The sequence below is a fragment of the Leucoraja erinacea genome, chromosome 4 (genome assembly GCF_028641065.1).
Source record: "Leucoraja erinacea ecotype New England chromosome 4, Leri_hhj_1, whole genome shotgun sequence".
Taxonomy (NCBI): domain Eukaryota; kingdom Metazoa; phylum Chordata; class Chondrichthyes; order Rajiformes; family Rajidae; genus Leucoraja; species Leucoraja erinaceus.
In genome coordinates this window covers 63,659,001-63,947,358 of record NC_073380.1, presented here as the reverse complement: position 1 = coordinate 63,947,358, position 288,358 = coordinate 63,659,001, and the positions used below count along the sequence as shown (strand labels likewise).

At 42.2% G+C, this 288,358-nt stretch overlaps 1 protein-coding gene and 1 long non-coding RNA gene across 18 annotated transcripts; one reads left to right on the top strand and one right to left on the bottom strand.

Moving 5' to 3' along the window:
• The first annotated feature begins 74,443 nt into the window (after positions 1-74,443).
• eya1 (EYA transcriptional coactivator and phosphatase 1) lies at positions 74,444-233,238 on the top strand. Of its 17 annotated transcripts, XM_055634459.1 has the most exons (20): positions 74,445-74,660; positions 74,762-74,888; positions 76,213-76,299; positions 88,277-88,330; positions 90,506-90,633; positions 106,337-106,408; positions 110,981-111,044; positions 111,574-111,719; positions 111,878-112,048; positions 139,502-139,584; positions 144,707-144,884; positions 148,209-148,351; positions 148,834-148,917; positions 159,678-159,767; positions 215,480-215,538; positions 220,507-220,667; positions 223,418-223,532; positions 224,371-224,492; positions 225,953-226,053; positions 231,278-233,238. In XM_055634459.1, exons 5-20 carry the CDS (start codon positions 90,510-90,512, stop codon positions 231,398-231,400), a joined length of 1,836 nt encoding a protein of 611 aa, XP_055490434.1. In that variant the 5' UTR covers positions 74,445-74,660; positions 74,762-74,888; positions 76,213-76,299; positions 88,277-88,330; positions 90,506-90,509; the 3' UTR covers positions 231,401-233,238. The 17 variants fall into 17 exon arrangements, 15 of the variants coding, with proteins under 15 accessions (XP_055490444.1, XP_055490445.1, XP_055490434.1 ...); XM_055634469.1 differs by lacking the exon at positions 90,506-90,633 and having other exon boundaries at positions 74,444-74,660; XM_055634460.1 differs by lacking the exon at positions 74,762-74,888.
• A 43,181-nt stretch (positions 233,239-276,419) lies between these two features.
• On the bottom strand, positions 276,420-287,952 carry LOC129696496 (uncharacterized). Its single transcript, XR_008723330.1, has 2 exons — positions 287,654-287,952; positions 276,420-277,417 (listed from the first exon to the last, which is right to left on the bottom strand). It is a non-coding gene; the product is annotated as an uncharacterized LOC129696496 (long non-coding RNA).
• Between the last annotated feature and the right edge of the window lie 406 nt (positions 287,953-288,358).

Here is a 288,358-nt window from a genome sequence, read left to right as displayed (position 1 = left end):
CACAGCAGAAGTTTATCAACTGCTACATTGTTTACAGCTGCAACATAGGACAGAGAAAATCTGGCAATTGCGACAGTGGCTTCACCCTATCAGAAATGTTCCCTTTGTGCAATTTGCCCCATCCCTGCAAATTCCAAACCAGAAACTGCTCTTCACTCATGCCGATACAATACAGCATGTTGGGCAACTGGTCATTTGTAGATTAGGAAAAATGAGCAACATCATTAACCATAATTTCAGCAAATTTTGAGTTTATTCGGGGGCAAGCAGATATCGTTTAGCAGATAAATTCACACCTGTCTGTCTTTAGAGGGAATTAATATTGGTCAGGAAACTAGGTGATCGACTTCATGGGGTATTTTTCTATCCGCTCACATGAGATCGCCACTGAAATTACGAAGCTCTAAAGAAATTCATTGTCAGTGATTCCACTTTATCTTCATTTCCAGCATCCCAAGAAGTATTACAACAGAAGTTCACCACTGTAACATATCTCCAGATATATAAGGAGGGTCTTAAGACTACCAATTTTCACTTAGTTACATGAAACATCTTCAAAGTATACAGTTGCCAGTATTTGACCTCTCGCGATTCTTTGGAGTATATACAAAATATCTGCTCATTATTACAGACCACTTTGGTTGCAGTTCTTTTAAGTGCATTCTTATTTACACAGTTGGCTCATTAGAGTTCTCTGTCAAGAGGCAATTCAGGCAGCAGTCCAGCAAACCATCATCACATTTGAAGGGCTTGTTTTCCTAGTGAATTGTTGAAAATCACCATTGAAGTCTTAGCACCACAACAATTCTTAGCAACGTTGCAAAGAACAGTTTTTTTTTGCAGTCAGACATGTTCAGATCACAGTAACTTTGTCGAATGATGGTAACAATTATGGCTTCCAAAGTAAAACCACCCATGATATAACCAGCTGCCGGTGGCTTCTCAGCAAATCTTGATTGTTTTGGCAGATGAAGATAAATTGGACTTTCACAAAATCTGACAGGATGTTTCAAGAATAAAATGTTCTATAGTACGATCATTAAGAACTACCCATTCTTTCACCCGTCTATAATTGTGGGCCCCTGATATTCCTTTTCAAAGTCATTCTTAGTCTCTCTGTCTTTACAATTTTTTGTCTCATCGAGAATTTTTAACTCCTCTCCCAAATTTGTCTCTTCTGGATCTCATCCCAAATTTTCTGAACTCTTCAATTCGAATCTCTCTAGTGAGTTTACCATCCCTGTCAAATTGCCCTAAAAGCACTAAAATAATCCTATTAATGAACCTCTGTCACTATAGCTTGTTATTACATATCATCTGCATCAAACGCTGATTGCATATGACGAGTTTATTTATTTTAACCAATTTTCAGGGAAGCACCTGGAACATGTTGCATTACCACATGTAAATAACCTCTGCTTTTAGCTATCCTTGTTTCCTTTTATTTATACTAATTGAATTGTAGCCACACCAACTTTAGCACTGGGATCTTTTCTGTGTCACTTTCTGCAAAATGACAAAGGACCTCTTCACACTCCTTTCTCTAATCTCATTACCCTATTTGTTGATATGAGGCAAAGGTATAACATTAGATTACAGATGATGATATTCAGTGCTATTTTTGCCACTTCGCTTAACATCTTGGCTCATTTGTTCTTGCTTGGTTCTTACTTGCTCTTGGGGTTTAAGCCATAGCTTCCCACCATAATATCTATGCCCTTGCTGTGATTCCATCCTCCTCCCTGTTATAGGGTGAATGAGACAGTTTGCAGTACATTGTGACAGCCTGCTACTGTAAATGATCTGGATTGAATAGTTGTCCCATTTCAGGTCCATCAAAAGAAACAGCCTTCTTCGCCAATGTAACATCACCCTTTTATCTAGCCTTTTCTCAACATAGCCACAACATGCTGACCTATCAATTCCATCCATGTTAAATCTAATCTGATCCAATCCATTTTTGCATGCATGTTAACCCATAGTGTGGCATAGATGGGGTAGACAGTCAGAACCTTTTTTCCAAGGGTGGAAATGTCAACACTAGAGGGCATAGCTGTAAGATGAGAGGGGAATAGTTTAATGGAGATGTGCGGGGCAAGTTATTTTACATAGTGAGTGGTGGGGGCCTGGAACGCACTGCCAGGGGTGGTGGTGGAGGCAGATACAACAGTTTAAGAGGTTTTTAGATAGGCACATGGTAGTGCAGGGAATAGAGGGCTATGGATCATGTACAGGCCGATGAGAACAGTTTAACTTGGCATCATGTACAGCACAAATATTCATAAGATCATAAGTGATAGGAGCAGAATTTGGGTCATTCGGTCCATCAAGTCTACTCCGCCATTCAATATGGATGATCTATCTCTCCCTCCTAACCCTATTCTCCTGCCTTATCCCCATAATCTCTGACCCATACTAATCAAGAATCTAGCTATCTCTGCCTTAAATATATCTACTGACTTTGCCTCCACAGCAAAGAATTCCACAAATTCACCACCCTCTGACTAAAGAAATTCCTCCTCATCTCTTTCCTAAAGGAACATCCTTTCATTCTGAGGCTATGACCTCTCGTCCTAGACTCTCCCATAAAGTTCCAGTCCCTAATATTGTGGGCTGAAAGGCACCTTCCACTGCTGGACTGTTCTATGTTCTTTGCTCTGTTCTTTGTTTCTATGTTCTATTCACCCATCAATCCAGTCCTTGGTGTCTTAAATCAGTTCCCTGTCCCAGATTTTCTGTATTGTGTTCTCATTCTGGGAATGGAGGGAAGGGGGCAGCATGAGTGTAAGCCTTGAGTAGACAAGCTTTAACGCAGGCGAGAGATTGACTTTGGTGCAATGGAAATGTGCAAACCCCGTCAACCCCAACAAGTCACTGAGCAATCAAAATATCCCCATGGGAGAGGATAATCAACAATTTAAATAATTGAAATGATTTTAACTGCAAATTTACATTTATTTTCTTCGTGTTGTTTATATATGTTATCACTCATTACTGATGTCTAGTCCAGATGAACGATCATCATCTACATCATGCCTGGATGCTATAGGACCTTTATCGATACGATATGAGATGACACAACTTTATTTATCCCAGGAAGATAAATTGGGCTGCGAACAGTCGTAAAACACAACAAGATACATGATACATGAAAGTAAAGTGACGAGTGGAAAATCCAGGATTGGGGATGTGCAAAGATTGGGGAGGGGGGAAGGGGAGTCAGTCCAGCCCAAGACCAAAGGGGGAGAAATTGTAGGATTTGATAGCCACAGGAGAAAATTATCTCCTGTGATGTTTTGTGCTGGATCTGGCTTTAACCAGTCTGTGCTGATGGTACTCCTCAGGTTGATCAGTGTGTCATGGAGGGGGTGAGCTGCATTGTCCAAGATGCTCCGCAGTTTGATGAGCATCCTCCCATCCAAGACCATCTCCAGTGAATCCAACTCCGTCCCCAGGACGGAGCCCGCAAGTCATCGCTTTGGAGTGAAGAGCAATCACCTTTTTCAGAGAACTGCAAATGGCCATTCCCACTGGGCATGCACTTCAACATTCCTGCTATTTACAAGGCCGCCTCCTTACATGATGTTAACTGCATGAGCACTTTTGGTGGTTTTCCTTCTCTGATATTCTGTGTCCTCTTTCACAGGTAGGGAGTTGTGAATGACAATACTACCATGTGTGGCATAGGCAAATGGATTTGCTGATGGGCACATTAAGGGATAGGTATGACACCAATTAAGAGGAGACTGATAGTTAGAGGTAACAGTACAGTTGGGGATTCAAGAGAATTCAGTCGGAGGAGAATTTATGTGCTTGCAAAGTAAGTTTTCATAAGGACTTGTTGGGATCGAGAAAAGAATGCAGAATGAGGACGTTGGAGTAATACACAAACTAAAATGCAATTAAATGTATCTGACATGACCATTAAATTGATTGAAGTTCTGAATCCAGGATGATGATCTGTATCTGGAGAAACTCAGCGGGTGCGGCAGCATCTGTGCAGCTCCATAGATGCTGGCGCACCCGCTGAGTTTCTCCAGCACTTTTGTCTACCTTCGATTTTCCAGCATCTGCAGTTCCTTTTTAAACAGGGTGATCTGTATCTGTTGACTTCTGCCACCACTTTAAGGAGCAATGGCTGGTTTCTATCCACCCGCAACTGGAAAAGTGATGTCCACCTTGCCCCAAACATGATATCCAGTAGAGCGTAAATACATGACACCCGGGGAAGAAATTCAGATGCACTGATGTACGTAGTAGTTCACTTTGTTCTACCAGTCACTGACGACTGTCTGGCAAATAAAATTCTGATAGGCTTTATGGAATAGACCAGAGAAACAGTACCACCTATCAGAAAAGTTCAGAATTGGGGAATGTTTCTTGTAAAAGGAATTCAATCTTTTTGGACTGAGATGAGGAGAGATTATTTCCTGCTGAAGATTGTTAATATTAAAGTCTCAGACGATAATTATATTCAAATCTGAAATCAATGCATGTTTAAATAATAAGAGAATCAAGGTAATAGGGCAGGTTGTTTGTGTGAAAGATTACCACAATTTCATTGCAACACAAATTCAGAAGGCCATATTTGATTTCCTGTTTCTTATTCTATTTAGGTTTACTTCCACTGGGAATTGTTCTGATGATACATTCAAGTTGTATTTTGATTTTGATTTTTTGTATTGTATTTTGATTTTGAAGCCAAGCATACTGTACACCTTCCTTGCCACTCTGTTTACTTAGTGTTCCATCTTTCAAGGATCAATGGACTTGGACCACAAGATCCCTCTGTACATCTATGCTGTTTATTGTCTTGCCATTAACTGTAAACTTTCCCCTTGCATTCAACCTTTCAGGCAACTGAATAATTCTACCACAACCAGAGAGCAGTACTGAACTACTATCTACCGTTTTGATGACTCTCGGACAATCCTTGATCGGACTTTGCTTGCTTTACCTTGCTTCAAGTTGTATTTTGATTTTATCTGTTCTTGTGAAATGGGCATTAATGGTCCCTTTGAATGGTTCCGACCCAAAGCATCGCCTATACTTTTTCTCCAGAGATGCTGCTTGAACCCACGGAATTACTTACACTTTATGTCTACTTTTGATCTCTTAGCGACTGTTAGCAAGTATAGCTGGGATTGGTTCAATTCAAATTCAGGACTGTAGTAAGGTCACACCATGTTGCTGAGTTTAGGTTTTGAGAGCCTTCGTGAAATCCAACATGAAATTCAACCAGTCAGTTTTGGACTTTTATGTCTGTATGCGAATCCTGAACAAGATGATATTGTGGTCAAAAAGACTTTCAGCACATTGGCCTTTGTCAGAGCATTTAGTATAGAAGTTGGGAGGTCATGCTGCAGTGTATAAGACAATGGTGAGGATGCATTTAGAATATTCCTAGACTAAGTGGGACCCTTTGGGTCCCAGCTTCACAGCGGAGGGCTGGTCCCCCAACGCAATATTCCACCTCTCCACCAATTCCAACACACACACACACACACACACACACACACACACACACACACACACACACACACACTCACACACACACACACTCACACACACACACACATACATACGCTCACACACACACACACACACTCACTCACTCACTCACGTACTCACACATACACTCACACACACACACACACCCACACACACACACACATACACTCACACATACACTCACACATACACCCACACACCCGCACAGACTCGCACACAGACTCACGCACACAAACTCACGCACACACATATATACACCCACACACACACAGACTCACACACACACTCACATACACTCACCCACACATGCTCACACACACACACATACACTCGCACACACACACACACTCTCACACACACACACACACACATACATTCACACACATACACTCACATACACACTCACACACACATACACTCACACACATACACACACATACACACACACACACATACACTCACACACACACACTCACACACACACATACACTGACACACACACATACACTCACACACACACACACTCACACACATACACTCACACACACACACACACACACACCCACATACTCACATACACTCACACACACACACACACACACATACACTTACAAACACACATACACTCACACACACACAGGTTCACACACACACATACACACACAGACTCACACACATACACTCACACACACACATACACACACACATATACACACATACACACTCACATACACACTTGCACACACACATACACACTCACATACACACTCACACACACTGACTCACACACCATTTATATGACAGTAAACTTTCTTGAATCTATTTACACGGCTGAGCGCGGCCTCTCCACTGTGGAGCTTCCGCAGTCAACGGCACTTCCCCATTCAGCGTGACCTCTGCACTTACCGGAAATTATGCAATCAGCATGACCTCTGCACACACCGGAAATTATGCAATCAGCACGGCCTGTCCACTAAGTCACGACAAGAGCGGGACATTTGGACTGAACACAGTCGGACCTAATAAAGCATTTATTCCATCCAAACACAGTCGGACCTAATAAAGCATTTATTTTCCTTCCAAACAAAGCATTGCAGTTTCAAGCACAGGCAGGGCAGCAGGCCAAACCACTCATGGCATTGTCATTTCATTTCACTTCATTTTCAATTAAGCATTGCACTTTCAAGCACAGGCAGGACAGCAGGCCAAACAACTCATGGCATTGTCATTAAAGGCTAACAAATCATTAACTGCAAGTACATTGCAGGCTCACAGTTCAGTTGATTCACAGCTTAGAATGACAGTCGTGGCCTCTTCCTCGCGATCTTACAGAGTGACTGACTGACGTCCAGGCATCCGGGGTTTTATAGCCCTGCCCCCCGGAGTGGGCGTTACTCATAACTTTTTAATTTCATTGCTGGGAAAAATACTCGGGGCTGGCTCAGCAGAGGAGGACTGTGAGTAAGATGGCCAAAAAAATCACAGCGATACAGGGTAGCATTTTTTCGAAAATCAATATACAGTGCAAACAGGAAGTGGTCAAGAGACTTTTAATTATATAGATTTTCAGTTTTGGGCACCATGTTGTAGGAAAGATGTTGTTAAGCTGGAAATAGTGGAGAGAAGATTTACGAAGATGTTGTCAGAACTCGAGGGCTTGAGCTATAGCGAGAGGTTGAAACATAGAAACATAGAAATTAGGTGCAGGAATAGGCCATTCGGCCCTTCGAGCCTGCACCGCCATTCAATATGATCATGGCTGATCATCTAACTCAGTGTCCCGTACCTGCCTTCTCGCCATACCCTCTGATCCCCTTAGCCACAAGGGCCACATCTAACTCCCTCTTAAATATAGCCAATGAACTGGCCTCAACTACCCTCTGTGGCAGAGAGTTCCAGAGATTCACCACTCTCTGTGTGAAAAAAGTTCTTCTCATCTCGGTTTTAAAGGATTTCCCTCTTATCCTTAAGCTGTGACCCCTTGTCCTGGACTTCCCCAACATCGGGAACAATCTTCCTGCATCTAGCCTGTCCAACCCCTTAAGAATTTTGTAAGTTTCTATAAGATCCCCTCTCAATCTTCTAAATTCTAGAGAGTATAAACCAAGTCTATCCAGTCTTTCTTCATAAGACAGTCCTGACATCCCAGGAATCATTCTGGTGAACCTTCTCTGCACTCCCTCTATGGCAATAATGTCCTTCCTCAGATTTGGAGACCAAAACTGTACGCAATACTCCAGGTGTGGTCTCACCAAGACCCTGTACAACTGCAGTAGAACCTCCCTGCTCCTATACTCAAATCCTTTTGCTATGAAAGCCAACATACCATTCACTTTCTTTACTGCCTGCTGCACCTGCATGCCTACCTTCAATGACTGGTGTACCATGACACCCAGGTCTCGCTGCATCTCCCCCTTTCCCAATCAGCCACCATTTAGATAATAGTCTGCTTTCCCGTTTTTGCCATCAAAATGGATAACCTCACATTTATCCGTTGAGTAGGCTAGGACTTTATTCCTAAGAGCACAGCAGGATGAGGGGTGATCTTATAGAGGTGTAAAAAATCATGAGAGGAATAGATCAAGTAGAGCCTCTTGTTTTAATATTTTTTATTATTTTATACAATTTTTTAACAAAATAGAACCAAACAAAAAACAAAAAAAAAAACTGAAAAAGACAACAGGAAAAAAAAGGAATGAAAAAGAAATAATTATAATTAGAAAAAAATAAAAAATAAAAAAACAAAGCCACCAGGCATAACAGTATTGGTACAATCCACATGGTGCTACACAGTCATGCATTGCAAAAGCAGAAGTAAAGGTCACAGGACTACATCACTGCAGATAATATGAAATTATGAAATTATTGGACTTTGAGATGGTTGATAAATGGTCCCCAAACACTTAAAAAGTTGTTTGGTACCTTGGAGTTGTAGAAGCGTATCCTTTCCATCTGTATGATTATTATCATTTCATTGAGCCATTTTTCGAAGCAGGGGGGTGTAGATGATTTCCAGTCTGTTAGGATCATTTTCTTGGCTGCCACCATACCAAGCAAGAGTGCTTAAGAGGGAACTGCAGATGCTGGAGAATCGAAGGTTACACAAAAAAAAGCTGGAGAAACTCAGCGGGTGCAGCAGCATCTATGGAGCGAAGGAAATAGGCAACGTTTCGGGCCGAAACCCTTCTTCAGATTGATCGGGGGCGGGGGTGGGTGGGGACAAGAAAGGGAAAAGGAGGAGTAGCCAGAAGGCTGGGGGATGGGAGGAGACAGCAGGGGGGCTGAGGAAGGGGAGGAGACAGCAAGGACTAACAAAATTGGGAGAATTCGATGTTCATGCCCCCGGGGTGCAGACTCCCCAAACGGAATATGAGGTGCTGTTCCTCCAATTTCCGGTGCTGCTCGCTGTGGCCATGGAGGAGACCCAGGACAGAGAGGTCGGAGGCGGAGTGGGAGGGGGAGTTGAAGTGCTGAGCCACCGGGAGGATTGCGGACCGAGCGGAGGTGTTCGGCGAAACGATCGCCCAACCTCCGCTTGGTCTCACCGATATAGATCTGCTGACATCTAGAGCAGCGGACGCAATAGATGAGGTTGGAAGAGATGCAGGTAAACCTCTGTCGCACCTGGAACGATTGCTTGGGTCCTTGAACGGAGTCGAGGGGGGAGGTAAAGGGACAAGTGTTGCATCTCTTGCGGTTGCAAGGGAAAGTGCCCGGGGAGGGGGTGGACCGAGAGGGAAGGGAAGAATTGACAAGGGAGTTATGGAGGGAGCGGTCTTTGCGGAAGGCAGATATGGGGGGAGATGGGAAGTTGTGGCGAGTAGTGGGGTCACGTTGGAGGTGGCGAAACTGACGGAGGATTACTTTTTGTATGTGACGGCTGGTGGGGTGAAAGGTGAGGACTAGGGGGACTCGGCCCTTGTTGCGAGTGCGGGGATGGGGAGAGAGAGCAGTGTTGCGGGGTATGGAGGAGACCCTGGTGCGAGCCTCATTTATGGTGGAGGAGGGGAACCCCGTTCCCTGAATAGTGAGGACATTTCAGATGTCCTGGTGTGGAACGCCTCATCCGTGGAGCAGATGCGGCGTAGACAGAGGAATTGGGAGTAGGGGATGGAGTCCTTACAGGAAGCAGGGTGGGAAGAAGTGTAGTCCAGATAGCCATGGGAGTCAGTGGGTTTATAGTGAATGTCGGTTAGAAGTCTATCACCTGCAATGGAGATAGTGAGGTCAAGGAATGGTAGGGAAGTGTCGGAAATGGTCCAGGTGTATTTGAGTGCCGGATGGAAGTTAGTGGTGAAGTGGATGAAGTCAGTCAGTTGTGTGCGGGTGCAGGAGGTGGCACCAAAGCAGTCGTCGATGTAGCGGAGGTAGAGGTCGGGGATGGGGCCCTGGTATGTATTGAACAAGGATTGCTCGACGTAACCTACAAATAGGCAGGCATAGCTGGGGCCCATGCGTGTGCCCATAGCTACGCCTTGTATTTGGAGGAAGTGGGAGGAGTCGAACGTGAAGTTATTGAGGGTAAGGACCAGCTCCGCTAGGCGGAGGAGAGTGTCAGTGGCTGGGTATGGGTTGCTTCTCTGGTCGAGGAAGAACCGGAGGGCTGTGAGACCATCGTGGTGGGGGATGGAGGTGTATAGTGATTGGACGTCCATGGTGAAGATGAGGGGGTGAGGGCCTAGAGGATTGAATGCGCGGAGACGACGGAGAGTGTCTGAGGTGTCTTGAACATAGGTAGGGAGGGATTTAACCAAGGGTGATAGGATGGAGTCAAGGTATTTGGAAATGAGTTCGGTGGGGCACGAACAGGCGGAGACAATGGGTCTTCCGGGACAATCAGGTTTGTGGATTTTAGGGAGAAGGTAAAATCGGGCTGTGCGGGGCTGGGGAACGATGAGGTTGGAGGCTCGGTCGGGTAGGGCATTGGAGTGGATGAAGTTGGTGATGGTGCTGGAGATGGTGGCCTGGTGCTCGTCAGTGGGGTCATGGTCCAGGGGTAAGTAGGAGGAGGTGTCCGATAGTTGGCGCGTGGCCTCAGCTTTGTAGAGATCGGCGCGCCAGACTACCACGGCACCTCCCTTGTCAGCGGGTTTGATAACCAAATCTGGGTTGTTGCGGAGTGAATCGATGGCAGAACGTTCATGTGGTGAGAGATTGGAGTGAGACAGGGGAGTGGAGAAGTTGAGGCGGTTGATGTCGCGACGGCAGTTATTGATAAAAAGTTCTAAAGCCGGAAATTGGCCACGAGGGGGGTTCCACGAGGAGGGGGTGCGTTGGAGACGGGAAAAGGGGTCATCAGTGGGGGGCGAGGACTCCTTCCCATGGAAGAAAGCTGTGAGGCGGAGGCGACGGTAGAAGCGCTCCAAGTCGTGGTGGGCGCGGAATTCATTGAGGTGGGGACGGAGGGGGACAAAGGTAAGACCTCTGTTGAGGACGGACCGTTCGGTGTTGGAGAGGGGGAGGTCGGGGGGGATGGTGAACACTCGGCAGGGATGGGGGTTGGGGCCGGAGGAAGGCAGGTGGGGACGAGGCGATGCGATTGTGGTGGGGGGGTGGTGGGTGGTCAGGGGGTGGGGGGGTGAGAGGGCTGTGGTGTGGGTGGGGAAGAGCAGGGGCCACACAGTTAGAGGGGGTGGGGGGGAGGAGACTTACAGTTAGAGGGGGTGGGGGGAGGAGACTCAGTCGAACTGCCACTGAGGTAGACCAGGCTGGGTCGACTGGCACTAGGACCCAGTGGAGTCAAACCCAAGCATCAGTGCTTGTTGTTCTTCAGACGTGAAGTACAAAGCAGTCTCTGAGCATCCAAAAAGTGCCAGTTCTGGATCAGGGAGAATATCTTTTCCATAGACCCCAGAAAACCACTTAAATATTTTAGACCAGTATCTTTGTATATGAGGACAGATCCAGAAAATATGTGTTAAAGAACCATCTGCACTTTTGCATCTGTCACATAATGGAGAAATAGCCGGGTAGATTCGATGTAATTTGGTCTTTGAGTAATTGAGTCTGTGGATGACTTTAAACTGAATCAGTTTATACCTGACATTGATCGAACAAGTTTGGATTCTGGTCAGACCTTCATTCCAAGTGTCGTCAGACACCTCGAAATTCAGCTCAGTAGACCAGGCTTCTTTCAGATGGGTAGTGGATACAGAGGTGGTGAATAGACTCACAAAGCGAGATATTAGATGTTTGGAGTCTGGAGGAAGCTGCAGGAGCTCATAGAGTGGGCAACTGTCAGGCATGGTTTGAAAATTTGCAATTTGATCTTTAACGTAGTGCCTAATTTGGAGATAGCAAAAAAAATGAGAGTTGGAAAGGTTAAATTTTGATTTCAGTTGATTAAACGAAGCAAACTTTTTGTCAATATATAGATCTCTGAGGATCGCAAGGCCCTTGTCCCTCCAGACAGCAAACACCCCATCCGTCTGTGATGGCAAAAAGGAGTGGTTGTGACATATGGGGGTGTAAATAGAGACATTTGACAATGTACTGAAACTTCTTATCTGATTTAAAATTCGAATAGAATTTCTTAAAATGAAGTTCTCACCAACCAACATGTGGGGATTCTGTTTTGGAAAAAAGCAAAGTACAGAGGGAGGAATTTTTCACTGCTGTGTTTTCAATGTTTAGCCACGAAGGGGTATTATTATTATTATCCAAAGGTTCATCTGGGAATCCCCATTGCCAGTAAATCAGAGCTCTAGCATTGGCTGCCCAATAGTAGTGCCTAAATATAGGAAGGTCCATGCCTCCCTCATTTTTTGGCTTTTGAAGATGTGCCTTTGATATACGGTGGGCTTTATAGCCCCAAATGAATGGAAGGATAATGGAGTCCAATTTTTTTTAAATGATGAAGTAAGAAAAATTGGAAGATTTTGGAATAAATATATGAATCTAGGAAGAGACACCATCTTGATAGCGTTAATACGCCCCACTATAAACAAGGGTAAAATCCTCCATTTCTCTATGTTCAGTTTTAACTTTGTAATCAATCATAGTTGAGTTTGAATATAAGTTTGGGGTTTAGGGGTATTTTGAGTCCTAGATATGTAAAATGGTCATATACTCGGGGCTGGCTCAGCAGAGGAGGACTGTGAGTAAGATGGCCAAAAATCACAGCGATACAGGGTAGCGTTTTTTTGAAAGTCAATATACAGTGCAAACAGGAAGTGGTCAAGAGACTTTTAATTATATAGATTTTCAGTTTTGGGCACCATGTTGTAGGAAAGATGTTGTTAAGCTGGAAATGGTGGAGAGAAGATTTACGAAGATGTTGCCAGGACTCGAGGGCTTGAGCTATAGCGAGAGGTTGAGTAGGCTAGGACTTTATTCCTAAGAGCGCAGAAGGATGAGGGGTGATCTTATAGAGGTGTACAAAATCATGAGAGGAATAGATCAAGTAGAGTCTCTTGCCCAGAGTAGGGGAATCGAGAACCAAAAGACACAGGTTTGAGATGATGGGGGGAGAGATTTAATAGGAACCTGAGGGTTAACTGTCACAAAGAGTGCTGGGTGTATAGAATGATCTGCCGGAAGAGGTAGTTAAGGCGGGTACTATCGCATCATTTAAGAAACATTTAGACAGCTACATGGATAGGACAGATTTTGAGGAGTATGCACCAAACACTGTCAGATGGGACTAGTGTAGTTGGGACATGTTGGCCAATGTGGGCAAGTTGGGCCGAAGGGCTTGTTTCCATGCTTTAAGACTTTATGACTATAACTCTGTGACTATATTGCTGAGAAAAGGTGAAAGTCTAACAGTCAGAATATGTATGCACGTTCAGTATTTGTTAAAGTGAAAATATGATAACAACATGGCACAGAGGCACAGTTGGTAGAGCTGCAGCCTCACAGCAACATCTGGACCTGAGTTCAGATGTGACCTTGGGTGATGTCTGTGCAGAGTTTTCTCATTCTGCCTGTGAATGTATGGGTTTCCTCCGGGTGCTCAGCTATCCGCCCACATCTCAAAGATGTGTTGGATGGTTGGTGACTTGGCCTCTGTAAAATAATTCCTAATGTGTATGGAGTGGATAGAAATAGTGCGATTAGTTGATGGATGGGCTCGGTCAGCCGAAAAGCCTATTTCCATGCTGTATTTCTAATGCAAAACTAAAACTAAACTAAAACAAAACTAAAACAAAAAAAAAATGTATATTTGAATCAAATTTCTATAATAATGGGAAATATAATATAAAACAATACATTTAATTGTCTTAGCTATTATAGGAACTTAACTATGAGCTAACACAAGTGATTACAGTTGAATGAGGTATGCCATTTGCTCTCTGGATAATCGACTGATCAGTGAACATTTAGACAGTAATTTTAGCTTTTATCCTAATAAAGTTCAATGCTGAGCGTCTGTGTCTCCTTTGTGGTTAAATCTTTTTTTTAAATTAGATCAAGTAATTTTTTATACCTCATATTCAAAAATTGTGAAAAATCCCATGGGTCATTGAAAATTATCCTTTCATTCCTGCCGCCTGTTTTAAGTCAGTCAAAACATTCCAGACTTCAAAAGAGGGCTTTGCCTGCTTAGGCCATTTTTGTCTCCCCTTACGGTTGGACCATAAAAGGCTGGTTATTTGGATAAATTAACTTCTGGAGTCTGTTTGATTTTCATAAAGCTCCAGTGTCTGACACCAAATTAGTTCCACTGCAGATATACAAATCTTTGCGTACACCTAAAGAAATACATTTATGATGTCTGCTGATTTGTAACAGGGTACCAGTTAATTAGAAGCTTCAAATGTTCATCTGTCATTTTCCCCATAATTGTTCTCGAATTACATCTTAGCATATGCAAGTAAAAGAAACATTTTAAAGAAATGAATGCTGCTCATTTCTATTCAAATTGTGTAATTTTACAACTCTTAGCATTTAACCCACTAGAGATGAAACATTTCTGAACATATGTTTGTCACAAAATAAAATCTAACATATCTACAAAGTCATAGTTATCATTAGATCAAACTAATCACACAAATTATTATTATTTTAAATTTTAGAATTTTAAGAAAGTAGATCATCATCTTAACTTTACCTTTCTGTGGGACTAAATATTTTGAAAACTGCTGAAAATTGTTCAAGACACTAAAAATGTCAGAATCAGTTTCTGCTCGTAAAGGAACAGCAATCAGAACAATCCTGAAACAGCAAATGCTGCGATTTAAATTTCTAACAAAGATGTGTATTCTTTTGTTGTTTATTCCATTATCAACCTGGTATTTATATAAAAGGTACAACCCGTAAGCCAGGAAATCCCATAGCTAAACTTCACCAGAGCAAAAGTACTGAATGAACTCCATTGCTTGCATTGGTGCCTGAGGATCAGTTAGCTTCAGGGAAGAGGAGAAAGAAGGCCAAAGTCAACAAACATGGCTCCTTAAGCTGAACAATGGCCTTGAAAACCTGCTATGAAAGAAAATAAACTCCATGCATGATGTGTTTTGTTATAGCTAAGAAATGAATACAAGGTTCATGAAGCTTTTACAAGTAAGCTGGATTAGTTTCACACGTATTCACACAGATGGTTGTATTAACAACACATGAAGTAAACTGTTGACGTTGGCTGGCCACGATAGAACAGTGGCCAAGTGCCATGCACCCTTCTCCCCATTCCACACTGGCCTACACTGGCATAGAATCCAGCAAATGAGGTGGTCTTTGTGGATTAAAGGTCACTGTTACAACAAATTAACATAATTCTTACTTAATATTTTGGCCTAAACCGACATGTGATGTTACATAAATATCATTGGTGCTGGAATGTCACCAAAGAAACAGTTGATTGGGATTTCATATACTGATTGTGTCCCTCTTAAACTGAATTAAATTAGATAGATCAGAGGTGGAATAATGATGACGGTAATTTTACCTACCAACCACCAGCATGTGTCTCAAATGTGGGAGAAAGCCGGAACACGGGAAGAAAGCCTATACAGTCACAGGGAGAATGTGCACACTCCACACAGCCAGCACTGAGGATAAGGATCAAACTCAATTTGTTGGAACTATGAGGCGGCAGCACTAATTTCTGTGGCATTTTGCCATTGTCGCATTTAGTCATAGTCAGAGAGTAATACATATTGGAAACAGGCTCTTCGGACCAACTTGCCCACACCGGCCAGCATGTCCCAGCTACTAGTCTCACCTGCCAGCATTTGGTCAATATCCCTCCAAACCTGTCCTATCCATGAACAAGATATTATTGAACTATAAACAAACAATTCTATCCATTTAGTTTAAAGGAAAATAAATTCTGCCCAATTATTTTCCTTTAAAGCAATCAATTATTTTGTGATTAACAAAACTGGCTATTTTAAATTTGGTTTCCACTGTGAACACCTATGGGAGATTTATAATTTGAATAACTAAGTGGTGACAGAGTTGTGAGGCGCATTTAACCTGCACCTTTTTATTGTAATACAGGAAAGATGTCAAATTCATGTTAACTGCTGATTTATGTGATTGTCACATGAATCAAGTGTTGCCTGCACTGATTATTGGCAAGCGTGCACAGAAGCGTGCTCATCCTTGCAGATGAGCTTCTGCACCCTTCATGTGATGGAATGATGAGACCTGCAAATAATACTCCAAATGCAGCTTAACTAAAGTTTTATAAAGCTGCAACATGACTTCCTGATTCTTAGTCTCAATGCCTGGACCAAGGAAGCCAAGCATATTGTACACCTTCCTTGCCACTCTGCCTACTTTGAAATGCTTTGAGAGGCTGGTGAAGAATCACATCTGCGCCTTCCTCCCTCGGAACATGGACCCGTTGCAGTTCGCATACCGTCCGAACAGGTCCACGGACGATGCGGTCTCCCAGGTCTTGCACACCGCTCTCTCCCATCTGGACAGCCAGAAGGGGGGCTACGTGAGGATGCTGTTCATAGACTACAGTTCAGCCTTCAACACGATAGTCCCCACCAGACTGGCCGGGAAGCTAATGGAATTGGGGCTCAACACCTCCCTGTGTGCCTGGGTCCTGGACTTTCTCACCGCCAGGCCCCAGGTAGTCAAGATGGGAGGGAATACATCGGCGTCCCTCACCCTGAGCTCAGGATCGCCCCAGGGTTGCGTCCTCAGCCCCCTATTGTACTCCCTGTACACACATGACTGTGTGGCTAGGTTCAGCTCCAATTCAATAATTAAGTTTGCTGATGACACTGTGGTGGTGGGCCTGATCTCAGACAATGATGAGAAGGCCTACCGGGAGGAGGTGGCTGATCTAGCACTCTGGTGCCAGGAGAACAGCCTCCTCTTGAACATCAAAAAAACGAAGGAGCTGATCATGGACTTTAGGAGGGCACATCATCCGAGGACGTACACTCCATTGAGGATAAATGGGGATCCTGTGGATAGGGTGAACTGGTTTAAATATCTGGGAGTCCACATCTCTGAGGATATGACATGGGCATCACACGCCTCAGCACTCGTGAGTAAGGCAAGGCAGCGCCTTTACCACCTCAGGCAATTGAGGAAATTCAGAGTGTCTCCGAGGATCCTCCAGTGCTTCTACGCAGCGGCGGTGGAAAGCATCTTGTCCGGGAACATTACCATCTGGTTTGGGAATTGCTCTGCCAAGGACAAGAAGGCTCTGCAGAGAGTAGTGCGTTCGGCCGAACGCACTATGGGAACTTCACTCACCCCCCTGCAGGAACTATACAACAGGAGGTGCAACTCCAGAGCAAATAAAATCATGGGAGACCCCTTCCACCCATGCAACGGACTGTTCCAGCTGCTACGGTCAGGCAAACGCCTCCGTTGCCATGCGGTGAGAACGGAGAGGTTGAGAAGGAGTTTCTTCCCAGAGGCAATTCGGACTAAACGCCTATCTCACCAGGGACTAACTCTACAGAACGTTTTTCCTTCCATTATTTATTATGTAAAAGAATATGTGTGTTATGATTGTGTTTATAATTTGTTTGGTTGTTTTGTTGTTTGTCTTTTGCACAAAAGTCCGCGAGCATTGCCACTTTCATTTCACTGCACATCTCGTATGTGTATGTGACAAATAAACTTGACTTGACTTGACTTAGTGTTCATCTTTCAAGGAGCAATGGACTTGGACCACTGTTTATGGTCTTGCCATTAACTGTAAACTTTCCCCTTACACTCAATCTTTCAGGCAACTGAATCATCCTACCACAACCAGAGAGCAGTACTGAGCTACTATCTACCGCTTTGATGACCCCCGGACAATCCTTGATCGGACTTTGCTTCCTTTACCTTGCACAAAACGTTATCCCCTTATCATGTATCTATACACTGTAAATGGGTCGATTGTAATCATGTGTTGTCTTTTTGCCGAGTGGTTCGCATGCAACAAAAGTACACGTGTACTCGGTACACGTGATAATAAACTAAATTGAACTCAAAATGCAACTCCATCTGCCATTTTCCCAACTGCAACTGTTGCTCAATTCCCCGAGGCACCGTGGCTCACCTTTTCTGCTGATCTCACAATCAAACTACCTTCCACAATATGCAGAAAGCTATTATAGGAGAAGTCGCTGTGAATGTCAGATCAAGATCAGTCGTTCATTGATTAACACGTGAGGCTTGGCCAGATGGGAGTTCTTAAATATTTGAAAGAAGAGAGGTATATCAGGGCAAAGACAGCAGATGTTTGAGTTGTAATTGATGAAAGTTGCTGTGGAGTATTGCTAGGGATATATTATATGGTGCATGATTGAATCAAGTGAACAGTGATTGAATTTGTTAATATATTAGAGCTAGAGAAGCATACCGCAAGAAAGCAGGCCTGTCGACCCAACTCATTCATGCTGAGAAAGATGCCTCATCTAAGCTGGTCCCATTGGCCTATATCCTTTGGTCCATATCCTTTCAAACGTTTCTTATCCATATACGTGTATTTTACATATTCTCTCAACATACTGTGACAGGTCAACCATGTCTTGGGACTTCAGACCTCTCTCCCACTGCCAATTCATCAGCAAAATATATGGCGTCTAGGATCACTAAACGTATGACCTCCTTCCTTCTCCAGCTCATCAAACACAACATTCAGAGCTGTAATAATTGATCTGAATTCTGCTCTCTGACTTATTCCATCAAAGTTCCCATTAACATCCCTAAACCTTTCGTATGATTGCTGACAGTGATTGAAAGCAATGAGCACCTCCCTTGCAGGAGATGCAGTGATTTTTTAAATTATCAATAGCTAACTTCAGCTGATGCTTCATTAAAGCCAGATTATTCAAATTGTGTAAGTGTCCAGTTTCTTGAACTGTATCAGTAGGATTCAGCTGACTAAGCTGCTGGAATATTTTTCTTCATCTTCTAACTCTAAGATGTCATCCGTTGCTTGCGGATAATATTCTCATAATTACTCATAAAACTGTGGGTACAGGTCTCACTCCAGACTCCTCAGCACCAAATCTTGCCTGACATAACATATGGGTGCAGTTGTTGCAACATTGCACCATCTGTGAAGGCAGAGTGAAGCTTTTGCATGTTTTGTCTGATTACTGATTATTAGAGAATATTAGTGGTTAAGTGTTGGGGATATGGTGCTCTCAGTGATTTCAAAGATAGTGGTGCACTTGATGGAATATGATGATTGAAGATGTTTTTACTTATCTTATACATGTGTGCGAGTTCATTGAACAACTTTTGGTACTGCATCCTATTATAGGCCTTTCTCACGGGGCGACTTGATGCAAGATGTAACCAGAGTGAAGTGGTCGTGGTCTAGCACACGATATAACGGGGCGGTAGATAAAGAGTTCCCACGGTACTCGGCATTTCTGTTATTTGTGCGAGTGACTTGTCCGTCTCCCGAGCTTTCCCATTAAATCTTGAATGAACATTGTGAACTGTCAAGTGTAATAAAATCATCACGTGGCACAAATTATGTCACTTTTTTTTTCACACACTATAAATATCCTCCCTTGGTTGAATTGGCTCATTTGGAGACATGCCTATACTAAGTAGTTTCGAGTACAGGATGGTGTTTTTTTTTCATTGACGCACTGTATGCAGCAGTCCACTATGTGCATCGAGGACGCTTGCGTGAAGGCAGAAGGGTGAGATTAATTAAAAAGAGGAATTAAGAGGTAGCCGACCACAGGAACACTACTGCATGTTAGCAGAAATGCATAGCAAATAAGCTGACTTTCTAGTGTTGTCCTCTGAAAAGTGCTTCCTATAAGATGTTCGTCACAAAACCTGCCATTTAGCACATTGCATTGTCCCTTTTAATGCCTGAGTTTGGGCTTGTTGCGGAGGTTAATTAATATAATGTGTTTAAAATAATCTAGCGTGCCTCATTTGTTGATTTTCGTGTTTGCGAGGTTTATAGACAAATGTTTGGTGTGATGCACCTTCTCTCAATATGTGCAAGTTGTCTTTTTATATTGTCAAATAGGAATAAAGACTTTGTCTCACATTTACCGTGGTGATTGGCTTATTTTATTTTCTACCGAGAGGTGAAACTTTCAAACGTTTAAATTGCTCAACAATTGATGGACCTGAACACTCAAAAATGAAAATAAATGAAAATGTGATTATATCACCTCCCTTCAACTATTTTGTGTTTCAGCATGAGAGGGATTATAACATTAGAGACATTCATCTTGTAGTGGTGTGTTAACGAAGAATTGCAGACATCAAGCTGATAGTAAAAAATATATTTATTTAACAATGAGGTAAACAAGCACTGACAATCAAACTGCTGAGGTAAAAGCTTTATCACACTTCAGGCTATCATAAAATGTGGAGCCACCAACAGAAAAAAAGTAATGCCCAAGAGGAAAAGACACACATATTAACATACAGACATTTATAAAGGACTCTAGATGTCACACCAAATGTTGAGTGGCCAACAACTAAAATAAACTAAAACTGAAACGGTTACTTAAACACCACATAAATAATTCTCAACGTCCGAGGGTTAACTGGAGTCATTGAAGTCAGCAAAATATCTGCCCCTTCTTGAAATGGTGTTTGTGCACGGCCCTCTCCGTAAACAAAAGGCAAAGGTGAATTTCTAGCAGGTTGCTGCTTTGTAAACATCAGTGGTGATGGTGAGTGTCTCTAGAAGGAAATTAAGAAGTACATGTGAAACTTTTCTCACGGACCATAAAATTGCAGGACCTTTCATTAAAGTCCCTTTTAAACATTTGAGTTATTTTCTTGAATCTCATTAAGATAACTCGTGAATAAGTTGTTGTCCATATGCGGATGCAAATCTTTATTTTTTAAATTCAATCCCACAAAACACAATTGTTTACCTGTTCAGCACGGAATGGTGTATGTGCTCCCATTGCACGCGGCAATCCATATGTCCTATCTGTATACTGTATACAATGAGGTGGGACGTCCTCGATGGACACATGTTCTATTGGCGATATTGAGAACACCTTTTTTACTCACCTTCTGTCCCCTCTGTCCAGCTTCCGGGTTTACCGTTCGCAGGAGTTCCCACGGTAACCGCAAGAGTTATCACGGATATCGCACTGGCCACTACGTTCATAAAATGTCACAATGCTCAACCACAAGTGTACAAGTCACTCTTGGAGAAATTCAAGCTTGCTTGAATTTTCTCCCGAGTCACCAGGTTACACGATTACCTGCCGTTAGCGCCACGGTGGTCCACGAATGCCGTACTGTTATCGCACGAGGTTCCCACGATGTTAAACTCTGGTTACCTCTGGCGTCAAGTCGCCCCGTGAAAAAGGGGTTTAACAATGGAGCTTAAACCCACATTTTTCAAACTCTCCAGAATACAACCAATTGAGCCACCAGTGATACATAGTAGCTTTCATTCAATATAAATGCCCCCAAGCAGGTGGAAATATGGAACTGAAGAACAACTTTCTCATTATGGATGGCAATTTTGATTTTACGGTTTTAGTGCGTTAAAAATATGAATGAGAGTCAGCAAAACGACGAGCAATAAAAAACTTGCAGGTCTGGACTAAGCAGGGGAACATTCAATTAAAGCATGTATCTATCAGACTTGTACTGTACAGATTTAAACAAGACTTCAATGTATGCAGAGCTTTTCGCATTGAGAATTGGGTGGAATTTGCCCTCTCCAATCATAAAGGAAATAACAATTCAAACTGGAATTGGTATTGGTTAATTATTGTCACGTGCAAGAAGAGAGAGTGAAAAAATATATTTTATGTGCTTTCCAGGCAGATCATACCTTTCATTAGTGCATCTATACCAGACATGAATACAACAGATGGTTCAAAAGAGAAAGTCTTCAAAGTGAATGAATGAATGAATGAATGACAGATACTTTATTATCACATTTACCTACAAAGTTACTGGGAGAAAGCAGGAGAATGGGGTTGAGGGGGGAAAATAGATCAGCCATGATTGAATGGCGGAGTAGACTCGATGGGCCAAATGGCCTAATTCTGCACTTATGACATGACATAATGAACAAGCAGATAGAACTGATTAGTGTAGATCTTGCTGCTTCGCTTGGCTATAGAAGGGAAAGGTCCTAATTTCCATGGCTCAACTCTTGAAAGAAAATAACTTTCTGAATCATTAAATGCCAGAATCATTAGGTAATATGCTTGAGAGTCCTTGCACAGGCGTTAATGATTCTACAACATATGATGCATAGGAGAGAAATTAGTTTTAATATTTATCGCTACGTAAATGCTGGAGCCAGTAGGTGGGCCATTCCAGCCAGTGCAAGCAGGCCTAGATGATACTGACTTATATGCAAATGCTATAGCCTACACATGGAGCATTCTGGACTTGGGTTAAGGGAGGCTGTTTGCCATCACAGTTCCCAGAGCCTCTATTAAACGTAGGTCAATCATCACCTCACTACTATATTCACAGACACATACCTATATTCCCAGAAATGTAATTGTTCCTTAATAGACCTGGACAGGACACACAGAGTTTATGTGCAACCTCTGTCCCTTGGGGCATCGTGGTATTTTAGGCCTTCAGCTGCATGTCAGTTTGGAGCAGGGAAATTAGGCCTCAATGATGCCATTGAAAGACAGCTGCTATCTCTTGTAAAGCAGCTACACCCAGCTGCAGACAACAGGGAACGTTTCTGAACAAAGGCTCTGATTCAACTGAAGGATAGCAACATGGTGATTCTTGTCCCACTTGCAGACAGATAGTCCATCAGGCAACATGGCTAAGGGCATTTAGTTTAGTTTAGTTTAGAGATACAGTTCGGAAACAGGCCATTTGGCCTACTGAGTCCGCGCCAACCAGCGATTCCTGCACACTAACATTATCCTACACACTCGGGATAATTTACAATTTTACCAAGTCAATTAACCTACAAACCTATACATCTTTGGAGTGTGGGATGCAATGGGAACTCCTGGAGAAAATCCACGCGATCACAGGGAGAACGTACAAACTCTGTACATTCAGCACCCGTAGTCAGGATCGAACTCGGGTCTCTGGTGCTGTGAGGCATCAACTCTACTGCTGCACCACAGTGCCGTCCTATATTGTACTGGATGTTAATAACATGGTCAGAGTTTGGGTTAGATTGGCTGAGTTTCGATCAAATTAAAACCAACTGGTGAATCAATGGAAGAAATGCACTTATTCTGCCAGCAATCCTTGTGATTAACAGAAATGTTGCTGCCATGACTCACACCGTTGCCAGGCAATCAAAGGACTCACAAACATGAAGAGCAATGAGCATTTAATATTGAGCCTTCTCAAGATTACAGACCGCTGGGAACACCTCAGAATATCCCAAAGCCCTGCAGAAAGTAGGATTTTGTTCAGTGTAGCATTTGGTCTATAACAGGTTTCTGTTTCCGCAAAGCCTGTCAATTCAATTCTCAGGCACTTCTACAAACATAGTAACATAGAATGTAGGTGCAGGAGTAGGCCATTCGGACCTTCGAGCCAGCACCACCATTCAATATGATCATGGCTGATCATCCAAAATCAGTACCCTGTTCCTGCTTTCTCCCCATATCCCTTGAATCCATTCGGCCTAAGAGCAATATCTAACTTTCTCTAGAATACATCCAATGAATTGGCGTCCACTGCCTTCTGTGGCAGAGAATTCCACAATGAAAAACGTTTTCCTCATCGCAGTCCAAAATGGCCTACCCCTTAATAATTTAATAATTTAATAATGGCGGATGTGCAGGAGTGGGGTGCCATTGTGCATGGCTGCTCTGTCTGCAGTCTGTCTTTTTCACCCTTTTAGTGTTTAAAAACATTTTTATTTTGGAGGTCTAGTCTTTTTATGTGGGGGGTGGGGGGGGGGGGGGGGGGGGGGGGGAAGGGGGGGGGGGGGGGGGGGGGGGGGAAAACACGAAAACAGACTTTTCTTAGTCCTACGTGGTTGGAGATGTGGCTTTCCTCAGAGCTGCACCTTTGCCGTCTCTTCATGGCCTATCAGCGGGACTGGGGCGGCGTTTTCCTGCTGGAACCATCCTGGACTACAGGTTCGACGGTGGCACAGCGCTGAAGCACCGTGTGGTAAGCTCCGGAGTGCCGACTTCCAACATCGAGGAGCTGTGGCTGCGGGCATCCAGCGGGCGGCACTGACTTGGAACACCGAGTTCGTCAGTGTCGGAGCTCTGACCAGCGCATCCTGGGGACTTCGGGAGCCGCGGAGGGGAGGAAGTGGCTGTTCCAGTTAAACCATTGCCGCTGAAGAGTGTTCCCCCGATGCCGGAACTCCATCTTCCGGCGAGAGGGCCTATAACATCGGGCTGCCGTTGCAGCGACTGCAGAGGCCTCAAATAGGCCCCGACCTCGGGTGAACGAAGTGGAGGAGGACTGGACTTATTGGTGCCTTCTCTCACAGTGGAAAGTGTTGATACTGTTAATGTTAAATTCTATAGTGGGTTGTGTCTTTTTTAAATTTTATATGGATGTATGGTAACCTAATTTGTTCTCTATAAAGCACTTTGGTTTTAACGTGATTTGATTTAAAAGTGCTATAGAAATAAAAATTACTTACTTAGTTACTTAATCTCTAAGGAAGAAACGTATGGAGTACTTCCACAGGTACAAATGTACACTACTATAATTAAATGAAGGCAGTGGGAGAATGGAACATCCATGTTAGAGTTTCACTTGATGAAAGGCCTCTAGAATCTTTCCCTTTATAAAAATGCTTAAATAAGAAATGGAAAATAATCGTAATAAATATTAGACAATCTTTAAGAAATACTACATTTGTTTGAACTACACTACGACATTTTTGTTGGTTCGTTTAAATGTAAGAGTTCCTGTTTATTCACAAAGATTCACAGGGATCCATATCTGTTTACCATGATACACCCAATTGCAATCCTAGTGTAAAGGACCACGTGAGTTTAATTGTGCAGCGCTCCCTTTAGCTAAAGTTAGACACAAAATGCTGGAGTAACTCAGTGGGACAGGCAGAGAGAAGGAATGGATGACATTTCGGGTTGTGACCCTTCTTCAGACTGAGAGTCAGGAGAGAGGGAGACTAGAGATATCGAAGGGTAAGGTGTGAAAACGTCAGATCAAAGCAGCTGAGTTTTAAGGAAATATAGAATGGTTGATTGTTCGCTAAAGGGAAGGTGACAACGACCTGCAAAACATAGGATTTTGTTCAATTACAATCATTAAAATTAATCAGGTGGATATAGCTAGTTCCTGTGCAGTTGGCACATTTTAACATCCCACTACTGAACGCGCGCGCACACATGCAAACGCACGTACACAAGCACATACATGAATTTAATCTTTGACCTCAAGGTCCTTGGGCTGAAAGAGGCACCTGACTACAAAATCGCAGCAGGCTGGAAATGACTGAGGCTTACTTTGAGCAAATAGTCGCACTGTTGGCCGGCAGGGAAGAGAGAGGGCTCTAGGGGTTCACAGATATGGACCCCATCCTTGTTGTTGACCAGGTGAAAAAGTGGCAGCAGGCACACTTCATCAGATGTTTCAGGAGAGTTTCCTGAGCACAAATGAGCTGCTCATGGCAGGATGGGGCTGTTATCAGGCAACGGAACTGTCCTCTCACCAACTAGAGAGTGGTCCTGACCTCCCATCTACCTCATTGGAGATCTTCGTATTATCTTTAATTGGGCTTTACTAGACTTTATCCTTTATCCTGTATCTGTACACTGTGGACGGCTTGATTGTAATCATGGATAGTACGCAACAAAAAAGGTTTTCATTGTACGTCGACATATGTAATAATAATACACTAATGTACATAAAATTATGACACTAATATTAATTCAGAACCAGGGGTCACAGTTTAAGAATAAGGGGTAGACCATTTAGGATTGAGATGAGGAAAAACTTTTTCACCCAGAGAGTTGTGCATTCTCAGCCACAGAAGGCAATGGAGGCCAATTCACTGGATGCATTCAAGAGAGAGAGAGATTTAGCTCTTAGGGCTAACAGAGTCAGGGGATATGGGGAAAAAGCGGGAATGGGGTACTGATTTTAGATGATAAGCCATGATCATATTGAATGGCGGTGCTGGCTCGAAGGGTCGAATGGGCCGAATGGCCTACTCCTGCACCTATTTTCTGTTTTTATGTTTCTATTCTTCTTTTCGTGCCCGTCTTGTTACAAATGTTGACCTCGCTGTCATCGTCCACCCTGAAAAGGACACAAGCTTCCGGCGACAATTAGTGGAAGCCATCACTTGTCACAATAGATGATGGTGGTAGCAGAATTAGTTCAGGATACTTCCAGTTTCCAGCCCCGCAACATGGACACTTCTGCTATGGGGTCATGTTTCTATTTAAACTAAAGTAAGAAATTACACTGAGGAGTGAATCACCCAGAACATGGGAACAATACCTGACAGATGTTCAGTATTTTACTCTTGCTAAGATATGGTGCTTATCTTTTGACTCTAATTGATAAATTCAATTTTGAAGGATACACTCCCTGTTTACAACTGCGTTAGTGTGAATTTCCTTTTTGTTTTTCACGTTGCAAGAAACCACTGATTCTCACAGAAAATGGAAGGGAGTTTCTTCTATTTCAAATGATCCCCAAGTTAGAGGATTGGATCCTTCTCCACATAGGCAAAATAGTCAAGGCAAATTCTCTGGAGGATGCCACCTGACTAGCAAACATTGCCTAACGATGTTCAGTTTGAGAAGGCTCCTGACTCAAAACATCGCCTGTCCATATCCTCCAGGATTGCCGTCTTACCCGACCAGTTACTACAGCATTTTGTGTTCTACAGACTATATATACCATGTCCTTTGCGATGTCTCCTCATCTGACAGCAATGCACACCCTGTCTAAAGGCTCTGCCTAAATTGCAGGAAGCATTTATAAAAATTGTAGCAGACGTGCAAACAAAACAGGGCAAAATTTGGAATAGTCATTTTTACTTTTACTAATTGTTGTAATGTGCAAAGGTTGGTAGGTAAGTTACTTTTGGAGTTGGGAGATGAGGGGAAGTAGTTTAAATTACATAAAACACATTACTTCTTTGAAAGTGTCTTTAGTTCTGCCTGGGAAAGACAATCTTGTTGATCTGTACAACATTAAAAGCAAAGCTATGAGCGTTTAGTTTAGTTGGTTTAGAGATCCAGTATAGAAGCTGGCCCTTCGGTCCACCGAGTCCATTGATCAACCATTTTTGCATCCACTTCCTACACACTAGGGACAATTTACAGAGGCCAATTAACTTACAAACTCACACATCTTCGACATGTGGAGGGAGGAAACACCCATATCTTGAATGTGAGAGGAGGAAAGCTTGAAGGAGATGTGCGAGGCAAGCTTTTACTGAAAGAGTGCTGGGTGCCTAGAATGAACTGCCATGGGTGAATGGTAGAGGCAGAATAGTGGCATTTAAGGTTTTGGATAGGCACATGGATGTGCAGAGAATGGAGGGAAATGGATCACATGCAGGCAGATAACAATTGGTCTTGCCATAATGTTCTGCACAGGCATTGTGGGCTGACATGCCTGTTCCAATGCTGTATTAGTCTATATTATTTGTTCTATGTTCTAAACCTACACAGGCATAGGGAAAACGTGCAAACTCCACACAGACAGCACCCGAGGTCAGGATCAAACCAGGGTCTCTGGCATTGTGAGGCAGCAGCTACCAACTGCGTCACTGTGTCGTCCCCAGCAAGTTTTTGTTTCAGGCAAATCGTGGTAGTATTCTCTTCCTCAGTACGGCATTGGGGGTTCAGTATTGATGTGGATAGAGAACTGGCTGGCAAACAGGAAGCAAAGAGTAGGAGTAAACGGGTCCTTTTCACAATGGCAGGCAGTGACTAGTGGGGTACCGCAAGGCTCAGTACTGGGACCCCAGCTATTTACAATATATATTAATGATCTGGATGAGGGAATTGAAGGCAATATCTCCAAGTTTGCGGATGACACTAAGCTGGGGGGCAGTGTTAGGTGTGAGGAGGATGCTAGGAGACTGCAGGGTGACTTGGATAGGCTGGGTGAGTGGGCAAATGTTTGGCAGATGCAGTATAATGTGGATAAATGTGAGGTTATCCATTTTGGTGGCAAAAACGGGAGGGCAGACTATTATCTAAATGGTGGCCGATTGGGAAAGGGGGAGATGCAGCGAGACCTGGGTGTCATGGTACACCAGTCATTAAAGGTAGACATGCAGGTGCAGCAGGCAGTAAAGAAAGCAAATGGTATGTTGGCTTTCATAGCAAGAGGATTTGAGTATAGGAGCAGGGAGGTTCTACTGCAGTTGTACAGGGTCTTGGTGAGACCACACCTGGAGTATTGCGTACAGTTTTGGTCTCCAAATCTGAGGAAGGACATTATTGCCATAGAGGGAGTGCAGAGAAGGTTCACCAGACTGATTCCTGGGATGTCAGGACTGTCTTATGAAGAAAGACTGGATAGACTTGGTTTATACTCTAGAATTTAGGAGATTGAGAGGGGATCTTATAGAAACTTACAAAATTCTTAAGGGGTTGGACAGGCTAGATGCAGGAAGATTGTTCCCGATGTTGGAGAAGTCCAGGACAAGGGGTCACAGCTTAAGGATAAGGGGGAAATCCTTTAAAACCGAGATGAGGGGAACTTTTTTCACACAGAGAGTGGTGAATCTCTGGAACTCTCTGCCACAGAGGGTAGTTGAGGCCAGTTCATTGGCTATATTTAAGAGGGAGTTAGATGTGGCCCTTGTGGCCAAGGGGATCAGAGGGTATGGAGAGAAGGCAGGTACGGGATAATGAGTTGGATGATCAGCCATGATCATATTGAATGGCGGTGCAGGCTCGAAGGGCCGAATGGCCTACTCCTGCACCTAATTTCTATGTTTCTATGTTTCTATGTATGGTATGTCAATTAAAATTGTCAAGCTGAAAAATGAACAGATTTTACTCTGTACTCTGATATATGAAGAAAGGTTTTGGAAAAGGGTTAAAGTACTTACAGAGAGAGTGACTCCAGAGCCCGAATTGCCAGCTGCTGTTACTATGTTCCTGTTCTGCAGCTGGGTATTGCAAATTATGAGATGCAGGTGTCTGAAAGGACCAGGTGGCACAGTTTTATAATTTGCTTTTCTTCTTTTTGATACTCCAGGGTAGTTCGTATTGTACTTGGAATGTCTGGAAATGCAGTAATCGGGGTGTAAATGTAGTGATACTATTACACCAACAGAGGAGAGAACAATAAGTCATGCAGGCAGTTTAATTGAACATGAGACATTTGTTGAACACCAGTTCAGTTTGACCAAAATGAAATTAAAACCACCTGAGCAGACTAGGTTCAATGACAGTGCAAAGATCTTAAGCTGTTTCCTACCGAAATGAAATTGATCACAGGTTAAAATGATTAGATCCAAACTATTGGCTCTTTAAATAGTTCTTAAAAAATGAATTTAGTTGAATCATGTGTAATCTTTGTGTGAACAAAATGGACATGGAAGATAATCTCAATTTTATTTGCTCTCTTTGTCCGCGATGCAAGTTTGAGCAGTTTTGCATTTATTAATGTTTTTAATTATGTAAAAAAACATATTTGGAAGATGTTTAATGGTTTCTCCATTAAGTTCATAACATCTTGGAAATAACACTTGTTCGTGCAGTTGTTATCAAGATAACAATAGAATGAGGAACGCGTTATTTAAGCATCTATTATTTTTTACTCAAATGTTTGTGACATAGAGTCATTCAGCAGGGAAGCAGTCCAATTTGTTCATGCTGACAAGATCTTTCCCTATTCAAACTAATCTGGTTTGCCCACACCTGGCCCAAATCCCTCTAAGCCTTTCCAATCCATGTACATGTCCAAAATCTTTTAAATAGCATTATTAAGTGCCTGATTCAACTACTTCATCTGGCCGCCTGTTCCATATATCACTCTGTGTTAAAATGTTTCCCTCAGGTTCCTATTCAATCTTTCCTCACTCATATTAAACCTATGCCCTCTAGTTCTTGATTCACCTAACATGGGGGAAAAACTATATGCATTAATTCTATGCATTCCTCTCTTGAATTTATACACCTCTATATGATCTCCTTTCAGCCTCAAATCTGGGCAACATCCTGGTAAATCTTCTCCGCACTCTTTCCAGATATACCAGGATGTTGCCAGTACATGAGGGCCTGCTACAGGGAGAGGTGGGCAAGGCAGGATATTATTCCTTGGAGTGCAGGACACTGAGGTGTGATCTTATAGAAGCGTATAAAATCATAAGGGGAATAGATAGGATGAATGCACAGTCTTTTCCCCAAGGTATGGGAATGATTCACTCAAGGCCATAGGTTTAAGGTGAGAGAGGAAAGATTCAGTAGGAACCTGAGGGGCAACTTTTTCACACAGCGGGTGATGGGTATATGGAACTAGCAGCCAGAGGAAGTATTTGAGGCAGATTCTATTAGACATTTGGACAGGTGCATGAATAGAAAAGGTTTAGAGCATTATGGGTAAAATGGAGGTAAATGGGATTAGCTGAGATGGGGCGTCATTGTAGGTATGGACAAGTTGGGCCGAAGGGTCTGTTTTCATGCTGTGTGACTCTATGGCTTTATGACTATTCCCAATGTTCTCAGGATTTGCAATTAAGCTTAAGGTTTAGTGATACATGGATGGTTGAACAATTAAGCTATTTCTACACCCAGCATCTGTTCACCATTATTTCGGAGAAAAAAATCTCAAGTACTAAATGCAAATTTTGTGTTACACCAATTGTAAGCATTCACTACGGAAAGCAGCCAAAGACAGTGCCTTCAAGAAGTTTTTATAAATTATTTTATTTCTGATACTTTGTGCAATGCAAAAATATTCTGCTGTTGAGAGAGTTATGGGTATGTTAAATACCAAAATATAAATAATTATATATATCAAACTACAAAGTAATGTTAAGATAAATATATTCCATCTTTTAATATAACAAATGTCACAATACCAAATCAATATATAAAGCATTCACCTATTATTATTGACAATGGAACCTCCTGGAAAATATTGTTCTTTTAAATCTATTAAAAATACTTAATTTTGTCTACCGGAAATAAACAAAACAGTAATCTATGAAAAAATGATTTTGTTTTCATTGGGCCAGATGATGATGACTAGATGACAATTTCATATAAACAATTGATTACCAGGCTCCAGTTCTCATGCTTATTCCCAATGGTTATACACCGAAAATTTGTATTAACAATGACAGAGTCATTGATGTCTATGGTCGTCCTGTATCAGCCAGAAGCTGTGTACTGCTAGATACTCAGATAATCTATTGTTTCAGCACATTGGTCCTTTATCTATTAAGATAGTGCAAATCTGAAGTCCTGTGACATGAAAAAAAAATCAATTTCAGTGACAGATTGGGAGAGGTACACATTTCATTTGGTTTTACAGGTGGCAAAAGCAAAAATGGAACAAAAGAGTTCATTTAAAATAATATTTTGTGCCACGTGGACAAAGATTCTGGGTAATTATTCTCATCCACACACTCTCACACATTCTCATCCACTTCCTGCACATTAGGGACAATTTATAGAGGCCAATTAATATACAAACCTGTATATCTTTGGGATGTGGAAGGAAGAGAATGTGAGAATGCGGTCAGAAGAGAATGTGCAGCCTCCACTCAGCCAGCACCCGAGGTCAAGATCAAATCCAGGTATCCTGCTCTATGAGACAACAGCTCCATCAGCTGTGCCATTGTGCCACTTCATTCTGCCATTTCTTTTAATCCATTATCATAACCCAGTGTAATATTTAAAAGGTTAATTCAAGTTGTTCTTTTTGCTTTCTAGTATGCTCTCTGTGAAAATTCCTTACCAGTTCTGACATGACTATTTCTAAATGCCAGCCACTTCTCTGATGTCTCTGCCAGTTTTGTGAAGTAATAAAGTGAACATCATTATTCTTGCAAAATCCAACTGGAGAGTTATTGCATGTGTCTTTTTTAGCTTCAGAACAAACTGATGTTGCTTTTTAAATGGAATTAACATATGAAGAAGGGAAAATACACTCCCTGACTGGCAGCAGTAGGTTTTGGAAGAAGAATAGTTCTTATCATACACATCTCAATGTGGAGACTGACACAAAATGGTGGAGTAACTTAGCGGGACAGGCAGCATCTCTGGATAGAAGGAATGGATGACGTTTCAAAGGGTCATGACTCGAAATTTCACCCATTCCTTTTATCCAGAAATGCTGGCTGTCCTCCCGAGTTACTCTGTAATTTTGTGTCTTTCTTCGATGTAAACCAACATCTGCAGTTCCTCCTATTCAATGTGGAGACTGTTCCTTAAGGGTCTGTCCCACTTGGGCGTCATTTGCTCGTCATTTACGCAACATCATTTACGCGTCACGACGCACGACGCGTGCATGGTGACGCACACGTGATGCACGCATGGCGTACATTACGTGTGCATGGTGCATGGTGACATAGGCAGTGACGCGTGCTCACGCGCGACGCCACCTGACTTTGGGATTCACAAAATCATCGCTCGCCACCTGCGTGACGCGCAAATGACACCAAGTGGGACAGGCCCTTTAGGTCAACAACAATAAATTCCGGACCCACATTTTGGGCTGAGCAGAAGAGGGAATGATCCACTGCCCCCATAAAACTGTCTCACATGGTGGGAGGGAAAAAGGAGTTAAAATGTGTTTGATAATTTGGGAATATTGTGTCCCAAATTCTTTAAAACAATGAAAATAAAAACCCGCTGACATCATGGGATTTGGCAAATTAGAGGAGCATGATATGAGGCTAAAGGTTAAAACAATAATGATTAGAGTCAATGCCTAATAGATTTAAAGAGGGGATGTTTAGTTTAGACACTTTTTAGACACTTTCTTCTTTAATATCTCCTCAACTAATCCCCCGCACATTCCTGCTTTCCACACTTCTCTTTATCTCATCTCAACATTGGCAGGACCCTGTAATCCACTATTATCCCAGATTCTGGTCCTGGGCTCCTAAAATTTCCTCTGTCAGAGTAGGCGACATATTCCCAGCCCCTTACCCACGTTCACACACTCTTTAGTCTGCAATCTATCACCCTCCATCACCAAATACCCGTTTCCCTCCACAAGCTCAAAGACACAAATACACACGCACACTCACACTCACACTCACACATGCACTCACACACACACATGCACACACGCAGAGGAATTTATTGGGTTTTTAAAAACAAATAAGGCAAAACAATAGACAATAGACAATAGGTGCAGGAGTAGCCACTCGCCCCTTTGAGCCAGCATCGCCATTCAATGTGATAATGTCTGATCATCCCCAATCAGTACCCCATTCCTGCCTTCTCCCCATACCCCCTGACTCCACTATCTTTAAGAGCCCAATCTAGCTCCCTCTTGAAAGTATCCAGAGAACCAGCCTCCACTGCCCTCTGAGGCAGAGAATTCCACAGACTCACAACTCTCTGTGAGAAAAAGTGTTTCCTCAACTTCATTCTAAATGGCTTACCCCTTATTCTTAAATTGTGGCCCCTGGTTCTGGACTCCCCAACATCGGGAACATGTTTCCTGCTTCTAGCGTGTCCAAACCTTTAATAATCTTATATGTTACAATAACAATCCCTCTCATCCTTCTAAATTCTAGAGTATATAAACCCAACCACTCCATTCGCTCAGCATATGACAGTCTCGACATCCCGGGAATTAACCTTGTAAACCTACGCTGCACTCCCTCAATAGCAAGAATGTCCTTCCTCAAATCAGGGGACCAAAACTGCACACAATACTCCAGGTGTGGTCTAACTAGGGCCCTATACAACTGCAGAAGAACCTCTTTACTCTTGTACTCAACTCCTCTTGTTATGAAGGCCAACATGCCACTCGCTTTCTTCACTGCCTGGTGGAGCTGCATGCTTACTTTCATTGACTGATGAACAAGGTCCCCCAGATCCTGTTGTACTTCCCCTTTTCCCAATTTAACACCATTTAGATAATAATCTGCCTTCCTGTTTTTGCTACCAAAGTGGATAACCTCATATTTATCCACATTAAACTGCATATGCCATGCATCTGCCCACTCACCCAACCTGTCCAAGTCATCCTGCATTCTCATAGCATCCTCCTCACAGTTCACACTGCCACCCAGCTTTGTGTCATCTGCAAATTTGCTAATGTTACTTTGCACCCTTCATATAAATAATTGATGTATATTGTAAATAGCTGCTGTCCCAGCACCGAGCCTTGAGTTACCCACTAGTCACTGCCTGCCATTTTGAAAGGGACCCGTTAATCCCTATTCTTTGTTTCTTGTCTGCCAACCAATTTTCTATCCATGGCAGCACTCTACCTCCAATACTATGTGCCCTAATTCTGCCTACTAATCTCCTATGTGGGACCTTATCAAATGCTTTCTGCACACTACATCCACTGGCTCTCCCTTGTCCATTTTCCTAGTTACATCCTCAAAAAATTCCAGATGATTAGTCAAGCATGATTTCCCCTTCATAAATCCATTCTGACTTGGACCGATCCTGTTACTGCTATCCAAATGCGGCACTATTTCATCTTTTATAATTGACTCCAGCATCTTCCCCACCACCGATGTCTGGCTAACTGGCCTATAATTACCTGTTTTCTCTCTCCCGCCTTTCTTAAAAAGTGGGATAACATTAGCTACCCTCCAGTCCGCAGGAACTGATCCTGAATCTATAGAACATTGGAAAATTATCACCAATGCGTCCACAATTTCTAGAGCCACTTCTTTAAGTACACTGGGATGCAGACCATCAGGCCCATGGGATTTATCAGCCTTCATTCCCATCAGTCTACCCAACACCATTTCCTGTCTAATGTGAATTTCCTTCAGTTCCTCCGTCACCCCAGATCCTCTGGCCACTAGTACATCAGGAAGATTGTTTGTGTCCTCCTTAGTGAAGACAGATCCAAAGTACCTGTTCATGTTGGGAAATCAGTAAAGGATATCGCACAATGTTGACAGTCACACCCAGGAAGAGAAAGATTAGGCAAAGTGCCTTTCTGAATAAATTGTTGGAGTACGATTATTTCATTGATACCGACTGGTCTTTTCAGTTAGTAAAATATATTTGTCTGTTGTTTTGATTGATGTCTCCATTTTTAAAGCAGATATTTTACAAATAACTAATTTACGTAGAATGCATCCAGCAGACAGTAGGGGGAAATTATGTCCTGTGTTTTTTTTCTTTGTTTTAAGAATCATTAGCACATCCTTCTAATCAAATTTTTACAGTTTCATTAGGCAGCATTAGAAATGCTCTGCAAAGTTATATGAGGATGCATTTATTCCTAAGTGTCCTATATTACATTACCACACAATATAAAGTCACGGACTGCTACAGATGTTTATGTGAAATTCAATTATCACTCTGCCAATTTAGATCTTATTGGGACACAATCAATTTTTATTCATTTTAAAAACAGAATGCATTATTTTATTGTAAGCAGTCTCACTGCAGTTTACACAGCTAAACAAATTATTCTGTTGTTAGTTAGGAATTGGAGTGTTTGAGCAGCAGACTGGTAAGTTTTAAATGTAGTGCGTGTATTTGAAGATTATGTAATGCCCAATATAACTAATGCATGATGTAATCATTTCTTTGGATAAATCATGTACGGAACTCAGAAATGAAAGGAAAGGCTAGAATAGTCCCTTGCTCGTTGCTTGCAGGATTACTGCTATCTTGTACTTCAATGTTTTGAGGTTGTGTAAAGCCAAATACTAAAATGTTTTAAATTACACATTTTATAACATCCATATTAATTTTCAAATGCCATGAACAGTAAGCTTATTGTGTATCCATCTGCATTCCAATCTTGTTAGGTAGTCAAAAGTATTGCATCTAGAACAACATCTGCAAGGTTGTCAAAGTGTTAACAAGGCAAGGAGAAAAATCTACATGCAAAATATTATTATTGGGTCACTGAAAATCTGCAAATAGAAACCATTATCTGTGTCTATTTACCTTCAATGTTATGCTGAATTAAGCAGAAAACATTTTAAATTGTTGCTTTTCCAGACTGTACAATTGCATGAAATTTGCGCTTTATGGTACTCAGGCAATGTAGCATTTCCATGCCAGTACGATCCAGTGTGAAGCAGCATCACTGGTTCTGAGAAGATCCTTTTTGAATGGATCATGCTAACCCATCAGATCAAATACAATTGTTCCATTCACTCAGTTATTAAGGCGATAAATACAATAATTCATTCATTTTCTCACCAAATGTAATTAACAGACACATTGAAATTTGCCTTTGGTTGTTTCTTGATGGTAATATTACAAGAAATGACACTGCTGTCTATATTTAATTATTAATTTACTCACTAATGTTGCAGAGTATAAAACTTTGAATTTGGCATCTTGAAGGGTTTAAGGCTGTATGTATTTTTGATAATTTAAGTTGTCATTGTTAAATAAGAATTGATAATTTAAGGATTATATTATTAGTAAAGAACTTATGGAAAGATGTTCCAAGTACATAACCTTACTGAGCACTGGTACATGTGAATTCATGGCCCAGGATGGGTATACAATGTGTGGGCGCTAGAAGTGAAGCTTGCCTAGAAAGCTTTCCAGACTCAAGAAATGTCAATGTGGGAAGATCCGACAGAATGACAGGAAGTTTGTACGTTCTCCCCATGACCTGCGTGAGTTTTGTCCGAGATCTTCGGTTTCCTCCCACACTCCAAAGACGTACATGTTTGAAGGTTAATTGGCTTGGTTGGTAAGGTATTGTATTAATTCATTGTAGGTAAATGTAAAAAATGTCCCTAGTGTATGTAGGGTAGTGTTAATGTGCAGGTTAGTGTTGAGTCGGTGGGCTGAAGAGTCTATTTCTGTGCTGTATCTCTAAACTAAACTAAAAGACCCGGCGAGCCGCGAGGCCATTTGAGACAGTGCGACCAGTCGGAGATCTGGGAATGGGGAGGGATGAAGAAGTTCTCCGACCAGTTGTATTGTCTCCGACTACATTTCATCTCTGTTTGGTTTGATTTTTAGCTTCTCCCAGCTAACAATGATCTATTCTATTTTCCCCTTGATCTCTATTCCCTTTGTCTGGTTTTCACAATTTACATTTACTTACCTACGTACCTCCCTCTCCCTTGACATCAGTCTAAAGAAGGGTCTCGACCCGAAATATCACCCGTTCCATTCTCCAGAGATGCTGCCTGTCCCACTGAGTTACTCCAGCGTTTTGTGTCTATCTTCGGTTTAAACCAGCATCTGCAGTTCCTTCCTACACAATGACACTCAATTGAAATGTCAACAGAACAAGAGGTGTTATCGCATTGACTCTCTACTCTGCTCTGTATCACCTGGATAACAGGAATACATACATCAGGCTACTGTTCATCAACTACAGCTTGGCATTCAATACAATCTTCTCTTCTAAGCTCCACGACCTGGGCCTTTGTATTTCCATTTACAACCGGACACTGACTGCCACTTTGGTTGACCTCAATCAGTGCAGATGGGTAATAAATCCTCTCCTTACTGACCATCAACAGAGGTGCACCTCAGGGCTGTGAGCTCAGCTTCTTTCTCCACTCTCTTTACACACATAACTCTATGGTTAAGCACAGCTCCGATGACATCCACAAATTTTCTGGCGACACCACTATTGTTGGAAAAATCAACAATTTGGGTGGTGGTGAGTCATTGTCCAGGAAAGAGGTGGAACAGCTGGTTGAGTGGTGCCGCACCAATGGCCTTTCATGTATTCCGGTGAGCAGCGGGCTGGGACACTTCGCCCCCCCATACCAACGTCTTCCCCACCGCAGTCCGACAACGGAGGAGCCACCCGGCCAACATCACCCCCACCTCCACCTCCACCCCCAGCCCCACCTCAATCCTCACCCCCACCCCCAACTCCCATTTTGCCCTCTCCACCTATCCGCTGATGTCTTCAAGGAGGCCAAACACTCGTAAGGCTGAGTATACTCTCAACCAATGATTATATGATGTATCCAATTGACTTCCCATTCAGAAACCTTCACCCTACCCCTAATTAACCTCCAGGTCCAAACCTTATCTCTGACCAACCTATCAGATTCTTGATCCTATTTCTAACCAATTTCCTGTATTCCCAATCTTATAGTCTCACCAAGCCGTCCCACTGGTCTCTCAGTCGATTCCCAATTACTGTAGCATGATCCTCCCTACTCAACCCATGTCAGGCCTGTGGAGAAAAGGCAAGGATGCGATGCTTATTTTGTCATGGCCCATGGCTTATAGCCCTATAGCTGACAACATTTTAATGAACTTCATTGTGTTGATAGTCGAGAAACATGCAACAGGTAGCACAAACATTTTTAGTGTTGCTGTCAGTGGTACTATTAATAAGTAAAGCCCCTGTCCCACTTAGGAAACTTGAACGGAAACCTCTGGTGACCTTGTAGCGATGTTACAATATTTACCATCAGCGGTGCTGCAGTTCTACCACAGGCCGTGTGTGCGACTTTGGCGCCTTTGGGGGGGGGGGGGCAGAATAAAAATGTTGTTTTGTACTGCCTATCATAGGCAGATTTCCTCGGGCTGCTAAGCTGCTGCAGAAAAATCGATCCGCCTCCCGTTCACGCTATATTTTGTTTTTTAATCATTGGACAATGGTGGGATTAAAATAAAAAGTGACTTCGAACACCCTCAACGCGACGGATCACAAGAACGGGATGAAACAGAGCCTAAGTCGTATATTTTACATATAATCTTGCTTCTTGGGATGGCTTTAAACCAATTTTACGTTGCGAAAATGTGATTTGGGCCCCATACGAACTGGCAGTGTTTTTTCTGACGATATGGGGTTCAAATTCACCGCAAAGGCAACGTTCCAATCGATTGCATTTCAGAAGCAAGATGATTAAAATGCCCATTCTTTTTGGAGATAAGCCATCTAAATTGTCTATATTTTGTGTTATTCTCTCTCCATGATCGTAATTTTTAAACTAAATATTCACAACAGTTTGAGTCACATGTATAGTGCAAAAAACAATAATTTGATTATATTTTGGGTGGATGTTTCTAGATTAATTTATGGGAATTAAGCACAGAAACATAGAAACATAGAAAATAGGTGCACGAGGAGGCCATTCGACCCTTCAAGCCAGCACCACCATTCAATGTGACCATGGCTGATCATCCCCTATCAATAACCCATGCCTGCCTTTTCCCCATATCCCCTAGACCTCTATCTAACTCTCTCTTAAATCCATCCAGTGACTTGGCCTCCACTGCCCTCTGTGGCAGGGAATTCCATAAATGCACAACTCTCTGGGTGAAAACGTTTTTTCTCACCTCATCTGATACGATACGGTAGAACTTTATTTATCCCAGGAGGGAAATTAATTTGCCAACAGTCATAAAAAATACAAAATATATGAAACATGAAAAATAAAGTGACAAATGGTAAGGCTTTGGGGATGTGCAAAGTTTGAGGAGGTGTGCGGGGGGGGGGGGGGGGGGGGGGGGGGGGGGGGGGGGGGTGGGGTGGTGTCAGTCTCAGTCTCAGTCTATCCCACGACAGAAGGGGGAGGAGTTATTTGATAGCCACAGGGACGAAGGATCTCCTGTGGCATTCTGCCCTGCATCATGGTGGTGCCAGTCTGTAGCTGAAGGTACTCCTCAAGTTTCCCAGTGTATCATGGAGGGAGGGGAGGGGGGGGGGGGGGGGGGGGGGGGGGGGGGGGGGGGGGGGGGGGGGGGGGGGAGCTGCATTTTCCAGGATGCTCTGCAGTTTGAGAAGTATCCTTCCCTCCAAGACCACCTCCCAAGAATCCAACTCCACCCCCCAGGACGGAGCCAGCCTTCCTGATGAGTATGTAGATTAATTGGCTTGGTGTATGTGTGAATTGTCCCTCATGTGTGTAGGATAGTGATAATGTGCAGGGATCGCTGGTCGGTGTGGACTCGGTGGGCCCGCCGGAAACTACAGTTTCCGCGCTGTATCTCCAAACTAAACTAAAATCCGTTCACCTCATCCTCCACCTCCCCACTTTAAGAAATCAGGAATGGGCTCGCTCATCCAGCACCTATTAGCTACAGCGGCGGCTGCATCCTACTCATGCATCCTAAAATTGCTCCCTGTGATTATCCATCACTAATTAATGGTGTATTGAGCAGTGATTCCTGGTGAAACAGGTGTATAATCCTGTTTATGCACCTATTTGTGTAATGCCCTGCAATAGGGGGAACTACGATGGGATATTTAAACATTGTGGTATAACACTATTCTCAAGGAATAAATTCAGGCACAAGTGAAATCAAATGTTTTTTATATGTTTTACAGGAACTTTCAAAATTGTCAACAAACTTTCTACATACAATACCTCAAGCTGGCCTATAACTTTCCAGTGATTCGGTACTCCATCTGCTGTTTGTTATTTACATTGCATATACATCTCTTAACACTTAAACCAACACATCAAAAGGTGGATTGGATCATACTCCCTCATACTGTATATATTCTTCTCCTGTGTGGGCGGCGCGGCTCTGGCCAGCAGCGGCCTCTGCAGTCTGTCCGCGTTTTATTTTTTTCTGTCTGTGTTTTAATGTAGTTTTTGTTATTTTTTGTTGGGGTGTGTGTGTTGGGGTGTGGGGGTGTGGGGTGGGACGGGGGGGAAACTTTTTAAATCTCTCCCTGCACTGGAGACCCGACCTTTTCTCGTCGGGTTTCCGTTGTCGTTGGGGCCGCAACGAGGAGCGGCCTCCAACAGGAAGAAGCCGGGGACTCTGGTGCTACAACTCACCGTCGCCGTCGCGGGGCTGGCCGAGTCCGGAGCGGGTGGAGCGGTGGAGGAGCGCTGCTGCTGAGAGTCGGAGGCTCCAACGACAGGTCTGTGGACGGCAGCACCGGGAGCCCGCGGCTCCCTGGAGGGAGACCGCTTTTCAGGGCTCTCGCAACGGCGACTTCCCCCGCCCGAGTTACGGGGTTGAAGAGCTCCTGGAGCGGGGCCTGACACCACTGCCCCGCGCGGCTTGGAATGGCCGGGGTCTCTAACACCAAGACCCGGTGTGCGACCTCGCACCACCCGGCGTGGCTTTAATGGCCGCGGGACAATTGCCATCGCCAGCCGGGGGCTTTGACTTTGACTCTGACATCGGGGGGGGTGGGGAGAGTGCAGTGGAGAAATAAGTTTATTTGGCCTTCCATCACAGCAATGTGATGGATGTTTATGTAAATTGTGTTGTGTCTTGGGTCTATGTGTTTGTATGTATGGCTGCAGAAACGGCATTTCGTTTGGACCTCAAGGGGTCCAAATGACAATAAATGTATTATCTTATCTTATCTTATCTTATCTATCTTATCCTGTGTGCATTTTACAATTTTCACCAAAGCCAAATTAACCTTCAAACTTGCAGCAAATCTACCGCTGCACCAACATGCCGCCCCTAACATTCCCTTGGTTTTAATGGAATAATACGTATTTAGTTGAATGGAGCACTATTATTTGGAATAAAAACAAAAAAAAAGCTGCAGATTCTCAGACGATCAAGCAGTATTTGTGGAATGAGAAACAGTTAACAATTAACAGGCCAGCCCCATTCAACTGAAGTTGAAAAAATCCCCAATAAAAACACACAAGTTTATAATGGCAAACAAAATTGCTGAAGGATGGGCAGAACAAAGGGAAATCTCTCATAAGGCAAGACCAAATGAGTTAATGGGGGACAGTCACAATGCTAGTTAGTGCACATAATGCTTCCTCATCTGTTAATATCAAGCCTGTGATACATGTTTAGCAAACCATATAGAGTAAGTTATCCAAAGTTGAAGGATTAAATATTGATTCTGGAAGGTTGCAGCGTGCTCAGATGGAAGATGAGGTGTTGTAACCCGAGCTTGTGTTAGACCTCGTTGTAGCACTGCAGGAGGCCACATACATAGAGGTCAGAAAGGACATGGGATGGTGAATTAAAATGTTATTATTATTTGGACGTCTCAGGCCATTCAATTCAATATTTTCCACATTTCATCAATTTCTCAATGATTGCAACTTACCAAAGTTATAAGGAAATCTACACAAATTCACATCAGTGATGAGGACCTACATGAAAAAGGATATCCAGAGTTACTGAGGGTCATACTAATCATGGAAGCTCAACTGGTTATTAGAACAAAGAAATACACAAAGTGCTGTAGTAACTCAAAGGGTCAGGCAGCATCTCTGGAGGAAAAGGATGGGTGACGTTTCAGGTTGGGACTCTTCTACAGAAAGTAGGGATGGGTGAAGAGCTGGTGGAGAGAAAAGACCAGGACAAATCAAAGCCAGCCACAAACAACCTCAAACAGCCTGGTAAACCCATTGTTGGTTAGGGAAGGTGCGGTCTCAAGAGGGAAACAATATGGAAAACTGAGGAACTGGTAAAACAACTAGGGTGGATGAAGGGGACAAGAGGGGAGAAGAGGGGAATGTAAGTAGAAGTTACTAAAAATGAAAGAATCCAATGTTCTTACCGCTGGGTGGTAAGCTACCCAAGTTATATGTGAGAATAATTTCTCAGTTATTATTTTAATTTCTTCTTGCTTGGATGTTTAAGAGCCCCTGCACCAATTGTTGTTATGTATCCAAGAGTTGAAGAACGGTCCACAATGGAAATGTTCTTTTTTGATGCTCTTTGGAGAATGAAGAGGTGAGCCAATGCAACGTTATCAATCAGGTGCACTAATTTTGCTTCCTATTCAAATACTGTGCCCAGGTGCATAATTTTTGTTATGTTTAAGTCTGTTGAGGTTTAGCTGAACATAGCTATGTTTCTTACCTCCACTTTCCCCCTCTTTAGTTTGAGACTGAAGCAGGATCCCAACCCGAAATATCAACCATTCTTTTTTTCCAATGATTCTGCCTGATCCACTGAGTTACTCCAGCACTTTGTGTCTATTATAGCCATTTCTAGCTTTTTCAGGAGCTCGGGTTGAAAAAAGTAATTATTTCATGGGATAGCTTTTCACTATTCAAGGAGAATATTGTTCTTTGGAAGTCTCTGTCCTTTAAAGGTCTCCATCTCACCAATTTCTGTAAAATCGCCACTAACTAACCCAATCCTATATTCTGTGACCTATTATAACTTTTTACAAGAAGAGGGTTTGCTTCTGTTGTACTTCATACAGGCCATAAAGGTCTAGTCTGCTTTAACATATTGTAAATGTCTTGGCACAAATCCTAAGGTCTCTCTGTTAGATGGAGACAAATGGAAGTTTTTTCACCTGATCTTTTGAAAACAAGAGGAAGACGGTGGTAGCCAAAAAGTTGACAAACCATGAAATATGGAAGTACTTTCTGCTGCTGCTGTAGAAGGGAAGCATCTGAGAAAGGTTGGAGCTGTTCCAACAATTGAAGTGGACACGTGATACAGGTTACCTATGATCGGTGGCATGACAGATCTCACTTTTTAAACAAAAATACTTACCCCACCAAGTGAGACTTAATTAACAATCTTATTGTACTTTTGAGACATAATTCTATATATATTTGTAATTTGATTGACAGACTGTTCCCCAAAGACCAACAATGTTTCATTGAAAGCTTCCATATTGATTTTTCTAACTTTCTTTTATCTGCAACTAACAAGGGAAAGGTTTTCATATCTGTTCATACAGCATAACTTTCACCAAGCTCCCTGGTGACAGTTCTGAGATGAACACCATTTGTATATAGATGTGACATGTTTTTCAACGCTATCTCTGCCTTTTGACATGGCACATTCTACATAGCAGACAGAAACAGACCCTTCATGGCGTGATTGACAGGAGAGAGATTCTCAACATTTTTAAAACACTAATAAAACTTTTATTTTTCATGGATGGGAAGAATCCTCTGCACCTGATGAGTGGAGGGGGCTGAGTAAGATGGCCAAAAATCACAGCCGTAAATGGTAGTGTTTTATCTAAAATCAATATACAGTGCAAACAGGAAGTTGTCAAGTTTAAACTTCCAACCATTTACAGTGCTTTTACGTCAACCCAACCCCCACCAACCATTTGCAGTGCTTTTACTTCAACCCAAACACCACCAACCATTTGCAGTGCTTTTACTTCAACCCAAACCCCCACCAACCATTTGCAGTACTTTTACTTCAACCCAAAACCCCACCAACCATTTCCAGTGCTTTTACTTCAAACCAACCACATTTTCATTTTAAAACCACATTAAGGCACTCAAGGTCAGTAACACCACACTCACAGTTTAGCAGACATGTGTTCTGTGTTATTCAAGGCTCAGACTGAGAGACATGACCCTCTCACTTCCCCCATCTTGCAGAGACTGACTGAGGCACAACACTTACGGGTTTTATAGTCCCTCCTCCCTCCCACCAGCAGGGGCAGCAGAGAGAATCTCAACATTTTTAAACATTAAGAACTCTTTTATTTTTCATCGATGGGAAACATCCTCGTCCTGAGTAAGGTGGCCAAAAATCTCAGCCGTAAGTGGCAGCGTTTTTTCTAAAATCATGAAACAGAAAAACAGGAAGTTGTCAAGATCAGACTTTTAGTAATATACACACACACACACACACACACACACACACACACACACACACACACACACACACACACACACACACACACACACACACACACACACACACACACACACACACACACACACACACACACACACACACACACACACACACACACACACACACACAAAGGCATCTGAGCGGTCTATTCTTCGATACCTTATTAATGTTATTCATGTATTTTTCTTATGTAGTTTTAGTTTTTTTTAAACCATGAGCATTTGAAAGATCAGAAGCTGACATTTTTCTAGTTTAGCTACTTATTCCAAAATTGTTCATATATTTCTTATTACATGGAGGCTTGAGGTTACCACCAATGTCAATGGACATTAGACAATGGACAATAGGTGCAGGAGTAGGCCGTTCAGCCCTTCAAGCCAGCATCGCTATTCACTGTGATCATGGCTGATCATCCACAATCAGTACCCCGTTCCTGCCTTGTCCCCATATCCCCTGACTCCACTATCTTTAAGAGCTCTATCTGACTATCTCTTGAAAGTATCCAGAGATTGGCCTCCATTGTCTTCTGAGGCAGAGGATTCCACAGATTCACAACTCTCTGGGTGAAAAAGTTGTTCATCATCTCCGTTCTAAATGACCTAACACCTGTTCTTAAACTGTGGCCCCTGGTCCTGGACTCCCCCAACATGTTACCTGCCTCTAGCGTGTCCAATCCCTTAATAATCTTATATGTTTCAATAAGATCCCCTCTCATCCTTCTAAAGTCCAGTGTATACAAGCCCAGTCGCACCATTCCATCAGCATATGACAGTCCCGCCATCCCGAGAATTAACCTCGTGAACCTACGCTGCACTCCCCCAGTAGCAAGAATGGCCTTCCTCAAATTTGGAGACCAAAACTGCACACAATACTCCAGTCAATAATACACAATAAAATGTCCAGTCAATAATTTCTCAATTTCAAAAAGAAAATTACCACTTCTAAAACATTCACACGACTATTGCAGTGCTTCATGATATTTCAAAACCTGGATTTATAACTTACTTTTTTTTATCATATGCTCCTCTCTTGCTAATGTAACATTGCTTCAATGCTCATTAATTTTTTTCCAACCAGGAACATGCATGCCCTGTACTCTCACCTTCACTCATTTCAAAACCCCTTAGTTCCATTAGCTGAATGTTTCCTTACACCAATCGACCAATTTCATGTCTAATACAGGTCCACCACCAATTTTCCGGTAACTGATGATGAAAATGAGGCACTTAGGCTGTGTGAGGCAGCCAATCGCGACCTCATTGGGACTTCCGTTGCTGGACTTCCGGTAAAGTACGATGTGGCAACTGGAAATTATTTACCTTTCAAGACAGAATAGAAAAATAGAATTATTTTGAATGTAGGGCATTTATAAAGGTAATTCAAGAGATTTAGGGGCCCTCATATATGACTTGCAGGAAGTTTTATAAAGATTGTACAAGAAGTTAGGATGGCTTTATTGCAATCAGAAAGGGGTGCAAAATTTTGGAAGTTGGAAGAATTGCCATAATTACAAAGACTTTGATGAAATCGGCAGCGTGGCGCAGCGGTGGAGGTGCTGCCTCACAGCACCAGAGATCCAGGTTTGATCCTGACTATGGGTGTTGTCTGTCCGGAGTTTGTACTTTCTCTCTGTTACCGCATAGGTTTTCACCGGATGCTCTGGTTTCCACCCACATTCCAAAGACGTGCAGGTTTGTAGGTTAATTAACTTCTGTAAGTTGCCCCTCGTGTGCTGGATAGAACTAGTGTATGGTTGATCGTTGGTTGGCATGGACTCAGTGGGTTGAAGGGCCTGTTTCCAAACTGTGTCTGTCAACTAAACTGAACTCAATTATTCCAAATGAACTGTATACAGTATTGGACTTATTTCAGAAAGGCCATATTTCCAATCGTGGTAGTGGAACAGAGTTTTTCTGCAATTATGCAAGTATTGCGAGTCCATCTCATCAAAACACACAAGATTCTAAAAGATCTTAACAGGGTGGATGCTCAAAGATTGTTTGGCTGAAAAGTCTGGAATTAAGTCTCAGGACTAGGGAATTGTAGATTTAGCACTTCATAAGAGGGAATGTCTTCACTCAATCATTTGTGAATCTGTAACGCAGAGGGCATGTATCATCAGGTATTGGGTATAATAAAGATTGCGATTCAAATTGTTTGAAATCCTAGTACATCAAGAGACAGATTTCGGGTAACAAAGTGAAGTTGAGAAGGAAGGTAAACCATATTGCTATTTTTGAATGGTGGCGCAGATTCAGTGGGCTGTGTGATCAAACTCTGCAGGTATTTCCCATGCTTTATGCTGTGAAACTATTAAATATTTTTAGATGCAATTGAGCCCTTAGTGGCTGATAAATTACTTGAGTTTAGTTTTGGGTATAGAAAAAAACTCGAAAAAAGTAATTAATCCCAGATCAAAATCATTTATTTATCTTTTCCATCAAATAATCTTGCAGGTAAATAAATGTTTATTTTGATACTTCAATGCATGTCTCCTCTGTTGGGGGTTCATGGGATTATTCTAAATTTTGGAATGACTTTCAAATCGATGCTTCCAATTTCTCTGTATGGCTTCGGTCTTGATAATATTTCTGTTCCTGCAAGTATAGTACTGACCATTAGTGAACATATTTTGGCTTTACATGCAGCTGAGGTGGACCTACAGAATTTGTGTCTACAAATTTATTGCATTCCAATTTGATTAAATTATTTCTTAATGGAACAAAAAATTATATTTTCAATGGCTCCCTTGTACTGTTCTGCGATGGCCGTATGGATTAGTTACAGCCAACATAAAAAATATGAGGTTATAAAAGCCATTCAAGTAGAACGGCATGGTAGATCAATTTGTACTGTATTCTCTTGCTTATTTGGCATAATCAGGCCTGCTGTAGAAACCAAGCACATTTTGCAAAAAATCTAAATTAATATTTATGCTCTCGACATTGTTTATTTCCTGAAGACTCTGCACACAGGATTACAGCCCTCCCATTTCCATTTCATTCAGTTAATGTACAGTTGCATACAAAGTGGTTGGAATCTTTCCCATAATTGTAAGGCATTTGAATTAAAATAGCATATCGAGAGGAAGGGGAATATCTCAAATAAATATCAGATGCAATTTTATGCCCTGACTAACAACTATCTTCATGAATCCTTTACTGAAAAGCCAAATTGATTTTGATGTATTTACGTTGCATGCTTGCATTAGCATAATATTGAAAAAGGTGTCCAAATGTTTGTTGGAAAAGACAGATATATGATGACCAGTTAATAATTTTTAATGAACAGTTGAATGCAGGCTAAATGAAAGACAGATGTTCTTTGTTAATTTTATTGGAAAGTCTTCTACTCCATGAGAGGTAAGTAGTCCTTGTTTATTTTTAAATCTATCTGAAAAAGGTTGTGATCAAGAAAGAATAATATGCCGAACTTCAACAAAATAATTTGCTATTTATGAATTACATTCTCTAACCTCAAGTTTGTGCATTTACTTTCCCATTTTAATATAAATGTAAAACTTCTACATTTCTTAATGTACCAAAAGAGTTCTTGTCAGCAGACCTGTGCACAATACATGTGATGACCCTTAAGCTAAAATACATAAGGAAATTAATAATAATAATTTAAATCAGCAGTGTCCAATTTGCAAGTTTGGAGAGCTTTTACCTGTACCTATTTTCTCTCCTTTTCGAATAGTTGTTAATTTTGTTTCATGCATGGTGCATTTAGGTGCAATTTTCTTAAATTGCAAAATCACACATTTAAATTGCTTCCAAACTTTTTATTTTCAAAATATAGTTCATAGCTCATTTAAGTTATGCATGTTTCACATAAATTCAATTTAAAACCTATGAAACATTTGTGGGAAAGGATTTTATGATAGCAAGCCTTGGTTTCATTTATTTTACTGATTCAAAGCACACATGAGCAATACCATTAATAATACTGGGAATTATACCAACATGATGTCAAAAAATCACAACCACCTGCAAACATAAATCCAATTGATTTATATGCCTGTTCAAACAATGAGTCAACATTTACAAAAATGCACACTCTCTTGAACATTAAAGGATGAAAGTTTACTTTCAAAGGATTCCAACAATTATTAAAACAAAGATGTAAAAATACAAATAACTTCTTATCCATTCTAATTATATTTATAAAACAATTTGTTTGTATGAAGCAGCATGATTGGTAACAGTTCAAATTTTGACAGATACCTTACATGCAGACTCAACATCATCAGAAGATATCTTCATTATACTCTGGAAAAGTAACTAACATGCTGTCACAAAACTGCAATTCTCTCTACACCACAAATGATTTGATTCTTTGGAACACACACCTAGTCCTAGCCAGGTTTAATGGAATAATTATTCAATACCACACATTAGTCCCAGTACCACATGAAACATGACATCTACACTTACTAGACTAAAGGGGGAGGGGAGCATGTACAAAATGTTATCACTTATGGACGTAGTTAAAGGTACAATTTGAAAAAAATGAAATTCATGTAGAATCAGATTAAGCCAACATCCTGGCTGTGATCTCCTCAACTTTGATATTTTGCAATACTGTGCCAAGTTTGAAAATTCTTGGTGGGTTTCTTAGCAATAGGAAGAGTAGTGGATTTAGTAATACAGGGGGGGTCTTGGTTTTGCCAGCAGTAGAAAATATACTGGTATATCGAAGATTTATAGTGAGGATGATCAAATCTGAGAATGCTGCACAGAGATTATTTGCAGTTTGGAAGTCTTTTGGTCTGTGTTGTCTGAAGAAGAGTTCCGACTTGAAATGTCACCTATTCCTTTTCTCCAGAGATGCTGCCTGACCGGTTGAGTTACTCTAGCATTTTGTGTCTATCTGCTGTGTAAACCATCATCTGCAGTTCCTTCCTACAGATTTTGCAATAGAGAGTTAACAATATAACAATATAACAATTACAGCACGGAAACAGGCCATCTCGGCACTACAAGTCCGTGCCGAACAACTCCGAGTTGGCTAAGTAGAACTTACATCTTGAAGTGTGACATCTGGATCCATTACCAGTCTCTGTCAGGAATTAGGATGAACATGAAAAAGGTCTGTCAACACATGTTGGTAGGAAATTCCTGGAGATGGTAATTCTGGGATCTAAATATCTAAACGGGCTCCGTAAACATTGAATTTTGTGTTTTGTGAATGGTCATTGAAAGTGTTAGTCTGATATTAATATTGATTTGTGTAGTGACTAAGAAGTCCAATATCAGGTGTGAAACATGAAAGTATGTTCAATATGCCTGCTACTGGTGTTTTAAATCAGGCAACTATCAATTTAAGGGTGGCACTGTGGCACAATGGTAGAGTTGCTGCCTTGCCTGGAGACCCAGGTTTGATCCCGACTACGAGTGCTGTTTGTACGGAGTTTGTACATTCTCCACGTGACCGCATGAGTTTTCGCCGTGATCTTTGACTTCCTCCCACACTCCAAAGATGTACAGGTTTGTAGGTGAATTGGCTTGGTATAAGTGTAAATTGTCCCTAGTGTGTGTAGGATAGTGTTAATGTGCAGGGATCGCTGGTCGGTGCAAACCTGATAAAATGCTGCTGGGGGCAATGAGAAGACGTGAAGTAGGTCAACTTCATTGACAATGGATTGAAGCAGATTGTTTCAATCACAGAGAACGCATACTTGAGCTAATGCAGGAGGTTAGCACTGGGAACATCATGCCACATCTTGGGTTGTTACAGTTGCAGATCCTATTGTGCACATTAAACCACCATCTCCCAACTGTTTTGTCTGGATTATACCACGTTAACTCTCATAGCCATTTACCTAACATAGTCCACATCATCTGAAGAGCGGTTCCGACCTGAAATGTCAGCCATTTCTTTTCTCTAAGATGCCGCCTGACCGCTGAGTTACTCCAGCACTTTGTATCTATCTTTGGTATAAAGCAGCATCTTCAGTTCCTTCCTTCAAGACATAATCCTCATCTTTTCTCTTCTGTAGATTTGTTTCCCCATCCCTTTCTATCCATCTGCAATGGTGTATTTTCCTCATTGTAATAGAGTTTGCTGCAATGCATCCATCTGATGAACACCTGTCATTTCTGATATTTTACTTTTTTTTGCCCTGGTGCAGGGCAATAGATGTATTTATTGCTCATATTCTATATCGCTCTTCCAGGGAGATGCTAACTGCATTTCATTGTCTCTGTACTGTACACTGACAATGACAATTAAAGTTGAATCTAAATCTGAACCTGAAAGTGAATCTGAATCTGAAAAAAGCCAAAGTCAAACATGGGAATAAACTAGGGGGCAAACTGGGTCTCAGAATAACATACTTATGATGTTGTATAGCACAAAAACATATCATTCAGACCACCATGACATGTCAACCATTGTACTTATCTGTATTATTCTCACTGTGCTACCTTTGACCTGTAGTCTTCTGTGCCTTGGCTAATCAAGTACTTGTCTAGGTACATCTTAAATATCATGGGAATACATGTCTCCACTTCTTCAGGCACTGCATTCCATCTTCTCTTGCAGTGAATGATAAACCCTCACAACTGCAGCGTCGTCCAGAAGGAACGTAGAAAGTAGTCACAGGAAGTACACAGAATGTACAGTCACAAAACATACACAGAAAGAACAGTCACAAAACTCATAACGTGACTGAAGAACAGTTTGATCGCTACTTCAAATTTTATGTCAACTCCATCGAGAATGAACAAGCATTAAGCCTTGTGCCTCCAGCTGGTTTCCCACAGGTGGAAGATGTAATTGACGTGATTCATACTTCTCTGAATAAATGTGCAACGCTTGTAAGCTTCAGGGAGAAAAAAAATGTTGCCTTCAAACTTAGTTGATAACAACTGTGAAAAACCCAATCAGGAAACCCCAGAAAAGCTACATGGCAACAATGAAACTATATGGCAGCCCGTATATGGTGATAAGTAAAAGGTTTGATGGGTAATATTTCACAAGAGGAGATGGAATTCAGAATGCAGTGCCTGACGATGTGGAGGCAGGTACTCTCACTATATGTAAGATGCATCTAGACAATTACTTGAATAGCCAATGCATGGAGGTTTACAAGTCAAAAGTGGCTAAGTGGGACAAGTAGGTCTTCTTCTATGAGCTGCCTTCCTGTCTTTATACCCAACAGTAGATCTGTCAATGACATTATTTTGCCGACAGTGAGGCAACCCAGCTCTTCATCTTCACTATAATAATGCTCTTAAAAAGGGGCACTCAGCAATATTTTTTTTAAAAACTGGCTGTGAACAATAATTTGAAGACTATCTTGAAGCCCTGTAATAAATGTGCCATGTATCTAATTTGGTTTCTAGATCAGGATCAATGTTTATAGTAAGTTTCAGAGGCAGTCTGTAAAAAGCTCAGGCGGTCACGGTGGCGTAGTGGTAGAGTTGCTGCCTGACAGCGAATGCAGCGCCGGAGACCCGGGTTCGATCTCGATTACGGGTGCTGTCTGTACGGAGTTTTATGTTCTCCCTGTGACCTGCGTGGGTTTTCTCTGAGATCTTCGGTTTCTGCCCACACTCCAAAGACGCACATGTTTTTAAGGTTAATTGGCTTGGTAAAAATTGTCCATCGTGGGTGCAGGATAGTGTTAATGTGCGGTGATCGCTGGTCAGCACGGACCTGATGGGTCAAAGGGCCTGTTTCCGCGCTGTATCTCTAAACTAAACTAAACTAAACTAAAGTGAAGCGGTACACATACCCCAGTTTGCATTGATGGTGTCGAAGTAGAGATGGTTAAAAACTTCAAATTCTTAGGAGTCAATATCACCAATAACTTCTCCTGGACCACCCATATTGAAGCAACGACCAAGAAAGCTACACCAATGCCTCTATTACTCTCACAAACCTCTACAGATGGACCTTAGAAAGCATTTTATCAGGATGCATCACAGCTTGGTTTGGGAACAGCTCCATCCAAGACCGCAAAAATTGCAGCGAATTGTGGACGCACACAAAACAATCTCCCTTCTATTGACTCCATTTATACCTCAGCCAACCTTTGCAAGGCCAGCAGCATAATCAAGGATGAGCTGCATCCTGGCCACTCTCTCTTCTCCCCTGTCCCATCAGGCAAAACTGTAACTAAGTTATAAACACTTTATTTAGGCTCTTTATGCTTCCAGTATGGAAATCTCTATATTTTTGCAATTTTACATTTCAGTGAAGGCTAAGAACCTTAATGTTAGGATGGCGCACTGTGGCACAGCAGTAGTGTTGCTGCCTTGTAGCACCAGAGACCCGGGTTCGATCCTGACTGCAGGTGCTGTCTGTATGGAGTTTGTGCATTCGCCCTGTGATCGTGTGGGTTTTCCCCAGGTGCTCTGGTTTTCTCCTAATCGCTCAGGTAAAAATTATAAAATTGTTCCTAGTGTGTAGGATAGTACTAGTGTACGGGGTTCACTGGACGGCATAGACTTTCATCATTTTTTTCATCATTTTTTCATCATTTTTCATTTCATTTCATTTTTCATTTCACTTGGTGGGCCAAACAGCATGTTTACATTCTGTTTCTCTTAACTAAACCCTGTCAGTGTACACAGGTTGCCATCAAAATGAAATCACTAATATGAAAATGAATTTTCAAAAAATTGGTGGAATTATATTGTGCAGATTGGTGAGATATTCCTGAAAGTTAACCTGGATCACTTGTGACGTGGACAAATGCTCAGGAGAAGCAAAGATCATCAAACATGTTCCTGATGTGAATCTCACAGTTGTTCAAGACAACATGCGGTATTTATGGCAAGAGGCAAGATGAGTAGAATTATGGTCTAGCAATTAATTCAATCATATTTGCTCAACAAAGGACATAAAAGCAGCACGATTGCAAAATTCAGAATGAAAGCTTGTGACTTGGTTAAATTTCTACAGCTTGTAGGCATATTGAATTCGTTGATTTACAGGAAACAATGTAATATTTGTAACATTGTTATAAACAACATTTTGTTTAGAGGTTGACATTCTTTTTGACCTGTGGCTAACTGCTTTCTGGGTTGCAACAGTCATTTTAGCAAGTTTCAGGGACTGTCTGTGAAGAGCCCTTGTTTAATAACCAATACTTAACTTGAATTCACAGGCATAATTCTCACATTCTTCATTAAAGATGAATCCAGGCTTCATTAAGGGTTAAGATCCTGCTGAATGCACATACTTTACACCATCCTAATCTGGTTAGGAAAACCACTGAAGGAGAAAAAGTACGCACTCAGCAAAAGTATTTGAACAAACCTATTCCCATTAGTATATAAGAAAACAGCTGTGAGCACTGAGTACTTGCAGAACTTTTCATCAGACCTATTAATGCCATTGCTCTCTAGTCTTACTTTCATTGCCAAGTTTCAGGGAACCTGTGAAATTTGTATTGAAATATTACTTCAATAAACAATTTGCATAAATTAATATAAATGGCCTACTCCTGCAACTAATGTAAGAATATTTCGGTGGAATGGATCTGGCTTAAACGGCACCAGAATCTTTGGTGCTTCTAACATTATGTGCTTCTCCTTGTTACAATATCCCTACGTCCAGTCTTATTTATTTTACCACTTAATACATTTGCATGTCATTCTCCCATAAGGGCCAAAGCTGTTTCTGTATCATTTTAATCTTGATATATTTTGTCTCTTCTGCAGATAGAACATTTATCTAAGCAATTAGTTGTACACTTGGGGAACATAATTTAGAACGGAAACACAAACAGATTTTAATTGAACTGATGATTTGTTTCACTCTTGAACTGTAGCTGAGCAAAAGCTAAGATGATAGTAGCATAGGAAAAGTGCCATAGAAACTGTGGTAGAAAAAAATTATGTTTGTTTTAATTTATTCACTCATCCAATGTGACCATAACTGAAAGGCCAGAAGCTATTGATTATTCATGCACTTGCTTTTTAAGATGATAGTGAAGAAAGTATTCAAATGCACTAAATGCTGCAGTTAACTGTTCAGATCCCAGCCCAAAATGTTGCCTATTCGTTTGCTCCACAGATGGTGTCTGACCCTCGGAGTTACTCCAGCACCATGTGTTTTACTCCAGATTCAGCAACTGCAGTTTCTTGTGAGTCCATTCACACAGTAATATTAGGTAAGGAATTTCAGGGTCTTGACCCAGTTGGCTTATGCCATTGTGGTTATAACTATCGTATCCTACCTCAGTGCTGGGCATTATTAGTATTCCTAGTACTGTCAAATAAGTCTTGGCAAGTTGCAGCCATGCATTTTGTAGCTGCTTTACACTGCAGTGAACAGTACTGAAGTTTTGATGGAAACCTGAGATGTTTATGGTTGTGGATGGGGTGCCAGTCAAGCAGATTTTGTGCTAGATTATGTCAGATTTTATTAGCGTTGTTGCATCAAATCTCAGTCTGGCAAGGGATAAATATTCCATCATATTTTAATCTGTGACTTTTAGATGGTAGTCAAGATTTCAGGAGCCAGAAATTGATTCCCGCGATGCTGAAAACCCAGTCTGTGGTGTGTATTTGCAGCCATAGTGGCTGCAAATACCACTATTGGTCCAGGTAAGGTTTTAAACAGCAGCGAATCCCCAGGATGTTGAAGGTTGCAATTTTTAACGCCATTGAATGTCAAGAAAAATTTGTTCAATCCCAAAGCGTCCCGATCTGAAATGTCACCCTTCCTTTTTCTCCAGAGATGCTGCCTGACCCGCTGAGTTACTCCAGCACTTTCTGTCTCTCTTGTTAGAAATTACTTTTGCCAGACACTGCAAAGGATAGTGGCTGCTTATCAGCCCAAACCTGAAGGCTTTCAAAGTCTTCCACATGCAGGCATGGGCAGTTTAATAAGCCTTGTGAATACCACACAGGTTCCTTTGTAGAAATGATGAATGGTGGTTCTTGCCTTTGCAGTATGTCCAAAAAAGCCTTGCCATCATCTTTGTCTCTAGTTCTTTTCTAATTAATTTGCTTCCTCTCTGTCCTTAGACCCTTCTGCCTGCACCTCTTCTAAATTTTTCTTTCTTCTGTGCAGCCATGGATAAGGATATCCACAAAATTATTAAGATGTGAAGGATACAGCAAACAACACCAACACGAGAAACTGGGGAATTTAGTGGAATATGCCTCCAGACAGCCCAGGCATTTAAAGTTATGTATGGGTACTTCTGAGCAGAGGCTTTGCTCTATATTTGGTGGCTGCAAGGCTTAAATTCTAGGAAGAAACTGTAGATGCTGGTTTAAACCGAAGATAGACACAAAATGCTGGAGTAACTCAACGGAACAGGCAGCATCTCTGGAGAGAAGGAATTGATGCCAGTTCAGCTCGAGTCTGAAGAAGGGTCTCGAACTGAAACATCACCCATTCCTTCTCTCCAGAGATGTTGGCCTGTTGAGTTACTCCAGCATTTTGTATCTATCTTTGGCTCATATTGCAGTTAGACTCAGCTCCTGTTATTAAACCTCTTATTGGAGTAACTAGCTAGGTATTTGGATACTAAAATATATCGAGAGCCACTGTTGATACAGATTAATGTGATCATTATGCTGGGCATATATGATGGCTACAATATATCCAGATGCTTTGCGTTGACCTTAGGTATTTTTTCCACATAGACTCACATGTTCTCATGGAGTCATAGTGTCTTACAGCGTGGAAACAGGCCCTTCGGCTCAACTTGCCCACACTGACCAACATGTCCCATCTACGTTAGTCCCACTTGCCTGCGTTTGGCCCATAATCCTTTAAAACCTATCGTATCCATGCAACTGTCTCAACTACCATCTTGTTCCATACACCCACCACCCTTTGTGTGATGGGATATTGTCTGTAGATTAAGAAATGGAATTCGACACAGCTCTGGTAAAGGTCTAGCAGATTTGGTGGAGCCCCTAATGCCATGATACTCCAACCAATTACCCTCTTCATCATGAGGAAGTCCATTCTGTCAGCAGAGCTTCAATCCCCACTACCTGTTGCTTTCTACCCATGGAGTAAGTGACTTTCACTCCTCTGCAGCAGTGTGCTGCAAATAGCAATATTTTGCTAATGAGAGTGAGATGCAAATAGCTTGAGAATGACTTTCTCATTAACAGCCATGGGCAAAGTATTTAGGCATGGCTCTTTAGCTGGAGCTCCACATCTGGTGGTAGATTTCTGTAGCGGTTTCCTTAGGGATTCTTTGGCCTCGTAATCATAGTTCACCAGAAAGACGGACTTGTGACCTATTCCTAGATACTCCGGGAAGTTAGCTTTTCCTGACCAAAGACTTTCTCCAAAAATTGTATTCATTTTATTTAGAGATACAGCATGGAAACAGTCCTTTCAGCCTACCGAGTCCGCAACAACCAGCGATCCCCATACACTAGCACCACCCTACACATGAGGGACAATTTTATCGAAGGCAATTAGCCTACAAACTGTACGTCTTTGGAATGTGGGAGAAAACCAGAGCACCTGGAGAAAACCTACGTGATTACAGGGTGAATTTACAAACTCCATAGACAGCACCTTTAGTCAGGATCGAACCCAGGTCTCTGATGCTTTAAGGCAGAAACAACCACTGCGCCACTGTGCTGCCCTGGCCCTTTTAAATATATTGGTCTGAACCCGCTCTCTCTCTCCCCTGTAAAATGCTGTAGACAGTTGATATGATGGCGAAACACTCAATTGTATGAAAAATAATCTCTTGAACTCTTGCAGTGGCATTCTCAAATTCTATACTTGTATCAGCATCAATAACCACAGTTCTCTTCAAACATAATACTTTTAAACACTCCAGCAATCCAGCTTCACTAATTTAAATTGTGCAAATGGGCACCAGATGTGTGTTGCTCCTGCACCTAAAGCACTAGAGTGACATGTGTATCAAATCAGAAATGTTCGAGGACTGATGGAAAACAAATATAACTGCAGAGGCTGGAATCTGAAACAAAAACAGAATTGCTGGAAGAACCCAGTCAATCAAGCAGAATATGAGGAAAGGGAAACCAGTTAACATTTCAGATCGTGACCTTTCCATTTACCTACTCTGTATGGCATTTCACATCCATGCAGCCCAGGTATTCAGGTACTGAACAGTGAAGATCATGTCGGAACAGAACAATCATTTAGAATGGAGATGAGGAAAAGCTTTTTCACCCAGAGAGTTGTGAATCTGTGGAATTCTCTGCCTCAGCAGGCAGTGGAGGCCAATTCTCTGGTTGCTTTCAAGAGAGAGTTAGATAGAGCTCTTAAAGATAGCGGAGTCAAGGGCTATGGCGAGAAGGCAGTAACTGATTGTGGATGATCAGCCATGATCATATGGAATGGCGGTGCTGACTCGAAGGGACGAATGGCCTACTCCTGCACCAATATTGTCTATTGTCTGTCAAATATGTGTCCTCTTCCCTCTTAAAATTCAGAAACAAATTGCTATTCAAAAAGTACACATAAATGCTGCTAAATGGCCCAGTTTCACATCCAAAAACTGATTTACTTTTTCAAAATTAATGAAGAAGTGTTCTGTTCTTATTCATTGGATGACACTGATCTGCCATTTCCTCCCTCAGAACTATTAAATAATGCATGGAGCTTTGAGCATTATGGTTTTCTACCATTGTTTAACCATTAACAATGTGTCCTAACAATAGCATTTGGCTGCCATTTGATTTAATTACCCTACAAAAAAGCCCATTTATAATAAAATTAATTTTAATTATTTAGGCACTATGCAATAAGCAAGCCAATCAAAATTATATTACAGGCTGAAGAAGGGCTGACCTGTTACAGACCTGGAACCACCAATCCATGTTCTCTAGTGATGCTGCCTGGCCTGTTGAGTTAAGCCAGCACTTTGTACCCTTTTTTGATGTAATCAGTCAATTGTGGTTATAGACACAAAATGCCGGAGTAACACAACTGGTCAGGCAGCATCTCTGGTAAAAAATAATAGGTGACGTTTCAGGTCAGAACCTTTCCTCACACTTGTGTTAGATTTGCAAAATAATTTTCAATCATCACTCTTCTTATAAAGGTGCAATTTTGTTGTATGAATTTAGATTGTCAATATAAGTTTATGATGATGAATATGCTACAGCAGTCAATAGCCAAATCTTTTAAAAACTCAGCAAGGTAATCTTTCATGGCTAATTTCATCAAGCTTTTAATATCTATTAATTAATAAATACACCGATATGTTGGAGTAACTCTGCGGGACAGGCAGCTTCTCAGGAGAGAAGGAAAGGGTGACGTTTCGGGTCGAGACCTTTCTTCCGAATCAGATTAATAAAAGTGTGTTTGTAACTAGTGACATTTGCTGTGAAGGAAACTTTTCTATTCTAACTTTTGGTTTAGATATTTGACTCGCAGGGGGCGGCATAATGGTGTGGTAGAGCAGTTAGTATTGCTGCTTCAAAGCTCCAGAGACCGGGTTTGATCCTATGTATTCTCTTCTGGGGCTTTAAATTTCCTTCGACATTTTAAAGATATGCTGGTTGGTAGACTAATTGCCCCCACTACTGTTGGGTGTGGGGAAACAATGGAGTGTTAATAGACGCGTGGGATTATAGGTTGGAACAAAATAAGATGAAGAATGGGATTGATGGGATCACTCTGAGAGCTGTCATAGACTTAATGGGCCAAACTGGGTTCGATTTTGGCTACAGGTGCTTGTCTGTACGTAGTTTGTACGTTCTCCTCGTGACCTGCGTGAGGTTTCTCTGAGAACTTTGCTTTCCTCCCACACTCCAAAGACATACAGGTTTGTAGGTTCATTGGCTTGGTATCAATGTAAAAATTGTCCCTGGGGCAGGACAATGTTAATGTGTGGGAATTGCTGGTCGGTGCGGACTCAATGGGTCGAAGGGCCTGTTTCCACACTATTTCAAAACTAAACTAAACTAAAACTGCCTCTTTCTACACCAGTGACACGCGGTGAGGTCAATGGCTAGGGAGGCACTGGCTAGCATCAATGACTCCTCTCTCTCCTCGGGGAGAGAGAGGAGTGGAGCCGGGGCTGTGTACGTGAAGCACGGCGACTGGAGGTGCGGGAGCATTGCCCCAGGACCGTGAGGGAATGACCCACCTCCCCCTCTCCCCCTCACATCCCCTCCCCCATCTACTCCTTGCTTCCCCCTCCACCCCTCTACTCTCTCTCCACCCCTCTCTCCCCTTCCACCCGGGGTAGATCCAGCGCGGGGCCCCCTTAGGCGCGTGGCCTAATTGGGAGCCCTCAGCGGCCCAGAGCCTCTGAATCGGGCGCTACAAATCAGCGAATCAACCTACTAGTCAGCACCGCCCGCAGCTGGAAAGCCGCTAGCTAACATGGAGGGAGAGTGAGGTAGCGTCAATTACGTGGGCTGAGGCTACGTAATTGATGCTCGTTCTCCCTCCACTGGGCCCAAGATACGTCCCCTCAGTGAGGCAGATGTGATCGCTGCCTCCCCTAGTGCTTTTTCATTGCAGTGTTATGACGAGAGCAACAAGCCTAAATTTAATATAGTTATACATGAAATAAGCTACCTGGACTATGGAAGGCGAGGATATGCAATGAAGGGGTTTGCAAACATTACATTGGTGATATACAGAGAGATAGTAACAGGCACACGCTTATTGCCCGCACTCCATCCAGTTTCTGAGGGGTTGCGCAATCAGAGAGGTGACTCAGCTCGTCGCTGGCTCACCTCTCAACTCTCCCTGTATTTGCAGCGGAGCTGCGCAGATTTGGCAATTTTTACTATAAAAAAGGATTATATTCATATAGAAATGACATTTATAACAGATCAGTGGAAAAATCTTTATATTTAATTGATTTTATTTTATTATTATTTTTCTTTATTTTTCTCAACAGCTATTTTCATTGGGAGTATGACAGGTGTGGCTCTGCTTCCCCTGCCTAACCTGAACGCATGTCCCTGTTCTACACGATTGAAATATGATAGCATGCTAGAAGTTTTAATTCAATGTTTTTTTTTGACATTCGATAAACATTGTTCATTAGAGAACTGATACATATTGGGATCCATAGTGTTAATTATTAAAAGACCCTTCCTTATACTATCTAAATGTAACAATTTCATGATATCCTAGGGTTAAGGGTTTCAATGGTCTCGTCTACATTAGTAATTTGATCATAGATGAGCTAGGTTTTCTTTTAAAGAATGGTATTTTGGGTCCTTTCTTTCAAATTGAAAGTGTGAAATCATAATCCAAAGAATTCTCAGGTGGAATAAATTATGGATTCAAGTAATTGCTGCCATGGCTTTGCAGCCTGCAATCACTGCCCATTGTCACCCCATTATCATATTTACTTGGTTCACACAAAGAGACCCTTTCTTGCTGTCTTGAACCATCCCATATTCCGGCATTGTGATTGAGTGGTAGTTGATCTTCGAATAATAAAATGCCACCATAAAACAATCGAGAAAGCTTTGCGAGCTGGCAAAGGCTTTGCCTGCTTGCGGATGCTGTCAGCGATTTTCAATTTTATTAAAATATATCCTAGAAAGTAAATCACAAGAATAGGCCCTTTGGCCCACAATGTCCATGCCGAATCTGATACCAAGATAAACTGATATCCTCTGCCAATATGTGATCCATATCTTTTCATTCCCTGCATATTCATGCACCTATCTAATAACCTCTTAAACTACCACCACCTCAGGCATCCGCCACCATCTGCGTAAAACACATATATATCCTGCACATCTGCTTTAAACTTTACCCCTCTTAAAGCAATGCCCTCTGGTCTTTAATATTTCCATCCTAGAAAAAGGATTTTGACAAATTAAAACATTTGTTAAATTAAATTTCAAGTCAAGAGAGTTTATTGTCATGTGTCCCAGATGGGACAATAAAATTCTTGCTTGCTGCAGCGCAACAGAACATTTTAGGCATAAATACAGATCAGATCAGATCAGTGTGACCATATACCATAGAATATATATATACACATATAAATACACTTTAAACACTCAGAGATATTAAAAACTTTAAACAAAACTGAAATGCATAGAAAGAAAAAAAACATTGATTTGCCAAACTGACCTGCATGCAATTTCAATGCTCGTTCCTTTGCCCGCTGTAAATGCTGGTAATGCAAAGGTCCGTAGCGTACTGCAGGAAAGGCAGCTACCAATTTGCTGATAGCACTTGCTGTTTGTCTGATAGTTGGTTTGTGTTTTTCTATCAGAACATTGCAGGCTTTCCTCAAGTCTTTTTGTTTGCCTTTTGGCAAAGTCACCAACATGGTTACTGTGTTGATAGTAAATCCTAGATAATCAATTACCTTGGTAGGAGTTAATTTGGATTTTACTGGATGGATTAGGAACCCAAGTTTTTCAAACAGGGTTTTGGTTGCCTTGACTGTTGCTTCCGCCAATTCTTTGTTAACTCCAAAGATGAAAATGTCATCCAAATATGCCATGACTATGTGATTTTGAGATCTTAGCAGCCCCAGAATTGGTTTAAGTAATTTGGTAAACAGTCTAGGGGCTGATGTCAACCCATTTGGCAGAGGCTTGTATTGCCATATTTGACTCATCCAGGTAATCTTCAAATATTTCCTACACTCTTTGTGAATAGACACCGAATAGTATGCATCTTTTAGGTCGATGCATGCCATATAGCCATTTTTGGAAACCAACTGAGTTGCTGTTCCAAAATTGTCCATTTTAAAGTGTTTGTATTGCACATATGTATTTAGTTCCGTAACATCCAAAATAATACGGATCCCTCTATCTTTTTTCTCTTTTGGAAAAATATTGGATATAAATTGATGAGGTTCTGTGTATGACCTCTCAATGACATTATTGTCAGATAGCGTTTCAATTTCCATTGTCTCTTTTTGGGAAAAGACATATGTGCGAGTATTAGAATGTGTTGGTGGTGGTGGTAAATTTAAATTGAACTCAATTTTGAATCCTTCTATACTGTGCAGTATGAATGGATCCTTAGTAACCCAACACCATTCTTTTAAGAAGTATTTCAACCTTCCCCCCACCTGTAAGTGAGGTTTGTTTGGTATGTTCCCCGAGGAACTGGTTTGACTTACCTCTGTTGTTACTGGCATCGTGGTGCTGGCTTTCGTCTTGGGGAGCAGAGCTGGTGGTTGCTCTCTCCTCATCCTCGCTGTCGGCCTGCTGGGGCCTGCCCCTAAAAAAGACCTTGTCTCAGGGGTGAATCTTCCTCCGGTGCCTGGCTCTCTAGGTGTAAATCGCCGAGAGCTATAGAGGTGGAATCTTGTGGATGGGTCCCTGGGTGTGGGCTGACCTCTTGTTATGAGGCGTACGGTTTTTGCCTCATCATCCAGGTCCCGTACCTGTCTAGACAGGTCTTCTCCAAACAGGTAGTTTGCGGGCTGGGTGTCGCTAGCTTTGCAAAGTGCTGCGAACTTCGAATTTATAGCCGGTTTTATAGCCTCTTTCCGTGTGCCGTTTATTTCGAAACGGGCATTACATAGCAGTGCCATGGTATCCCGCTCCCGCTCAGTGAGGATGCCTCCTTCCACACCTCCTGCAAATGAAGTGATTCCTGACCCCAGCAGGTTTAACACTTTTTGGAACATCAGTTCCTGGTTCCTGATTATGAGACCTATGTGTCCCCAAATTATGTGGTTCACCGCTTGTACCTTGATGGAAGCACAGTTTGATGGTGGGGGGTACCTGTTTAGGGTTTCTTCCATGACAAGATCCTTGAGTTGATGAGACGCCAAGTAGTTGATGTTAGTTGCTAGGTCTTCATCCAAGGGTGCTCCCAGTGCTGTGGAGATCGCAAATTTAGTTGATTGTAGGGGTACTTCCTCCAGTCCCCCCTGGGAGTGTTCCCCCCCTGTGCTTCCAAACTCTGAGCCCGGGTAATCCCCGTATGTACTTCCCCCTTCCATGGGGAAGACATATTGCTGCCCAGAGTATGAGGCTACTGGCACGGTCTGTAAATGGGACTTGTGATGATAATGCTCCTTTCTCCAGAGTTTATCATTGTGGAGCAGCTTCTCCACCAGCTGCTCCATGTGGGAGAGTCGTCCTCGGACGCTTCCCGATGAGGGAGGGTATCCCTCTTCCCTGGACTCATCCGAGTCTACGGGACTGGCAGACTTATGGGTGGCTTTACGTCCCGCCGGGACCACCACGATGCTGATCTCCTGCACCAAGTTCCTGCCAGTTCTAACGCCGGCGGCAATGTCGGCGAGAATGAGCGTCGTCTGCTACTGGGAATGTTGCGGTCTTCGGCACCGGTTTCCCCGCGGACCTTCTCTTTGACATTTTTGGGGCTCTGAAAGAAAAATCACTTCTTTAGCCCGAACAGAAAACGCAGGGTAAGTGGTTCAACTTTTCTTACCTGCCGCTTTTTTTAAAATCCCAACGGCTGGGAGGTCGCAGTGCCGCTCCCGTCCGTTGTGCGCGTTGCTTTCAGACGTAATGACGCGCACACAGACGGACGGCCCTTCTTCATGTAGTCACTCACGTGACTCCGAAGTAAAATCAACTTTAAAATCTAAATGCAAAATGAAATCAGGCTCAATATGCATGAGAACGCTTCCAGAAATTGTAACAGAGTCTTCCATGCATATAATGTGATTCCGCACAAAGATCACCAGGTCTATTTGAGTGTCATCAGATGGTATGTAATGTGTGATTTATATCAAGTGTATAATTTTCTAACACGGTTTGTTTTGGCCCATGACTTGACTTCTGGGGTAGGCCATGATGGGCATAAGTTCTGACATTGTTACTTTCATGGTCTTTTGACATGGTAAAGATTCAGTCTTTAAGCTGCTTCCTTTCATTCACTGTGGAGACCTGCATGGAGAGTTGAATGCTTCATTTCCCCAATTACTCCACGGTAAAGCCACAGGTGGAAAAGACTCCTCTGCTCCACCATTTAACAAGATAACGGCTGATTTAATTGTTAGCTCAGTTCTTCACTACTATGTACCTACTATAACCGCTTACCATTTGCTTAATTTTTTTCAGTCTTAAAAAATTATTGAAAAATATAGAGAAAAAGTTATTTAACAAAAATGGTCATTGTGATGATTCCGGCTTAGGAAAATAAATGTATCTAAATCCCCTCGTAATCAGATACACCTCGGCACTGATCCCTGAGGCACAACATTAGGCACAGGCCTCGAGTCTGACAAACAACTTTAAACTATCATACTCTGTTTCCTTCCATGAAGCCAATTCCCCACCTAGTTGGTAGAAAACCTAATCTCTCCCTGATCCCATGCGATCTTACCTTCCAGTGCAGCCTATCATGCAAAATCTTATCAAATGCCTTGCTGAAGTCCATATAGACAACGTTTATGGCTTTGCCCTTTTCAACATTTTTAGTTACTTCCTCAGGGTGGGAGATTGCAACCTTCAAGTCGTCCGCCCTGTTTCAATGAATGCAATCAACCTGACATGCACAATCAAATAAGATCAAATAGAACAAGTTGTCCAACAACTTTAGGCTGTGCACGCCATATGCAAGAAGAAGAAGAAGTTATTTCCTCAAAAACCTCAATCAGATTCATGAGACAAGATCTCCCATGTACAAAACTGTGCTGACTATCTCTAATCAGCAGCTGTCTGTCCAAATTGCCAAAATATTAATATTTATAACTACAAGATAAGTGAAATTATGTTAGAATCAATTTTTTTTAAACTTTTACATACAATAATATTTCTATTACAAATGTTCTTTTTTTTTAGTAATCTCAAGAATGATCTGAAATACATTAAGTGGAACCGTATAATAAATGTCAAATCAACAGATTGGTACAACTACATTCATGTTACTCTATTTAGAATCATGGATACATACATTACAGAAACAGGCTCTTTGGCCCAACTTACCCACTATTCCCACCCGCCTATGTTTAGCCCATATTGAGCCATATAAGGCTGGATTCAGAGCCGACTTTGATGGATGTAATAGGTATGTTACAATATTTACCTTCAGCGGTGCTGCAATTCTGCCACTGGCTGTGTGCGTGATTAGCCAAGAAAGATAGACCATAATCCCTCAGTGACCCATTTATAATTATTTATTTTATATTTCTATGAAAATTGTTCCCAATTGGACCCCGCACCTCCTAAGGCCGGCCCTGTTTGTATGAACACCAAAATCTGAGTTTGGTTTAGTTCAGAGACACAGCGTGGAAACAGGCCCTTCAGCCCACCAAATCCATGTCGACCAGCAATCACCCATACACTACATATCCTACATACTAGAGACAATTTACAGAAGCCAATTAACCTGCAAACCTGCATGTCTTTGTAATGTGGGAGGGAATTCGAGCACCCGGAGAAAACCTACATGGTCACGGAGAGAACGTTAAAGTCCGTACAGACATCACTCATAGTCAAGATTGAACCCGGGTCTTTGGTGCTGTAAGGCAGCAATTAAAAGTGATCACAGATCTCTAATTGTACAGATCAATTTTCCAAATGGGCTACAGTGTGAGAGATCTGGATCCAATTGCAGGTGAGAACATTAGGTCAAGTGACTATCTACAGCTGTTGATAACCCGTGTTCAACTGAATGAAGAGAGATTACTGAGTGCCTTCATGACTTCATTGCATGGCCCTGGCACTCTATATTGTTCAAATCCTAAATATCTTTCAGTGTACTTCATTGTAAGTGCTGTTAAGTGGATCATTTAATGAGAACCTGTAAGGTTTGTAAATGTGAAATGCCATTTGCCATTTTGGCAGTCAGCCTCCAATAAGATTCATTCAAGAGGTAGAAGTTCATAAATTTCAAAAGTGAAATCATTAATATTTAGACAAGGCCTCACTATTGATAATATTCACTATTAATAATACTGATTAATTCAATTAAATCTTTCTGAGTACGCCTTTATTGCAATGTCTTTCTGATAACTAAATTGCGGGGCATCAACCTACTATATGAGGGAATATCTGCAATTGTTTTCAGAACATTCCTTGAAATCAGTTACGAATTGTAGCACAGCTGCTGTATTATGTTGGCAGTAATACTTTCATCAAACCGATCGAAGACTATTGCTGAGATATACTGGCTTAAATGGCCCTGAAAATGTGTGAGTAATTTGAGAATGAGTATGTAAGAAGGCAGTGGATGTCAAGGAGCTTAAGGAAATCTTTCAAAGATTAAACACTGCCTTGTAGCATGCCCAGAAATGCCTTCTCTTCTGGGACACCTGCCATTGAGCCAATGGACTGAGTAGCTCCTCCTTTTCATCTTCCTCTAGCATCTTGTAGTCAATCTGGTTTAGGTCTGTACCTATTGTCGACTTAAACTATCTTGTCCACCAGTGAATAGTCATCATTTAGGGTCCATCATGTTTACGGTCTACCATCTCATCCCAGAGAAAACAACCCAAGCCTGTCCAACCTCTTCCTGTAGCTAATATACCCTAATCTAGGCATCATTTTGGTAAACCTCCCTCTGCACCCTTTCCAAAGCCTCCACATCCTTGCACTATTGGGACGACCAGAATTGCACATGATACTCCAAATACGGCCTAATCAAAGTCCTAAAAAAGCTGCATTATGACATCCTGACTTATTTTCAAAGTCCCGACCAATGAGGGCAAACATATCAAATGCCTACTTTATCACTATCTACTTGTGTTCCCACTTTCGGGAGATATAGACTTGGACCCCAAGAGGAATTTGCTCCCAAAAGGGCACAAAGTGCTGGAGTAACTCAGCAGGTCAGGCAGCATCTCTGGAGAACTTGGAAGGGTGACGTTTGCGGTTGAGACCCTTCTTCAGCAGGGCTGAAGTAGGGTCTCAACATGAAATATCACCTATCCATGTTCTCCAAAGATGCTACCTGACCCGCTGGGTTACTCCAGAACTTTGTGGCCGTTTGTGCATTAACCAGCATCTGCAGTTCTTTGTTTCTGCATTACGTCTGATAATTGTCGTAACCAGCAAACGTTGTCATTAAGGCAGTGCGAAGCACTCCAAACCCGCCAAGCTATTTCCACAAGGATTACAATTGAATCTCATGTCTAGGCTACAATGACATGATTAAGCACAGGATTAATGCTCCTATTTTGGACTGATCCAGTTTCTAAGCATTAAACCCACTAAGTGGCATGAATATGCTGGAATTCAAAAGCAGTGGGAGAGAAAATTCCCCTTGAGGGAATTATTCCTAAAAACAGCGGGTTGATTAAAAAAAAAAATTGCGGAGACACAACACACAGCAGAAATCAAAACCTGATTTTAATTGGAAATTAATAGCGATTCCATCTCCCCTTTATACATTATAAGTCGTCATGGATGTGTACATGTAAAGTTGGCATTTAGCCACAGACTGAACGCATAGTTAGAAGTACTATCTAGTATCCTTCAGTTATTAGAGCTTCCCAATTCTTAATCATTTGGCCGATTGGAGCTGAGGAACAGCTAGAGTGGTGCAACTCATTCAAATCACCAGACTAGAGGACATCAGTGGCGGTTCCCACTTCACTCATCCATGTTGTAATTATGCTAAAAATTCACCTTCATTGCTCGTAGCAAATGCTTGATTGTTTAATGGTGTGCATTAATCTCTATAGCTTAAATTCTGTGTTTCAGAACCCAAGCCATCCCAAAGTTGTTTGTTTAGAACTAAATTCGGAAGATGAACTTCGAAACCCTTCAGTTTGATAACGGAATATTTATTAACATTCATGTGAATAAGATTGAGGTCCCTTGTCATGGACTCCATGGATAACAGACATTCATTTTCCACTGTCTAGTCTCATTTGGAAAGATGTTTGTAGGCCAGACCAATAGTAGTAGCCTCACATGAGTAAATGGTCTTCTGCCCCTATGTTCTGTGATCTTATAAGCAAGAGTAGTCTGTAGGCCTGACAAATAATTTGACCAATATTTCAATCTTCTTTGGGGCAAGTTTCATAGAAGGTGTTGGGTGCCCGACAGAGGTGGTGACAGAAGCAGATATGATAGTGACGTTCAAGAATCTTTTAGATAGGCACATGGATAGAAGGGAATAGAGGGTTTAGATCATGTGCAAGCAGATGAAGTAAGTTAATCTCAGCATCATGTTCGGCACAGTCATTGTGGGCTGAAGGGTCTGTTCATGTGCTGTACTTTTCAATGTTCTATATTTTGTTCTTTTAGGTTGCACTGAAGAGGATTCCTTTACACTGATTAAAATTGTGACTTTTGCATTTAATGATTCAGATACTGGAAAAGCCTGAAGGGCAGCACATTGGTGCAATGGTACTGTTGCTGCCTTATAATGCCCGAGACCCAGGTTTGATCCTTACTACAGGTGCTGCCTGTGTGTTCTCCCTGCTATCGTGTGAGTTTTCTCCGGGTGCTCTGGTTTCCTCCCACACTCCAAAGACGTGCAACTTTATGTTAATTTGGTTTTGGTAAAACTGTAAATTGTCCCTAGTGTGTTCGATAGTGCTAGTGTAAGGGGTGAAGGCTGGTTGGCATGGACTCGGTGGCCCAAAGGGCCTGTTTCCATGCTGAATCTCTAAAGTGTAAAGTTCCTGCTAAACTCTTAACACAAATGGTATTCAATATTTTCTCGGGACCCATATTCTCTTGGGAAGCCTAAAACAATCTGTGAGTGAACTCTGACATTTCTTGTCATCAGGTTAAGCCTTTAGAAGGGTGTCTAGTGGCTTACGAACAATCACCTGGGTAGAACCAAAGGGCAGATCCCTTCAATAAACTGAAAATGGAGAGGAGAGGAATATGTGTCTGACGGTGGAACCTTGCTGGAGCCGTCTGAAGGATGATCTGCTGAATGAAGAGTCTGGTAGGGCGTAAGATGAGGGTTAATAGAACTCTGCTATTTTTCTGTCCAAGAAGAGAGTGGGTGAGAGTACATATGTGGAAAATAGTTGAGATGCAACTCAAGGCCAGTCCACTGTGGTAGAGGGGAAGCCACAGCTCAGGAAGAAGGAAGATGTTTCTGAAGCACCTGAGGTGTAAAGTCTCATCATTAGAAAAAATGTAAGAGACAAGGGAATTTGTAGAATGAAATGGAATCCTTATAGGAGACTTGTTGGAAACTATTGAATTGAAATGGATGTTGTAGTTAATCTGTCCCCTGAGATGGTTATAGTGAGATTCAAAAAAGGGAAGGGAATGGTCAGAGATGGACTTCTGAAGGTGAGAGTAGAGTGAAAATTGGCAGCAAAAATAATTTTCAAGTTCTGTAGTTCCCAATGAGATTTTCTCTCCAGAAAAAGAGATGCAAGAGTGGGCCAGAGTAGGATCGAAACAAAGACTGTTCCTCATATCTCACAAAAAGCAGGAATAGCAGGCCTACGCAAATGCCCATAGCTAAACCTTTGTCTGAGAAGATGTGAGAATGTTGAAGGAGAAGTTATTTAATGTGAGAACAAGTTCAGCCATGTAAATGAATATGCAAGGGGAGGGGAACTGGTTAGGCCTCCGCTCAGGGTACAAGCAGAGGGCCTTCTGAGGGCAGTCTGAAGAAAGGTCTCGACCCAAAACGTCACCTATTCCTTCTCTCCAGAAATGCTGCCTGCCCCGCTGAGTTACTCCAGCATTTTGTGTCTATCTTCAATTGAAACCAGCATCTGCAGTTCTTTCCAATACATGATAATGTGTGATGGAGACATACAATTCCATAGTGAAAACAAAACTGGTTCAGATCAGATCAGATAGGAGAGTATTGAAGTGGCAGAGGGTATCTGAAATGTCACAGATGTAAATAGAAAGGAAACGTGTCCAGGTAAAAGGAATGGAGTTAAGGTAGGAAGAATTGAGTTTGGTGAGACAAGAGCAGGCTGAAACAGTGGGTCCGTCTGGACAGTCCTACTGGTGGACCATGGGCAGGAAATAGAAGTGGGCTGAGTAGGGCTGAGGCACAACAAGATAGGTAAATATGCAGGGAAGCCATCATGAATAAATGAGTTCCATGAGTGTGGGAGACAATGGCTTGATGTTTGTTGGTGGATCATTCTTCAGAAGAGTGTCTGAGTGCAAAGGATTGATGACTGTAAGATCATGGTCGATTCACCAGACCACAGCAGCTCCATCTTTCTCCATAGCATTGATGATAATAACATGATTTGTTCTTAGTGAGAAGTGCACAGCAAGTTCAGGAGTGGGAAAATCAAGGTTGTCAATATCCTTCAGCATTCAGCAAAGAATAGATCTAGAGAGAGTCATTGCCACACAAAGTGATTAGGTGATTGGAAATTCCGGAGATGGGAGAAAAGGTCCACAGCCTAGTGTGAAGACCCTTGGCCAAAGCAATGGGCATGGAGGTGGAGTTTTACATTATGTTGAATTTGAAATAATGCTGATGCCTCTGCTGAAAACTAATCATCGGGAATCAGAGAAGAAAAGCTTATGAAGGATATTTTGTCAGGGGTTGAAACACTAGATAGTTAGGCTGGAGGAAAGTAAAGAGGAAGAAATATCAGGAGATATATTGGAATCCAAGAGTTATAAAAGTTTCCTTGACATCCAAAAATAAAACAAAAATGTTGTCTGTTGCAGCACTAAATGTGGTGGAGAGTGAAGTGAATTGCAGGCCACGGCAGTTTTGAGATGGAACGACAGCCCTCAATGCCATTGAACGCAATGAGATTTTCTCAACTCAATTCCCCATAAATCAGAAAGATTTGATGATCATTCCAAATAATGCTGGTGAAGGGTCGATGCTGTTCAGACCTGTTTTCCTGAAACTGACATCCTCTGGGTGTTAGCTGCATGTAATTAATCAATTTCACAGGGAAGGATTCAATTGGTGTGTCGTGAATATGCCTTGTGGAATTGTGTCCTTAGTAGACATAAAATACTGGAGTAACTCAGCGGATGAGGCAGCATCTCTGGAGAGAGAAAGGTCAGATTGGGAAAGGGTGGGGGAGTTGAAGTGCTGGGCTAACGGGAGATCAGGTAGGATAAGACAGACTGAGCAGAGGTGTTCAGTGAAACGATCGCCGAGCCTGCGCTTGGTCTCGCCGATGTAGAGAAGTAGACGCCTGGAACAGCGGATACAGTTGATGAGGTTGGAGGAGGAGTAAGTGAACCTCTGCCCCACCTGGAAAGACTGATTAGGTCCTTGGATGGCGTCGACGGGGGAGGTAAAGGGACAGCTGTTGCATCTCCTGCGGTTGCAGGCAGGCACGGAAATCTTTATCAAAATATGGAGGGGACCGGGGACACACAATTTCTTGGTGGTGGAGCGCGCATACACACACTCACACAAACATGCGCGAGGCTTTGGAGGCTCAATCCAGCACAAAATGCAGCTCAACTCTGCCTGTCTCGCCGGATTAACCTAAAGCTCTGCCTAGACTGACGGGACACCAGTGCTGCCTCTCCACGCTGGCTGTAAACCTGGGCCATACTTCCCGCAAGTCCAGGCAGGGCTGCAGATGAACCTGGTGGGACAGGCAGAGTTGAGCTGGGTTTAGCGCTGCTTCTCTGCGCTGGCTGTGGGCCTGGGGGCACAGTGCCCGTCTGACTCCCGAAGTCTCAGGACAGTGCCGGAGAGCCGTGATCGATCCTGGCTGCGGATGAGGCGCAGGTCTGTCACGTCTCCCTCCTCCAATCACCATGCTCTATCCTCAGTCCCACCCCCTGACCGACACTTCCCTCCTACAATCATCGCGCTGAATCATCATGTCCCACCCCATTGCTTGCTGACCGACGTCTTTCTCGTCCACCCCCACTGTCTCGCGGAAAGTGGAGATTTCACCGGGTTTTAAAAACCGAATTACAAAAAATTGTGGGGGGGGGGGGGGGGGAATAGTCCCCCACCTCTCAAAACACGGGGGTATGTGTCCCACCTGCCCCCTTCCCCTGGGATTTCCGCCCCTGGTTGCAGGGGAATGTACCTGGGGAGGGAGTGGTTTGGGTGGGAAGGGATGAGTTGACCAGGGAGTTTTGGAGAGAACGGTCCCTGCGGAAAGCAGAAAAGGGTGGAGATGGGAAGATGTGGCGAGTAGTGGGATGTGTTCTTAGTACATGTGCCCTTTGTGTGAATGGAAAAGTGTAATATAAAGTTGCTCTATGGTCTTGGCTATATGTGGTGACCAATTTTATCTTTAAAAAGCACTCATGCTTGTCATGACAAGACTGAACTTTCTGTGGCGTTTAATGGGAAACCGAATGGCAATTACCCCACTTTAAAAAAGAAGGTAATAGCACCATACAGCTTTCCTAATGTGGCCGTGGAATGATGCAGCAATTTAAACAAAAATCCTCAAATACTTACATTTAACCACATGGTTATCTTTTATGTTTTACTTTTCCATAAATAATAGTGAGAACTGCTCGAGTTGCTATTTTGACATGAAAAGCTCAAACTTTAAAAGCAATCAAGTTATTTTTTGCCAGATTTGTCATGTTTGATATTTTTAAAAATGTGATCATTACAACACAAATGCAGTTAACATGCCACATCCCATAAATTATTCATATACCCACAATTGATACTAATTTTATTGTTTTCAACCAATATTATAAAATAGCAGTTATTCAAACTATGTGATTATTTTGTAAAATTAGAAATTAAAAGTAACCATTTTCTCTTAATGTTTGCTGAGTACTGTTTGTGAAATCCCTAACCACATCTTTAACTGCTTAGGTAAGAATGAAAGCTACTAACATAGTGATAATTATCCTCCATAAGATAATTCCTTGTGATTTTTATTGTTATTATGATGAACTCTGAATAAAAGTAGGTGAATATGTAAAGAGTTCCACAGATTGTGATTGATTATATTTTATCCTTTCTATCCAAAGCATCATGTTAAATACAAACTTCAATATAATTCCATATTATGTAGGTATTAAGTTAAATCTAAAAAAATACACATAATGTTTATGTGGTGTATGATTGTGTGGTATTGTTGTATTATTCTGTGAAATGTTTCATTTTGTTAAACTCCATCCATATATGAACAGATTGTGAAATGTGTAGATTGGTGTAGAATCCTCTAGCTTAATAGAAAACAATATATGTTTTTTCTGCACAAATCAAGATAATGGCTTGTTTTCATTAATATTTAGGACATGCCAATGGGTTTACATATATTATATATGTGAAGATCAATGCATTGGAAAAATAACAAAAGCACACCTCCATAATAGTTATAATTGTTGTTAAACACAAATCTTTAAATCCTTTCACACTTCCATAATGCTACAAAGCATTTGGGGCTTGTGCTGAACAGATATTGTAGGGAGATGGATCATCATTTTTTTTCCATTGACAGAGATGTCTTTACCTAGCTCGGTCAAGGAACTTAATTGTCTATGGATTGAGTTACTTGTTCTTTGAAAAAGGGATGAATTTTGACTTGCAGTCAAAAGAGACATCAAGCATAACATGGATTTCACTCTTTTAGATTTTGTTTTTCCACTTTCATGATTGCTGGAAAATGTTAACTTTGTTTGAACAGTGAACTTCAAAGTAGGTGGATGTTGCCCTCTTACTGATCTTTGCTGTTCTTGTAATAGGCTAGACATTAGTGAAAGCAAACAAACCTGTAGCTTTAATTTAAGGTTCAATTGTTTTCTTGGTTTATTTGATTGATGTAAGAAGTGGTTAAACTCATAATACTAGAGGCAGAACCATAGTCTAATTTGTCATGTTAATCATTTTAATCTGAAATATTGTTTTATTCGTACAATTAAATGCAAACAGGTTTGTTGTCGTCTCCCCCCCCCCCCCCCCCACTCCCACTGCATATAATTGTATTCAAATTCATTGCTTTAGTTGGAAATAGTCTCAACTTTTAAAGTTAGAATCACTGGAATAAGCTTATTTTGCAACATATAAATGTTTCCTGCGAGAGAGCTTTTGTTATTCTTGATTCATAAGTCAAGCATTTTTTTACTCTAGGCTTTAGTTTAAAATTAATGTGCATATTCAAAGCAAAATTAGTAAGCGGTTATCGTAATGCAAAATTGAATCGCTGTGCTCGTAGCTGGCTGCTAGTGAAGACCGGAGCTTCCTTTAATTGTCATTTCGATAGACAAGCCCTACAGGGTTTTTTGTTCTGACCTGTTTAGCCATATATGGCTTGGTGACAATCCCAGCGTTCCTCGGCTGCACACAAGCAATACATAATCTTAGGTGTATGCAACTTGAAGCAATTTTGACAAAACATGCTTAAATTCTAGGATTTTCCCTGTGTTTACTCAACGAGCGCAAAGAGGCGGGTGGCACGGGCACATTAAAAGGAACTGGGTCTATTGTGTGACAATATTTCCGCTTCAGATCTCTTAGCGGTATTGGGTTTTCTGAAAGGTAAGAAGTGGCAGAGTGACAGATCTCAGTGCAAAGTGATTTTCTGTTCGTTTTTTTTTAGTTACTTGAGTACTAAATTTAATTTCATATGTTCTACCCAGAGACGTGCAAAGCCAACGGAAAAGTCTGTTAAGTTTCAAAATTATTCGTAACAACTTTTTCAGTCTCTCTCCAGAGAGCTCCATTGTATCTGTGCCGGCGACACGCACTCTGTGCAATCCCACTGAAGTAAATTTATCGATAAGAACAATCCACGGTTTTGCGCAGAATTTGCTGCAGTATCCTACACAATGGGCGCGTACTTAAATGCATTGGCATGAATTTGGAAGGAGAATACAAAATCATTTAACCAAAATTAAAAAATTACAAACGATCGTCCAAAAGTACTTCCCAATACATGTGAGGTGTGAAATATATTAGGGATAAAAATATTAGCATTAAAGTCTAGTACAACAATGAAATTCCCAACATACTTAGTTTAACTAAATACGTTTGAAATGCATTATTTGATGCAATTATTTGATTTAATTTAACAGTTGCATTTTAATGGTAGGTATATAGGAAAAATAATCTTGTATGGTACCATGATATTTATTTTATTTCAGTGACATAATTCAGTAAATGACAGAAAGTATATGTTACACCAGCCACCTTTATCTAAAATGTAATCCTAAATTATTTAATGATGAACTAAAAATATTCGCAATAATGCAGTCGAACCCAAAATGTTTAGAGCGGAAACATCGGCCCTAAGAGCACACGTGGAATAAATATTCATTGTTAAATGTATTCAGTTATTTTTAGTACGTAATTTCAAAATAAAACTATTTACATGCAGACCTGGGAGGCGGTCAGACTTTTTGTGTTCTACTCAGGCGAGCTTTAGGTGTGTGAACTGCCGGCAGCTTTTAGATAATATTAAAGTGGATACCAGCGAAACGTATGCTCCTCGCCTGTTGAATTAGGTCAGACACACAGCTGTCTGTTCAGAGACTGCGGACTTGCTCATTTACATAATGAATTTATTTAAGCTACTAAAGGGGACTGGGACAACACAGTGTAGATTCTCATTGTTGCGTTTTAGCCAGTGGGGCTGGATGCAGGAGAAAAGCTGTGGTTTGCATTACAAAAAACTTAGAAAGCCCCGAGGCAGCTTGGGCAGAACCACAAGATTGAGCAAACAAATAGGACGGATGAAGGTTCTGCCGTTTCTTTGTCTATGGATCACTGATATTATCTGCTGCTGTTTAATGGGGGGGGAAAAGGTACATTGCTTAGAGCAGTGACTTAGCGACACATAAGAGAATTTGGTGCTTCACTTTGCTGGTAGCTGCATACTCCGAAGTGTCATTTCCGATTCTAAGTCTTCCTGTCAAAGTGCACAGTGGCTTTTTTTTGTGAAGCAGCTACTTCGAGACGTTCGCCACTCAGGTTGCAGTGGTGACTGGACTGCACTCGCTCAGCTCTGCTTCAAGATCCACAACTACTATTATGTTATTTGCCTATAATTCGGACAATTGGTGTACTGAATGCAGACTTTTGTGTTGAACAGGAAAAGGATTATACTCGGAGATGACGGTTGATTGAATTCCAAAACTTGAATGGAATACTGCAGAATTCAGGGAGAATATTAAGTGCTGTAAGTACATGTTTGCATCTATTAAATCTCACGGAAGAGCATTTGGATTGCGAGATTATTCAATTCTCCAAGGCTGTGGCATCAGAAACACTTTTCCTACATTCGCTTCACTTGGTAACTTAGTAAACAAAAGCTAAAGAGACGGCGAATGTTTCAAACCTATAGTTATCGTTTATGATTTAAACCTTAGTTACTGGACCTTAGTGCCACACAGAATATATCTTTAAAATGGAAGAATATTACATTCATGTTACAGAAAGAATGATTTTTCATTACAGTCTGTTATTTCTATTCCTGAATAAAATTAAATTTCACCCATTTCTACCCAGAATTTCCCCATTTAAATACTGCCTTGTAGCAGGTGAAAACAGTATTTTGGGCAAATTCGTATGAAGTGAGTTGCTTTAGAGTGACTGCTGTTTTCATCCATGATTAGTACGTTCTAGTTAAATTAACTAGGTCAAATTGAGTGTATGGATTATTTGGTGCCATTTGTTAAACTAGGAAATGCTTTCTCTTTAAAAAGATAACAATTTGCTTGCAATGAGCAAAAAGGCAAAGTGTTCAACTCTTTGCACTACAGGTCAGCAGAGTGAACTGAGTGTACCAAGTCAAACATCAATTGCTTATTTATTTATTTATACTGCTGAAGATACTTTAAAATTGTTACGTATAAAACTTAACAATGGTACTAGGTTTGTTTTTGTGCAGTGTAGATTTTGTTAAATGGTCTGACGTGTGGAAAATATTTTAACATCAAAATGAATGTTTCATGTATTACATTTTCATTAGAGTTTCTTTACTTTAGTCAGAAATCATTATTAGTATTCTTTACCACTGTCACATTTTTATTACCCTCGCTAAAATGTCATTTGATTTTAGACTGTTAGCCTGAGTATATTGAACAGTAACTTTGTAGTCCTTCACAAACTATTCATTTTGTATATAACCGTAGCATTTGAGGGAGAATTCATTTTTAAGCAGACAAAATTTGTTGGGTTGAAGTGGAAATGGAATTGCAAGAGTAGCCAATTCAGGTAGATATGATATTTGTGCAGTTATGTGAGGAAATATTATTTTTTTGGCTCGTATTATAAATTAAATCTTTAAGTCAAGTCAAGTCACATTTATTTATATAGCACATTTAAAAAAACAACTCTCGTTGGCCAAAGTGCTTCACATTTGTTATAAGAATAGCACAACAAAACAAACTACATACATATATAAATGTAGCCCTCACTCAGATAAAGGTGGTGCCTCACTTACAGAAAGGTGGTGCCGGTTAAGGAAATAGATATTTCCATTAGATATATTCCTGAAAGATTTCAAATGGAAACTATTTGTCCTATTGTTATATTAGAAATGTTGCACTTTCATTTTTTTAAAATGATGCCTAAATTCCGATAATTATGACTATTGTACGTTAATTTGTTTTAGTTATTTCTCCAGTCTCTTTCTGTTCTGTCTGGGAGCATTTGCTCGATGCTTCTCGGCTTTAGTGGCAGTGCTAAAAATCATGATTTCATTAAGAGACGGAAAATATCTGTTGTCTCTCGATTTCACTTATTTTGAGTTGATTAATGTGAGTGTTTGTATAAATCAGTTTCTGTAAAATTACTTTTAAAAACAGATACAAGGTCCTTAAGTAGCACATTTAGAAGAAATAAATGCTTTGGAATTGTAGCAAAAAAAAATTACTGGCAGCTGGATGTGTGGAGATGCTAGCACCCTGTGGTGCCCTGACTGCAGCCAGGGGTTAAAAGTAATTTACTCCTTCTGTGCAGATTCCTTAGAATCCACTTAAAGTGATTTATAAAAGGGGATGTTTATGTTTAGCTTTAATTCCTTGATCTTAATTATTATTATTTTTGAACAATATCTTTCAATAATTTATTTTGAAAATTAAAAGACTGAAGGTGAATTTTGATCATGATAAGTTGTATAATTGCGCTGTAAAAGAAATGGCAAAAATGAAACGCTTAATAATATGGACATTTTAAAGTGTATAGTTAATTATTTGGAACATTTAAATTAAATAGGTGTCCAAAATTCAGAAGCTATTTATGTTTCCCTTTACTTAAAACCGGTACTTCTAGATTTCCTGTGTTTATAATTTGTATTCTACTGGTAGAATGAAATTATTTGTAGATTTTTTTTCTGGGGAGTATAACTGTGAGCTGGTGAAGAATGCATTTTTGCTTGACTCTGCGGTAGGGAAAATGTGATAGAATGTCTACCTTAAATCTTGTTTGATCATCTCTCCAAGAGTTTCCCTTCTGGAAATAATTTCTGGGGTTGAAGAGCACAGCATTAACAAATTTAATGTAGCAGTTCAGCAAGATGGCTAAAACAGAATGGTAGATTCAACAAGAAACAAATTGTGGGTGTGGGTCTACAGCTTACTGCAAATTGAAGGAAAGTCGTACATTAATTAAAGTAATTGTAAATGTGCTAATTAAATTTATTTTACAAATGCTGTTTAATCTGCCCCTTGTCTGCAATTGGCTTTTGAGATTCTTGGAGGGGGGAATATGAAATCCTTTATTGATTTCACTTAATGTGTTAAGTTCTACAGTAAAATGTCATGTCTAGGATTATAGAACATGCGTAATTTGTTTTTAAATGAATTTTGTTATTTTTACAAAATGAGAAATCTTTCTAAAATGATCTTGAAGTATTTTAGTATGTTCGGATACTAACCATGAGATATTTGTGACATGCAGTTGGTTAATATACCAAAACTCTTGTCACTGCATGTCACAAATGCCTGACTACTAACTTTTCAGTACTGAAATATTTAAGAATATATAACTTTATAAACATTTGACATATTACATATTAGCATTTAAAAGGTTATAATGTTGTGATTAAATTATAAAATATATCAAATCGCATTTTAACCACTGTGACAGATTCATCTTACATTTTTGCTAACCTGTTGTGTAAAGTTGGATTATTTGTGGGGGTGCATTTCTTTCCCCAGACTAATATTACGTACTGAGCAGGTTGTTGTGGATCTGATGTTTTCAAAGTAGGATTAAAACTTTAACATTATTTTTGTTAAATTGAGGCAAGTACAGTCAATGTGGGAGATGTGCATCAATGATCAAGCACCAATAACCTGGAGATGTATATATTTAATAAGCAAACCAGATGGAAGATCAATTTATCAGTATTATTACATGCTTTACTTCTTTTCCATTAACCACTATTTGAATGAAATGATTGTTGTGAAGTCATTACAATTATTCAGATATAAAATGTATTTGAAGGAAAGACAAATTTTCCAATGGAAAGTTAAAGGTAAACGGTCAACTTACCTAGACAATAAAGGTCTCCTATTCAGAGTGAACAGACGTCATGTTAAACACATACAAATTAATATGATTAGAAGAGAACACGTCTTGTTACAATATGACAAAATTGGGAGAAAAGGCGTATTATAAAATATATATATTATTTTTGAGTCATTTATTTGATGCTGTTGCCATAAAAATAATTGTGTTGCTCTCCTGATCAATATGACAATATAACCATGTTGGCCAAAATCAATGCCAATCTACTGTTAAAATAAGTCTACATATTAGTTTACATTTTGTTATAATACTGTGGTGTACATGTATATTTTAAATGTTTACACATGCTAATGTTACACATTCTAGAATTATTGTCTTTTGCTAGGCAAGCTGCTGTTATTGTTATCCTAGTAAATACTGAACCATACATTTAATTTTAAAATATTCAAAGCTCCAAAGAAACATTTGAATAAGATTATTGCCATGTCAGATTATCCAGGTATACTCATAAATAAACCGAAACAGTAAATAATTCCCTATTCAGAATAAATAAGAAAATAATGTATTATGATGATGAGCAATCAAAATTACTAAATCAAGTTTATGTTGGTTGTTAGTCATTGGTAAGTTAAACCATATGGAATTCTTTTATATATTTCCAGTTCAAAGACACCCTACTATATATACTGATTTTATTGCACCTCAATAAAGAAATGCTTTTATTTTGATAAGTTAGTACATTCAGAAGTAGAACTAATAAGTATAATTGAGAACTAAAAAATTAGTCAAGAGAGGGATGTTTAAGAGTTGCTTTGTTGAATTCGATGAACTGTAATGCTTCATCTCTACTGGCTTTGTTCTAGGGACATCAAAGGCATGCTTGGTTTGGGTTGAATTGAAATGCACATCAAAGATGCTGAATGCTGTTTTTTTTAAGTCATTATACTTTTAACAGGGGATTGATCTTTGTACTTTACAGTCAGAAATATTCCACTCACCTGGACTACAGTACCTGTTGTCAATTTGTATGATTACAGAAGCACTGATGTCACAAGTTGTAGCTAACAGCCTTTTATTGCTATTGCCCATGGCAAAATACGAGTCACCGTAAGATCCTTAGTTAAATGCAAAAAAATAAAAAAGATTTATCTGATATTTGACTTTCATATCAACCATTATAAAAATGTATTGGGTTACAGTTAGAATATATTGTAAACAATTACTATAGTTTAGTTTAAAGTTTAGTTTGGAGATACAGTGCGAAAACAGGCCCTTCGGCCTACCAAGTCCACACTGACCATGTCTTTGGAGTGTGGGAGGAAACCGAAGATCTTGGAGAAAACCCATGCAGGCCACTGAGAGAACGTACAAATGCCGTACAGAGAGCACCTGTAGTCTGGATTGAACTCGGGTCTCCGGCGCTGTAAGGCAGCAACTTTACCGCTGCACCACCATGCCACCCTTCTATACCTATTTCTCAGATTGTAAAAACGTAGTTTCTTTTTTAACGTTGGTTCCTCCAGCGTTAAGTTTAAAAAACCTCTCAGGTAAGTGCAAACTTGCTCTTGGTGTGTTTGGTGTACTTTATTTTATCAACATGTATCTAGGTTTGATTATGGAAAAACCTAGGAACAAACCAAGACGGGCCACGTTAAAATCGGCAGCAGAAGACTGCGGTAGTGCGGGAAGCCGGCGGCCGTCTATTTCTCCCTCGGAGTCGCTGGCAGCTCCGGTCAGCTCAGCTACCTCAGAATTAGTTCCCATGGGAAGCAGCTTGGCAGCGAAGGGGGGTAAAGCCAAAGCTAAGTCTATGAGGCGAGTCCTATTGGACGATTCAGGCCAGGAGGATACTGCTTCCACATCCATGTCGGATGTGTTAGGCCGTTTGTCTCAGATGGAGCATCTTATGGAGAAGATGCTAGCACACAATATGCTCTGTGCTATGGAGCATACTCAGGCAGTTTAATTCAAAAGCCTGCTGCAGCTCCTGGTTCAGGGCTGCTAATTTCCTCCCACTCGGACGAGGGGAGTTTCGGAGATCAGTATGCAGCTGACTCCGAATATGAATGTGTGCCGGAGGCCCATGCTGTAATGCATGTTATGCGTGATTCGCATAAAGAAGGGATGCCCGCTCTTGCCTCCAAATTTGCTGTTCCTTCGGGGACAGGCAAGCCACTTCAAGGGGGAGTTGGCTAGAAGCAACAGCTACCTTACTTCCCACCAGCTGAAGGAAGTGACCATGGTGGATACGGCTGTGAAATATCCCAGTCCGGAAAATTGTCCAACCTTAAATGTGCCCTTAGTTAACGCCTCTATTTGGGATTATATTGGGGCCAATACGAAATCCAAAGAACTGAACTTCAACGGATCCTGAGGCTATTGTCCGCAGGGATCACGGCCTTTGCTAGGTCAATCGATGATGCTCAATTGTCCGAGGTTCAGCAGGATGCTATAGCACTGCTGTGCAACGCTCATTTTGAAATGAACTGTTTGCGGAAAGACGCCATCAAACCAGAACTGAATCCAAGGTGTGCACATCTATGCAAGGCCAGCAACATTCAGCTTCCAAAATTCCTCTTCGGAGAAGACTTGAGCAAACGGGTCAAGGACTTGCATGAGGAGTCAAAAGCTGCTGGCATGATCAAAGCATCTTTTATGAGCAAGACTCCCCTCCTCCAGCGTCAGCACCTCTTCGCCTCTACTAGCAAGAAGCGGTTTTCTGAGGCCAGTGGGAATTCCAGATTTGTCCTACCCGGTCACAAGTCTTTTTTAGGCCAAGGCCCATCCCGCCCATCCTGGAAGATGCGGCAGCCTCATGTCCCAACAGCTCAACGTTTCAAAGCGAGGGGGAAAAAACAGAACCAAGATTAAGGTCTGCTGGGCCTGGTGTCAGACCCACCTTTGAGGTAGGTGGGTCTGGTTCTATCAGTCACAAGGGGAGTGTGGAGGAATTTCAAGTGGGTGGCAGGTTAAGTTTGTTCTACATGAATGGTGCCGAGTCGGTCGTATACTTGCTCCAAACTAGAGTGTTTGGATATGCAAGAAGAAATACACGCATTGCACAAAAAAGGAGTAATTGAGAGATCAATTTATGAAAAAGATCAATATCTCTAATATATTCTCCAGGGTGAAGAGAGATGGTGGATGCCGTATCATCCTTGACTTGGCAAAATTCAACTCGTATGTGCAATATAGACATTTTAAAATGGAAAATTTCCTTACTGCTAAGCAACTAATTTCTGAGCTGCTTTATGGCATGCATCGATCTCAAGGATGCATATTACTCGATTCTGATTCACAAGGATCACCGGAGATATCTGAAGTTTAGCTGGATGGTGCAGCTGTAGCAGTTTAAAGTGTTACCTAATAGTTTAAGCTCAGCCCCTCGGTTATTTACCAAACTGCTTAGACCAGTGCTCGGCTTGCTTAGAGCTAAAAGGCATAGTATTATGGGCTACATAGATGATATTCTGATCATCAGGAGAACACTGCATTTGGCAAAACTAGCGGTTTCAGCTGCCAAGCTCATTTTTGAGAAATTGGGGTTTATCACCCATCCAGCCAAATCCAGATTCATACCAACGAGGTCTATTGACTATTTAGGGATTACTATCAACTCAGTGGAAATGTCTGTGACCCTGCCCATGGGGAAAAAACTAAATTTAATGGAAGCTTGTTATGTTGTTCTGATTACAGAAGAGCCGTCTATTCGCCAGGTGGCTACAGTAATTGGCAAAATAGTGGCTGCCTTTCCAGCCGCTCGGTTTGGGCCTTTGCATTACCGAAATCTGGAGCATGCAAAGGATCAGGCAATTTAATTCCACAGAGGTAATTTCGACAGACCTATGCAGTTGTTGCCTAAATCTAAAGCGGAGCTACAATGGTGGATGACCAATATTCAACATTGCTCCGGCGGGGTAAACCTATAATGACACTGCAGAGTGATGCAAGTGCACTGGGATGGGGAGCTACTAACACCATCTCTAGTTGCTGTGGCAGATGGAACATGAACGTGTCACCATTTCACCATAAATATGGCATCAATTACCTGGAAATGCTGGGGGGCATTTTATGCCTTGAAGGCTTATTGTAGGAAGCTTCATGACGTGCATGTTAGACTTCAAATCAATAACACTATGGCTGTGGCATATATTAATCACATGGGTGGAAACAAATCGATATCCTGTGATACTTTAGCTAATCTCATTTGGAATTGGTGTATAGACAGGAGAATTTAGATCTCAGCTCCTTACTTGCCGGGTAGGTTTAATGCGGTGGCATTAAGACCTCGTAAATTCAATGATCAAACAGAGTGGATGTTAGATCAAAAAGTATTTAACGACATTATTGCTCATTATGGTACACCTGATATTGATTTGTTCGCCTCCAGGCTTAATCACCAATTACCAAGATGTGTAGCATGGAAGCCAGACCCAGGGGCGGATGCTATAGATGCATTCTCTATAGACTGGGGGGGAATGTTCTTCTATGCTTTCCCTCCATTCTGCCTCATTGGACGATACTTGCAAAAAATCATGCAAGACTTTGCATCGGGTATTTTAGTAGTGCCTAACTGGCCTACACAACCATGGTTCTCTTTACTGTTAGGAGTATTAACGGAACCACCCATGGTTGTTCATAGACTTAAATATTTGCTTATTCAACCTGTTTCTCGGGAACCTCATCCGCTACATGACAGAATCAACCTGTTAATTTGCAGAATCTGAGTCGACCTTTCTTGGGGCTCGGATTATCCGACCGGACAGTGGACGTAATCACTGCAGCTTGGCGGGACGGCACTAAGAAGCAGTACATCTCATACATTAAACAATGGGAAGACTTTTGTCAATACGCATATAAGTTACTTTATGGCAGATATAGCCGATGTGTTGGAATTTCTTTCAACCTTACATTTTGACAAAAAATTAAGTTATAACACTATTAACACTGCTCGTGGTGCTTTGTCGTCATATTTTGCTGCTGGGATCCGGACACCATTCTGTCGGCTCTCACCCATTGGTATCCAAATTTATGAGGGGTATTTTTAACGAAAACCCTCCCAGGCCCAGATATCGGGAAGTATGGGACATTAATATAGTATTAATGTTGCTTCGCAGTTCGGCACTAGCTGCATCTTTATCTTTGGCCCAGCTCACCTATAAATTAGTCATGCTCATGCCGCTCGTTGCAGCACAACGAGTCCAGTCATTACAGAAATTAAGGCTGGATCAGGCAGTATATCCAATAATAAGGTAACCTTTTATATAGATGAGCTAATTCAGCAAAGTAGGTCAGGTGTGCTAGGATTTAAGTTGGAGCTCTTGGCGTATCCACCAGATCGCAGGTTATGTGTCGTCACATGCATTAAACAATACATAAAGGTTACAAAAGACCTTTGAGGCAATGAACTGGCTGTCTTCGTCAGTCATAAAAAAACACATAAAAGGGTAATGGTGCAGACCATTTCTAGATGGTTAAGACGCATATTAGCATTCGCAGGAGTAGACACAGATGTATTTAAATCTCACTCTACCAGTACTTTAAACATGGGCCAATGAGCAAACTTTTGAAACGTTTTATAATAAACCTATTATCAAGCCTGGTTTATTTGCTAGCAAATTTTTAAGTTCTGTTAATTATATCATTTGTTTATCCCTGATATGAAGGGACTATTTTTTCTATTAAAGCATGGACATATTTAAAGTTAACATCATGTTTCAATGAAGTATGTTTCTTCAGCCATGTCTGGTCAACTGGGGCAGTGTCTGCATGGAAACTGGGTCACTGCATGAAACCATAGAGCTTTGAAGTCTTCACGTAGAGACTCACGTGACTTTGATATAAAATAGAAAGATTAAACGAGAACTTACCGTTTGAAGTTTGATCTTTATTTATGAGAGGTTGAAGTGAGGGAATACGTGCCCTCCACTCCAAACCCTACTTCTCATAAAGATTATTCGGTAGTTCTTAAGTCGTTAATCTTCCTATAGCTTAGGTCAGCAACTATTCTGTGGTTTCATACAGCTGCTCTAAAGTTTGACACGCATGCGGACTGGCGGGCTCTTCACATATTCCCTCACATCAACTTCTCATAAAATATAGATCAAACTTCAAACGGTAAGTTCTTGTTTAATCTTTCTATTATTACTGCCAGTTTGGAAGAGTTAGAAGGGACCTGATTGAAATGTATAACATCCTAAATGATCTTGACAGGGCAAATGTGGAGAGGATGTTTTTTTTTTGTGGGAAAATCTAGAACTAGGGTTTCAATAGTTAAAATTAAGGGTTGTCCATTTAAGATATAGGTGAGGTGAATTGTTTTTCTGACCGTTGCAAGTTTTCCAGAGCTCTCTTCCTCAAATGGTGGTGGTAGAAGAAATATTTTAATGATGCCTAGATAAATTCTTGATAAAGCAAGGGAGTGAATGATTGCTCTAGTTAGGTTGAAAAACAGAGTTGAAGTATTAGTCACACAAACAGCTTTGGTTTAAACCAGCATCTGCAGTTCCTTCCTACACATGTCAGATCATGTATTAGTCAGATCAGTCAGAGTTATAGCAAATGGCAGACCTGACTAGAGAGGCTGAATGACCTACTCTTACTCCTCATTTGCATGTTTGTAAACGCCAGGTATTATGTTCGTCTGGTTGGGGAGAGGGCTGTATTTCCAGGATTCATTTTAAAAAAATAATAATTTAGCAACAATTTTCAAATTGTATAGTCTTTTCTCAACAATTCTGTGCTCCTTATCACTAAATATCACATAATTGATTTATATTAGATGACAAATCTTTTGTCAATAGGTTGCAATTTAGGGTATAATTTATTGTAGATTAGAATTATGATAAATGCACATCCCCATCTCTTCTGGATGCCTTTTATTTATTGAACAGCTGTTGGAATCTTCAAAATTACAAAGTTGTTATGTGCCGTTAATTTGTAATATGTAACGTTTTTGCATTTGTAATTCACTGTCTGCCCTGTAGACCTCAACACAATAAGCAGTTGGGTGAGAAACGAATTACAGATTTGTGAAAGTTTGTCTGCTCCATGGTATATTGCTGTGTTATTTTCTAATGACTTGTTGTTCCACTGTTTTAAAATATGCTCATCAGGGTGGCACAGTGGTGCAGTGGTAGAGTTGCTCCCTTATAGCACCAGAGTCCCGACTTTGCTCTTGACTATGGGTGCTGCCTGTACGGAGTTTATACTCCCTGTGACCATGTGGGTTTTCTACGAGTGCTCCGATTTCCTCCCACATTCCAAAGACGATGGAATTGGGAGGAAATCGTTAATTGGCTCTGTAAATTGTCCCTAGAGCACCAGATTGAACGAGGGTATAGGTGATTGTTGGTCAGTGCGAACTCTTTGGGCCAAAGGGCCAGTTTCCATGCTGTATCTCGAAACTAAATTTAAAATAATTTCAAATGTTTAACCTATCCCTTCCTACCAATTCTGAATCCATCTACTGAGTTCTCACTCATCAATGTTCCACCTTCCACTTACTCAGTCTTCAATGGATGGCATTTTTAAGTTAAATTGTGAAAGCTGAGCCAGTTGTGATTCCATTAAAGGAACACTGTAGCAATTACTTACAATAACTTAATCTGCATTTTACTACATAAAAATAAGATTTGAATTGAATAGGAAATATAAAAACAAAAATGTTAAGATTTAAATGGATACAAGTAATAAGATTACTCTATTGTTTGAATATATTGCACAGAATTATCTTGTTATATCCACGATGCTATACCCTGTCTTGTTATATCCACGATTCTGAAATATGTGGAAATGATAAATCCTTGAGGCTTTACTTCAAATATTTCCGTGAAGGAACTTGGAATCCTTACCATGTTTCCTAAAGTGTAAGGAATACAGTACTAAATCATTATAGGACAAATATATCATTGTTTGCATATTGGTGTTGCTTACATTTTTTAAATTAAATATTCATAAGTTCTGTGGCATTATAAGAATCTATAATCATTACCCAAATTACTTTAGAAATACAGAATGTTAACAAAATCATCTGCAAGTATCTTCTGATATCTAATATTCCATGGTGATGGGTTATAAAAGAGCTATTAAATCTGTTTGGTTTATTTTCATTTAGCAAAACTGTAAGGTTTAGTGGCTGTGTTCTGAACTATAGCAAAAGTGTATCTGCTGAGTTGGATAAAATAGCCAGCATGATAGATGACAGGAGAGAGAGACAAGGCTATATTTCATTTTATGACTGGAAGATGAAAGATCTAAAGATGCTGGAGGTGTAATGCTTCAGTTGCATATGTTCAACAAGTCTAGTTTCCAACCACTGTCAGTTTTTCTTGCCTACATTGACTAAGCGTATTGCATGTTGATTTGTGGGGTGAATAGGGTATGGAGGGGGTGGGGTGCAAGGTGATTAATCTCATTAACAGTTGTCTTGCCCTGTGGTGAATCGCCTTCCCATCACTTAGCTGCTTTCCTGATACGAGAAGGAGGAGAAAAAAAAACTGTAGGAGGAAACAACAGCAAAGATCAACGGAAAGACAATATGACTCTCTGTTACCCTGTCTCCCTTTCTTCCTCTTTGATAAAGGGAAAGAATGCTCTTTTCAAGTTGAAGCCTATTGTTCAGAAACATGCTGAGCCGTGACACTTGAGTAACAAGGAGTTATTTTGTTCTTTACTGGCAGGTGAAAAAAAAAGGCTCAACTCGATTCCGATGTTTCATATCCTCCAGGTTCCAGGTAAGAGCTCTGCTGAAATTTTACTATGTGTGCTATGTTTAAGCATTGTCTTTACTTGCTCTTGTGTTTTTTTTCAAAAATGTGCATGGGTAAAAAATGCTTTCAAGAATATATTCTGTCAGCTAATGCAAAATAGTATCAGTATTTCATATTTATCAGTGTTATGTAGAATATTAAAAAAAGAGTGTTGTGCACAAACAGTTGATGCTTATTTTTTTTATTGATAATTATGCAGTTTGGCTGAATAAATATTTCTGGGTAGAGCTCAGAATATTAATAATCAAGCCTATTTTGTTACATTGTTCTCTTTAACTTGGAATTAGTGTGAGATGCAATCCCACGATTTTAGATATCTTCTTATCTTGTGTAAATTATAAATTTTTCTAAGATATTTTAGATAAAATAACATTTTAATTAGTTAATATTACCGTCTTTTTGAATATGCGACTTTAGCTTCTGCAAAGGACTTGCAAATTCACAGAATTGTTTTTGTGTAACACTTGATCTCAAAGAATTCCAAAACATTTTGCAGCTAATGAACTATTTTTGAAGTGTAGTATTTATAATGCAAAAAGACCCATCAAACCTCAACCAACTATATTGCAACAATCTATTATTTGATATTTTGATGGAGGGAATGACATTTGATAGCCCACTATTCTCCTCCCCTTTCAAATAGACCATTGGGTTTGTAAAATCGCAATTGTGAACAGTTTTAAATATTTTCTATTTCTGGGTGAAGATCCTGAAATCTTGATTCATGAACGGGGCATTTACAATTAGTGAAGATTTGTTTCTCTGCACTATTACTAAAATTAATATATCTATCCGATCTATGTCTCTTATAATTCTCCTCCACATTCCAGAACTAAGAGCAGGACAAAGTGAAGAGGGAATCCAGTACATAGTAGTAAGAGCGTGCGATGAGAAGGGAGCTGGTGGGTGTTGAGTTGAATCAGATGAGGGGAGGCAGGCCTTAGTGAAACCAGGTAGGGAGGGAGAGAAGGTGGAAAGCAGATTTTAAAAAATTAAAAAGATTTTAAAGAAAAATTAGCCAGATGCAACTGAGGTGGGGAGAGGATAGAAGTAACAGAGGCTGGTGGGTGATAAGTGGAGGAAGGAACTGCAGATGTTGTTTTAAACTGAAGATAGACATATAAAGCTGGAGTAACTGAGTGGAACATGCAGCATCTCTGGAGAGAAGGAATTCCTTCTCTCAAGATATCAAGATATGTTTTAGTCTATCTTCGATAAGTGGAATCAGGTAAGGCAGAGTTGTTGTGCAGATGGAAGCAGATAAGGGAGGATGAAGAGTTCAGGTAACAAGAAGGGAGGGACGGAGAACGTGAAATAGTGAACATTGGTGGCCTGGCGGGTGTGAGAATGGAACACGGGGGCTGTGGGTTACCTGAAATGAAGTTCAATGGTGAAAACAAGGTTATTTGAGGGAACCCATGAGTGGCTGTTACCAGCCTGTCCTGCAGGTAAAGTAAAAGGTCGTCAGTGTTTGAATATGGAGTCTCCATGACTACCCTAATAGTGATGACCGATGAACGGGCAAGGCTTGGATCGGCAGCAACTGAAGGATCTAAGGCTAAGAAGCTAAAAGTCCTGCACCTGAAAATACACATGCAGATTTCAGCAGGGGTAAAGGTTATAGATTTCAGTATTGGGTCAAGAGTACAGTTTGATTGCTGACCTTTTAAGTAGTGTAGAACAGGGAAAATATGGCTATTGAAACCTGATTGTTCTGTGAGTAAATAAATCTGATCATTTTTTAGATGAGTGCGTTTGGAAATCTCTTGTGTGACGTACATTTATCGTTGATGTTATTTGGGGGGTTTTGCACCAGAGAATAATGAAGCACAAAATCCTGATCTAAAATAAATATACAGATTTCCAGGAAGGTTGGAAAGCATTCAGAAATATGTATAAATGACTTTATTCTGGATTAAACAATGCCTATATTCTTTAAGATCTCTGTGAACAAATTGTTAGCTGATTTATTTTCTAATATGAAAGTTGTTATACCTAAGCATGCCACTATGTAGATGACAAAGTAAGGTGACTTTTATTTATTAACTAAATTTTGGCAATGCTTTGGCCCCAATTGGAATATATAATTTAACTATATCTGAGATTCACGGACAAACAAGAACTATTTCTTACTTATAGGTCTATGGAAATGCAGGATCTAGCAAGTCCACAAGGTCGAATCAGTGGAAGTAGTGAGTCTCCCAATGGTCCAAAGCTTGACAACTCCTGCATTAATAATAATTCCATGACCCCAAATGGCACAGAAGGTGAGTGGGTTCAATTAGGTTTGAGATGATTTGGAACAAAACAGCTTTGGATATCATACATTAATTCAATGTATGTTTCCTTTCAAGCACATTGTATTATAACATGCAATTTCTGACGGTGACCTTTGAAAATATTGTTTACTTTCATCTGCGCCCTTTGATTAGGCTCTTGGATATGGGGGAAAAAATCATCTGATGAAAGAAATGCATTATTCGATCCTTCATTTGGCAGGGAGATAAAAGCAAAGTTAGAAGTGAGAATTTCAGTGTACTTTTATGTAAAATGTATCCATACTGAATACAGAGTTTATATTTTTTTAAACGTTTTCATCTTGTTCTTATTTTCTATATGAACTAGACCCTTCCAAGAATTATATTTTAGATCTTTTAAAACACAGGTGAGAAAATATGCAACATAACCAGTGGAAATGTTATCACAATGTGAGTTTGAGTATCTGCCAAGACAGCATGATGTGACAATCCCGCTGCACCAAAAAATCCCAGAGTATCATAAAGGACATTTCCCACCCCGGACACTCCCTGTTTGAACTGTTGCCGTCAGGCAGACGGTACAGATCTACAAGGACAAGGACGAACAGACTAAAAAACAGTTTTTACCCCACTGCTATAAAAGCACTAAATGTAGCCGCCAAGGAACGCAGGGGCGAGACATACTAAGGGAATGTGGTACACTATGAAATCGACAGAAGGATGGAGGGTTGGGTGTTTATGCGTGCTATTTTCGTGATATTTATTTTAGTTGTTTATCTTTTAATATTTTACCTTGTATGTATCGTTAGCTTTTAGAAATGTTTGAATGGTGCACTGACTGGCTGACATTTTTAAATTTTGTTGTACATGGTTCATGTTACAATGACAATAAAGAAACTATTCTATTCTATTCCCAATGTTGTAAATTAAAATCGGGAGATGACATTAGTGATTGAGAATAGGAAGTAAAGTCTACTCTCTGATCATAAGGTTAAAATAATCAAAAGGTGTCATCCCTTGATGAGACAATTCTCAGCTGCACCGTGCTTACCATGTTATTTCTGTTCTCAATAGATCTAATGCTGCTGAATAATCTTCTTATATTTTCTACTTGCAGTTACAATTTTGTTTATTTTACTCCACTGATATTATATCTCATGAGCTGATTCTATCTCACGAGCATGTATGCTTGAATGATAGATAATTATTTTACAGAATTCATGTTGTCCGTATGGAGAGGTGCTGAGCAGCACCTGGTATAAACCATCCCTGGCCAATGTCACACACATCCTAGAATAATACTGGTGGAAATCTGGGAGCTAATTACATACATGGTCCCTTGGTTTTAAATGCAACATGACTATGATGCTAGTGAGAAGAATAAGGAATTTGTTACACACCCAAAATCCTTGTGTTCAAACTAGTTGAAAACTAATAAGGAAAATGTTTCCTCTATATACTTAGTGTAGTGAGAATAAAGCCCAGCTTCATGGTCTCTACCATTTACAGGAAAAATCCCTAGCAATATTTATTGTAAGATGTGCTTCTCCAATGCTACCACATCAACATAACACTTAACGTTATGATAAATTTAAAGATTTGTGCTTCCATGATCGCAATACAGCCTCAAGCAAATGGATAATACAAATAGACACAAGAAACTGATGATGTTTGAATTGTGAGTGAAATACAAAGTGCTGGCATAACACAGTTGGTCAGGCAGCTTCTCTAGAGGACATGGACAGATGACATTACGGGTCATGACCCTTCTTCAGACTGTCACGACTGGAAATGTCGCCTGTGCATTCCATCCTGATCTGCTGAGTTACTTCAGTGATATCTTTGTTGATAACACAAGTAACTATGTGTGAGGGTTATATTGATATTCTTGCCCAAAATGTCCATGGTGATTGAAATACCGGGTTATACAGATAGGGAATTAGTATCTGTTGATAAAAGTAATTGCATTATAGTTTATAATAAATTCAAAATCGAAAATGAAAACAAAAATGCTAAGATTACCCAATAATGGAGAGAGATCTTCAAAGAGAGAAACAGTGTTCACTATTTAGGTTGCTGCGCTTTCTTCAGAACTATCTAATAGAGATGAACACCTTATATATGAGATAGTGTTGTTGACACATATGAGATAAGCCCTTTTAAATCAGGATTAAAACATATAATTGGTTTAGTACATTGATCAAGTTCATGAGTTGGATTTTCATTTCTCTTCAAGCATAGAAACCTCACAGAACAGATTGGTTTGCTATTGGAGGGCCGGAGACATTTTCATTCTGATCAAACAATTGAATGAAAATCTGAATTCTAAAATAGGTAGGGAATTGAATTTTGAGTTATTATTGTCACGGGTACTGAGGTGGAGTGAAAAGCATTTATTTGCGTGCTATCCAATTAATTGGGATCTTGCTATCCATTACAATTAAACCATATACCAGTACAACAGGTTTTGCATCAGTTTAGAGGAAAAGGGAACATAAAATGTCTTGAGTCCACAATGAAGGTAGGTTGAAAGAAAGATCTGGTTTACCCTCTAACTTGTGGGATAAAGTTCAGTAGGTTGATAACGGGAAGCAGCTGTCAGCTTCTTGGTCCGCCAAGGCATACTGGATCTCCCACTTGCTCACCTTCCCATTCCCATACTGACATTTCTGTCCTCCTGGGGGGTAAATGTCCCCCCCCCCCCCCCCTTTAAGAGGTGGGGGACGATTGTCCCCCCCCCCATGTTTTGTCATCTGGACTTTATCAGCCGCTTTCTAAAGGCTGAATCGGCCCATTTGCGGGGCCTTTCAGCGCCCGGCGCGGCTTAAAATCAAACTGCTGCAGCGAGGCGATCAAGGCTCCCGATGTTGAAGCCCTCGCCAGTCAATGAAAGTCCCCATGAACAGGCCGATTCAAGCCCATGGCCGAAGCCTCATGTGTATGCGCATGCGCACGCGGGGCCGCCAAGAAATTGTGTCCCCTGCATGTTTTGACAGCAATTTCCGTGCCTGCTGCCCTCTACCTCCTCCAATGCTCCACACACAAACTGGAGGAACAGCATCTCATATTCTGCTTGGATATTTTACAACCCAACAGTATGAACATTGAAATTTCCAATTTTAGGCAATAACATACTAAACCCCCAGCCTCTCTCTTCCATGTGCCCCAACTGGACAAACCCATTTCTCCTTTTCCCTTCCACCTACATTCTTTCATCTGGCTTCGCAATTTACAACTCTTAACTCACACCTTTAGTCTTTTCATCTCTGGCCTTTGTCATCTGCATACATAGAAACATAGAAAATAGGTGCAGGAGTAGGCCATTCGGCCCTTCAAGCCTGCACCGCCATTCAATATGATCATGGCTGATCATCCAACTCCGTATCCCATCCCTGCCTTCTCTCCATACCCCCTGATCCCTTTAGCCACAAGGGCCACATCTAACTCCCTCTTAAATATAGCCAATGAACTGGCCTCAACTACCTTCTGTGGCAGAGAATTCCACAGATTCACCACTCTCTGTGTAAAAAATGATTTTCTCATCTCGGTCCTAAAAGACTTCCCTCTTATACACAAAACACTGCCTCACCTATATCTACCTATTACTTGCCTAGCTTTGTCCTGCCCCCCCCCCCCCCCAACAATCAGTCTGAAGAAAGGTCCTGCCTCGAAATGCACGGAGGTTGCAGGTAGTGGAAGGTAAGACCTTTTTTTCACCCAGTTTTATTCCACCAAGGAGGTCTTACCCTCTACTACCTGCAACCCCAGGCAACCACCTTCAACTAGCATCGCAACCAGCTTTGACTAAAAAATTACCGATTTTTAAAACGGCAACCTAGTCGCGGCCGGTTTTGAATTTTTTGAAATAATCGCCGGAACATAGAAGAAACGGAAACCACTTTTGACCATTAGGGAGACTGACAAAAACCTCCAGGAACCTCACGGAAACCGCACGGAAACCTTGGGTGGGGCGCAAAGTCTCCAGAGGTTTCTGTTCAGGTTTCCTAAGTGGGACAGGGACCTTATCCTCACTGATTGTGATCTATGGGTCACAAAATAGAGGAGCCAGTGGTAGAGAGGGATGCCGACTCCTGTGTCCAGGTATTTGGAGATGAGTTTGGATGAGATTATGGTTTTGGAGGTGGAATAATATTCACTAAATGGGTGTTTGACTGCTATAGTTATGTGTCCCTTTTATCTGGATGTTCCAGAGATGTGTGTGTATAAGTGTTGGAACACGCTCCATTTTATGAGCTTGACGATTTAGCTCCATACTTTATCGGCAGTACAGTAAACATTTTGCACATGATGAGGGTGGGCTTAGAGCCCAATGATGCTTGTCCTACAGTAGTCTGCACAAGCACCAAACGTCTAGAATAATACAAGTTGTAGCAGTTAAATTATCAATGTACTGGAAAACAAATGGTAATTGTAAAATCGGATCCATATAATGAGACTTCAAAAGGAGAAAGGAAAGATAATTACACAAAAAGGGCAAATCAGTTGAATTGTATGTTAAAGATAGAATATTTTGGTCAAATGGAGTATAGATGATCAAGAAATTGTAGGTACAAGATAGTGGCAAGGCCATATGCCAGAAGTGCAGATTTTCTGAAGATAGACATAAAATGTTGGAGTAGTTCAACGGGACAGCCAGCATTACTGGAGTGAAGGAATAGGTGACGTTTCGGGTCGAGACCCTTCTTCAGACTGAGGGTCAGGGGAGAGGGAGACTCTCAGTCTGAAGAAGGGTCCCGACTCGAAACATCACCCATTCTTTCTCTCCAGAGATGCTGCCTGTCCTGTTGAGTTACTCCACCATTATCTGTTTACCTTCGGTCTAAACTGGCAATTCCTTCCTACGCATGATTTTCTGATGTGTGCTTCAAGTTGAATAACTTTCAAGTTTATTGAGAAAACATTTGCTTATTGTGCACATTGTATATGTTACCTGAATGCATATGTACGAATATACAAAATCAGTTGTAATATTTAATTTGCATTGTCTATATTTTAATAATAACAAGCAAGTGGAAAACTCTGAGCTGTACACGTTTTGAAACATAGTTTTGTTGAAAAATATTAATGGGAAAACAAAATGCTGAAGTAACTCTGGGTCAGACAGCATCTCTGAAGTACATGGATTCGGGTCTGGACCCTTCAGATTGATTGTGGGGGTAAGTGGGATGGGGGGAAAGAAAGCTGGCAGAGAGGGGGGCAGGTCAAATCCTGGCAGGTGATGGATTGATACAAGTGTGGTGTTTATTAATGGGCAGATGGTTGGGAAAAGGCCAGAGATGAAAAGACAGGTGTGAGACAAAAGGATTGAAGAGTTGTGAATCATGAAGCTAGAGGCTGGAATGTTGGTGGAAGGGGAGAGGAAAAATAGGTAGAAGTCTCGGAGGTGCACAGGGGAGAAGGGAGAGGGTTATGTTGTTACCTAAAATGTGAGAATTCAGTGTACATACTATTAGAGTGCAAACTACCCGGCAGAATATGAGCTGCTGTTCCTCTAGTTTGTGTGTCATCTCACTCTGGCAGTGGAGGCTGCCCAGGACAAAAAGGTCAGTATGGGAATGGTAAGAGGAGTTAAAATGGTTATCAACAGGGAGATCCAGCAGGCCTTCGTGGACCATTTCGCATGTTCACATATTCTGTCTTTTATTTCTGGCGTCTTGTCTAACCATTTGCCTATTTAAAAACCGTCCTCACTTGTATCTACCTATTACCAGTCTGGTTTTGTTCTGCCCCTCCTTGCTTCAAGCTTGCTTCTCTCCTCTTTCCCCCCCCCCCCCCCCCCCCCTGCCCCACCCCATTAATTCAATTCAATTCAATTCAATTCAAAGCACTTTATTCGTCCCCGAGGGGCAATTTAAAAAGGCGCATTACAGTGGCTTTTTAAAAAGGGACACAATCAACAAACATAAGCAGCACGCATACTGCACAATCAACCAGCACACGCATTTCACAGACACACTGCACAATCACACATCAACATTCAACACATAGCAATAGTTTTAAAATGCTTTCTAAGTGCTTCAATTAAAAAAGTGCATATAGAAGGTTATTTCATTTCATATGTTCATGAAATCAATGTTAATCAATTTGAAGAAGGGTCCTGTCTCATAACGTCACCTATCCAGAGATACTGCCTGCCCTGCTGAGTTACTCTAGCACTTAGTGCCTTCTTTGTACACCAGCAACTGCAGTTCCTTGCTTTTACAGTGAGAAAATACTCTTGCCTTGTCTACAAAGTTATATAGATCATGTAATGGGAGAAGGTCTTGAGGTCAATTCATTTTATTTCCTTCTAGGATTATTTGGTTTCTTCAAATAAAATTCAACCAAAATGATATTCTTCTTCTTTATTGCGATCTAAGAAACTCTGCTTATAAAATTCAGAAAATCATAATTTTTGTCTTATTTCATTTTGCATTCTAAACTAGTAACTCGTTGTCCTTTAGTGAGAAAATGTGCAAATGTGTTTAAAGCTTTGCTGATGTTACTGTGCACTGATAGATAGGAGACCTGTGCTTTTGTGTGGGATACATTGTTCCAATTACATTTTCATAGCCTGAGATGCAATTTTGGCCTTGCAGCTAAATAGAAAAATCAATCGAGCTTTGATTCACAATCAGCATACACTAGATGCGAATTCGATTTCTCCCATTGAATTATTACATCAGTATCAAAAACATTAATCTTGAAAGTAAAATTGAATTAATAGTTAAACTTTAACATTTGTTTGAAGAGTTTTCTATTTCAGAAGTGCAACATTAAAATACTTTATTTTAAATTAGTTAGTATTAGCTGAACAATTTTTATCATTCTATTGTGAAGATTCAGATCAATGTAATAATTTCACTTATTTGTTCATTATTGTTAGTACTTAAAGTCCTGAATTTAGTTAACAAGTGTATGCCAAGCAACAACATGTGATGTCACACCTATTTGACTACTTTACCATTTCTATTTGATCATGTTATGAATTGTACAAAAACACACCTCGTGCCACCGAGTTTCACTATTTCAGCCTACATCAAATACTAATAAGTATACACTATGCCAAGACCTGTAGATGTCTCTTTTTTATGCAGCTGGAAAATGAAGTTTTGTGTGGTTCCAAAGAAATTAGTTTGGCTGTAGGAAGTTAAATACTGTTTTCATATTCTCAAATGGCTTGAGTTGCCCTCGTGAGATTATAGTACTTAACCATCCTTTGGGTCACGTTCTGCAACATTTAGCAACATTAATGGTAATTAGTATTTCAGGTGGTGGAGTTGTGCTACAAATAAATAAAAAATGGGAGTCATTTTGTAATACTCCCTCATTGTAATCTTATCCATATAACTCATTTCGATGTCTTCCAACCTTGATAATGTTGAATTTATAAATCCACTGTTTTTACTTCTAATTTCCATATAAATTATACGTGGTTGCAGGAGGGCTGTGATTGGAAACTAAATATTCCAGGATTTCGCTGCTTCAGGTGTGATAGAATTGGAGGGGCAAGAGGTGGGGGTGTTGCATTGCTAGTCAGGGAAGATATATTTCAGCAGTGCTTTGGCAGGATAGATTGGAGGGCTCATCTAGGGAGGCTATTTGGGTGGAATTGAGAAGTGGGAAAGATGTAGCAACTCTTATAGGGGTGTATTATAGACCGCCAAACGGGGAACGAGAATTGGAAGAGCAAATATGTAAGGAGATAGCAGATATTAGTAGTAAGCACAAGGTAGTGATTGTGGGAGATTTCAACTTTCCACACATAGACTGGGAAACACATTCTGTAAATGGGCTGGATGGGTTGGAGTTTGTAAAATGTGTGCAGGATAGTTTTTTGCAGCAATACATAGAGGTACCTACTAGAGGAGGGGCAGTGCTGGACCTCCTGTTAGGAAATGAGACGGGACAGGTGGCGGAGGTATGCGTTGGGGAGCACTTCGGGTCCAGTGATCACAATACCATTAGTTTCAATATAATTATAGAGAGGGTCAGAACTGGACCTAGGGTTGAGATTTTTGATTGGAGAAAGGCTAACTTTGATGCGATGCGAGATGATTTAAAAGGAGTGAACTGGGACATTTTGTTTTATGGGAAAGATGTAGAAGAGAAATGGAGGACATTTAAAGGGGAAATTTTAAGAGTACAGAATCTTTATGTTCCTGTTCGGTTGAAAGGAAACAGTAAAAATTGGAAAGAGCCCTGGTTTTCAAGGGAAATTGGACATCTTGTTCGGAAAAAGAGGGAGATCTACAACAATTATAGGCAGCATGAAGTAAATGAGGTGCTTGAGGAGTATAAGGAATGTAAAAAGAATCTTAAGAAAGAAATTAGAAAAGCTAAAAGAAGATATGAGGTTGCTTTGGCAAGTAAGGTGAAAGTAAATCCAAAGGGTTTCTACAGCTATATTAATAGCAAAAGGATAACGAGGGATAAAATTGGTCCATTGGAGAGACAGAGTGGACAGCTATCTGCAGAGCCAAAAGAGATGGGAGAGATATTGAACAATTTTTTTTCTTCGGTATTCACCAAGGAGAGGGATATTGAATTATGCGACGTAAGGGAAACTAGTAGAGTAGCTATGGATACTATGAGGTTCAAAGTAAAAGAAGTACTGACACTTTTGAAAAATATAAAAGTGGATAAGTCTCCAGGTCCTGACAGGATATCCCCTAGGACATTGAGGGAAGTTAGTGTAGAAATAGCCGGGGCTATGACAGAAATATTTCAAATGTCATTAGAAACGGGAATAGTCCCCGAGGATTGGTGTACTACGCATGTTGTTCCATTGTTTAAAAAGGATTCTAAGAGTAAACCTAGCAATTATAGACCTGTTAGTTTGACTTCAGTGGTGGGCAAATTAATGGAAAAGATACTTAGAGATAATATATATAAGCATCTAGATAAACAGGGTATGATTAGGAACAGTCAACATGGATTTGTGCCTGGAAGATCATGTTTGACTAATCTTCTTGAATTTTTTGAAGAGGTTACTAGGGAAATTGACGAGGGTAAAGCAGTGGATGTTGTCTATATGGACTTTAGTAAGGCCTTTGACAAGGTTCCTCATGGAAGGTTGGTTAAGAAGGTTCAACTGTTGGGTATAAATTCAGGAATAGCAAGATGGATTCAACAGTGGCTGAATGGGAGAAGCCAGAGGGTAATGGTGGATGGCTGTTTATCGGGTTGGAGGCAGGTGACTATTGGGGTGCCTCAGGGATCTGTGTTGGGTCCTTTGTTGTTTGTCATGTACATCAATGATCTGGATGAAGGTGTGGTAAATTGGATTAGTAAGTATGCAGATGATACCAAGATAGGGGGTGTTGTGGATAATGAAGAGGATTTCCAAAGTCTACAGAGTGATTTAGGCCATTTGGAAAAAATGGGCTGAAAGATGGCAGATGGAGTTTAATGCTGATAAATGTGAGGTGCTACACCTTGGCAGGACAAATCAAAATAGGACGTACATGGTAAATGGTAGGGAATTGAAGAATACAGTTGAACGGAGGGATCTGGGTATAACCGTGCATAGTTCCTTGAAGGTGGAATCTCATATAGATAGGGTGGTAAAGAAAGCTTTTGGTATGTTAGCCTTTATAAATCAGAGCATTGAGTATAGAAGCTGCGATGTAATGTTAAAATTGTACAAGGCATTGGTGAGACCAAATCTGGAGTATGGTGTACAATTTTGGTCACCCAATTATAGGAAGGATGTCAACAAAATAGAGAGAGTACAGAGGAGATTTACTAGAATGTTGCCTGGGTTTCAACAACTAAGTTACAGAGATAGGTTGAATAAGTTAGGTCTTTATTCTCTGGAGCGCAGAAGGTTAAGGGGGGACCTGATAGAGGTCTTTAAAATGATGAGAGGGATAGACAGAGTTGATGTGGACAAGCTTTTCCCTTTGAGAATAGGGAAGATTCAAACAAGAGGACATGACTTCAGAATTAAGGGACAGAAGTTTAGGGGTAATATGAGGGGGAACTTCTTTACTCAGAGAGTGGTAGCGGTGTGGAATGAGCTTCCAGTGGAAGTGGTGGAGGCAGGTTCATTGGTATCATTTAAAAATAAATTGGATAGGCATATGGATGAGAAGGGAATGGAGGGTTATGGTATGAGTGCAGGCAGGTGGGACTAAGGGGAAAAAAAAATTATTCGGCACGGACTTGTAGGGCCGAGATGGCCCGTTTCCGTGCTGTAATTGTTATATGGTTATATGAATGTGGTGGATCTGTGGAATTCATTGTCGCAGATGGTGTGGAGTGCAAATCATTGGGTATTTTTAAAGCAGAGATTGATAGGTAAAATTTACGGGGAGAAGGCAGAAGAATGGGATTGGGAGGGGAAAAATAGATCAGCCATGATCAGATGGCAGAGCAGACTTTATTGGCTGAATGCCCTAATTCTACTTCTGTCTTATGGCCTTGTACACAAACTATTGTTATTGTCAAAGATAACACAAAGAAACACAATGAGCCAGATCATGCTCAGTCCACCACTATGCCCATGGTTGGACATGCCATTTTCTCCATGGTCACACTTGCTTTGCCTGGCTGTGTGTGTCCAGTTGTCCTCCAGGACTTTCTACCTCAATTATCCTACCTAGTGGATCTCCAGAGTGCAAACTCCAAAGCTTCACCCGACAGAAGACTACGATTGCCTCCTGATAATTTGGTGTTGCCCAAGTCCTTTGAATAATTTATAAATGTTTCCAGTAATTGAATGGGTTTAAATTATGTTTTCTTTTAAACATTATTGGGTGGGGGGGTTTAGAGCTAAGAGTTCTGCCATTATCCCCCATTATATTTCATTATTTGGCTATATTAATTGAACTTGGAGCTATGTGAAATGAGATGCAATGAAAAGCAAAATTCTGGCAAAAGTCCTTTATGCCTTTTATATTGCCTGTCATCACAAACTGTTATAAATACTTAATTTTTGATCTTGTGAGACTTGAACTGTCAATCTTTCCAATTTTCTTCTAATATCAGTTGAGTGCCTTCTATGAAATTATATACTCGCAACCATCTATCAGACTTTTAGATATCCCAACTCCTATAAACCAACTCCCTCACACCACATGTAAATGTGTCCATCTTTCCATGAATGTAAATTATATTCCTGGATGAAACTATTAAACATCTCTTCCCCAAAACCAAAGCTCTGAATTATCAATAATAGCTTTGACATTTTGAATCCTAGTCTTAATTTCCCAAAATAGCCAAGTTTCTGTTTTTACATCTGGATTTATGAATTCAAAGAATTCCATCCTGAAAAAGGAAAATAAAACTTTCACTGCCAATTCTATTCTAATAAACATATCTCTTGTCTACCAACCCTTAAACCCTGGTCAAGAGCAGCTCATTGCTCAATCTTCTTATTGACAATCACCTTTTAGGTGATTACAACAATACTATGCTCAGTATAGCAGATTGGTTGTAAGTTACTGGTATCTATATCAATGCAGGGCTGCCTGGCTCTGGTACAGGACCACAAATTCACTTAATTCTTCGATTTGTTCCCTTGTGTGCTCTTTGGGTGTGAGATGATATTTTAACCTTTCGTGACAACTGATTAAAAATCTAATTTTTTTTTTTGGCAAGAAATCATGTTGGCTGCACTTTGTGATTTTTTTTTTTGTGTAATGTAATCAGGCTCTAAATTATGTTAGATTCCTAGATTAGAATTATGTCCGGAATTACCTATAAAAATATATATTTTTTCAACAGTTGCTAATCAGATCAATGAAACATTTTTCCTTGGATTTTTGACAAGTTATGATGTTCATTTTATTTTCAGTAACAAAATAAATTCAACCTATTTCAAAATCTCTTACTGAAGATTTATTTAAGAGTTATTAATTAACAATTCTATCTGGTATCTTGGAATTGAGGCAATTATATGTGCATAATGGCAGCAATTTTTGTATTAACTGCGGAGCCATTGAAAAATGATGGTTAAACTTGTGAGGATGAAACTATTTTATTTAAAAGGTATTTATTTTACTTGAAGAAAATAAAAAGATGAAACTCGAAAGCAGAATATCCTCTAGCACATAAAATATCAATGTTTCTTATTAATCAAATCCACAAAATCCTTTTTTTTTTAAATTGCCTGCTTTCCTTACTAATAACTATTGTGATGAGTGCATAAAATTAGCATTTAAGAATAATGGATGTAAGGAATGAGAAGAGGGTAAATCATGCGCTTAATGCCACTTAAGAATAATTCCCGAGAGAAAGAACTATAGAGCTGTTGGGCTATTAAGTTTATTGTGACATTTAAAATAAAGTCAATGGTAAAATAAATAGTAATTGAGTTATAAGCTTTGTTCTTGGCTTGGTGATAGATGGGTACTAATTGATCACTTCAATGAATCATTCAAGGTTGGTTCATGGTTAATGGAGCAGATGTAAGAAAATAAATGATCTTAACTGTTCCAATATCATTATCAGAAAAAGTGATAATAGGAAGGATATTCAGCAATTCGTTCTCTTGATGTACAGAAAGGAATGTTGGAACATTACTTGGCATTTTCCTGATATTTCGCTATGTGTTTTGTTTGTTCATGGCTGGGGGCAATAACTCGTGTCAGTGGGCAAAGTTTCGGGAGTCTTCCGATACAATGTGAAACTTGGCAGATTAACACGGAACAGCATCATAGGATTGTTAGAGCACCAAAGGAGGCCATTTGGCCTTCTAGTCCATACTGGCTTTGTATAAAAGATCTCCAGTTAGTTCCACTCCTCGTCACTCTCTGCATAGCCCTGCAGCTTTCGTTTACCAATACAGGTGCACAACCTTTTATCCGAAAGCTTTGGGACCAGGCACTTGTCGGATTTTGGACATTTTCGGATTTCCGAATGGAAGATTTTTAGCGTAGATTAGGAAGGTAGCGCGGGCGGCTTGAAAAGTCTGGAGCGGCTGCCTCCTCCCCGGAGACCGGGGAATCATTGCAAAAATGTTAGTCAGTTAGTTTGGAGGGATGTTTTGTGGGGGGGGTGGTGGGGGGGGCTAAAGGGGGAGGGGGGTTAAGGGGGAAACTTTTGATTCTTAGTCCCCTACCTGGTCGGCGACTCCCAACATCGCGGAGCTGGGGGCTCTGTCTGACCGCGGGCGGCGCCGGTTGGAGCTCCGACCCCGGCAACTCTTCCCCTGGCTGCGAGGCGCTCCAAATCCAGCGCTGCCCGCGGCCGGCTGCCCGCAGTCCCAGCTCCGCGAATGTTGGGAGTCGGCGGCCACAGCGCTCCGGAGCTTACCGCACGGCGACCCGGTAAGGCATTGCCCGCTCCCCGCTGGTATCCCAGCGCTGCGACGCCGCCGACTCCCAACATTCGCGGAGCTGGGGCTGCGGGCGTCCGGCCGCGGGCGGCGCTGGATTTGGAGCGCCGCGCAGCCAGGGGTAGAGTTGCCGGGGTCGGAGGTACAACCGGCGCCGCCCGCGGCCGGACGCTCGCAGCCCCAGCTGGGAGTTGGCGGCCACAGTGCTGCGGAGCTTACTGCACGGCGACCCGGTAAGGCATTGACCGCTCCCGGCCTCTCCGACCAGGTAGGGGACTAAGAATTAAAGTTTACCCCTTCACCCCCCCTTCACATAAAAGCCCTCCAAACTAACTGACTAACATTTAAGCAATGATTTACAGATGTTTAAGTGTCTCCCCGGTCTCCGGGGAGGAGGCAGCCGCTACAGTAGTACAGACCTGGGTTGACCGTGGGTCGTTTCGGGTCAAGTTTGGCGCCAAATGCGAGCTTTGGTATGCAGACGAAATCCTGGAAAAATGGCCGGTTTTCGGAGTTTTTCGGTTTCCGGAACACCGGATAAAAGGTTGTGCACCTGTAGTAGGCAAGATAAAGCCAACAGTACTATAATTATTGCTGCCTACCAAATAACCTGGCAAATATCAGAAATTAATTTGTGTATGTCTTGCCTACAAAAGTATTGGTTCATTATTATCATGTGTTCTGAGGCCGTGTGTAAAACTTTTATTTGCATGTTATCCAGCAAAATACTATACACAAGTATAATCAAGCCATACACAAATACAATAGGTAGTGCGCAGAGAAAATTACTACAGCATAGAATATAGTTTTACAACATTGCAGTTGTGGAGTTGAGGTCCATTGTAGCTTGCAGTTATAGAGTTGAGGTCCAATGCCACAGCGAGGTAGGTCAGAAGATCGGGACTTCACCCGAACTTATGCGTGAACCATTCAATAGTCTGCTAACAGAGGGGAACAAGCTGTTCCTAAATCTGGTATATGCTTACAAGATTCTGTATCTTCTACCCAATCGGTGAGGGGAGAAGAGGAATGACCAGGGGTTGATAAAGATCCTTGATTATATTGGCAGGGGTGGGGGGGTGTTATGAGAGGCTGGTTACAATGATGATCTAGGCTACAGCCACAATTCTCTGCAAATTCTCAAACCAACTGTGATGCAACTGGATAGTATGCTTTCCACAGTGTATTCATAAAAATTACTACAAGAGGTGTTGGAGTGGCCATATCTTCAATGTGGGTGACTCAGGGCAGACTGTTGGGAATATTTATGCCTAGGAACTTGAAGCTCACAATCATTTTCAATTCAGCATCATTGATGCTGATTGGGGCATGCTTGCTGAAGCCAATAACTGACTCCTTCATCTTGCTGACATTGAGGGAGAGGATGTTTTCTTGACACACCTGTTACAAAATTATCTACTTCCTTCCTGACATCTAACTTGTAATTCGAGATCTAGCCCACTGTAGTGGTGTCATCCGCAAACCTGTAGATGGAAATCGAGCACAATTTGGTCACACAGTCCGGACTGTATGGGAAGTGTAGTAAGGGGCTGAGAATGCATTCTTGCAGGGCTCTGGAGTTGAGAATTATTGAGGTGGACATTTTGTTGTGTATCCTCACTGACTGGCACATGGGACAGTCGAGGATCCGGTGATCAAGTTGGGGACTGACTCCCAGATTCCGTATGAGATGTTTTGGCTTGAGGGTAAGGTATCTTCCATGTGGTATTAGGATCATAGGTTTTGGCTGTATAGGCTTATCACATTAACACGGGTCCCGTCAGGATGAGTTTTCATGCAAGTTGACATTTTAGAATCTTTGTAAAATCATGAAATTCTACTTTTGTATTTCCTTCCTCAAATGAACTTGTTAGCTGGCTAATGGTCAACCCTTGGAAAGATATGAATAGGGTTCATACTTGTAGCTGGCTAGTTTTCACACAACGGTTGGTCAAAGAGCTTCTTCCTAAGATTCAAACTCTGAGTTAGTGCATACAGATCTTGAGGAGGGCCACTGTATGATTCTAAATACAAAGTGCAGTTCTCGTTTTGAAACATAATATTTTGAAATGTGGCATGGGAAATCATTGTCTGATATTGTAAACTTTTGGAACCAAAAGAATAATTGATAAAGTAAAGTAGAAACTTCAAATAAGTATTGAACCTCTTTAAACTTTATAAATGCAAGAATAGATGAAAAAAGTACTAACCAGAGTACCCCATCAGCCAGTTCAACTTTCTCTGCTGGTACTCTATACTTGTTTGCCCTCCCATTTCAAATTTCTTTATAAATAATTTTCAGGATGTGTAATATGGGGAAATACAGCCTGATATTTTGTTTTAAATGGATGCTAAACACCCCAATTTTCCTGTTATATCAGACCTAATTTTAGTTTCTCAATGTTTTCTTTTTTGCTTATTGCTTTTCAGTCAAAACGGAACCAATGAGCACCTGTGACATTGCTACAACGACCCAAGAAGAGGCTTTAGACAATTTCTCAGGTAAGGGTGATAAATATTATGCTCTCCATGTTTTAAGCAAGCTCAATGCAGATGAAGAATCGGATTACAGGTTTCATCCCTGCAAACCAGCCCTAAAGCTAATTCCACTCCTGAATTGCTATTGAAGTGAAGAAGGGACATTTGTGAAATCAATAATCCAGCATCATGTTGTTATTTACCTGGGTTGACTTCCCTTCACCCTGCTCAAGAGAAATATAAGCTATGAAAATGGTTGCTAAAGCAATATGAATATTACAATTGAGCTGTAATTTGGGAAAGAAAAGTATTAGCCAGGATTTGGGGAAGCCAGGATATTAATGAATATTTTCCATTATTTGTATAAAGGATCACATACAATGTAGAGGCGTGCCGAATGTAATCATTTAATGTGCCATCAAACATACCCCTTCATATGTCCGATAGGTTAGACTTTACAGCATGGAAACACGCCCCCTCAACCCATTGAATCCGTGCCGATCGTCAATCGCCCACACGAGCAGTATACTACACACATTAGGGCTAATTTACAATTAACAGAAGACAATTAGCCTACAAATCTGTACGCCTTTGGAATGTTGGAGGAAACCGGATCACCCGGAGAAAATTCACACGGTCATAAGGAGAATGTACAAACCGCATACAGACAGCACCCTTGGTCAGGTTCAAACCTGGGTCTGTGGCACTGTAATGGGCCTGTCCCACTTTTTTTAGGTTACTGCTGGCGACTGTCATTGTCGTAGCAGGTTGCCGAAAAAACGGCGACTGGACCCCCCTACGACAGTGTTTACGACAATCTACCACCTAATTGACGTCGAGCTACGGCAAGCTACCAACAACCGGTGAACCATTAGGACGTCCACCTACGACCACACCTACGACAACACAGGTGACAACCTATGACAACTAAAGTCAACCTACGTCCACCCGCGACAAGCTACGACCCTGTCGGCGATAACGGAAGACAACTTAAGACAATTCAGTCGCCAGTACCTGTTGCCGTAGGTATTCGCCAATGGAATTCACTGAAATCAGCACCGGCGACAAACTACGTCATTCTGGTGACAACCTACAACCACACCTACTGCAGGAGAATTCAAGCCAATGGTCGCTGAAAAGTTTTGAACATTTCAAAATCCAGCGGTATCAGAAAAACGCTACGATTCTTTGGGCGACTGTGGAGACTACTTATGACCATATAGTCGACACCCTGGCGACCATGTGGCGACAGCCTAGTCACCTAAAAAAATTGCTTATGTGGGACAGGGGCATGAGGCAGCAACACTACCGCTGTGCCACTGCCCAGTTTAATGTGTAGGTGATGGAGCAAAAAAAAAAATGATGACTGACTGTGCTGGAACTAATGCCAACCTGACAAGGATCTGCAGATCAGTGTACCATGCTTGAGGACAGAAGGAGAGTTTAGAGAGAGTTCATAAGCCATTTATCAAAGTGATTCCAAGGTGCATAGATTAGAGAGGGTGGGGCTGTTTTATATGAATATAGAGTTTCAAAGAAATCTGATTGAGGTATGTACAACAATGAAGTTGACAATCAGGATCATTACAAAGTGCTCCCTCTGGCAGAGGGGTCAAAACCAAGAGGGGTAGAATAAAGGTAATTGGCAAAAGGGAAGTGAAAAATCTGGTTACAGAGAAAGCAGTTAGGATCTGGAGACACGATCGGGGGCAGTAATCGAGGCAGATTTCATTTATGGTGTTGAAATGGATCCAGATAATTGTGTGAAAGAGTTTGCAGGGCTATGGGGAGAGGGTAGGGAGTGAGACTAACCAAATAGCTTTTACACTGCTACACTACCTCCACTGCATAAGTAAGGCCCTTTGCAAACTGGTAGAACAACTTATCTTCTAATATTTGCAATCTTATGGAATGAAAATTGAACTTTCCAACTTTGGGTAAATTACTGTCTCAGTGGTTTCCATTATTAGGTTTATGTCTTCTCAACCAGTTTATTTAAAATGTCTGATGGTCAGTCCTTTAGCTCAGCAACACAGTGCTGAAACAGGCCCTCCGGTGCACTGGGTCCATGCCGACCAGCAATTGCCCTGTGCACTAGCACAGTCCAACACACTCGGGACAATTTATAATTCTACCAAAGCCAATTGACCTACAAACCTGCACGTCTTTGGAGTGTGGGAGGAAACCGGAGCACCCAGAGTAAACCCATGTGGTCACAGGCAGAACGTACCAGCATTTTAACAGGGAGAAGTAACCAATTATTTCAGGGAGCTGGTCTCTCAGCTCGAAGATGGACACAAAAAGCTGGAGTAACTCAGAGGGACAGGCAGCATCTCTGGAGAGAAGGAATGGGTGACGTTTCGGGTCAAGACCCTTCTACAGATGTGAAGGTCTTGGTGATGTTGAATAGAAATGAAGTTAAGGAGGTAAAAGCTGGGTTTAATTGATAAGATGAGAGTGAGTTTGGGGAGCTAAAAGAGATGTGGACTTGGGCCTAGGAGGAGTAGAGCCTGGGGTAACTGGAGAAGAAAACGTTTTTGTATTAAGCATGCTTCTTTTTTGCCATATTCAAATTAAAGGCAGGTTCATTTGATCAAAAGTTTCATCTGCACTGCAGTCCAGTGGGGTTCTATTGAAATCTTCCTGTCATTGGGTGGGATGTGACTGATCTGGTCTGCCACATTTTCCTGCAGTCATGTTTTGCAGCCCTGGGGGTTTCAATCGATCTCAGCTGTACAGCAGAGTGATGTGAGTAGCAAACAGGCCTCGGCCAATCGATCCGAGGCTCCATCCATTCAACATCCTGAAGGTGTTTAATAACTCGTTGCTATCAAACGCCTTTAACAGTTTTCAAATATATAACAATTTATATTTAAAATCAATGAGTAAATAATTAAATACATAATACATTAACAGACTAAAAAACATATATATGTAAGACAAGACTATTAGGCCCACTACTTACCTTTTTAATCAAATCTGATGCTCGCCTTTAAAAACAATGGGCCTGTATTTCTTAAGCCAGCTCCCTCATTGTGAAGCTAAGGGGTAAGATGTAAAGTGCACCTGGTTCCTCACTCAGTATGTTAGTGTGTGTCACCTGTGGACTCAGTGGAACAGCAAAGCAGGAGGGTGATACATTAACATCTAACCTCCAGCCCATCTCTAGCTTTCTTGCTGTAATATACAGATACTTAGATTTAAATACAAACTGACTCATGAGAACAATATTGTTGGCAGTTCTCTGTGGAACTGCTGGCCACAGATGAGTCTAAATTGACCACTGCTTATTTTGGTGATATTATTTAAATTGCTTTAGACGTACAGTCTATCTACTAAGTATTGTTACCAATTATTGTATTTAGTGCATAGATGTAGAAGATTGGTCAATTCTCTGGACACGGTTGTTAAGATGTCCACCCAGTAACTGATTCTATTGTTTAATGGCACCTTAATTTGAAATGAAGTTCACATTGAACACATTGTTCACAACAATTGCAGGCCAAAGGAGCCTCAGGCTCCTTTCAAATTGCCTCTGTCATTAACCTTCCAATGGTACATGCACATTGTTGCATTTCTCACTGATCCAGCAAGTATGTATCCTGAATTTAATGGTATTTGCATTAAAGGATTAAAAATATAACACTCTAAGACTGATTCTATTCTTCTGTGCAACCCATAGAAGAGTACATGTGGGAAATAGTGTGCAGACATTTCATATTTATCTGTCCACAAGGGTGATTTCACCTGTATTGCTGAGTGGGTAACTGACCCCAGGAGATTGCTCACCCATTACGAAACACCATCTGATAACCATTTCCATCAGTTTCAGTGTAAACCAAGCAGGTTCTATAATGGCCAGCAACCTGCTTGGCACTTTAACACCTAAGCTGGAGGTAAAGATAACCCTTCATTACGTTTAATGAGCAGAAACCATGAGTTAGACACAAACCTTTCCATGATGCACTCACTGCAGGTGTTGAGCCCTCTTGCATCATAGATATTGACCCTTATAAATTAATATATTATTTACTTCATCTGTGCTGAGTTTGTTTACTGGAGATGGTAAGACTGCGGTTGGCTATAGTGCTGTTAACATCAGGGAGGAAAATAATTTATGAATTTGTTAATCTAAAAATAAACATTCTGAGGAGCTAAGGATAATAATTCGGATGAAGAATTGAATGATTTGCTCATTTATAAACTCTATTTGATGGGAAATAATTTTGGATGAGGAGTCTGATGAGTGATATATTGCCATGTATTTGGACTCCTTGTGAAGATGAAAAAGTCATTAAATTAAGATCTCAACAGACAACTATTCAGTGACGTACTGGAACATCAAATAAGAACTCATCCATCGATTGTCAGAAAAGGAAAAGAGAAATTGGATAAAATAAAGTAAAGGAGTTGATTTATGTATTAGATATTGATGGAATAGTAGAATACAATAATTAGTTGAGCATGATTAGAAAATAATAATTTTGTATTATTACTTAAGCAAGAATATGACTGAACATACTCAAGAATACAATTTTGTAGCTCTACGACTACTTATCGTGTAATTATTTCCTTATTTATTTTCATTCTGTTCAGGAATTGGTGGTGGCTTTAGTCCTGGGGAAACGCATCATTTCTCTCCACATATTTATCCTTCCAAGTAGGTTTTCTTTTATTCTTCAAAATAAGCAGCATTTAAGACAATTAAATTCCTCAGCCTGCTGCTTGTGTTTTATCACATTTTAAACATTAGTTACAAGGGAAATAATACTTTGATGTCTTGAACCCAAAGTTACTGTTTTTTACAATATGCTCATTTTTCTTGTGTAAGAAGAAACTGTAGATGCTAGTTTAAACCGAAGATAGACACAAAAATCTGGTGAACTCTGCGGGACAGACAGCATCTCTAGAGAGAAGGAATAGGTGACGTTTCAGGTCGAGACCTTTCTTCAGACCCGATCCTCTCGTCGACCCGAAACGCCACCCATTCCTTCTCTCCAGCAATGCTGCCTGTCCCGCTGAGTTACTCCAGCTTTTTGTGTCATGGGTCTTTTTTTTCAGGAAAAAAGTATTTTCTAACTTATTTAATCTGAGTCTGAGTGTTAGAATTAACTATAACTTTATGCAGCTTCTTTATGCATTTATGTTTTTTTTATTATTCCAAATCACTCCTCCTTTGTTACAAACAGCAGGTCATATCCACACATTCTCCCAACACCACCTTCACAAACGATGGCATCATACGGGCAGTCTCCATATGCCACAGGAATGCAGCAAGCAGCTACCTATGCAAGCTATCCCCAGCCAGGTCAACATTATGGAATCCCATCCTATGGTAAGCAGATATTATTTAAATAAAATATATACTTTTTTCTTTATTGTCTGTCCCTGCACAGAATGACCTCAAGAGTAACAGCAAATGTTACATTTTGTTTGACGTTAGATGTTGTTTTACATCAAATAACTTTTCTGTTTCTAATGTACCTAAATGAGAATCTACAGATCTGATGACATTAACCGATGTAGGTGCATTATGGGCAGGCATCAAGACAGAAGGTGGATTGACTCAAATGCAGTCACCTGGCCAAACGGGATTTCTAAGTTATGGTTCAAGCTTTAGTGCACCTCAACCAGGCCAAGCCCCTTACAGTTACCAAATGCAAGGTCTGTGCCATCTCATGTGATTTAAACAATTTCATTGTGCAGTGTTGTTTAACCAATGCATGCTAACTTTAAAGATCAATGTTTGCCACCGACAGTTGTATTGGTGTACATAAAACCTGTACTTGGGTCTTAAAGTATTTTAATGGTCAAAATCACTTCATTTGAGACTAAATGGGATTAACATGGAGCATGGCCAAGCTTGGAAACGTTTACTTTGGTGTCACTTTCAGTATTAAAATACTTCAAAACAAATGTTTGGAGCCTTGCTCTGTTATGGATTCCATTCATTAATAATTTAATATAAATTCACAGGATTTTCATTTTTTTTCAAAATGTGATTATCCTATGTAAAAAAATATTTTTTAATTTCTATCTTCCTGTTGAGTTTTGAAAGGAAACTGTTGCAAGCAGTAACCTGTGTTATTTAGGTTCACCACAGTGGTGAGACCATACTGTGGCTTTGAAAACAATTTTAATTCCACTTGCACCTTTGGATGATTGATCAAAAGGATATCAATTATGGTTTAATCTTCAGATTGGCAGAGCAGTTTCGTGTTGAAAAACTCGGGTGCATTTAAAGATTCTCTCTACTCTCTTCCCTTGGTTTCCTACCTTCTGTATCTCCAAAATAAACCAACAGCACAACTATCCATGGGTAAAATAAGAACACAAGAGACCGCAGATGCTGGAATCTTGGGCAAAAATATTTTGGGAAGGAGATAGAAGTGGGCAGTACAGGGTTAAGAAACTATACGTGTGGGAGCTGTGTTCTCCAGAACATCATCTGAAACTTGACTCTATTACTTCATTGAAATTGAGATTCAGAAGTAAAATTTACTAAAAAAAAATCAACCACTACATTGGAATGACCAACAGGAATCATTTCAGAGTATCTGCTAGTTTCTGGCTTTATATCACAACCTTCTCCACCCTCCCCCACTTCGTGAAGGTCTTGTGATTTGTGAAATGTTAGATTCAATTACTCTAGGCCAAGTGATTTCAATGTTAGAAAAGACGTGCACACCTCTTCAGCTGCCATGGAGGTAACTGGCCTTCCTTAATTGCAACTTGCAAGGAAGACCTATCTCTTTCCCCCGCCTGAAGTTGACTTCCAATTTTTACAATTCTGTACCTAGAAACATGCCTGAAATATTAAAACTGTTTGAATTGATGTCACAATTCTGCCAAATTCTGGAAAATTATGGGCCTAATTAGAAAAAAGAGGTTTGTAGCCTGGGGTTGCTGTGATAAATTCCAGCACAAGGAATGCTGGAGAAAAAGATGGCTTTAGCGGACAAATTAACATCAATATACAGGTAGCCAAGTTAATTATAGGAATGGAATAGATTTAAACTGGTGTGGTGGGGAGGTAAATCTCAGGTCAAAAAAACTCAGCAGTGAATTGAGCCCCATGTTGAATGAAGTTAAGAATTAGAATCAAATGAAGAAGGATTATGGCTGTGAATGCCAGTAGAGAACAGACTACTGACAAAGGTCAAGGCAACAAAGATGAACGCTAAAGGTAATAAGAATAAACTACAATTCATCAATGGAAGCAAAAATGATACAAGTAATGTAGAATCGTGACAAAGAAAAAAATATGGAGCACAAAGGCAAGGCAGGGAAGAAAACATTGAACCCCTACACATTTTAGTGTAAAAGAATAACAGTTGATTTGATTCTACACAGAGTTGCTGAATTGTAGCCAATGTTATTTTAGCTTGAGTTGTGTTTGGCCTTTCCTATCATCTGCTCAGAGTGGCTGTTCAGCTTTTGGAAACATTAATACAATTCTCTCTCGGATCTGTGTGTGCATAAAGGGTTGCTTATGCTATTAATTTCCATTCTCTTGCTGCTGTCTAACCTTCGGTCACTATTAAAACTGCCAACAAAAAGCCAGATTCTACAGGTTCAGTCAAAATCTGTAGCCAAGTATGCTTTTGGCTCCACAGTAGTTCTGTAGTCCGTAGCCTACCTTTGTCATCTGCCTCTCGTTCTTCTTGCAACCTCCAAAGACCTACCCGAGGGTGATACCCAATGATGAAGAAGACACAAATTGACATGGTGGAAAGCAGAAAACAGTCTCTGGTTGCCTGACTGGGCACCTGCAGTTCAGCAGACGTATGCTAATGAAGATGAGGCCCGATTTCAGAAGTGCCTTGGGCATCTGGTTTCTGGTGCACACAGAAAGCACAAAAAACAGATTTGAAAAATCTACCGCATAGATTAATAAATAAAGAAAGAGAAAATAGACCATGTGGAGGTATTGCTTTTTTTTTTAAACAATGATACGATGGGAAAGGAAATAATAGCATCTGGATTTAATGAGAACATGATAATTGCTTTGTGGATTGAAATGATAGGGAATAAAAGAAAGAAGCAAGTTGTTTTAATCCGCTTCAGGTCATAGTTAGATTATAACCACAATGGCTGAATTGTGTAAAGAAATTAGTGAGATATTTTAAACCGTGACTGCAACTGTTACAGAACATTTCAAGGCAGAATTTACTCTCAGCTATAAGATGACTCATTCTCTCCTGATTTCCAAATTAATTTTGAAGTGATTGGGACAATACTGGAATTAGAAGTTGTATCAGAGAGTCAGCTGAACCCTTTACGGCAAAGCCCAATGTATCAAAAGGGCCCACAGAATGTAGTGAGAACTTGTAGGGGAATCAAAACAAGCCCACCCACCAGAAAGGTAAATACATTTTGACAACTCAGTTATGGCATGTCTCCAGCTTCTCCAGAACTGTGCAAGTTTTCAAACATTCTAAATGTTTGTGATATTCAGAAACCAGTAAGCACTATTACAGGCAAAAACTCAAAAGAATAAAACATTTCCAAAATGGTCAATGTGTAAAGGTAAAATTAACTGATAGTTTCCAAAGTCCTTTGCAGCTCTTTCCCTCCATTGAAATGAATAGAAAAACAATCCCAGGTTGATCTTCATGCAGATTTTCCCGTTGAGGGAGAATCACTGAGTTTGGCACAGTGAGTGAACTACTGACTTTTTAAATGTTCATCCTCTCTGGAAATCCAAAATTGTTGACAGTTGTGCTGAGTGTGGTCTGCATTCGTAGAGGAAATACTTATTTTATCTTTTGTTTTTCTCCACAAAATCTGGGTCTACAATCAACAGAGATTTATTAAATTAATCGGAATCGGACAAAACTAAAGCGATGTTGGTATTAACTGCCTTGCACAGGTGCATATTAGGCACTGGTGATGACAAAGCCCTTGCGATTTCTTGTGCCAGGGATGCTGTAGTCTTGTTCTTTTGTGGGGACAAAAACTTTGGGGGCTATGGTGCATTTAGTGGTTGAATTCTTGGTTCCTTTATCATGACATTATTATTGTATGCCTGTATAATCTGCAGTCCCTGCATATCCAGCAGAAGTTCACTTCTGTTTATTTACTTGGGCTCTTCAGAGGGTTACATTTTGCTCTGCGTATTTAATCTCTCCAAATTTTGGATAACATCCTTAATATGCTGATTTCTTTTGGTTTAATTTAAATCTTTTCCTACTCAATTATTCAAGATGACAAATATCAATTTTGTGTTTATTTGGTCATCCGGTTGAAATTATCCATGTCCTTATGGAGATTATAGATGAAGGGTTAGAGGATGGTGAAAGTCAGAGGGTGGCGAATCTGTGGAATTCTTTGCCTCTGGAGGCTGTGGAGGCCAAATCAGTGGATATATTTAAAATTCAAGATTCAATTTAATTGTCATTTGGACCCGTTGAGGTCCAAACGAAATGCCGTTTCTGCAGCCATACATTACAAACAAATAGACCCAAGACACAACATAATTTACATAAACATCCATCACATCGCTGTGATGGAAGGCCAAAAAAAACTTATCTCTCCACTGCACTCTCCCCCCCCCGATGTCAAAGTCAAAGCCCCTGGCTGGCGATGGCGATTGTCCCGCGGCCATTAAAGCCACGCCGGGTGATGCAAGGTCGCACACCGGGTTCTTGATGTTAAAGCCCCCGGCGTGCGCTCGCAGAGTCCCGCAGCCATTCCAAGCCGCGCGGGGCGGTGATGTCAGGCCCCGCTCCAGGAGCTCTTCGACCCCGCAACTCGGGCGGGAGAAGTCGCCGTTGCAGGAGCCCTGAAAAGCTGTCTCCCTCCAGGGACCCGCGGGCTCCCGGTGCCGCCGTCCGCTAGACCCGCAGTTGCAGCCTCCGAATCTCCGGAGGTCGGGCCGCAGCAGCGCAGCACCACAAGGCTCCACCCGCTCTGGACTCGGCCAGCTCCGCGACGGTGACGGTGAGTCGTCGGCACCAGAGTCCCCGGTCTTCCTGTTGCAGGCCGCTCCTCGTTGCAGCCCCAACGACAACGGAGACCCGACAAGAAAAGGTCGGGTTTCCCGTGCAGGGAAGAGATTTAAAAGTTACCCCCCCCCTCCCCCCCACCCCCCACACCCCCCCCCCCCACACCCCAACAAAAAATAACAAAAACTACATAGAAACATAGACAAAAAATAATAAAAACACGGACGGGCTGCAGAGGCCGCTGCTGACGAAAGTCACGCCGCCTACCGGACATAGATAGATAGATAGATAGATAGATTATTGATTAGTACCGGTGTAAGGTTATGGGGAGAAAGCAGGAGAATGGGGTTAGGAGGTAGAGATAGATCAGCCATAATTGAATTGCGGAGTAGACTTGATGGGCCGAGTGGCCTAATTCTGCTCACTTAGGATCTTATGAAAGGTCAGGTCATCAAGAAGCAGGACGGGTGGACATTTGCTTGTCCAAGGTGCTTTGTTGTTTGACCTTTTCCAATCATATGTTGTGTAGATTCAATAATGCACATCAAATGCTCAATCAATGTGGCTTTTTTTGCTTTTAGTCATTTAACAGAGAATGTAAAGGGCAGTCTGCTACGTTTTAGAATCCCATGAAATAGGTTAACATGGGATGCTCAGAATTTTAATGTAAACTGGCTCTTCACCCTCTTCGTTTTGGAGGTTTTGCTTCTCTTGCCTGCAAATTATGTATCACAGTGGATTTTCCCACTTTTTAAAAACCAGCGGAATAGTCTTTAGTTTAGAGATATAGCTTGGAAAAAGCCGTCCGGCCCACTGAGTCCATGTTCACCACCAACCGCAACTATCAGTTATCCCACTTTCTCATCCACTCCCTACACTTTAGGGACAATTTTACAGAGGCCAATTAACCTACAAGCCCGCAAGTCTTAGTGATGTGGGAGGAATCCAGTGCACCAGAAGGAAAACCATGCAGTTACCGAGAGACCATGCAAACTCCACGCAGACAACACCCAAAGTCAGGATCGGACTGGGTCTCTGGCACTGTGAGGGATTGTTATTCTTTAAGCAGGAACGGATAAAGTATTGTACTTTTCGCAGGATAGGATTTTAGTAAGATTACATATCTTGTGATTGGATTGTTCAATTAATAACCGAAAATATGAATCCAGCTGCAGTGGGCAAAAAAAAAGCATGAGTTTCGATAGCCATTCTCCCTGAAATTGTGTTGTCTTATTCAGCAAGTTGGATTTACAAGTTCATATTTTCAAAAGCAAACTACATACTATGAAAATGTTTATAATCTACCTCTACATAATACTGCAGAGTATTTTTCAACCATAACTTTGTGCATAAATTTATAAACTTCAACATGAGCTGAGAGTAATTGAATTTGAAATTTTATTTAATTTATTAAAGCTTGTTTTCTTGGCAGTTGCAAAGTTTAAAAATCCAAATCCCCAACCTTTTTTTCTATTTCCCATGGAAGAAAGTAAAATATATAGCCAACAGTTCAAAACTCAGCTGAATAAATTAAACGCGTGTGGTGTATTCGAGACCAGGTGTTTAGTCTGAACTCTCTTGTAGCCTTCTCCCATCAGTAACAAATTGCTTCAGTAATGTAACTAATGAAGCAGAATCCACATTGAATGCATATTCTGCCAAATATTTTACCTACTCAATCCTGAATTAAGTTTGGCAATGTGAGCTCATTCCTATGTTTTATTTTTTTCTTCCCGGTGAAAAACGGACTCCTGTTTTTTAAGATGATTATCAAATTCTTATCAGAATAAACCAAGTAATTCAAAGGAAGATTACAATTGCTTTTATTCCTTATTTGGGAGGGGGAGGTTTTAGAAAATCAGTGGGTTGGAACAAAAAAATGAGAGAGAAAAATGTTTCATAAATATACCATCTAGCTCATTAATCCACAGGAAGTTTTGGAGAGCTTTTGTTTTAAAAAAATATATATTTTCTCCCCTCATCTCCTGAAGGTGCTGACCGTTGTTGGGTAGAGTTCCTTGGGCACCAGCAGACCTTCAGGATCTCACCCACATGGCCATTCTTCATGCATGAGCCTAGAGGGTGAGAGCCCGCAGGCTTTGACCATGGGGCCATCACAGGTGAGACTGACGTCCACATGAGCATTTTCCAGCAGGAATCACTGGACAACGATCTGGAAAGGGAACCATAACTGATTTCCCCCCCTTCCTACTCCAGAGGTGTTAACACCGATTTATAGATGCCCCATCTGGCATTTGTTGAATTCTGTAGTGATTGGAGATTTAAAAAAACTGGAGCCCGGGAACCTTTCTGCCGTTTTCTGCAGCCCATACATTACCACAAATAGACCCCAGACACAACATAATTACATTTTACATAAACATCCATCACATAGCTGTGATGGAAGGCCAAAAAAACTTATCTCTCCACTGCACTCTCCCCCCCCCCCCTCGATGTCAGAGTCAAAGTCAAAGCCCCCGGCTGGCGATGGCGATTGTCCCGCGGCCATTGAAGCCACGCCGGGTGGTGCGAGGCCACCACACCGGTCTTGGTCCACCCGCTCTCCCGCGTCTCCAGGCCGCAGCGGGGCAGAGGTGTCGCGACGGCAACGGTTTGAGTCGGCACCAGAGTCCCCCCTCCAGGGATCTTCTGTTGGAGGCCGCTCCTCGTTGCGGCCTCAAGCACGACAACAGCGGCAGCAGCACAGACGAGGAAAAGGTTCCACCCGGGTCTCAGCTCCGCGACGGCAACGAGATTCAAAAAGTTTCCCCCTTCCTCCCACCCGCTCTTAATGGGTTTGTACAACAAGAGTTTGTGACTATATAATCAGGCAGCAATGAATGAAGTCATGAGATAACACAAAGCCTGATTCTTTATTGAGTCATCACTTCCTGATGGTCATTTATTGTCCAGCAGAAATTCCTAATGCCAGAGTATAAACTATTTGAGGATAATTAATCATCTCAATGTAAACTGAACACTAACTCAATCAAACCAATTCTTAACCAGGCACTATCTTTACCTAACTGCATTTACATAGCATATGAATTCTAAAGTGAAGGTGAAGCATCGTATTACTGTGAAAGAAGTGGGGTTGAAGGGTTGAGCCAAAACAACTTAATTTTCAAATTGGTTTAAATAAATGTTACCTAAGATTCAAATTTGGCCATAAATTTAGTTAGTTCACGAGCTTTTGAAGTTTTTAAAGCTGTGTTTCAATGAAAGCTTTAACATTTTTCTAAGGCTACTAGTAATGGCGAAAATACTTTCCTCTCTTCCTCTACTTTTAGCCTAATGCCATGTTTTAACATTTTAGGAGATATTTGTTTCTGGAGGATGTTCCGCATTCATCTAGATTCAGATTCAGATTCGGATTCAATTTTAATTGTCATTGTCAGTGTGGCCATATGGGTAGAGCTCAAAAATGAGAAAGGTACAATCACTCTAATGGGATTATACTAAAGTTATCCCTCTAGCTGGTGGGCAATGAAGGAACAGATATGTAGAGAGCTTACAGAAAGACGTAAACACAATGGGGTCATTGTGTTGGGGGACTTTAATTTCCCTGATATTGGCTGGAAGGTTTCCAAAGTGCAAATTCTCTGCCTCCGAGGGTGGTAGAGGTTGGTTCTCTGGATGCTTTCAAGAGAGAGCTAGATAGGGCTCTTAAAGATTGCAGAACCAGGGGATATGGGGAGAAGACAGGAACGAGGTACTGATTGTGGATGATCAGCCATGATCACATTGAATGGCGGTGCTGCAAATGGCCTACTCCTGCACCTATTGTCTAAAAAGGCATAGATGTTGAGGGCACCCAAGAGAGTTTCTTGACATGGTATGTGAATAAGCCAACTTGAGGAGAGACCAAAAGGATCTTGTATTGGGAACGAGCCTGGCAGGTAACTGATGTTGCAATGGGAAAGCATTTTGGGAACAGTGGTCTCAACGCCATAACTTATAAGATGATGATGAATAAGGATACGCTTGGATCTTTGGGGAAGTTACTAAATTGGGAAGTACAAATTACAACTAGGTAGGAGCCAGGGTAAGTAAGTAACTTGTGAGCAGCTGTAATTGAGCAAGTTCACATCAGACATGTGGGAGTTGTTTAAAGGCCCGCTGATGAGAGTTTGGGATGGCATGTTCCAGTAGGTAGGTGGGATAAAGGGCCTGTCCTACTGACGCGACTTTTCAGCGACTGTCTTCGACCTTCAAGCTCGAGGGCACTCGCCTGAAAAACCTCGAGCTGGATCATCTGTCAGCGATGAAACCGCAAGCCGGATCGACCATCTGCGCGCACGCACACACACTGCACACTACACATGACACTCACGACACACACGACACACCGCAAAGGTGGGGGCCAGTGAAAGCGGGGGAGCGCTGTCTGAAATTCACACCCGCGATGAACAGGAAGGTAAGATGGCTGGCACAGTAAGGTAAGTCCTTTAGAGAGTGCGGAGAGGGGTGGGGAGGAGAGAAGGGGAGAAAGATTGGAGACACTTTTATGAAGCCAGCCAACATTTAATGAAATTTTGTGGGCATTTAACACTATCGGTCGGTTTACTTACCTTTTTTTTTTCTCAAAGAGCTTTACCTTCGACTACCTCCGATTACCTAGGATAGCATGCAGACCTACTATGACCTACCTCGACTAAACCTACGAGTAAATAAAATATTGATATTTTCCATGGCAACCTTTTTTTACTCGCGGGCATTTCTTAGCATGTTGAAAAAACTGCCGCAACCTAGCTGAGGCCTCGAGTATGCGGGGACTACTCTGGAGCATGAAGGAGAGTTACAAAGACCTCCTAGGACCTCGTGTCGACCATGCTGCGAGCATGAGTCGAGGGCAAACTCTTCTAAACTCATGAATTAGGTTGCTGTAGTGGGACAGGCCATTAAGGATGGCAAGGTAAGGGGAAACATGGATGACCAAAATGGTTGTAAATTTGGTCACAAAGAAAAAAAAGTGTAAGTAAGGAATAGGAAATCAGACGGGGCCTTTAAGGAATATAAAACGGGCAAGAAAGTACTCAAGCAGGCGATTAGAAGGGCATAATGGGGCCATGAAATGTTATTGGCAAGTGATACTTAAGTAAATCCTAAGGCTTTATAATATAGATTAAAAACAAGAGGGTAACTGGGAAGAAGGTACAGTAAATCATCTGAGAAAGGATGGAATTTATTCTTGGAGTCGGAGGATGTAGACAAGATACGAAAATAGTTATTTGTATCTTTATTTGCCAAGGAAAAGGACATAGAGGATGATGATATTAGTATAGTGTATGATAAAATGCAGTTAGAAATCATGAACGAGGTGGTCTCTTGAAAACCATTACATGATACATCCCCGGGGCCTGATGGGATCTATCGCTGATTATTGAGAGGCAAGGGAGGAAATTGCAGAGGCTTTGACGAAAATCTTTGTATCCTCTCTAGCTGCTGGCGAGATCATGGTGGACTGGAGAGTAGCCAATGTCTTTCCTTTGTAGGCGAATACAAAGAAGGGAAGTAGAGATTATCCAGGAAATTATAGGATGGTGAATCTCGAGTCAGTGATAAGGAAACTATTGGAGAGGATTCTTTGGTACAGTATTTACTTGCATTTGGAAGAGTTTGGGATAATTGGGTACAGTTAGCACTGCTTTGTATGTGGCAGATTATGTCTTACTAACGATTGAGTTTTGTCAGGAGATGACAAAAGTGATTGATGAGGGTAGGGCAATGGATGCAATAAACATACATTTTAAAAAGGCATTTGATAAAGTCACTCAAGCTAAATTAATTCAGACGATTAACATGATTAGAATCTATGATGACAGTAGTATAGAATCAGAACTGGTTTATCCATAAAATACAGAGGGTAGTGGTGGAAGGATGTTAATTTAGCAGGGGTTGGTGACTGGTGGGGTTCTGAGGGAGCTGTGCTGTGACCTCTGGTGGACCTACCAACAGTGGAGAAAGCTGATACAAATCAGTTAAAGATATGGGTGGAGAAGTGGCAAATGGGATTTAATCTGACTAAATATGAGATGTTGCCCTTTGGGAAATTGACGTAAGGAAATTGAGTCAATGTAAAGGATTTGAGGAGAATGTAAGGTAAGGTATTCAGTTAATGGCCAGACTTTTAACTGCATTGATATATAAAGTGATCTTGGGTTTTTGAGCTTTTGGAGTATTGTCTGCAGTTCCTGTCACACTTTTAGAAGAGGAATGTGGAGGCTTTGGAGAGGGAGCAAAATAAGTTAACTAGGATCGTTCCTTAATTAGATAGTATAAAGAAAGGTTGAACAACCTTAGATTAAAGCATGACCTTCTAGAAGTATATAAAATTTGAGAGGTGTATATATAGGATACATAGTCAAAACATTTTTCCCATAGTGGAAACATAAAATAATAAACAGCATAGCCTAAAGGGGAAGAGGGAAAGTTTAAAGGAGATTTTCAGAGCAATTTTTTTTTTTAGACAGAAAGTGGTGGGTGCATGGAATGTGTTGCCAGAGATGGTGGTGGATGGAAATACATTAGTGACATTTAAGAGACTTTTAGATAGGCAAATGCATATGGATCACATGCAGGCAGAGATTAGTTGAACTTCATATCATGTTTGGCAGTCATTGTGGGCTGAATGGCCTGTTCCTCTGGCACTGTTCTTTGTTCTGCTAGTACAGGTATTTCATTATTGCCTTGTTTTACAAAATACACTGAAACCTTTTGTTTGCACGTTATCCAATTAAATCAGAGAATGCTGTATGTGATTACGTTCACGCCATATATACAAGTACAACAAATAGTGCAAAGAGAAAAATACCAGTGCAGAATACTGTTTTGCAGCATTGTAGCATTACAATTCCAGAGAAAAATACCGATGTTCCAATGAGGTAGGTTGGAAGATCGAGGCTACACCCTAGCTCATTCAGTAATCTCATAATGGAAGGGAAGAAGCTATTCTCAAGTCTGCTGGCTGTATTTTCAAGTTTTTGTATCTTTTGCCCAATGGAAGAGGGAACGGCTGGGGTGAAAATAAATCCTTGATTATGTTTAAGAAGGAACTGCAGATGCTAAAAAATCGAAGGTGCTGGAGAAACTCAGCGGGTGCGGCAGCATCTATGGAGCGAAGGAAATGGGCAATGTTTCGGGCGGAAACCCTTCTTCAGACTTGATTATGTTAGCTGTTTTCTCTAGAGATCATAAAATGTTGATGGTCAATGGTGGGGAATCTGGTCTGTGTGATGGACTGTGCTATATCCACAACACTGCAATTTATTGAAAGCTTGGTCGGAGCTGTTCCCAAACCAAGCTGTAATTTTGCTAGATAGTATGTTTTCTATGATATATCTGCAAAAATTAGTAAGAGATGTTGGACACATGCCAAACACCTTTAGTCTCTTGAAGTCTGATTGCTTTTCTGGTTGTAGCTTCAATATGATAGGCTATTCTAGACTGGGTATTGAGTAATGAGGAAGGGTTAGTTAGCAGTCTTGTTATGCGTGGCCCCTTGGGCAAGAGTGACCATAATATGGTTGAGTTCTTCATTAGGATGGAGAGTGACATAGTTAATTCAGAAACAAGGGTTCTGAACTTAGAAAGGTAACTTTGAGGGTATGAGACGTGAATTGGCCAAGATAGACTGGCAATTAATTCTTAAAGGGTTGACGGTGGATATGCAATGGAAGGCATTTAAAGGCCGCATGGATGAACTACAACAATTGTTCATCCCAGTTTGACAAAATAATAAATCAGGGAAGGTAGAGCATCCGTGGATAACAAGGGAAATCAGTGATAGTATCAAAACAAAAGATGAAGCATACACATTAGCCAGAAAAGGCAGCCTACCAGAGGACTGGGAGAAATTCAGTCCAGCAGAGGAGGACAAAGGGCTTAATTAGGAAAGGGAAAACAGATTATGAAAGAAAACTGGCAGGGAACATAAAAACTGACTTCAAAAGCCTTTATAGATATGTGAAGAGAAAAAGATTAGTTAAAACAAATGTAGGTCCCTTGCAGTCAGAAACAGGTGAATTGATCATGGGGAACAAGGACATGGCAGACCAATTGAATAACTAGTTTGGTTCTGTCTAAGGAAGATATAAATAATCTGTCGGAAATAGCAGGGGACCAGGTGTCAAATGAGATGGAGGAACTGAGTGAAAGCCAGGTTAGTCAGGAAGTGGTGTTAGATAAATTGAATGGATTAAAGGCTGATAAATCCCCAGGGCCAGATAGGCTGCATCCCAGAGTACTTAAGGAAGTAGCTCCAGAAATAGTGGATGCATTAGTAATAATCTTTCAAAACTCTTTAGATTCTGGAGTAGTTCCTAAGGATTGGAGGGTAGCTAATGTAACCCCACTTTTTAAAAAGGGAGGGAGAGAGAAAACGGGGAATTACAGACCACTTAGTCTAACATCGGTAGTGGGGGAAAATGCTAGAGTCAGTTATTAAAGATGGGATAGCAACACATTTGGAAAGTGGTGAAATCATTGGATTTATGAAAGGTAAATCATGTCTGACAAATCTTAAAGAATTTTTCGAGGATATAACTAGTAGTGGATAAGGGAGAACCAGTGGATGTGTTATATCTGGACTTTCAGAAGGCTTTTGCCAAGGTCCCACATAAGAGATTAGTATGCAAACTTAAGCACACGGTATTGGGGGTTCAGTATTGATGTGGATAGATAACTGGCTGTCAGACAGGAAGCAAAGAGTAGGAGTAAATGGGTCCTTTTCAGAATGGCAGGCAGTGACTAGTGGGGTACCGCAAGGCTCAGTGCTGGGGTCCCAGCTATTTACAATATATATTAATGATTTGGACGAGGCAATTGAATGCAACATCTTCAAGTTTGCGGATGACACTAAGCTGGGGGGCAGTGTTCACTGTGAGGAGGATGCTAGGAGGCTGCAAGGTGGCTTGGATAGGTTGGGTGAGTGGGCAAATGCATGGCAGATGCAATATAATGTGGATAAATGTGAGGTTATCCACTTTCGTGGCAAGAATAGGAAGGTAGACTATTATCTGAATGGTGGCCGATTAGGAAAAGGGGAGATGCAACGTGACCTGGGTGTCATGGTACACCAGTCATCGAAAGTAGGCATGCAGGTGCAGCAGGCAGTGAAGAAAGCAAATGGTATGTTAGCATTCATTGCAAAAGGATTTGAGTATAAGAGCAGGGAGGTTCTACTGCAGTTGTACAGGGCCTTGGTGAGACCACAGCTGGAGTATTGCGTACAGTTTTGGTCTCCTAATCTGAGGAAAGACTCTCTTGCCATAGAAGTAATCACCAGACTGATTCCTGGGAATGCAGGACTTTCATATAAAGAAAGACTGGATAGACTTGGCGTGTGCTCGCTTGAATTTAGAAGATTCACACAGTGGTGAATCCTTGGAATTCTCTGCAACAGAAAGTAGTTGAGGCCAGTTCATTGGCTATATTTAAGAGGGAGTTAGATGTGGCCCTTGTGGCTAAAGGTGTCAGGGGGTATGGAGTGAAGGCAGGTACAGGATACTGAGTTGGATGATCCGCCATGATCATATTGAATGGCGGTGCATGCTCGAAGGGCTGAATGGCCTACTCCTGCACCTATTTTCTATGTTTCTCTGTCCAGGACAGATTGCTGATGATATTTACACCAAAGAACATGAAGCTCTCAACCATTTTCACTTCAGCACCATTAATGTTGATTGGATTATGTACTCCACCATGCTTCCTGAAGTCAGTAACTCTCTCCTATGTCAATGTTCTCTGGAATAAGTCGCAAGCATGTGCAATGAGCATAAATTTTCCGCAAACTTTTGAAAGAGTGATGGGAACATTTCTGGCAGGGAAAATGTTATTTACATTTAGAACATGGATATGTCTTAATAGGCTATGTCATCGTGGTCACCATGGCTTCTTGGAACTTCCTTGATTGCTCTTTTGGGTTAGAGAGCACCTTTCAGAAGCTCTTGTTGAATGAGACTTGTTGAAACATGTTATCGCGGGTCTTGTTGAATGAGACTTGTTGAAACATGTTATCGCGGGTCCACTTGGCGATTATATTGATGTAGTATATTGGTATAGGAATGATATAGTCGCTGATATTTTGAAGCTGAGGTACCATTGGGACTGAAGGAGCAGCTCATCCTTACTCATCCATTTTAGATAAATGTTCATACGTTCTGATCAAACGTTGATTTCTTCCACGGTTTTCTTGTGGCCGAAGCTGTTGCCCTCAACTGTAGAAGTAATAAAATGTTTATTTGACCAAATGTAATGCTAAGAAGAGAAGGAATGTAAGCTAGATGATAACCAATATTCAGCCCTCGGAGCTTCTGAGTTTACCCATAGTCTTCTTGTGGATCACTTTCAATCAGGTACTAGTGATCACCTTTCTTGGAGAAAAAAGCTGAGACTGCAAAGGATCTGAGATTCAAGCTTTCTAAGAGCTGAAAAGCAGGAACTCTAAAGTAACACAGAGAGACCCACAGAAACTGAGGATGTTGAAACTAGGAAGGGGACTTGCTAAAGCAGTCAAAATGGAACCCCAAGAATTTCAGGAGGCAGGGAGAACACAAATAAAGAACTATCAGCAGACTAATGCATGGTCAATTTTAGTTATCTTTTCATCATTGGTAGTTGTTGATATGTTTGGGCAATTTGTCAACTGGAAGAAGCAAAATTAGCTAATGGTAAACGTTGGTTTTCCTTTTGATACTTGAATATTGTGTTTCATTTGACTTAACTTTAAATGCTGTTGATTTACCTCATTAAAGTGGAAGTACGTTTTACCAAGGTAAGACGAGACAGTTGGAGTTCACCATAGTCAGCTCGTAGAGGAGTTGCACATTAGTTTTAAATACACTAACCCATGATAAAATCTTTCCAATTAAGTTCCTACAGGACTTCCTCAATGATCTCTATTTCCAAATGAAACATTTTAAATTCTAGGATTTTTCATTATTTTGGAGAATTTCATTAAAGAAACTGGTATCGGGTGGTATGCACCAAAAGAACACGAGAAATTACAATGTATCATTGGCTTGGATTCAATCCTAGGTAATTAGTATTAAATGTGTCGGAATGATAGCATTTGTGTACTCTTTTGCAATTTTCAAATTTGTTTGCATCAACTTCAATAGACATAGATTTCAGAAAAGTAAGTTCAAACATTGTCTGAGGATGAATTCCTCGGCCAATTTCGTAATAATATTTGCAGAACAGGTACTTGAATGAGCAAAGCATATGGAATTAATGCAGGCAAGTGGATTAGTATAGTCAGGCATGATTGTTGGCATAGACATGGTGGGCTGAAGGGCCTGTTCCATACTGTGGATCTCTGACTTTATGCTTACAATTATGATCAAATTGTGTCCCAAGAGCCCCAAAATTCTGAAGAGCTAGTCAGTTACCCACTTTCTTCAGAGATCCATGTATTTCAGGATTATCATTTGATGCAGATTACTGCAAAGGATTAAAAATAAATTACTCCTATTAACCAGGAAAGTAAGAGACACAACTTTCTTCGAGATAGCAGACAGCATTGTTAAAATGCAAGTTGAATGACCACATTGTGAGATTTGTGACACAGCTGCCAAAAAAACAAGAACATTAGATTGTAATGTTTACACTTGTGTGTCTGAATTTTGAAGTTTCCCATGTGGATGTTAATTCCAGTGTAGACAATTATTATGTGATTGGCAATTTTGACATTCACACTCTTATCTCTGTGGAATGGCTTTTGAACTATTGATTCGTTTAAATATAGTATTAATAGTTGAACTGGACTTAGAATTGTGTTTATTACTTTTACTTTTGAACTTGGGCCTGTAAATGAATAGCACAATAGGAACAGGTGTGAAATTTATAGACTTGCCGCAGTGGTAACTGTATCTGGCTCAATTTAAGCATTACTTTAATATGGAAGCTTATAAAATGAACTCACAAATTCAAAACAATACTTTTAAGAATAAGAATATAAGTTAGTTTATTTTAATGTAATTTAGGTTTAAATGCTTCATTTTAATGAACTGGGAAAGATTCTCTGAGATCTTGTGTGATACATAATTTCCAGGCAATCAAAGTGGCCTCTTAATTTGTTCAACAGTTTAATAGTGCTTTATTTGTCATATATGCAACTGCATAGTGAAATTCTTTCTGCATATATTACATATGCGGGTGCCGCCATTTTTGACACCATTATTCAAAGTCCAGTTGGCCCATGCGCACTGTGCTGGACCAGTTCCCGCGATCCGACATCACTCTTCTCTCCTTGCCCGGCCATCTTTGTCTCCATGCAGACTATCGTTAAGGTGCTGGTGGCATTACGCTAGTTCACCCTCCGACCGGCCCATGCTCCTCACATCCGACATCTCCAACTCCCTCCCGGTTACAGAGTCCAAGAGCCTTTGGGGTATTTTACTGGTAGAAATCAGTTTGTTCAGCAATGGTGGTACATTTTGTGCTAATTTGAGACCCCTTAAAGCCACATGTTCAAGATCGCCTTCTGTGATTCGATGATTTTTCAAATAAATTATATTTTGTTGGATAATTAATGTACTGTAAATCACAGGAAATTTGGATTCATGTTGTTGCGTTTTGTATTTTGCTCTGTTTTCCACTGGGTTTGATTTGCTTTTCCCAACTTTTGGGCCATATCAGCTTTGGAACCATTAGGTTCACCCATTCCCAGGTAACTAAGTTCTGAACTTGCATGGCCTTGGATTAACTTAAGACATGTGTCACTCTATTTTTTGGAATACAGGAAGAGTTGAGACATGGAATCCAATTGTGCAGATTCCCCAGCCTTACACTGGGAAATCTGCTTTTGGGACCCTATACCAGCCAGACCAGGTGTAGGGTAGAAATTCCCATTGAATTGATTCTTGATCCAGAGCCAAAAAAAGGTGATTCAAAATATATATATTTTGGTATTTTACTCCTGTAATTATTTGTGCTTCCATGTGATTTTAATAATCTTTACTTTGTATTAAATTTTTAAGCACTAAAAGAAATGTCTCTAGTTTTTAAATGTCCCTCTACCTTAGAGACATTTGAAAACTCTTACAAAGCCTCACGGATTTTATCAGGAATCACTCTGCCATTCCCATTCGAAACTTCCTGGGAGCTGGCCTCTGCAAAACATCAGCTGAGATGTTTTGTCTCTATTGACCTCGCCCCCACAGCACATGAACAAGAGGTCTAGGGCGTTTGAACCCATGGATCTATACCAGACTATAATGTGAATGCGGAGGGTGTGAGGGCGAGTCCAGCTCAGTTTAGCTCAGTAAATTTAATTTGCTAAATTGTTATCACGCCTCACACGCGAAACAGCATTTCTCTTCATTACAACCCAAAAAAAAACATATCCTGCCTTAATATTGGTTAGCACTCTGTAGATTATTGATTATTTCACATGACTTAGTTCAATAATGTAGCAGAAAAATAAATGAATTGTTGAAAAATTGCAATGGGTGGAAAAAACTTTTGCACGGTATATGTGATTTTCCTGTAAATTTAAACAGAAATGCTATAAAAATGTGACTTGCTTGTATAAGCATTAATGTCATACATGAGAGATTTCCTATGTATTAGGTTAAAATATTTTATTTAATTATTTTCCCTACCTTATATTAATTATTTCCGCATACCTTATTTAGTGAGAAGCCTGGAAAGTTCTGTGTAGTTGGCATGTTGTTTACGTTCTTTGGACATTTACTAAAAACAACATTTCACCAATGCAATGTTCACCCCTCTGATTGCTGTCCTGCATTTTAACACTCCTTGCATGAATTAGATCAACTCTGGCAGTAATGCAGCACAATGTTCTACAATTCCTGCGTAATTCAATCTTCAATGTTTTAGAGGCAGTTCTACGGGTATAAATACTAATTTTGTGTAACAAACTTTGGAAATTGAAGCATTTAATCTGACATATGTAAAATGTTTAAATGCAGATGTAGAAGTTGCTGGCAATCACCTATGCTAGAATACCAGCTAACTGATCTTGTAAAAAAAGTAAAAGAATAAATCGGGGAATGAAATTGTTAGATTTAAAGAGCCCATCTGGACTTCATAGGCATTTCCCTCGAGAGATCGACTAACTCTGCCACATATATTGTGCACTGATGATAGACACAGCCCATGGCAAAGAGCTGATCAACCAAAGCAAATGGACTCCTGTCAGAAGCCCACAAGGGACACCAACATCTTGCCCACAAAAATGGGGATTGAAATAAAAACTCTGCACATGCGAGCTGCAAACTAGTCCCAGCAGGTCTTCATTCTTTAAATGTTGCGAAGGTTCTTAGCTTTTATGTGGGTCTCTGCTCTCTCCTGACTTGCCCTTTGACCTGAAAGTTGAAGATTTTATCGTATTTGGAAGCTCCTATCTCGCTAATTTGTTCCACAGAGAAGCCAGGGTTTTACAGAGCAGCATAGGATTCAGTGACTCAAACAATAACTCTCTCAATGTCTCCTATATTGCACAGGGAGAGTATTAGTTTACACTCAAAGTTGATGAAACATTTATTATTAAACCACTTTAGTAATCTTCACCCATCCTACTTTATTACATTGCCATGTCACAGCCAGCAGTACTGGTTAGCCCACACAGCGTCTTGGATCAAACCTGTTTTACGTTTGTTACGGTCTGTAAGACCTCCCCATGAGTTGATGATGACCACAGGATGAAAGGGCCGTGTTCATTTTGTTTCCCTTAACAGAGGTGTAATTACTTTTTCTGCCGACTGCTGTAAATTAATCTCCTGTGTTATTTTTACGAAAGCTGGTGATATTGAAGAGCTTTGAAACTATGAGGGAGCTAAGGTTTCTCCTGGGATTCTTTTTTGGTGATGATTGGATATTAAATGTGTACAGACTTATTTTAATTTGCCGTTCTTACAAATGAATTACAAAATAGATTCTTTGGGGAAATTAGAAATATTTATCATGTTCATTTTTGACTAATTTTGTTTAAGTAAAAAATGAATGTCTAATATATATTCCTTAAATCACAATGTAGTATTATTTGATTTCTTTTTCATTGGTACTGTTCATATTTTTCCAAAGGCCTTCAACCCTTCAATACTTCACCCTAGAGAGCCGTTATGTATTCCTTATTTGTGAGCTTAAATAGTGACGTTGGCAGGCTGTTTGAATATGGGAACATTGTTTGACTATATTTGTTTCTGTTTGCAATTAATATCCATAAGGAATCGCAAGCAAGAATCAGTGGGTTTTGATTGAAAGTGTTTTCTTTTCAATTGAGAGGTTGTCTTTTCATTTACAAATCTGCTAATTTATGAGTTGAGACCAGCTATAAAACACACAATCTTACTTGACTGAGATCAGCCAACTGAACACAAAATAAGTACGTTTTTAAAAAGTCACGCCGTTAATTTGAAAATCTTGATTTACCCTGGGAATAATTTTGTGTCTTTTAATGTGTGAGCACTTGGATGTGAATTTTAACCTCCTGGCATGCTGAAAGCAGTCAAGGTTGAGTTTTCAGTAGCATCTGGGAAAACTGGAAGTGTCTGGAGCACGTATTCTGTGACTTTTTAACCCAGCCACTGAATTTCCAAATTTTTGACCAATTAGGCTAAACATGTATAATGTCAACAAGTGTCTCCATTTCAATTTCACTCTGTAAATGGGCATAAAAAAAATAGGCATTTAATGGATTTGGGAGTTGGCTGTGCAATAACTGGAGGAGAAAACAAAATAAGAGTAATTTAAGTATTGGCAACCCGAGCTGCCTCTGGAGTTATTGTTTTTCTCTCTCTGTGTCATGCTGGGAAATAAAGAGCTCACCGGGACCTTTATCTTCCGTGCTGTTGGGAGAAGGAAGACTGACAGCAAAGGAAAGAATGATGCGGCTGTGGGGAGCCACAGTAGTGAACTACACTGAAACGGTTTCAACGTCCTGGTCTGAGTGCTTAAGGTGGTTTAAAATATTCAGCAGGTCAGAAAAGTTGGGATGGCGACACATTAACTTGCATTCTCTTGTGTGCATTACTCTATAATTCCTTCAGTCTTCCCACCAGCTTAGTCCAGCAGTCATCACACACACCATTGCACCTTTCAAGTCGACCCATTCCTTTCTGCATCTCTCGCTGACACGTCAACCGACTTTATACCATGTTGCTGATTTTCAGTGGCAGCATGAAAATTGTTCTCCACCACCTGTTCAACACATGCAATTAGTTTCGCTCCCAGGTTCTTTCTTTCAGAAGAGGGGAACTCAGACCACCAAGAAGAAATGGAGAACCTGAAATGGGCTTTCATATAGCTTCTCCACCACCAGAGGTGGCCCACCTGGAGACATTTGGGATGTTGTTGGAGTTTCCTGGTGACAAACTTTGCCTCATTCACTTATGCATATTTAATTTAGTTTATTATTATTGTCGCCTGTACCGATGAAACAATGGAAACATTTTGTTTTCTGTACTTTCAAGGAAAATCATACCATAAAGGTGGTGCAGAATATAATGAGGCCACACGAGTAATTAAAGTCAGCACTGAGTGAAAGATTCAAAGAGATGGAGCAACTCAACAGATCAGGCAGCATATCTGGAGGAAAGGAATAGGTGACGTTTTGTTTCAAGACCCTTCTTCAGACTGAGAGATAAAGACGGTACTTAGGAATAATGAATGGAAGGTATACAAAAAGCACCGATAATCAAGGAAATGTGGGGCACACATTAGGCCATTGTTGGGTGTTGAATAGTCAATAGTAGTCAATAGTCAATTTAATTGTCATTTGGACCCCTGGAGGTCCAAACGAAATGCCGTTTCTGCAGCCAGACATTACAAACAAATAGACCCAAGACCCAACATAATTTACATAAACCTCCATCACATTGCTGTGATGGAAGGCCAAAAGAAACTTATCTCTCCACTGCACTATCCCCCCCCCCCCCCGATGTCAGAGGGAAAGTCAAAGCCCCCAGTGGCGATGGCGATTGTCCCGCGGCCATTAAAGCCACGCCGGGTGGTGCGAGGTCGCACACCGGGGCTTGGTGTTGGAGCCCCCGGCGTTCGCCCGCACAGAGCCCCGCGGCCATTCCAAGCCGCGCGGGGCAGTGATGTAGGCCCCGCTCCAGGAGCTCTTCGACCCCGCAACTCGGGCGGGAGAAGTCGCCGTTGTGAGAGCCCTGAAAAGCGGTCTCCCTCCAGGGATCCGCGGGCTCCCGGTGCGGTCGTCCGCAGACCCGCAGTAGCAGCCTCCGCAGCAGCAGCAGCAGCAGCAGCAGCGTCCACCCGCTCTGGACTCTGCCAGCTCCGCGACGGTGAGGTGAGTCGGCACCAGAGTCCCCGGTCTCTTCCTGTTGGAGGCCGCTCCTCAAGGCACTTAGCATATCAGAGATGAAGTCAAGTCAAGTCAAGCTCCCAGTGATAAGTGAAAACAGGCAGAGAGGATGGTGAAGAAGGCATTTGGCACATTTGCCTTCATTTATAAGGGTATGAAATACAGGAGATGGGGTGCATCATGTTACAGCTGTACAAGCCATTGGTGAGACCATGCCTAGAGTATTATGTCCATTTCTGATCATCTTGCTATAGGAAGGATGTCAACAAGCTGGAAAGGGTGCATACAGATTCACGAGGATGTTACCTGGATTCAGGGGCTTATAACTCAAGCCCCTGAATCCATAAGAAGAGACTAAATTGGCTGGGTCTTTATTCCCTGGAGTGGAGAAGTTTGAGAGGTGACCTAGAGGTTTACAAAATCATAAAAAACAGAGATAAGGTAAATGGCTACATTACATGAATAGGATGGGTACAGACAGATGTGGACCAGGTACTGGCAAAGAAGTGCTTCCACTTATCTGTTCATTCCCACTCAGTCAGCATCTCACATATCACCTTTACATTAAGACATTGGTGCCATAAGTTTATATATAATATATGCTCTCATGTGTTTCATCACTCAGTTGTAAAACATGGTTGACTTTAGAGATACAGTGTGGAAACAGGCCTTTGGCCGAGTCCGTGCCGATCACCCAGGACACTAGCACTATCCAACACACTAGGAACGATTTACAATCAACAGAAGTCAATTAACTTACAAACCTGTACATCTTTGGACTGTGGGAGGAACCCAGAGAAACCCAACAGGATCACAGGGTGAACGTATAAACTCTGTACAGATAGTACCGATAGTCAGAATCGAACCCGGGTGTCTGGCACTATAAGGAAGGCACTCTACCACTGCGCCACTGTGCCAAGTTGGGTTGAAGGGCCTGTTTCTGCTCAGTATGACTCTATAGCACTAAAATTGTTCATTGGAAATTTCAATTATTACTTGGAAACTGAACATTTTCGGTTCCAATGTCTGGCCAGCCCTTGTAGCTTAAGGAATTTTATGAAAATGATAAAGAACTCTAGCAGAAATATAGAATTGTTGGATAAAGGAGCTTGCATAACCTGTTTTTGAAACACAATAACATTTTTGAAATTAAGCGGATGGTGAATGGAGCCATCCACAACCCTCACATTGATGTTGAAGATGAATACTTGCACATTTTAAGCGTTCCTTAATCAGTGTGACAAGGAAAATGGGCACAATCAATCCTGTCAAAGTGACGGCACAAGGAGACTAGCTGGATGGACTTTGAAGAATGCATAAGGAAAGCATTAATGGCCCTTTTAACCTCCAAACATATCTTAATAATAATAATATAATAATATCTTTTATTGTCATTGTCATTCTGAAGTGCTCTGTTCTAATTTCCCTATGTATTTAAAAAAAAACTCTGCTTGGGTGACTCAACCTGAATACATGAATTGTACACATGCTCTAACTATTGGTTCCTAAAAATTGGATTGAGAGTTAACAGGTTCAGATGAACTGCTGATAAAGCAGCCACAGCTGTTTTGTGCATTCCGAGGTTTGTTAAGGAACCAATTACATGGGAACAAAACACTGCTTAACAGGTAAAGTTAATTGAAATAGTCCTATTCTCCTCCCAGTGATAAGGATACAATGGGTCAGTAAATATTGTGCACTGCAATAATAGGAACTGCAAACCATATTTATGACCAATTGGGAATGATTGTGGGTACTCTTATTGATTGTGTCTATTTGAAGAGGGAGCTTATTTGCACAGGAGGCTTTTTGATAATTGATCATAAAGTATTGCCCTGGTGGTGTGCAGAAAGGAAAACATAGAGAGGATGATTGTCTGTTTATAATGGAGTACATCCAGTTCTCTGTCTATTTGAATGAATTAAAATTATGTTGACTCTGTTATGGGTATGCCATCCTACAGCTTGCAGTTTTGCATTCTGCCTGAGTGATTCGTCATTCCAAACAGTAAAGAAGAAGCTCTCTCAAATATATCAAGCACTTTACTTAAAGATGTAATTATGTAATCCCAGAAGTGGTGGTGCTGCCTTGCAACTGCGGCTCGCCTGCAGTCTGTTTGTCTTTTCTTTTTTTGTTTTCTTTTGTCCCGTTGTTACAGTTTATTTTGGTTTGTTTTAGTTGTGTATATGTGGGGGGGTGGGAGAAACATGTTTTTTGACTCTTCCTTCAGGGGGTGGGGGATGCAACCTTTCTTGCCGTATCCCCCGTCTCCGTCTCTGTCTGCGCTGAGGCCTATTGCGGAGCTGGCGGCCTCCAACTGGGGCCGACCTCGAGGCTCTGGAGGCAGAGCCAGGACTTACCAATGCGAGGCTAGCCGACTTCGGGGCTGTGGTGTCATTGCGACCCAACTTTGGAGGCTCGGCCGCGGGCCAGTGGACGACATCGTCGGGAGCTCGCAGGTCACAGGTTGGTGACCTGTTTATCCGGAGCTCCCGCAACAACAGCTTCATCCGCTGGACTGGAGGGCGGCAGCTTCGACCATCCCGGGCTGCGGAGTTTGAACTGGCCAGTTCATGGAGCTCGGATTCAGCCGCGGGACTTGCTTACCATCACCCGGTGGGGTCACAACATCGGAGGCCTGGATCACCTCAGTGCAGAGGGAGAGAAAGGAGGGAAGAGACAAGCACTTTGGGACTTTTGGCCTCCCATCACAGTGAGGAGGTGCCTGGTGGACTGACTGTGGTGGATGTTAAACTGTGTTGAGTGTGTGTTTTGTTATTTATTCTATGTTATGACTGCACGCTAAACCATTTTGTTGCACTGAAAAGTGCAATGACAATAAAATTGAATCTGAATCTGAACAAGCTGCCCCCCCCCTCTGTTTCATGGATACATGCAGCTAACCCGCACCATAGGTTGATGATTTTCAGTGCAATCTGTCATTGCCTCGTATGAGCAGAGCACTTTGAATGACAAGGAGTTAGTTTCCTTCATATCACCTCCTGAAGCACCATAAGAGCTACAGGCATAGCAAGTAGTCCTGCTACCACACTGCTCCAGAGACTGAATTCAATACTGACCTTGGGTGCTCTCTGTGTGGAGTTTAGTTTAGGTTAGTTTAGAGATACAGCATGGAAACAAACCCTTTGGCCCAATGAGTCCATGCCGACCAGCGGTCAATCCGTACACTAGCACTATTCTATGCACTAGGAACAATTTACAATCTTTATCGAAGTCAATTAACCTACAAACCTATACATCTTTGGAGTGTGGGAGGAAATGAGCACCCGGGCGAAGCCCATGTGGTCACAGGTAGAACATACAAACTCTGTACAGCACCCGTAGTTAGGATCAAACCCGCGTCTCTGGTGTTGTAAGGCAGCAACTCTACTGCTGTGCCACCGTGCCACCTGGAGTTTGCATGTTTTCCCTTTGTTCTTTGTGGGTTTCCTTGGGGTGCTCTGGGTTCCTCTCGCATTCCAAAGGTGTGGAATAATCGGCTCCTGTGAATTACACCTTAATGTAGATGGGCAGCGAGACAATCAGGGAACATTTGAGGGGCACGTGAACGTGAACAGGTTACAGGATTATATGTGGGAGAATGCAGCTGGTGGATCTGCTCTCACAGCCAGCATGGACGATGATCCATGTAGCCATCTCCTGCATCATAAGAAAATAATGTATATCCACCATCAAATGGCACATTTATTTTACACTCTTTTAAGAATATTTTAAGCAAAATAAGGAAATTAACAGAAACTAATAGTTTTTTTACAAACTACCTGATTATCTATTCCACTGAATTCAATAAAAAATAAAATGAACTGCCAGTAATCTGATCAGCTGGTTCATCTACTGCCATAAAGCTGGTTATCCTTTTGTCGTCTTTGGTCTTGGCTCTGTTTCCCACTAGGTTGTATTGACAAGAAAATTAAACACTTTGCCCTGTGATCACCTAGTTATTCCCAAATGTTACCATTGTAGTATGTTGTGCACTTTAAGAAATATATAACCTACTGGTTACCAATGGTTGTCCTTTCACCTACTCAGAAAAACAGGGTAAATTCTACTTCTACCTGTTTATTGCGCAACCGCCAATAGCTGGGCTAACTCGTGCAGGTTTCGTTCACATGGGCACTGGTTGCAAAAGGGTTACTTTTAGATTTTTATGTGGGCAAGTTTGGTGAGATGATCCACGTCCAAGTTGTCGAGCTGTGACTTGAAGAGTGACAAGGTTGGTGCACACCTGGTGGTGTCAGGAAGGATGTTCCACTCTGGGATAGTCCATGGATATAGTGACTGTTGTTAGCTATTTTTGTTTGCTCTAATTCTAGTATAAATAAAGTGACCTGAGTCTTATAGAGTTCTGGGTATTGGATTGAATGAGGTGAGATATGTTACTGGGGATGATGCCATGAGTCACCTTGTAGATAGTACATAAGCGGGCTTAGGTGCGTCTTGACTCCAGCGACTCCCAGCCAAGGCGATTGAACATATCGGAAACACTTGAATAGTTGTTATTAACAAACCGGGCTGCACGCCTCTGAACCTTGTCAATGGTGTCAATGTTAATTTTCTGGTGAGGGTAAGTTCAGAATGTGTGAGCAACCTCGGCACCTGAGACAACCTCGGGAACTCGGTCGATGATAACCATCTGTCTGCCAAATGAACAGTGTTGAAACTCTGAAATCATTCATAGTCATACATCACAGAAACAAGCATCGTCTGTGCCAACGATCAAAGACTGATTTTACTGATCTCAATTTATTCTCTCCTCATTCCCACCAATTCCTCCTAAATTCCATCACTCAACTGCATAGTGGGGGCAATTTACAGTGGCTAATTATCAGCCAATTATTAGTCAATGCACAAGTCACTTGGGATATGAGAGGAAAATGGAGCAGCTGTGGTGGACCTTTGGAGTCGCAGATGCTCGTAGACAGCAGCTAACCCTTATCCTTGAGAATTTGTCATTGACACGACTTGTACAGATGGTTGCATTCAGTTCGGTAGCACTTAATAAGTACGTTTGAGGTCCTGTCTATGATTGGAAGTCTAAGAAAAAGGTATTACATATTATGTTGTTTATTTGATTATAGCTGATCAATTTATATACATGTGGATTGTGAAATGTTCTGTGCAAGATTTGGAAAAGGGCCTCAGTTATACCACCACCGAAGTTGGTCTTTCCTTCTTGAAAGCAATAAGATTATCTAACGTTATTGTTACTTCCTGCCCACTGACAACAGGCTAAGTATATTAGCTGTAGGGCATGAGATGTAGGGAAAATAGTTTAAATTAGCTCTTCTATCATTCAGGCAAAGTGATGAGAGTGATAAGTTGAAGACGGGAGCATGACTGGAAAATGCCATTTATAAATCTGCCCTTTCTTTGGCGGGTCTTCATCTAATGCCTTGATTATGAATAATAAGGCATAATTGTTGTGGAAGCTAATAATAAAATTTATCTTTCAGAAATGTTTCAAGCTTCAGAAGCTCGGTTGTTTTTTTCTTAATATATAGTGAAGTTCTAAACTAAATGTAATATTGGGCAGCAGTAGAATTGCCGAATCCAAAGTGAGATTAATACCTTAGAAACTCCTCAAAACTTTCAATGTTATTTTAATGGCTACAAAATGCTATTACATTTCTATCATTTTTAACTTAAGTTATTTTCAATGGCAGAAATGTTACCAGGCCTGAGGTCAATTCCCTTGAATCAGTGTGCAAGAATCCAGGAATAACTATTGGGAAGAAAACGTATTTAATAAACAATATTGTATTTGTATACCATATTGATATCGTTCACCATTTTCCCCAAAGTACAGGATATAGACTTTGATAAAAGAAATAGAAATTTGACAGAAGTTTTCTTTTTCAGGGGGAAGTTTTACATCCTCGTCAGGAATTTACACGGGCAGCAATTCACTTACACATTCTCCAGGCTTTAATAGTTCACAGCAGGTATTGTGCCTTCATCTTTTATATTTGTGCATGAACTATATTGCAGAACTAATTGAATAAAAACTTAAATCATGCTCATATAGCTGTAAAATAAAAATAAGTACCAGAATAAATCCGTTCAAGTTCAAGTTCAAATGTATTTGTCACATGCACCATGGGGTGCAGTGAAATGTAATTTACCATGCAGCGTTACAGTTAGAAAAGGACACAGTACACAACATAATTCATCACAGACAACCACCACAGCATTTGTCACTGTGGTGGAAGACAATACAGTTCAGACAGTCCTCCTCCTCCCTTGTTCACCCATGGTCGGGGCCCTGATCCAGCAATCATCTTAATATTATCTAAGTTAAAATGGCAGAAGAACCCAAATAGTAAGGGCTAATTTGAACTTGTGAATGCAAAGTAATTTTACAGAAAAAATGGTGGTTGCATTTTGTAATGGATGTACATGACCACAGCATCTATTTGTGTCCTGCAACAAACTCATTTAATCTGCAAATGAGGTGCATTATCAGATTCTATTAGTGTAATTGCTACTTCTGGAGAACATTGGTTGGGATTTGCACATTTATTACTTCTACGTGCAATAAGGTCAGCACAATCGGAAGCTTCCAATAACACATGCACCTGCACACATGCACGCCATTTCAAATTATTGCTGACATCTTCAATCTTCTTAGCCAGCTCTCTACCATTTCTCTTTCCAGTACAAGGTCTCAGATTTTTTTCAGTTTAACTGCATAATCTATGGAGCTTTATGTCAATCTGCAGTCCAATCTAAAACATGTTCAATACCATATTCAGTTTTGTTGATTTATACATAGTGAGTGACTACTCTATGCATAAGCTAGACTTTTTGCAAACATTTGAGGATCCTAATGTCTGTTTAAGAAGCTCTTTTGAGAAATTAGGTAATGGTTGCCATCAAACAACTAGTCTCATTTGGAGCAATGGGAACTGGTTCAGGGTATCTATCAGTCATGCTAAATTGATAGGTATCAGGGGTTATGGGGAGAAACAGGAGAATGGGGTTAGGAGGGAGAGATAGATCAGCCATGATTGGATGGTGGAGTACACTTAATGGGCCGAATGGCCTACTTCTACTCTTATGACTTTATGACCTCCTATTGTCTGAAGGTTGCTGCGAGTGAGGGGTCTGGTCTGTGTTGCAATTTTTCAACCAGTCAAACTACCGAGGCATGGAAAGTGCTGTTAACATATCAGTAATATTGAATATCGAGAGTCAAGTGGGTATTATTGTCATATTTGAGGGTGATGAATCTGTGGAACTCATTGCCACAGAAGGCTGTGGAGGACAACTCAATAGATATTTTTAGGGTGGAGTTTGATAGATTCTTGATTAGTATATCAATAATACTTGTTGCATATATAATAATATTATTGCACAATAATAGTGCAAAGACAAAAATAAAGTATGTAATTTGGAGCTTATTTGGAGGTTGTAATGTTCTAAGTTGTTCAACTATCAGCTGGTTCCATAAACACCCATGCTGCCACAATGTTTTTTAAAATTCAGTGAAAATATGTTGGAAGTATATGCTTGGAGTTTCTGCCCAGAAAAATTCTCTGGAGCAATCTTAAGCAATACAGCACAGTAGTGCCAAGTTGAGTTTCCAAAAGTAATTGTAGAGAAATCGCAGAACATCAAGGTTTTTGGCTTTTTGATGCCAAATGTACCTTGTTGCTCTAAACAAGCTTTCTCTTTACTGTGTTTCACACAGTTGCAATTGCTCTCAGTTTACATATAAATAATGTATATTTGTTTTATATTTGCTTTCTAAGAAGATTCATTTTCAGGTCATTGAATCATGAGAGCACAAGGAAGCCCAAAACCGGTACTTTATATTTTACTTTGATTCTTAAGACCCAACACTGCCACATCCATTATTTGGTAAATATTTTAAAGGCATAGCTCAGTTTTATTGTTCACATTATTTCTTGAATGCTGAATTCTAGAAAAATATGAGCATAACTATGCATACTGCTGTTATCCTAAGCAGTTATTTTGAGAATGAAGTTATTAAAGGTAAATAACTTTGTCTGCCCATCTTCCTGATGCAAAGATAATATATAAGAAACATATCTAAAAAGCACAGAAATAAGCAGAATTGAGATTAGTGTTGGGTCAATGGAGAAGGTGATGAATGTGAGTCAGCATATGCAAAAGCAGAATTGGGTTGGAATGTTTAAAGCTAATTTGAACTAAATTTTGAGGTCTTGGATGAAGGAATAGTGCTCATTATTTAATCATTTAACTGCAGAGCAGAGAGTTTTAAGGAGTTTTCAGCAGTCCTGCTGTCTATATACTTTTTAGACTGTAGATATATACAGCACGGAAACATGCTGACCAGTGATCACCACGTACACTAGTACTATCCTAGACACTAGGGATAATTTACATTTTGTATATCAAAGCCAATTAACCTACAAACCTGTACGTCTTTGGACTGTGGGAGGAAACTAGAGCACCCGGAGTACATTCATGCGGTCACAGGGAAAACACACAAACTCCGTACAGACAGCGCCCATAGTCAGGGATGAACCCGGGTCTCTGGCGCTGTTAAGGAAGCAGCTCTACTGCCTGTCAACCAACAACTGATCTATTGTAATGATTTTCATGGGCATACCTTATGTCTGTGGCCAGGACAAACGACATAAGGCCTGAGAATGAAATATGAGTAAAGGAGAAAGTTAAAAGAGTTGCCAAAAAAGAAGAACAACGGACATTAATTAAACTCTGAAGACACGAAACTCTGCACCTTCATTTGTGTGCCAATTCTCTCTCTTGGTTTCACTCTTAATTGACATTCCATGGATGTTACATTAATTTTTTTCATGTGACAGTAGAATTAGGCCATTCGGCCCATCAAGTCTACTCCGCCATTCAATCAGGAGTGATTTATCTCTCCTTCCTAACCCCATTCTCCTGCCTTTTCCCAATAACCTCTGACACCTTTACTAATCAAGAATCTATCTATCTCTGCCTTAAAAATATCCACTGATTAGGCCTCCACATCCTTCTGTGGCAAAGGATTCCACAGATTCACCACCATCTGACTAAATAAATTCCTACTCATTCCTGGGATCTTTCTTCTATACTTCCTCTGGGCCCTCTCCAGAGGCAGAACATCCTTCCTCAGATATGTTGTCCAGAATTTGTCATCAGGTGGCGGCACGAGCGACAGCCTCGCCAGCAGTGTGTCTGTCATTTCGACTTTTTTTTTTAGTATGTCTAAATGTATGTGTTAATGTCTCTCGGTGTGTTTTTATGCGGGGGGTGGGGGGGAATAGGGGGAAACCATTTCCAGTCACTTACCTCGGCGGAGATGCGACTTTTCTCCTAGTCGCATTTTCGCCCTCCCTCGCGGCCTAACAACTTGGATTGGTCCGGCCTTTTCCGGAGACACCTCAGATCTTCAGCAGCAGGCACGGCGTGGACTTCCATCACAGAGCCAGAAGAAAGGCTTCGACCGCCGGCCTGCTGACTTTAACATTGTGAAGCCGCGGTCTGCATAGCTTCTAGCAGCAGGCGTGGCTTGAACTTAACATCCCAGAGCCAGGGATCACTGGAGAAGAGCTCTGACCGCTGGCCTGCCTGCGGCCTATAACATCAAGAAACCGCGGTCTCCGATAAGAAAGTGGGCGATTCGGGCACTCCAAGCCGCGGAGTGTGTTCCATCCGTCCCGACGTCGGAGCTTTGATCATCCAGACAATAGGGCTTGTACATCAGGCTGTCTGTAGTGGTGACTGCAAAGTAGCCAAGGCCCCAAACGCGGGAGAACAACTGACTGAACTTTATTGTCTTCCATCACAGTGATCACCGTGGTGGATGTTTATGTTAAGTTCTATCATTCTTTTAATTGTGTTGTGTTCTTTTAATTATATGACTGCATGGTAACTCAAATATCACGGTACCTAATGTTGCATGTGACAATAAATCTGAATCTGAATCTGAATTTCTCACAATACTCCAAATGTGGCCTTATCTGCACCTTTTAGAGCCTCAGCATTACATCCCTGTTTTTGTATTCAAGCCCTCTTGAAATAAATGCTAGCATTGAGTTTGCTTTCTTTACTACCGATTGGTTGGGTTGTTATTCTCTACCTTTTCTTGATAATTATGTACATCTCTGCATTGTCTGGAAAACGTTTTACCACATTCTTTGCTTCAGTATTATTCATTCCTGGGATCATACACTTTGTCATACATCGGGTGTTTATTAGTGATCCCCATCACCTCTAAATAGGAAGGAGTACTGTATGTTAAAATCCACTTTTAAAGACTGGTGTACAAATATTCTGATGCTTGTTGGTTCAGCTTTTACATGAGAAGCCAAACCAATGCTTGTCGACTATGATGAACACAACATTAAACCATGGCATTATTCCAAAGAACGTAGGACTATTGGTCAATATTTAATGTCAATCCTTTTACTTCCAGCAGGTCCTGTATAAAACATTACCCTGTCCCATATTGTGGAAAAAAAAAGGGTAGACACAAATTGCTGGAGTAACTCAGCAGGTCAAGCAGCATCTCTGGAGAACATGGATAGGTGACATTTCAGGCCAGGTCCTTTCTACAGTCAGAAAAAGGGTCCCAACCCAAAACGTCACCTACCCATTTTGAGTCCCAACACGAAAAATCATCTGTCCATTTTCTGCAGGGATGCTGCCTGACCCGGTGAGTTACTCCAGCATTTTGTGTCTATCTTTGGTGTAAACCAGCATCTACATTCAATTTTATTTCACTGTCATATATTGTGGAATCTTGATGGATGCAAATTTACTGACAGATGTTAGTACTTTTGAAGGGGAGTAACTGCACTTCAAAAGTTATTCATTGGCTGTAAAGAATTGCGGACTACATTTAAGTAGTGAAATATATTAAGTGAATGAAAGTTCTTTGTTCCAGTATTTGTTTGAAACTTAAATTTAGCTTTACACATGCCGGCTCACATATATTTCATTTCAACAGCTGTTTCCAACAACCTATCATTAATATCTGGATAAGGCAAAGCAAATCATGCTCAAAACAGAAATTATTTATTCTTGTAAGGAAACAAACTCTAAATCTATTTATTTTGCCTTTTCTAGGAATATTCTTACACAGGCTTTGGCCAGGGGCAATATTCACAGTATTATAACAATTCTCCATATACTTACGTGACAAGCAACAACAGCAGTCCTCCAGCGACTCCTTCAACCACCGCAACATATCAACTCCAAAGTTCACCATCTGTCACTAGTCAGGCCATTACGGATGTTGCTACAGGTAATAAAAACATTTTAATCTACTTCATGCTGACCTTTATTTGAAGGAGTGGGAATGGAGTCATAAATGTAGGAGAAAATAAAAAAAATACCATGGGATTCAAATTTTTCGAGGTGCTTTAGTTATCTGAATCAATTAGGGTGGCACAATAGTGCAGCGGTAGAGTTGCTGACATGACTTGTTCGATCCTGACTATGGGTGCTGTGTGTACGGAGTTTGTATGTTCTCCCTGTGACTGAATGAATTTCCTCCGGGTGCTCCGATTTCCTCCCACATTCCACACTGTATCTCTAAACTAAACTAGAGGTATTGGGGAATTTAAATTAATCTAAGTATTATCAGTTCTGATACTGACATTAGTAAAATGCTACAAAAACAAGCTCATTATCTATATTAAAAGGTAAGTACTGTCTTACGGAGATTTGGCCTAAATGTGACTCCAGCCCCAGATCAATGCGACTGACTCTTAACTGACCCTGTACTGGCCCAGTGAGACATTGCATGTATAGATTGCTGCAGTTTACTAACATGTGGTTCAGCACCACTTTCTCAAGGAAAGTCAACCTTGTCTGCAGTGATCACATCTTGTGAATAAACAAAATCCTGACAGAGAAAGCATGAGAACAAATTCAAATGGGCTGGCAATTTTGGAGGAAATTGTCAGTTGAGTTTATTTTAGTGGAACTTACTTTAAGCATACTACAAGAATTTGTTTGCGGGAAGAAATAGGAATCTCAGCCAGAATTTAGGATATGATTTGGATTTGACCCCATTTAAAATATCACGAATCACAGTGGCAATGAAGATGGAAAGAGGAAAGTTGGGCAGGGGAAAAGCCTTGATGTCACTATTTTGTAATATATGTTTGAAAAAATAGTTATTTTGTCCAAATGAAGGATTTGACTTCCAACCTTTGTTCCAAGAGAAGCTTTATTGCCCGAAGAACTCAAACTGAAACAGTGAAAATTGAAAATTAATATTCCCAGTGTATTAAAAGTATGTTGGTGGAAGAGCATGTGGCTACTGAGGAGCTTCTATTTGCCATTGTGTGGTTCAATCTGGAGGTCCTGGAGAAATTGTACTTGCTATTGTAATTGAGTATTCTGTCCAGGTCTGAACTTAGACCAGTCCTAGTTTCACAGAAGCTTGCAATAGAATTAATTTATCTTTGCGATTGGCTTAGGAAAGAGTCTGACATGACTCTGCCATTCATGTCAAAATGATATTAGTATGGCAAGTCGTTGATTTTTCTTTCACTAATAATGTTCGAGTTAAGCCCTTTTGATAGGGTTTAACACCTTAGCTTATGAGAGGTCCGTTCAGTAGTCTGATGACAACAGGGAAGAAGCTATTCTTGAATCTGATGGTACGTGCGTTCAAGTTTTGTAACTTCTGCCCGATGAGAAAGGGGAGAAGGAGGAGTTTGAAGAAGGGTTTGAAATGTCACCCATCCTTCTTGCCCGAGGTGCTGCCTGTTTGTCCAGCTAAGTTACTCCAACATTTTGTGTCTATCTTTGGTGTAAACTAGCATCTGCAGTTCCTTCTTACACAGGAGCAGTTACTTGGTGACTATAAAACAGCAGCATAGCAGACCATTGTAGTGCTGTCCCTTCACTAGTTAGCAGTCCACAGGCATCTAGTACTGTGCTGCCTAACTGGATGTTGAGAAATCAATCATCCTGTACAACTTGAGATTTGATGCAGGGTCCTAAAATTCATTAATTCCAAAAGCAGCTCAAAAATCCCTCTGTACATGTTCCCTGCTACAAAGTCCCCACTGGCAGTCAACTCTCATTTATACTAATCCTACATTAATTCCATTTTTTATGGGACTGTTGATGTAATTGATGGAATTCGGTTACATGCCCAAGAGGCATTGGCTTAGGATCGTCCAGGTACAGTTCACAAACTCACATCTGATCTTATTCTGGCACCAGATGCACACCTAGTGACATCAAAAATCTTTATAAAGTTGCCGTCAATCTCAGTTGGCCTGAGGATTGACAATTCAATTCAATTCAACTTTATTGTCATTGCACAGATACAAGTATGGGTACAACAAAATGCAGTTTAGCATCTGTTTGTAGTAATAGTGCAATATAGAAATAAAAATACAGAATAAGCAAACAATGTGGACGGAGAGACTGGAGAAATCTATCGGCGGGACTCCGAGTTCAGCAATGTGATAGTGTTGTTGAAGAAGCTGTTCCTCATCCTTAGTAATAATAGTAATAACTCCGTACTGGAGAACCAAGAAGTGGACCTTTACAGAGGCAGGAGAAATAATGAAATGCCAGAGGAATGAAACAATTACTTTGCAACTGCTTTCTTAGAAGAAGATATATAAAGCCTACTGGATATATTAGATAATCAAGGGTCTAGGGAGAATGTACTCCATTTAGTCATGCAGCAAATATGAAGGAGAAATGTACTTAGCGAGTCAAGCAGCAATGTGAAGATAGAAACAGAGTTAATGCTCCATGTATTTTGATGGAGTTGGTGCTAGGAAGAATGGTATCACAGCATCTTCCTTATTTATCAGCGCATCCAACCAGGTTCTTGATTTCATCTTAAAGATAGATCTCTACCAAGACAACTCTAATACAAAAGCGGCACTTTTGTCCGTTGGAGGTCTTATACTTCAAGATTTCTTATACTGAAAGAAAAAGATTGAGGATGCTGTAAGTCTGAAATTAAAGAAGAAAACACTAAAAATACTCAGCAGGTAGGCAGTGCCTGTAGAAAGAGAGTTAATGTTTCATTTTTGATTATTTTTAATTGGAACAGTTATATAGAGCCTTTAACATGGTAAAATAACCCAAGTCTTTCAGATTCAGAAGTGTGATTGCTACAGCTAAGTCACAATAAAAAATGTAGGAGTTTTAGAGATTTGTGATAGTTAAATAAATGAATTAAACAGAAAAGGTGTTATTTTACAAACATCTGTCAGAATACGGAGACATTTTCTTGAAAAGTTTAATCTGATGATTTTAATCTTAGCAATACAGGTTATAGAAATTATTGTTGCCAGTGTTAATAATAAAATAAGAAATTACTTTATCGGCAATTTTAATGGCGGCAGAAGTCCTTTATTTAAAATTGGCTAATTCCGCTGATTTAAGGTTTCACAGGATGGTATTTGACATTCATCTATTAATGTTACAAACCCAAATTTGCCTTCATCACTGCGGTAAGAGTCCATTGCTTTACCCAATAAAATAATGCCAGATACATATTTATTCCATCTAAAATTGCAACACACACGTTTGTATAGAAATACCTCAAGTGTCTTTGTTGGAAGTTGAATGTAATTTTATATTTCAGGAGAATTTGGTACAATCCACAGTCCGTCCACCACCATCAAAGATTCAGAATCAGATCGGTTACGTGGAGCTTCAGATGGAAAGTCACGTGGAAGAGGCAGGAGAAACAATAACCCCTCTCCTCCCCCAGACAGTGACCTTGAGGTACGAGTGATTATATGGATGCCATTAAAAGTAAATAAAACATTGAAATGACGTACGAGTACTAATAAATGCTGCACTGCCTAATATAATTATGAAAGCTTGCAGCTGATAATGAAAGATTTGAATGGCTTAAAACCTTTTTGTTTTTAACAGTAACAGTTTATCGTATTGATTTTTTTTTAATGTTAATTCTCTTGATAGATGATCTGTTAAATGAAAGAATTAGTTAATGTAGTGCAATCTGGAAACCGCCAAGCATTAAGATACCATCACCTGTAAGCATTACCTCATTTGATGAGTGGCTTAGCAATAGATTAGGCTGGTCTCAGACTTTCACTTTAAGTCTTTTGGTGAGCAATGCAGAACCCTGGGTCATGACACAGTAGCACTTAACAATAATTCCCCGAGGTTTCATGTTTATTGGTTGAGGTATCATTTTTCAATATGCAGAGGGCAACATTGATTTCTCTGTTTTTTCACAGCGAGTGTTCATATGGGACCTGGATGAAACTATCATTGTTTTTCACTCTTTGCTCACAGGGTCCTATGCCAATAGATATGGACGGGTGAGTATCAAACAAAAATAGCTGCAGATGTTCAAATTGTTTTTTGCTAAAGAATGTGCTGTTTAACATTGAGAAATGTGACAGATGTTAGATGTTATTGAAAATTTGTTACAGCTTTAATCTTTGAAATCAGTTTCATTATTACATATGATAGCCATGTTTTTTCTGATACATTTAAAAAGGATTCCTAAGAAGTAATGAATTATACATGACAACTTTCTTCTCATACTGAATTCCTGTGTGATATTTGAGCAAATGTTTTGTGCTCATTTTAAAATGATTGTTATATAGAACTACTTTTCTCATTGATTTAACACAACAAAATAAAAACAAATTATTTTGGAAATGAAAATGGAAAACGTAGATGTAATGAATTTAATTAGGAGAACTTTGCATCAAAGCCTGGGATGCCTATTTTGTCATATTTAATGTCCAGTCTTTTACTGGGTGTCCATCCAGTATTATACTTATTATGCCTAGGGATATGGTTAAGGATAGCACCACTGCTATCTCTCCAACTGAGATTAGGATTAGAGTAAGGAACTTTTTGGGTTGAATAGCTTTGTGATTGGTTGATGGTAGGGTAATTCACAAGAGCGTGGTACGATCACAGTTGTACATTGCTTCTTGCAATATTTAGTTTTATCAACATAAATGGATTCACATTTTAGAGCAAGCGTTAATACTTACCCATTTTGCATTGATGTACTGACTTAAGGATCGTTTACGCACCACATTTTAAAGTGCATCATTAAAAAATATTTGAATGGCTCATAAATATGTCTGTTTATACAGAAAAAAATTGCTACAACTGTTTCATCAACAGAATCCAAAGTAAATAATCTAATAACCATTGGAGGAAGGAACTGGAGATGCTGGTTTATAACAAAAACAGACACAAAACATTGGAGTCAGCGTTGAACTCAGCGGGTCAGGCAGCATCTCTGGAGAAAATGAACAGGTGACATTTTGGATCAGAATCTAAAGAATGGTTCTGACTTGAAACATCACCTAATCCTTTATCTCCAGAAATGCTGCTGGACCTGCTGAGTTACTCCAGCATTGTAAGAAGTAGAATGAGCAGACTGACAAAAACGTGTTGGTTCCTAATAGGATAAAGGCATTAAATGAGAAGGTGAAAGTGCAATTGAATAAATGATTTGTGATGATTGAGTCTGAGGATGGGTCCTAACTCGAAAAGTTATCTTTTCAGGCCCTCCACAGATTCCGCCTGACATGCTGAGTTCCTCAAGCACTTATTATTTTGCAAATTATTTTGTAATTAGTTTCATTGTTGAATGGAGAGTTAACAGCTTATTAAACGGTAACTTGAACGTGTTGTTATTTTTCCACTGGTCACTGAAGAAGCAGAATTGGGAAGAGGCAGGAATGGAAAGGGATAAAAATAAGTTATGTAGTAAGGATTTGGAGAGGAGAAAGAAAGAAGCAGGATGGGCACAAAATGCTGGAATAACTCAGCGGGACAGGCAGCATCTTTGGAGAGAAGGAATGGGTGACGCACCCTTGGGCTTGGTCCAAAGCAACAGTTCAAATACTGGATAGCTCGGGAAACTAATAAGAGAATTTAGTTTTCACGATTGATCAGTTGATTAATTTGTTTATGATTTAAGTCCAAACTCTGTGTGTTTGAAAATCCAGAGCTCAGCCATTAATGTTTTGAGATTTGAATCTTCTTTGAATCACTGTCAACAACCATAACTGACTTACAAATTTGGTACAACTTTAGTATGGAAAGTGTGCCACTTTTTAATACTTACAGGAAGAGCAGCAAATATAAGTACTGGAGGAAGAAGGGGTTTATTTATTCTGAGAGTTGTGGGAACCAGCAGTCCGTCTGCACCCATTTAGTTAGCGTTGTCCTTTCCTTACACACGTTGGTTTACATTTCTGCCCGCTAATAGGCATAAAGCAGGAGATGAATGAAAATTAGTGGGAGATTCTCGGATCAGAGGCCATAGACTCTGAATAAAAGGTCGTACCTTTAGAAAGGTGGAGGAATTTCTTTAGTCATGGGGTGGTGAATCTGTTGAATTCATTGCTCAGACTGTGGAGGTGTTGCATTCAGGGATGTTTAACAAGGGCAGGACCTACACAGTGAATGGTAGGCCTCTGGGAGTGTTGTAGAGCAGAGGTATCTAGGAGTGCAAGTGCATGGTTACTTGAAGGTCGAGTCGAAGGTAGATAAGGTGGTCAAAAAGGCTTTTGGCACAATGGAGTATAGAAGTTGGGAGGTCATGTTGCAGTTGTATAAGACATTGGTGAGTGCATCTAGAATGCTGTTTTCAGTTCTGGGCACCATGTTGTAGGAAAGATATTGTCAAGCTTGAAAGGGTTCAGAGAAGATTTATGAGAATGTTGCAAGGGCTAGGGGGTGTGAGCTATAGGGAAAGGTTGAGTAGGCTGGGTCTCTGTTCCGTGGAGCACAGGAGGATGAGGGGTGATCTTATAAAGGTGTACAAGATCATGGGAGGAATAGATGGGGTTGATGCACAGAGTTTCTTGCCCTGAGTAGGGGAATCTAGGACCATAGGTTCAAGATGAAGGGGAAAAGATTTAGTAGTAAACTGAGGGGTAACTTTTTCACACACAGGGTTGTGGGTGTATGGAACAAGCTGCCAGATGTAGTTGAGGCTGGGAATATCCCAACATTAAAGAAGGTATTCAAGAAGGAACTGCAGATGCTGGAAGATCAAAGGTACACAAAAATGCTGGAGAAATTCAGCGGGTGCAGCAGCATCTATGGAGCGAAGGAAATAGGCGACGTTTCGGGCCAAAACCCTTCTTCAGACTGATAGAGGGGTGGGGGGGAGAAGGAAGGAAAAAGGGAGGAGGAGGAGCCCGAGGACGGGGGATGGGAGGAGACAGCTCGAGGGTTAAGGAAGGGGAGGAGACAGCAAGGGCTAGCAAAACTGGGAGAATTCAACGTTCATGCCATCCGGAAGCAAGCAACCCAGGCGGAATATGAGGTGCTGTTCCTCCAATTTCCGGTGTTGCTCACTGTGGCAATGGAGGAGACCCAGGACAGAGAGGTCGGAGTGGGAATGGTTAAAGAAGGTACATGGATATAACAAGTTTGGAAGGGTATAGACCAAGCGCAGGCAGGTGGGACTAGTGTAGCTGGGATATTGTTGGCCGGTGTGGGCAAGTTGGGCTAAAGGGCCTGTTTCCACACTGTATCACTCTATGACCATGACTATGACTGAATGTTGTTGGAGCTGTGCTTGGCTACACACTCGGGGGTATAGAGGGAGTAGAGCAGGGGATTGCGCACACAGCGTTGAGGTACTCCTGTACTAATGATTATCGAAGAGGAAGATAGACACAAAATGCTGGAGTAACTCAGCGGGACGGGGAGCATCTCTGGATAGAGGGAATGGGTGACATTTCGGGTCGAGACCCTTCATCAAAGAGGAAGTATCGTTTCCAATTTTTACTGATTGTAGTCTGCCAATTTGAATGTCGAGAATCCAATTGCACAGGATAGAGCAGAGTCTTGCCTGAGTATTGATAATAGACTCATGGGAGATAATTCAGTTAAATATTATCAACATCACACCAATCTAACTACTTGCACAAATTCACAGAATAAATTGCTTGATAAGTATAGGTAACCGTTCCGAGTCATTGAGGCCATTAATCTATTCCACAAACACGTTTTTGTTTGGTTTAAAATAATAAAAGTCCATTGTGCTCACTCATTAATTACATGCCTTTGTTTTGATGAGAAAAGTATTTGAACCCTTGGCTGACTCTGTGGTATTTATTTACTTTTTGTTGGTCATGCATACTGAGCAAACAGGGACCCAGGAAACTGCAGTCTTTATTTCATTGCCACAGAGGCTTTATTGAAACAAACTACTGGGACTGGGCTTTTTATAAAGAACACAACTGATCTTCTGACAAAATAATCCGAAATAAGATTAAAATAACTTATCACAGTTATGTTTTTATACGCATTTCCCACAAAGTTAAAAAAACAAAACGACACATCCCAGGACATTGGACAATTTAAAAGCAAATATCCCTCTTGTCTTCTTTGTGCACCAGTGCACTATGTGCCTCTGACATATCCATTGGTGTCCAACCATGTTCCACAATTGCTCCACAATTTTCAGTCACGCAAGCATGGCCTGCGTAGTCCGAGTCTCTCTGGCGGATACAGGCCATCGCTGTAACTCTGAAGCCCGCTTCAGGATGACTTCAACTAACCTGCTTTCCTTCTTTTCCCCCTATCAGCCATCTACCTGTCAGCAACTCAACACATCCTGATCACATTTGACAAACTATTCTCAACCAAATGCCCCACATCCAAATAATGGTCACACTCCATTCCCCTGACATACTTGTTGCCAAGCCCGATCAACTGATCCTCGATACCTGATCCTTGCCCTGATTCCTCCACTTGCTAACATGATTCCTGACCTTGCCCATTACCCAACCCCCCCACCCTCCCCTGGGACTCTATACCCTGGGGTGACTTACTATCTTCCCACTAGCCCACCCCAGCCCATCCCTGACATTGACTGATTTCCTTCGTGCACTCTGCACTGTTAAGATCAACTTTAATGTGAGTGTCTCGCTTTCATCTGCGCATTTCATTTTCCACATAATTTATTGGAAAGATTGAATTGCAATGGGATAGATTGTCTCAGGATGAAATTTCCTTATGCTGTTAACTTGTCAGAGTTAGGGACTTTGTCCAAATACAACAAGATCAAGCTCATTTTCTTGCCTTCTGCAACCAGATAAATGACTAACACTGTTTTCAAGAAGAAACTGCAGATGCTGGAAGATCGAAGGTACACAAAATTGCTGGAGAAACTCAGCGGGTGCAGCTTCTCCAGCAAAGCGTAGGTTGGGCGATCGTTTCGCCGAACACCTCCGCTCAGTCCGCAATAACCAACCTGACCTCCCGGTGGCTCAGCACTTCAACTCCCCCTCCCATTCCCAATCCGACCTTTCTGTCCTGGGTCTCCTCCATTGCCAGAATGAGCAACACCGGAAATTGGAGGAACAGCACCTCATATTCCGCCTGGGGACCTTGCGTCCGGATGGCATTAACATTGAATTCTCCCAATTTTGCTAGCCCTTGTTGTCTCCTCCCCTTCCTTAACCCTCTAGCTGTCTCCTCCCACCCTCCCATCCGCCCGCCCTCGGGCTCCTCCTCCTCCCCTTTTCCTTCCTTCTCCCCCCCCCCCCCCCATCAGTCTGAAGAAGGGTTTCGGCCCGAAACGTCGCCTATTTCCTTCGCTCCATAGATGCTGCTGCACCCGCTGAGTTTCTCCAGCAATTTTGTGTACCAAATGACTAACACTGGCAGTTCTCACACTTCATTGATTGCTGTTTGGAGGAGGATTACGTGAGGGTGATAAGAATTTGGGAATGTGCTCCAGAAATGTTGGTACCTTGAAAAAGACCTGAATAAATCAGTTCTGTAAAAAAATGTTTAAAAATTAATAATTTCAGCAGCTCATTTTGAAATGCAGGCTTATTCAGTTTAATCCTACATTGTGTATGGCAAAACCGTTAATTTTATATTTGTCATGTAACTACATTAACACATCAGGATAAATGCAATGTTCTTTGAACAACGTCTATTAGCTGTGGGCTGAAAACCGATAAATAGGATAAGATTCATCAGCTATATTTATCAGTTAAAATGTGTTGGAAGGAACTGCAGTCGCTGTTTTAAACCGAAGATAGACACAAAAAGCTGGAGGAACCTAGCAGGACAGACAGCATCTCTGGAGAGAAGGAATTGATGACTTTTCAGGTGTAGACTGAAGAAGGGTCGAGACCCAAAACGTCACCCATTTCTTCTCTCCAGAAATTCTGCCTGTCCTGCTGAATTACTCCAGCTTTTAGTGTCTATCTTATGTTTATCAGTTATCTTGATTGGCATCAGCGCTTCTTGTACATAAACCTGACGGTTCAAACCAGCTGCATGATGATTGGATTTTGGAGGCTGGGAAAAAGCTGGCAATCTGCAGACAGTACTGATAACTGTGGACAGGTGCAAATGCTATAGAGCAGCTGAAGCCTGACATTTTCTTGCATGATTGCATCTGCAAATTTCCTGTTCAGTTAGTGGTGTATCTAACTATTTAGAGAAAGGGACTTTGTAGATGATAGGAAATTATACATTTTTTAGTGAGAAAATGCTTTTGGGAAAGATGTTAAGAACATTTATTAGCCTACAACTTCACATAGGTCATTTTTATTGAGTAAGAAGTTTTGCTGCTCAGAAAATAAGTAAAATAGTCCTTGTCTTTTTTTCCTTATCAGACTATAATAACTATACATTGCAAAATTATAGTGAATAACCAACCATTCCTGTTCTTTAGCATTTTTTGAAGGAGGTGATTCAGAAGGGTAAAATTAAAAATGCATTCAACCAATGTTTTCAGATCTAAGGTTCCATACCAACTTGTCATTTCTTCTTTCACTTAATCCTTACCTCCCTCAAAGGGTTGTCTAGTTCAACCACACCTTTAAGGCAGTCACATTGAACTGCAAATCCTTATAAACATGTAGGCATTGTCAGCTTTTCCATAAGCATGTTATTACAACTTTGAATGATTAGATTCCAATTAGAGGCTTTGACAGAACAAAAAACAAGAGTTTAATTAAGCACATTTTTTTTCTCTCTTGTGCTTAGCAGTACTTAGTTCTCATTGGTTGCACAACAAATTTAGCACCAAGGAATCAGCATAATTACAGTATTTACCAGACCACTCAAAATCCTCGTTTCAGATTAGACCCAATTTCATTCCTTTGCAGCCTTAATTATAAGTGAAACTTCCTTTTAATTGAAGATATCGGAGAAAGCCTTTGAGCTTTTAAATAGAAGCTTTCTTGTTGCTTGGGAAATGTGACCTATGGGAAGAATGAATAAATTTAGTGAATGTACAGCTCTTATTTCAAAACCAATCAAAGGAATATTTCAACTGTTTGACCACTGATATATCGCACCAAAGCCACGTTTAACAATTAATTGGACATTTGTATATGATTTTCCCCCTCTATTTCCAATAAAAGGTACATATATTGGTTATGGTGGGGGAAGTGTATTTTGTCAGCAGACTTTCTTAATGAGAGGGCAGTAGCAGGTCAAAAACGTTTTTTTTTTAAGCTGCACTTTGATTGTATTTAATGCCCCAAAATGCACAGGATAGAGCAGATTCAAGAAGGCGTTGATACAGCTGTCCATTACTCACCTTTATAAATGGATTTAGTTTAGTTTAGTTAGACATCGTGTGGAAACGAGCCTTTCGGACCACTGAGTCTGCGTCGACCAGCAATTCCCGTATTCTAACAGTATCCTACACACATGGGACAATTTACAATTTTACAAAATCTTTGGAGTGTGGGAGGAAACCAGAGTTCCCAGAGAAACCCCACGCAGGTCACTGGGAAAGTGTACAAACTCCGTACAAACAGCAACCGTAGTGAGAATCGAACCCGCATCTCTGGCGCTGTAAGACAGCAACTCTACTGCTGCAACACCTTGCCACGCTGTTAGAGCGGTTAGAACCAAAGTCATGAAGGTGACTTGGATAGGCTGGGTGAGTGGGCAAATGCATGGCAGATGCAATATAATGTGGATAAATGTGAGGTTATCCATTTTGGTGGCAAAAACAGGAAAGTAGACTATTATCTGAATGGTGGCCGATTAGGAAAAGGGGAGATGCAACGAGACCTGGGTGTCATGGTACACCAGTCATTGAAAGTAGGCATGCAGGTGCAGTAGGCAGTGAAGAAAGCAAATGGTATATTAGCATTCATAGCAAAAGGATTTGAGTATAGGAGCAGGGAGGTTCTACTGCAGTTTACAGGGCCTTGGTGAGACCACACCTGGAGTATTGTGTACAGTTTTGGTCTCCTAATCTGAGGAAAGACATTCTTGCCCTAGATGGAGTACAGAGAAGGTTTACCAGACTGATTCCTGGGATGGCAGGACTTTCATATAAAGAAAGACTGGATAGACTCGGCTTGTACTCGCTAGAATTTAGAAGATTGAGGGGCAACTTATAAAAACGTACAAAATTCTTAAGGGGTTGGACAGGCTAGATACATGAAGATTGTTCCCGATGTTGGGGAAGTCCAGAACAAGGGGACACAGTTTAAGGATAAGGGGGAAGTCATTTAGGACCGAGATGGGAAAAACATTTTTCACACAGAGTGGTGAATCTGTGGAATTCTCTGCCACAGAAGGTAGTTGAGGCCAGTTCATTGGCTATATTTAAGAGGGAGTTAGATGCGGCCCTTGTGGCTAAAATGATCAGGGGGTATGGAGAGAAGGCAGGTACAGGATACTGAGTTGGATGATCAGCCATGATCATATTGAATGGCGGTGCAGGCTCGAAGGGCCGAATAGCCTACTCCTGCACCTATTTTCTATGTTTCTATAAGCAAAATGTATTTTTGCAGTGTTTTATCAATGTTGGAATCCATACACCTGCAAAAATACATACGATCAGGAGGATATTCATTCTAAGTATTGATAAAATAAAAATCCTCAGCCACATTTAAGTGTTGGACAATTTACATAACATTTTATTTCTGCTATACTGCGTTTTTATTGCTCAAACAGTTTGAAAGAGTGTGGAATGCCTGGAGAACATTCGGAACTCTTTGGCAGTGTACATTTTCATCACTGAGCCCTCCCTGTGGAGATATCAGAAGGAATAAGTGCCTAAAACAGGAGTGCAGGGATAAAGACCAATAGGATGAGGATTTAGAACCCTTCCCTCCAAGAGTTACCAAACCCAGGATGATATACTGGCGCTTCTCAAAGAAACGGTGCATAAGGAAGTTGAGCTTCTTTCAGGAAGTTGTCATAGGTTTGTGGCAACTTTTGCAACAGATTCTCCAACTATCTAACAGAACCAATACAGCCTCTTGCAAATAGGTTAAGTGTAACTTTCAATGTTTCATCTCACCTGCAGGCTGCCAGAGGGGATTTTGGTAATATTAATCAGTCTATCACTCATAGTCGCAAACAAACAAAAAATGGCATTATATTTTGGGTGATCACATGGTTTTATCTCATAGCCTTTAGGCACATGAAAGCGGTAGAACAGAACACAAGGGTTTCTGCCAGCTTCAACATGATCCCACCACCAATTACATCTTCCCCTTGCATTTGCAGGCACCACTCGCTTCATGACGGCCTGGTCTGCTTCCCCATGCCCAACCAGCACTCCATATCCCAGAACATCTTTTCCATGGAACTTGCGGAGATGCAACACCTTGCCCTTTCACCTCGTACCTTCCCATCACCCAGAGTCGCAAACAATCGGCCCTGGTGAAGCAACAATTCACTTGCACTTCTTCCAGTCCATCTAGCGTATTCACAATTCACCAGGTGGCCTCCTCTACATTGGAGAAACCAAACACCGATTTGGTAACAGCTTTGCAGAAGGCTTTCAGTTCATAGGGATAGACAATAGACAATAGGTGCAGGAGTAGGCCATTCGACCTTCGAGCCAGCACTGCCATTCACTGTGATCATGGCTGATGATACTGAACTTCTTGTTGCCAACCACTTTCATTTTCAACCCTATTCCCATTCCAACCTGTCTTTGGCTTCTTCCGCTGCTATGGTGAGGACTATGGTAAATCTGGAAAAAAGAACCTTTATCCTCCGTCTATGCCCTTTCAACCCTCTGGAATGAACATTGAATTTTCCCACCTTTTGGTAAACTGCTGTCTCATTGCTTTCCATTATCACACTCATGTCCCTTTCTCGCCCAGTCGCTTTCAAACGTCTCCTTATCACCTGATCTGTGGGAAAAAGCAAATTGCTAGAGGAACTCAGTGGGTCAAGTAGATAGGTGGACACAGAGGGATAGTCAATGTTTCAGGTCAAGGCTCTCTGTCTCCGTTAAGCTATCTCCAGATAGAGCTTTCTCTTGCACACCATTGCCTCCCTCCCGCTCTCCCCCAGCTCTGATTTGAAAATGGTAAACCCTCCACTCTTTCCTCAGTTATGAGGAAGAGTCACTGACCGGATTATATTACCTTTTTTTGAAATGCCACAGATGTTGCTCGACTGGATGAGTTCTTCCAATATATTCATTTTATTTTAGAACTTTGGGATTTGGGAGATTTACAATATTTCCCCCTGACCAGGGCAACACTGAATGTGGCCATGTTACTGTGCAATCAACATCACATAGTGCCGTTATTACATTCACCACTGACTGAATGTACTGAGAATTCAATAGAAGGAAACCATTGATGGCTGTTTATACAGTTTGAAATGTAAACCACATTAACATTCGATAGATATTATATGTGGATGGAAATCATTGGTGGTCCTTGGATCTGATGTTCTAAGAAACCAAATAGATCTAAAATTGTGTTTTTTTCATAGATAGCTTTAAAAATTCATCGTTTCCCTTACTTAGCCACATGTGTTCAAACTACATTTTAACATGTCTTTGACCACATGCAAACCAGGCAGCAAAGCTCAGAATCACCAATGCCAAAGGCTGGTATGTTGATGGAATTTACTTTTGTGGCCAATTGTTTGGAAAGGACAGCGTTAAGCCTTTGAAGACAAATCCCAAATCAGAATGATCTATTAACATTAGAAGCTGGAAAATTTAAACCTGGCTCCTGAAGATTCCTAGTGATCCACAGGGACAAAAAGTTTGGTCTTCCTACTGTAGCCAATGAAAGTTGTTTTCTTATTTGCTCTTATTTGCTTTTTTGTGTGTATGCCTTTGATATAGGATCCACCCACATCAGTGTCACTTGGGCTACGAATGGAAGAAATGATCTTCAACTTGGCAGACACACATCTCTTTTTTAACGATTTAGAAGTAAGTGGAGATTTTTTTTAAACGTCCAGCATTCATTTAATGTATACCATGGCCACAAAAACACATCACAGAATTAGTCATTGTATCACTGACTGACAGATGAATGCGATTAATGAACTCGCCAAAACAGTTGGTTTTGTTCAGTCCTTGGCTTAATTAATACTGTAAGGATGTTCCTGAAAATATTTCCGTGTTCAAGAAGGAACTGCAGATTTTGGAAGATTGAAGGTACACATAAATGCTGGAGAAACTCAGCGGGTGCAGCAGCATCTATGGAGTGAAGGAAATAGGTGAGACTAAGCGGAGGTTGGGCGATCGTTTCGCCGCACACCGCCGCTCAGTCCGCAATAACCTACCTGAACTCCCGGTGGCTCAGCACTTCAACTCCCCCTCCAATTCCCAATCCGACCTCTCTGTCCTGGGTCTCCTCCATTGCCAGAGTGAGCAACACCGGAAATTGGAGGAACAGCACCTCATATTCCGCCTGGGTTGCTTGCGTCCGGTTGGCATGAACATTGAATTCTCCCAATTTTGCTGTCTCCTCCCCTTCCTTAACCCTCGAGCTGTCTCCTCCCATCCCCCTGCCCTCGGGCTCCTCCTCCTCCCTTTTTCCTTCCTTCTCCCCCCCCCCCCCCATCAGTCTGAAGAAGGGTTTCAGCCCGAAACGTCACCTATTTTCTTCGCTCCATAGATGCTGCTGCACCTGCTGAGTTTCTCTAGCATTTTTGTGTACCTTCTGAAAATATTTTCATCTGATGAGCTGAAGGATGTTTAAAATGTGCTTGAATGAGTCTCTTATTGTTTGCATTGGCCCATAAATCAATTGTAATGTTTTAGCTAGACCATAATGTGAAATGAGTTGTTATTTTGCTGCTATTCAATAATAACATATTGCACATCATCTTGGTGCCATTCCTACTGAGCGTTAATATACAAATGGCAAAATCCATTTAATCACATAGAAGCTGAATTTGGCTCAAATTGTTTTAAACACTTGCATTAAAAAAAAACTAATTTACATTGGACCTGTGAGGATGAATAAAATATTCTGATTTATATTTGTGCAAGATTACAGCATCTTTCAATTTGTGGAGATTCTTTTATATCCGTTGATAATCAAAAACTATTAGATTTTTTCCCAGCTGCGGAATTGGTGTTCTACCAACGGGTCTGACTATTGTTAATGTGGAACTGTTGAGAAATTGGGTCTAAATTTGCAGGGAGGCATGAATATACAGCTGCTGTCTTTCAAATGCAAATGGAAGTTTCACTGAATATTCTCAATAATAGTGTATAATTGGATTATTGTTCATAGTTTGTATTATCTTAAAGTGCAGAACATAGACATATAAAAAGGTGCAAAGGGCTGGAGTATCTCAATGGGGCAGGTAACGTCACTGGAGATCATGGACAGGTGAAGAAGCAATACAAGTCTAGTACTCTGCGATCTGGACCAGTTTTAATGATAAACAACTTTGTTCAACAACTTTTCTGTCTATGAAATAGTCACGTTGGTAATATTGCTCTGGGTTTGAATTTGGAGGCCTGCTATTTAAACTAGAACAAGAATTCATGCCATCTCTCCTCCACTTCAGGAATTGGCTGCCTTAGTATTATCTATCTTCACGCATGCGCATAAAGGATAGGAAAGTTGTAGAAGGACATGGACCAAACACGGGGATGTCAGACTAGTGTAGATGGGACATCTTGGTCACCATGACAAATTGAGCCAGGGGGGTTGTTTCCATGTTGTATGATGAGCCTGGTGTAGAGCAAGATTGTCATTTGTCATGGTCATTTCCATCAAGATTGCTGTATTACAAGCAAGTTCATATACAAGAATCTGTATGCATAATAGTTTGGACAGAATCCAATCATCATTTAAGTCACAAATCTATTCCACAGCACAATAAACAATAAGTGCAGGAGTAGCCCATTCGGCCCTTGGAGCCAGCAAGATACAAGATACAAGATACAAGATAGATTTATTCATCACATGTGCCAGATGGCACAGTGAAATGAAATTCCCATACAGCCATACAATAAAAATAAGGGACATAACACGCTATAGGGTTTGACATAAAACATCCCCACACAGCAGAATCAAGGTTTCCCACTGTGTGGGAAGGCACCAAAGTCAGTCTCTTCCTCTATTGTTCACCATGGTCAGGGCCTCCCCGTGCCCTCCGCAGTTGCCGCTACGGGCGGCCCGATGTTCAGGACTGCTCGCTGGGGTGTTGTAAGTCCGACGTCGGGGCTGCGGGACGTCCTCAGCGGCGTGGACACCAGAGTCGGCCCCCTCCTACCGGAGTCGGCGGCTTCCAAAGTCCGCAGGCCGCGCTGGGTGGATACTGCTGCTGGAGACCCTCTGCAAGGCGCCCCAGGACTGCGCGATGTTGGTCAGTACTTCCCGCGTTGGAAGCTCTCCGCACCAGAGCTCCACAATGTTGGAGTAGCGGCTCAACGCTTCGGAGCTCCAATCGGCGACCCAGGTAGGCATCGCCCGCTCCACGGTGACTCCAACGCTGCGTCGCAGCTGTAGCAGCCCTGGTCCGGTTCCCAGTCCCAGGCAGGAAAGGCCGCTCCGATCCAGCTGGTAGGCCGCGAGTTGGGGGGCGAGGACGCGACTCGGAGAAATAGTCGCGTCCCCGCCAGGAAGAGACTGGGAAGCGGTTTCCCCCTTACCCTGCCCCCCTCCCCCACATAGAAAAGTTAAAGTTTCCCCCAACATAACACTTTAGACTAACTAAAAATAATAAAAAAGATTGAAATAACAGACAGGCTGTAGGCAGAGGCTGCTGCCAGTGCAGCGCCCCCTTGGGTGTATTTCCGCTGATCATCATTTCATGGCTGATCATCCACAATCAGTACCCTGTTCCTGCCTTCTCTCCATATCCCCTAATTCTGCTATCCCCAAGAGCTCTATTTAACTCTCTCTTGAAAGCATCCAGAGAACCAGCCTCCACCGCCCTCTGAGGCAGCGAATTCCACACACTCACAACTCTCTGTGTGAAAAAGCACATGGTTTAAGAACTCATCAAAATTTAAATGTGGGGATGAATTCTTTAATGAAACAGGATATAGGCATGGACAGATTTCCCCATGTTTTGATTCCTTGTGCCAAACTTGAAGCTGCTATTATATCTGCTTTTTCAAATGACTGAAATAATCCTTTATTGGAAAGAGAACTTCTTTGGTTTTCTCTGGGATTAGTGAGCATATGGTAAGTCTCAATGCCAGTCTCTTTAACAGACTCGTACTCTGCTGCAGCAGTAATTAGTTCCTGCACATTCTGAATGTGATCCTGGATTTTGAGAATCATTCTGAGCATTAAAAGCAGGGCTTCCAACTCTCACGCTTTGAGCGTGACACTCACTCATTTCAGCCAATTCTCACGCCCTCACGCTGAAGACAGAATTCTCACGCTGACAGGCTGTCTTCAGTCCCTGCACAGCAAAGATCCTATAGCGGAGCTACAGCGGAGCTAGCATCTTTGCTGCACAGTTTGTCTCAAGTTTGCGCCGCATGACAGCGATCTGCACGGATTGGGGAAGCGCGTCGGTCCCGGGCAGTGGGTGTCAGCGCTTTTGTGAGCCGTCTGCGAGCGCTGCGCTTCCGGCTGCCGCGGCAACCTCGCTCCCTCCCTCCCTCCTGCCCTTCAACTCACACGGCAGAGCCAGCGCCGCCAATCCACGCTACATCGTGCCCGCCAGACTCCCCATTGGGCGGCCGGGGAAAGAGAGGGAGGAGAGAAAGAGAGAGAAAGAAAAAAAGGGAGGGATGGAGGCAAATAGAGACGGGGAGGGAATGTAGTGAGGGATTGAAGGAAGGGAAGGAGAAAGAGGAAGCGAGAGGAAAAAGAGGGAGGGGAGGAAAGAGAGGGAGGGAGGGGGAGGATGGGGGGGAAGGAAAGGTGTGTGTGTGTGTATCCCTGTGTGTGTGTCTCTCTCTCTCTCTCCCTCCCTGTGTGTGTCTCCCTGTGTGCGTGTGTGTGTGTCTTCCTGTGTGTGTGTCTCCCTGTGTGTGTATGTGTCTCCGTGTGTGTGTGTGTCTCGCTGTGTGTGTGCGTATCCCCCTGTGTGTGTGTGCATGTCTGTGTGTCTCCCCGTGTGTGTCTCTCCCTGTGTGTGTGTCTCTCCCGCTGTGTGTGTCTCTCTGTGTCTGTGTGTGTGTGTGTGTGTCTCTCTGTGTGTGTGTGTCTCCCTGTGTGTGTGTGTGTCTCCCTGTGTGTGTGTGTCTCCGTGTGTGTGTGTGTGTCTCCGTGTGTGTGTGTGTGTCTCCGTGTGTGTGTGTGTGTGTGTCCCCTGTGTGTGTGTGTGCATGTCTGTGTGTCTCCCTGTGAGTGTGTGTCTCCCTGTGAGTGTGTGTCTCCCTGGGTGTGTGTCTCCCTGAAAGTGTGTGCATGTCTGTGTGTCTCCCTGTGTGTGTGTGTCCCTGTGTGTGTGTGTCCCTGTGTGTGTGTCTCCCGGTGTGTGTGTCTCCCTGTGTGTGTGTCTCCCTGTGTGTGTGTGTCTGTGTGTGTCCCTGTGTGTGTGTGTCCCTGTGTGTGTGTATGTGTCTCCCTGTGTGTGTGTGTGTGTGTGTGTATCCCTGTATGTGTGTGTGTGTGTCTCCCCGTGTGTGTGTGTCTCCCCATGTGTGTGTGTGTCTCCCATGTGTGTGTGTCTCCCCGTGTGTGTGTGTCTCCCCGTGTGTGTGTGTGTGTTTGTCTCCCGGTGTGTGTGCGTGTGTGTGTCTGTCACCCTGTGTGTGTGTGTGTCTGTCTCCCTGTGTGTGTGTGTGTGTGTGTGTGTCTTCTTTTGTGTATGTGTCTCCCTGTGCATCTGTTGTCACATCCTGGCCTTAGACAGGGCTGCCAACTCTCAGGCTTTGAGCTTTGAGCGCTTTGAGCGTGAGAGTCACGCATTTCAGCCAATTCTCACGCTGATGACAGAATTCTCACGCTGTCTTCAGTCCCTGTACAGTTTGTCTTTTTGCGCCATATCACAACGATCTGTGCAGTCTGGGGAAGCGCGTCAGTTGGCGGCTGTGAGTGACGTTGCATTTCTTCTCTTCTCTTCTTTCTTGGTTGGATGTGCAGCTGCCGACAACATGAAGCAGCCGGAGATAAAACTAACCAGGTGAATCTGTTGTAAAACATGGGGAGGACCACAATGAAGCCAAACATCTAGGACAGGGTTTGGCAACCTACGGCACACGGGCCGTAGCCCAAAAAACCTGAACACCCTCTCCCCATCCCCCCCCCCGGTCGCAACGCTCCCTTGCAATTTCTCACTCTCAACTCTCATCCAATGTTGGCAGTCCTGTTAAAAGAACACTTTACTTGCTTATATACACAGTGCAAAAACCAGCAAGGTTGATTGTAGTATCCTGAGCCAGCTAAATGTCCTGTCTCAGCAAGCTGCCATTATGTCACATTTTCCATTTAAATAGTACTGTTGCTGGATTCAAAGCGGTTCTGTTTTTATACATGCTCTCCAGTGTGTTAAATCTTCCTATTATCAACTCTTCTCTTGGTACTACAGGCGACTGCTTTCCTTTCAAAATTACTGTTACAGGCACAGCTGGGGCAGAGGTAGAGTTCTGCCTTACAGCGCCTGAGACCAGGGTTAATTCTTGACCATAGTTGCTGTCTAGGCGGACTTTGTACATTTTCCTCTGGGTTTTCCCTGGGTGCTCCGGTCTCCTCCCACACACCAAAGACATACAGGTTTGTAGGTTAATTGGCTTTTGTAAATTCTCCCTAATCTGCAGGTTAGTGTACAGGGTGATCGCTGGTCGATGTGGACTCGGTGGGCCAAAGGACCTGTATCCACGCTGTATCTCTAAAGTCTAAAGCTCACTGTGTATCAGGAAAACCCCAATGTCTGAGCCATTTTCTCTTTGCCGACTGGAGAGTTTTAAAAGCGTGTGGTCAGTGCCATTGAACAGCAAAGTTCAGCAGTGTTTTGAAAAGTTTCTTAAAGCCACATTTTTTTCTGGAGCCATTGTTCATTGCTTGCTTTGACTAACCTTGTCACCAGTTGCACTGCATTTGGGATGGAGTTGAGCCAGTTTTGCTGAGCAAGTAAATATTATTGATAATAATTTCAAGAATATACATGAGCTTCACAATTAATGTGGGTATACTCTAATGCAGATTAACAAAACTCTATCAGAAAGATAGACCCAGAATGCTAGAATATCTCAGCGGGTCAGGCAGCATCTCTGGAGAAAAAGAATAGATGACGTTTTGGGTTGGAACCCTTCTTCAGATTGAAAGCAGAGGTTGGGGTGGGGTCGGGAATAAACTGGAGGCATGAAAAGGCCACAACAAATTGAGGCCGGCAACATTTAACTTCATGAAGCGTGGTGCCCATATGGCCCATTATTGGCTGGGGAAGACCTCAGGATGGGTGAAGCCCATCTTTTCACCAGAGATGCTGCCTGACCAACTGCATTACTTCAGCATTTTGTGTCTGGCTTCGGTATAAACCGGCATCTGCAGTTCCTTCCTAGACAAAAAACGATCACATGTTTGTAGCACAGGTCTAGTGATGTATTACATCACATGAACACATCACATCACATCACATCACATGGGTTTGGACCAAGATGGCGGCGCGCACGGTCGCAGCGGCTCACGGCTCCCGGACTCGGTGCTCTTTTTTGTTGTTTGTGTACGTTGTGTTGTCCGTGTACGTCTTTGCAGTCGGTTCTGCGAACACCCGCTACACCCGCTACTCCCGACAGAACCTCGTGGATATCGGTGACCAGCGTCAGTCTGCGGTTTCGGGTGTCTTCCATCGCAAGTATAACATCCCGGGCGACATAGCAAGACCACCGGGGTCCCCGTGGATTGTTGTCGGGTCTAGGAGGCGGCGCAGACGGAGGAGGGAGAGGAAGCAGAAGCGAGGCCGCAGGTCCGGTGCTTTGCTAAGGCTAAGGAATCGACCACACAAGCCACCTCTACCGAGCCTGTATCTCTCCAACGCCAGATCCCTGGTTCACAAAATGGACGACCTGGAAGTACAACTCGCCGGAAATCGATATGTCCGCGACTGCTGTGTTATGATTATCACCGAAACCTGGCTTCACCCGGGGATACCTGATGCTAGCATGCAGCTAGCAGGTCGCTTTCTGCTCCGCGGGGACAGGACTATGGACTCCGGTAAGAGCAGGGGAGGGGGTCTCTGTATATACGTGCATGAGAATTGGTGCAACAACGGGACAATCATAGCCAATCATTGTTCCCCTGACCTCGAGTACATGTCTGTAAGATGCCGGCCTTTTTTTCTACCGAGAGAACTAACAGTCGTGATTGTCACGGCTGTGTATATTCCACCTGACGCCAATGTAAACAAGGCGCTCTCTCTCCTGCTGAACACCATTAATGAACAGCAGCGGGATCACCCCGAAGGTGTTCACATAATCGCAGGGGACTTTAATAAGGCCAACTTGAAGACTGTACTGCCGAAATTCTACCAACATGTCAAGTGTTCTACCAGAGGGGTGAACACGCTGGATCATGTCTACACCAATATCAAGCACGCGTATAGAGCCATCCCCCTCCCCCAACTCGGCCAGTCAGATCATCTCTCCCTCCTGCTCTCTCCAGCCTACACCCCCCTCAGACGCAGTGCCAGGCCCACCATAAGATCTGTTACAACCTGGCCTGAAAATGCACTCTCCAATCTACAGGACTGCTTTACACAGACAAACTGGGACATATTCGAACACCAGGATCTGGAAACTCTCACAGAATCGGTGCTGGACTATATCAAGTTCTGCATCGGAAATGTGACTGTAGACAAAAGCATACGGGTTTTCCCAAACCAGAAACCCTGGATGTCCAGCCAGGTCCGCACACTCCTCAGAGCCCGCGATGCTGCCTTCAGGTCAGGTGACAGAGCTCTGTACAGGGCTGCTCGAGCCGATCTGAAAAGTGGTATTAAAAAAGCCAAGGCGGACCATAAGAGGAGCATAGAGTCCCACTTGTCCAGCAATAATACACGGGAGGTATGGCGGGGCATACAAGACATTACCAACTACAGAGGCTGTGCCACAAAGTCAGAAGACCTGAGTGCGCCGCTGGCAGAAAAGCTAAATTGCTTCTTCTCCCGCTTTGAAACATCAAAACAGCAGCACTCACCTGCTACAGCCCTGTTTCCACCCTCACCTAGCTCCTGTACTACTCCACTCACTGTCAAGGAACACGATGTCAGACGGGTGCTCCTGGCAGTGAACCCCAAGAAGGCTACCGGCCCAGATGGAGTCCCTGGTAAGGTGCTCAAAGCGTGCGCCCACCAGCTCACTGCCATCTTCACCAGAATTTTCAACCTCTCCCTGGCCCAGGCAGTTATTCCGTCCTGCCTAAAATCAGCCACAATCGTCCCTGTGCCGAAGAAGTCTACCATCACCAGCCTTAATGACTACCGTCCTGTGGCCCTCACTCCGGTAATCACGAAGTGCTTCGAGAGGTTGGTCCTCCAGCACATCAAGGACTATCTACCACCAGACCTCGACCCCCACCAATTCGCCTATCGCCAAAACAGATCCACAGAAGACGCCATCACCGTAGCTCTCCACTCTGTGCTGAGCCATCTGGAGCAGGGGCAGAGCTACGTCCGGATGCTCTTTGTGGATTTTAGTTCAGCCTTTAATACAATCATTCCGGACATTCTCATAGGTAAACTGGTCACTCTCGGCCTCCCCACTGTCACATGTGCCTGGATAAAGGATTTCCTCACCAACCGGCCCCAGACTGTGAGACTCGGCCCCCACCTCTCCTCCACTCGCAGGTTGAGTACCGGTTCCCCACAGGGCTGTGTGCTAAGCCCCCTCTTATACTGTCTCTACACCTACGACTGTAGTCCGGCCCACAACAACAACCGCATCGTCAAATTTGCTGACGACACTACTGTGGTCGGACTTATTTCGAAGGGAGATGAGGCAGCCTACAGAGAGGAGGTCCTGAAGTTGACAACCTGGTGCTCAGAAAACAATCTGGCTCTGAACACCAGGAAAACAAAAGAGCTCATTGTCGACTTCAGGAGGCACAGCACCGACTTAGCCCCCCTACACATCAACGGCGAGTGTGTGGAGAGGGTCAACACCTTCCGGTTTCTCGGCGTCCATATCGCTGCTGACATCTCCTGGACGGACAACACGACAGCGGTCATCAAGAAGGCTCAGCAGCGGCTGCACTTCCTGAGGGTCCTCAGGAAGCACAACCTGGACTCTAACCTGCTGCTGACCTTCTACCGCTCGTCCATCGAGAGCCTGCTGACATACTGCATTACAGCATGGTATGGCAGCTGCACCATGGCAGACAGGGAGAGGCTTCAGAGGGTAACCAGGACAGCGCAGAGGATCATTGGCTGCCCTCTCCGCTCCCTGATGGACATCTACACCTCCCGCTGCCTTAGCAGGGCAAAGAAGATAATCCAAGACAGCTCCCATCCTGCGTTTGGACTGTTCGACCTGCTGCCCTCTGGAAGGCGCTATAGGTGCATCAAATCCAGGACAAACAGACTCAGGAATAGTTGCTTTCCAAGAATTATATCTACTATAAATTCAAATTCACACATGCACTGACTACACCGCCCAACACGGACTTCCATCTGTATATATGTATATATGTATGTAGCGCCGCAGAATTTGTGCACCTATTCCCCCCCCCATCTCCCTTCTGTTTTTTGTTTTTTCTGTTTCTTGTTTTTTGTGCGAAATTGTATGTATGCACTGAGTACGAGCAGCTTTCAGTTTCACTGTACATGTATAGTGACAATAAATGGCATATCTATATCTAACACAGCATACTTACATACTTAGAAATATTCCACCAAAAGGTGATACACATGAAGAGTAGCAGAGAGAGTGAAATGTCACAGATGGTGCAGTATAGGGAGATGAAGAGGAAAAGGAGAAGGGAGGCAAAGGCATCCTCTGTGTGAGCTGTTATGTAAAGACTGATCTGTGAGGACTCACCTTGACAAATCTAACGGGGTCATAATTTATTTGTGACTCCAGTCCGCAACGCAAATCGTGTTCTTAACTGAGACCTCCTTGGCATCCTCCTGCTAGACCACCTGCAGGTAGCTTCCATGCCCAACCCCCAGCCCATGAACACAGATGATCTATCCTGCAATTGTTCACCACCTGTCTATAAGACATGGGTGCAGAATTAGGCAATTATGCGCATCGACTGTTCTCTGCTGTTTAATCATGGCAGATCAATTTTTCCTTCTCAACCCCATTCATCTGCATTCTCCCCATAATCTTTGCCATCACAACTAATCAAGACCCTATAAATCGGTGCTTTGAAAATGTCCAATGCCATAGCTTCCACCACTGTCTGTGGCAATGAATTCCTCCTTCTGGTTAAAGGAATTCCTCCTCATCTCCTTTCTAAAGGTACATCCTTTTATGCCATCCAGCTCTTTCTCAATGAATCTGAGAATAGGCTCCTTGCCCTTTGGAATAACTGGTGTAGGCTGGTGAATAGTAACCACACTTGTCTGTAGCTGGAGGAGGGATGGTACTGTGAATTTACTGTGGCTGATTGATGAAGGACGTTCATTTATAAGGAGATGAGAAGGAATTTCTTTAGTCAGAGGGTGGTGAACCTGTGGAATTCTTTGCCACAGAAGGCTGTGGAGGCAAAGTTAGTGGATATATTTAAGGCAGCGATTGATAGATTCTTGATTGGTACAGGTGTCAGGGGTTATAGGGAAAAGGCAGGAGAATGGGGTTAGCCATGATTGAATGGCAGAGTAGACTTGATGGGCTGAATGGCCAAATTCCACTCCAATCCCCTATGATCTTATGATGAGAACTCAGCTGCTTGGCTGAAGGCTGGCAGCTGCAAGAAATTGAACCAGAGCCCCCCACTCACGGCAGTTGTTGCTGGAAAAACCTTGCACTGCATTAGGGAATTGAACTGTTCTGTCACCTTACATGTGCAGTGCAATGTCCTAATTTTTAATTCAACTGATTTCAAGAATATGGTGGTGCGTACAAGGCTTCATTTACTGCTTATCATTAATTGACAGATATGCAGGCGTTACTCTTTCCGCCACCTCTGTTGTTTGGACAGTGCATAATAAAAGTATTGGTTTAAATTTCTAGGATTTCTGGCACAGTTATGCCGAAGGGATAGAAATTTATTTAGAAGACGTGATGGCACATAACGGAGAGAACCATGGTGGAGTTAGTGTTGGCACAGCAATGCTACTCTGCTTCTTTTCATTGTTAGATGTTAGGAACTGAAATGTCACCCATTCCTTCTCTCCAGAGATGCTGCCTGTCCTGCTGAGTAACTCCAGCTTTTTGTGTCTATCCTATTCACCCTGCTCTTTCTCCTCCTCCATATACCCTGCTGCACACACATTTCTCCTCTTGAACTCGCATCAGTCTGCAGTCCTACCTAATAGCAATAAAATAAATGTCACCATTTTTCAATTAAAAAAACCATGAGGTTTCTTAAACTGCTTTGGAGCCCCAGCAACATACATTGAAATATATATAAATATCAAAATGAGTCTAGAAATTATACAGAACTTAGAGTACAGCACAGGAACAGGCTCTTTGGCCCACTATGTTTGTGCCGAATATAAGGCAAGGTAAACTAATCTCATCTGTCTACACACAATCATACACCTCCAATTTTCCAGAAAATTCTTTGAAAGATATAAGTCGAGATTTTTTTCAATTACAAACCTCTAAAGACCTCTTAGAATAGATACTAAACTTTTACCAATCAATCTCACCGCCATGCCCTTCAACGCAAATTGAGGGCAGAATGCTCCTTTGTTATTTTGTAGAACTATTTGTGGAGTTTATTATGTAAGTGTAATGTTGCTAGCCAGGTCCTCTCTGCTCATTCTGAGCTCCATAAGTAGTTTGATGTTGAAGCACAGCCTGATGCTCAACAGCAAATCAATGACAACGGTGATTTTAGCATTTCCATGTCCCAAGTATAGACCGGAATCTGGATGTTGCTATCAGATGCACAGGGTAATGATGGGGAATGCCAGAAGCCTTGGTATCAATAGCCCACAATCTGGATCTAAGACGCAGATGGTCTTATCCTGAATGGGGTGACATGCAATTCTTTCACATGCAGCTGAACCTATTTGGTAAGCATCGAGTCAGTTGATGTGTAGGAAGGAACTGCAGATGCTGGTGTAATCCGAAGATAGACACAAATTGTTGGAGTAACTCAGCAGGTCGGGTAGCATCTCTGGAGAAGAAGAAGAAGGGTCTCAACCTGAAACGTCACCCATTACTTTTCTCCAGAGATGCTGTCTGACCCACTAAGTCAGTAGATGTGCTGACCACCCTGGGTATCTCACTTTTGCTGTTCTTTTGTCACCTTATTGGTGTGTAGTTCCTCAGGATAAGGATAATGGAAAACACGGAACGTTATGGATTTCTGGAAATTGCCTTTTCTTTTCCAACCTTTTCTTTTTAATGTTTTGTCTGACCACATATTCAGATTTCTTAATAATAGGTCTCCAATTCAAATATCGAAAAGAAATAAAGTATAAAGAAATATATAAAATGCCGGAAACACTAAGTGGAATAAAGTTGAAGTTTGAAGACACTTCATCATATCTGGGAAATGAAGATAAACGGGGGTTTAAATTGTAAAAAAGATATCGAGGGGGGAAGATAAGACAAAGGGAACATTTGAAACAGTGAGACCAGACAGATTCAGATTTTCAATAAGTGCAGGTTTATTGATTATCAATTAATGCTAATGTATTACTTGCTGTAGGTATATGACATGATGAGGCACAATCATTATAAACTTTACTGATTCTGAAAGAAAGCTTGAAATTTATTGCTGATTGGTAGCACGAGATGTATCAATTAGATTTAGCACTTGGGAATTTCAAATGAAGTTATTGGAGTTAGATTTTAGTAGCACGATAAAATAATTTGCTGTTACCAAACGTTTAGTTGTACAAACTAGTGCTCAATTTCAAACCAATGTTATTTTTAAGTCAGTTGTGCTTTAATATTGTCAATCCTTTCCTAAATCTCTTATTCTGTTACCTCCATTAATTTTGCACAACCCCCAAGGGAAATGTTTCAGTTTTCAACTTTGTTCTCCTCTTCTGTTTTTAATTGATTATTAATTTTTGCCCATCGTGCTATTTGCAGATGGAGTAGTTGCTGTTGATTACATGTTCTCCCTGTGACTGTATGGGATTTCCCTGGTGCTCTGATTTGCTCTTAGATCCCAGAGACTTGTGGATTAGCAGGATAATTGGTGACTACATTGCTCCAAGTGCGTAGATGGGTGGTAGAATCTGAGGGTGGGTGATGGGAAAGTGAGAACGATAAATGGAAGTAAGTGGCAGGGATCTAAGTGGGTATTGATGGTCTTGGGCTGGAGGTCATAGCATGAACGTGGCAACATGGGTAGATTAGGTAATAAACAAAGCATTTAGTGTGCTTGTCTTCAAAGGCCAAGGCATCGAGTAGAGGAGATGGGATGTCATGTGGCGGTTGTATAAACATTGGTTAGACTACACCTGGCATATTGTGTACAATTCTGATTGCCACACTCCAGGACGGATGTGGTAGTAATGGAAAGAGTGAAGAAGAGATTCGCCAGGAGGTTGCCTGCAATTAAGGGTGGCAGTTACAAATAGAGATTGGATCTCGCTGGAAGGTGGGAGGCTCAGGGATGACCTTACGGTGATTTATAAAATTATGAAGGACACAGATAGAATGGATAGCCAGAATCCTTTTCCCAGAGCAGCAAAGTAGAATTAAAAGCATACGTTTAAGGTTAAAGTGGAGAAATTTAATGGGGATCTGGAGGGTAGATTTTTGATACAGAGGGTGGTGAATATTCTGGAATAAACTGCCAGTGACATTGGAGACAATTATAGCAGTTAAAAGGTTTTTGGACAAGGACTTGGATGGAAAAGGTGTTGAGGGATACAGTTCTAATGCAGACAGATGGGATTAACATGTACAGGCATCAGGCTCAGCATTGACAAGTTGAGTTGTAAGAGCTATTTGTGTGCTGTACATTTGCATGCTTTTACGATTAAAATAGAAATCACATAGCGTGGTCAGTGCAAATTGGGTGGGAGGAAGGGCTTGTTTTCATGCTGTATGACTGTGATTCATTAATCTCTTGATTGTGAATCATCAAATTGTGTTGCAGCCAGAGAACTAAATACTTTGGCTTCACTTCCCATTACGTAGAGCTGTTCCCTCACATTGCCAGCCACCCGGGTTCAATCCAGACCTCAGGTGTTGTTTGTGTGGAGTTTGCATGTTCTCCCTGTGGCCGCATGGGTTTTATCTGGGTGATTCAGAATCATCCCATTCCCTAGAAATATGCATGTTTGTAGTTTAATTGGCCTGTGTAAATTGCCCCTAATGTGCAGGAGCAGATGTGAAAGTGAGATAACATTGAACTAGTGTGAACAGGTGAGTGATGGTTGACGCGAAAAAGGGACTGTTTCTATTTTGTGTCATTCAATCAATCAAGCAAGCAAGCAAGCACTAATCTCTAGTATTCCTTTAAATGTCTTTCATTGGCCTTCTCGTGTTTCTCATCCACTTGCTGGCCCTTTGATGCGTCACCAAAGTAAGTTAGGTTCCTCCCTGTTGAGCAGAAACAAATTTCAATTGAAGATTTGCAAGACCCAAGCCTGTCTAGTCTGCAGCACATCCTTCTTTCCCTAACTACTGGTTTAATTAACCTTCCTGGAACTGTCTACAATTGAACCAGATAATTTGTGATATTGGCATTATGTCTGATACTTTTTGGAGTATGAAACAGTTCCTTCAAATATATGATTTATGAAGATGGAGAAAGGTTTCTGAAGAGGAGTTCTGACCCGAAATGTCACCCATCCCTTTTCTCCAGAGATGCTCCCTGACCTGTTTAGAAACATAGAAACATAGAAATTAGGTGCAGGAGTAGGCCATTCGGCCCTTCGAGCCTGCACCGCCATTCAATATGATCATGGCTGATCATCCAACTCAGTATCCCGTACCTGTCTTCTCTCCATACCCTCTGATCCCCTTAGCCACAAGGGCCACATCTAACTCCCTCTTAAATATAACCAATGAACTGGCCTCGACCACCCTCTGCGGCAGAGAGTTCCAGAGATTCACCACTCTCTGTGGCAAAAAAGTTCTTCTCATCTCGATTTTAAAGGATTTCCCCCTTATCCTTAAGCTGTGACCCCTTGTCCTGGACTTCCCCAACATCGGGAGCAATCTTCCAGCATCTAGCCTGTCCAACCCCCTAAGAATTTTGTAAGTTTCTATAAGATCCCCTCTCAATCTCCTAAATTCTAGAGAGTATAAACCAAGTCTATCCAGTCTTTCTTCATATGACAGTCCTGACATCCCAGGAATCAGTCTGGTGAACCTTCTCTGCACTCCCTCTATGGCAATAATGTCCTTCCTCAGATTTGGAGACCAAAACCTGTACGCAATACTCCAGGTGTGGTCTCACCAAGACCCTGTACAACTGCAGTAGAACCTCCCTGCTCCTATACTCAAATCCTTTTGCTATGAATGCTAACATACCATTCGCTTTCTTCACTGCTTTATGTTACTCTAGCACTTACTGTTTAGTTACTTTAGCACTTTGTGTCTCTCTTTGGTATAAATCAGTATCTCAATTTCTTTGTATATGCCTTCAAAAATATTATCCATTTCCAATCCGCACTATTTGTCAGGTCCCAGCCAGCCACAGCTCATTGCTTCTGAAACTATTATGCCTTTCTTTAAACAATCATACTAATGCACTCTTACTCAGCTTCCCTACTGTACCTTCTAGAAACTTACGGTCTTCCAAACCGAACTGCCTGTTTCATTTTCAGGTTGTCTGTCTCCATTGGCTTCCCAAATCAGTTTAGATGAATGAGTGTATTTTGGAGAAAGGTAGGCTCCTGTGGGGCATAATATCCAGACCATCCTTCCAATGGAGAATCTCGAATAAGGAGACATAGTCACAAGGCTAGGGGGCAGTCATTTAAAATTGAGCATGGGAATTTCTTCGAGTATGGGGTAGTGAATCCCCTGTTATTTACAGAAGTATTTAAAGAGGATGTAGATGGGTTTTTGAAAGTGCAGGGAATTATGGGCCTTTTGTAACTAGCACTGAACCAGAGATGAAGCATGAGGTAATCAGCCTTGATCATTTTGAATGGCAGGGCAGGTTAGAGGGGTAGAATGGTCCATGGCCTCTATGGAATATCTTAAATTGACAATTCGCACCATACTTTCAAGTCACAGTGAGGTCATCCTCATTCTTTCTCATTAACCTCCATCAATTCCCTGACATTCATCGTGGTACCATCAGCAGCTATCCTGATTCCAAGGTTTATGCTCTGAAATTCCCTTCTTAAACATTGTTGTCTCCACACATTTCCTCCCTGTTTCTCAGAAATCATTCCCTTTAATTGTTTTCAGCCATCTACTCTATTACTGCTAAATATGGCAGTGTCAAATTTATTTGATAAATGTCTTATGAAACCATAAATGGCCTGTCCCACTGTACGAGGTAATTCAAGAGCTCTCCCGAGTTTAAAGAAAACATCAAACAAGTGGTAAGTACGTAGAATGTATGTAACGGGTACGTCGGAGCTCGGGACGTCTCTTAGCAGCTCGTAACGCTAACGGCAGGTACTCGGGAAACACGGTAAGCTCGTGAAGATTTTTCAACATGTTGAAAATTGTCCACGAGAGCCCCGAGTACCTACAAGCGGCTATTACCGTAATTCTCCGAGGTCGAATCACGGGGAGCTCGGGAGAACTCTTGAATTACCTCGTACAGGTACAGTGGGACAGGCCCTTAAGACATTGGGATGTTTTATCAGGATGAAACTGCTATGCAAAAGTAGTTTGTTCCAGTTATATTGTTGAAGAGGGTGGCAGCTCACTTGTTCCCAAGCAATGGCCAATTCACATCCGGTCAGTGGATATAAAAAACATATTTCCCTTCTCAAAGTCTCCTATTTCTCACGTGCAAACATTTCTGGGTTCCATTCTGTGAAGTTCCCCGACAATATGGTTGAGATCATAATTTAATGTATGAAAATCATGAACAGAAAACATCAATACTGCAAGTGAGTGGTGGCATTCATAATATTTTAAACATCAACTTCATATTTAATATTTATTTGCCCCTTGGCTGAAGATGACAGCCTGTCAGTAAATGTTTTAAAAACAGATACCTGTCTTAATAGTTACCATCATGTGAGAGAGGCAGAAAGAAAATACAATGAATAACAGAAGTTAACATGTTAAATGTTGTGATAGTGACTTAAAGCATTAGGATCCAGAGAGAGTTAGCTAACTGGATGCTTAACTGGCTTTATAGTAGAAAGCAGAGGGTGGTGGTGAGAGGTTGTTTTACGGACTGAAGGCCTGTGACTAGTGGTCTACCTCAGGGATCTGTGCCTGGCTCATTGCTGTTTGACATTTATATCAATAATTTGGATGATAATGTACAAGGTACGATTAGTAAGTTTGTAGATAACACTAAAAGAGGTGGTATCGTAGAGAGTGAAAATGATTATTAAGAATTACAGCGGGATCTTGATCAGATGGGCAAGAGTGCTGAGAAATGGCATATAGAGTTTAATTCAGATAACTATTGCATTTTGGAGAATCACACCAGGGCAGGTCCTTCACATGAATGGTAGGGCCTTGGAAATGTTGTAGAGGAAAGGTTTGGAGGAATACAAGTACATGATTCCCTGAAAGAGGTGTCCTGTGCAGATACTGTGGTGAAGACTTTTGCCACATTTGCCTTCATTAGTCAGGGAATTGAGTATAGAAATTGGGCCATTATGTTACAGTTCTGTGAGACATCAGTGATGCCATGCTTGGAGCATTGTGTTCAGTTTTGGTCACCTTGCTTTAAGGAAGATGCCGTTAAACTAGAAATAGTGCAAAAAAGATTTACGGTGATATTGCTTGGACCCAAGGGCCTGAGGTATATGGAAAAGTTGAGCAGGCATCTACTTTACTCTTTGAAGTCTAGGTGGCCGAGGGTGATCTTATAGATCTGTGTAGAATTGTAAAAAATCATGAGGGGATTATATAGGGTTCAATGCATTCAGAAAGTATTCAGACCCCTTCACTTTTTCCACATTTTGTTACATTACAGCCTTATTCTAAAATGGATTAAATTCATGTTTTTATCATCAATCTACACACAATACCCCATAATAAAAAAGCAAACACAGGTGTGTAGAAATTTTTACAAAGTAATTAAAAATAAATAAGTGAAATATTACATTTCCATAAGTATTCAGACCCTTTACTCAGTACTTTGTTGAGGCACCTTTGGCAGCGATTACAGCCTCATGTCTTCTTGGGTCTGACGCTACAAGCTTGGCACACCTGTATTTGGGTAATTTCTCCCATTCTTCTCTGCAAATCTTCTCAAGCTCTGCAAGGTTGAGAAGTGTTGATGCACAACTATTTTCAGGTCCCTCTCTCCCCCATCCGTCTCTCCCCTTCCACCCCTCCCGCTACCCTTCTCCCCCTCCCTCCCCCTCTTCCCCTTCTCTCCCCCTCCTCCCCTTCTCTCCGCCCTCACCCCTCTGCCCCCCCCCCCCCCCCCCCCTCTCCCCTCCCCTCCCCCTTCCCCCTCCTCTCTCCCCTTCCCCATCCCCTTTCCACCATCCACCACTCCCCCATACTTTCACATCCCCTCCCCCCAATCATCCCCATCCCCGCTCTCTCCCTTCCCCCCTCTCCTCCCCCCCTCCCCAATCCTCCTCCCCCATCTCCACCCTTCCTCCCTCCCCCTCTCTCCCCTCTCCTCCTCCCTTTCTCCCCCCCCCCCCCCCTCCCTGTTCTCCTCCCCCCTCTCCCTCCCTCCCCCTCCCCCCTCTCCCCCCTCTACTCTCGCTTTCCTCTACTCTCTCTCTGTCCCCACTACTCTCACTCCCCTCTACGCTCTTTCTCTCTCCCCTCTACTCTCTCGCTCCCCATCCCTACCTCCCTCCATTCCACCCCCTGCCATTCCCCCTCTCCCCCCTTCTCTCTCCCCCTTCTCTCTCCCCACTTCTCTTTCCCACCGTGGAACGGGACATAGCGGTCTCCCCTCCCTCCCTCCCTCGTCCACCCCGTCTCCCCCTACCCACCTCTCACCCTCTACTCCCCCACCCCCCCTGTATGTGTGTGGGGTGTTTAGTGTGCGTGTGAAGGCTGTTTGCATCATGAGCTACAATTCGTTAGATTCTAAGGTTTCTGTGCCAACTTTGTCTGTGCCCTAATGTGCGCCCTTGATCTGACCGCATATAAATCTGCATTAATTATTGGCTTTAATACCTGGCTAGAGGAGTATTTTTGTTCATCATTATTCTGTGAATAGCTGGGAATATTCTGACTGGTATGTACCTGTGACTACTGACCACATGATGAACAGATTGATATTAAAAATAGAAAGTGATTTGCTGAGCTAAGTACTGCTGAGTTGCTCTTGTCTTACAACACAACTTGAAGTATATGTTTGGTTTTAAATTATTATTCTGGTAAAACGTCAGGAAGTGTTCTTTCAAATCATTCAATTTCAAAAATATTAACAGCCCAGGCGCAACAGAAAGTAATCATGTTTTCCCCCCAACAAATGGCTCTCCATTTGTGTACAAACGTGCATCTGTTTTCTCGAGGGGAAGGAAGAATCAGAAAGATTTCAATCATTTGCATATCAGAGTTAATTAACTTCAATTTCTTTTAAATTGTTCCTGATGTTTTCTTTCGCAAAACCCAGCAAAGTATGCCCTCTTTCACAGATGAAGCAAAATCAATTTAAAATACTGGTTTGCAAAATAGCTTTGTTGAACATCTGTACCAAATTTTGACTTCTTTCATCATTGATGAAGCCAATTATAGGCATATTGAGAACTGGCACATTTGATAAAATGATTTAAAATCACTGTACTTATTTGTGCTGTTTTTTGTAAATGGTTTAATTAAGGCAATTGCCTACAGCATTCACCAACCAAATACTATAAAGTCATGTGCAAAAAGTTATGTCTATTATTTCTAATGGTGTTTATGTAGATATTTTAAATTAACTTCTTTGCTATTTTGACTTGCTTTTCTGAATTGCTAAATATATTACAGTGATTATCAAAGACTTGTATCTTCTATTGCTCCTTTCAACATTGTGTGTTGCGTTCAGCATAATAGTTACCCCAAAAATGAGTTATAAGCCTAAACAACACCATGAGTTTTATATTGTTCATATGATAGACATCCTCGAGTGATTTAAAAAAAAAAATCATGAATTTATCTTTGGGCTCAGATTCCATTCAGAAAATACCCTTGCATAATACATCATCACCTAAACTCTTGTATTAGATTTACTCCCTTGTTCTCTATTAATATTCCCTTATAATTATTCCATGTTTTTGTGGCAGCACCTGTGTCCGACTAGTTTTTGGCTGGACTCCTGCCAGTCCCCGCCACATTTTGTTCTTTTTATAGATTGAGTCTTCCATGGCCGGTGATTTGTGCTGAGCACATTATATTTTCCAGAATCAACTTTACCATGATACAACCATAATGGCCTTGTTTATTCTAAGCAGAGCTTCGTGTCCTCATTTCCTAAAAATATACTTTCTTGATCAAATGGTTCAGAAGCTGAACAGTGAGACTGGACCTCAGCTGATGTAATGGGAGGCCAAAACAACCCCACCCCACCCCACCCAAACCCCCACCCCCGACGCAAAAAACTCCTCTGAAAATCTCTGACTGACAATAAAGCCCGACCCTCAGTCTTACTATCAAAGCAATTTAGTTTAGTTTCATTGGGAGATACGGCATGAAAACAGGCCCTTCGGCCAAGCGAGTCCATGCTGGTCATCGATCACCAGTTCACATTAGTCCTATGTTATCGCACTTTCTCATCCACTCCTGAAACTTTAAGGGCAATTTAACAGAGGCCAATTAACCTACAAACCCATATGATTTGTGATGTGCTATGTGGGAGGACACTGGAGCACCGAGAGCAAACCCTTGTGGTCATAGGGAGAAGGTACAAACTCCACAAAGAAAGCACCTGATGTCAGGATCAAACCTGGGCCTCTGGTGCTGTGACACCCTACATTTTATATGGTTTCCTAATGTGTCTAACATCAATTTTATTTTTTTTAATTTGACAATTAAAAAAATTTAATTAATTAAAATAAATTTAAATAAAGCACTTTAAAATAATTAAAGCTATTAAAACAAACATGCAGAGCTTCTACTGCCCTTTATTTCCAATTACCTCTCATCATCATTAGCTGAATGACCTGCAGGTCCTGCTCCAGGTATGAGCGCAGTATTCAAGAACAAATTCCTCAGTGTAAATATTGGGATAACTCAGCAAACGTCAGCTCCAGCACCAGATCTATGTGAAATCTGGTCCACAGTTTAGTTTAGTTAAGATGCAACAGAGAAACAGGCCCTTCAGCCTATAGAGTCCACTCTGACCCTCGATTACCGATGCACGGAATAAGAATAAAGAGTAAGCCATTTAGAACGGAGATGAGGAAACACTTTTTCTCACAGAGAGTGGTGAGTCTGTGGAATTCTCTGCCTCAGTGGGCGGTGGAGGTAGGTTCTCTGGATGCTTTCAAGAGAGAGCTAAATAGGGCTCTTAAAAATAGCGGAGTCGGGGGATATGGAGAGAATGCAGGAACGGGGTACTGATTGGGGATGATCAGCCATAATCACATTGAATGGCAGTGCTGGCTCGAAGGACCAAATGGCCTAGTCCTGCACCTATTGTCTATTGTCACAGTAGTTCTATGTTATCCCACTTTCCCATCCATTCCCAACACGTTAGAGGCAATTTTATAGAAGCCAATGAAGCTACATACCCACATCTTTGGGATGTGGGAGGAAAGGTTTAAAGACCTTACATAAAAATACTGAAATTAAAATTACCATTCCATTAATAAGTGTCCAAAATGTTCTTAGTTAGTAATCAGCGAAAGCCTGTATGACATACAGAGATATCTCACAATCGTCACCAATCATGATTCTAATTTGAGATACTGATCGCCAACTCCCAGTATTTGTAGAGCAGACATTTCCTCCAATATTGGCAAAACCACAGACATTATCTTTGATTCTTGCCACAACATATTACCCCGGCACACAGAATCAGTTTAGTTAGATAGACACAAAGTGCTGGAGTAACACAACAGGTCAGGCAGCAACTCTGAAGAGAAAGGATGGGTGACGTTTCGGGTTGGGATCCTTCTTCAGACTCCGAAATGTCACCCATCCATTTTCTCCAGAGATGCTGCTTGGCCCACTGAGTTACACCAACCCTTTGTGTCTATCTTCGAGAAAACCAGCACCCGTAGTTCCTTTCTACACATCAGTTAGGTTTGTGACCACGTGTTCTTATCCATCAACAAGTTTGGTTTTTACCTTCACAGTTGATCTACTGCTGAAGCCCATACCATTATTTGAACACTCCTCATCTGCAATATTCTGGGATGACCTCCCATCTTATGCAGCTATTTGAATCTCAGCTCTGACCAAGCCCCATTCACTCATCATATCTATGCTTGGTGATCTATTCCAATAACTTGCATTTAAATTTCTCATTCTTATTTTCATTTCCATTCTCCCCAACCAATTCTGAACTTTACCCCAAAAAAAGAAACAAAGTGCTGGAGTAACTCAATGGGTCAGGCATCATCTTTGGAGGTGGATATGTGTCTTTTCAGGTCGGAACCCATCTTCAGACTCACTTCTGCCGTTTCTTGCTTCTGTACTGTACCGTATACCCAGTTCTGGCCTCTTGTTCAATCACGGATTTTGTTGCTCTCCCAATGACCTCAACTACTCAGCGCTGGGATCTGGAATTGCCTCCATAATCCTTGCCATCTCATTGCGCCTCTTTCTTCCATAAGCACCCTCCACAAAGCCTTCCAGTGTATCCAGCTTTTAACTTGCCTATCCTATTACCTACTTATATGTAAAAATTTGCATGCTCTTTCTGACTTAAAAGATACGATATAAATGTAAGTTCTTTGTGCTTTTACAACTTTCCATGCTATCATTTACCACTTTGGTGGTGTGCATAACAATGATTTGCCTCATCCAACTATGCTGCATATAAACATTTTAATATGCTCCTGCAGTTTATGCTCCATGGCTGTTCCACCTTATTTCCTGGCCCCTCAAAAATGGCAGCTTATTCAACAGTGCTCCAGTCATACTAGCTGCTGCAGATTAAATTTAAATGAAGGCAATGCATCAAAAAGTCCAGCGAATATTTGCTTGGTACATCAATCTATTGATAAATCTGTTTGCTGTGGCCTTTTGCCAGAATTTTCATCGACTCTTTTTTAATCTACAAACAGTAGAAATTCCCTCCAACTAAATATTGGGTAAACCGCACAAATGTTGTCTTTGATTCCTTCCACACGCTTCCCCTGCCACAGACATTAGAATGCAAGATATAGCCTCCATAAAAAATATTATTTTAACCTGTTGCCACAATTCATGGCATAAAAACAACATTGCAGTCATTTTAAACCTTTAGGAGACAGTTTACGAATGTCTTATCTGACCGCGCGATGCTCTGGATTCCTCTCACTTCCCAATGATGTACTTCTGGAAGGTCAATTAGTTGCCATGAATTTTCCCAAGTGTGGTGTTTGGTGAGAATCACATGGGTGTTAACTGGTATCTGTGAGATAAGAGGTCACAGGGAAATGAGAGGAGTTCCCTGACTCTTAGTCTGAAAGGTCTTGTGCCGAAACATCACCTATTCCTTTTCTCCAGAGATGCTGCCTGACCCGCTGAGTTACTCAGCATTTTGTGTCTATCTTCGGTGAAAACCAGCATCTGCAGTTCCTTCCTACGCAAGTAAGAAGAGGGATTGGCTCTAATGGGATTATCTATGTGTTTTGGGAATATGAGAGAATATGCAACACAATCATTCAGTCCAATAATGACAATCATTCAGTCCCTAGGTTTAATAAATATATTTTGAGATGTGTTTGGATTGATGTTACCACACTTGATAGAGGACTGCTATTACATAAGTGGAGATATCAGAAGTACTCATGGCAGTAAATGGTGATCTTTCCTTGACAACTTCAAATAGAATATCTGATATCAAGCTCATAAACATGCTGACCCACCCATATTATGGGCTGCTGCCTTACAGCACCAGAGACCCGGGTTCGATCCTGACTATGGGTGATGTCTATATGGAGTTTGTACGTTCTCCCCATGACCTGCATGAGTTTTCTACGGGATCTCCGGTTTCCTCCCACGCTCCAAACACGTACGGGTTTGTAGGTTAATTGGCTTGGTATAATTGTAAATTGTCCCTAGTCTGTAGGATAGTGTTAGTGTGCAGGGATCGCTGGTCGGCACGACTTGGTGGGCCGAAGGGCCTGTTTCTGCGGTGTATCTTTAAACTAAAAATCACAAAACTAAATATTTGGGCTGGCTGAGGGTGATTACTACTGGGGAAAGTTGTCTTAGGAGAGTACACTGATATTAGTTTTCAGACCTTATCTATACATTTAAGGGTTGCAGGGGTAGTAGTGGTAGGATATGTCCAGACATGGATGCTCCAGCATTAGATGGTCCATGTTTCTGAGGCATTATAGGAGGGGAGGGATCACCACTGTCGGGTGGACCATGAACTTTGGTTTTCAGGTACTCTTGACAGTCTCCTACAAGAAGGGAGGAATGGTCAGGTTGTGTTGTTTTAATGCTATGATAGTTGTAGACATGTGGATGAGGTGTACTTTAACCTGTGTGAGATGTTGAAGAGGGCTAGGGCAATGCGGATTGTACGAGGAAAGCTGGAGATAGCTGCCATTGTGGGATGGGTGTCTGTGTGAATGAGTTAGGATTTATATGATGAGTTATTTTCAAAAGGGCGAATTGCATTTAATTATCAGAGCACCAACCATGGCATAGCTAGTAAAGTCATGAAATATTTTTCTTCATAGTTTAAGGGCGACATGGGGGTGCAGTGGTAGATTTGTTGCCTTGCAGAGCCAGAGACCTGACCTGGGTTCGATCCCGACTACAGGTGCTGTCTGTGCAGAGTTTGTATGTTTTCTCCGAGATCTTTGGTTTCCTCTCATACTCCAGAGGAGTTCAGGCTTGTAGGTTAATTGGCTTGGTATAAATGTAATATTGTCCCTAGGATAATGTGTGGGTATTACTGGTCGGTGTGAACTTGGTGGGCCGAAGGGCCTGTTTCCATGCTGTATCTTGAAAACTATAAACTGAAAACCTAATTTATAAGCATGAGCTGAACACCGTGGGCAGTTCTCTATAAGATTTCATGCTGTATAGAAGTTGTCTGATTTCGAGGACGTGGTTTCACCAAAGGAAGGACAATCTATTATTTTAATCTTTATTCATCGAATGCTTAAAAGACAAAAGTATTATAAACATTTAGTATCATGATTTTTCATAATGTTTGTGCAAATTGCCAGATTAAAATTAATTTTCCAACAAAAGTGTTACTCCAAAAATTGTACGACAGTTACTGGCAGTCTGAAATAAACTTTGTGGAAAGCAGCATATGTGATGAGAGAAACAGATAAAGTTGATGTTAATTACTGTACCTCCTGTCTGACGAAGAAAAAAAACCTGGACTGTTACTAAATTGCAGGAATGAGGGAAAACAACAACAAAAAGGAATACAAAAATGCTGCAGAAACTCAGCGGGTGAGGCAGTATCTATGGAGCGAAAGAAATAGGCAACGTTTCATGTCGAAACCCTTCTTCTGAAGAAGGGTTTCGACAAGAAACGTTGCCGATTTCCTTCGCTCCATAGATGCTGCCTCACCCGCTTTGTTTCTCCAGCATTTTTGTCTACCTTTGATTTTCCAGCATCTGCAGTTCCTTCTTAAACAAAAAAGAATATCTGTGATTGGATTAAGATATGGTGGAACGATGGAGAAATATGAAGATTGTTCTGGGGGATCGGCATGTGAAGAAGGAAAAGATTGGTCAAATAGAAATGAGAATGGCAAAATCAGCAAATGCTGGCTTTCAAACATCAGGAACACTGATTATGATCTGAAATCAATGAATTTACTTGAGGTGAGGTGAAATAACTACCTGAAGGTCAGAAGGTTTGACCCTTGCCTTTCCGTGATAATCTTGCAGTATTTAAGTTTATTACTGTCGCGCATACAGAGGTACAGTAAAAGGCTTTGTTTTGCATGGCATCCAATCAGGTCAGATAATACTAAACATAGATACAATGAAGCCAAGCTCAAGTACAATAGATAAAGTAAAGGAAAAGATACAGAGAGTAGAATATAGTGATGGTGTGTGTGAAACAGGAATGCTTATGATAATTTGAGATATACATGAGGTGAAAATTAAAAATCAAATGGTACTGGTATAAATTACATTAAATATTTAAGAAATAGTTTTTGTATAATCTGATCCCAGTTATAAAGGATTTGCATATTCACTTGCTGTACTTTAAATGGATTAGTTAGAGCCCTGTATAGCCTGTTTTAATTCCTTTACCATTCATCCAAAGATTGGAGAATGGAATGAAGTATGTTTCAAGAACACCTTTTGTTCTTTATATCCTGTGCTGACCTGGGGGTAATCTGCACCCCCTTTTCAGCATCAAGTAATTGCAGTGGGAAAGCACAGAAAATGCAAGGGTCATGAACCAGAGATCAGATATGGATGACAGGTCCTGCCAATTGAGTGCCAGCATTGAGAACCTGCGAACCATAGATGCAGGTTTTTCACATGGTATTAGCTTTTTTGCTAAGAAGAATGTTGCGTTGATGGCTAGAATCGTTCAAGGTAACTGGAGTGCTGTTCTATCAATTCTGAAGACCTATGAAGTTTCAAACTGAATGAGACATTACAGAAACTACACTCAGTTGCCAAAACGAATTCCACAAAATAATTAAATGAAATATTACTAATAATATTTGTAAGTATTAAAAATTATTGTTACAAAAAAAGTTTGATTTTCTAAGTGTTTCAAAAACATGATGCAGATTGATAGATTGCAGTTGGCGATAACCTTCTTTCGACAGGAAGACTGAAATGACGGATGTTAATTGCTTGATGACAGACACAGAAAGAACAAAGGAGGTACTGATAGCTTCCTTTAAACTGGAGAAGAATCAACCAGGCTTTCTGAACTAGAGGAATATAAAGTGTGAATAAAATTTGGCTGACTCCAGATCATTTTCTTCCAGTTGACTGTGTTTTGCTTTGACTCAAATTTTAAGCCAAATGAATTGCTTTCTATTTTTGTTTAAGAAAAATGCAGGCATACTTTTTGAAAATGTGCAGGACTTTTCAATGTTTGCGCCCTTGTAACAATGGAACATGTACATCCAATAGCATGTGCACAGTAAAAGTTATTATTTATTTAAAGTGATTATAATTGCCATGGCATTTGAATGCTAAATTATTTCTGTATAAAACTTGACATATAAAATGCACACAGCAGTTAATCAGAAAAACAGCAAATGTGGCCTAAGTTCATTAACTGCAACATCTTTTCCTGACTTGTAATCAATACCTGATCAATAAAGGCCAACATACCATATTCTATCTAATTGTGTTGCTACTTTCAGGGTGTCATGGACTTGGACAGCAAGATGCCTCTGAACATCAATGCTGTTAAGCATCTTGCCATTCATTGTATGCCTTCCCGTTACTTTCAACCTCCCAAAGGCAACACCTCCCACTTGTTTAGATTACACTCCACCTGCCATTTCTCTGCCCATGTCTGTAACAGATCTCTGTTGTGCTGTATACTTTGATAGTTTTCTTTACTGTATGCAACTACACCAATTTTTTTAATTCCATGACATCATGTCTAATAGGTGTATGTGATATTGACTTCTTATGCTTATGATCAATGTATGTCTGTACCATTAAAATTTGTTTCAACTTAGACCTGATATTCATACCAGAGATCTTGTATAAGAGTGAGCAAAACCCTCAGTGGGTCAGGCAGGGTTGCATCTGTGGAGGAAACAGACAAACAACAAGTTAGGACAGGACTCTTCTTCAGACTCAGACTTCAGACTTATGCTAAGATTGCTTGTTTCATAATCATATTGAGATTGGTAGGCTTGCTTTAATTTTTTCTCTACTCATTATCTGCAATAACCAAATGTTACCCCATTAACTATTTTCATAAGAATTGTCCAAAGATCATTCATATGTCCTGCACAAAGTCTCAGTTACCCATCTCCCCCAAGCCTTACCAAGGTCTACTGTCCCACTTTTTCACATGCATTATAACAGACTTACAGGTATAAAGTGTTGCAGTTAGTAGACCTCTGGTGCTGTCTGTATAAAGTTTACATACTCTTCCTGTGACCATGTGGGTTTCCTCCTTCATCTGAAGAATGTGCGAGTCAGCAGATTAATTGCCCACTGCACGCTGGCCTTAGGTGAAAGATAGAATCTGAGTTGATAGAATGTAGGTAGAATGGTGTTTAGTTTAGAGATATGGCTTGGAAATTGGCCTTCAGCCCCCCAAGTCTGCACCGACAGATGATCACCCATACTCTAGTTCAATGTTATCTCATTTTCATGTCTTACACACCAGTTTGCAGCTTGCAGATGCCAATTAACCTACAAACCTGCACATCTTTGGAATATGAGAGGAAATCCGAGCACTCAGAGAAAAATTATGCAGTCACATGGATGCACTAACTCCAAACAGACAGCATCTGTAGTCAGGATTGATCCAGGGTCTCTGGTGCTGTAAGGCAGCAACTCGACTGCTGTGCCACTGTGCTGCCTTAAAATTGTATTATTGTAGATATAGTGTAAATGCCTGTTTCGATGCCATATATTTTTATCACTCTCTGACACTTACCCGGCTGTCAAGGACTATGAATGTCCTGATTGTCTTTGATATCCAGAAACACTCAATAATGTGTATTAAAAAAACAAAATATCAATTAAAAAAAAGCATTATTAAAACTGAAAAAAAAATCTAACCTCAGTATAAAAAAAATCAGTGAACTAATAGTTGCCCTTCTTGTTTGTAAAATATTTCTTGCACTGTCAAATTCACTGTTCCTGCATTGGGTATAATAAATAAACAGAATGCTGGAAACACTCAAAGTCAGGCAGCATCTGTGGAAAGAGAAACAATTAATATTTCCTCATTTAAACTGAGAAGGTGAGAAAACAAGGTTGTTTTAAGCTGCAGAAAAGTTGAATTAAGATTGGATAGGATGAGAGCAGGGTCTCAGGTTCTAATGTTCACAGAGCCATCTAGTTAACAGATTAATAAAGGAAGTTGGGGAAAAAAGAAAAGAAAAAAGCAATATGTAAAAGCAGTTCAATGCAGGTCAGAGCTGTGATGAATCTGAAAACAGAGGAGAATGATGGAAGTACTCAGCAGTTCAAGGAATGTTTGGGGTGAGAATACCCGAGTTGATATCGCAAATGGATCATCTTAAGCAAAATTGCCCAATTCCAAAGAGCCTTTAGTGCACCTTGTTGAAACATTCCACAGGGTTGCACACAGATGTGAATTTGGAAGTGGAATGGGGATTTAAAATGGTGGGCTACTGAGAAGATCTGGGTCACCCCTGTAGATTGAATGCAGGTGCTCGTCTGTGTTGTTACCCTATCTGTGTTTGGTTTCTCCAGTGTAGAGGAGACCATTCTTGCACTATCTAACCTAGCAATGGTTAGTTTGAAGATGATCAAGCATAGCTACTGGCAGATTACAATAAATGACTGTTCTGTGAGCACCGGGAAAGATCGTTGTCAAACCACAGTCAAGCAATGTCCTGTGTAAAGTTATCAGAAAGTTTGTCACCATTTTTGTATGAGTATCCTCAACACTCCTGCTTGCATTTCCTATCATGTTCCAGCCCTATGTTAAATGTCCTGCACACTGCTCTAGTAGAAATTTTGAAAATCTATGTGCAAGAAATCATAACTTTTATGCCAGCCCAACTTGGGCGAAATCTTCAGCTAACTCTGTAATGCAATATTGGCTTTTGTTTCTCTATGAAATTTCTCCCTATTTCCTGAATAATATTTGTACCAAAGGTATATGTTATCATATATCTGCTCTATTTTGCAATTAATGGTTAATCAATTTACTGGAAATAAATGCACGAAGCATATTTTGAGACACAATCTATCATAAGTGGCGCCAGTGGTAGCTATAGATGCATAGGATAGGTTAAACTCATATTAATTTTGCTGGCAGCAATTAATCACTGAACCTAACTACTTTGCTACTCTTAGACTTAACATGCCGGCTTCTTACCTTTGTGTCGCAGCGGCAAGGTATGTTGCTCATCAAATCATGGACAACCCTGCCAGATAGTCTACTCAGTTCAATGCACTTTCCTTGTGAAAAACCTCAAATTGCCTTGGTGATGCAGCAAGTCAACCCCTAGTGTGTAGGGGATAGAAAGAGGGATAATGTAGTGAAAAAGAGTAATTGATGGTCGGCAAGGACTCGGTGGACCAAAGGGCCTGTTTCCATGCTATTTCTCTAAACTAAAACTAAAACATAACCTGATAACGTGTCTGAAGAAGGGTCTCCTCCCGAACCATTACCCATTCCTTCTCTCCAGAGATGCTGCCTGACTCGCTGCGTTACTCCAGCTTTATGTGTCTATCTTCGGTGTAAACCAGCATCTGCAGTTGCTTCCTACACATGAACTGATGATGTCAGTTTGAAACTGAATATCTTTTGTTTTAGGTGGAAGGGGGGCACCTCCATGCCCCCTCCACCTAAAATAAAAGACATTCAGTTTCATTATAGCTAGGAATGTAGTCTTGGCCAACACAAATTATAGGTGAGGGATAGTTAATTGGTATCAATTGTTACTACTAATGTGAGAGCATTTTATTGTCTTTCTTCCTTAATTTCCAAAATGCTGGTGAAATAACCTTTTTTTTAGATTTATTTTATTGTACATCTTTTCCTGACCTGATGTACGAGCACTGCATTTATGTTATTGTATTGGGAAGACTAATATGGTTTGGTTAGTTTTTTTTGTTTCATGCGGAACTGGTGCACAATTGAGATGCATGTTTTGTAAAACGGAGCTACGTAACTATTTTTGAAAGGAACTCTAACTTAAATCATTTTTTTTAACATCAATTAATTATAGGAAATAATTTGTAATTAATAATTTGCAAAGGCCCTAGCTAAGCATATTAACATTAAAAAATGGTAACTCATAGGCAATATACTTGCAATATTCTGATATTTTGTAGGAAACACATACTACAATACAGTGTGGGACCAGGCCCTTTGGCCCCTAATATCCATGCAAAACTAATCTTTTCTGCCAACACGTGATCTATTCCCTGCATATCCAATGCTGTCCAATACAACCCCTTGCATTTGGCCTCCCACAGTGCAACACCTATCACTTGCTTGGATTAAAGTCCATTGGCCATTTCTCTTCTCATTTCTGTAGCTGATTCATATCCTGCTTTATACTTTGGCAGCCTTCCTCACTGTCAGCAGCTCCATCCATTTTGGTTTTCTCTGCAAACCTACTAACCAACCCTTCCACATTTACGTCCAAGTCGTTTATATCACAATATTCTGTGTGACTTACTTTCATCATTTGTACTTAATATTTCTAACCAATGAAGAAATATAAAAGGAATAACAAAGTAAAATACAAAAAATATATATTATACGCATTGTCCTTTAAATGCACCACCCTCAACATATTGTATTAAGATATATGGAGTATCGCACTAATCTAAGTAACATTATTCAGATTTGTGAATTATTACAGCTTATTTTTTAACAGTTTTCATACTCCAGAATTACCACACATTTGTACTAATTAGCTGGCTGACTGTACTCTAGTAAACTCCACTGTGTATTTCATTAAATTCCCCAATTTTAGTATTTTCTAAAGCTTCTACTTTGCTTAACTTTGAATAGATGTCCATATAAGCATGGCTTGGGATTGATGCTGTTTGTGAGAACTAGAAAATGCTCAATGTAAACCAGACTTCATATTTTCCATTGATGTCTGAAATAACAGGAAATGGTAAATTCAAATATGATAACACACAGTTTTATTTCAGATAATTTGTTTCTCGTTCAAAAAACTTAATTCTGGAGTGGTGAGAGATGGCCAGTCTTCGGTTTCCTGCTGTGGAATGACAAAATCCTACTGCACATTATATACAGATGTTTCAGTTGTTGCTCTACCCCTATAGTGATTACACTGCCGACAATGAACAATGCAGGTTCATTTTAAACTGTAAGAACTGTGTACAGTAAAATATATAAGGTAAATGAAAGTAAACAGTGATATTGTGGAGAGGCTATGTAAGATCTTATTTACATGTTTATTGAGACTGGTATGCAAAATTAAATGCATCGCAATGAGTAGCAGGAAAGGTCTGTGCTCTGGATCTGGTCTGACTGTGCAGGGAGAACCTGCATTATTGCTGAGTTTTCAACACTTCATTACACAACACAGATCCTGAGCACACTCCAGCACAAGCAAGTAAAATATAAATTGGAGACACGAGGATCTGCAGATGCTGGAATCTTGAGCAAAACACAAAGTGTTGGAGGAACTTTGCCAATCAGGCAGTATCTGAGGATGGAATGGCCTGGCTGCATTTCGGGCTGTGACCCTTCTTCAGACTCAAGAACTGAAACGTCGCCTGTCAATTCCTTCCACAAATGCTGCCTGATGACTGAATTTTGCTGAAGTAGAATATAAATCAGTCTCCCGTGACAGAGAGCAACAGGCAACAAGCGTACATGTATTTCCAAAGATAGTTGGATATCCAGTGGTGCGATGGACTCCATCCCACCACCTTGAAGGCAGCATATTGCAATTCTGAAGTGAATTCCTCAGCTTGGAAGGAACTAAACTAATCTGAGATAAAGTAGATCCAGCCACCACCAGGTTCTTGTCTTTAGTCTTATCACAAGCACACAGCAGTAGGTCTCCAGTTTGAGGTCAGAGGGTGCAGACGTCTTTAGCTTGCGATTCACGCATGGTCCGCGTGAGTCCTGCCGGTCCGTCGGCTAATGACAGGACTGTGTGAGACCTGCCGGTTTGTCAAAGACGCGCTGCCGAGAACAAAGAGAGACCGGGCCTGGGGGTCCAACTGAGAACTAAGGAGGATCCTGCATGTGGGTGGGGGTGAGAAGAAAGAGGAACCATCGGGACTGTATGGAAAACTTTTGTAACTTTATCGGTGCCCTATACATGGCGACTCTTTGCATACTTGTGTATTGTATGCACTTCACTGTGTCAAGTACATGTGACAATAAGGTTTCAATCAATCAATGAATCAGGGTCAGCAGCCATGTAGCAGGGTGGGGAGAGGAAGGGAGACAGGAGTAAACGGCAACATTTAGTTCTCCTTTCTACCTGGGTGGAATGAAGCCATTTGATGTGATAACCAATTCAATAAGCACAATCCCAATGCTCTTTCCCACCATAGTACTCACCTTACTTCTCACCTGTGGGCAGCACTTGCAGTCTTAGAGCACAGAACTGCAGGTTTAGTTTTGGTTTGGTTTGATTTCATTTGTTATTATCACGTGTATGGAGGTACAGTGAAAAGCTTTTTTGTTGCTATCCAGTCAAGAAAAAGACTATATATGATTACAATCAAGCTGCCACAGTGTACAGATACAAGATAAATTGTATATCCTTTAGTGCAAGATATAGGCAGATAAAATCCAATTAAAGATCGTTCAATGGTCTCCATGAGGTAGATGGGAACTCAGGACCACACTCTAGCTGGTGAGAGGAAGGTACAGTTGACTGATAACTGCTGGGAAGAAACTGTCGCTGAATCTAAAGGTATGTATTTTTTAAATTCTGTACCTCTAGCCTGATGGGAGAGGGGAGAAGAGCGAGTGACCAGGGGGGGACTGGTCTTTAATTATGTTGGTGGCCTTGCCAAGACAGCTTGAGGTGTAGATGGAGTCCATGGAAGGGAGGTAGACACAAAATGCTGCAGTAAGTCAGCGGGTCAGGCAGCATCTCTGGTGAAAATAAATTGGTGACACTTCAGGTCTGAACCCTTCTTCAGACCATGTTAATGGAAGGGATGTTGGTATGTGTGGTGGTCTGGGCTACATCTACAATTCTCTGCAATTACTTGTGGCCTTAACTGATAAATAAAATCAAGGCAGTGAATCATCACAAGAAGGTAGATACAAAATGCTGGAGTAAATCAGCGGGACAGGCAGCATCCCTGGAGAGAAGGAATGGGTGGCGTTTCGGATCGAGACCCTTCTTCGGACTAATCATCACAAGAATTTTGTTTCGAGGCCTCAGTTAGCTTGACAATTGCACATTAATTGAAAATCACTGCACCATCCATGTTATTGCCTCAGTGTTACCCAACATAACTTTGTAAATAAGAGAGGGCAGGGATTCTTAAAAGACAATTTACAATGGAATATTGCAAGTAGCAAGGAGATAAAAGTGAACTGAACTATCAGGAAATCAGAAGACAAGCAAAACGATATATATATATATATATATAACCATATAACAATTACAGCACGGAAACAGGCCATCTCGACCCTTCTAGTCCGTGCCGAACACATAATCTCCCCTAGTCCCATATACCTGCGCTCAGACCAAAACCCTCCATTCCCTTCCCATCCATATAACTATCCAATTTATTTTTAAATGATAAAAACGAACCTGCCTCCACCACCTTCACTGGAAGCTCATTCCACACAGCTACCACTCTCTGAGTAAAGAAGTTCCCCCTCATGTTACCCCTAAACTTCAGTCCCTTAATTCTCAAGTCATGTCCCCTTGTTTGAATCTTCCCTACTCTCAGTGGGAAAAGCTTTTCCACGTCAACTCTGTCTATCCCTCTCATCATTTTAAAAACCTCTATCAAGTCCCCCCTTAACCTTCTGCGCTCCAAAGAATAAAGCCCTAACTTGTTCAACCTTTCTATATATATATATAGTTATATAAAATAGTGTTTTTAAATATTCTGTATATATATATATATAAACACAATTTTCATATATATACTGTGTATGAAAATAGTGTTTTAAATTCTGTATATATATAGAGACAAAACATTTTAAAACACTATTTTCAATAACTTAATAGGTTCTGAATCTGTTATAGTGGAGATTAAGACCATATTTCAATGCCTTTCACCATAATAACTCTTCAGTATTACTCCTGGAATATATTATGTGTAATTTTAGTATGCATTTAAATTCTTAGTTTATATTTTGTTTTAATAATAATCAGATACAGAAGGAGCTTTACTGCAATGGTGCATTTTTAAGGCACTAGTTTTCATTTCTGTGAATGAGAGGGTTTGGTAAAATCAGGCGATGTAATTCCCAAACAATTTTGTTTAATGTATTCGATTTTGGAAATCTCTCAGAAACAGGTCCCAACAAAAGCAATCTGCTGTTCTCAGAGATATTGGTCAATCCTACAATATGTAAATACCAAATTCGTACTATTTTTTGTTTCATCAATTAAATACAGAGTACACAAAATAAATCTAAGGAGTTACATTGTACCCTCCAGAGCCACAAACTGGCTGAATACATGAGCAACTCGTTTAGTCCCCCTCGGCATACACAATCTCCTGGTTGCTAAACACTTTATCACTCCCATTCCCATAATGACATTTCCATCCTGGGCCTCCTCCATTGCAGAGTGAGGTCAAATGCAAATAGGAGGAAGAGTACCTCATATTTCACTTGGGCAGCTCCCAACCCAGCGGTATTAATATTGATATCTCTAACTACAAGTAAACCTTGGTTTCCAGGGATGGAGAGAGACCTCTCTCTCCATCCCTCCCCAACCAAGTTATCTGACTAGTTTCACTGTCCTCCTGATTAATTTTACTATTTATATGCCTTGATGTCACCTTCCCTTCAGTCAACAATGAACCATACTGCATTTCCTTGATCATCCATCGTCTGCTTTGATTTGTCGTTTTCACACCTTACCCTTCCAATCTCTAGTTTCCCTCTACTCAAACTATCAGTTTGAAAAAGGGTTTTGACCTGAAACACCAGTCATTCCTTCTCTCCAGAGATGCTGCCTGTTCCACTGAATTACTCCAGAATTATGCGTCTATCTACAATGAGCAATTAAATTGTTTGAATACATTGATGCCTTAACATCTGGAGGTTATTTACTTCTTTTGTTTCTGGACCACTTTATTCTCATGCTTTCTGTATAATTGTAAAATAATTTAATTGTGAGAAGAAACGATCACTTAGTTATTTTTCTACATCAACAAACTATTTTATATTGGAATACTACCAATCTTTGTTGTTTTAGATGTCAATTCTATTCTACACCATGCATTAATATATGTACAGTGATTGAAATTGCAATACCATTGGTGGCCATGGAGGCTCCCGGCGGTCGCTCGCAGCCACCCGAGCTGCTTCTATCCCCGGCTACAGTGCAGTGGCTCCATGCCCGGAGTGCCGCGACAGCGGTGAGGAATAAGTTACTGCCATTATCCCCGACCCCCTCCTTCTTAACTCTCCTGCCCTCCCCACAACTTCACCCCTGGCACAGACTCTCCACACGCTGTGAAAGCAACTGTCCCCCCAATTGGTCCCTTGAACAAGTGTTGTCATTCAATTAGATGACAACTGATTCAACTTTTCCCTGTGCTCCCGTTTTTCCCACCATCTCTCCACCTGCCATTTGAGTTGGATGATCAGCCATGATCATATTGAATGGCAGTGTGGGCTCGAGGGGCCGAATGGCCTACTCCTGGACCTATTTTCTATGTTTCACCCTTCACCCCCCACCCATTCAGCAATTCAGAATAAAGGAGACTTGGAAACCTTGGGCAAATTGAATTGTTACTGTCTTTATTTTTATTTTTTATTTTTACGGAGAGAACAATCTGCGCATGCGCGGTTTAATTTTTTTTAAAAAGCCGACTGACTGCCTACCCTGAGTAATTAATCACGGCACGTGCCTGGGCACATCAGAGTTCTCCCTAACATAGTGTGCGTAGAATGCATTGAGCTTGCCTGAGTGCAATGCCTCGCTGTTGCTTGACTTGCCACTGGTTTTGCCTTGTAGGAAGGGATGCGTTGGGGGGACCAGCCCTCCCGTGTGATGCTGGGACCCAACGGGTCCCACTTAGTCTAGTATCTTCTATATCTTCTGCTAGGCGGGAGCAGGGAGAAGAAGGACCGGGGTGTTTTTTTATTATACTGGCTGTTATTCCGAGGCAGTGTGAAGTGTAGATGTGGCTGGTGGTGCATCTTTTCTGGCAGTCAACTCATTATTACTCCAATTAGAATTAAATGATGATCGTAGGCCCCGGGTTTAAATTTTGGGGGCAAAATGAACAGACAGGGCATGGCAAATAATTTCTCCATTCGTGGAAAGTTGCGGCCTTTTGGAATTCACTCCTTAAATCCCACTTCCCCTCCCCATGTCACATTCCTTTCAAAACTCTTGGTAAATGCTACCTACGATTTGGTCCCCCAATGTAACTTAAATTACTTGGTGCCTCTGAGATGGATTCTTAAAGTAGCTTGTACAGGAGCTTACCACGGAGAAGGCATTCTGGATTTAGTGTTGTGTAATGAACTGGATTTGATAAGGCAACGCAAGGTAAAGGAACCATTCGGAGGTAGTTATCATAATATAATTTTTAATCTGCAATTTGAGGGGGAGAAGGTAAAATCAGAAGTGTCAGTATTGCAGTTGAACAAAGGGGACTATGGAGGCGTGAGGGAGGAGCTGGCCAAAGTTGAATGGAAAGGGACCAGATGACGGTGGAACATCAATCGCAGGTATAACCATATAACAATTACAGCACGGAAACAGGCCATCTCGACCCTTTTAGTCCGTGCCGAACACATAATCTCCCCTAGTCCCATATACCTGCGCTCAGACCATAACCCTCCATTCCCTTCCCATCCATATAACTATCCAATTTATTTTTAAATGATAAAAATGAACCTGCCTCCACCACCTTCACTGGAAGCTCATTCCACACAGCTACCACTCTCTGAGTAAAGAAGTTCCCCCTCATGTTACCCCTAAACTTCAGTCCCTTAATTCTCATGTCATGTCCCCTTGTTTGAATCTTCCCTACTCTCAGTGGGAAAAGCTTTTCCACGTCAACTCTGTCTATCCCTCTCATCATTTTAAAAACCTCTATCAAGTCCCCCCTTAACCTTCTGCGCTCAAAAGAATAAAGCCCTAACTTGTTCAACCTTTCTCTGTAACTTAGTTGCTGAAACCCAGGCAACATTCTAGTAAATCTCCTCTGTACTCTCCCTATTTTGTTGACATCCTTCCTATAATTAGGCGACCAAAATTGTACACCATACTCCAGAATTGGCCTCACCAATGCCTTGTACAATTTTAACATTACATCCCAACTTCTATACTCAATGCTCTGATTTATAAAGGCCAGCACACCAAAAGCTTTCTTTACCACCCTATCTACATGAGATTCCACTTTCAGGGAACTGTGCACAGTTATTCCCAGATCCCTCTGTTCACCTATATTCTTCAATTCCCTACCATTTACCATGTACGTCCTATTTTGATTTGTCCTGCCAAGATGTAGCACCTCACACTTATCAGCATTAAACTCCATCTGCCATCTTTCAGCCCACTCTTCCAACTGGCATAAATCTCTCTGTAGACTTTGAAACTCTACTTCATTACCCGCAACCCCACCTATCTTAGTATCATCTGCATACTTACTAATCCAATTTACCACACCATCATCCAGATCATTGATGTATTTCTGGGAATAATCCAGACGATGCAGGATCATTTAATTCCAAAGAGGAAGAAAGATTCTAAGGGGAGTAAGAGGTGACTGTGGCTGACAAGGGAAGTCAAGAACAGTATAAAAATAAAAGCGAAGACATTTAACATTACAAAGAGCGGGAAGCCAGAGGATTGGGAAACTTTTAAAGATCAACAGAAGGCAATATGGGGAGAAGAGATGAAGTGCGAAGGTAAACTAGCCAAGAATATAAAGGAGGATATTAAAAGCTTATTTAGGTATGTGAAGAGTAAAAAATTAGTTTAAGACAAATGTAGGTCCCTTGAAGACACAAACAGGTGAATTTATTATGGGGAACAAGGAAATGGTAGACGAATTGAACAGGAACTTTGGTTCTGTCTTCACAAGGGAAGACACAAACAATCTCTCAGATGTACTAGGGGACAGAGGACCTAGGGTGATGGAGGAACTGAAGCAAATTCCCATTAGTCAGGAAATGTTGTTGGGTACACTGATTGGACTGAAGGTTGATAAATCCTCAGGGCCCGATTGTCTGCATCTCAGGATATTCAAGGAGGTGGCTCTGGAAATCATGAATGCATTGGTGATCATTTTCCAATGTTTTACAGATTCTGGATCAGTTCATGAGGATTAGAGAGTAGCTAATGTTAACCTACTTTTTAAGAAAGGAGTGAGAGAGAAAGCAGGGAATTATAGACCAGTTAGCATGACATCAGTGGCGCGGAAGATGCTGGAGTCGATTAGTAAAGACGTAATAGCAATGCATTTGGATAGCAGTAACAGGATCGGTCCAAGTCAGCGTGGATTTACGAAGGGAAATCAGGCTTGACAAATCTTCTGCAATTTTTTGAGAGCCAGTGGTTGTAGTGCACCTGGACTTTCAGAAAGCCTTTAATAAGGTCCCACACAGGAGATTAGTGGGTAAAATTATTGCATATGGTATTGGGGGTAAGGTATTCATGGATAGAAAATTGGTTGGCAGATAGGAAACAAAGAGTAGGGATTAACAAGTCCCTTTCAGAATGGCAGGCAGTGACTAGTGGGGTGCCGCAACACTCGGTGTTGGGACCGTAGCTATTTACAATATACATTCATGATTTAGATAAAGGAATTAAAAGTAACATTAGCAAATTTGCAGATGACACAAAGCTGGGTGGCAGTGTGAACTGTGAAGTGGATGCTATGAGGATGCAGGGTGACTTGGACAGGTTGGGTGAGTGGGCAGTTGCATGGCAGATGCAGTATAATGTGGATGAATGTGGGGTTATGCACTTTGGTGGCAAGAACAGGAAGGCAGATTATTATCTGAATGGTATCAGTGTCAGGTTAGGAAAAGGGACAGTACAATTAGACCTGGGTGTCCTTGTACATCAGCCACTGAAAGTATAGGGCCTGCCCACTGTGTGAGGTAATTCAAGCGTTTAAAAAAAAAAAATCAAACTCTTGGTAAGCATGTAGAATGTACATAGCGGGTACGTCGGAGCTCGGGACGTCTCTTAGCGGCTCGTAACGCTAACGGCAGGTACTCAGGAAACGCAGTAAGCAAGTGAAGACTCGTGAAGAATTTTCAACATGTTGAAAAATGTCCACGAGAGCCCCGAGTACCTACGAGCGATTATTACCGTAATTCTCCGAGTTCGAATCAGGGGAAACTCGGGAGAACTCTTGAATTAGCTCGTACAGTGGGACAGGCCCTTAAGGATGCAAGTACAGCAGGCAATGAAGAAAGCCTTCATAATGAGAGGAGTTGAGTATAGGAGCAGCTCTGGCCAGCAGCAGCCTCTGCAGTCTGTCCGCGTTTTTATTATTTTCTGTCTGTGTTTTAAATGTAGTTTTTGTTATTTTTTGTTGGGGTGTGTGTGTGGGGGGGTGGGAGGGGGGGGGGGGAAACTTTTTTAAATCTCTCCCTGCACTGGAGACCCGACCTTTTTCTCGTCGGGTTCCGTTGTCGTTGAGGCCGTAACGAGGAGCGGCCTCCAACAGGAGGAAGCCGGGGACTCAGGTGCTACTCACCGTCGCCGTCGCGGGGCTGGCCGAGTCCGGAGCGGTTGCTGCTGCTGCTGCTGCTGCTGAGTCGGAGGCTGCTGCTGAGTCGGAGGCTGCTGCTGAGTCGGAGGCTGCTGCTGAGTCGGAGGCTGCTGCTGAGTCGGAGGCTGCTGCTGCGGGTCTGCGGACAGCGGCACCAGGAGCCCACGGCTCCCTGGAGAGAGACCGCTTTTCGGGGCTCCTGCAACGGCGAATTCTCCCGCCCGAGTTGCGGGGTCGAAGAGCTCCTGGAGCAGGGCCTAACATCATTGCCCCGCGCGGCTGGAACGGCTGCGGGACTTTACGAGCGCACACCGGGGGCTCCAACACCAAGACCCGGTGTGCGACCTCGCACCACCCGGCGTGGCTTCAATGGCCGCGGGACAATCGCCATCGCCAGCCGGGGGCTTTGACTTTGACTCTGACATCGGGGGGGGAGAGTGCAGTGGAGAGATAAGTTTTTTTTTTGGCCTTCCATCACAGCTATGTGATGGATGTTTATGTAAAATTGTAATTATGTTGTGTCTGGGTCTATTTGTCTGTAATGTATGGCTGCAGAAACGGCATTTCGTTTGGACCTCTAGGGGTCCAAATGACAATTAAATTGACTCTTGACTCTCTTGACTCTCGACTCTTGACTCTCTTGAGCAACAAGGTCCTTCTGCTGCTGTACAGGACCCTGGTGAGACTACACCTGGAGTATTGTGTGCAGTTTTGGTTTCAAAAATGAGGAAGGACATTCTTGCTTTTGAGGGAGTGCTGCATAGGTTCACGAGGGGCCACAGTTTAACAATAAGGGGAAGGCCATTTAGAACTGAGAAGAGAAAAAAACTTTTTCACACAGAGAGTTGTGAATTTGTGGAATCTGATTCACTAGATGCATTAAAAAGAGAGTTAGATAGAGCTCTTAGGGCTAGGGGAATCAAGTGATATGGGGAGAAGGCAGAAACTGGGGTACTGATTGTGGATGATCAGCCATGGCTCAAAGGGCCGAATGGCCTACTCCTGCACCTATTGTCTATGTATCTATGTAACCAAGAGTGTTACGCCCAGGACCAGTGGAATATGAACTGGGAGGTGAATTTTAATTCCTCTAACCCGGTGGCATTAAAAATGGAACACACAATTCACTTACTTCACTTTCCCTCACATTTGACTGAATGTAATTGTAAATTGCAGGCAGCAAGGATTTTAGATTTTGTATTATGACCTCAGGCCTCAATGCAAAGTAACATTGGCTTCCTCGCATGATCAAGCCTTCCAGGAATTGAAGGCAGGCCAGAAGCTATGTTTTGTAAAAAATTGCTTCCTTCTGTTCCGAAAGGAATGGGAACATTTTTCCAGCTCAGAAGCCTTTGGCCTTCGCTTTTCTATTCAAAACTCCTGGAGCACTTACAAAGTACTATTCTTGTGGGTCTTTGATAGTTTAAATCAGGAAATCATCAAGCAATATCTTAAGTCCTGGCGGTCAAAATATGCCAAATATCCCTTCTCCCACTCATGCAGGGATCACGAACTTCACCCTGTTCTAAGCTATGAGATAAAAGCAAGTCATGAATAGGAACAAAAAAATGTTCCACTTATTTTAAAATGTCAAAGAAGCAGTAAAACAGCATAGACCGGTGAAACCATTAAAATATATATCATATTGTCCTTTGCACACCACTTTGAGGTAGTTTTTGTGTTCCTTTCCAAGTTAGCTTAAAATGGAACATTTATCACTTTGATCTATTGATTTAAAAAAAAAAATGGTTTAGTTTAGTTTAGTCATTCCAGATGAGACAGAGTTTCATGTGCACTTCCTCTAACCTCATCCACTTAATCTGGTGTTCCCGATGTGGACTTCTGTACAATGCAACACCAAGTGTAGACATGGCGTCCATTTCGCTGAACACTTGTGCTCAGTCCGCCAAGGTTTACTGGATCTCCCAGCTGTCAACCATTTTAACTTCTCTTCCCATTCCCATACCCACCTTTCCATCCTGGGCTTCCTCCATAGTCAGAGTGAGGCCACACGCAAGTGGGAGGAACAGTACCTCACATACTGCTTTGGGAGCTTACACCCCACCGGTATGAACATTGAATTCTCAAATTTTACGTAACCTCTATTTTAATTTTACGTAACCTCTTCCCTCTCCCGTGCCCCTCTTGGACTCCCATCTATTTCTCTGCTCCACCCCCTCACCTCCCGCTACTTACCTCTTCCCTGGCTTCTCACACCTACTCTTCTTATCTCTGGCCTTTGTTCCAACCATCTGCGTCACTATCCCAAAACCTCCATCCTCGCCTGTACCAACCTGTCACCTGCCAAGCTTTGGCCTGCCACTCTTCTTTTCCAGCTTGCAGAGATACTCCAGTACTTTGTCTCCTTTTTAGTATTAACTAGCATCTGCAGTTCTTTATTTCTACATATCTGAGGACACTGTGGGTGGCTGGAGAAAAATTGCAGGAGCCCTGGCTGAGATATATGAATCATTGAGGGCAGCACAGTGGCACAGCTGGTGGAGCTGCTGCCTCACAGCGCCAGGTTCAATCCTGACCTCAGGTGCAGTGAGCGCCGAGTCTATACATTCTCCCTGTGACCACGAGGGTTTCCTCCCACATCCAAAAGATGTGAGATCATAGATTAATTAGGAAAATTGCTCCTAATGTGTAGAGAAAGTGGGATGACATAAAGCTAGTGTGGCATTGATGGGCCAAAATACCTTTTTTCATGCTGTATCTCTAAACTAAACTAAATTAAATCATTCGACATGAGTGAGGTGACAGGCAACAAGAGGATGGCAAATGTTGTATCTCTATTTAAGAAGTGCTGCAAGGAAAAGCCTGGGCACTATAGACCAGTGAACCTAACAGCTGTGGTTGACAAGTTACTAGAGAGAATTCTGAGGGATAGGATATATACTTTTGGATGTAGGGGGGCTGTCTGGGAAAGTCAGTATCGTTTTTTACGTGGGAGATCGTGTCTTACAAAGTTGATTGAGTTTCTTGAAGAAGTAACCAAAGAACTTGACATGGGCAAAGTCATAGCCATTGTCTACATGGACTTCAAAAAGACCTTTGATAAGATTAGGCATGGAAGACTGCTCTGGAAGGTCAGATCACATGGAGATCCAGGGAGAGCTAATGGCCTGGATAGAGAATTGGCAGGAATTAGAGGGTGATGGTGGAAGGATGTTTTTCAGTCTAGAGGCCCGTCACTAGTGGTGTGCCTCAGGGATTAGTGCTGGGCCCATTGCTGTTTGTGATTTAAATCAATGATTTGGATGAGAATATACAAGACATGCTTATTAAGTTTGCAGATGACACTAAAGTGAGTGATACCGTAGGTAGGGTAGATGATTTTCAAAAATTACAGTATGCCCTTGATCAGCTCGGCAAGTGAGCTGAGGAATGGTTAATGGAAGATGGATACAAAAAGCTGGAGTAACTCAGCAGGACAGGCAGCATCTCTGGAGAGAAGGAATGGGTGATGTTTCAGGACGTGACCCTTTTTCAGACTGAACGTCTGAGTTACTTCAGCTTTTTGCGTCTATCTTCAGTTTAAACCAGCATCTGCAGTTCCTTCTTACACAAATGTTTAATGGAATTCAATGTAGATAAGTGTGAGGTGTTCCATTTGGGTCTAAAGGGCCTGTCCCACTTGGGTGTCATTTGCACGTCATTTACGCGACATCATTTACGCGTCATGACGCACTACGCGCGCGTCGTGATTGTGAGCATGGTGCGTTGTGACGTAGGCAGTGAGAAAGGAGGATATATTTCCATGGTAAATGCCGAGATCATCATCAACCCCTGTATGTCTTTTTTTTACTTCAGTTAAAGCCTTGATGCTGCAAAGTCCTCCAGAGGCCTCGTTCTCATTTAACATATTCCTCTCAACATCTTGTCTGGGATGTTAACCAAACCAGACCAGAGAGTGTGCAATGGACTGGAGTCAAGTATATTCAAGTCAAGAACACAGTCATACTGAGAAATTCTTCAAAGTAATCTTACCAGCATGCACCAACAGCTTCTCAGCACTTGATGAGTTTGCCTCCATTCTTGACCCTCAGGATGCTGAACCCATTGGTGTTGTTCCGTAGACTGTCTTGACAGCTCTGATCAATCTACACATGTTGTGATTATTGGCAGCTGCGTAATCTCCCGTGTTCTTTACACTCCCGTCTGTCCTTTAAGTCACAAGCTTATTGTTCATGGGGGAGTTGAAATCAATGCCATAATCATTATTCTCCACTTCTAATTGCCATTGAACTTTGGAGCCGAGTGAGAATGAACCCCATTCTTGAGTCTGGACTCGTACAGTATATAAGCCAAACAAAATGAGGACCACGGATTTCTATCCCTAAATGTCACCTCATCACATCCATTGTGATACATCACAGCCAATTCATTGTTTTGGAAGGTAGGCACAAAATGCTGGAGTAACTCACCAGGACAGGCAGCATCTCTGTAGAGAAGAACAGGTGACTGTCAATTGCTCTGCCAAGGACAAGAAGGCTCTGCAGAGAGTAGTGCGTTCAGCCGAACGCACTATGGGAACTTCACTTGCCCCCCTGCAGAAACTATACATCAGGAGGTGCAACTCCAGAGCCAACAATATCATGAGAGACCCCTTCCACCCCTGCAACGGACTGTTCCAGCTGCTACGGTCAGGCAAATACCTCCGTTGCCATGCGGTGAGAACAGAGAGGTTGAGAAGGAGTTTCTTCCCAGAGGCCATTCGGACTGTAAACGCCTATCTCACCAGGGACTAACTCTACTGAATGTTTTTCCTTCCATTATTTATTATGTAAAGGTATATGTGTGTTATGATTGTGTTTATAGTTTGTTTGGTTGTTTGTCTTTTTGCACAAAAGTCCGTGAGCATTGCCACTTTCATTTCACTGCACATCTCGTATGTGTATGTGACAAATAAACTTGACTTGACGACTTGACGTTTCGGGTCGAGACCCTTGTTCTGACTGATGTCAGGGGAGTAGGTGGTACAGAGATAAAATGTAGTCGGAGACAGTAAGACTGGGAAGAGAATTGGGAGGGGAAGGGGGTGGAGAGAGGGGGGAAAGCAAGGGCTACTTGAAGTTAATGTTCATACTGCTGGGTGCAAGTTACCTAAGCGAAATATGAGGTGCTGTTCCTCCAATTTGTGCCGGGCCTCACTCTGATGATGGAGGAGGCCCAGGACAGAAAGTTCAGTGTGAGAATGGGAGGGGGAGTTAAAGTGTTGAGCAACTGGGAGATTTGGAAGTGTGCACAAATGTTATTAAGCAAGCAAGTAGCCTATTTATACAAAGAGAAATTTTATGCACTTTCATACAAAATATGAGCGCATTAATAGGCCACCAGAAGTAGATGAGAAATATGCCTTGTTGTTATACCTTGATATATTCAAAGCAGAGATCGATGAATTTTTAGATATTAAGGAAACCAGGGAATTTGAGGTTAGTGCCGAAATCTGTCTCTGGGGTAAAAGATCAGCCATGAGCTTATTGAATGGCGGAGCAGACACGAGAGTCCAAATGACCTTTGCCTACGTCAGATTCTAAATGACATTGACTGTTGAAGACATGTTGGGTAGGGTAGCATTGGGGTAAAGCTTTGAAACAAATATCCAAAGGCTTGCTCTGTTGCACTGTTACTATAGTTTTGAATTCCAGTTAAGAATTTGAATTCAAATAGTTAAATGTCTGGAATTAATATGCTATCATTTGCAACATTGATCACGACTTCCCAGATTATTGTAAAAACGCACCTTGTTTATTCATGCCCAATTCTGAGAAGGAAATCACTCTTTGTTACCAGTCTGACCTAGGAGTGCCTTCAGACCTACTGTAAGATTCATTCTTAAATGCATTCCAAGGATGACATAATGCCAATGCTACCTATCATGCATACACCTCGTGAGGAAATAAATATTTTAAAATGTGAAGCATTGAACAGGAGTCTAATTTACACACTTAGGTCAATGTAAAAGACCCCATGCCGACATTCTGAAAGAAAGCAAAGGAGTTAACTAACCCTGGAGTGCCTGACAAAATGTATCGTAGTCCACCATGTAAACATTAGCAATTAGCACAATTATAAGTACTTGGAAATGTTTGCATGTCAAATGTCCTACGAATGGTACAGTGGTGGTGAAATATATATTTGCTGGTTGGAAGAACAATTGCAAATGGGGCATTCAGGGTTAATGTTCAATTCACTTTGGTAAAAGTACATTGTCCAAGGTTAGGTAACCCCAAAAGGACATAAAGTGCTGGAGTAACTCAGCAGGTCAGGCAGCACTCTGGAGAACATAGATAGGTGACGTTTCAGGTTGGGACCCTTCTTCAGACTCATATAAAAAGCAGTTAATATAAAATATAGGAAGTAGTTACGCAAACAACAAAGGTGAAAGTTAGGACAATTTCTATAGTTAGAAAGCAAATCAAGAGAAATGCTAACAGACTCTAAATGGAGAGTTTTGATAGAATAGAGAAAAAAAATCCCTTGGTTTGGAAATTGATGAGGATAACACATCATTTAAAACAACTATTTTAAGAGGAAGTTAGAAGCAGTATTTATGCAGGAGATTGTTGGGCATGTAATACCTTGCCACAAGCAGCAATTGAAGGGGGTGTGTTGAACTTTGCATTGAATAGTTAATGCCCATTGATTAGCACTCGACAATAATATTAATTTTAGATTACACTTGGGACAAATTCTTTCCTCTGGGGTGTTCATATTTTTTAATGAAATTAAGTTCCAACTTTGAGCAAATTAGATAAAATAACCTTCTGAAAGGAAAACAGTTCACATTAGTTCAGTCAATAAAGCATTCTGAGTAAGGAATCAAACAGTTACACAATAATTGATCATTAAAGCTTCTATATTTAAACTCTATCAGAAGCATGCAAGTGCAGATTCCCATCTGCTGAATGTTTATGTAGGTGAGAAGGGAGACAATTGGCCCCACATAATTATAGAAAGGCTTGCTTTCCAAACAATGCTTCAAATAGCCAATCCTCCTCTTTGTGGTTGACAACTCAAACAGAGCTGGTGGGAGAAAACAAACACAGGATGTTGAAGAAGAATAGCCATAATAGATTTATTAACAGCCAATTAGTCAGTAATTGGGTATGGGCAATTCTACTAAATAACTCCCAGAGAAAGGCTTTTGTCTCTAATGAAATTAACTATATAATTTCAGGCTTTGCTTCTGTTTGTGCACAAAAACACGCCTACTCTGATTTTATTTGTGTTCAATTATAGTCTTCTGTGGTAGTTCAGATCAACTGAATGTACTTATTGCCTAGCTCCTAGCGTGGTTTTCATTCGTTTTACTGTCAAACCAGCTCTTAACAAATCGACACCAAAGCGTCTGCGGGTCACTCATTCGTGAAATGCTGCAGCTGTAAATCACCCCTGGCTGTGACAAATTGGCAAAACCATCATATTAGAGGGGGTTTCATGAGTTGTCTTGAAGCAGATTAAACAAACAACTTAAAAAGTTCCTGAACTGTGTCTTTAACTGGTGGCTAATGTTTTAAAACATTGAATTCACAGCCCTCCTGTGAGGCCACTTTGACTTTCTTTCTCTCTTATCTGAAGTTTTGACCTCTAGGAAGAAGGAGAAGGTGACGGGGTCAAAGTCTTTTCCTCCTTGGCCTTCACTGCTTGCTGGGAGAGGTTTGATTGCAGAATAGATGTCTTAGAATTGAGGTTGAGGGTCAGCCTTTTAATTCTGTTAAAGAACAGCTGGTTTTAGTTTATTTGCAATCCTTTCCCTTTACCTATGAATCTGGGGATATGAAAAATGTTTCCTGAAGAAACTCATAAAGTAAAAAATTATCAAGGGTGAAAAGTTTTATTTTGTGTGTTTTGAGAGGCTCACAAAATGTTTCTTTGCCCAACTAAGGTAACACTGTTTACTGAAGGATAAACTGGGGCAGTTCCTGATGAACCACAAACTCTTGATACATTCCTGCCTCTCTCTTCCTACTTTGCCTCTAATAAAATGATAGCCGTCTAAAAGACCCCTGGTCTGAAGATGGGTCTCGACCTGAAACGTCACCCATTCCTTCTCTCCCGAGATGCTGCCTGTCCGGCTGATTTACTCCAGCTTTTTGTGTCTATCTTTGGTTTAAACCAGCATCTGCAGTTCCTTCTTACACATTTATATACATATTTCATATTATTCCCAGTGACAAACTTACAGATTTTGTGTGGCATACTTTATCCGCAGTATATTGGACAATGTTTAATAGTAAAGTGTTTAACAAAACATGAACATTGAATGTCTACTGTATGTCAAACAGGTTGCAGATTTTCTTCTGTCTACTTGCCATTTAGATTTAAGCCTGAGGCAATATTGGTGTGTGACTCAACAGCAACCAGGGGTCATAATTTCATTTGGAGTTGGCATCAGATTTAATTTTTCTATCATGCGGTATCCAATAGCAGCAAGTCTGTGTTTCGTTGCACTAAAAATTAATCACAGCAATTTGAATAAATATGAAATTTAAATAAAATTGGAACAAAGAAAGGGCAAGTAATGTATTTAATTTGAAAATATATGCAAACAATTATTTTAAGGTAGTGGGTCAAGCCAAATTGATGTGTCTCAATCACTAAAGTTTGAGTAAAGGGCCTGTCCCACCGCGCGGTGACGCCTGTTTGGTCGTGAGTAATCGCCCAAAGAGTCGTACCTTTTTCTGGTCGCCGCTGGATTTTCAACATTTTGAAATTTTTCGGTGACCTGCTGCGACTATGACAGGTGCCGGCAAGTCGCCTAAAAAAATCGCGTAAGTGGGACAGGCCCTTAAGGCTTTGACTTTTGCACATGTCTATCGAACATACATGTCTGAAACATATTGAATGACTTACTTGAAGCTGCCGCCACGCTTCCCTGCTAAACCTCATGTTTAGTCCATTAGTGCGGCCTAGTCTTTCTGGTAGCAAACTGGGAAATGGTCTTTCCCATCATCCCAGAACTCCAGAAGCGAAGCACGGTGGCGCAGCGGTAGAGTTGCTGCCTTACAGCGCCAGAGACAATAGACAATAGACAATAGGTGCAGGAGTAGGCCATTCGGTCCTTCGAGCCAGCACCGCCATTCAATGTGATCGTAGGGTTCGATCCTGACAATGGGTGCTGCCTGAACGGAATTTGTACGTTCTCCCCTTGACCTGCGTGATTTTTCTCTGGAATCTCCTGGTTCCTCCCACACTCCAAAGACGTACAGGTTTGTAGGTTTATTGGCTTGGTAAAATGTAAATTTTCCCTAGTATGTGTAGGATAATGAGAGTGTGCAGGGATCGCTGGTTGGCGCAGACCCGATGGGCCGAAGGGCATGTTTCCATGCAGTATCTCTAAACTAACCTAAAGATAGACACAAAACGGGCCAGGCAGCATCTCTGGAGAGAAGGAATTGGTGATATTTTGGGTCGAGACGCTTCACCTTCCCCTCAGCCAACATTGAACCATTCTACATTTCCTCGTCATTGTCTACTTTGATCTGTCATTTTCAAGCCTTACATTCCCTTTGTACCCATCCATACCTCCAGTTTCCCTCTCACCTGACTCTCAGTCTGAAGAAAGGTCTCGACCCGAAACGTCACCCATTCCTTCTCTCTAGAGATGCTGCCTGCCCACTGATTTACTCCAGCATTTTGTATCCATCTTCGGTGTAAACTAACATCAGCAGTTCCTTCCGAAACTACACTAAAGACAGACGCAAAAGGCTGGAATAACTCAGCGGGTTAAGCAGCATCTCTGGAGTAAAGGAATAGATTACATTTCGGGTCGAGACCCTTCTTCAGACTCTTACTAAACCCCATTAATATCAATTGTGACACCAGGAATGAGCATAAAGAGGTAAATAAAGTATCTTTTATCAAAAGTACCTTACTTTAATTTAATTATTTCTAATTAGTATTGTGTCTAAGATTGATTTTAAATATTAAACATTTTAAACATAACCCTCAATTTTAATAGCTTTTCACTGAATATTAGAGGTATTATAAAATTATAAGTGATAGGAGTAGAATTAGACCATTCGGCCCATCAAGTCTACTATGCCATTTAATCATGGCTGATCTATCTCTCCCTCCTAACCTCATTCTCCCGCCTTCTACCCATACTAATCAAGAATCTATCTATCTCTGCCGTAAATATATCCCCTGACTTTGCCTCCACAGTCTTCTTATGTAATCTTAAAGTGCTTCACTGTTTTGTTATGAGGCAAGTCCCTGTTCCCAGCCTTGTCTTCTGTTAGAGGTAGTCAAGGCACCTGAGGTGGGGCCTCAGCTGAATGTTGCCTGAGGATTAATCGCTGCTGATACCTCATTGTGTGATGGGCCGGTGAGATTTGTTCTGCATGTGGGATCAGGCGATGGCAGGCACCCAGAAACAGTGACCAATGACTCCAAATACAGGGCTAGCACCAGTAAAATCCAAACCTATAAATAATATTATCATTTAAAAACTATGTGCAGATTTAATATTAAATCAACAGATAAACCTGGAGATAAGAACATGTTAGTTTTTAGAACAAGTAAAGAAAAATTGGGCAGTGTAGATTTATTGGCACCTGTAAGGCAAGGTGGTGGCATGGTGGTGCAGCGGTAGAGTTGCTGCCTTACAGCACCAGAGACCCGGGGTCAATCCTGACTCTGGGTGCTCTCTGTTTGGAGTTTGTACGTTCTCCCTGTGACCATGTGGGTTTTCTCTGGGTGCTCCGGTTTCCTCCCACACTCCAAAGAAGTACAGGTTTGTAGGATAATTGACTTTGGTAAAATTGTAAATTGTCCTTCGTGTATAGTATAGTGCCAGTGTACAGGGTGATCGCTGGTTGGTATGGACTTGGTGAGTTGAAGGAACTGTTTACATGCTGTATCTTTAAAGTATGAAGTCTGTATGGGTAGACATTGAAAACAGCTATGGGAATTCCAACATCAGTTTCATGCTGCTTATTATAATAATAATAGCTGCATCCATCGAGTTCTAACCAGGCTGTTGATTGTTAAACAAGTTGTCAAATGTCAAACCTGACCCAAAATGCCACCTATCCATGTTCCCCAGGGATGCTGCCTGACTTGCACCTTGTGCCTTTACTCCAACACTTTGTGTCCTTTTTTTCCAAACAATATAGCTTGCATGTACAAGTTAAAGTTACTGCTTAAGGTAAAGCTGTAAAAAGCTGTAAAAGAAAGGATGGCACCGGGGCGTAGCAGTAGAGCTACTGCCGTACAGCGCCAGAGACCCGGTTCAATCCTGACTATGGGTGCTTGTCTGTATTGAGTTTGAACGTTCTCCCCATGATCTGCATGGATCATTTCTGAGATCTTCGATTTCCTCCCACACTTCAAAGATGTACAGGTTTGTAGGTTAATTGGCTTGGTATAAATGTAAAATTGTCCCTAGTGTGTAGGATAGTTCTAGAGAATAGGATGATCGCTGGTTGGGCCAAAGGGCCTATTTCCACACTGTATCTCTAACTAAGCTAAACTGATCTACACCTTAATGTGGAAAGGTGCCTTCTGGCTAAACTAGGTGCTGATAATTAAGCAGGAAGTTGATCTGACAAAAATAAACTTGATTCTTTTCTGTCCCTCCTTTGTCCAATCCCTTCCGACCTGCATCCGAGATACCTCATAAACTCTTCAACACTTCACTTCTTCCCTGCTGCTATCAGGCAACTGAACCACCCTACCACAACTAGGGAGCAGTCCTGAATCTACTTCATGAGCTCTCAACCTTTGTACTCAATATCCTTCGGAAAGATGGCAAGCATGCCAAATGCCTCCATTACTACCTTGTCCACCTGACTTGCCACTTTCAAAAGAAAGATACACCTGTATTCCCAGATCTCTCTGTTCTGCAATACTCTCCAGGGCTCTACCATTTACTATTTAAGTCCTGTCCTGGTTTGACATTCCAACGTGCAACACCTCACACTTGTCAGAATGAAATCCCGCTCACTATCCCTTGGCCCACCTTCCCAACTGATCTAGTTACTCTTATAAACATATATCATTCCTCACTGTTTAATAAATCACCAATTTTGAATCCAATTGGCTTGGGTTCCATGTGATCTGCCCTACCCTGTGGGAAATTGTCAAAGACCTTAGACATTAGACGTACAGTGTGGAAACAGGCCTGTAGGCTCACCAAACCTATGAGCCCACCAAACACCCCGTACACCAGCAATTATCCTACACACTAGGGACAATTTACAATTTACAGAAGCCAATTAACCTGCAAACTTGTACGTCTTTGGAGTGTGGTAGGAAACCAGAGCACCCGGCAAAAACTCATGCTGGTCAGGGGGAGAACATACAAACTCCGTACAGACAACACCCATAGTCAAGATTGAACCTAGGTCTCTGGCACTGTAAGGAAGCAACTTTACTGCTGTGCCACTTTGTGGTGCTGAAAGGCCTTGCAGCAAAAGGCAAAAGACATTTGAAAATGTCCACTGTCTAGCATCCATCAATTCCCTTGGTGATCTGTTCAAAAAACGCTCTCAGATTTGTGAGACACGATTTTTCCATGTACAAAGTCATGCTAACTATCCATATGCCCTTTAGATCCTGCCCCAGAGAATTCCCTCACATAACCTTCCCACCAGGGATATCATGCTCCACCGGTCTGTAGATTCCTGGCTTATCCTTGCTGGTCTTCTTAGATAAAGGTGCTACATTAGCCAGACGCCAAACCTCCAGAATTTCACCTGTGGCTGAAGATGATGCAAATATCTCCACAGGAACCTTTGCAATTTTCTCCGTGTTTCCGACAAAGTTCATGGATGAACATGGCGAGGGACTTATCCACCTTAATCATCTTAAAGAGCCTTAAGATGCCTATTAACTCCTCCGTGGTAATTCTAGGTTAGGATGGTCCTAACTTGGAAGGCAACTTCTGGGTGATGGTGTTCCTATTCTTTTGCTGCCCTCGTCCTTGTAGCTGGTAGAGGTTATGGGTTTGGAAGGTTCTATCCAAGACAACTTGGTGACTTTCTGTAGTGCATCCTGTATATGGTACAAACTGCTGCTACCTCATATCGGTGGTGGAGTGAGAGAATGATTGTGGACGGGATACATATGAAGTAGGATTCTCTGTCCTTATTATGAATATAGACATAAAATGCTGGAGCTTACTCAGTGTGGGACAGGCAGCATCCCTGGAGAGAAGCAATGGGTGCATTTGGTTGAAGACCCTTCTTGGAGTCAGGGGAGAGGGAAACTAGAGATAGGGAAGGGTAAGGTGTGAAAACAACAGATCAAAGCAGATGGTGATCAAGGAAATATAGAAGAATTCATTCAGCGGGTGAGGCAGCATCTCTGTAGAGAAGGAATGGGTGACATTTCTGGCCAAGACCCTTCTTCAGACTGATGTCAGGGGAGGGGGCGGGACAATGATAGAATGTAGTCGGAGACAGTAAGACTAGTGGGAAAATAGGGAAGGGGAAGGGGATGGAGAGAGAAAGCAAGGGCTATCTGAAGTTAGAGAAGTCAATGTTCATACCGCTGGGGTGTAAATTACCCAAGCGAAGTATGAGGTGCTGTTCCTCCAATTTGCGCTGGGCCTCACTCTGACAATATAGGAGGCCCAGGATAACAGGGTGAGATTGGGGATGGGAGGGGGAGTTGAAATGTTGAGCCGCCGGGTGATCAGGTCGGTTAAGACGGACTGAGCAGAGGCGTTCAGTGAAACGATCGCCGATCCTGCGCTTGGTCTCGCCGATGTAGAGAGGTTGACAACTGGAACAGCGGATACATTAGATGAGGTTGGAGGAGGTGCAAGTGAACCTCTACCTCACCTGAAAGACTGTTTGGGTCCTTGGATGGAGTCGAGGGGGGAGGTAAAGGGACAGGTGTTGCATCTCCTGTGGTTGCAGGGGAAAGTACCTGGGGTGGGGGTGGTTTGTGTGGGAAGGGACGAGTTAACCAGGGAGTTTTGGAGGGAACGGTTTTTATTGACATCTGGAACAGTGGATATAGTTTTATTGACACCTGCAACAGCGGATACAGTTTTATTGTCACTGAACACCTCCGCTCAGTCAGTCTTAACTAACCTGATCTCCCGAAAGCTGGATTTTCTCCTGCTGGATATCCTCATTACCTAACCTTTTTGTGGTAGTTACTTGCCCCCTCCTTGCCCAGGCCTGGAATTTGTCCAGTTCCTGCTGCATGTGGATATGGACCACTTCATTATCTGAAAAGTCGTAAATGGTTCTGTACATTGTGCAATCATCAGTGAACATCCCTACTGCTTATCCTATTACCGAAGGAAGATCATTGATGAAGCAATGGAGATGGTCGCCCCAGGACACTTCCGGAGAAACTCCCGCAGTGATGTCCTATGGCTGAGAAGATTGGCCATCAAACATCACAACCATCTTCCTCTGTGTTGGGTATGATACAAAACAGCAAAGGGATTTCTCTATGTCTCATTGATAAGTTTGTATATCAAAGGGCTCCTTGATTTAAGATGATCACGATACAACACACTGCAGATGCTGGAATCTTGAGGAAAAAATAAACTGCTGGAACAAAGATCCTGACCCAAAGACCCAACATAAAAGCTGGAGTAACTCAGCAGAACAGGCAGCATCTCTGGAAAGGAATGGGTGACGTTTCGGGCCGAGACCCTTCCATTTCCTTCCACCGATGCTGAGTTCCTCTCGCAGTTGGGTTTTTTTTTTGCTCAATAAAAGGATGCCTTGATTTCAAGGATAGTTATATACTCTAATGTATCCAAAAAGGAACTGCCTACTGTTGTTTCATCCAAATGGAAATATTTGCTGCTCCTTTTCAGTTCATTCATACATGATTTAATTAGACAAAAACACTGAAAGACTTGGTCAGAAATCTAGTATATGTACAAATTTATCACAAATGGATTTGTTTTTAAAATAATATCTAATTTATATAGCTTATTAAAATCATTTTTTTTTCAGGAATGTGATCAAGTTCACATTGATGATGTATCATCAGATGATAATGGACAGGATTTGAGGTATGTTACTTAACTAAAAATAAATTATTCGATACGATGTATGAGACGTATAAAATGTACTAGACCAAGTGCAGACCAGCTGGGTCTGTTCCTCCCAACGTGCGGTGGATGGGGAGAGAGTGATGGGGAGGGAGGAGGAGGGAAAGGGAGTGGAGGTGGAGAGAGGGAGGAGATGGGGAGAGGGTGAGGAGAATAGGGAATGGGGGGAGAGAGGAGAGAAGGGTGAGGATGAGGGGAAGTGAGGGGAGAAGGTGAGGAGAGAGAGGGGTGAAGAAGAGAGCGAGGGGGGGAGAGAGGGGTGAGCAGAGGAGAGGGGGGAAAAGGGGGAGAGAGTGGGGGATGAGAGGGGGAGGGAAGGCAGAGGGGGGAGAGAGAGGGAGGAGGTGAGATGGGGGGAGGGGATTGTTTTTTAGAGGGGGAAAGGGGTAGGGGAAGGGGGGGGTAAGAGGGGGAGGGGGGGGGAGAGGGAGACGTGGGTCAGGGTGTAAAGATCGGGGGGAGGCGAAGAGAGGAGGGAGGGGAGGGAGGAGAGGAGAAGGGGGAGGATAGAGAGGTGGGGGGGGGGAGAGGTGTAGAGAGATTGAGAGGGGGAGTGAGAGGGAGGGAGAGTGGAGGGGGGAGAGAGAGGGAGGGGGAGATGTGGGGGAGAGGTGGAGAGAGAGGGAGGGAGAGAAGGAGTGGAGGGGGGGGTAGGAGAGAGAGAACGGGGGAGGGGGAGAGGGGGAGGAAGAGGAGGGGGAGGGGAGAGAGAGAAGGGAAGAGAGGGGAGAGAAGGGGAGAGGTGGGGGAAAGGCATGGGATGGGAAGGGGGGAGGGGAGAGAGAGAGAGAGAGAGGGAGATAGGAGAGGGAGAGAGGGAGGGGAGAGGGGAGAGAGAGAGAGAGAGACAAGGGGGGAGAGAGAGAGAGGGAGAGGGGGGAGAGAGAAGGAGAGGGGGGAGGAGAGACGGAGAGAGAGAGGGGGAGAGAAGGGAGAAGAGGAGGGGGAGAGAGAGGAGGGGGGAGAGAGAGAGGGAGGGGGAGCGAGGAGAGGGAGAGGAGAGAGGAGGAGGAGGAGGAGGGAGAGAAGAGGGAGGGGGGAGGGAGAGAGGAGGGAGGGAGGGAGAGGGAGAGAGGAGGGAGGGAGAGGGAGAGAGGAGGGACGGAGAGAGAGGAGGGGGGAGGGGAGGGGGAGGGAGAGAGGAGGGGGGGAGAGAGAAGGGGGGTAGTGGGGGGGGGAGAGAGGAGAGGGGAGAGGGGGGGGGGAGAGAGGAGGGAGGGGAGAGAGAGAAGGGGGAGAGAGACGGAGGGAAGAAGAGAGGGGGGAGAGAGAGGGGGGGGAGAGAGAGAGAGAGAGAGAGAGAGGGGGAGAGGGAGAAGGAGGGGGGGGAGGAGGGGGGGGAAGGGGGGAGAGGGAGGGAGAGAGAGGGGAAAGGAGAGGAGGAGAGAGAGGAGAGGGAGAGGGAGAGGGGAGGGGGAGGGAGGGGGAGGAGGGAGGGGGGGGAGGGAGGGAGGAGGGGGGGAGGAGGAGGGAGGGAGAGAGAAGAGGGGGAGAGGAGGAGGGGGAGAGAGAGAGTAGGGAGAGGGGGAGAGGGGGAGAGAAGTAGAGAGGGGGAGAGAGAGAGGAGGTGGAGGGGGGGAAGTTTTGGGGAGGGGGGAGAGAGAGGAAAGGGAGAGAAGTGGGGGGGAAGAGAGGAGAGGAAGTGGGGGGGGGAGGAGAGGGGAGGGGGAGAGGGTGGAGAATAGGATGGGTAGAGGTTGAGGGGGGGGGGGGGTGGGAGGGAGGGGGGATAGAGGAGGGGGGGTAGGACAACTTGTTCTATTTAATCTTATTTGATTGTGCACGCTAGACCACGTGAAGGCTCCAATCTCCCACACCTGTCCCATTGTGATGGCATATGTAAATGAGATCCATTGTACATCTGTGAGATGGCTCTGTGACTCATGCAGCAGCTTGATTTAAATTTTTTTTGATGTTTTTTACTAAAATAGCAGTGAAATTAATAACCAAATGTTCTAATTTTCAAAACAAAATGTGGCGGAGGAAAAAGTCTGAAGGAATATGTAACAATTGCTCTGTTACGTCAAAGGGTGGAGGAGTAAATTCACAAACAGCTTAAACTAATTTTAGCGCAATAGTCAGTTACAACCAACAAATCAACGAACGACAGTTTTAATAGTTACTAGACCAAGTGCAGACCCGCTGGGTCTGTTCCCCCATGGGGGGGGGGGGGGGGGGGGGAAGAGAAGAGAGAGATGGGGAAGGGGGAAGGGGAAGGGAGGGGAGGAGCGAGTAGAGGGGAGAGGGAGGTGGGGAGGAGGGAGGAGAGGGGGAGAGAGAGGAGGGGAGAGGAGAGGAGAGGGGAGGAGATGAGGGGAGGAGGGAGAGGGGGAGGGAGAGGGGAGAGGGGGTTTGAGGAGGGTAGAAGGGAGGGTGGAGGAGGGGAGGGGGGGGGAGGGGAAGAGGAGAGTGGAGGAGGGGAGGGAGCGGGGGCAGAGGGGGGAGGGGAGGAAAGAGGGGGGAGGGGGGGGGGGAGAGAGAGTGGGGAGGGGGCGGGTAAGGGAGGGGGAGGGAGGAGGAGGGAAGAGGGGAGGGGAGACAGTGGGGAGGGTAGAGGGGGAGGGGAGAGGGGGAGGAGTCCATTCAAGAGGAGGAGAGGGGAGGGGAGAGGGGGAGGGGGAGGGTCACACACACGCTAACCAACCCCCCAACAAAGGGAGACACAGGCACACAAACGTCACACACACACACACACACACACACCACACACACACACACACACACACACACACACACACACACACACACACACACACACACACACACACACACACACACACACACACACACACACACACACACACACACAACACACACACACACACACACACACACACACACACACACACACACTATTCATTGGCTCCTTTTACCCCAAAGGGGGGAGGGAATGTGAGAGTGGTGGGGGAGGGGTGGAGAGAGAGTGGGTGGAGAGAGGGGTAGGGGGAGGGGGGGGGAGGGCGGGAGAGAGAGGGGGAAGAGAAGGGGAGAGTGGGGGGGAGGGGAGAAGCATAGGGGGAGGGGTGGGAAAGGGGAGAGAGGGATGGGGAGGAGAGGGGGGGAGGGAGGAGGAGGGGAGATGGGGAGAGGGGGGCGATGGAGGGAGGAGTGATGAGAGAGGGGTGAGAGAGAGGGGGAGGGGAGGAGAGAGAATGAGGGGAGGGAGAGGAATGGGGAGGAGGGAGGAGAGAGAGGGTGAGGGGTGAGGAGAGGGTTGAGGAGAGAGGGGGAGGGAGGAGGGATGAGTGAGGTGAGGGGAGAGGGGAGGGGAATAGGGAGAGAGGGGGGGAGGAGGGAGAGGGGGGGAGGAGAGAGGGCGGGAGGAGAGAGGGGGAGGGAGGGGGGAGAGGGAGGAGGGAGCAGGAGGGGAGAGAGGGGGGAAATGGGGGAGAGAGAGTGGGGAGGAGGAGGAGATGGGAGGGAAGGGGGAGGGGGAAGGGAGATGAGGATGGAGAGGGGAGGAGAGCGGGGAGGGTGAAGGGGAGACGGGGGTAGATGTGGGAAGGGGAGAGGAGGAGGAGAGAGGTGTGATGAGAGAGGGGTGAGGGGAGAGGGAGGAGGAAAAAGGGGTGAGGAAAGAGGGGAGAGGAATGAGGAGAGATGGGTGAGGGGAGAGGGGAATAGGGAGAGAGGGGTTGGAGAGAGGGGCGAGGTGAGAGGGGTTCAGGTGAGAGGGGGAGTGAGGAGAGAGGGGAGGGAGGAGGTGAGGGGGTGAGGAGAGAGGGGAGAGGGGGTGAGGAGAGAGGGGTGAGGAGAGAGGGGTGAGGGAGAGGGGTGAGAGAGAGTGAGGAGAGAGGAGAGAGTAGAGAGGGGGGAGGGGAAGGGGGGAGAGAGGGGAGAGGAGAGAGGGCGAGGGGAGAGAGAGGGGGGAGGAGAATGAGGGAGAGAGGGGCGAGAGAGAAGGATGATCACGCGCTTCGAAACAGGTGGCGGGGGGGGGGGGGGGGGGGGCTGGAGCAACAACAACGAACATATGTAAATGTTCCATTGCGATTGGCCACCTGTGAGGGATGTCATTGTGACATCACACATTGGAAGATGCTGCAACATCAGACGGGGGAGGGGGGGGAGGGGCTGGGGTTGGAGCAAAGGCAGATTGGACATCTGAACATTGGGCATTGTGACATCACACGATAGAACGTTCGTCAACATTCTATGGGTTGGAAGCTGCTTGATTTTTTTTTACCATTTTGAAATTTTTTATGGTTTTTACCGAAAAAGCAGGGATAGGTTGAACCAAATTTTTTAATTTTACAAACATTAAGAGGAGGAGGAAAAACTCTACCGGAATATGTAAAAATTTTGGAGGAGGAAATTCACAGAAGCCTGAACCCGGACAAACCAACACGAGAGTTTTAAATATATTAAGATAAGATAAGATAAGATAAGATAAGATATTGCAGCAAATTGTGGACGCAGCCCAGAACATCACACAAACGAACCTCCCATCCATTAACTCCATTTATACCTAAGCTGCCTCGGCAAGGCCAGTAGCATAATCAAGGACGATTCGCACCCTGGCCACTCCCTCTTCTCCCCTCTCCCATTGGGCAAAAGGTATAGAAGTGTGAAAAAGCACACCTCCAGATTCAGGGACAGTTTCATTCCAGCTGTTATCAAGTAACTGAATAATCCTACCACAACCAGAGAGCAGTCCTGAACTACTGTCTACCTCGTTGGTGACCCACGGACCATCCTTCATCAGGCTTTGCTTGTTTTACCTTGCACTTAACGTTATTCCTTTATCATGTATCTGTACACTATAAATGGCTGAATTGTAATCATGTATTTTTCCGCTGACTGGATAGCACGCAACAAAAGCTTTTCACTGTACCTCAGTACAGGTAACAATAAACTTAACTGTAACTGAGACATATAATCCAGTCTTTATTCTTTGCTGATAACTCTCATCTGCGTTAATTTCTACAGTACTTACAACTTTGCCACAGATGGCTTTCATGCTGCAGCGACAAGTGCAAATCTTTGTTTAGCAACCGGTGTGCGTGGAGGAGTTGATTGGATGCGGAAGCTAGCTTTTCGCTATCGGAGAGTAAAAGAAATATATAATACTTATAAAAATAACGTTGGAGGCAAGTACTCATATTTTTATCTCATTAAGTAATTTGCTAATCAGCAAGGGACTAATGGGCCTGTCCCACCTACGTGATTTTTTTCAGCGACTTGCCGGCACCCATCATAGTGGCAGCAGGTCGCCGAAAATTTTCAACAAAATTTGCCAGGGAAAATTTCCAGTGGCGACCAGAACAAGGTATGACTCTTTGGGCGACTACTCACGACCACACTGGCTTCACCCCGTGACATGTCGTCAGGGTGTCGTCTGTATGATCGTGAGTAGTCTCCTAAGTCACCCAAAGAGTCGTAGCGTCTTTCTGGTCACCGCTGAATTTTCAACGTTGACATTTTTCGGCGACTTGTAACGACCTATGACAGGTGCCGGCAGCCGCCGAAAAAGTTGCGTAAGTGGGACAGGTCCATTGGTAATCTGAAAAGGTCAAATGGAACTTTTCTTCAGTCATTTGCAAATCATATTTTGATACCAAAGATAGACAAAAACTGATGGAGTAACTCTGCGGGACAGGCAGCATCTCTGGAGAGAAGGAATGGATAATGTTTTGGTTCGAGACCCTTCTTCAGACTGTGGACCGTGGGTTTTGCCATCCAGAAAGCGGACCATTTATGCCTTCTCTGTATTTCCTATTGGCCAGTAACTCCTCTACCATGTAACCATGTTACCTCCAGCATTTAGTGTATGAAATGTTGCTGTGTCACCCTATCAAATCTACCCTGGTGCAAAGCACTGCCATGTCATTGTTCCAACACTTTCCAAGCATTTATCACCATGTAGGAGCTAATCTGTAAGGTAAAAGCTGGAGTAACATAACGGGACAGGCAGCATTTCTGGAGCAAAGGAATGGGTGAAGTTTCGTGTTGAGACCCTTCTTCAGACACTAAGTCTGTCAAGTCAAGGGTCTCAACCCGAAACGCCACCCATTTCTTCGCTCCAGAGATGTTGCCTGTCCTGCTGAGTTTCTCCAGTTTTTTGTGTCTAGCTGGTTTAAACCAGCATCTGCAGTTTCTTCACACACACACTGTAAACTGTAAGGTAAATAGGAAACTATTCAGTTCCTGAAGTTTCCCCTTCAGAAGCAAGATCAGTCCAATCTCAGTCATCAAGCTGCAGCACATGGGAAACTTTATGTCTGCGCATATCCTAGGAGGCACGCATGTCTCATCCATTGAAGCCTGCAAGAGAATTTGCCTTACATTGATCAGATGCTAAAGAAAGGTCCTAAACTGTACTGCAAAACGTCACCTCCCTCCATCACCCCAAAAATATAATCTACAAGAAGGACTTGGAAAATATGAAACACTTCTCATATCTTGTGAGGCACTTCTCAATAAAGACAGACATCAATGCTGAAATTCACCACAATCTCTTGGGTACCAGCATAACCTTTGGCCATCTGAGGTGAAAAGTACTTTAGGATAATTTCAGAAGCAGAATCATCCACTAATCCTGGGGACTGCTTAAGGAGAAAAAAAATGAAACTTTTTTCTGCTACAATAACTCACAAGAAACCAAATAAATTTCCTTGATTACTGCATAATAATTGGGAAACAATTGATATTAAAATTTTGGAAAAACCCAACAACCCCCACAATCAAGATGTGGATTATGGAGATGTCGGAGACCTTACACTTGGAAAAAATTAGATATGTCTTAATTAACAAACCAGAATTATTTATTAGAATATGGTCTCCATTTATAGATTACTTGAATGGGTAGATCGGACCGGCACGGAGGCCGGACTGAAGCCTGAACCCAGGACTAGATGAATAGTTGTGTTCTCTGACCTACGGACCTATCTCCCAAGTTGTATTATTGATAATTTATTCTACTTTTCTAATTTTTTTCTTTCTTTCTTTCTTTCTTTCTTTTCTATCTATAAATATAAATAAATAATTAGAGGCAATGTTAATAGGTAACCGATAAAGGAGGATCCCAGCTACTTTGGTAACTGGATCCCTGGAAACCTGGATACTTAATATGTAACCGTTAAACAAAGTCTGTACTGGTTTGGTTTATGATATACAGATGCCTCCAATAAAAATGTATTAAAAAAAAAAGAAAAAAAATACAAAATGTTTTTTTAAGTTTGATCTATAATTTATCCTCTGTATAATCATGCTTGTGTGCATTTTAACACTAATTGGCATATTATCCTAATCCTCTTGTTTTTGTTAAAATAGTTCCAACCAGAAGCATGTACACGTTCATGCATCAAATCTGTCAGCCTTTGGAAAGACTTTGGAATAGACAAGTAAAATGACAGCAATATACATTGTAAATTGCTGAAAGTATAGACACCGATTCCCTTGCAAACTTAAATTTTGATCTTTTGGAAGTAACTAACAAGAGGTTTGATTCAACTGAGGTCATTAGGCAACTATAGAAATGTGCACGGCCATCTTGTTCTCCTGCGTGAATAGGGATTTGTGACACTTGCATAAAGAAACCAGAATGAGAGCGTAAATTTAAAAAAAATTAACTCAAAATAACTTTAATGCAATAGATAACTCATTGTGTAGGAAAGAACTGAAGATGCTGGTTTAAACTGAAGATAGACACAAAATGCTGGAGTAACTCAGCGGGCCAGGCAACATCTCTGGAGAGAAGGAATGGGTGATGTTTTGGATCAAGACCCTTCTTCATATAAATATCATTGTTGTGTTTATTGGTTGTTATGTTAGAGTCACTGACCCTGCTGTTGAAAGATGTGCAATAAATAACTCTGAATATTAATGTTCTGAATCATAGGTCTCCTTGGCCCAACCAAAAGGGAATCTTGGTTGCAATTGCGAGCAGAAATTGAAGCCCTGACGGATTCATGGTTAACACTTGCATTGAAAGTGCTCACACTCATTCATTCAAGGTTGGCGTAGAAATTAATTTACAATTTCCAGTAAACTGAAGTAATTCAATTTGTAAAAAAAATATTCAGAAATGAAACACACAATTTACAAATTTACAGCCATAATCCTTCACATGATCTGGTGCAACCTCAGCTGTCTGCTTAAGTATGGAAGTAGCAACAAGAAGCCATTGTTTCAAAATATAGTGGAGAAATTAGGGAAGATCTTCTTGGGTTGATCAGTTTTGTAGCAACATAACCATCCTCCATGCATTGATAACCAGCTCCAGACTAAATGAAAGCTATTTACATCCTCTGTTCTCAAAATCCAACCTAGTTTCCCCTGTCCTCAGCTCATAAGGTTCATAAGGCTCATTTATTGTCACATACCATAAGGTGTAGTGAAATTCAAGTTGTCATTGCAGCACATTAATAAGAATACAACATAACATTATAAATAAATTCTATATCTTCAATAAAGATTGTGAAAATGTATGGTGCTGGAACATCTTGCTGGATGTTCCCACTATATTTTGAAACCATGATTGCTACTAAAACCATTATTGTCACTAAAAAATATACAAAGTGCTGGAGTAAGTTAGCAGGTCAGGCAGCATCTCTGAAGAACATGGATAGGTGTTGTTTTGAAATGGCTCCAATTAAATTTTAAACCTATGTCGTCTGGTTCTCCACTGTGGGCTACTCTACTAATGATTTTATATATAATGAAATATACAATAATCAATAATACATCATCAATAATACAAGGCAACCACACCATAATAATGCAAACCAAAGTAACATTTTGCCAGTGTTGTCAACCAATTATTAATGATGCTCAAAATATGTTGTCTTTCAGGTCAAACAGCATAAATATCCTAGTCACAACAACACAACTGATACCTGCTCTAGCCAAAGTCTTGTTATATGGATTAGGAATAGCTTTTCCAATCGAAAATATATACAGTGCGACAAAAATTGGTAAGTAATATCAAAATATTAATAGCAATTAGTTGTAGTGTTTTGCATTTCACCATCATCCGTTGCAAATATGTGTAGCAATTATTGGGCTATTTTTCATGTGTTTCCCCGCTGAAAATTGTAAGCATATTAACGTTAATCCCTAGTTGCATTAGGTAAGCAGTTTTGAGTGCTGAGTATCAAAAATAAAGGGCATGCTTTTAGGAAATGGATGTGGCAAATTCTCAATTGGAAAGTTTTGGCAAAAGTGATTGCTCAAGGTTTGAATATATTCCAGGTGGAGTTTGGTGGATATGTGGACTATAAGGAAATCAAGAGGTTTTAGAAATCTGACCCCAAAACAGAGCTGCAATTGAGTTATCAATCATAATCAATTGAATAGCAGAAGTGACTTGAAGGGTCAGGTGACTTAATCCGGCTCCTGTTCTCATTGCCTTTAAATGGATAGAGTAAATTGCGGAGAAGTGGTATTAGGTATTAGATACATTCTAAGAAATAACATGTTCTGTTCACCGGACTGTCAAAGCTGCCACAGCCAGACATAAAAAGTTTTTATCCACGAGTAGTTGCTCTACTCAACAGCCAAAAATCTGTAGCCTCCCTTTAATCTGGTATTTTGTTGGTTCACATGCTTGATCAATGGTGTTTTATCATTAGTGTTTTATTATTATTAATGTTTAGCATTTTCTGAGTCATTCGTAACTGTCACTGTATGTCATGTTGTTACTTGTGGGCGGAGCACCAAGGCAAATTCCTTGTATGTGAATACTTAGGTAATAAACTTACTTATTTACTTACTTACTTATGTTTATGTTGAATTGAGGTTATTTGAAGCTTTTAATTTAGGTTGTGTTAGTGCATTTTATGTCACAATCTACTTATATATTTTATATATGTTTTGTTTAACAAAGTTTGACCACTCTCTATACTTAGTTACATTACTCTCATTTCCCAATCAAAAAAACCCTGACAGGGAACATTTGTTTATCATTGTTTCCATTTTTCTGCCAATTCACTGAGTTATTCCAGCTTTTTGTATCTATCTTCGACTTTTAAATTATGAAATTGTACTAACCTTAATTAGTTTATCTGACAACTTGTTCCATATGCCCACCAGCATCTGTGAAGGCATTGTTGTTCAGGTTCCTATAAAATCTTACCCTCTCTCTCACTCTAAATCTATGCCCTCCAGTGCTTCATTCCCCAATCCTTTCACCCTCTCTGTTATGCTGATAAATTACTTCTGCATGTTCTGCACTTACCCTGATGGGAATGGCACGGCTGATTTATGGAATCAAACCATACAAAAAAAATCCTGGGCAAAAAATCTGTACCATTTCACTCAATCCCATACCACATTAAAGCCCCGGTCTCTGAAGCTACTACTTCAAAGAAAAATATTTATGTGGAATCAATGATGAAGTTATTTTAAGCAAATATTTTTGTTTATTTCACTTGAGGAAAGGAAAGCTGTTTTGAACGAATAATTCAAAGGTTTGGAAGAAAAGTGGTGTATGTTGTTGTGGGAGATGGTGTAGAAGAAGAACAAGCATCTAAGAAGGTAAATGTTTTAAAGATTTTAATGCTTTCTTTAATACACAGTTTCTGAAGCGCAGCCCATTAACTAAAGGAAATTGTTTCCAAATGAGTAGTCAATAGACAATAGGTGCAGGAGTAGGCCATTCAGCCCTTCGAGCCAACACCGCCATTCAATGTGATCATGGATGATCATCCCCAATCAGTACCCCGTTCCTGCCTTCTCCCCATATCCCCTGACTCCTCTATCTTTAAGAGCCATATCTAGCTCTAGTGTGTCACAGTTAGCATGGCTATTTGGTAGGAAGATTAATTTGGATTGAACAACGACAAAATTGCAGGTAGCACCTGTGAATAAAATGTTTGCATTATAAAACGAGCATGCTTGCAACTACGAACTTCCCCTTAGATTGTGCTATTGAGGAATGCTATTAAATAAATGGGAGAGATATGATTAATAAACTGAGGAGATTTTTTGGCACAATGTTTATTTATTACGATATTACAAAATAAATTGTAATTTACCAACTACGTGAAACGACAACATTGTAATCTGAGACAAAGTCACAAGAAACAAGGATAGGATGGAAAAATTAGTAGACTGATGGAACCACCAAGTAGTTCAGTGTAGAAAAATGTTAGATAGTTAGCAAAGTACATATTGAATAATTGCATTAAAAGACATGAAGATTTGGTTTTGCAGCTACACAGCCAATTAGGAGTGTATAGGCAAATACTTAAGGCCAAAGAACAAGAAATAAAAACAAACATTAATTTTACATCTAAATGCATGAAGTTGTTTCAGCTAGTAAAATGAATTGGTGCAAGACCTTTAACTAGGCCTTGGCTGGACTCTTGTGTACAGTATTGCATGGTGACAAAGATGGTTCACGAAGGCAGTGCCACAGACACAGTCTATGTGGAAGATAAACACAAACTGCCAGAGTAACTCAGCGGGTCAGGCAACCTCTTTGGAGAAAAAGGACGAATGACATTTCGGGTCGACACCTGGGTCCCGACCCAAAACGTCACCCATGGTTTTTCTCCGGAGATGCTGCCTGACCCACTGAGTTACTCCAGCACTTTGTGTCTATCTTTGGTGTAAACCAATATCAGTAAGTTAGTTAGTTTAGTTTATTGTCACATGTACCGAGGTACAGTGAAAAGATTTTGTTGCCTGCCAGTCAGTGGAAAGACAGTACATGATTACAATCGAGCTATCCTCAGTGTACAGATAGATGCATGATACTGTAATAACGTTTAGTGCAAGATAAAGTCCGACATGGATAGTCTGAGGGTCTCCAATGGGGGTAGATAGTAGTTCAGGACTGATCTCTAGTTGTGGTAGGATGGTTCAGTTGCCCAATAACAGTTGGGAAGAAACTGCCCCTAAATCTGGAGGTGTCCTTTTGCCCGATGCGAAAGGGGAGAAGAGGGAGTGGCCAGGGTGCGACTCATCCTTGATTATGCTGCTGGCCTTGCTGAAGCAGCATGTGGTATAAATTGAGTCAATGGAAAGGAGGTTGGTTTGTGTAATGGTTTGGGTTGCGTCCACAATTCTCTGCAATTTCTTGCGGTCTTGGATGGAGCTGTTCCCAAACCAAGCTGTGATGCATCCCAATAAAATGGCACATCTGTAGAAGTTGGTTAGAGTTGCTGGGGACCTTCCAAACTTCCTAAGACTTCTAAGGAAGTAGAGGTGTTAGTGTGCTCACTTGGCCATTGCTTCAACATGTGTGGGCTAGCAGACGTTATTGGTGATATCTACTACTAGTATTTTGAAGATTTCATCCATCTCTACTTTGGCACCATCAATGCAGACTAGGGTATATGTACTGCTTTGCTTTCTGAAGTCGATCACTATCTTCAGTTCTTTGTTTCCACATAGTCTAGGTGGATTTCAGTAAGGGCTTTGTTAAAATTCTGCACAATAGTTGCTCTATAAGATTAGATCACATGTGATCCAGGGAGAGCTAGCTAACTGGATACTGAATTGGCTTCATGGTAAGAAGCAGAGGATGGTGATGGAAGGTTGTTTTTCAGACTGGAGGCCTGTGATTGGTGGTGTGCCTCGGGGCATGGTGCTGGATCCATTGCAGTAAGGAATTTGAATCAATAATTTGGATGAGAATGTAGTCTCATTGTAATTTTGAAGATGGCAGTAAAATAAAATATATCATAGACAATGAGGATGGTTATCAAGACTTACAGTGGGATCATGTGGGCATGTGGGCCGAGGAACGGCAAATGGAGTTTAATTCAATTAAATGTGAGGTGCTGCATTTTAGGAAGACAAACCAAAGCAGGATGTTCAAAGTGAAGGGTCAGGCTCTAGGGGGTGTTATAGAGCAGAGAGATAAGAGCTGGGAAATAGGGCTACAAGTATTTAGCTCCCTATTATGTAATAGTTGTACAAAATGTTCGTGAGGTAGCACTTTGAGTATTTTTTAGGGGCCTGAACACCAACACCTTCATTGGTGGGTGTATGGAACACGTTGTCAGAGAATCTAGTTGAGGTTGGTACAATAACATCATTTAAAAGTCCTTTGGTGCATGGATAGGAAAGGTTAGGGGTATATGGGTGAAACACTGGTAAATGGGACTAGCTTAGATGGGAATCTTGGTCGGCATGGACGAGTTAGGCCAAAGGGCCTGTTTCCAGGCTATGACTATAACCTGAGATGGCAATTGTGAATAATGTCACTGAGGGCAGCAAGTGGATAAAAAATAGGATGTATTGTGTATAAGGACCTAGCTGCAAACTGGTCCACTTCCAGTTATGGCTGAGGCAGGGTGAATGGTGTATAGCTCATCCTTCCTGGGACATGGGTATTTTGGGGGCAAATTACATACAGTAAGTAACAGAATGGCTGCAGGAATTGCAGATTTACAGATTGTTTTCTTGCTATATCTGAATGATTAGGATTGAATAGGCTGGAGAGGATTCAAGTAATTCCAATTCAGCCATCTGGACAATGGAAGTTGGTGAACTGTGTTTAAATGCAGCTAGTTTTTGAGAAGGACGTTGCAGAATAGTTTATAATCACATAGCTGGCATTCAAAGGACTGCTGTCCTTTGGGGAAGGAGTGATGGTTGGGGCTTCATATATTGTGAGTGTTAGCCAAGGTATTTTGAGCATTGTAAACCGTGAATAAATGAACTGCTCAAAGTCCAAATTCATCTTTGTGGCTTAAATTAAGAGATTTGTGTATGTGGCATGAAATAAAAGACAAGAAGCATTCAGCTGTCAGTCTTTTTTTCTGTATATAATTTTGGGGCATGGTTGCTCTTAAAGTACTTAAGCAACCGAGTACATAATTCTTTGTTGTAAAAATTAGGAGATTCATGTGTGTGTGTGCCCAGCAAAGGGAATTGGTAATTCAGCTTTTAGAGCCTTTGATGTAAACTAAATTCCCTTATAATAACCACATCACTTAGAATGCTAATTAAGGAGCGGGCAGAGGCCTGATCTAGTAGGCAGCTTTTCCACATTCAAACTGCAGTTAAAGGCAATGAAGGGTGAGGAAATTACTAGGTGTAAGAATGAGGGAACATGCATTATTTCCAACCTTTCACAAAGGTAGTTTTCAGGCGCTATTTAAAAATGAATAGCATGCTCCAACAAGCCTTTTGTTTGGGATCCCTCACCATGGAACAATGAAGATTAATGATGAAAGTTCCAAGTCTTGCCAGGCAGAAATGACTCTTAAACATTTTGTGCTGCTGCTTTTGTCCATAATTCTGTGACACAAAAGTGGATGTTTGAAGGTGAGAACTGGAAAATATACACTAACTAAATGTGCATATATATATGTTTTAAATATCTCGTCAGGAATGAGGAAAGCAAAAGTGGTTCGTTCATGAGTTGGTGGCACAAATATAATGAAGCAAGATAGTATCTGACCCACAAAGAAACTCCTGAGAAGGATATCAATTGACAATAGAGCTCTCTTACCAAGACTTCCTCGGAGAATTGAAGTTAACTCACCTCCTTTAGAAAAGGTGAATCAGATCCAACAAACAGCAGAACTTAAGCAATAAATATTTTTAAAGTATATACAAAAACCTCATGAGGGTATTTTTAAATATTTGCTTTGATGCATTAGTTTGAGGTGATAGCTTGTGAAATAGGTCATCAAAACCTCTACAGTAAAGGAGATTTACACAACAAAAAAAAGGCCATTACTTAGGTCAGTGTAAGCATTACGGATTGGAATGCATTCCTTCTAAGAATATTTACCTTTGATAAGGCTTGGTAATGATCTGCGGAAGAGATTCCAAGTTATATCTTGACAAGGTCTCCTTCTAATTCACCTGAGAGTCGTATTTCTACAATGAATGCATTTGTTTTTATAGCAAAAAGAACCTGATTGTCATCATTCTGTTGCCTGAGTAGTAATAAGCAGTAACCTATTGGCACACACATCTATGTTTTGATGAGGCAGGCTCTTCCTGTTGTAAATCTCATTCATTGAAAAGTAGACTGTTTAACCTAATTCAGGAATCAAAATGAGATAACAATCTATTACTTACAATTTTTCTCGGGTAATGAAACGTTGTGTTAAGTCTGTCATGCCATATTTAATTCTCGTTGCTGGATATATAATGTAATTTAAAATGGAAAAACATGCTAAATTTGAAAGCTGTGGGTCAGAGCCCCTTCTTTACTGACTGCTTCAGCCACTATCAACAGGGGTTTCTTTAATATTGTTAATATTGTTAAATCACTTTTTAAAATACTAAATTAGTGTCATAGTCATATAGCATAGAAGCAGGCCCTTCAGCGCAATTGTCCATATTGACCAACATGCCCCATCTACACTGGTCCCACCTGCCTGTGTTTGGCCCATATCCTACTAAACTTATCCTATCCATGTAGATTTTTAAACATTGTGATTATACCTGCCTCAACTACCTCCTCTGGCAACTCATTTCATATACCTACCACCATTTGTGTAAAAAACGTTGCCTCTCAGGTTCAATTAAACTATTAAAACTTACTCCACTCACCTTAAACCTATATACTCTAGTTCTTAATTCTCTGACTGGGTATTAGCCCTATCTATTCCTCTCGTGGTCCAAATTAGAATTTAATTACTTGCCCTTATTATTTGCACATCTGACAAAAGCAAAGCATGGTTTTATTTAAAAAAAACCCCAACAATGATAGTTTATGTAACTTATGTCTTTGAAGCTGTAGCTTGTTTAGAGATGGAATCAAACAATTAGTTGTTTGTCTGGGGCAAAGGCCATGTGGTCTTCTCAGATTTCCTCTTTGTGTTGTCTGCAGCATACCATGCCATTCTGGAGGATCTCAAGCCACTCTGACCTTATGGCTCTACATCATGCCTTGGAACTGGAGTACTTGTAGCAGTACATTGGCACTTTGAAATGTAGGATCTCTGCCCTCAATATCGATGAACTACAGAACTTGGGTATCTTCTGCCAGCTTCTTACCGCTAACTATATAATGAGCCCCAAGTGTTGAAATACAGCTGCAATTTGTCTTAAACATTGGTCTGACTTTAAATGGAGCTGAATGATTCTCTGGAAAAGCAGCTGATGGCTCTAAAAACTATGTATGGTCAAAAGCCAATACATTGTTCAGTAGTGCTGTTCTATTGCATTGCTTCGGGAGTTCATACCTGTGAAGGAAATCGATTCAAGAAGATGCCTAATTCTTTCCCTGCTGAATAAACAGGCAATTAAATGATCCTCAGAACAGATGTTATCGCTCATGCTTTAAGCATTGACGGTCATAAGACCACGACTTGTAAAAAATATTGCCATGAGGAATATAAAACTTACACTGAAAATTGAGTTGTACAAATGCTAGTGACATATTTTACTTGTGGAGAAAGTTTGCTTCCATTATCACTGATGTCCAGGATGCTTCTATTATTTATGAACTGATTGTTTTTCGTTAACAACAATTATGAAGGTACTTAAAGTAGATTTTTGCCATTGGACACAACAAGCGCATTTGATTCTGTCATGTCACAAAGTAGTTTACAGAAAATAAAGTGTTCTTATAATTTAAGATGACTGTTTACGTTGCAAAGTCAGTCATGTACAGACAAAGTGTTTTTTGTAAATTTGTAACCAGGCTATTATTTTGCATATTGCTATGATAAATACAATTTAAAGGTGGCAATGCCTTGTCCATGATAGGTGTAGCAAGGCGTGTGCACAATGAAACTGTGCTGTGCCTTATAAAAGTATCGGTGTGGAAAATGCATTGGTTTTTGTTGGGTAAATATGTAGATAATGATTTTTTTTTTTTGTTAATTTTGTCAAGACCAAAATCATGCATGTCAAGTGTCAAGGCACATTTTCGTTCTTTTTCTAACTTTCCCATTTGCCCAAATTAATTTCATCCATTTTTCTTCAAAAGAATACGAACTGCTCTGGCTGAATAAAATGGAAAATAATTCCTTCAGACTCCCATAATGTGGATGATATAGTATATATTTTTATTATAAAAGCTGTTTTCTTTTAATACCAAGTAGCATTTGGAATACTCTACTATAAACCTATGCACTTGTATCTACTTTCTTTGGTATGGAAATACATGAGCAAAATTATATTTAAATAAGTTTTTCTCAAGTGATCAGGTTCTTTCTGTACCGTCAATTTTTCAAGAAATTGTTAACGGTATCATTTTACTGAACTTTTAACTGATATTTTGCTAGAAATTGGATCTTATAAAGCACTCATTATTGCAAAAAACGACAGCCTTGACCTGTTTACTGTCAGTGCTTTTCCAACTACAGCCTATCGTGGCCACCAGATGGTCTCTGCAGAGGGCCTACATTTTTCCCATTTACTTAAAAGACTTACTTCTTTGTAAAATTTTTCTTCATTAAAATCTCACGAGGGTTATGCATCACAGCAATTGCAAAAAGTGATATATTAACAGAAAAGATCATGAAGAGATTTTCTTGAATGGGTACTACTCATACTGTAGGTTAAGACCATAGTGAACCATTCTAGTTAATTGGTTATGGACTATTTGCAAATAACAATCAATAATAAAAGCAATCACTGGGGTTATGATTGTGCATTTTGCAATAGGAATGACTGGAAAGTAACACCATCTGCAGCCTCACTGTACAAAAAAAAAACTTGTTGTGTCTTAAAAATACATGTACAGACCGTTCTCATGAATTATGAGTTTAATTTCAATAAAATTCAATTTGTGACATGGAAGCTGTTTTTCAATTTAGGTTTTTTCTTACTAAGTGAGCAGTGTCCTTCATCAGTTAATGCTGATCAAATGTAAGTTATAATCTCTTATATACAGGTTCTACCCAGCATGCAAGCATCCTACTTATGTGTGCCATGAGCAAGGATTGGGAGATTGGAGGGATGGCTTTTCTGGCCGGTATGGGGCTGCAGGCATTTACTGCCTTGTTGAAACTTAATTCACGTCGTCAGGATGGAACGCGAGTCTCCAGCGCTACATATGCTGTAAGACGGCAACCCTACCACTGCACCACCGTGCTGCCCCAAAGCGATGTAGTACCCTTGATTCCTACATGAGGCTCTTTCTCATTCACTCCATACTTTCATATTCACGCATAGCAGAGTCAAGAATAATTTAACTGAGTAATAATTGCAGTCGGAACAAAGAAGATAGAGCAGTACAGCACAGGAACAGGAGCTTTGACCCACAATGTCTGTGTCGAACATGATGTCAAAATAAATTAATCTAATCTGTCTGCACATGGTCCATCTTCCTCATTTCCCTGCATATTCACATGCCTACCCAAAAACCTCTTAAATGTCGGTCTCTGGCAGAGCGGTAGAGATACTGCCTTGCAGCACCAGAGACCCAGGTTCGAACCTGGCTATGGGTGCTGTCTTTATGGAGTTTGTACATTCTCCCCGTGACCATATGGGTTTTCTTTGGGTGCTCCGGTTTCCTACCACATTTCAAAATACGTGCAAGTTTACAGGTTAATTCGCTTCTGCATATTGACCCTTGTGTGTAGGATAGAAATAGTGTATGTGTCATCATTGATCGGGGTGGCCTCAGTGGGCCAAAGGGAGTGTTTCCACACTGCATCTCCAAATGAAATTAAACTAAACTAAATTAAACCATCTCTAACAGTGAAAGGCATCTACCGCCCTCTGCGTAAAAATAAAACATTCCCCTTTCACTTTAATGTCATGCTGCAAATGTATATTTAAATATTTCCTGTGTTTTGTGAAATATATAAAGCTATAACATAACAGGGAATTCTTTATAATTTTGTACTTTCAGTATGTAAAACCATTGTGCAGTCGTTACATCCTGTTGAGGTGGATGCATTCACACATACATACATCCATGGCCTTTTCACCTGTACAGTCATCTCACTGTGATGCAGCAACTAATACTTTGGCAACTCTAATTAAAGTTATATATTGTTGGAGGGTTAGGTATTTATTTGATCACTTTGGTTGCTTCTTGTAAATTCATCTTCCTCTGAGGTTTTTTTCCGATTTCCTGAGCATCCAATTAGTTTGCAGCAGTTCTGCAAATTTAAACTGGTGCGTTTGCTGTTCTGTTCATCTTCAATGCAATGTTCTGCAATGCAACAAAAAGATTGAATTTGCTTTGATTATAATTAACAGCTATAGACTACCCAATCGTTGGAACTATCAAAGGGCAAGTAAATGTCTATGATCTAAGGAAAAGAGGGAGGAATTTAGTCAGATTAATGAATGCAGCACATAAATGGTTTGCATCATGCAATTAAAAGTAGCATCAGCAAAATTCTGCATTAACAGGAGGAAAACATCCATGGATAATTTGTCAAACTAAATATTTAAATCAATCAGACTTATTCATCACATACACAATAAAGTGCAGTGAAATGAACTTGACAGCAATGGTACAAACAAAAAGAAACCACAATCTATATTACTAAAAGTCTGTTCTTGACCGGTTTTGGAGATCTGTGCTGCGATTTCCGAGAGAATGCTGCCACCTACAGCCGTCATTTTTGGCCACCTCGTTCAGAGCCTCCTCCGCCGCATGTGTGCCGAGGATTTTTCCAGTCGATGAAAAATGACAGAGATATTAATGATTTAACAAAATTCCCCATTCTCTCGGCTGCCCCCGCTGGCGGCAGGGGGGATGGACTATAAAACCAGGAAGTGGTGTGCCTCAATTAGTCTGCAAGCTGGAGGAAGGCAGAGGGTCACGTTTTTCTGAGCTGTGAATAACACTGAACACATGTCCACCCAACTTTGAGTAAGTACCCTTAATGTGGTTTGAAAATGAAAATATGGTTAAAGTAAAACAGCACTGCCTGCAAATGGTTGTTTTGGGGGGGTTTGGGTTGACATAAAAAGGCACTCTCTCTCCCCCCTCCTCTCCCCCCCCCCTCCCCCCCTCCCCTCCCTCTCCCCCCCCCCCCTCTCCTCTCCCCCCCCCCCCCTCCTCCCTCCCTCACTCCACCCCCCTCCTCTCCCCTCTCCTCTCCCCCCTCCTCCTCCTCCTCTCCTCTCCTCTCCCCCCCTCCTCCTCTCCCCCCCCTCTCCCCCCTCTCCACTCTCCCCCCTCTCTCCCCTCTTTTCCTCCTCTCCCCCCCCCCTCCTCTCTCCCCTCCCCCCTCCCCCCCCTCCCCCACCGTCCCTGCCCTCAATTTTTGGGGGCTAAGGAATAGTGAGTGAACTGCCAGCCCACCAGCCCTGAGTGACTGCTCTGTCAGCCCACCAGTCCTTAGTAACTGAGCTGCCAGCGCACCAGCCCTGAGTGATTGAGCTGCCAGCCCACCAGCCCTGAGTGACTGAGCTACCAGGCCTGAGTGATTGAGCTGCCAGCCCAACACTCCATTCGGCCCACAATGTCCATACTAGCTCTCTGGAAGCCAGTCCCTTTGGCCCACAACACCCATACTAGCGCTCCAGAAAGCCCCCCCACCCCCCCACCCCACCCCACTGACCACCAATATTGGAATTGGTGGAGAGGTGGAATATTACACTGACCTCCCGTTTGAACATGGGACCCAATGAGTCGAGTGTGTGTGTGTGTGTGTGTGTGTGTGTGTGTGTGTGTGTGTGTGTGACGTCTGTGTGTGTATGTGTGTGTGTCTATGTGTTCGCGTGTGTGTTCGCGTGTGTGTGTGTGTGTGTGTGCGCACATGCATCTCTGTGCGCGTATGTGTGTGTGTGTGTGTGTGTTTGTGTGTGTGTGTGTGTGTGTGTGTGTGTGTGTGTGTGTGTGTGTGTGTGTGTGTGTGTGTGTGTGTGTGTGTGTGTGTGTGTGTAAAGGTTGAGTATGTGCCAGTAGATATGGATCTAAACTTTTTTCAGTATACACTGAACTTTTTTAATCTATTATATTTACAGCAAGTAACAAATGAATGGCTCTCCAATTTAAGAATAAAATTTGTTGCATTACATGCAATTACCATTTAATTTGTGTTTTCTTGCAATTTCATCTTAGCCAACAACTTGGATATCTCATCTGCAGTTATATCACGAGGTTAACTGAAGAGGTGACAACATCTGCAAATCCAATATAACATTGAAAGGCACAGGGACTGCATGAAATCTTTCACAGCATGGTAAAATGCAATGCTGTGCTTTGAACTTTTCTATAAAAAAAACAAAACAAAATGTATAGGCTGCTGCCTCTCTGAAAAAATAGATCTTTTTTAAATAGGTTTGAAAAAATTTAAGTTTGAAGAAATATCAATCTCTGGTTAAAAAATAGGTCAGTAATTTCCCTTTAAAGTGGAAGTTCAGTGAATAAGACCTGTGAGGTCTGATATTTAATGCAGACAATTAGGGATTTGGATTCATTGTTACGTGCCAAGCACGCAAAAATTGATTTTACTTTAAGTAGATTGCACTGGCGATTATTTGCTGCTGAGATTCCACCATTCACAAAATTGGACCTGGCATTTCCTTACATGATCCATGTCAATGTGCCTGACCTTTTTCCAGTTTCAGATGTGTGGCTAATGGCTTCATTACTTGAGTAATCATCACATCTCTCAGCTACCAAAATGAATTAGAGTTTAAAAACTCCACACTGCAACCATCTTGCAGCTCCCTCAATCATTCAATGTCTTTACCCTCATTTAAAGGGACGCTGTGCACAACATCAAGGCACCTCACTGGGCAGCTTCACAATTCATTGCTCCAACTCTTTATACAGCCCAAAGTGCTTCAATTAACTATATCATACATGGATTCTCTGACGACTAGGCTGAGGCTATCCAAGGTGGTCATCACCAAGATACATGATGTTCCTCAGGAAGTCATTCTACCCATGAATCTTCACTGCGCTTCTTCATTGCCAAGTATATTCTCAATAAAGGACATAAATGTATATAATGCTCCAGGCATGTTCTCACCAAGACCCATTGTAACAAAATGTCCTTATTGCAATTAAGTCCTCTTGTTATAAAGAGTGACACACTACTTCTTCTCCTAATCACCTGCTGCACTTGACAATTAAATTGAATCTGATGTTGGCCTTCAGTGACTTAGGTACCAGCAGACCCAGGTCTATCTGAGCACCAACACCACCAAATCTCTCACCACTTGACAAAGACAAATACAAAGACTCACATTACTGTTACCCCTCACCAAAGTGAACTTCACATGTTTTTCTGATTCCACTAAGCTTATTGTAATAAATTAATTTAATTTAGATGTTAATAAAAATGAAACATGTAACAAAAAACTAAAACATTGCCGTAAAATATATATATATTTAAAACTTCCTAATCAGTCTAACAATCCCCATTATAATGAAAGAGGATTCAGATCTAACACCAGATCAGGCTCACAGAAGCCCTGATGTAATGCAGGGGAAAGAAGGCTGTGGAAATCAATCTGTGGATATTTTTAAGACAGAGATAAGTAGATTCTTGATTGGTATGGTGCCAGGGGTTATGGGGAGAAGGCAGGAGAATGGAGATAAGAGGGGAAGATAGATCATGATTGAATGGCAGAGTAGACTTGATGGGCCAAATGGCCTAATTCTGCTCCTATCACTTATGACCTTATGAAACCACCAGTAGATAGGACACTACCACTGGATCTCAGAGCGATGAAGAAGAGGGAGAGGTGGCTCAACCTCCTTCACTCTGCAGAAACAAGACTCTTTGCAAGCACCTACTGTATGAAGCCAGGCCTTAAACAACAACAAGACACCAGTAGTTCCTCTTAAAACAGTTGGCTACAAGCAGCAAAGTTCTGCCCATTGTAATCCTTTGATTCTATAGATTCAAAGCACAAGTCTCACAGAATTTATTCGTTGGAGTGCAGGAGGATGAGGGGCAATTTTATAGTTGTATAAGATCATGAGAGGAATAGATCGGGTAAATGCACAGAGTCTTTTACCCAGAGTAGCGGAATCATGAACCCGAAAACATATGTTTAAGCAAAACCGCGGGACAACTTTTTGTTTACACAGGTATATGGAACGAGTTGCCAGAGGAGGTAGTTGAAGCAGGTACATTCACAACATTTAAGAAATAATTAGACAGGTACATGGATAGGATAGGTTTAGAGAGATATAGGCCAAACGCAGGCAGATGGGACTAGTGTAGAAGGGGCATGTTGGTCATGCTGTATGACTCTGTGACCCTATAACCATTTGCAACTTAACATGGCATGTCAGATAACTGGTAGAGGAAACTAAGCGTTGCAACAGCAACATATTAACTTCTCTTCATGTCCCATTTTCCTCTGTTGAAATTAGAGATGCCTGCAGAATGGACATGCTTTAGCTTGAGTGTAATCAAGTGACCCGTAGCCATCTCTAATGTCTCTCAAATGATTTTAGATTGGGATCATAGCTTTACAAATGATTCTGAATCAATTCTTTAGATCAATTACAAAGAAAGTAAAAAACTAAAATCTTATCTCCCTTTGCAGTAAGATTTTCAATACATATTTCATAAGGTATTTGTTTTCCAAATTAACAAATGTTCTGATGGGAGCAATTAGTGCAAATCACATTAAAGCAGTTTTCATTTTCTATACTCTTCATTATAAACTCATTATTATATCGAAAATGAAAGTTATAGCCTTGCTTTACTCTCATTTGGTCTGCAACTTTGGTTACTTTTAAGCCTGGCTACTTTTAGATAAATGGCAAGTTGATTAATCAACCAGCCTTTGCATTCTGCATGCTTTAGTTCATCTTTAGCATCTTTGTAGTACTGATGAAGCGCCACAGGAATGCCAGCATCTAATAACTAACAACATACTGTCAATAGCACAAGAAGGATAAGCCAAACAAACAGAATACAAAGTATAAGTACATTCAGGATCAGTGAGATTAATATTGCAGGGTTTGTTCAAGCTGCCAGCTGAAATAAATAATTGCTATAATCTCAATCAAGCTCTGTATTGCAGTTGGATTGTGAAAAAAGCTCATAGTAAAAAAAAAGTTCACAAAAATATATCCCTGCCCAACCAGTCTTGACAAAATATTGTTCACATCATACAGGTTTAGAACAGATATTCAAAACTTTGTCTGTCTTGCCATTTTCTTCTGACCCAGGTTTGGTAGAAACATGGAATATAGCACAGGAACAGGCCCTTCGGCCCATGATGCCTGTGCCAACCCTGATGTCAATTTAAACTGTACATCTGCCTGCACATGCTCTATTTCAGCAATGATTATGAATTTAAATGGTTGTACTATGAGTGGAAACAGTAACTTAATTGATGCCAAATTATTTCACAATATGCTGTATGTACTAATATTTCAAATGCTTGTGTCACTGATACTATTTACACAAGGTATTGCCTATCAATTTACTTTGTTCATTGACTGAAAACAACTCCAAGAAATTCAATGCTTCCTTGACCTGTCGTTAGAAAAGTTCATAAATCATGACAATGGAACACAAACTCATATCACAGTAACAATATTATTCAAAGGTACACAAAAATTCTGGAGAAACTCAGCGGGTGCAGCAGCATCTATGGAGCGAGGGAAATAAGCGATGTTTCGGGCCGAAACCCTTCTTCAGACTGATGGGGGGTGGGGGGGAGAAGGAAGGAAAAAGGGAGGAGGGGGAGCCCGAGGGCGGGGGGATGGGGGGAGACAGCTCGAGGGTTAAGGAAGGGGAGGAGACAGCAAGGGCTAGCAAAACTGGGAGAATTCAACGTTCATGCCATCCGGACGCAAGCAACCCCAGGCGGAAAATGAGGTGCTGTTCCTCCAATTTCCGGTGTTGCTCACTCTGGCAATGGAGGAGACCCAGGACAGAGAGGTCGGATTGGGAATGGGAGGGGGAGTTGAAGTGCTGAGCCACCGGGAGTTCAGGTAAGTTATTGCGGACTGAGCGGAGGTGTTCGGCGAAACGATCGCCCAACCTCCGCTTAGTCTCCCCGATGTAAATCAGCTGACATCTAGAGCAGCGGATGCAGTAGATGAGGTTGGAGGAGATACAGGTGAACCTTTGTCGCACCTGGAACGACTGCTTGGGTCCTTGAATGGAGTCGAGGGGGGAGGTGAAGGGACAGGTGTTGCATTTCTTGCGGTTGCAACGGAAAGTGCCCGGGGAGAGGGTGGTACGGGAGGGAAGGGAAGAATTGACAAGGGAGTTGCGGAGGGAACGGTCTTTGCGGAAGGCAGACACGGGGGGAGATGGGAAGATGTGGCGAGTGGTGGGGTCACGTTGGAGGTGGCAGAAATGGCGTAGGATTATTTGTTGTATTTGCTGGCTGGTGGGCCTTCGATCTTCCAGCATCTGCAGTTCCTTCTTGAACAATATTATTCAGTTTGCTGTAGATTTATTTCTATATTAACCACACACAATAAAGCTGTGTTTCTATTAATTATGTATGAAATAATAATAATTTCTCTTATTTCTTTTGTTCCATATTCACATGGGGTTGTTGGATCATGCACTGATTTTTGCTAGAGATACTTGAAGCAGAAATTATTTAACCTTTTAAGGAAAAGTTGGACAATCATTTGAAGCAATGCAATATGTGAGACCTCATCTGAGTGAAATGCTATACAATTCATTTTAAGTTGCTCGTTCAAAAAAAAAACCCTGACACAATGAGGCAAATGAATAGACAATAGATGCAGGAGCAGGCCATTTGGCCCTTCGAGCTAGCACCGGCATTCAATGTGATCATGGCTGATCATCCCTAATCAGTACCCCGTTCCTGCCTTTTCCCCATATCCCCTGACTCCGCTATTTTTAAGAGCCCTATCTAGCTCTCTACCTCCATCTCCCTCTGAGGCAGAGAATTCCACAGACTCACCACTCTCTGGGAGAAAAAGTGTTTCCTCGTCTCCGTTCTAAATGGTTTACTCCTTATTCTTAAACTGTGGCCCCTGGTTCTGGACTTCCCCAGCATCGGGAACATGTTTCCTGCCTCTAGTGTGTCCAAGTCCTTAACAATCTTATATCAGATATCCTCTCATCCTTCTAAACTCCAGAGTGTACAAGCCCAGCTGCTCCATTTTCTCAGCATATGACATTCCCGCCATCCCGGGAATTAAACTTGTAAACCTACGCTGCACTCAATAGCAAGAATGTCCTTCCTCAAATTAGGGAACCAAAATTGCACACAATACTCCAGGTGTGCTCTCACTAGGGCTCTGTGCAACTGCAGAAGGACCTCTTTGCTCCTGTATTTGATTCCTCTTGTTATATAGGCCAATATGCCATTTGCTTTCTTCACTGCCAGCTGTACCTGCATGCTTCCTTTCAATGGTGGATTAATAATGGATAATGAAGTACAATGGTAAGTTAATATGGGGAAATGTTAATCATGATATTGATTTTATGTTGACATCAGTGGCAAAACACTTCAGACAGGGTGTAAAGTGGGCTTCTAATCTGCAATGACCCTATGAATGTGGTTGCTCATCTTGCCCCTGTCAGAGCATAGAACCAAGTAAAGAAACTAAGTGCTAGATTGCAACCCATGTTTTGCGATGATAACAATATGGCACATGTCCCTAATACATCACTGGCCAATGTGTCTCCCATTTTCTATTGGATTATGTGACTGATGCACAGAGGTGGTCTACAAATACAAAAAGGATATGTGGGAGGTAGACAAAAATGCTGGAGAAACTCAGCGAGTGAGGCAGCATCTATGGAGCGAAGGAAATAGGCAACATTTTGGGGACCTGAAACGTTGCCTATTTCCTTCGCTCCATAGATGCTGCCTCACTCGCTGAGTTTCTCCAGCATTTTTGTCTACCTTCGATTTTCCAGCATCAGCAGTTCCTTCTTAAATAAGGACATGTGGGAGTTCAGAGAACAGACTATTAAGGAGGTAGAACAAAGGTCTCATAGTCAGCATGGTTTATCGGTGGAATTGCCAATGAATTATCCTTCCAGTCTTTCCAAATATGCCAATTCTTCATGACTCCCAAGACAGTCAATATTCTGAGAAATTCCTAACATAACTAACATTGTTATACTCAAAAATATTCAATGAGCGAAATAAAGAATTGGACATATTTTCTTGTCTACAATATAACATATGTTGATGGCTATGTGTGTAAAGTAACTAATTTAGGATAATTAACTAATAATATCCTTTGGTTGCCAAAAGGATGCAAAATAAAATAACAATCAGATATGCACAAAATATTGCAATGTGAACTATATTAGTTCAAAGTATAAAATAAATGCACACACTAACAAAGGTTATAATTAAACCATTTATGCTTGCAAGCGTACAGATGCATAATGAAGAGGCAAGAGTGTTTTAATGTCATATGTCCCAAATAGAACGATGACATACTTATTTACCGATGCATAATAAAAGCATGTGAATGGCAGTAATATAGGCATTTCGCATTTTTCACGATCACAAATTCTTTAAATTGATCCTATTTTTATGGTGAACCCGTGATTTTAAAGTTGACCACTGGATTAAATTTAATTTTTCCTTTAGATAAAAGCTTCATAATATAATACAAACTTACTCAAACGTGTACTTTTGCAGAGATTGGGCTTTTTCACTGCAATGAATGTGGGGACAGTGTGTATCATTTGTACTAGGCAGTCAGAAAGAAAATGAGCTTACGTTCCTGGCTTGGGAATATTGTAATCACCATTGTGGCTATCGGCCAAATCCTCTCATATGCTGAAAATGCTAAAAGCTTCAGTGAGTGTAAACAAACTCTGTATTCTGAGAAGCAAAGTCTTCAGGGACAGATCTGTTAACCATCAGCGGGTATGTTTCATCTCACCGCTTATTTCATGGGAGTAAAAAGAAGCTTTGTGTACCTGGCTGCAGACTAGCGCTGGGAATTTGTGGTACAGGAAACCATTGCCTCCCCTTTAGGCCTTTAAACAGACAATATACAGTATGCTATTCTTCACACACCTTCCCTGAGGCAATTAATGAACAGCACACACAGAACAGCAAGAAAAGGCCATTTTAAGAATTTTATGTGAAATTGTAGAAAAATGGCTGGACTCAGCATCAATCACTTCCATACATCTATTTGAACAATTTTTAATGATCAATCCCGGTATTTATTTTTACTTCCATTATGAAATTCCCAAAAAATTATATTAGACTTACTGCACCATAAAACTACTATTTTGCAGAAATCAAATGTTAATAAAGTTATTCAGTACCGTGGAACCAATCAATGTATTTATAATAGAAACATAGAAACATAGAAAATAGGTGCAGGAGGAGACCATTCGGCCCCTCGAGCCAGCACATCCATTCATTGTGATCATGGCTGATCGTCCCCTATCAATAACCCGTGCCTGCCTTCTCCCCATATCCCTTGACTCCACTAGCCCCTAGAGCTCTATCTAACTCTCTCTTAAATCCATCCAGTGACTTGGCCTCCACTGTTTCCGCACTGTATGACTCTTTGTGGGTGAGATTGATAAAGCGGCTTTTAACCATAGCCATCCTCTGATAGTGATGAAGGACTTTTATCTGAACTATTGTAATCTATGGTAGGATAGGATCCAATACTGTTTATAAATTAACAGTTCTAGAAACAGTCAGTGATAACAAAGAAGTGAAAATCAGAAAACTGGAGATACTGGAAATCAGAAATAAACGCATAAAGATGGCGGCGCACACAGCTGCGGCAGCTCAATGTTCTTTCGGTCGGTGCTTCGTGCGTTTTGTGTACGTGTTGTTTTTTGTCCTTTGTACTTTCTGTCAGGCGAACAACGTCTACGGCCAACATGATCACCTTAAGATTGGAGCTGGTCACGAGCAGAGTGTTACAGCCAAGTTTGTCCGTTCACACAAGATCCCGGTGGACATAGCGAGGAGCCCCGGCTCTCCGTGGATTACCATCCCCGCGGGGAGGAGGCGAAGGCGGCGCAGAGAGAGAAGGCAAAAGCGAGGCTGCAGGGCCGGCGCGCTAGCCAGGCTACGGAGGCAGCCACTCAAACCACCGCTTCCCAGCCTGTTTCTCACGAACGCCAGATCCCTCGCTAACAAGATGGATGAACTGAGCTTACAGACTGCAGCTAACAACGCCGTGAAGGACAGCAGTATCCTGTTGATCACGGAGACCTGGCTTCATTCATTCATTCCAGACTCTGCTATCGAGCTAGCAGGTTACACCGCACAGCGTCATGACAGGACAAGAGACTCCGGTAAGAGCAGAGGAGGAGGGTTCTGTGTGTACGTGAACAACAACTGGTGTACTAACACAGTGATTGTAGACAGTCACTGCTCCCTGGACCTGGAGTATGTGACTGTTAAATGCAGGCCCATTTATCTCCCTAGAGAGTTTACTGTCGTCATGATAACTGCTGTGTACATACCACCGGATGCTAATGCTAACTCGGCTATCGGACATTTGTATGGTAGCACTAGCAGCCAGCAGAGCACATATCCTGACGCTGTTCAAATCATAGCAGAGGACTTTAATCACGTGGACTTGAAGGCAATGCTCTCCAAATTCTACCAGCATGTTAAATGTGCTACAAGAGGAGCTAACACACTGGACAAGGTCTACTCCAACATCAAGCTGGGCTACAGGGCTAGACCACTACCACACCTGGGCCAGTCTGACCATATGTCCCTGCTTTTAATTCCTGCCTATGCCCCCCTCAGGAAAACTGCTCCTACCATCACAAAGACCATCACAACTTGGCCTGATGGTGCTTCTCAGCAACTGCAGGACTGCTTCGATAGGACCAACTGGGATGTGTTTGAACACCAGGTCCTGGAGGTGTTCACAGACAGTGTACTATGTTACATTAAAAACTGTATGGACACGGTCACAGTGGACAAACGCATCCGGGTCTACCCCAACCAGAAGCCCTGGATGACCCGGTAGGTCCAGCGGCTGTTAAAAGAGAGGAACACCGCTTTTGGGTCTGGCAATAGGGCTTTATACAGCATGGCCCGAGCTAACCTGAAGAGAGTCATCAGAGAGGCCAAATCAGACTACAAGAGGAGGATAGAGGACCACCTGGACAGAAATAACAGCAGGCAGGTGTGGCAGGGGATCCAGTATCTCACCAACTACAAGACCAACCTTGGAGCTGCTGAAGGTGACGCCTCGTTGGCAGAGGAGCTGAACCTCTTCTTTGCTCGCTTTGAAGTGGAGCCACCAGAGACAGCCACATCACACCACATGGTCCACAGCAGCCTAACCCTCAAGATAGAGGAGCATGAGGTGAGGCGCACGCTGCGGGCCATCAATCCGAGGAAGGCTGCTGGACCCGACGCCGTCTCTGGACGCGTGCTGAAGGACTGCGCAGACCAGCTGGCTGGAGTCTTTACGAGGATTTTCAATCAGTCTCTGGCCCAGTCCACTGTCTCACCCTGTCTGAAGTCCACAACCATAGTCCCCTTGCCCAAAAAAACCAACATCTCCAGCCTCAACGACTACCGGCCAGTCGCACTCACACCAGTGGTGATGAAGTGCTTTGAAAAACTGATCCGGGGTCACATCACATCACTCCTGCCCCGAAGCTTTGACCCCCACCAGTTTGCGTATACAGCGAACAGATCCACAGAGGACGCTGTAGCCACAGCCCTCCATGCTGCGCTGTCCCACCTGGAGCAGCGGGGGAGCTACGTGCGGATGCTCTTTGTGGACTACAGCTCTGGGGGACCTGGGACTTCCACACTCCACCTCCACCTGTACGTGGATAAATAGCTTCCTGTCGGGTCGCAGCCAGAGAGTCAGAGTGGGCCATCACACATCCACGGCCCTCAGCCTCAGTACCGGCTCTCCACAGGGCTGCGTACTGAGCCCCCTGCTTTACACCATCTACACATATGACTGCACCCCCGCCCACCACAGTAACACCATTGTCAAATTTGCGGATGATACCGCGGTGGTGGGGCTCATCTCTGGGGGGGATGAGTACGCATACAGGGATGAGGTGGAGCAGTTGACAGTGTGGTGTGGAAAGAATAAACTGCTCCTCAACACCTCAAAGACCAAGGAGCTCATAATAGACTACAGGAAGAAGAAAATGGACATTACACCATTAATCATCAGAGGGGACTGTGTGGAGAGGGTGGCGGATTTCCGCTTCCTGGGAATCCACATTGAGGAGGACCTAACATGGAGTGTGAACACCTCTGCGCTGCTGAAAAAGGTCCAGCAGAGACTGCACTTCCTGAGGGTGCTCAGGAGGAATAACATCACCCAGAGACTGCTGCTGTCCTTTTATCGGTGCTCCATTGAGAGCATACTAACATACTGTGTATGCGTGTGATACACCAGCTGCACAGCGGCTCAGAGGAAAGCGCTCCAGAGGGCTATTGACAACACCCAGAAGATTGTCGACTGCCCTCTCCTCACCTTGGAGGACTTACACAGTTCCCACTGTCTCAAGAAATCCCAGAACATTATAAAGGACATTTCCCACTCCGGACACCTGTTTGAACTGTTGCCGTCAGGCAGACGGTACAGATCAATGAGGACAAGGACAAACAGACTCAAAAACAGTTTTTATCCCACAGCAATAACTACACTTAATATAGCCACCAAATGAGCGCAGGTGCGCTACAGACCAAAGGGATTGTGCAATCGACAGAAGAATGTATGGTTGTGTGTTTATGCTTGTTTTTTTTCATGTTATTTATTTTAGTTGTTTATTTCAGATATTCTCTTTTACGTATCGTTAGCTTTTAGATAATGTATGAATGGTGCATTGACTGATTGGCATTTTTTATTTCGTTGTACATGTTTACATGTTATAATGACAATAAAGAACCTATCCTATCCTACCTTATAAAATGCCGGAAAAACTCAGCAGAACTGGGCACATCTGTGTAAAGAGGAAAATAATGAACATTTCAGGTGAGAGGCCTTCATCACAATCGGGAAAGAGAATATGATGAAGGCATGGGGGATCTTGTCCAATCAGTGCAGTTGGCACCTTTAAGGGGGGCTCTACAGTTGATGTTTTCCCAGGACATTGCTAGCTTTTGACCATGGAGTTTGAAGGACTGGAACAAGATTTCTGTTTGGGTATGCCCGATAGACTGTGCATTTTATAGCCACATTGGTGGGGAGTGGGCTCAGTGGAAAGAGGAGTAGGCCAGAACATAAATTGCTCAGAGCAAGTTCAAAAGCAGTAATCGCAAAACATTTACACCCAAAGACGTCATGAGTAAATGGGTGTTTTTATTACAGTGATCCTAGAGTCTTTTTTTAATTTCCTATTACTAACTGACCTTAAATACCATAGGTACTAGGATAGGATTTAAACTCATTTATTTGGATTGTTAGTGAACACTTCTGAATTAATGAAATTCTAAAGTCATAGGGTCATACAACCCAGAAACAGCTCTTCGGCCCCACTTGACCATGCTGACCAATTTCCCTGTCTCTGGCAGCATTGCCATTTTAGTGATCATCTGATTAATCTTCTAAACCACTTTGCATGAATGAATGACCAAGCCATACCAACAAGATCAGAAAACGGTCATACATCCAATCAAGTAACAAGTGCAGTAAAGTCACCCCATCATTCTTGCAAATTCATCTAGTGCATTTCTTCTGCTCTGTCCAACTGCCCCTGCATGTTGCATCCCGAGTGTATGCATCAACACATCATCCTTTTGCTTCTCCTCCCTGTCTGTTATCCTCGTGCCTGATACTCTGTTCATCACGTTTGGAGATACAACATGGAAACAGGTCCTGCAACCTTTAAGTCCACGTGGATTATCGATCACCCATTCACACTAGTTCTACATTATCCCAATTTCTCATCCACTCCGTACACATTAGGGGCAATTTACAGAGGCCAATTAACCTGGGACCTGGTTAGAAACCAAAGGAAACCCAGGAGTTCTCAGGGAAAATGTGCAAACTCCACACAGACAGCACCACAAAGTCAGGATCAAACCCAGATCTCTGACACTGTGAGGCAGCAGGTTTACCAGTTGCACCAGTGTGCCACCCGAACTTTCGATACTGTGCCCTCAGTAGCACAACAATAGTTGCTCGTTGTGGGGGAGGGTGCATATGCCTCTCAGTCTTAAATGGTCGAGCTTTGAAGTGCACCATCACATCAGAAGCGCCAACAACCTGGAAGAGTTGGCTGCAAGATTTCTGACAGTGACTGCGGTGGCATCACGGAGTAAAGATTGAAGGGATTAGACAGTGCAATGCTCAGATTCCAGTGTAGTGTCCGGCAATTCTCACGCCATATCACAGGGCAAGTTATTGCAATGCCGTCTGATTCTATGATGGCGCCCAACCCAGGCAACTATTTGCGTGCTCGCCACAGAAGCAGATCTACAACCTCGTATTACAATCGCTCCACGCTCTTAAATCTCTATTCCCACAGCACCATTTCTTACTATGATCTGGCTTTACCTTGCACTAAACGTTATTCCCTTACCAAGTATCTGCACACTGTAAATGGCTCGATTGTAATCACGTATTGTCTTTCCGCTGACTGGTTAGCACGCAACAAAAGCTTTTCACTGTACCTCGGTACACGTGACAATAAACTAAACTGAACTGTAAATCCACTGCAGATCCAACGAGCAATATGGCGGCAGCAATATGGCGGCAGTGCCTGAGCTTGTCCGCCAGACATCTGACTTTTCACTGTAGCTGCTGGGCTGTGGATGCCTTCTGCTGGTTTGGAGATGGGAGTCGAGGCATGGGCTTTGAGATGCTGCAGGATGCTGAGTGCACAGATGGCGGAGGAGAATTGGCCACCACTTCCAAGTTCAGAGCAGTAGGTTGTAGGCTTCAAGGACCATGTCCAAGGTTGGAGGGAAACTTGGACTTTAGATTTTAGAGATACAACATGGAAACCGACCCCTCAGTCCACTGAGTCCACGCCAACCAGCGATCACCTCATTCACTAACACCATCCTACACACTAGGCACAACTTACAATTTTTCCGAAGCAATTAACCTACAAATTTCTACGTCTTTGGAGTGTGGGAGGAAACCGGATCACTCAAAGAAAATCCACGTGGTTACGGAGAGAACATACAAACTCTGTACGGACAGCACCTATAGTAGGATTGAACCTGGGTCTCTGACACTCTAAAGCAGTAACTCTACCGCTGTGCCACTGTGCCGCCCCTATTCATTGGTCTACCTGGCACACAGGCAAGGTTTTGGACAGGCAGAACAAGCCCATTGCACAAATATCAGTCTTTTTCCCCATGGAAATCCTCTCCCAAGTGTTCCACAGCAGAACACGTGCAGTCCTGCCTCTAGGGAGCTGGGAACTGCCTTACGCCTGCTGCAGGCCCATCGCTCACCGTGATTCACCACGTCCTGTCATTCCCCTCGTCCATTAATGTAATTCTCTATTATAAGTTAAAAAAATGTTATATTTGCATCGTGCAATATCACCTTCAAAATGTGTTCAGGCATTCATACTGTAGATTTGTTCCATCTATTACAGAAAAAGCTAAGCCATCAGATCTCATTTTGCGTGGTAGGGTTCTGAAAATGGGAATGAGTTGTATGAGCAGCTAACCTCGGTTGTGAAGGAACTAATGCAACCTCCAGTGTTTGAGCAATTGAGCTTAACATATTTTTTGTCAGTTGATGATCTGGCTTTCCTCAGATTATTTATGACAATAAATTTCTACTTGTTCATTTGTTCTCACAACGTTTTGCTGTTTTACCTGTTTGATCCCACTTCCGCCACACTATTTTCTCTTCCTCTCCTCTGACATCTTCCATCACACGGATTTTAATTTTCCTTCTGTAGCCAGGCTCTCAACTTTCTGATTGATTTCCTTCTCTTACTAGGAGCCTGTCCACACCTCTTTAATGAGTCTAATCCACTTCCTCTCAGCTTCTCCCGCAAGTCACCATCAGGAAGCTGAGGTCTGATGTTGAATGCACTGGTTTATAACCTTCCAGTACACATCAAACCGTTGTGCATGTTGCATGTTCACCTTCAGCAGTACCCCCTGACCACTCACTACAACAGAGGATCTATCGCCATGTAGGAAGGAACTGCAGATGCTGGTTTACACCAAAGATACTCACAGAATGCTGGAGTAACTCAGCAGGATCTGGAGAGATGGAATGGGTGATGTTTCGGGTCAAGGCCCTTCTTCAGTCTTCAGACTTTATCATCATTTTACTGATCCTTTTACGTTCTTGCCTTTTGTTTTGCATTCATTGTGCAAAAGAGAGCCATTCCTTGTTTTCAGTTAGTTTCTCTACCCAAATAATTTTCTTGTTTCAAAACATTGTTAGGAGAAATTCAGATGACGCTTTTAAACAACCGTTGGTGTTTTGAAGTCAATTTCTGACGTCCTTTGTAGCTCTTACTGACTTTAGTATCAGCCCCACTTCCCCCTGTATTTGACTGCAGCCCTGATTCTGGCTGACAGGGGCTCGAGCTGCCTGGTGATACAGGCTGGATTGTGCTGTCAACTCAGCAGGCGGCTTCACCACATTGCCCAGCAGAGACCCTTCCATTAATTTGAATAGACACTGGAATGTGTAATGTTTCCCCGGAGAGCTTGGTCTGCAGTGTAATTAACTGGAGAGTGGAATCTCTCATGGGCTGGCTGCTTTTAAAAGGCGAACCACAAATCCAAAAGTGAGGTCAGGCCTTCAAGAAAGCAAAACTCCAAACTTGTAGGAAACAATTATCTACGTTCTCGTAGCAATGCCTGTGGCCTCAGAATCTCCCAAAGTGCTCTGTGTACAATGAGGCACTTTTGTTGGAGAGTCTTGGTTGTAGTACCATGAAATGTGCCAGGCAATCAGTGGACTGAATAATCCCCACCCTTCAGTGGAGGGCTCTGGGTTTTAGAGAAAGACTAGACTAAGTGGGATCCATTGGGTCCTATTCTCACAAGGGAGGCCTGGTCCCCCAACGCAATATTCCACCACTCATGCATAGCCCCCAACTGCGCAGGCGCGACTGATGGGTTCCCGTTGTGGAATCCCTGATCCCCCCTCCTTCCCTCAGCCCCCCCCCCCCCCCTCCTCCGCCCCTTGTCCTTCCCCCCCATGCACTCACTCCATCCCCCCTCAACCCCCCCCCATCCACTCTTAGTGGCTCTCCGGCGGCGCAGCCATTCCCGCCCATTGGGTTCCCATTGTGATGTAGAACATGCAGGTATTACTGCGCAGGTGCAGCTGATGGGCATGGCAAATGGAATACGGATTTATTAAAGTTTAAAATGTGAATAACTTAAATATGGTCTGGTCCTGGCGCTGCCTGCCCCTGCCACTGGCGTGGCCTACCTCTGTGTGGTGGGGTGGGTGTGTGTGGCGGGGGGGTGTGGGGTGGGAGGGTTGTTGCGGACGGGGGGAGGGGGTAGGGGGGAGGGGATGGGTGTGTGGGTGGGAGGCATGTGGGGGTAGGGGGGTTTGTGGGCAGGGCTGTGTGTGGGTGGGAGGGAGAGTTGTGGGGGGAGGGGAGGAGGTGTATGTGGTTGGGGGAGAGGTGTGTGTGGTAGGGGGGAGGAGAGTGAGGGAGAGGAGAGGGGGGTGTGTGGGCTCAGCGGTTCCTGGCTCTGACTGCACTTACTGGCGCCAGGACCCGGCTCCGGACTCACTCAGCAACCCCGATCCCCGGCTCGTGTTGCACTAAACGGCTCCTGGCCCCGACTGCACTCAGCTGCTACCGGCTCATCATGGCGGTTGCCGCTGCCGCCCACGGAAACAGCCCTGCCCACGAACACAGCTCCTACACGCCCGCCCCCGCACTCGAACACAGCCCCTGCCCACACTCTGCTCACTCCGCACCTTCAGCTCTATTCTCGCCGACAGGAGAGCAGACCACTAAAGTTTGTAATATTTCACCGATCTGAACAAAACTTGATGCACTTGCAGCGCAGGAGAATGACAAGTATGGTGGCAAAAAATCGTAGCGCTATTGTGTTCTGTTTTTGCACCAATTTAAAAACAACGCAAACCGGAAGAGGACAAGATGAGAGTTTTATAAGTATACTAGGCCAAGTGGAACCCGTTGGGTCCAGTCCCCTCAATGAGCGTTGCGGGTGGTGGTGGAGGGGAGGCTTGTGGCGTCACAGACAAGCTAACCCCACCCCCCCCCCACACACGCACACTCACATTAACCACCCCCTTGATATTATATTAATATTATTCATTCGCTCCTTTTGCCCCATTCCTGCCCTATCCACTCACACATAGCCCCCAACTTGCAGACGCGTCAAGAGTGGGAGAGGGGGGAGGGGAGCAGGGTAGAGGAGGAGGGAGGAGGGAGGAGAGGAGGATGGGGAGAGGGAGGAGGAGGAGGGGGGAGGAGGAGAGAGGGGAGAGGAGGACGGAGAGAGGAGGGGGAGGAGAGGAGGGGGAGGGGGAGGGGAGGAGGGGGAGGAGGGAGAGGAGGAGGGAGGAGGAGGGAGGAGAGGAGGAGGAAAGGTGGGGGAGAGGAGGAGGGGGGAAGAGGAGAAGGGGGGAAGGCTGGGGAGTGGGGAAGGGAGCAGCAGGGAGTGGGGAGCAGTGGGGAGTGAGCAATGAGGGGGAAGCAGTGGGAGAGCGAGCAGTGGGGGAAGCTGCAGGGGGAGATGCAGCAGGAGGGGGTGCAGCAGGGTAGGGAGCAGCAGGGACGGAGCACCGGGAGTGAACAGCAGGGAGCGAACAGCCGGAGACAAGCAGTGGGGGAGCAGTGGGGAAGAAGGAGGGGGGGGGGGGGGGGGGGGGAAGGGGGGGGGGGGGCAGCAGCAGGAGCATCGTCATCGTGGGGACTAACTGAGCAGCAAGCGATGAGCAGCAGCTGTGGGTGGGGGGGGGGGGCGCGGCTGTGGCATCACACACACGCTAACCACCCCACCCCCACACACACACACATTCATTAACTACCCCCCACACACACTAACCACCTCCCTTGATAAGTTCCGACACCATGCCGAGCCCAGCCCACTAGCACCTGAGCAGCGGATCGGAAGTAACGCCACGGAAGAGGCGTCCGGCCGGTGGCTCCAACTTGTCAGATGGGACGTCTTTCCCCCCGCATGGGGGGGAAAGACAACCGCATGAACAGACCTGCCCCCCCGCTCGACTCCACGGAGGAGCGTTCCATCTTGCAGGGGCAGCAACAAGGTGGTAGGACCGCTTACCGGGCGGTCCGCTATACCCCGACACCGTGCCGGGTCCAGCCCGCTAGCACCTGAGCAGCGGGCTGGAAGTAAAACCACGGAAGAGGCGTCTGGCCGGTGGCTCCGACTTGTTGGACGGGAACGTCTCTCCACCCGCAGGGGAGACAGCCGCCTGAGCCGCATGGAGCGGCTCTTGGAGCAGGAGCTCCAGCGAGACGCGCTTCGTGAGGGGCGCTCTCGCAGGGGGAGTTCAGGCACTCCCTCCACAGTGCCTTGTGCACTGTCCATTGCTTCCTCCTTACCCGAGGGTAGCTTTGGTCTGGGCTGGCCAAGAACAGGGGACAATGGATGAAGAACTCGGGAGTATGCAAGAGGTGCAGGAACAGGAAGAGTTGCTATGTATGGTGGACCACTACGTGGCAACCCCACGTGCAGGAGGCCGTTAAAAGCCTAATGTCTTTGTTTTCCTCGTTCCATGGACAAATACGGAGATGACCACAACCTCCGTAAACAAATCATAAGACCTGCCATAAAAATCCTACATTTGCGGGGTTGTGCATACCCCAGCCACTGAGCCAGACCCACTGCTCTTTGGCAAAAACCTCACAAAGCATATGAAGGACATGAAAGAGGTTTTACAAAACTTTCGGTCTCATGAGGGCAGGGCCGGGACGAGCAAACCAAAAACAATAATTCCTACGCAGCAGCACCCCATCGCATCCATCAGTCAACCTCTACCATATGGGACTGATGAAAGCTCGGGGTCCGCATTCTATCACCGAAAGTCTTATTTAGACCAGGGCCCAGAGCGGACCCCATGGAAAATGTGCCACCCCCCAACATCACCGCCACGTCAGACGACATGCAACACTCGTTGGACCAGCAGGAAACAGAAGAATACCCATAACCATGGAGGTAGGTGGGTCTGGTTCCTACCAGTATATAGAGTAATACTAACACATGGGAGTCTATCACGAGTGATCAGTATATACTCAATGGCATTAGTAGATACAAATACAATTCATACTAGAAAAATTGCCACCAGGTCAACATTCACCCCAGAGGGGATTTTTTTCCCCTCTCCGTTAAAGAAACGAGAGGGACAAGCTGAACTGGTGAGACTAATTACAAAGGGTATCATGGGAAAACCTGAACCCTTGCAATTCATTTCAAATATATTCACTAAACCCAAAAAAGATGGTGGATGTCGCATCATCATTGACTTAACTTCACTAAATATGTTTGTTAAGTATATACATTTCAGACTGTGAGACTCGGCCCCCACCTCTCCTCCACTCGCAGGTTGAGTACCGGCTCCCCACAGGGCTGTGTGCTAAGCCTCCTCCTATACTGTCTCTACACCTACGACTGTAGTCCGGCCCACAACAACAACCGCATCGTCAAATTTGCTGACGACACTACTGTAGTCGGACTTATTTCAAAGGGAGATGAGGCAGCCTACAGAGAGGAAGTCCTGAAGTTGACAACCTGGTGCTCAGAAAACAATCTGGCTTTGAACACCAGGAAAACAAAAGAGCTCATTGTCGACTTCAGGAGGCACAGCACCGACTTAGTCCCCCTACATATCAACGGCGAGTGTGTGGAGAGGGTCAACACCTTCCGGTTTCTCGGCGTCCTTATCTCTGCTGATATCTCCTGGACAGACAACACGACAGCAGTCATCAAGAAGGCTCAGCAGCGGCTGCACTTCCTGAGGGTTCTCAGGAAGCAGAACCTGGACTCTAACCTGCTGCTGACCTTCTACCGCTCGTCCATCGAGAGCCTGCTGACATATTGCATTACAGCATGGTACGGCAGCTGCACCATGGCAGACAGGGAGAGGCTTCAGAGGGTAACTAGGACAGCACAGAAGATCATTGGTTGCCCTCTCCCCTCCCTGATGGATATTTACACTTCCCGCTGCCTTAGCAGGGCAAAGAATATCATCAAGGACAGCTCCCATCCTGCGTTTGGACTGTTCGACCTGCTGCCCTCTGGAAGGCGCTATAGGTGCATCAAATCTAGGACAAATAGACTCAGGAATAGTTGTTTTCCGAAAGTCATAACTACTCTTAATTCACACATGCACTGACTTCACAGCCCAACACCCGGACTTTCATCTATTCTATCCACGTACTGAAATTTGGAACTGTAATGTTTATTGTAACTGTAATTTTTAATATATATTTTTTTTAATTAAATATTTAATATAATCTTTAAACATCTGCCTAAGAATACTACCTATTCATCCTTCACCATTTTGCCTTTATAGATATGTATATAGCGCCGCAGAATTGTGCACCTATCCCCCCCCCCCTTTTGTTTTGTTTTCTGTTTCTTGTTTTTTGTACTAAATTATATGTATGCACTGAGTACGAGCTGCTTTTAATCTCATTGTACATGTATAGTGACAATAAATGGCATATCTATATCTATATCTATCTAAAATGGAACCGGTTGTTACTGCCAAACAACTAAATTCCAAAGGATACTTCATGGCAAGCATTCATCTTAAAGATGTTTACTATTTAGTACCATTCACAAGGATCATCGCAGATACCTGAAATTTACCTGGATGGGGCAGCTATAGCAGTTTAAAGCGTTACCCAATGGGTTCACATCAGCCCAAGATTGTTCACCAAGACACTAAAACCAGCTCTGGCAATATTCAGAAGACAAAAACATATTGTCATGGCATATCTTGATGATATCTTAAATGGTGGGAAAGACCATGGAATTGGCTATGTCAGCTGTATCAGCTTCCAAACAGTTATTCGAAACCCTGGGATTGTCTTACATCCAGATAAATCTAAGTTGAAGCCATCCACTATCATGGACTACTTGGGCTTCACAATTAATTCAGTCTACGTGACTGTAACATTGCCAAGAGACAAAATAGTTGAATTGGCACAATCATGCAACAATTTAATGGTCAACAAACTACCAACTACTCGACAAGTAACAGAGTATTTGGGGAAATGGTAGCAGCATTTCCGGCTACATAATTCAGACCTTTGCACCAAAAACGACCTACAGGTCATTATGATTGTGTCATGAAGTTACCCACTGAAGCAATATCAGAACTACAGTGGTGGGCAAAAAACGTTTGGCATAGTTTCAGCCTATTATCATCACTAACCCTACGTCAGTTATCCAAACAGATGCCAGTGCTCAAGGCTGTGGAGCAACTAACTCTGTATCCAGCACAAGTAGTAGATGGACTAACCCAGAGTCATCATTACCACTTACACTGGGCATTAATTATCTAGAGATGTTGGGTGACTTTTATGGTTTAAAAGCATATGCATAAATATGCATCACTTGCATGTACGGTTACAAATAGATAATACTACGGTGGTGGCCTACATTAACCATATGGGCGGCATAAAATCGGTATAATGTGACAAGTTGGTCAACACAATTTGGCAATGGTGTGTCCAAAGACATATTTGGCTATCAGCAACTTACCTGCCAGGTAAGCTAAATACAGTGGCAGACACCAGGTCACGTAAATTTAATGACAACATTGAATGGATTTTAAAAGCCGCAAAATTTATCAAGCAATATGGCACGCCAGATATCGATTTATTTGCATCAGGCTAAAACACCAGGTACCTATGTATGTCGCTTGGGAACCAGACCCTGAGGCAGCAGCGGTAGATGCATTCGCGCTGGATTGGGGAAATTCTTCTTCTATGCATTTCCTCCCTTCTGCCTCAACAGTCGGGGACTACGCACAATACAAATGGACTCTGCTTCAGGTATTTTGATAGTACCCGACTGGCCTACACAGCCATGGTTCCCAATACTCCATGACATGGTTATTGAAGCTCCGATGGTAATCCCCAGTGACCCAGAGTTATTAACACCCAGTGTCGGGCACAAGCCACCCGTGCCATGAAAAATTCAAACTCCTGGGTTGCAGATTCTGCACAAACCACTTCTGGGACTGGGATTATCATAACAAACCGTCGACACCATGTCAGCATCCCTCCGAACATCCACTAAAAAACAGCACTTGTCCAGCATCAAAAAATGGGAGAAGTACTGCTTGGATACAGGGACCACCTACTCAACCGCTACAGTTACCAACGTACTGGAATACCTGGTGAACCTTCACCACGATGAAGGACGCAGCTACAGAGCCATCAACACAGCCGGAAGTGCCCTGCCTGTCTATTTAAAACCAGTTCCAGGACAACAGGCCATGGGGTCCCACCAGCACTGGTGGTCAAACTAATGAAGGGTATTTACAACTCTAACCCCTAGACCAAGGTACACCCATATATGGGATGTCAGTGTGGTCCTGACTTACCTCAGGGGATGGCCACCAGCCAGATCCCTCAACCTGGAATAATCTATGCTCAAAATCTCTCATGTTGATGGCACTTGTATCTGCACAGAGGGTCCAGTCACTACACCTATTGCGACTGGACAGCATGCTCACAGCTCCAGACCAGATCTCTGTCGTTATCCAGAGACTGATCAAACAGAGCAGACCAGGAACACCTAATCCAGTCGTGGAATTCCGGGCTTACCCGCCAGAACCACGGTTATGTGTCATGACCCACCTACTATCCTACATAGACACAACCAAAATATTCGAGGGAGATGAAAAGCCTTGTGGGTCAGTCATAACAAACCTTATGGTCGGGTGACGAGCCAAACCATTGCGAGATGGCTCAAGCAGGTGCTAAAAACTGTTGGGATAAACACTAACATGTACAAATTTTATTCCACCAGGGCAGCATCCACGTCGACGGCTAAAAGAATGGACGTGCCTATAGACCACATCCTGGCTACAGCAGGATGGTGGGGGGAAAGACCGTTCAGAAATTTTATAATAAGCCGTAGGCAAAACCTGTTTTATTTGCAGGAAAGATTTACAGACTGCAAATATTTAATTTAAGCCCAGGGGAGCAATTTAATTTCTTGGTTGTTATTGTTAAAAAATACCATTGTGTTTTTCTACAAACAGATTCATTGGTTGATTACGATAACACACTTCCTCCCTCAAGGACTTCGGCAGTGCGTGAAGTAACTGTTACACGGTTTGAAATCACAGAGCTTTGAAGTCTTCACGGAATCACTCACGTGACTCCGAAGTAAAATAGTAAGATTAAACGAGAACTTACCAGTTTGAAGTTTGATCTGTATTTAACGAGGAGTTACGATGAGGGATTACGTGCCCTCCGCTCCCACCCTCAATAATATGGATCAAACTGATAAACTGATGTCTCCTTGTCTTTACTATGTTTACTTCAATAACTGTGTCTATCTGTGATTCCACACCGCTGCTTTGAAGTATGCCCCGCATGCGTGCTGAGCGGGTTCTTCACGTAATCCCTCATCGTAACTCCTCGTAAAATACAGATCAAACTTCAAACTGGTAAGTTCTCATTTAATCTTACTATTTTATTTGTCACATGTATATTACATGCAGTGAAATGAATTTCCCAGCAGCGATACCCTTAAAAAGAACACACAATACACAAAAAAATGTAACACAAACATCCACCACAGCATTCTTCACTATGGTGGAAGGCAACAAAGTTCAGCCAGTCCTCCTGGGGAGGCCAGTTGAATGTGGAGAGAGATGGTGAAACATTCAGGAAGAAAGACATAAAATGCTGGAGTAACTCAGCATCACCCGAAACGTCACCCATTCCTTCTCTGCATCAGCTGCTTGTCCCGCTGAATTACTCCAGCATTTTGTGTCTGTCTACACATTCAGGAAGAAACATGTATATGATAGTCACAAAGTCATACAGCATGGAAACAGGCCCTTCAGCTCAACTTACCCACACCAGCCAACTTGTCCCATCTACACTAATCCCACCTGCCTGCATTTGGCCCGTATCGCTCTAAGCCTGTCCTGTTTATATACGTGTCTAAATGTTTCTATAGCATTGCGATAGTACCTGCTTCAACCACCTCCTCAGGCAGCTCATCCATACACCCACCCACCTAGAGACAGCAAAATATTAGCTTTCATAAAATCAAAATAGGGCTCATTCCATCAAATGTTTGCTACCAGTGGGAGCTTGTAAGCCTATCCCTATGTCAAAATATCCTGGTGGATATTTTGCCTGTTAAAATTGATGGAAAGAAAATCATTGGGGGCACCTTTGCAGCTGCCAAACGTGTGGGTGGTGAGTGGAGTGTGTGTTTGTAAAATTGACCATATAATGTTTATCTTATCCTGTTGCTGCATAACTAAATGTATGTGGGATAGTGTATACCAGCGTAGCTGGCTAAATAAATAAAGTGACATACAAACATGAATCAAAACCATAGATCACAAGCAAACACTCACTTAGATTTTTGATTTCATGGTTTGGTATACAAAAGTTTAACAATTAAATCTTGCTATTTGTTCAGCTGCTTGTCATTTACAAACTTTGCTCCTGGCTAATAGCATGCTCCATGTACAACAATCATAACTGCATAATTAAATAATTTCATAAAGATTCAATTTGGCCAGGAGTACAATTCAGGTGGCCTCAAATCAAAAACCTGGCATATATCCTGCCTAATTTTCTCTTCATTGAATTCAAAAGAAAAGAATCTCCGGCAACAGTGGTACAACAGGCAGTTGTAGTCCTCATCTTGCACCTCGTTCTAAGGAAGAGATTGTCTTTGAGATCTCCATATTAAGTTTTTTTTTAAATCATCTGGCCCTTCGCTATCTGCAGGGTGCTGATTGAAAAATTGTTCAGTTGGCAGAAATTTTGAGGTTCAAAATATTTAAAAGTTCATCTTACAATATATTCTCCAATCATGTGGATTGAAACTGAAAGGAAGAGAGAAAGTAAGGCAAGAAAGTAGGAGTGAGGGAGGAGAGAAAAAATAAGGAAAGCATGGGGTAGTCAGAAATTATGTAAGATGCGTAGAAGCTTGATTTACCAGTATCAAAAGTAAAGCTAAATTTAGTATCCGGGATTGATCCTGGCCCTCGTGATATTATTCATGACAACTTGGAGGTGCTCAGAGGTGCCCTGGGTCGGCTGCTCAGGCCTCCCCCTCTCCGGCGGACATGGAGGCTGAGAGATGGCTGATGGAGGCGTAGGACAACACATTCACAAGCCAATGGGGAGGAGATGTGCAGGCTCTGCAGACTCACCTCAGGTCGTGTCTGTGCAGTGGGCCACTGGAGGCACTGAACCAGACTGAGCTCCATTAAATCAGGCGCCACTCCAAATAGCTGAGTGCCCAGAAGGGATGCTGCCTGCAACGGCACAGAATGGTGGAGCAGTGGCAGAGGTCATCGACACATTGCCTGGCCAGGACAACCCCTGCAACATCAACCAAGACAACGGCCTTTAAAACCAAGTTACGACTAATATTTTTTTTAAATTCGGAATTGAAGGAGACAATTTGACTCCAAAAACACGGCAATTATTGTGTACTGACTCAGTATGGTCTACTATCTAACACTCTTGTCTGATTATGCCTAACGTAGTAGGATTGTCACTAAACGGTATGCAAAATAAAATAGAATTTCACTGTACTTAGGTGCACGTGACAATAAAGTACCATTGAACCTTTGCACTTTCAAGAGAAAGTGAAGAGTGTTTTATTGTCATATGTCCCAGATAGAACAATGACATTCTTACTTGCAGCAGCACAACAGAATATGTAAATATAGTACACTGTTTAAGAAAGTGTTTGAAATATGAACATGCAAAATGCTGCATTTATGTTTACCATGGTGCTGCTGCTTCATAGGTCCAGCAACCCAAGTTCAACCTAGGCCTGTGTGGTGTTTGCACGTCCTTCCAGCTTGCTCAAAATGTATTGGATTTATACACCTCTGTAAATTGCCCCTGTGTAGGTGAAATTGGTGGGAATGTGGGGAGAATATGTTACAGGAAAAAATAGTGGTGGAATAGTATTGCTCTTTGTGCTGGCAGATGACTGGTTCATAATTAAATATGGAACATGAGATAAAGGCATAATATTGCATGTTGTAGAATTCCCACAAAGCTATGAATCAAAGTTCTCAATGTTTTTAATGTGCTTCTTGTCATGGTAATAAACTTTACAAAACCTTTCAGTTTAATCTCTTCTCCTTTGAAATATGCGAATGAACAACAAGATAGTAGGCAATGTGAATGAAGAACTTAATATTTAGCAGTATTGCAAATATGAGCCATGATTCAATTTCTCAAAACCCATAATTGAGAGAAAGGTCTTGCTGACTCTTTTGTCAAATTCCAATGCTTCCTCCATGGATGTTTCTCTGGTCTAAAAAGTATGCAATAATGCAAGAGGCGATGGCAAATCTAGTAACAATTCCACAGCGTCCACAGAGCAGCCTCCATGGGTACAGGTTCTTTGTATGTTCCCCCAGAAGCATATTGGCAGTGTGTAATGAAAATGGAGGCTCTCATTTTCAGTAGAAAGTCCCCCTTGGTTTGGAAAGTCGTAAGATGCACCTGGCATCTTGGACACATAAGAAATTGGTAGAAGGCTGCCGATCCACCCACACTACACCACAAAGTCAGAGATATGGAAGGGTAAGGTGTGAAAATGACAATCAAAGCAGATGATGATCAAGGAATGTAGAATGGTTCATTGTTAGCTAAGGGGAAAATTAATCAGGAGGCCATGAAATTAGTCGGTGAACTAGGGTGGCAAGGATTACTTGAAGTTAGAGAAATCAATATTCATATCGCTGGATCGTATGCGGCCCAAGCGAAATAATGAGTAGCTGTTCCTCCCATTTATGTATGGCCTCACTGACAGTGGAGGAACCCCAAAACAGAAAGGTCAGTATGGGAATGGAGTGTTTAGCAACCGAGAGATCACGTAGGCCTGTGTGGACTGAGCGGAGGTGTTCAGTGAAACGATCGCCGAGCCTGCACTTGGTCCTGAGTTACTTCTATATATCGGCGAGACCAAGCGCAGGCTAGTCTTACACTTTGCTCTTCTCCACTTCTTCCTTTCCCACAACCTCTAGCAATCCTCAGGCTGCACCCTAATGGGCCTGTCCCACTTAGGCGACTTTTTAGGCGAGTGCAGGAGACTCTGTGCTCGCCACATGGTCACCGCATGGTTGCCGCATGTTCGTTGATGGTCTCTGGTGAGTCACCTTCATGGTTGCGAGGAGTTCCCGAATTCTGGGAACTAGTCGCAGCCTCAGTATAGTTGCTACAAATTTTTCAACATGTTGAAAAATTTTCTGCAACCAAAAATTGGTCGCCATGGAGAAAATCCATAATCCTGCAATTGCAGGTGCAGTTGTAATGGGGTCGCCATGTAGTTGTAGGTAGTCGAGGTAGTCGTAGGTGGTTTTAGTTAATCGCCTTTGCTAACTGGGCATTTTCATTGGCTCATTGGAGAAAAAAAAAAGTAAGCAGGAGTTTTCAGAACCAAGGATAACCGACCAGTAATGATAAATACCTGCCGAACTTCACAGCTGTGTATCTCTGGCTTATTAAAACTTGTCTGGCTTCTTAAAAGTTGTCTCCTTCTCCCACTCTCTCCCCTCCCTTTCCCCCCCTCTCCCCCCCTCTCCCCCCTTCTGCCCCCTTCTCCCTTCTCCCCCCCTCTCCCTTCTCCCCCATTCTCCACCTTCTCCCCTCTTTTAAAGGACTTACCATACACTGTGCTAGCAGTCTTAATTACAGCACCAACCTTCCTGTTCATCGCAGTGTATGTCTGTATCACCTTGGCTTTGTATCGTGTGAATTTCAGACAGCGCTCCCCCGCTTGCCCTGGCCCCTGCCTTTACGATATGCTTGTGTGTGTGTGTGTGTGTGTGTGTGTGTGTGTGTGTGTGTGTGTGTGTGTGTGTGTGTGTGTGTGTGTGTGTGTGTGTGTGTGTGTGTGTGTGTGTGTGTGTGTGTGTGTGTGTGTGTGTGTGTGTGTGTGTGTGTGTGTGTGTGTGTGTGTGTGTTCCACTCTGACAGTCGCCGTTCCAGTTCCCAGTTTTTCAGGCGACTGCCTGCAACTTGACAGTCACCGGCAGTCCACTGAAAAATCGCCTAAGTGGGACAGGCCCATTACCTATTTCAAAATATAACTGATTGCAAAACAAAACTGATGCAATGATTTTAGCTCAATTTGTCAGGGCTCACCTATCTAAGCATGTGAATGTTCACGTAAATATAATTATTATATTTTACACCACAATTTGCAAAATCAAATTCCACAAACATTTAAGAATTGAAATAAGTGGTTTTGGCGATATTCATTAACCTGTACATTCAGTTTATTTCTGACATTTTTTCCAATGACGAGCAATCCTAAAATGGCTGTCAATATGAAAATATTAAGGTTAAATATTTAAAAAAGTTTTAGATAAGTTTAGTTTAGTTTATTGCCATGTGTACCAAGATGCAGTGAAAAGCTTTTGTTGCGTGTGAACCAGTCTTTCAACCAGTCTTTTCCCTTTCTTCAACTTGTCTGCAACAGGATTCAAAATCATTAAGAAGCTTGCATTCCTGCACAGTGTTCAAATGTGAATAATTTTACTCAAATCACCACTGCTCTCTTTCAAAAGCTCATCAATACACCGTAACATTAAAGAGCCATCTACTGCTGCTCATTGGCAATAAGAATTTTCCAGGCAGTGAGAGCAAAATTGTGGAGGACAGCCCTGACTGGAAGGTTTCTGCTGACAGTTATTTGCAGGAGAGGTTAAGAGCAAGCTGGAAACAATGGTCGTGTTTAATCAATGTTCAGTGAGCGCTGGAAGAATGTGAGGCTGCGTGGTCATTGCTTGTAAAGAGCGATCTAGTTTGACTGTAATAATTCTGCCAGCTGAATAGTCTGAGGCCACTCATTTAATCATTACCTCTCAACAACATGCTTTGGGCAACAAATCGGCCAAGAGTCACAATTCCACCATCTTTATCCAGCAGAAGAATAATTTCCAATCCTGTTTGCATAAATGTTTGCCAGCGATGTTGGCATTAGATGTGCTTTTATAAATTTCCACAGGACACATTGGTTCAGCCCTAATCGAAGTATTTCAGCCTGGAGCTGATTTGTTTCCTGTCTGCAGTTTGTAGCCATGACAAGCTGATTGGACTCATAAGTGAATTTAGAAGTACTGGGCAATAGTTAGCAGTAGCAGCGAATCTGACCACATCTGTCCTTACATGCTTCCGCACATTCAGTTTTTTAATGTTACTGCGAGACAAACTGCTGAGGGTAAAGGTTAATGACATGACAGTGAAGAGAATTAAATGAAAAGGAGAAACAAATGGATGTTTCCTCAGCCATTTAAAGTGTAGGACTGGGGCACAATCAATATACAGAGTTGAGAAGGAATTGCAAATTAGAATTTGTGAATTTAATGTCAAATTAGGTTCAGAAAGTGGAATGAAGGGTAAGAAGGTTTGCATTAAGCAAAAGTGGAGTGAGAAAAGAACAGGCAAAAGGAGTCAAAATTGATAACCAGCAAAGTTAGTGAAATGGGATAAACTTGCACCCCAGGTAGAAACAAGGAACTGCAGAAGCTGGTTTACAAGTAAGGACACAGAGTGTTGGAGGAACTCAGCATGTGAGGCAGAAACTCTGAAGAACATGGATAGGTGATGTTTTGGCTTAGTATCTTTCTTCAGGCTGATTGTGGGGTGGAAGGTTGAAAGACTAGGAAAGGCAGGGCAAAGTATGGCAGGTAATAGGTGAATACATGAGAGGGGTTTTAGATAGGCAGATGGTGGGACAAAGACCAGGGATGAAAAGACAGATGGTGTGCGACAAAAGGATTGAAGAGTTGCAAATTGTGAAGCCACAGGAAGGAATATGGGTGGAGGGGGAGGAGCAAGGGAGAAATATGTGTGAGTCCATGTGGAGAACAGGAGAGGAGAAAGGTTGGGGAAGGTTGTGTGCGGAGAAAGGGGGAAGGGAGGGGGAGGTTGTTGGAGGTTACCTAAAGTAGGAAAATTCAATGTTCATACCTTTAGATTGAAAGCTACCCGAGGTGCTGTTCTTCCAGTTTGAATTTGACCTCACTCTGTCAATGGTGGAGGCCCAGGACCATACCCTAACTTGCCTAGAATACTTCATAAAAGTATTTCCAGACAATGTTTAATGCCAAGCTTTTTAAGAAGAAAATTATGACAGAAGATTTAAATTCTGGTCAAAGTGAACAGTGATGTAGCAAGTTGGATACTGAAGACTGTCTTAAAAACAGAAAAACAAGTAGGGAGATAGGGAAAGTAGACAAAAATGCTGGAGAAACACAGTGGATGAGGCAGCATCTATGGAGCGAAGGAAATAGGCAACGTTTCGGGTCGAGACCCTTCTTCAGACCGGGACTAGATAGGGAGTTGTTTTGTTTCAGAATTCCAGGCTCAGGCAGTGAATAGATGTGTACAGAGCCAGAATTTAATAATGCACAGACCTTAGTAGGTTATAAGTATGGAGGAAGTATATTTTGGCGTGAATAACGGTAACAGCTAATGGCTTGCATATAAAGAACTAATGCATATTTATCAAAAAATACTTTCCTCTGGTACAAAACAAAACAGTAGGAAATTTGATCCATCCGTGGCTGATAGGAGAAGTTAAAGATAAATCCAAGGTGTGTAAAGTTGCCAAAAATATCAGTTATCCTGAGGATGGAGAATATATTAGAACTTGGAAAAGGAGGATTAAGAAATTGAAAAGGAATGGCCAGATGGGATGAGAGAACATCAAAATGGACTGTTGGTCTTCTCCAATAGGGGCAAGACCAGTGGGGGCAAATACAGGGGAGAATTCATCATAGAATATCAGGAAATGTCAGAAGAATTAAACAATTACTTCACAGATAAAGTCGCACAGAGCCTGTGAGAGATACCAGAGAACCAAGGGGCTAGTGAGAACAAGCGAGAGCAAGAAAGAATAGTGGAAAAATAGTACCTTAGAAATTACTGTGCTACAAGCCTGGGGTAAGGGCAAGTAGAGTTTGTGGATTTAGACAGGCAAATGGATATGTTGGGAATGAGGGGTATGGATCATGTGCAGGCATATGAGATTAGATTATTTTGCCATAATGTTCAGCATAGATATTGTAAGCAGCAGGACCTGTTCCTATGCTATACTGCTCTATGTTCTATGTCATATGATTTACACCCCTGAGTTTTAAAAGAGGTAGGCACGGAAAAATTAAATGCTTTGGTCATCATCTCCTAAAATTCTACAGATCCCGGAATTGTTCTTGTGGATTGGAGGATGGTATATATAATGACATAATTTAAGAAAGAAGGGAGGGAGAAAATAGGAGCCTCTCAATCTGTGAGTCTAATGTTGGGAGTAGAGCAAATGCTGAAACATAATGGAGGATGCAGTAACAGAACACCAAGAAAAGAATGTGTAGGGAAAATCTTTAGATGCTGGTTTAAATCGAAGGTAGACACAAAATACTGGAGTAACTCAGCGGGACAGGCAGCATCTCTGGAGTGAAGAACGGTCTTGACCCGAAACGCCATCCATTCCTTCCCTCCAGAGATGCTGCCTGTCCTGCTGAGTTACTCCAGCATTTTGTTGTCCAGCAAGAAAGGAACATTAGGATAGCGCAGAGTCAACATGGATTCATGAATGGGGGGGTGGATACAAAATGCTGGAGTAACTCAGCGGGTGAGGCAGCATCTCTGGAGAGAAGGAATGGGCAACGTTTCAGGTCGAAACCCTTCTTCAGACTGATGTCAGGGGATGGGGCAGGACAAAGATAGAATATAGTCGGAGACAGTAAGACTAGTGGGGGAACTGGGAAGGGGAAGGGGGAGGAGAGAGAAAGCAAGGGCTATCTGAAGTTAGAGAAGTCAATGTTCATACCGCTGGAGTGCAAATTACCCAAGCGAAATATGAAGTGCTGTTCCTCCAATTTGAGCTGGGCCTCACTCTGACAATGGAGGAGGTCCAGGACAGAAAGGTCAGATTGGGAATGGGAGGGGGAGTTGATGTGCTGGGCAACCGGGAGATCAGGTCGGTTAAGGCGGACTGAGTTCGCCGAGCTTGCGTTTGGTCTCGCCGATGTAGAGAAGTTGATACCTGGAACAGCGGATACAGTGGATGAGGTTGGAGGAGGTGCAAGTGAACCTCTGCCTCACCTGGAAAGACTGTTTGGGTCCTTGGATGGAGTCGAGGGGGGAGGTAAAGGGACAGATGTTGCATCTCCTGCGGTTGCAGGGGAAAGTACCTGGGGAGGGGGTGGTTTGGGTGGGAAGGGATGAGCTGAACAGGGAGTTTCGGAGGGAACGGTCACTGCGGAAGGGGTGGAGATGGGAAGATGTGCCCAGTAGTGGGATCCCGTTGGAGGTGGTGAAAATGTTGGAGGATTATATGCTGTATGGGGAATTGTGTTTGATTAATCTTCAGTAGTTCTTTGTGATTGTGACAAGTTGAATAGATGAGGGAAAAACCAATGGATGTATTTGAATTTGGCTTTTCAGAAGGCTTTAAATAAGGTTCCACACTTCAGTCAACAGATTAGAGCATATGAAGTTGGAAATAATATACTGTGTCGATATAATTGGGCTGAAAGCAAAGGATAAATAAACAATATTTCTCAGGTTGGTATGTATGGTATCTTGGAAGAATTAATGTTTGGGTCCCAGCTAATCGTGATTTATAACAACAGTTTGGCAGAAGGGGCCGAACATCATATTTCCCTGTTTGCAGATGATACAAAACTAGGTGGGCTGTGAATAGGGAGCCACTGAAAGGCAACAGGCAAGTGCAGCATTATTAGGAAGCCACTCAGCATGTGGTCTCCTATTATGAAACAATGTGAGTATAGGACTCACAATCTCAGAAGCAGCCCATTCAAAATAGACAATAGACAATAGACAATAGGTGCAGGAGTAGGCCATTTGGCCCTTCGAGCCAGCACCACCATTCAATGCGATCGTGGCTGATCATCCCCAAACATTGCCCCGTTCCTGACATCTCCCCATATCCCATGATTCCGCTATTTTTAAGAGCACAATCGAGCTCTCTCTTGAAAGCATCCAGAGAATCCAGAAATCCAGAGAACCTGCCTCCACCAGTCAAGGCAGAGAAGTCCACAGACAAAGGAGACATTTCTTCACGCATTAGGCAGTGAATCTCTGAAATTCTCTCATTCAAAGGGTGTGGGGACTGTGAATAATTGGGGCCTCAATCATTGAGTTTATTCAAAACAGAGACTGATGGATTTCTGAAAATTGGGAGAATCAAATGATATAAGAACAGTGTGATAAACTGGTGTTTAGACAGGATCAACCATCATCTGTGTCCTAAGCCCCCTGCTGTTTAGTCTGCTGACACACAACTGTACTGCTAGACTCAACAACAACTTCATCAACAAGTTCGCTGATGACACAACAGTGGTGGGTCTCATCAGTGACAATGATGAGTCGGCCTACAGGATGGAGGTGGAGCTGCTCACAGGTTGGTGCAAATCCCACAACTTCATTCTCAACGTGGGAAAAACTAAGGAGATGGTGGTTGACTTCAGGAGGGCGGGGAAACAACACCATACACCTCTGCACATCGATGGAGCTGATGTGGAAAGGGTCAGCAGCGTGACGTTCCTAGGACTACACCTGTCAGATGACCCGACGTCCACGACCAACACCACGTCACTGGTCAAGTGAGCCCAGCAGCGACTGCACCCTCTCCGAAGACTACGTAAAGCAGGTCTCCCCACTACACACCTACGGACTTTTTATAGGGGGACAATCGAGAGCACATTGACCTACGGCATCACTTCCTGGTTCGGGAGCTGCAAGGCATACGAACGACACCAACTAGACAGGATTGTGAAGACCGCCAGCAGGATTATTGGTGCTCCACTCCCTTTCCTGCTGGACATATACAGGAATAGATGTATCAGCAGAGCCATCTCCATCATCAAAGACCCCTACCACCCATCGCATCACATATTCTCCATCCTGCCATCTGGGAAGAGGTACAGGAGCATTAGCTGCAAAACCAGCAGGATACTCCTCAGCTTCTTCCCGCAGGCTATAAGACTGATAAACGGACTTTGCCCCCTGCCAAAGTATCGCGCACCAACCACCAACCTGGACACACTGCAGCAGAGCCACTGTCGTGCCGCTGCCGATCGGAACGCCTGTTGAATGTTTAGTAGAGTGTTAAATTTGTTCATGATATATGTATTTTTATTTCTATTTATTTTTAATGCACACTGAATGGACACTGGTTGAGCAACGTTTTTTTGTTTCCTCTGGGTATGTGAATACTCAGGAAATGACAATAAAGATATACAATACAATACAATACAATCTCAGTGAATGGTGAACAGACTGGACGACTTATTTAAGCTATTCCTCCTCCTATGTTCTTATGTTCATGTGAAGCTACAGTGATAGGGAGGGGTAAAGCAATGATAGGATTTGAAGACGGGGATAAGAACTTTACAATTAAGGTGATGCTGGGCTGGAAACTAAATGACACCAGTGAGCATAGAACCAGAAGATGAACAGAACTTGATGCAAGTTAGGATGTGCTGTAAGTGGAGAGTTTTGAATGTAGTCAAGCCTTTGTGCAATGGAAGATGGGGAGCTGTCACAGAGATCAGCCACTACGATTCCTGCAATATAATTAATTTTGTTGGGTGAAGGCTAGCAAGTACAGGATGTCTCACTCGATATCAGGGAACTGTTGTTCTTGATTATCTGTTAAAACCATTAAAATGGATGAATGATTTTAAGAATCTTCTTACAAATAATATTCTCTGCCATGATATCATCATCGGTCATTCTTTACTTATTGGCATCATGACCATAGGAATTTGAAGGTCAGATTCATCAAGACATGCATGGAGTCACATACTATCATCAGTTAAATATCAAACTATGGAGTCAAGTGTTTCTTCAAATAATTACCATACAGCAAACAGCTAAAAGGTTATTAAACAGGTACTTTCTCATGGTAAATTTTCTATTCCTTTAAGTGCATATCTAAAACATAAAGACCAATAATTGCAGACTCCTTCCTATTAGTGGACAGTGAGTTTCTTATGGTTATTAATGGGATCCTGCCAAAGTGATGTTTTAATTGTACAAAGTTTGAGTTTGCAGTTGGTTAGTCCTTAGTCTCCTAATTCATTGCAGAGCTTCATTATGAACAAATATTTTTTCGCACAACCCATATCCCACAAGAAAATGCTATACACTTGTTTTAAGAAAATAATAATCTCTAATACCATGGAGAATCATACAGAAACTAAATAATGTAGATTAATATTACGAAAAAGGCAACAAAATGTAAATGAAAGAATATCCTTGCTTTACCACTACATTGAACATGTCTTCAGATGTTTATGTGCAGGCTTTGTGCTTTCAAACCAAAGATATGGGAGGCATATCTTATGGGTGACACGCTGGTGCAGTGGTAGAGTTGCTGCCTATTGCCCCAGTCCCACTTTGAAAACCTGAACTGAAACCTCTGGAGACTTTACGCCCCACCCAAGGTTTCCGTGCGGTTCCCGGAGGTTTTTGTCAGTCTCCCTACCTGCTTCCACTACCTGCAACCTCCGGCAACCACCTGCAACCTCTGGGAACTGTACAGAAACCTTGGGTGGGGCGCAAAGTCTCCAGAGGTTTCCATTCAGGTTTCCTAAGTCAGACAGGGGCATTACAGAACCAGAGACCTCGGATCAATCCTGACTATGGGTGCTGTCTGTATGGAGTTTGAACATTCTCCCCGTAACCTGTGTGAGTTTTCTCCAGGTGCTCTGGTTTCCCCTGTCCCACTTGGGCGATTTTTTAGGCGACTACAGGCGACTAGGCTGTCACCACATGGCCATGTGTATGGTCGTGAGTAGTCTCCTCAGTCGCCCAAAGAATTGTAGCGTTTTTCTGGTCGCCGTTGGATTTTGAAATGTTCAAAACTTTTCAGCAATAGTCGGCGATAGTTGGTGACAGTTGGCTTGACGCCAATGAGTGTATCTTGACTTCTCCTGACGTAGGTGCTGTCGTAGGTTGTCGCCAGGATGACGTAGGTTGTCGTCGGTGCTGACTTTGGTGAATTCCATTGGCGACTACCTACGTCAACCTACGTCAACTGGCGACAGGTACCGGCGACTGAACTGTCTTACCTTGTCATGGTTTGACGCGGGTGGACGTAGGTTGTCGTAGGTGTGGTCGTAGGTGGACGTCCTAATGGGTCGCCGGTTGTCGGTAACTTGCCGTAGCTTGACGTCGACAAGGTGGTAGGTTGTTTTTCAGCAACCTGCTACGACTATGACTGTTGGAGTTGATGTTGAACGCACCTTATAATATATAGGCTGGTTTAATCAAATTGGGCACCCCAACATTATACTGTCAGTGATATTATAGTGATCGCAAGTGCTTGGGATGTCAGTGCATTTCTGCTTTATACAATAGGTAAAGGAGGATTAAAGATTAAAAACTCAAAAAGTATGACTTTTAAATTGTTTTTTGCAGGAAGTCATTCCTGTCTGATTTCCAAGCTCAGCTTATAATCAGTTTCTCGTAGCTTATTGTTTTGCACAAGGATCTAATAAGGCTCACTTAACCAATCTTTGGAGTTCGCAAATTGTTTTTTTCTCAAATGTATACAAATGTCATCTCTGAGAAAAATCGCAACATTGATTTGTTCTACTTCATGTGAACTTGCAAGAAGAGATTTTCGTTTTCCTCATCATTGACTGAGTCGAACATCAAGCCTGTACGTTTGAGAAAAATCTGTTTAGATTGAATTTCTCTTCTCCACCAACATGCAAGTAGCAAGTGGTACTGCTGTTTCATTGAGAAGCATTTGTATTTGTTTTTGGCGAGAAGATTTGAATTATTGTCCCAAATATATTCATTTCATGCAGGTTTAGCATTCCTCTAATTCTGACTGTTAATATTGACCAAATTAAAGACACCATAAAATGGAGAATCCCTGCATTTGAATTGCTTAACCTTTGTCAGTGGAAATTGACAAGCTGTGGATGGCGCCAACTAGTCTAGATATAGATAGATAGATAGATAGATATGCCATTTATTGTCACTATACATGTACAATGAGATTAAAAGCAGCTCGTACTCAGTGCATACATATAATTTAGTACAAAAAACAAGAAACAGAAAACAAAACAAAAGGGAGAGGGGGGGGGATAGGTGCACAATTCTGCGGCGCTATATACATATCTATAAAGGCAAAATGGTGAAGGATGAATAGGTAGTATTCTTAGGCAGATATTTAAAGATTATATTAAATATTTAAAAACATTTTAAAAAATATTAAAAATTACAGTTACAATACACATTACAGTTCCAAATTTCAGTACGTGGATAGAATAGATGAAAGTCCGGGTGTTGGGCTGTGAAGTCAGTGCATGTGTGAATTAAGAGTAGTTATGACTTTCGGAAAACAACTATTCCTGAGTCTATTTGTCCTAGATTTGATGCACCTATAGCGCCTTCCAGAGGGCAGCAGGTCGAACAGTCCAAACGCAGGATGGGAGCTGTCCTTGATGATATTCTTTGCCCTGCTAGGGCAGCGGGAGGTGTAAATATCCATCAGGGAGGGGAGAGGGCAACCAATGATCTTCTGTGCTGTCCTAGTTACCCTCTGAAGCCTCTCCCTGTCTGCCATGGTGCAGCTGCCGTACCATGCTGTAATGCAATATGTCAGCAGGCTCTCGATGGACGAGCGGTAGAAGGTCAGCAGCAGGTTAGAGTCCAGGTTGTGCTTCCTGAGAACCCTCAGGAAGTGCAGCCGCTGCTGAGCCTTCTTGATGACCGCTGTTGTGTTGTCTGTCCAGGAGATATCAGCAGAGATAAGGACGCCGAGAAACCGGAAGGTGTTGACCCTCTCCACACACTCGCCGTTGATATGTAGGGGGACTAAGTCGGTGCTGTGCCTCCTGAAGTCGACAATGAGCTCTTTTGTTTTCCTGGTGTTCAGAGCCAGATTGTTTTCTGAGCACCAGGTTGTCAACTTCAGGACTTCCTCTCTGTAGGCTGCCTCATCTCCCTTTGAAATAAGTCCGACTACAGTAGTGTCGTCAGCAAATTTGACGATGCGGTTGTTGTTGTGGGCCGGACTACAGTCGTAGGTGTAGAGACAGTATAGGAGGGGGCTTAGCACACAGCCCTGTGGGGAGCCGGTACTCAACCTGCGAGTGGAGGAGAGGTGGGGGCCGAGTCTCACAGTCTGGGGCCGTTTGGTGAGGAAATCTTTTATCCAGGCACATGTGAGAGTGGAGAGGCTGAGAGTGACCAATTTATCAATGAGAATGTCCGGGATGATTGTGTTGAAAGCTGAGCTATAATCCACAAAGAGCAGCCGGACGTAGCTCTGCCCCTGCTCCAGATGACTCAGCACAGAGTGGAGAGCTACGGTAATGGCGTCTTCCGTGGATCTATTCTGAGGAACCAATCTGGGCTTCAGATTGATATATAAGGATGAAAGATCCAAGTGTTGATCCTCATTTCCCCATAATTGATAAAATGTATGAGCTCTGCAAACAAACTTTAATGCATTGATGTGATTGGATTACTGAAAATTATTTGAACATATTGTAAATAATGTTGCTAGACAGTTACCCTGCTGTTTGTTGATTGGCCAAAGTGTTGAGCCCTGGCTGGTTTGTTTGGATTCCAAGGTAATTGTTGCATTATTTAAGTTAAGTTAGCTTCTTCCAGAAGTTTCTCCTGCAACAGTGTTTGGGAGACCCTGTTATTGGTCTGGGGAACTGTCTATAATGTAGTGATGTAATTAATATGTTTGATTGGATTGTAAAGAGACCACCCCTCTGTAGTTCAGCCCCTCAAGGTTCGGGGTCCTATAAAAGGCAGCCCTCACAAGGTTCTTTGTTGATCGTCTGGAAGAGCGGTTGGGACTGCATGACCTTTTGGAGTGTTTCTGTTTGCACGAGGCTGAAGGGCTTGGCCAGGCAGATACAAATATTGAACCCGCGGTGGTTTAGGTATCGTCTTGGGGAATTTGTTGTGCAATCCAAAAATAAAGATTAGTTGTTCCAGTGCTTGACTCAGTGGTTCTTGACTGAACTAAACAGGGGGGTAAGTTTGAGAAGAGCGTATTTACATGACCAGTTGCATGTTCTCAAATTTAATTATTCCTCCTGTACTTTCAATTACCAAGGCTCCGAAGTTTGGAATTACTCCATTAAACCTTTCCTGCTTCCTGTAAAGACTCTATCCCCTACTTCCAATTCCTCCATCTACACAGCATCTGTGCCCAGAATTAGGTGTTCCATATTATGGCATCAGAGATGTTCTCATTCTTTAGGGAACGGGGGCTCCCCTTTTCCATTATAGATGAGAGTCTCACTATGGTCTTCTCTATATCCCGCAGCACCGCTTTTACTCCCCCTCCCCTATTCATAAAAAGGACAGTCCCCCTTGTCTTCATCTTCCACCCCATTAACCGTTGCATACAGCAACGACATATTCGTCACCTCCAACGGGATCCCACTACTGGCCACATCTTCCCATCTACACCCCTTTCTGCTTTCTGCAGAGACCGTCCCCTCCGTAACTCCCTGGTCAATTCGGCCCTGCCCACCCAAACCACCACATCCCCAGGTACTTTCCCCTGGAACCGCAGGAGATGCAACACTTGTCCCTTTACCTCCCCCCTCGACTACATCCAAGGACCCAATCAGTCTTTCCAGATGAGGCAGAGGTTCACCTGTACCTCCTCCAACCTCATCTACTGCATGCCCTGTTCCAGGTGTCAACCTCCCTACATCAGCGAGACCAAGTGTAGGCTCAACGATCGCTTCGCTGAACACCTCCGATCAGTCCCTCATAACCAGCCTGATCTCCCGGTGGCCCAGCACTTCAACTCCCCCTCCCATTCCCAATCTGACCTTTCTGCCCTGGGCCTCTTCCATTGTAAGAGTGAAGCCCAGCGCAAATTGAAGGAACAGCACCTCATACTTTGCTTGCGTAGTTTACACCCCAGTGGTATGAACATTGACTTATCTAATTTCAGATAGTCCTTGCTTTCTCATTCCCCTCCCCCTTCCCAGTTCTCCTACAAATTATACTGTCTCCGCCCACTTTCTATCTTTTTCCCACTCCCCACCCCAACACCGACATCAGTCTGAAAAAGGTGTCGACCTGAAACGTCACCCATTACTTCTCTCCATAGATGCTGCTTCACCCACTGAGTTACTCCAGCTTTTGTGTCTACCTTCCATTAAACTTTCTATCTTGCTATCTCCTTCTCCTTCTCCTTCATAAGATGCCTCATGAAACATAACATTCACCGATATTTTGGTCACCTTCTCCAAAATGTGGTTCAATGTCAGTTTTCTGCCTGATGGCATTCCCATCAAAGCTTCTTTTAACCAATTTGTTAAAAATGTCACAAAAATAAACATCGTTGTCTTGTATACATTTGTAAAATTGTTGCATCTTGTACATGGCCACAGATTACTTAGATTGCTCATTCTATTCTCGGTACTAGTTGATAATGTAACAGCTTAAGACTTGAATTTATCAGCAATTTACAACTCATCTTTAGGATTCTATACTTCTCCTGAATTATATCAACTCTTTCCTGACATTATTCATTTTATCCACATGCAAGTGATTTTTCTCAGATTTCTTGTAATTGCTGCTTTTTATCCCCTTGCATTTCCAGTTCATTTTTAACAGTTTAAGGCATAGGGGCAATTAAATAATGTGGCTTCTCAAGCCATTCCATAAGATTATGACTGATCCGATTCTTGGCATCAACTCAATTTTCCCGTCCAATTTCTAAACCTCTTGATTTCCCTGTGGTCCAAAAATGTATTTCAACCCTGAAGGTACGCAATTCCCTACAGCAGAGGATTCCTTATTTACCGACTATGATTTAGGCTTTGCTGTGTTTTTTCCATTTTTTTATGGCTATCTGTGGATTTTCCATATTAAATATGGCAGTAGGCAAAGAATCTTACTTTCCTACATACATTTCTTGCATTAGGACCGGATCTCCAGTTACAAGTAGGGAAATAATAGTCAGTGTCAAGAAATGTTATTAATTGTAATTAATGTTTGCTTGTAAATTATTTTTGGGAAGTTGAGTAAATTCCAACCTTTGGGTACTTGTTGCATAGCATGAGATTTTTAAACTATGACAAAGTCAGCTGTGTTTTATGACATTTGTGAATCCTATTTATCTGGATTTATAAACAGTATTATGATAATTGAACATACAAAAAACTATGTTAGCAATTATACCAATAGAAGTGGCATCCAATGTTCCATTTCTTGAGTAGATAATTTTATTTTTCTGCGTAAAGCTTTGAATAGATTGCGTATGATCATTATATCACATTTTTACCATTAATTCTGCCAGAATGACTAATGATCCATGTGTAGACATTAATTTGCTGGAGGCAAGTCCTTGTATCAAAGCAGAGCCCTGCGGGTTGTAATGTATCCAGCTGCAAGATCCAGCCAGCTTTTATTTCCACAACGCTAAGTTTGCCATCATTCGATGCAGTTCAAATGTAAAAGAAATCTGGAAATCTTGAACTCATTTAATCTAATGACAAAAATTTAAGCAACATTTTGCAACAATATTTATCGGGTTCCTCTCAATTTTGTGCAATTGAATCAAATTAAGTAAATCTTCAAGGTTTCAAGGTCTCAAAGTTTCAAGGTCAGGTTATTGTCACATGTAGCAGTTAAGGTACAGTGAAATATGAGTTACCATACAGCCATACTAAGTGAAAAGCAACAAGACACACAACCACATAAAAGTTTAACATAAACATCCACCACAGTAGATTCCCCATTCTTCACTGTAATGGAAGGTAATAAAGTTCAATCTTCTTCCTCTTTGTTCTTCTACGGTCGGGGCAGGCAAACCATCCGCAGTTGGGGCAATCATAGCCCCCGCAGCCGACGATCGAAGCCCGTGATCGAAACTCCTGCGTCGGGGCAGTTAATACTCTCGCCGTGGCGTGGAGCTCCCGAATGGACTTCTTCATAAATGTTGTTGAAGTAACTTTCTGACGATGGATAAAATGATGTAACCAGCTTGATAAAAATAAATCTTACAACAATTTCTGAATGAACACGATATTCATAACTAAAATTTTTAATAGAGTAGGCCATTGTGATCATGCAAATATTACCGTGCTATATTTGTACTTTTATTTTTTAACTTGCGATCACATAATCCATTCAAACAAACCATTCCACCCAATCAATTTGCACTTCATATCAGGTCTCATCTTGTCTTTTTTGATCCATATCCTTCAGTACAACCCTCTATTTAATCTGTGTGTCCAATCTCCAGTTAAGTGCATCTCGTTATGATCTTCCCTACAAGTGGAAACATCTTCTCTATATCCATTATGTATCCCCTTCATAATTTTTTCAATACATCATTGAGAAGTAGGTACCAGGCATCTAACAATGTTTGTGCCAGACATGATGCCTAGTTAAACTGATCTCATCTGTATGTATGTGATCCACATCCTTCTATTCCCTGCACTTCCACGTGCCTATCTAAAATCCTCTTCAAATCCACTATTACATCTGCCTTCACCATAACCACCCTTGGCAATGCTTGCCGTATTATTTTGTAAAACTATAAAAACTAAAATAGCTATTTCATATAACCACCAAATATCCTTCCCAACCAGAAAAAAGTTATTTCAATGGGAAGCATTTAAAAATAACTATGAAACAGTGGAAAGATGGACAGTTCTTTTGACTGTTTAAGTGAGAGCCTGAAACTCTCACTTTAACACAAAACTTTGTCCTGACTGGAAAATGAAAATTTTCATTTTGCTGAGGGGAGCAAATAAACCAACTAACAAACTGTAGAGATATAAAACCATTATCATCTATTCTGATTCATCCGGAGCTCCACTCATCTCATCTTGTGAAAACTTCTTCCACAATATTTGAGAATTAGATGGAAATCACTTGGAATCTAACCGAGCATAGAAGGAAATTAAAAAGTATAACTGATCATTGATTGTGCTATTGTTTGTTGCATATTTAATAGCAGTGTTGGTGTGTAAAGGGCCTGTCCCACTTGGCCGTCATTTGCGTCTCATTTACGCGTCATATGTAATATAGGTCGACGAGTTGTGACGCACGGGTAGCATGTGGGTAGCGCGGGACGGGCGCATGGACAGGCGTGGAGGAGTGTGGAGATCCATGCGGTATCGCGCGGCGCTCCAGGGTTTTGTGTTGTACGAAATTCTCGCACACCACATGCGTGATGTATCGCGTACGCACGCTGACGCATTGGGTATGCATGCTGACGCATTGGCGTCACACGATGTGTCGCAACTTCTCATATGTATTGCGTGGTGGTGCATGGTTATGTCACCGTGCGTAACTATGCGTCGCGGTGCGCCGCAGGGTATTCTAATGATGTCACACACACCAGATGGCATGATAATGCGTGATTTACATGCGACATCGCGCATAATGACGCGTCGATCTATTTTACATATGACGCGTAAATGAGGCGCAAATGACGGCCAAGTGGGACAGGCCCTTAAATCAGCCTGTGGAAGATGCGGCAAGTAATTTGATTGTTCCATTCCGGGTGCATTTGACAATTAAATACTCTTGACTTTCTTGACGTGAAAAGTAGGGGAAGAGCTATTTTAAAGTGAAAACAGTAGTGGTCAGTTTAGCTACAACTTACACACACACACACACACACACACACACACACACACACACACACACACACACACACACACACACACACACACACACACACACACACACACACACACACACACACACACACACACACACACACACACACACACACACACACACACACAATTTTTCAGAATCCCAAATGCATATTTCTCTAACAGACTGAAATTATTTAATAACACTTATCTTATTTTAACACCTGAGTAACCAAACCTGACATACTCATGAAGAAAGCTTCATTGCAAAGATTAAGACTGAGGGACCAGTTTATCTGGAATTCAACTATCTTTAGCTCATTCATCAATAACCTTTGCTCTGTCATTATGTCATATGGAAGGTTTTTACTGGTTAGTGCATGGTTCAGTTGCCCCTAAATCACCTCAGATTATGAAGCAGTGCATCCTCATTTGAAATATTATGCTTTATCTTACAGGTTTTGGGTTGATAAATGCTGGTTAATATCCACAACATGATCATGGTCACACAATAGTTTGCAACATGAGAGACACCACAATGACATTTAGTGGTGTTACTCTTGCCCAATTTTTTACCACCAAGATCCTCTGGATTACCAGTGACTAGGTATTTAGCAGAACAACTCACATAAGTGGTGTTGTTACAAGAGCAGTTCCAAGGCTAGGAATCCTATGGTGAATGGTTCATCTATTGACTCTACAAAACCTTTCTATCACTGGCAAACACATTGAGGTGTTTGATTGAAAACTCTTCATTACCCTGGATGGGTGACCAAGACATTTCAGGCAGCTTACACTTTCCACAGTAGAACAGCTTGCTTGTCAACAGGTCATCCACCAAAAGATTCTCTCCAAGAACCCACAGTGTAATGTTTTCACAGGATGCACTACAAGTTGCAAAGTCTTCATGAACAGGAAGCCATGCACCTGGAACCCTATCTACCCTTGTGGAGGTAGCAAAGAAGAAGTTATTTTTATCTATTAGTTTGTTCTACTTTAATGGTTTTGATTAACTTATGTATTTTAGTTAACTCATTTTTAAAGTTAAAATTTCAATTGTTTTAACTATTTACTTCATTTCTAATACTGTAATTATAAAATATCTCTTAATATCCTCTGCCAGGAACTGATATGTCCTGCCTACTTTTACATTGAATTTGGAAACACCTACATCTTAAATAACAAGGGTGTATTCAGCTGCATACTCGTTAAATAGTTTCTGACAAGGTAATTCCAAGCTCATTCTTTATGGCCCTGTCCTCTTTTTGAACACCACAAGCACTAATGAACACAGCAAATCTATTACTTATAGTACAGGAATGACTGGAATGATTTGTGCTTCTGTGTTTATGAAAATTAAATGATCATATTCTCTACTAAAAGGATTTGGTCGCCATTATTGTGTGCCATGACTTATTAATAGTTAAATCAATTCATGCATTGACATTAGATATATGCATGGACAATGCACACTACTATTATCTCGAGGCAAAGAATGTTAATATTTAATGTTCATCATTCCCTCTTCCTCATTCCCTTCAATTCAAACATTTATATAAAAGGAAATTTCATTTGAACTGCTTATTGACGAGTATGTATAGTGGAATTACAGGCCTGATTAAAGTCGCTGTGTTTTTCCTTCTATATCATCTAATTTAATGTAAAATATACATGCCTTATGTACAGATGATATCAAGAAAAAAACACAAAGCAAATAGCATTCAGCAAATGGAAATCACAACATATCATGTCATATTCAATGCCAATTCGATTATGATGACATTTTTCTCATGATTACCTTGAGATTTGGATTCATAATCACTAATCAATGTATGTCCACCAGCAAATCAAATTTTAGAAACGTAAAAAGAGCTGGAAAGCACTTATCTTTTAGAGTGGGTGAGCGAGTTAATTTTATTTTCCTTGCTGATTTTGGTCAATTGTTATGGTGACCTCACTAGATCCATCTTGAATGGCCAGTTGTTAAACATGGAAATATTTCCTATTTTCAGAGCAAGTACAAAGTCTTTGTTGAGAATGGCTCAAATCACAGATCTATGTCTCGCACTGTTCAAGGCTGCAGAATGTAAGCTATTTCTTAGGACTGATTTGCTGGGAATCTGACTGCCTTAAATGTGCATTGAATAATCTGAGCTAATACCAGATGAATTAAGCTGTTGATATAATTTCCACTGAGCATGTTTTTTCCATTGGTTCTTTCCAATTATGATGCAGATCTGAGGTCCAATATTAAATGATTCCAATTCAGATCAGCTGTACAATATAACATAGAACAAAAACTAACACTAGATGAAAGGACTCAACGAATTGCATTGCAAGATTGAAGAAGAATTAATTAATGCACCTAAAATTTGAGAAAATTTAAAATCTATTCATTTTGGGTAAGAAGGAACCGGAGACGCTGATTAAAACCAAAGATAGATACAAAAAGCTGGGTAGACAAAAATGCTGGAGAAACTCAGCGGGTGAAGCAGCATCTATGGAGCGAAGGAAATAGGCGACGTTTTGAGTCGAGACCCTTCTTCAGGCTGATGTGAGGGTGGGGGGGCGGGAAGAAGAAATGAAGAGGCGGAGACAATGGGCTGAGGGAGAGCTGGGAAGGGGAGGAGAAAGCAGGGACTACCTGAAATTGGAGAAGTCAATGTTCATATCGCTGGGGTGTAAATTTCAGGTAGTCCCTGCTTTCTCCTCCCCTTCCCAGCTCTCCCTCAGCTGTCAAAGGCAGAGTGTTTCCAAATAACCCTAAGCAGACCAACTTCGACTGGAATCCACTGCCAGGTGGATTCACCCTCAAAATCAAAATCAAACAGCTGCAAAATGCTGGAAATACCATGTCAGGTGGTACCCATAAAAAGAGAAGCTAAGCTGATGAACAATTCTAGAGATATGGAGATATTTTGCTTGCGCAGCTTACAGCCCAGTGGTATGATCTTCATTTCTCTAACATCAAGTAACCCTTGTTTTCCCTCCATTTCCGTCCCACCCCACCCTAATTCGCCGACTAGTTTCGCAGTCCTCCTGATTCATTTTACTGTTTGCATATCCCATTGTCACCTTCCCCATAGCTAACAATGAACCATTCTATATTTCCTTGAACATAGTCTGTTTTGATATATCTTTTTCACACCTTACCCTTCCATATCTCTAGTCTCCCTCTGCCCTAACTCTCAGTCTGAAGAAACGTCTCGACCCCAAACGTCACCCATTCCTTCCCTCCAGAGATGCTGCCTGTCACACTGAGTTACTCCAGCATTTTCTGCCTATATTCGAAATAAAGACCAGCTTTTTTGCTCAATGCCAAATGCCTTACTAGGTGTGAATAGATGGTTGCCCACTTTTCTGAAAGAGAATTTCTTGACTTCTGCAACCCAGCAGGGCCTTGTGTGATATATCCCAACAGCACCAGCCAGCAACTATCCAGATTAAAGCTTTCTGAGAGTGAGTCTCACTTTCACTCTGGGAGCAGTGTAGTCATTTTGACTTTGCTTTCTATTTGAAGGTTGTCTAACAAACTAACACAAGTGTGTAGGAAGAAACTGCAGATGCAGATTTACACCAAGGATAGACACAAAATGCTGAAATAACTCAGCGGGACAGGCAACATCTCTGGAGAGAAGGAATGGGTGACATTTCGGGTGCAATTTGGAGGAGAATCTTCAGGTGACGATCCTCGCAGATGCATTTGAGGACCAGAGGACATAGGTTAAAGGTGAAGGGGAAAAGATTTAATAAGTATCTGAGGGGTAATGTTTTCACATAAAGGGAAGTGGATGTATGGAACAATCTGCCAGAGGAGGTTGGGACTATCCCAACGTTCAAAAAACAGTTAGACAGGTACATGGATAGGACAGGCTTGGACGGATATGGACCAAACGTGAGCAGGTGGAACTAGTGTAGCTGGGACATGTTGGCCAGTGTGAGCAAGTTGCCCCGAAGGGCATGTTTCCACACTGTATCACTCTTTGACTATGGCTAATCTCTATTGGGACTGTTCTTGATGAATCATGAAATAATTGATGGGAACATCATTACTACTTGGTCAAAGACAACATTTCTGTTCTTAACAGAAAGTGTGGCCAGCAGCAAGGCCAAATATCAACCTAAAGCTAATATGAGCAGGTTTGACTACTTCCATCACCATCATATCCTTCCCCAACAGTCTATCCCTAAAATTAAATTATTTTTTTGAATTCTTAAAACAAGGTTTCATTTTGAACTATACGGTATAACCAGTAAAATAAAAAAGCTTTTCTTCTGTATAAAGAATTAAAAAATCCTAATGAGATTATCTACTTGAAAGGAAATAAAGAGAGGATTAAAGACCATCAAAAGTAACCCCAGAGGGAAAGTAAAAATTGAAACATAATTGGCAGAAAACACCCATAATAATCCATACAACTTTATTAAAAGAAATTGCATGGTTATATAATTTTGAAATGAACAAAATGATGTAATTTTTCATTCCCGGGTGACTAATTATCCTACCTATATTGAATCAGTAGATCATTAATAAAATATTTATAAACTTTTAGTTGAGTTTATTGTCACGTGTACCAAGGTACAGCAAAAAGCTTTTGTTGCATGCTAACTAGTCAGCAGAAAAACAATACATGATTACAATCGAGCCATTGAAAGTGTCCAGCTGTAGGAGTAACGATTTAAAATGTAGGGGGCGCTGCAGTGGCAGCAGCCTGTCAGCAGCGCGTTAGTTTTTTTCAACTTTTTTTTTTTTTTTTAGTATGTTTTAAAGTATGTTTTTGATGTTTCTCGGTGTGTTTTGTGTGGGGGTGGTGTGGGGGGGTAAGGGGGAAACCGATTTGGCCGCTTCCTCCACGGAGAGGCGACTTTTTCCAAGTCGCCTCCCCCGTTGCCTAACAGCAAGGATCGGAGCGGCCTTTCCCGGCTTCAGCGGCGGGCGCAGCATGGACTCTCGGCGTGGAGAAGGGTGAGCCCTCGCTGGGGCTCGCTGGAGGGAAGCGCTCCTTTTCGCTGGCCCGGGGCAGCCGGCAGCCTGAAGCCGCGGTCTGCACAGCTCCAGCTGGCGCGGCGTCTACAGCCCGGGATCCCTCGTGGGGGACCCGGGGGAAGGAGAAGCCATCACTGCCGGCCCGCGGCCAACTTCTACCGCGGGTCCGGCATGGACTTACCATCACCTATGGAGGGGAGCTTCGACCACCGGCCCTGCGGTCTGCGGTGCTTCTGGCTGCGGCGCGGCGGGAACCTTAAATCTTCGACCGCCGGCCTGCGGCCTACACCAGCCTGAAGCCGCTGTCTCCGGTGGGGAAGAGCCGATCCTGGACTTACCTTGCCTTTGACTTTGTCCCTTACCATCTGGACGCCCGCAGCAACGGCTGCGGAGGTGGAGGTCCCGACCACGGGGGAAAATGGAGAAGGTTCTGTGCCTTCCACCACAGTGATGAATGCTGTGGTGGATGTTTGTGTTACATTTTTATTGTGGTTGTGTGTTCTTTATTATTGTACCGCTGCTGACAACCCAAAATTCCACCAACCCTGGTTGTGTGGCAATAAATTCTATCAATCAAAAAAAAAAAAAGAGTGGAGTGGAGTGGAGTGATTATAATGCGTGATTGCAGATTCATCAAACAAATTGAGATACTCTGAAATTTATTTTGTTAATTTATGAACACAGGGATGTTCTAAAGTTATTTTTAGCATTTTACCAATGAATCTGCACTTAGCCAGGACTTTATTTTCAGTTTGTAGTTACACATGATCAGCAAAGCGATGTTTGTGACCAAGAAAAACAAAATGAAGCTGGGAATCTGAAGTAAAACCAGAAAAGGGTGGAAATGCTCAAAGGATCATACAGCATCTGTGAAAAGTAAAACAAACCCAATGTCTTAGTAGCCATTCATTGGAACATAGTTTGTAGCAATTTTATATTACATGAAAATGAGTAAATTAGGAAGTTTTGTACTTCCGTTTAATCTATGACTAAATTTTGTAACAATGTTGTCGCACTAAATAGAAATTACAGCATATAAACTAAATGTTCAGTCCATGCCAATTTTGTTCAGTATGCTGGTATTTTCCACCTGAATCTTCACCCACGCTTCTTCATTTCATCCCATCCCAGCAGCTTTTCCTTCGATAAGACTTTGGTTCGGCTGCATTTGGAGTATTGTGTGCAGTTCTGGTCACCCCATTACTGGAAAGATGTGGAGGCTTTGGAGAGGGTGCAGAGGAGGTTTACCAGAATGCAGTCTGGATTAGAGGGTTTCAGCTTCAAGGAGCATTTGACAATAGACAATAGATAATAGACAATAGGTGCAGGAGTAGGCCATTCGGCCCTCCGAGCCAGCAACGCCATTCAACGTGATCATGGCTGATCATCCCCAATCAGAGCCTTCTCCTCATATATCCCCTGACTCCATTATCTTTAAGAGCCCTATCTAGCTCTCTCTTGAAAGTATCCAGAGAACTTGGTTTGTTTTCTCTGGAATGTCAGAGGTTGACGGGAGTCTTGAGAGCAATATATATAATTAAGGGAGACATGAAGAGGGTACTAAACAGTTAGAACCTTTTTCCCAGAGTGGAAATATCACAGGGCATAGCTATAAGGTGAGAGGGGCAAAGATAATGGAGATGAACAAGGCAGATTGTTTATGCAGGAAGTAGTTGGGTCCTGGAACACAGTGCCAAGGTGGTGGTGGAGGTAGATACAATAGTAGCGTTTAAGAGGGTATCGAATAGGCACATAGGCACAGGCAGGGAATAGAGTGATATGGATCATGTCAAGGCAGATGAAATCAGTTTAACTTGGCAACGTTTGAGTCGTGGCGCCATCAAGTGTGGCAGCCTTGCCAGCAGCTATCTGTCCTTTCATCCTTTTTGTTATTTTTAGTCTGTCTTAAAGTTTGTTTTTGGAGATCTTTTAGTCTTTTTTATGTGAGGGGATGGGGGGGAAGGGGGAAACTGTTTTTCTTAGTCACTACCTGGTCAAGGATGCGTCTTTCCTCCAAGCCGCATCTTCGCCCCCTCCTTGCGGCCTACCATCTGGATTGGCGTGACCTTTCCTGCCGTGACCGGCCAGAGCTTCAGCTTCAGCAGCGGCGCAGCACTGGATTCCATCGCGGAGCGGCCGATGCCTTACTGGGAATCGCCGTGTTGGAGCTCCGGAGTGCTGGGACTGCTGACTTTGACACCATGGAGCTGTGGTCTGTGAAGCTTCCAGCCACGGGCGGCATGACTTTTACATCGTGGAGCTTGGGACCCTTGCTGGGGTCGCCAGTGTTGAATCTCCGACCAGCTCGGCCTGTGAAGTTTGGGAGCCGCGGTCTCCAGTAGGAAGCGGCCAATTCGGAGGCTCCGGGCCGCTGAGAGTGTTCTTCCGTTCAAGGGCCTGAAACATCGGGCCGCCGTTGCGGTGACTGCAGAGGCCTCAAAAGGCCCCGACCCTGGGTGAGCAGAGGAAGAGGACTGAACTTTGCTGCCTTTCCTCACAGTGGGTTATTTTGATTCTGATCTTAAATGTTTGTTTTTTTTATGAGATTAAAATCTTTGTTCTTTTTTATATGTGACTCAAATTGGGGGGGAAGGGGGAAACTGTTTTTTTCCTTTAGTCACTACCTGGTCAAGGATGGTCTTTCCTCCAAACCGCATCTTCGCCCCCTCCTTGCGGCCTACCATCTGGATTGGCCTGACCTTTCCTGCCTTGACCAGCCATTCCTTCAGCTTCAGCAGCGGCGCAGCACCCATTCCATCGCGGAGCGGCCGATAACTTATGGGAATCGCCGTTCATTCTAAGCTCCGGGTGCTGGGCAGCCATGACTTTGACACCATGGAGCTGCTGGTCTGTGAAGCTGTCTCAGCAGCCACGGGCGGCAATGACTTTGTACATCCTGGATACTTGGACCCTTGCTGGGGTTACCAGTGTTGAATCTTCGACCAGCTCGGCCTGTGAAGTTTGGGAGCCGCGGTCTCCAGTAGGAAGCGGCCAATTCGGAGGCTCCGGGCCGCTGAGAGTGTTCTTCCGTTCAAGGGCCTGAAACATCGGGCCGCCGTTGCGGTGACTGCAGAGGCCTCAAAAGGCCCCGACCCCGGGTGAACAGAGGAAGAGGACTGAACTTTGCTGCCTTCCCTCACAGTGGGAAACGTTGATTCTGATGTGGGGGGATGTGTTTGAAGTTTTTTTATGTTTTATGTTAAAATCTAAAGTGTTGTGTTTATCTTATTTGTGTGCTGCATGGTAACTCAAATTTCACTGCACCAATTGGTGTATGTGACAATAAATGTCCTTTATCTTTGTCATTGACATTGGCGGCACAAACATTGTGGGTCAAAGAGCCCATTCCTGTGCTTTACTGTTCTATTCCTTTCTCCCACATGAGCTTAGGTTCCCATAAATAAACCAATGCAACAATAACTTGTGTTACCTGATATTCATTCTAACATTCTGCATTATTAGCAGCCATGTCATATTGATGGCCCCTAGTTCTGCTATCCCCTGCAAGTGGAACTGTCTCAGCTTCCTTGCTTCCAGACAATAAATCCTTCATAGTACACGCTGGATACATCGATCCTTTAGCTGCTCCTTACCATCGGCACTCCTTACGAAATTAGCCTCTCCTTTAACTCCAGAAGAACTGCAATCTGAAACAGACAAGAAATCAATTCAAATATCTTTCAAAATGTGGAAGTGAATTCATTATTCATCTTAACTGCACTGGATAGTTAAAAACGTGATTCAGGATGACATTTGTCTGCACAAATAGTGTTGTCAAACTAACAAGCTATGCAGGGTGAAATACTTGTCCATCAGTGCCAAACACTTGGAGAGACCCAAGGACCGTGGCAGTAATCAGCTCACACATGTTAACCATACTCATATATATCAGTTATACAGTCTATAGACAGAATTAGCAGTGATCAGTTTAAGGCATGTGTTGTGATCAACCTGAATTGTTTCAAAAAATGAAATACTTTAACTGTGTTTGAAGGGAGTAATGGAATAATTATCATAAGGAACTTGGTAGAGTCTACTGTAGCCATACAAACAAAGCAGACGTGAGAACTGTAGGGTAGTTATGACAGTTCTACATTTGAATCATTTTGTGCATAATCACTGCAGTATGATTTTGGATTTTGCAATCCTTATCCTTCGAGCTGTGACCCCATTCTCATGGTTTTTTTGCAATAACCGTTGTTTTTCTTCCTGCATACCAGCCTGTCCAACCCCTTAAGTGTTTAGGAAGTTTCTATATTTCCCCTCTCAAGAAAATTCTAGAGAGTCGAAACCAAGTC

Coding starts and splice junctions, on each gene's coding strand:
- eya1 (XM_055634460.1), top strand. CDS start 90,510: ATGGAAATGCAGGATCTAGCAAGTCCACAAGGTCGAATCAGTGGAAGT. Junction 90,634..106,336: donor GACCCCAAATGGCACAGAAG/GTGAGTGGGTTC, acceptor ATTGCTTTTCAG/TCAAAACGGAACCAATGAGC. Junction 106,409..110,980: donor GGCTTTAGACAATTTCTCAG/GTAAGGGTGATA, acceptor CATTCTGTTCAG/GAATTGGTGGTGGCTTTAGT.